Below are 231,379 nucleotides of genomic sequence, written 5' to 3' on the forward strand. Positions count from 1 at the left end.
GTGCAAGCAAAGTCATGCCGAAACAGGATAGGTCCAAACCCCAAACGATTGCCTCAAAGTTGGAAATTATAATTTTGTTAAATGGCTTTGTATGCTGTAGCATTAACATTACCCTTTATTGGGAAATAAGGGGCCTAACCCAGACCCTGACAAAGAGCCCCAGACCATTATCCCTCCTCACCAAATTTTACAGTAGGCGCCATGCATTCCGGTAGGTAGCGTTCTCCTGGCATCTACCAAACCCAGATTTGTCCATCAGACTGCCAGAGAGTGGACCACAATTCATCACTCCAGAGAATACATTTCCACTTCTCTAGTGTGCTGTGGCGGCATGCTTTACACCAGTCAAGCTGACACTTGGCATTGTGCAGCTGCTTTTTGGAACTCTATAGTGACTGATACAACAGAGGATAGGTAATTTTAGCACTCGTGGTCCCGCTCTGTGAATTTGCGCGTTCTGCCGCTTTATGGCTGAGATGTTGTTACTCCTAGGCGCTTACACTTCACTATAATGGCACTTAAAGGTGACCGGGCTATCTCTACTGGATCAGAAGCTTCACAAAATGACTTGTTTGCAAAGGTGGCATCCTATGACAGCGTCATGATTAAAGTCGCTGAGCTCTTCAGTACGACCCATACTACTAGCAATGTTTGTCTATGGAGGTTGCATAGCTGTGTGCTGAATTTTTATTCGCCTGTTTGCAATGGATTTGAATGAAACAACGGACCTCAATAATAAGAAGGGGTGTCTAAAAATAATTAAGTGTTTAAAAATATTTTATTGACATGCACAAATACATCATTTGGTTGTGTTGAGCTGGAATGGTATGAGAAGCAAAGTGGTTAAGAACTAGATGCTGGAAAAAGGAAACTTGCTATGAGGAATGTATTAACGGGGATATTGCTCTATAGTCTTCATTATCCATTTTCGCAAGCGATGTACGTGTGCGTAGAAGCCATACTTTCCATCACGGTCACATCCCTCACCCCAAGACACTATACCCATCTGGTACCAACGACTGCTGATGGGATCCTAAGAAGAAAACGGACAATATTTATGGGATACAGAACATATTTATACTGTTTATGGAAGGGAGAAAGCTCTAAATCTCATTCACTCCATCGAAGGTTAGATTATTGCCAATCTCAATGGATGGCAGAAAACATAATCGATAAACACTCTCTCCCTACAAGTCCTCTTGGTCATACCTTCATGACAAAGGGGCCTCCACTGTCTCCTTCACAGGCGTCTCCTCTCTTGCTGTCTTCTGGACTGTAACCTGCAATGAATGGGTAAGATGTTGGTTTTGACACTTGGGCCTTTCAATTCATTGGCCATGGTGGACATCTGTGATCATTGAGCACCATCGGAAGTTAAGTGATCTAAAGTTCCTCTTGGAAAAGGATTGACCCACCATGGCTGCTAGATAAGCAAATATTTCACGGACTGGGTGAAAAGCTATTTACCTGCACAGAACATATTATCTGTTACTTTAATCTTGGTGGAAGCCTTGCATTTCTCGTGTTCAACTACAGGAAGGTTTATCTGCTGAAGGGCCGAGGGTAACTGTGGTCCTCCTGTGCTCCATGTTTCCTGAAGATTGCCCCAACCTGAAACGCGACCTTTGAATCCTGACTGCAGAAACCTGTAAGACACCACACGTGCGGAGCCCATCAGATACTAGAACTTCATATGAAATTGAAGAACTCTACTTGGTATGATATGGTGGCCCTTACTTCTGTACAATATCCTTGGTGGGAAGACACACTGGATGGATATAATTGGTGAAGCTCACAGGTTTCCTCAACTGCATAAGTGCAATATCTCGGTCAAGATTTTCCTTCCAGTTGTATTTCGGGTGGACAATAATCCGTTCAAGCTGAAGAATTCTCTCTGTTGTCCTCTCATATCTGGATGGAGAAGAAAAAACCTTGATGGGTACAATATTACCTTTCTAATATATAAAGAAATCACCTAGACAATATAAAAAAAAAATGGTGGCTACAGATCTCGAATCATGTAATATGATCCAAATACAAGTCATGCAAATTTTATTTTGCAACACTCGACTGTTGTCACACTTCTTGTACGATTCAACGTATTCCTCGAGATGTTGCATTGACCAACAGTTTTTGGCATGCCCCCATGGGGCCCTTTTTCCATTGTGATCAGATGTTGGGTTCGACTTTGGTAGCCACGTAAACAGTGGATCCACCAATAAATATTGAATGTTTACGGTCATCCTTATAAACCTTTGTCATTTCAAAGCATTCACCATGTGTTTGTCTTATGTATCTTACTTGGCACGATAATGTTTTCCGATCCGCACCAGGAGATCGTCAGTGGTGAAATTTTTATCCCATGGAGGATAGAAGATGCAATGAGCAGCGGTCAGCACCCAGCGGTCACTTATTAAGCTGGCCCCACACAAGAGCTCCTGGGGGCTCTTTTTAAACAGCATCACCTGCCTGAGTACAGAAGGGAGCGAGGTTACAAAACACGTAATTGGAGCGGTCAGGTTTACACGGGTTGTATGCATTTATTTATGTCGTTTGTAGTTGTCTTTTAACTGTACTGTTCACAAAGACTATGGATGAAAAAACTTTGTAACAGGGCCCCCAGCTGTGCCCCCGTGTGCCATTTATAATGCTGGCGTTTTCTTATGTGGCCCCAGGTGCGACGGCTACCTCTACACACACTATAGCAGGGGTCGGCAACCTTCGGCACTCCAGCTGTTTGAAACTACAACTCCCAGCATGCACTGACAGCAAAAGGCTTTCTTATTCCAGCCAAAGGCTGTCAGGGCATGCTGGGAATTGTAGTTTTTCAACATCTGCCGTGCCGAAGGTTGCTGACCCCTGCACTATAGCTATGCCCCTGTCCTTGATGAAATGAAGCCCAACCTTTCATAGAAACTACCATAGGTTATCTGGAAAACGTCAACAAGTAGGTCAGCTGGTGTTGATGGATTGTGTGTAACAAATATATAACACAGGACTTCCTGACTTAAAAGGATTTGAAACTAATTTAAGAGGTGCTGATAAGTCAGGCTGTCCTGGGTTATACATGATCCATCAACACAAGCTGGCCTACTTGTTAATGGTTTCAAGACAGCTACAGGATAAGAAAAGTGTCTGCTTTTTTCCCAGAAACAGCGTCACTCTTGTCCACGGGCTGTGTCTGGTATTACAGCTCATTCACATTTAATTAAATGGAGCTGAGCTGCAATCCCAAACACAGCCCATCGACAGGTGTGGAAGAGGAAGAGTTTCTGAGGAAAAAAAACAAAACATTTTCTAAATCCTGAACAACCCCTTTAACGCATATTGACCCAATACATGCATCTGACATTTTGATTGTGAGCTCTTATGGACAGGGACCTCTCTACATTGTCTCAGTGTATGTTCATTTGTTTTGATTATTGTCATTTTACTTAGTTACTTCCCCAATTGTAAAGCGCTGTAGAATATGTGGGCGCTATATAAAGATTATTATTACCTGGTATTCATGGGTAACTAAGCAAGGCCACAGGGGGTATGAAGGTGGTAATTTAGTGAATCAAATCTAAAGTCTATTCCCATTATGCGCTTTAAGTACTAGATAGAGAAATAGGAAGAATAACAGGTTGTTGCCTGCTTGTTGACGGTTTCCAAGTAGCAACAGTGCTTTTTTTTTTTCTCTATTCTTGAGGAACTGACAAATAAGTGAAATCAGCACAAAAAAAAAAGGCAATGGAGATATATGACAAAAATGCTAAACCTTACATTTGCGGACTATAGAATCCATGCTAATAAAAGGCGGCGCTTTACTGTAAGAAGCACGAAGACTGGAGATTCTAAAGAAAAAACTACTTGTATGGTCTCCGAAGGACGCTTGAGGTCATGTAATACTACAAAGCTTTTATTTCCCTATATGCAGTATCGGAGCTCGGTCCCGTAAGGGTTACCATGGGGAACTGCCTTGTTCGGCTTCCTCTCCCTTAACAATCCGGCCTTGGATGTAGGATTCCAGCAGCTCTGCCTCGCTCTTATCAGCTGTTTTCTTCGCTTCGAAGAGTGGCCTCAATCCACAAACTGCAGATAAAATATGACATAACCAATAATGATGACATCACTCATCAGAAGAAATGTGCCCACCAATCATTCAGTTCCCTCACCAGCACAGATGTAGTTTGTACATCATCTTAGCCAGGATTAGGTTTTCCCTACTTCTACCACCTGGTCATGACACCCTCCATGCCGTCATGATCTGCTTCTCCTCTGTATAAAGATTTCATGAAATATATATATATATATATATATATATATATATATATATATATATTATATGAGGTGTACGTATTTATATAGCGATCGGGGGGATGTAACGAGACCACTTCATGATAGCCTCTTGGTTGATATGGTCTGGAGGAGTAGGCTAGGACCATCTCTAAGGTTGAGATTGATTTATTTTTTTTTGGTTTATTTACTTGCTGGTTCTCCTTACGGGTTGGGTCCCAGTGGTAAGGTCGGAATACCCTACAGTATTGTATATGGTTGGCCTTAAGGTTATTCCGGCTTTGTGTTGGACTATATCTTTCATACCCAGTCCTTTCCTCACCTGCTTCTCCTTGGCCAAAGCTCTTCTCATCAAAGAATGTTTGATGTTGTGTTGAATCTGTTCGGCCTGCTTGGCTAGAAATGGGTTCTTCATCTAGGGGGCTATCTGTCAGAGACAGGGGTCAGCCCAGCGACACAAGCCAAATTCCAGGTTCAGTAGAGAAGGATTGATATGTCAAAATTAAAAAGAATAAGGAACAAATAAGTGAAAAGAAATTACATTTTGTTTTTAGGTTATATATGTCTCAGAGCTTTGTTTTCATTTAGAGCTCCATCTACCCTACATAAACATACAACATTCTGTCTGTCTGCAGTCACCACTAGGGGGAGCTCACTGTTTTATTATTGAATTCACTGGGAGCTGAATACAACAAGCTCCAAAGCGCCACCTAGTGGTTGCTGTAAGCAGATTAGAATTGTACCATGTAAATCTATGACTGTGTGAAGGGGATTTGGTGCTCTGTAACAGAAAACAGAGCTTCAATCCCCATTGAGATACATTATAAAATTAATCAGGGTTTCTGGTACTTTTATTTTGATGGCCTATTTTAAGAATAGCTCATCAATATCAGATAAGTGGGTGTGAGCCCCCCCCCCACGTGATCAGACAGCTGAAGGGGCCACAATGATGAACGCGGCAACCTGTTCATAGTTTACCAGGCACAGCGCCGTACACATTCGGAGCGGCTGTGCCTGGAATCGCCGTTCCGGTCAGACTCAAGTGAATTGGACTGAGCTGCAATCCCAGGTACAGCCGCTACTGATGTGCACAGCGCTGTGCCTGGTAAACTACGAAGAGGCGTAAAATATAGCGGATGAAATGCCAGTCTTAATAAATTCCCCCCATCATCATCATCATCATACTGCATCCCTTGGAATCTTATAATAAAAAAAAGACGTTTTGGGACCATCGTAAAATGTTGACCACCCTGTAATGTAGAATAGAATTAATCTCCACAACGAAAGAGCAAAAGGAAAAAAGAACAAAGCCCAACCAAAAATGCGAGTGTTCTGAGGGGGCAAAACTCACAATTCTACCTACCTCTAGGGATCCAATAACAGTGCACTTAAAGGGGTTGCCCAGGCACGGACAACTGATGACCTATCCACGGTATAGGTCATCAGTATATGATCAGTGGGGGTCCGACACCCAGACCCCACACTGATCTGCTGCTCTGGCTACCTCCGGATGTTATGCAGGGTATGCAGTATTCGGAGCCGGAAGCAGATGGCACTGACCACTGTATAGCGGCCGTGCAGCTGAACAGCAACTCTGCTCCTATTCACTTGAACAATTCTGCAGCACGGCCGCTATTCTGTGACCGTGAGCCATCTTCTTCCAGCATGGACATCCGGATCCTGGAGGCAGCCGGAGCAGCTGATTGGTGCGGGGTCCGGGTGTTGGACCCCCACCGATTATATAGTGATGACCTATGCAGTGGATAGGTCATCAGTTGTCCGTGCCTGGGCAACCCCTTTAAGTATATTAAATAAACTAAACTTCTGATGCATGGAGGAAGTGGTTTATTACAACATGAGTCTACTGTAAATTTCTTGGTGTAAACTCTACAGCAGTGCATGTTGGGTATAGACATTGCAAGGAAATGTAAGGTCCAGCAACGAAGAACCAAGCACCAAAAACCTAACACACGAGTCGAGTCTTGTGGCTACAGCTAGTGTACAGGGCAGTCAGTGACAGTGAAGGAACTCTGAGCAGTGCTGGGACAAGGAGCAGGCTTAGTAGGCACCCGCTTAGGGCACCATCTAGGGGGACGCAATAGGGAATATGTATTATAAATAAGAATTCTAGTTATTCATGGTTAAGAGTGGCAACAGGGAGCAAATAAATGAAGGTTACTTACCACAATAATATAAGTTGCAATATTCGAACGTTGTGTTGCTGTGAGACACGAAGCACCACACACCCTCGTCATCATTGTCGGGGTTCCTGCAGTAATTCTCTTTCAGAACGACATCTTTCCTGAAATCTTTGCGGCTGTGAAGCTCCACTGATGGTGAGTTCCAGGGTAGACATGGAAGTCCTGATACTGTAACTGCCAGGGTGCCATTATACTCTATGCCACGGTTTGGCAAACAGGGTGGTCCCACTTTCTCTGTAGTTTTTTCCACTTGTCGAACTATTGAATCAACTGTAAACTCTTTTTTACCTGTAAGAACAATAACCAGGTGTGAATGACTGACCTGGACTGGATATTATGGAATACTAAACTATTCGATGGTGATTGAAAATTTATTACACGTCTTATGTACCATCACCAAAGACTTTTCTGTGAGCTGCATTAATTAGACGTGGTGGGCATCATATGGGCACTATACATTGTCAACACGAATGCTTCCCACCCTCATCTTCTGCCAAATGAAAGATCTAATAATGCAAGATTTCTCTCTATAGTAAAAAAATTATACCTCAGCTGCTTCAGAACTTCTTTTTCAAGAGGTAGTGGGAGCTTCATCTCGACATCCAACGGATTACTATTCAGCGGCCCCTTACTATTTTCAGATAACTTATGAAAGTACAGTGCTGTGGTCTGCAATCTATAGCTCTCCAACTGTCGTCAAACTCCAACTCCCAGCATCCTGATACTGAGAGTTGAAATTTCACAACATCTGGAGGTTCTAGACCCCAGCATTTAAGATAGTAAGCTCTTAGGTCAGGGCTATCTATAAAAGTGGTGGATACAAGAGATTACCAGAGGCATAACCTGAAGCTCCTAGGCCCCAATAAACAGGACCCCCGACTGACCAGATGCTGTTTAGAAGACCGGTGTCCTCTCAGGTGGCCGAGGAGCCTATGAGCACCCTCAGGCACCAGGGCCTGAGTGTAACTGCTACCTCCACACCCCTGTATCTACTCTCCTAGGGGTTACAAAATCAATTGTAGCCCTAGGCCAGGTTATGAACATGTTGAAATGGGTGAGATTTCTGGTTGCATTTGAATGGTTGGACAATTGGTGAATGGCATGAGGAACAGAATACCAAAAAAGAAGGGAGATACAAGAAAAGTCAAGAAAAATGGGATAGGAGATGAATAAAGTAGTAGAACAGAGAAAACCTTGAGTAAAGAAGAGTAGACCAGATAAGGTGGCCCATTGAAATCATTTGGGAATTGTATGCCAACATGAGGAGAGGGAGACACTAAATGTCTGGTCAGAAAGAGAGGAGATCCAAGAACATGTCACATGGACACCTAAGGGGGGGATTTGAACCCATGTGCCAACACACATTGGAAATATGGCCCCACTCACCACATATAGGTACTGAACATTCCTCTCTGGTCTTTTCAGGATCCTTTGTATAACACCAGGGCCCCTTTGGGTTGTCATCTGGGTTTCGACAGTAGTTCTCGGTCAGATTGTAGTCGGGGTGGGTGATCGGGTTAATCCTAAAAACAGAGAGGATACAACCTATACTGAAAACCATACTGCCTGATCTGTACCACAGGAGTGTTCTGAAGATGGGGGCTACAAAGGCAACAACCAATCAGGAGACTATTTCGTAGCACCCAGATGGGTCACTTATTTCTGGGCCATAGAATTGAAATGGATGGGAACTCTCACTATGGAATTCTGCGCTATGGTTTCCGTTTCTAATGGAATCCATAGAAGTGTGCCAGATAACTGGTACGACAGATCTAAATGGTGCCTGGCGGACAGAATTAAAGCAATTCACAGAAAAATAGGACGTACATATACTAAAAAAAAAAACCAAGCACAAAAAAAGTCCATATCGGTTAACACCAGTTCTCAGCAGGATGCAGACAAGCCACAAATGCTACATAGAGGAATAGTGCTCAGGTGCAATATACTGGTGATATCCACTCTCACACACACTATTCATGAGGAGGGTGGATGCTTAGTATTATCACTGCACACAGACAAAGCTTCAAAAAACGTGCCGGTCGCACGGCGTAGTGTATCTTGCTGGATCACAGCTTATTAGATCAGATGGGCCTGCATTGACATAAAACATAGTCCATTGAGGCTCCATCGAGGTTTCCGTCATTTTAACAGCAAGAATAGCGTTGCATTTGGCACTATTCTTGCTATAAAAAGTGACAAATACCCCACGACAGAACCACAGACGCAAATATGAACATCGCCAAAGCCGGTAAGGAAGCTCCATCTTTGCCAAAGTTTTATCAAGATAAGCAAATCTCCCACAAAGCCAAGAATCTATTCGGCAGGAGAAGGGCCAGAGGTGACAAGCCTCGAGTTACGGCTGGATGCGACTCCTAGCTTTAGCTAACATAATGGACTTAGGTATTAAAGGCCATTTGTCCAAAAGTTGACACTCTCTTTAATGGGTAATGTATATTTGATTTTGCAACCACCGAAGATAAAAAATTAAGCAACATTGTCTTGATTAAAAAAGTAATCCTGCTTTTTTTGCCTATACAGCTCCCATGCGGAACTATGTGTCTTCATGGATACAAACTACACTCCTCAGCCCCCTCTTTTACGGTCTGTAATTTAGCAAGAAGTAGGTTGCAGAGTGACACAAGATTGCAGGAACAGACTAAACATAAGTTTTGCTTACAGTCATAGAGCGGCATAGATTTTCATAGAAACTGCATGTGCAGAACGGTAGGCTTTTTTTTTAGGTTAATGATAAATATAGGCACGAGATAAAACAATGTACAAGTCATACACGCCCAATACTTACTTTGTCTTGTGTGGAAAGTTACTTGCCCAGTACTGACAATCTCGCCCAGACATGGTGACGCTGATTGTTCCTAAGTAATTCTGACCAAATCCGTCGGCACAGCTACCTGTCAATCAGAAATGGACAGAGGTTAAGGACTAATGTATAAGTATCCGTATAATGTCTACCATTATGTCACTGCCAGTAGTAATATTATATAGGTATAATCATGTATTATTGTAACTTGTAGTATTGTAACGAATGTACTAGTATAAAATACTATATACGAATATATACGGGTACGCTACGCTTGCTTGTTTCTGTAATTCCCATAGCACAGAATGGAGAGAGCGCAGCAATCTCTCCATTCATTCTCCGACAGCATGCAGCAGTCGGCAAGACCCCCGTTCCGGCGATAGGTGCAGGCCCCAGAGGTGGGACATTCATCTATCAGACATTTATGGCATAGCCTGTGGATATGCCAAGGGATATTCCCAGAATTGACAATTATTACCTATCCACAGGATGTGATAATTGTCTGATTACTGGGGGCCCCCTGCTCCTCCTCACTGCGGTCAACATTGAATGTAGCGGCCGCCGAGCATGTGCGCCGCTGCTCCATTCAAAGTCTATGGAGATATCGGAAACAGCCAAGTGCAGCGCTCGGATGTTTCTGTCAGCTCCATGTTCATTGAATGGAGCGGTGGGCGCATACTCGACCGCCACTCCACTCAAGCTCCTTCCTACTGCAGGGGGGGGGGGGTGCATTGAGGAAGATCTGGGGGTTCGGGACCCCCGTTCTTAGGATCGGTCTGGGTCCCTTTGTAGGGCTCCCAGTGATCAGAAAATTATCACCTATCCAGTAGGTAGGTAATAATTGTCGATTCTGGGAATACCCCTTTAATGTACTAGTATATTTTAACACTACTATAATTATTATGACTGGAACTACTGGCCTCATGCACATGGGAAAGCTTGTATGGTGGCCAACAGAGTCCTCAAGCCGCAGGCACTCACAAAAGCCGCAGGCACTCCCTGTAACGCCATACACTGTAATGCCTCCGTGCAGCACCGTAGTCTCCCCTTGAAGCAATGCTCCTATGGGAGAACACCTCCATAATACCACACGATGGAACTTGCTATTTTTTCTTAAAGATTGTGCAAAATTTTGTGAAAGAAAAACCTACATATAAATACAGAGGAACATAGCGGTACAGTAAGGGCCCATACAGTCTACAACATGGATCGCTGAAATCGCCCCTCATTGATTTCAATGGGGGGGGGGGGAGGCGTTTTATTTCCTGGGCAGCTTTTGGCCGCTTGCGGGGAAAAAAAACAGCATGTCCTTTCTTGCCGCGGTTTTCTGCCTCTGACCTCCCATTGTATAGGGAGAAAAAAAACTTGCGGCGCTAGTTTCCGAGCGTTTTTCGCCTGCGTTCCTTGCATTAGCCGTAATGGCCGTGGGTGAAAAAATTCTGTGAAAAGCGATGTGAAAACAGCGGGAAAAGGGCAGGCAGTTCAAAATCTGCCTCAAAATTCCTGAAGGAATTCTGAGGCAGATTTTCTCTGCCTGTGAAAAAAACTCAGTGTGAACAGGGCCTAAGATTGTATAATTAAAACCATTTATTTTCCATAATATAGCTACTTATTACTACTATCCGACCACTACTAATATACTCGTATTCTTATAACAACTACCATTGTTATAACTACCACTACTATTATATTATATTATTATTATTATATTAAACTTGTAATTGGGTTCCTATTTGCGACATATGCCACTGTATGCCAATTCCGCAGCCTACTATATAGCCTGAGCTAAATATTGGGATATCCACCTATGTATTCCTCTTGCGGACGGCTTAAAGCTTTTACTATTTCTACTAAAACAACCTGTAACCATGGACATAACTATAGCCGCAACAGCAGCTATGGGGCCCAGGTGCAAGAACATTGTTCCTTTTTGTAGGACATAACAAATTGGTGGCTTTCTGCTATCTAACAATGCTATGTGGATTTTCTGATAGATGGCGCTATTATCTATACCTTAATTATTGCTGTTTATGCTGCTGTGTCTGTTTCCTGTCACTAGGTGGTTGGGGCCCATCTCATGTTGCTATGGGGTCCTATGTATTCTAGTTACACCACTACTTCTAATAACAATATTACTACTAATGACCTCATTCGAATCCGTAATACAATGCATGAGGCCTTACTACTATTAATACTACTATAAGAATGATATATTATTACTACTTACTATTAGAATTCTTATGTAAATCAGTTTTAGGGTATGTGCACACGCTAGCTTGCTTTTACGTCTGAAAAGACAGACTGTTTTCAGGAGAAAACAGCTGCCTCGTTTCAGACGTAAAAGCTCCTCCTCGCATTATGCGAGGCGTCTGAGACGCTTGTAAATCTTGAGCTGCTCTTCATTGACTTCAATGAAGAACGGCTCAAATTACGTAGCAAAGAAGTGTCCTGCACTTCTTTGCCGAGGCAGTCAATTTACGCGTCGTCGTTTGACAGCTGTCAAACGACGACGCGTAAATGACAGGTCGTCTGCACAGTATGTCGGCAAACCCATTCAAATGAATGGGCAGATGTTTGCCGACGTATTGTAGCCCTATTTTCAGACGTAAAACGAGGCATAATACGCCTTGTTTACGTCTGAAAATAGGTCGTGTGAACCAGCCTTATGATGTGCTAAAAAAACTAAATTATCTTCGCTACTGAGAATTTTTCAGATGCTACTACTACAACCATTATTATTAGGCTGGGTTCACACGACCTATTTTCAGATGTAATGGAGGCGTTTTACGCCTCGAATTACGTCTGAAAAAACGGCTCCAATACGTCGGCAAACATCTGCCCATTGCTTTCAATGGGCTTTACGATGTACTGTGCCGACGACCTGTCATTTTACGCGTCGCTGTCAAAAGACGGCGCGTAAAATTACAGTCTCGTCAAAAGAAGTGCAGGACACTTCTTGGGACGTTGTTGGAGCCGTTTTCTCATAGACTCCAATGAAAACATCTCCAAAAACGGCCGTAAAAAACTCAGCGAAAACGCCACGAAAAACGCAAGTTGCTCAAAAAACGTCTGAAAATCAGGGGCTGTTTTCCCTTTAAAACAGCTCCGTATTTTGAGAAGTTTTTGACTCTGCGTGTGAACATACCCTTACTATTTCTAATGTCTATGATTCCTACTACAACTAATAACGATAATGATATCCCATCTTCTCCTATAATGAGCAACAATGATAAACTACTAAAGGCTTATTCACACGAACGGGATAATCGGCGGTGTGACAAGTGTTTATTAATGTCAGTCTCACGGCTGCATTAAAATCAATACCCTTCTAGGGGATTATTCACATGGCTGTTTTTTTAACGGACTATGTGAACGGCCCCTGAAAAAATAGGACATGTCCTATTTTTGCTGGTTTTCACGGATCCCCTCAATAGACCCAAGTCTATGAGGGATCTGTGAACTCTGGTCCCGCATGCGTGCAACGCGGCCGTTTTTCGTGCCCAATAATATTAATAATGCCGTTTAATACTGCTGATGGTGATCCTATTACTAGTAGTAACATTATTATTACGGTTATATAAGGAAAACGGGTGATGAAGAACTTCTTACCTAACATGCAGAGGTCCAGGGATTGTCTTGGCGGCTTCTTTTCAGGATGACAAGCTGGGAATCAGAATGAAGCAATCATTTTATTGAATCGAAGAAGTAGTAGAGAAAGTATTGACAAAGGATGAGAAGTCTGTCTATAGAGGAGGCTTTCTCGTCACCTCTGCTCCATGGTCTCCCATGGCCTGGAGACCATGACTCATACAAAGGACAAAACAGAGAACGATGAATTTTTTTGTGATGTAGTCAGTCCAGGCAGGGACGAAGCCGGGGAGAGGGACAGGCAGGGCATGTGCACCAGGCGCTGGATACCAGGGGGTGACGCGCACCAACAAGCCTCTCTACCTTGGCCAGAGTACATAGACACAGGACTAGGGCAGCTAATTGAATCCTTGCCCCCAGGTGAAGGAGAGCCTAGATACAACTCTGAGTACAGGGACAATCCTAGCAGCAAAAATGTCCAAAAATCTGAGATTGTCCTTGGAGATTAGGATCGTTTTCCCATAATCATGGACGTTTCCCATCGCTTGTTACAATGGATGTAGGCAGGTCTTACATAGAATAAATATATGGACTGGTACGAGTGGAGGGCAAGGAGCGCTTTTGATGATCAGAAGATATTGATATCGCACAGTGATGATGGACGGATGATGTGCTCTCAGTGGCTGAACCTCCATAGGGACAGGCCGCAACTCTGATATAGGACTTGGCAGGTGATATTGAGAAGATCGGTCTCTACTCCAAACACAGAATGAAGATGAAGTGCTCTTCAACACGGGTCTCCCATGTTGAGGGCTGGGGAGAAGGCTGCCAACTCATCTAGGATGCCCCTTCAGGGTGAGGGTTTGGTTAAACAAAGATGTGCACGATGGGGTGGTTTGTTGGACGGGAGTAGAGAACCTATTTTATTTTGCTATATTATACTCCTTGTATTCACTGCTCAGGTTCAGAGGAGGGCATGTCTCAATGACCATTATTAACTCATCAAGTATGGAAACAATATCAAAGTAATGACAAAAGTCATTGGCATATGCAAGAGGGGTGACCCACCCCCCCCCATCCGCAATAGCACTGGGGATCCGGGTCTGTACCGTGACACACGGTTACGGTTGTGTTCATGAGGCCTAAGTTCCGGTTGCCTACGTAGTAGTGCATGTATATACATAAGCAGACATGTAATGTATGTAAGGACAGAGCACAGGTCAGAAGAAAGTGCAGTTGGCATGTGGTTGTACTGTTATGGGGCAAGAAGCTGGCACGGTTATCGGGCTACACTGTTATGTGGCTGGCATATGGGCACTAATTGCGTCCGTATATATGATCCTGAACGTCCCCCAAAATCCTGCGTATCCTCCGGACATGCTGCCCTCATCACACAGACATATATATACTCTCCTGCATTGCTTCACAACAGTGCCCAGTGACCTCCGAATTATGAAGAAATCAGCAAACACACAGACCCAAGTGCACTGAGGCGAGTGATGTTTTTTTTTTCTCGTTACTCACATTGATACTGGCGCCAGAATGCATCCTGTAATATAGAAGACACGATATATAGATTTGCACAGGCACATTGTGTCCTTGGCACAGATGCCACAAGAACTGTTCACATGTTAATACACAGTACATACCACATGCCACAGATACATATAAATCAATCCACAATGTGATCACTAGGGGGCAGTGTTTAGTTCAACAGTGTCCTTATGATAACACTGGGCTGCCAGAGCACAGGAAGTGTTGTCAGCGGGGAAAAAAGTCAAAGGAGCTTTAGTGAGACAGTATTTCCGGTCATCACTACTACAATGAAACCACCTCCTATTTTTAGACTGTAGTTGCTTCTCAAGCCCTCTTCCATGGACCTGTGGTCCTATACCTGACAAGCACTGATGAGGGCTAACAAGGTTGAAATAGTCGTATTGTATCATTTTAGGTGGTTATTTTATGCAATAACACTTCGAACAGGGCTGGTCTGGCCCACCAGAGGATCCTCCGGTGCTCTGACACAATAATGGACCCCAAAGTTTCAGAAGCAGGCAACACCATTTGGAGCCAATCACTTGCACTAGACTATTTCTTATAATGCAATTAAAAGTGGACGTCCACATGTTCTGTATAGATGTACGGTGGCCTTCAGAATCATTTCTTCTGTTGGGTCCAAGGAATCCCAAACCAACACTCAATCCAGCTAAACATTAGTTATAAAATGTGTACATATATTAACATCATTATAAGCTGATAATCTCACCGTAGCAGCATTTGACTCCTTTATCTCCCTCGCCTCCTCGTAGTCACATATCTCCTCCATACACTCCCTTTCCATATTTCCTTGCTTTAACTCCTCGAAATATGAATTAGCTCTCCGAGAACGTTTGAGGACAGACATCGCCTCTTGGTTGCTGATAAACACTGAGAAGAGATGGGGAAATATATTGATCACGTAACAAAGTGCAGTAAAAATCTTATTGTCTGGCACCGAATAGTCCAGAACTTCAATCGGTTGGATGGACCGTTGGAATCCTTCTCCTTATTTTTTAAGTATAACGTCATTAGGTATACCCAGTAGTCCAGAAAACCCAAGAATATAGCATGACGGTAATCTGTGAATCTGAAGGTCAGCTATAACATGCCCTAATATTTTTCCACTACTAGTTCATGGGTTGGATGTTGCCTATCATGTAGATAATCCTTCCTCTGTGTACAACTTGCTTAATAATCCAAGAAGGGTTAGAGATGTAGATACAGGGGTATGACTAATATATAAAAAATGGACATATATGAGGAAAGATCATGGAGAAAAGAGAGAGCAAGTAGTGTTGTTAGATACTTGAATACATGCTTAATGACCAGGTGACCAAAGACACTTCCCCATGAGCTTCAAAATGGCTGGCTGTGGTTGAATATACTTCTACCGAGTTACAGTAGGAAGAGGAGCTCTGGAGCACAACCTGCTGCTCTAACAAGTGAAATACTGTCCATCCAAATAAGTGTATAACGGCTCCATGTACAAGCGCCAAGAACGGGATCAGATCCTGTCAAGAGAATGCAGGCAAACTTCCCCCAAAAAAAACCTTTAGGAAAGGCTTTCCTATGATAGGATCCTGTTTTTGAACCCATATATACGGCTCTCGGACAGAGCTGAAATAAACCTGAATAAAGAAAGTCTCAAAGAATATAAGTTGTTTTCTGGTATTTAGAAATGTCAAATGACTTCACATCATCACAAAGAGTTTGTTAACAGCAAGGATCAGGGATTGTTGGAGATCAGCGGCCCATAAACGGCATTTCATATCATATAACAACAACGTACCTAACTTCTGTGTCCAAACATTGCATAATAACACCGAAACCTAATTCCAGCCTTGAAGCAAGGTGGAAGAATATAAATCTGGGGCTGCTTTGCCTCCACAGAGTCGGGATGTCTGGTGATACAGTACATTAGCGATCTCAGATGGACATTTTCCGAACCACTTGCCGCTCACGGTTGAAAGACAACTCCATATAATGACAAATCGCCGATCGATCTCTGCCTTGATCTGAGGCCTGGTGTGGGCTTATATTAATGGGATGCAGATCTGTCATGTTTACAAGAACTAAAGCCCACAACGGTTGGAAAAAATCCAACATGCCAGATCAACTTTTCCACAGATATCTGCCTTCGGTCAATATCTTTCATGCTCATTTGTGGAACGAAAAGGTGCCAACAGTCTACAGAAAATTGGCTAAATTGGCATTTTCGGCTATCCAAAATCTCTTCGAGGAACCATATGATTCTAAAACTGGAAATGGAAATCCCAGAGCAATAGTTCAGGGCATCTATCTATTCTGCAGCCTGAATAAATTGACAATCAAGTGCCTCACATAACAGAAAGATAATTGGTCATACCTTAAAAACCGAGTCTAAGGCCAAGGCTTATCGATGCCATATAGTAGTGTCCAGACCGTAATGCCAGATACAGGGCAGATCCTATCAAAAGCACCATCAACGTTCCATTTCCCATAGATTAGATCCAGCCATGGTCCAGTACATTAAGTATTTAAAGGAGTTTTCCGAGTAAACACTTTTATGTGTCAGTGCTTTTAACCACTGAATGTGATTACATTTGTAATGCACTTATTGTATCAAAATTGGCCCCGTTTCCCAATGCTGCCGTGATGTCACGCTGTCATATGACTGGTGACGTCACTCTCTTCACCCCCATGTTTATGAGTCATATACCCATCACGTGGTCAAACTGTTAAAAGTATCTGCCTGGTAGATGGCACGTCACTAGTGACGTGCTGTGTATGGGCTGTTCTGTTATACAGCCAGGAACGCGCATGCGCGGTCCTTGCCGTTCTCTCGTTTATCCGCTTCCTGGTTGTGTAACAGAACAGCCCATACACAGCACGTCACTAGTGACGTGCCGTCTACCAGGCAGATACTTTTAACAGTTTGACCACATGATAGGTATATGGCTCGTAAAAAGAGGGGGCAAAGAGTGACGTCACCAGTCATCTGCCCCATGGCAGCATTAGGAAACGGGGCCAATTTTGATACAAAAAGGCCTCATGCACACGACCGTAGCCATGTGCACGGCCATGATTTTCGGGTTGGCCAGCAGCGAACCGCCTGCAAATCGCTGGCAATGCACATGGCCGCGGCCATTATTTTTAATGAGCCCGGACCGCAGAAGACGGCCGTAATAAGAGATGCCCGTTCTTTCTGCGGTGCGGGCTCCCGGGCCATGCACGGACCGTAAAAACTACGGTCGTGTGCATGGCCCCATAGAAATGAATGGGGCCGCAATTCTCCCGTGGATTTTCGGGGGAATTGCGGCCGCAAAAGCACGTTCGTGTGCATGGGGCCTAAGTGCATTACAAATGTAATCACATTCAGTGGTTAAAAGCACCGACACAAAAGTGTTAACTCGGAAAACCCCTTTAAGATAGAGTTTAGAAACAGTAATCCCTGCATTGATAGTTAGTGATGCCCGCCGCCCAAACACAGGATGATCCTTTCCCGATCCAACAAACATTTAGTATTGTCACTCACCCTAACGGTAGAGATGACCACCCACTAATGTCCACGTAGAAGCCCTATATCTACCCTGTAACGAACGCTCTTGTCTCTATGATCATCTGGAGATCGGGTGGTTTCAGTGCTGGAGTTGGGCGGATGGCACACATTGATATGTAGTAACATTTCTGGACCCCAGGAAGATCTCTGATGGTCCCCAGTACTGGAAATTAATATTTCCAGGTAAATTATCACTTTTCTTCCAGACGGAATTCTTTAATTACCATTATTAGCTATGGGTAATCCTTCTCTAGATTTGTCTTTTACTGTAAAGACATTCCAGATCTCACAGAAACAAAAGCTGCTCATTTTATTAACCCTTGGTCAGCAGCTGCTATCTGAGAAGGGGGTGTCCCATAGCGGAGATAAAAATTAGGACCCTTTCAGGAGCTACTTGACACCACCAGTCTCTTAACCACCTGCGACAGGAGGCGCTGGTGCCCCAAGTACATTTTCATCTTCCTTGTGTGCGAACATTGCAGCCCCTGTGAGGATTAATCACCACCCATTAAAATGAGTGCCCTCTCTCCAGGGGGCCCCATAGAAGCTGCCTGGGATACCCCTATGATATGTACACCCTTGGCTGACAGCCCTTTACCAGAATAGCTCTTTATATCACGTTGTGCTTCCAAATAGCGGACTATAGACATTTTATTTCCTTACGTAAAGAAATATTCCGTACTGAAAGCTTTTCTGCGCTGTAGAGTTAACATTACAATTTTGATGGTAAAATAACAAAGATAGGAATGTGTCTCCAGCAAGAGTTCAACTTTTCCCTACATAGGGATAAGAAAGGATGGTTTATTTTACTTTTCCAAGAACAGCGCCACTCTTGTGCAGTAGCTTTAGATGGTAATGCACTCAGCCCCAGTCACTTGAATGGGGCCGAGCTGCAATACCAGACATAGCCCATGGACGAGAGTGGTGCTGTTCCTGGAAGATAAGCCGATCCTTTAATCTACCGGACAACAGGGCACTATGTCTGGATGACATATTTGACAAATTATGCACAGCTCTATGCAGTGGTCAGTGGGAAGTTCCACCCCAAAACCCAAATAAAGATATTAAGCCATTTCATGTTTAAATAAACGCTATAAAAGTTTAGTAGTGAAGTTGCTGCATGTTTACAGGGTGAACTTCTTTATGAAATCCTGCCCATTATCTAGGGGGGCTGACAGTACAGCATTCTCAGTGCCAGTGTTACCAACCTCTTTTTTGTGATAGATAGAATAGATGATAGATAGATAGATAGATAGATAGATAGATAGATAGATAGATAGATAGATAGATAGATAGATAGATAGATAGATAGATAGATAGATAGATAGATAGATAGATAGATAGATAGATAGGTCACTTCTAGCTCCAAGAGCTTGCACTATTCTGGATAGTTCCACAGATTGACCGTCAGGGGCCGTCTGTAATAATAAGTATCAGAATCTTTTTGATTTGTAAGCTTCTACTGGGTATGACCCCTCCATCCATTAGTGTACGATTATGGGAAGGAAAAGCAATTTCAGATGAAGTTCGTCCATCTCCACTAATGCAACATATCAACCCATAATGTCTCATAAAGTACAAGACAATTTGTCTGACCCCAACGTGGACACATCCTACTGAACACACTAATACAATCCGGCCTTAGACACAATGACTATTGTAAGACCACCACTTCCTCTTACATTGTTCTGCTGGTCACAACTGACATCTTGTTATGTACCAAAGTCTCATTCTTACCATTGTCGCCCAGAGCTAGGGGCAGCAGGGAGGCCAAAATAAATCCACATAGTATCTTGGTTCGGTGCGGCATGCTGGGGATTACAAGCCTTTGCATGGCAGCCCGGCAGCTGGAAGTCAACTGAACAGAAATTTGGAACATTACCCTGTGTCAGAAAAAATAGAGACCCTCCTCTGGCCTTTCTCCCTCCCCCTCATTCAGCCCTGGGGTCAGGACCAGTTACACATTGACCAGCAAACACGGAGGCCTCTACATTAACAGAGTATTACAGGGTTTAGTTACATGCACAAAATACCAGTCCGACGATTCTGGGAAATTACGCCGATCACCTCTCCAGTATCCACCATTATATTGAGTGAGAATGGACCTCACCCCCCTGTGGAGTCACGTACAGTGATGCCATTCTTCCTACCTGTAATAACCCACGCAAGTATTAGTACACTATACAGTAAAAGGAATAAACATACCGTACATGCCTATGTAAGACTCTATACTATATAAGCCCAAGAGCGTACCTGGAGGCCGGTCCCAGGCTAGCGTAGTCGGAATGTGGGCGACGGCTCAGGAGCGGGGATACAAAAAAAAATAAATCACAAAGTAATGGGAACAGACTTGAGCCAAACACTTGTTAAAAACGTAGCTGCGCTCCAGCGCAAGAGAAGTTTGACAACAGGTAAGGAAAAGTAATCAAAGAAACCGTTGTTGAGTTGGCACTGGCTAACCCGTGGAGCAGTCTAAGGATTTTCATGTTCTTCACCCTTAAGTGCCACAAGGAGGTTTAGACTTTGCCTTCAGGATTCTCAGGTTGCGGTTGCCAGGAAAGTCACAAATAGATGTTGGGCTGCAGATGGCGGGTATAATCAATATCGTGGTCAAACGGATCTGGGGCAGTAACAGGCCTAAACAGGAGTATCAGCAGTCAAGGTCAGGCCAGAGGTCGGTTCACGGATTATCGGATTAAACGGAATCAAGACAAAAAGAGGGGTCAAACACAGGGAATAACAGGGAAAACGCCAGGAAACGTACCACCAGGGCTGAGAATTAAACAAGGAATTCCAGGAATAGTTCCCCTTTAACGTCTCCAGACACTGATGTCATCCCTTGCAGCTTAGCCTTGAATCTGCGGTTGAGCCATGCACAGAGCAAGGAGCTGTGGCATTATCTTGGCAACGAGACACCAAAGCTCCGGACAAGCCATTGAGCACCTCGCCGGCTCATGCCAGATCTTGATCCCCGACAGCTTACTCTCCAGGAGAAAAAGCAGAGACCTCCCAGGAGGGTAGGCTTTACTCCTGGATTGCCAATGATGCCATTGTTGGTTCAGTGATGGCAGCAGAGACTGGTGTTGTCACTTATCAGGGCACTATTGCTGGTACTCATATGGAGGCAGTGTGGCTGTGACTTTTATAGGGTCACTATGGCTGGCACTTATATGGGGGTTCTGTGTTATTTGTTTTGGGGCATCAGCAGTCATGTGGCACTAGTCACGATTCCAGGGCATTACATTGTGACATCTAATGAGCAGGACATTTCTTTTTTAGCTCATTTTTGACCTTTTGGGTATGTAGACAAGACCTTGACCATGGTGAATGTAGGTCATTGGTACAGACAACATTTTTGTCCGATCAGGATTTCCACTATTGACATTAATAGCCTTCATCCCTGCTCGTACCGAACAGAAGGGGCACATTGACCAACCACTGTGAGCTTTCCCTATAGATGGGCCGGCAAATAAAGCAAGAACTGGGATTAGTTCTTCCATTTTGCATTTGTAACTTGGGTGTGGCATCACATTTATAAAATGCCATCGTCATGATTTATCAAATATGTTTGGGCATTGACTTGTCACAACCAGGCCAAATGTAGCAGTGTAAACAGTAGATATCCAACCATGCTATCCTTAAAATGGTTTTCTGCTTTGGATAATCTATAATTTGGTCCCTTGGCAATAAGCTGATCATAGGTTGTCCCCTATAAATCATCTGTGGGGAAGCCTGGCAGTAAGCGTTCAATTTCTCTGCAGCGCCACCACAGGGGAGATTAAGCATTACATAGTGCTCATTCATATCAATGGGTTGTCTGTATAATGCAGGACAGGACAGGTCCTCCAGAGTGAGAGACGCTCTTTGTAACCGCTCTCCACTTTGGCTAAGAGATGAGGATCCTGAACATGGATCCCCCGCCCTATATTAACTAAGAATTACCTAGTAGGGTATATGGAAATAGGTTCTCTAAACTGGACAATCCCTTTAAGCCATTTAAACGTAACGATTGTGGATAACGATTCTAATTATATTTAATCATTAACTATATGGTAGGTTTGAGGGTAAAACTATTTTCTCCATCAGTTGGAAGACTTATCGTTTATACTTCAAGATTTTTCTTAGTCGTTAGAGGTAAATCGGACTTTACCATATTCCAAGAAAAATACATAAGGGGCAATGCAAATGCCCAATATTTCGCACGATGTAAAGGGAAAAAGTTAGTTTCTGCTAATTATGGTGATTCTGATGCTTTTGGGATTTGACACTTGCAAAAATAGGCATTGGGACTTCTAGTGGCAAAATAGGGAACTGTTGCAAGAGATCCTCAAAATAGTGGACTTGGAAGCTATATCCTACCCGTGAGCCCTCACAGCCATTGAGCAGAGCTAAGGAGTTCTCTCTGTAGCCCTAACTCCTTATGCCTCATTCAGAGGGCGCATTGTACCCGTGTTTAACTGTCCAACTTTCGGATGTAGCACCCGAATCCCCGCGGTCCTACTGATCCAGACTTATAGGGTGTAGAGCAGCAGGGGTCTGGGTGTTACATCTTGAATACAAGCATTTTACGCATGGGTACAATGTACAGATTTGAATGAGGCCTAAATATTCTGTTTGCAAAAGCACGTAGTTGTTTTTATATCCTATAAGTCAGTGTATATTGGTCCCAGCTCAATTTTCAAAAAGTTGAGGTGTTTCATATAAAACATGTGGCAGATCCAAAAAGTATTGAGCAAAAAAAGTTCTGGGGTGCATTCATAAACCCCTTTTTTGTTTTTAATCAAGAAAACGTTGATCTGATACCTACTGTGATACTGTCACTATAGAACCACAATGTCAAAGCCTCCAGAATTTTTGAAACATCAAGAATGTGGTTTACAAAGATTTGCTTAGAACTTGTTCTCTTCCCTGTCTAACAGAATAAATATTTATTTTGGGACAAGAGGGAACTGACAGATGGGACAGAGGTCCAAAGAGCAGGGTCAGAACTAAGCCGGTGCAGAGGGCAGGACGGGGGTGGGGAGGGGGCTGTTTACGGGACCAAATGTTGAAAGACTGTGCACATACTAGATACACTGCATATCCTATAAACAGGGAGGCATCTTAGGTCTTGTATTGATTTAGAGGACGTTCACAAATATAAAGACCAAAAAAAATTATATTTATATAAAATAAAATCAGGCATTAGAATATTAACCTCTTGATGGTCACTACCGTGGAGGAGGCTCACAATCTTATTTACCACCTAATGCCACCATAGTAAGAGCTGTAGACACTATTAAAACGGCTTAAAGGGGTTGAACACTTAGAAAATCCCCTTTACTATTCATATAGTGGGGGAATGTGCTCCCCTCATATATACACTAGACTTATAATTATAAGTCTGCTGTATTTTTCATAGCTCCTAAAAGCCAAACAGCAAATTTTTTGGGCCCGTTTTGGCTACTAGGTGTACAGACCTGTAGCTGTAATATGCTGCCCTTCCATATCCGCTTTTAGGAACGGGGCAGATGTCTCCAAAATTTTGTTTACAAACCATTTTGCTTAGTAAATCTCCCCCATTATGTTCTAAGTTTGTATCAAATTAAAGGGGTTGTCCAGTCCCTAAAAAATGATACGAGCGCTGCGGCCCCTTCAAAATAGCTGATCAGCGGGGGGTCCCGGAAGTCGCCCCCCGACAGATCATATATTGATTGCCTATGCGGAGTAGAGGCCATTAATTTTTAAGGACTGACAACCCCTTTAATGGATTTATCAAAATTGTCTTGAAGAAAATTTGACATGTTGCCCATAGCAACCAATCACAGATTGGCTTACTTTCTTTTCAGAGCAGTTTAAGAAATGAAAGCTGAGCTCTGATAGACTAATCTTGCAGCCAATCAGAGCTCAGCTTTCATTTCTTAAACAGCTCTGAATAAATGAAAGCTGCTCTGTGATTGGTTGCTATGGACAATAAGATGAGTCTTGCTGGTAGTTTTGATAAATAAGGCCCAATTAAAGGGGTTGCCTCGTGAAGACAACCCCTTTTCTAAAAACAGTCGCCCTTGTCACGGTGAGACCACCCCTTTGTGTCAAGACGTGAAAATGTACAAAGACCGTACAAGTTTCTGCTCTCCTGATATAGATCCTCAAACTACTATATGATCAGTGCCGTAATGTACATAATACTCTATAGACACGCACAACTTCCATAAAGCCCATTCCTGCATTGTGAACGCATCAAAAAGGCGCCTACACCTCTCCTGTATCCACGGCCGACTTGTGCTCAAGCTTGTTAATATTTAAATAGTATGAAAGGAACATGGGAGAGAAAACAGCATGGGATGACAATTCATACAGAAGACATGGTCACATTAGTCACAAGACCCCATTCCATGTAATGCATAGAGTAGACCATCAGAAGACGGTGACATTCATAGAAGCCTTATTTTATTACACAGCAGACTTAACCGGGATGTCCATATAGAAAATTACCTAAAGTCCAAGTTTAGGATTACCTTTGCATCACAAAAAGCGATCCCATACTTTTTATAAGGCTGGGTTCACACGACCATGTTACGTCCGTAATGTACGGAACGTATTTCGGCCAGAAGACCCGGACCGAACACACTGCAGGGGGCCGGGCTCCTAGCATCATAGTAATGTACGACGCTAGGAGTCCCTGCCTCTGCGTGGAACTACTGTCCCGTACTGTAATCATGATTACAGTACGGGACAGTTGTCCTACAGCGAGGCAGGGACTCCTAGCATCGTACATCACTATGATGCTAGGAGCCCGGCCCCCTGCACTGTGTTCGGTCCGGGTCTTCTGGCCGAAATACGTTCCGTACATTACGGACGTAACATGGTCGTGTGAACCAAGCCTAAGGGTTGTCCACTTTGGGCAATGCCTTTTTATTAGTAAGGTGCCCCGAAAATAAGCTGATCACACAGAGCCCCCGCTACTATGACCATTCAGCTATAATCTGTGGGGAAACCTTTAAAGAGGCTCTGTCACCACATTATAAGTGGCCTATCTCCTACATAATGTGATCGGCGCTGTAATGTAGATTACAGCAGTGTTTTTTATTTAGAAAAACAATCATTTTTGACGGAGTTATGACCTATATTTGCTTTATGCTAATGACTTTCTTAATAGACAACTGGCCGTGTATTACTTTTTGTAGGCGTTGTGGAGAGAAGTGTATGACGCTGACAAATCAGTGACCAATTAGCGTCATACACTTCTCTCCATTCATTTACACAGCACATAGTGATCTTACTAGATCACTATGTGCAGTCACATACTCACACACACTAACGTTACAGAAGTGTCTTGAGAGTTAATAGACATCACATCCAAGTAATACTTAATGGCATTTCCCGTATCGATATCAAGAACGGAGGTCATCCGTTTCACCTGGCGCGGTGGCCGAAGATTCCAGGCAGGAACTAGTGGAGAGAGGGCTCTCTCCACTTTGTTCGATAGGAGTTACGGAAACAGCTGAGCAAGCGCTGCTCGGCTTTATCCGTAACTACCATACAACAGAATGAAGAGAGCAGCGTGCATGTGCGGCCCCCTCTGCCTGGAATTAGTGGCTCGCGGTCGCCGCATCAGCTGAAATGGGGGTTGGATGACCCTTGTTCTCGATACAGAACCGGGACCTCTGCATCTATAAGACATTTATGGCATATCCTGTGGATATACCATAAATGTCCAAGATGAGAATATCCCTTTAAGTAGCACTAAACGTAAAGGGGTCAGCTAATTTAATGTATGCAAATATTTCTGGAAGAATTGATAATGGGGGGGCAGGCATTTTTTGGGACTTCTTGTCGGTAGTCCCATTGAAGGCAGTTCAGTCAGTCACTTTCAAGCCTGGAATGGCTGATAACAGAAACAAATAGGTTTTAACTGCGCAGCAAATGGAGATAAAATACACGTTCGGTTTAAGGTCAGAAAAAGGATCAACGTCATTCATCCAATGATTTGCATTCTTTACGCATTCCCATTCTTCACTCCCCGTGGCAAATAATACAGTGTATTAAAAAGGTGTCGTCTCATAAAGACCCCCACTCCGTGAGCCCGAACGGAGCCCCGTTCTGCAGGACTGGAATATCCATTCATTAAAAGGTCAGCCATTCATTTGGCCGGCATGCAATCCTAAATTTCGGCAGAGGCTGCTATGGGGGAAGTTTTGGGCTAAAAGGGCACCATGACATCATCAGCTGATGGCTAGAGGTTACAGAAGACGGATCCGTTACGACCAGCTGATCGCTACCATGGCTTCTAATTAAAAAGTGATTGTCTTTGTTAGACAACCCCTTAAAGAGAACTGCAAACAGCAGGAGAAACGGCATGAATCCCCCATAAACATGCTTGCCGGACATGGCCCAGGATATGTTTGTTTTAATAGTGACGGGAATAAGCAGCTGCCAGACATATAAAATGCTGCTTATCTCCATGGGGAACAAAGGAGTAGTGAGGTTAAAAATTAAACCTGCCTGATCCTTCCGCTTTTGAGATGCCATCAGACAAGCACCATAGTCATGAGATTGCCCATATTAAAATAGGAGGGTTATACTCACAAAATAACAAGTCTATTGCGGGCATACACCAGTAGGGGGACTGCAACACCCATAGAGCATAGTAGAGTCTGGCGCCCGACCAGTTCTCCTCACTTTTTCTCCCCTAAGCAGTTGCCACCAATGACCTTAAACTGCTAACAGAGGTCTGGGCTGTCCGTTTCCCGATAGGTGGAGGTCCGAAAGGTGAAGATATAGGATCGGAAAGGATAAGCCATACATAAGACTTGAACAACAATGGGAGAAATGTTATTTAATACAATTTGAATTTCCCCTTTTTTATACAAAAGGTTCTTTTTCCTGTTTATTAATTTTTTTATTTAGAAATAAACCGATTTTGCAACCAACTTTTTACATTGTTTCAATGCATCTAAAAAAAAACAAAGTAACTTTGTAAATAGTATTAACTTCAGTAGGAGCTGTAGACACAAAGCGATAGATTTTTATCGACAATCGCTTTGCATCTGCAGTTCCCATGCAGACCTATGTCTCCATAATTACAGATTACAAACAAACAATGTCTAGTCTGATCATAAAGTCAGGTATGGCAATATAACTGCAGGCTAAGTCTACACAAGGTTTGTTTTTAGTCTGTTAGCATGGACACACATAGGTTTGCATAGCTGCTGTATACACAAAACGACAAGAGATTATTTTTTTTTAATTAAGAATATTTGCAAAGTTTCTTCAGTTTTACTTTTAGAGAAATTATAACGATAAAGTAAAAGTGATTGTGAAGCCGGATCTTCCCTTTAAGGGGGTTATCTGCCAACAACACCATATGATATGACCTACTAGGGCATGTTGAGCTAATCGAAGGAGATTGCCTAATCTGTAACCCCTCTATTAGTTATAGGGGTATTCCCATCTTGGACAGTTATGGCATATCCTGTGGATATGCCTTAAATGTCCCAGACGGTAATAGTCCTTTAAAGTTGCGAGCGAACCCAACAAACCAGAGGTGAAACATTTTAGAAAGACGATCTAAATTACACCCCGATTTCCACTACCACCTCAGCCACTGCACTGAACTCAAGAGTCTGGGGGACCAGTAATACACTGGGGCTATGTTCGTTTTGCATGAGCCCATACTCGTGGTCCGTTTCGGAATAGACCTCCAATGTCTCCGAGTTGATGGAATGCAATTGATTGTGGGATTTACCCAGCTCGGCGTCCTCTGTGCAACCAGCAACCAATATATTTTCCGAGCTCTCACCAACTTGCACTAACACCAGAGTATGCCCCGGCCCAGTTTCCTCCACTGTAAATGCTTCGGTACCCACAACCACATCTTTCTGCCCTTCATCTCTGTGACTGTGAAGATGGCGTTTTAGGCTGTGCTGAAAAGAGTAACCCATCCCGCACACATGGCAGCGGAATGGTTTTTCCTCTAGATGGGATTTAAGATGCCGCCGGAGCTTGGTGGCAATGGGGTAGGATTTGCCACAGTACTTGCAGAGGAATGGGCGATCACCTGTGTGTAGCCGCTCATGGGCTCGCAAGGTATGAGGGTCTTTTAATGCTTTTCCGCAGACCGTACACAAATGCATTTCCCCCGTGTGTATGATTAAATGGCGTTTAAGTTCAGGCTGCTGTGGGAATGCGTCTCCACAGTACTGGCATTTATAAGGCTTCTCACCGGTGTGTAGTCGTTGGTGGATCCGCAAATTCCCCCTGTGGCGGAAAGTGCTGCCGCATTCGGCACATGTATATGGCTTCTCCCCTGTGTGTATAAGCATGTGGTTGCGCAGTGAGCAGATGTTGGCCAGTTGCTTCTCACAGATGCCGCACTGCCGAAGGGTCTTCGCAACGTTTGCCTGGGGTATGCAATAATTCTTGCGATGAATGCGTAGGGTTGGTCGACGCGCAAAGCTCTTGCCGCAGTTCTCACAGCGATAAGGACGTTGTCCCGTGTGCAATACAGAATGCTCCTTTAGGTCACGCTGGGTGCCATATGCCTTGTCACACTGGGAACACTTGAAGGGACGTAGACCTCGATGACCTAGTAAATGAGCTTTGAAGCTCTCCTCGGAGCAGTATTCCTTCCCACACTCTGGGCATAGGAATGGTTTGAGCCCGGAGTGTATGAAGCTGTGTCTCTTTAAATGACCCAGTTGGAAGAAACTTTTGTTGCAATCTTTACAATGGAATCTGCGTTCCGGTTGTTCCTTTGGTTTTATTCTTTTAGTCTCATTCCCTTTCTTCAGATTTTCTAGAGGATCCTCCAGTCTGGGCACCTTCACTTTTTTTCCTGGAGCACCAGAGCGTTTCCTCTTGGTAGTTCTTCTATCTTGGTCAACAGATGGTTTTGCTTCTTGGGCCTCTGTCCTGTCCTCTCTCACGTTTGTCTTTCTTCCTGTCAAAATATCACTGGTTTTCTTCTTATTCTCTGTGCTTTTGGGCTTATTAGTCCTTTTGTTTTTTACTAGTGTCTCATTTTGAGACTTTGCAGTACTGGACTTGCCAGAAGTCATCTGTTTCTTTACACCGTTCACATCATCTGACTCTGTAAAAAATAATACATTCATATAAGTAAGCGGTGATCATAGTATATACCTTATTAATGATGGCGGATTTATTACACCATTACTTATAGGGGCATTCAGGTTTTAGGTCAATAGAGTACAATCCTTCTATAATCAAAATTTACGCAACTTTCTAATATACTTCGTATCTAAATTCCTCCACATTTTCAAGTTCTCGGTTTGCATTCAGTGGATGAAAACGAAATTTACAAAAAGTTCCAGGTTTTTTTTTCCATAGGGAACTGCAGTACTAGCAGTGTCCAGAAAGGGGCACTCATGTCTTGGGAAACGTGATAAATGCCCAATAGGTGCCTCATACATATCCAATAGTTTTTTGATTATTGTTGACTAAAGTTTTCAAGGTATGTGGCAACATTTGCGCGGTGCCCGCCGGAGGTAGTAATCTGGCAATAGGTGCAGGTCCCATCTCAGGGATCCTCACCTAACGCTTTCTCGGCACTGTAACTCGCATATATTTTAATAAAAAGAACTTCATGCTAGAGCATTCATCTCTCCGTTAATTTCAATGGGGAAACGCATCTGCCTACGGCTATGTTGGATCTGTGAACAGGAGCGGTGGGAACCCCGTTCTTCTGAAAGGGGAGGGTCCCAGAGATAGGTCCTGCACTTATAAGGCAAATCCTGTGGATATGTTAACAGTGTCTACATTACGTCAACTGGGAGAGAAGTGTTATGAAGGCCATCAGCACGTCATAACAGCCTTCTCTCCACTGACGGAATATAGGAGATGTTGCAAGATTGTAAATACTACAAAATGAAGATGATGTAAGACAGACCTGTATTTTGGGTTTTCAGTGAATGAATCTGGGCGCACTCAGTCTCCTCTGTGGGTGTACACGGTAAGATGTCCCCGCTAAGTTCTGTATTAATAGACAGCTTAGCTCCCTCTGGTTCTGGAATGAGCGGTGACACGGCTTCCTCTTGTTCTGCAGTTCCGGCTGTCGCCTCTAGTTCAGATCTTCCTGCTGAGGTGGAGCACTTTGGTTGAGGAGTCGCAACCAACACTTCAGGTGGCAGGGATAATAATGGAGGTTTGGTATTGCTCAAAATCTCCTTGATCTGCTGCGCCTGTCCATCATCATCCGTCTCTGCTACTAACTGCACCGAATATCTGACAGAAGGGTCGATCGCTGAATTTGGAGCGCATGGAGTAGTGTCTTCATTATCCTCATTACAGACTACGTGCTCCTCTAGGGGAAGGAGCAGCTCTGAACCTAACGGGATAGATGTGGTAGCCTGAAGATGGAGAATTCCTCTAAGTCTGCAGAACGTGATGTTTTCATGCTTTGCACTTCTCCTTATAAACCTGCAAAACATCATAAGTTGGAGGGATGTTCTGCAGAGCAAGACCCGGCCATCATCTCAATATATGTCCCAAATTATAAAAAAAACAACAACTAAGTTTGTCATTAAAGTTAATACCTACACCCCAAATCTTCACTGGGGTACTCTGCCTCTAGGATGGTTATAAGGGGTAGATGGACCAGTCGGACCTAAATAAGTGTTTTTGGTTGTGGACAGAGTAGTGATTTTAGAGTAAAGGTTTGGGCACCCAGCAGCCTTGCTCAGTAACGCTGGAACTGATGGGTTACCTGCATGGACTGGACCATTTCCCACTAAGGGTATGTTCACACAGGGCAGATTAGCTGCAGATTTTCCGTAATGGATGTCATTGTAGAAAATCTGCAGTATTGCAGTAGCAGCAAAGTGGATGAAATTTCAACCAATCCATACGCTGCGGAAAAAAATCAGCTGAGAAACCGTTCATAAATTGACCTGCGGTTTTTAAACCGCAGCATGTCAATTTATGCGGCGGAATTGCTGCTATTTCATTGGAGGTTTTCCCATTGAAATCAATAAAAAAGTAACAAATAGCAAATTTTGCCATTTTTGCTGCAGAAAAGCTGCAATTCCGCCGCAAAAATCGCAAACTAGAACACCCCCCCCCCAAAAAAAAGTTTTTCTTTACAATTAATAAAAAAAAGCCAACACTTACCCCCAGGCGTTGTCATAGCAACGCGTCCCTCTGTTCTCCGTGCAGCATAGCCTCCTGGAATGACGTTTCATCCCATGTGGCTGCTGCAGCCAATCACAGGCTTCAGCGTCATCACAGGAGGCGAGGCTGCACGGAGAACAGAGGGACGCGTCGCTAGGACAACACCCGGTAGTTAAGTATTGCCTATTTTGCGCAGCAGAGTTTCCACCTATTCCACAGTTTGGTGCACTTTTTCGGCTGGAATATCCTGGGGGTTCTAGGACGGATACGATGTGTAGTTTTACGCAGTGTATCCGCCCTGTGTGAACATACCCTAACATTGAAATTCTGCTGGTTGTCCTTGGAAACAGACAACTGAAATGTGACCTTAAAGCTGAGCTCTAACTGTGTAAGAGTCCCCATACATACTAGATAAAAGTCAGCCGAACCCGCCGATTTTGGCAGGGCCGGCTGACTATGTAATGAGTATAGCGTGTCCCATATGTCGGGGGGGAAGAAGCATTGAGCATATTGAATTTCAGCATGCCCGATCCTTTGTTTCCATGGGAGATAAGCCGCTGTGTATGGGGGAGTCTGGAGGGATATCTGTCGGCTGTCAGCTTTTGTAAGATAATGGGCACCTTAACTGTCATCTAAGCTCCCACAATGCACTGTACCCTGGTAAAAAAACAAAAAACAGCAGAATTCTAAAAAGAAAAACATAATTATAGCAAAGCATCTACCAAGCTATTAAATATTACATGTAGATCTATATGGTGAAACGGTTGTTTAAAATAAGATTTTTACTTTAAAGGGGGTTGTCCGCTTTGGACAATTCCTTTTTTGTTAGAAGCGTCTACTGAAAATAAGCTGATCAAAGGGTGTCCTGCTGCTAGAACCCCCAGCAATTCCACTGCAAAGCCATCACGGGCGAATTAAAGCATTGCAGGGTGCCCAAAAGAAATCAACGGCTCCTACACGATTTTCAGATTTCCCCTGCTGCAAGTGAGAGTGATTCGGTTTATGAAAATATATTAGAAAAAATAAACCTATCTCATAAACTAATATATTACAAAAATGCAAGACATACTGATTTAAAAACCACCAAAAAGAGAATCCTTGTGTCATGCTCCGCCCCTCTGGCCCTGCACTAGACATAACGGTGTATTCGTTTTGCCTGGAGTGCTCCATTAAAGTTTTACGCAATCTCTGAACTGAACCAAGACCCAAAGAAAAAAGCAACAAATAATAAGAAATGACAAGGTATAATAGAGGCCTCACTCTACGTAATACATACCTCAGCCACCAGCATTCCCTTCGTGGTAATGAAGTGGGACCTTCCTATGAAGACATTAAAGTTGCAAGGAATGAATTCTAGTACTGATTGATGGATACGGACCGCCGCGTCTCACATACATAGCTCACCTCATCTTCAGAGACTGGACTGCTGGAAGGAATGACAGCGCCATTGGGCAAAGGTCTGCCAACGCACCACAACCCCAGCCCGTCTCGTGACATAGAGGGACCCAAGGCCAGGCCACATGGGAGGTCACGCAGAACCTTCCAGACGGCATCCTGTGTGCAGTCCACGGGCTCAGAGATTAATGAATTCATACAACCTGCAGAGAGACAAGCGAGCGATGGGTAATTATACAGACTGACAATAGGCTCCACCTGGACACATCTAAACATTACGCAGCGTTGGCACCAGCGCGGTAGATCTTTACCGTAACACGACGGGCGCATGGAGGAAGACTTCATATACAGGTTGTGGAGCGTTTAGGAAAAATTCAGTGGAAAGATTTACCATAGAAATAATTGGAATTGATGCAAATCCCAATCACACCTTGTGGTTAAAGAGGATCTATCCATAGATTATAATTCCAGAATCTGCAACCTGCGGCTCTCAAAGCATGCTGGGAGTTGTCATTTCATGGCAACCAAAGAGCCACAGGTTGCAGACGAATGATATATATATATTCGGTTGACACTTCTTGTTTTGTACTTTTCAGCAGCTTGTGCTGTGAACACTAGCACCGGCAAAGTTTGCAATCTCATCATCAGGAGGGAGTTAGAGGGGTTATGTGGGGACCAAAACGTATTAGCAGCGCAGTGACTGCAGGGTGTGTGTACACTCGCTAATATACAATCCGGTCGCTGATTCTGAGATTCTCATCGATTTTTATATCGCTACCGGAGGTCTAGTTGCACAGTCTTCTTTGAAGATAGTACGACCCTTTGTCATGTGACCGACCCCGCTGTATTCTATGAGCGTGCTACTGCTTGTACATAAAGTACAGCGGGGCCGGTCACATGACGAAGAGTCGCATCACCATCAAAGAAGACTGTGCAACTAGACCTCCGGTAGCGGTGAGTACACGGATAGTAATGTTTGTTTATATATATATATATATATGCAGCTGGCCCTTTAAAATACATAATTACAGATTCTGCAGGAAACACATTAGCAAGTTACAATATGTGCGACTCGACTCGAGTGACTCGCACCATCCAACATGGTCAAGTGACATTTGGATGCGCTGCACAGAAGAAAAGGGTAATTTCTTAAATGTTTAAGAAATTCTTCCAAGAGAAATAAAGAAACGCATGCGACGCTCAGGCTGTGTTTGGCCGAAAAGTCGCACGACCGGATTAAATCCACTAGATCTTTTGCATCTATACGCGAGTGCGGTCTAATTTTTTTCTGCTTGGTGATGTAGGTCGTGGGATATTAGTACGTATATAATAATGATGCCCGGCTGCACTGGAACTACATGTCCCAGCATGACCTAGGCTAGTACCCATAGTCCTGCTTTCAAGGTAACCTGTGATGTATAGTTACCCAGAAACAGAACGAAGTATCCTGTACCTTTAAGACAAGGAATAATAGTGGCAGGGGTCTCTCTGAATCGATTCCTCCTGCAGCTGTTATAGTGAATTTACTGCCCAGCACTACTCTACCCGCTCACAACTCACATACCTCGCAGGAATCACTCTACCGGAAATAAATGTGCGACAGCTTCACTTACCGGAAATGGTCCTCACACAAATAATGTCCTTAGGAAATATCATACATGCATATTAGTTCCGTATCACAGAAGAGTTAAAGTGCGGTTTTCTACGTTATAATCTGGCCTTACTACACGTTACAATGAACATATTGTCACCCTAGTCTATGTATGATTGCTGGTTATGCTTCTTAACAGTAGCCCTATGAAAGACTACAATTCCCAGAAAGTAGTGCGAACCACGTAGGAACTGTCAGATGACCCCGCCCAGATGGGCGGTGATAGCAGTAAAAAAAAAAAGTATTGACAGTGGGAGGACTTGGTTGTTATGGTGACCTGGTTTCCTTTTCCGCCTAGAACCCGGATATTTGAGTGTTGGTGAAGACACGGGAGGAGCTGCGGGGAGAAGGGATCATCGCTGTCACATAGACACCTGGCTGGAGTGACGGGCAGAGGTGAGATGGGCGGGGAAACGTCACGAGTCACATGACCAGGTGCTGCGGGGTCCTCATGTGGGACTTGTTTACCCATCAGTCTCGATAATCGGGTGACTAATAACAGGCGGGGAGTTCAATGAGCCTTACCCCAGTGTCTGTTCTTGTCATGGATGACCACTCCCATCATCATACAGGTGTAGTGGTTGGTATTTCCCAGCTGCTGAATCCCTTTTGGAGATGGACCCTATGTACAATGCCATCCCTGGCAATCATGGGCAATGCCAACCCTGGCACAGAGAAGGCTCATGCCATGTAGAGAGCTCCTTGAGGTGCAGTACTTGGGTTTTGATGCTTAGGGTTGCACATAGGCCTTGCTGATCTGTCATGATTGGCAATGGCAAAGAATCATTCGATGTGCCATAGTTGGCGTTTACCCATAGACCCCCCTCGATGTACAAGGCTAGCCCCTTCCTTATGTCAGGACTAACATTTCCACTTGCCCCAGACATCCGGCTGAATGTTTTGGTTCGATATTTTTATTCTTTTTTCCCCCTGGGGACTCCTCGTTTGCCATGGACCAGGGTTGGCATTGCCCGGCGTACTTTTTGTGTACTAGGGAGGTCTTCTGCCTCTGGAGCCTGTTCATGTTCTAAGTTGGGTGTTTTCTTCAAATGCACCACAGTGTGTTTGGTACTTCGTTGGATCCCGTTTGTGTGCCAGGATTAGCTTTACCTATGGCGCCCATGCCTATGTTCGCATTACAGTTCTTTGCTGTTCACTGATCCTGACCTAATGACGTTAAGGAGGACCGGTCACCTCTCCTGACAGGTCTATTTTAGTACATGTTTGCATTCCCCATAATATAACCATTCTAGAAGATCTTTTCTTAGAGCTCTGCATTGTACCATTCCTCTGTTATTCCTCTTAGAAATTTCTGAATAAATTGACAAGTGGGTGTTACAACTCTTCTTATCAAAGGGGCATGTCCCTGCAGTCTCACTGTCAGCACTGATTGGACATTGTCACACTGTGTAAGGACACCCCCCCCCCCCGAACTGGTAATATCCAGTTGTCAATTTTTCATACATTTCTAGGAGGAATAACAGAGGAATGGCACAATGAAGAGTACTAAGAAAAGATGATCCGGAATTGGTATTTCATGGGGAATACAATTCTTTACTAAAACAGACATGTCAGGAGAGGTAACCGGTCCTGTTTTAAGGGAAGAAAGAATGCCATGGATGGCATGAAAATGATGTGTGAAAAATTGCGTGAAATTACTTGATATGTAGGTAGAAAACTAAACTCCTTTGTGGGCGCTCTTGTGCAGCTGCTTCAATAAATCCACGATCGCTTTTCCAAAAATAAGGGTTTACTCACGTACATGCGTAAAATACAGGTGCAAAGATAAGCCTGACAAAGACCTCAGTAGAAGGTCGAAATGCGTTGCGCCTGTATTTTACGCACGCACGCACGCACGTATGTGAGTAAATCCTTATTTTTGGAAAAGCGATCGTGGATTTACAGCTGCACAAGAGCGCCCACAAAGGAGTTTAGTTTTCTACCCTAAAAATCACCAGACCATGGGGGGGAATCTTCAACTATTTGGAGCTACACACCCAGGGTCAACTCCAGACGCCTGCCAACTGTGCTGACATCAGGGTTATATCAACCCGACACGTTCCAAAGTTGAGTTGTGCCGATGATCCCGCACAACTCCACCAGACGAGACCGTTCAGATTCACGTTTGTAAACCCTACACGTACTCCAGAACGTGATCACCTCCGAGGGGCGCCGTCTTCTCCTTTTTGGCCGATCTCCGGCTGTATTGAAGCTACAACTCCCAGCATGTCAGGGCACTCCGGGCATGTAGTCTCCTCACAGCTGGAGAACTGCAGGTTGCAGATCTCTATTCTAAAGCAGTGGCATTCAGCTGGAGACTTTCAAGCTGTTGTGAAACTACAACCCCCAGCATGCTATTTGGCTGACCGGGCATGCTGGGAGTTGTAGTGCCACAAGAGCTACAGGTTAAATCTGTTCTTGAGGCCTTCCTCTATCATACATGCAGCAATGTGGTCATGAGGCGGTGTTTAATGTACTGTACACTGCTTTCTATCTGTATTCCTTAGAGCAGGATCAGTCATGTGAAGAAAGTCTCATAATGAGAAGGTGATTTACCTAAGTATACAATCGTCTCATTCAGGTTCAACGACTTCTTTGTTTTGGTGTGTGGGGGGGGGGGGGGTGTTCTCCAAACTTTATATCCTTGGATCATGTAATCGGCTTTATTCTATCTTAAAGGGAACCTGTCACCAGCGTTTCACCTATTAAACTCTCCTCACCCCTCGCTGGCCAACGTTCATTGCCGTTACCCCCACTTCTAAACTCTTCCTCCGATTTTTAAATAACGGTCTGCAAACATTTTGCGCCTTTTATGGTTAATAATCCATGTCTTGTTCGTTCCTCTTATGCCGAAAATTCGCCTGCCCTGAATGGCGAAATCTCGTCTGAGATAGCTCACATGTGCCCGTCATGTGTGGTCCGACGCCATTCCCTGCTTCGTCCGGGCCTCAAATCTTGTTACTGCGCGTGCGCTGCTATGGTGTTCTGTTGCGCATACGCACCAGGACATCGATGCGCAAGCATGGGATTTTGTGTGGGCTGGGGGGAGGTGAGGAGCTGTCAATCAAAAGTAAGGAGGTGGGGTTAACTTGGAACGGCTTGAGGACTCTTTTCTGCTCATTAGCATACGGCACGGGAACACTAAAAAAACGAAATACTAAAGGTACAGAGCCGACGTAGAACATAATTTTAGGTTACGCAATTTATTTTTTTTACCCACTATCACCAGGTATTGTTGGTTTAATCGGTGAAGGTTCCCTTTAAAGGGGACCTGTCATCTCTCCTGACATGTCTGTTCTAGTAAATATTTGTATTCCACTTGAAATAACAATTCTGGAGCATCTTTTCTTAGAACTATGTTTTGTGCCGTTCCTCTGTTATTCCTCCTAGAAATGTATGAATAAATTGACAACTGTGTGTTACCATACCCCGTTAAAGGGGCGTGTCCACACAGTCTCACTCTGTCAGCACTGGTTGGACATTGTCAGACTGTGTAGTGACCCCCCCCCCCCCCAACTGGTAACACCCATTCCTCAATTTATTCATACATTTCTAGGAGGAATAACAGAGGAATGGGACAATGCAGAGTTCTACGAAAAGATGCTCCGGAATAATTTAATGGGAAATACAATTATTTACTGAAATAGACATCAGGAGAGGTGACCGACTCCACCCAAAATAATACATATACCTGGATGTTTTAAGAGAGCCCATGCCAGGCCATGGAGTAGATTGTCATATTGTAGTGGCATTCTGGCACAGGAGTGGGAACAGGTATGTGAATATTTTATTTTATTTGGCTGGTACAATTCTATAGGTGATTCTGCGGGCTATATACAATGTTATGGACCTACACCAGGGGTCTGCAGCTTGTGCTTGCCTTGGCCTTGTTAGGGCATGGTAGGAGTTGTAGTTTCACAACCGTTGGAGAGCACAGTATGCAGACCACTGGCCTACTCCGTGGTATAATCGCTGGATTTGGGTATACATGCAAGGTGATGCCACTGTATGGGGGCTACATGGCCCTAGTGTGGGGACTGCTATGAGCTCTACAGATTGACACCACTAGATCTGGGCACTTAGAGACCACCGGAGTGTCTTGAGGTTTCAACCAGGATTTGGAGATCTGATGAGGATAAGGGATTGCGTATACTCCTGAAAATTTAGCACGTTTTTCCATGAATGAGGCTCCTAAATAACAGCTAGCCGTCACTGTGGTTCCCCAAAGACATCCAGCCACCCCTGGTATACAGTGTGAACACTGAATATGCTACTGACAATAAGAACTTTCATAGTCCCCAAAAGAAAAAATCTCTCTCTCACTCTCTCATTAAATGGCTGATAACAGAGAGCAGTAGATGTCAAAAGCACAGCAAATGAAAATACGTTCAATCGATACGGAGCAGGAAACTCTACACGGAAGACTCATTATCCGTATTATTCGCGTCGCTGCTATCTCTCACTTGTCTTTAATAATGTTTTTTCACGGTCTCAAATGTCACATAGGATTCAATTGGCTGCAAAGTAAAAGGTAAATGCGTAACGGAGACGGTGCACCAGTCACCAATCACTTCTATTGGAGAAGGAAAGTCACATGATTTAAATCACGCAAAAGCCGCTTACACACGTCAGCTTGTGCAGTCCGCCTCGGGGATTTGTAAAAAACTGAATTTTCCTTTTTATCTGCTGTTATCAATCACATTAAGGCATCACACGGGCGGGGCCGATAGCCTAAAGAGTCATGCAGTCCGGTCCCTAAACACGACCTTATTGGCTGTAATGCGTCATTGCAAGCCATCTCATGTGGGACGTCAATCAAGCCAGAAAGGGCGTGTTTTGGGACCGGACTGGGTGACTCCTCAGGATAGTGGCACCGCCCAGATGACTCTTGAACAGTAATTTACATACAACGCACGCTATGTTATAAATGCATTTTCTACATTAGGGTACGAACAGACACCGCATAAACCCTGTGGATTTTCCGCAACGGGATCATTGTGAAGAATCCGCAGCGTATTACAGTAGCAGCAGTGCGGGTGAGATTTCAACAAATCTCGTCCCCACACTGCCGAAAAAAACCGCACATAAATTGACCATACTGTAACCGCAGCATGTCAAATAATGCTGCGTATTCGCAGCTCTTTTGTTGCGGGTTTCGATTGAATTCCATGGGGTGCTTAAACCCACAACAAAGTGGTGTGTGTTGCGACATTTGTGGTGGAATCACAGCGATTCCGCCGCAAAAATTGCAAGCAAGAAAAAAAAAAAAGTTATTCTTTTACCCAGAGTTCCCTTCTTCTCCAGTCCGGCCTCCCTAAATGACGTTGCAGGCTGACTGCTGCAGCCAATCACAGGCTGCAGCGGTCACATGGCCAGCAACTTCTTCCAGGGAGGCCGGAGCGGATGTTAGAGGAGGGAGTGGGTAAGTATGTGCGATAATTTACGCAACGGAATTTATGCCTGAAAAAACGCACCAGTATGGTGCGGGATTTCGGACAGTTTTCCCTGTGGTGTTCAGGGCGGATGCTGCGAAGTTTGACGGTGTATCCGCCCCGAATACGCAGTGTGTGTTCCTACCCTTATGCAGCATCGGACAGATTGACAAGTTCCCTTTAAGAAGCAACTTTCCTGACCACCGCTCATAGAAGCAAATTAGAACACGAGTGTACTGGCCCTTTAAGAGACCTGTCTTTTCAATGACCCACATGGGCAGCGCCAGTCGGCCCCAGGCTAGAAATCTACAGTTGCTGGCATTTCGATCTTATATTTTTATAGCTGTCGTCTATGAGAAAGCAGCAGGAAGTTTCGGTTCTCATGCCTATTCCCAGTCTCTATGGAAACTGCAGTGCGGTTTCGAGCCCTGTCCTCTTTTTAGATGCGCATAACCCAGCCCCTGGTTATCGAGTGACTCGCAGAGGTAAAAGGCCTTGCAGGATCGGATCAGAGTACGTCTGATCAGCTGAGCGCTGACTAATTCACTACCTTTCTTTGTATACGTGCCAGCCCTGGGCATTGTGCCAGCGCTCCTAGGTATCTCTGCGCTTCTTCTCCTGATTTGTGCTAGTCAGGCTGATGGATGGCAGAATGAGGATCTGGATCCTGTCTCCTGCCATTAGAGCGAAATCCGGGGCTCCATTGAATATTTCTATACTGAGGCTCTACATTTGCATAACTACAACTCCCAACATGCTCTGCCAGCCCCAGCTTGGAAAGCACTGGCTCGGCATGTGTGGTATCTTTCAATAACAGATTATGCATAATGGTATAGCCTGGTTAAGCTTTTAGGAAAATCTATGTAATGGCTGGAGGTGTTTTGGTGCACCTACATTGGCGCGGCAGCCATTTTTAATTTTGCTAATGAAAAAATCCTTAAAGTAACAGTCCAGGAAAAACTGGTATACAGCGAAATGCTTAGAACAGGGCATGAGATTTAAAGTACATTAAAGAGAGGATCTTTGTCATGCTCCACCCCCTCAAAACCCCTCGATCATAACACAGTTTATTCCTAGGGTGTTCCTTTAAAGTGCACTCCGCTCCCGGGGCAAAATTTTAAATATGATCGGGTAGGGCTGGGCAATTGCTAATAATAAAAATAAAAAAAATCACCACAATTAACTAATGTTATCTTGCGCATTTCGTCCCGTCCCCCTCCCTAGTTTCAACTGTATCTGCATCCTCAGGACACAGTTAAATCCAATGTTAGAGCTGGGAGCTGTAAGGTCCCTGCTCTAACATTCACTATGTATCGCTGTACGCTCACGGCTCTGAGCATACTGGCGCGAGGAAGTGATGTCATCGGGCCTGCCTGCACTGAGCCACACAGACCGGAGGAGCAGAGGGGTTTCCTTCACTTGTCATTGGAACGAGGTTATGGTAGTATGTATTTTATTAGGCACTATTAGGGCTTTGTGGGGGCAGCTATAGGGCATTATACTGTGCTGGGAGCACTATAGGGGCATTATACTGTGTGGGGGGCATTGCCAGGGGGTATATTATATACAGTAGTATGCTGCAGGCTCAGGGTATAAATATTAATTAATGACGTCGCATGCCAATAGGGTGTGTTCTATGCAAAAAGAGGTGTGGCCTAACTAATCGTAATAGAGGTTACATGTTCAATTAATCGTGATTTTGATTTAGGTCATAATCGCCCAGCCCTATGATAGTGTATATGGAGTAATATTACCTGGTGCCCCTCTGCCATTGATCTGTCGTTTTAGGGTCCCCTCTGTGCTGTCCCAAAATGGCTTCAGTGAGTCTGAGACACTCCCACTGGTCTCGGATAGGCCAGAGCTGCTCACGTGAGCAGTTCTGTCCAATCCAGAGGGTGGGTCTTAGACTCAGTCTGAGAAGCACTGAAGCCATTTTCAAACACCGGACCCTAAAACGGGGATCCATGGCAGAAGGGGGCAACTGGAGGGCACCAGGTAATATTACTCCGTATACCCCATCACATTTATAATTTTGTCCTGAGACCGGATGGTTGTTTAAGGGGACTTTAAGCCTAGAGTCTTTCCTTTATTCATTAGCTGTGCAGTTGAATGCAATCTTTTGCTCTCTTTTATCAGCCTTGACTGACAAGTGTTCCTTTAAGGGATATCAGAAATATCTCTGATCACTGTCCTCTCCCACTTCAACCGTTTTGCGACCTCCACAAACTCTTACATCCACATGTGGGAATGATAGAGGCGGTTTTACCGGCAGCCATGGATTCCGCGTTGTTTTTACTGATGATAATCGTGTTACCGTGTCAATTCCGTGTTTGGCCGTCTTCCAAAATGTTATGAGGTTTAGGAACAAAATAAAATAAATCCAATGGCTTTACTCATCCTGATCTTCTGGGTTTATGAAAAGAACATCAGAATTATATATACCGAGCAGATGAGGGGGGGGGGGGGGGGGGGATATATAACTGAGCGTAAAATTTGTATGCACCGCTATGCGGAGTCTGTGGAAAGCTGGGTGACCACCACAATGGGTAGCATATTGCTTGTCATACATAATATAGGTCCATGGTTTTTCCCATAGGGTAACATTGTGGTCGCATTATACGATTTTTACCGCAATTAACGTACGACCAAAATTCGCCGTGTATTGGGGACCTATGGAGAACTTGCGTAGTCGTTTTACTTTTTTTTTGGATCAAGAAAATGGAGGGAACTCTGTGTAGGGCGGCAGAAAAATAGCAAGAAAACGTTTTGGCAAGTCCGAGCTGTTTGAGCTCTCAGTTTCCAATGTGAAGTCCCAAGGCGGACAACGCGGGCGTGTATACACATGTTATTGGAAGATGTTTTGCGTAGTTGCTGCCTTGTCGTAACTAGCCAGATTTTCTATTCAGGAGCCTGAGGAAGCTGGGTGACCACCTTTTTGGTAGATAGAATGGCCGCCGTACCGGTGTCAGCCAGCAAATGAGAAACAACTGAATAGAATACTTGACAAGTCGATAGCGAGGATTAGTCAGGAGTCAAGGATGGCAGTCCGCTTTATTTCCCTGAAGCGGGATAACCCTACAGTTTTTAAAGGGCTTTTGCAGATTTAGAGAAACATGGTTGCTTTCGTCCCAAAACAGCACCACACCTGTCCATGGGTTGTGTTTGGTATTGCAGCTCATCTTCACTGAAGTGAATGGGGCTGCTCTGGAATACCACACACAACCTGTGAACAGGTGTGGCGCTGTTTTCGCAAAAAAGTAGCCATGTTTTTTTTTCTTCTGTACAACCCCTTCAAGGTCGTCAAAAGCGATACACACTGCTGACTTCCAGGCATGCTGGGAGTTGTAGTTTTACAACAGCTGGAGAGACGCAGGTTGAAAATCCCATTTGAGGGAGATTCATAAAACTGTCTAACTTACAAATTGTCTTTGTTGCCCATAGCAACCAATCACAGCACAGCTTTCAGTTCTTATAGGGCTTATGAAAATTGAAAGCTGCACTGTGATTGGTTGCTATGAGCAACCATAACCGTTTATTCACATAGTGCAGTGGTTTTTAGCTCTTGTTCGACTACAACCCCCAGCATGTATATTACGGTGGTGGTGCTAGTACTGGATGGTGATGACTTGTATGTTTTTTGTGTGGTTTCGGAGTATTAAGTAATTTAACAGTCTGGTTTGTCGATTTTTCTTGCAGAGCACATGATGACTTCAGAAGCTTTGTCAGAACTGCAGGACGACTTGGAACGAGATGAAACCACTCCATCCCTGGACCAGCTGAAGCTGGCGTCTCTCGATGACCGGAACTGGCCTTCCGACGACGTTCAGGACTTCCCCAAGTCAGGTGATGGTGGGGGTAGTTGTCATTCTTTGGATTGCAGATTACCGCGAATAAAGGGAAAATAAACCCATAAATAATAGCGTAGCATGCTGCGCTATTCTTCTCTAGCATTTTTTACTAAAAATCTGTGACCGAGGCTCCGAAACGCACGTATGAACAGAGCCTTATTACTGGGAAATCTGGGCAACGGCCAATATAGCCACATAATAGCTCTGTTGTGGTTCGTCACCCAGCTTTCCTAAACTTCTGAATGGTAAATCTGCCTAGTTACATAGTGATACATCCTCGGCTTCCATATGGCTGCGTAAGTTAGCAGATAAACCTGCTTAGGAAAGCTGAGGGACAGTTTTAGCAGCCATATTGGTTGTCACCCAACTCTCCGAGACCTACCTAATCATGGCTGTATAGGGTTTTGAGAACCGCTCTAGGACTTGTTGGGGGGGGGGTACTTTTTATTTTTTTGTGTCCCCTGTTCTCTATATTCGCAAGAAAGAGCAAAGTTGACACATAATTTAACTCTTCAATGACCACCGACCGTCTTTTGACGCGGCAGGTTCTTAATCTATAGCGATGTCTTCTGGTGCCGCTGTAGAAGAGGATAATGAGCGCTCCAGTGAACCCACATTCTCCAAGCAGAAACGGTTACGAAGAGCCCCTGTTCTTAGAGAAGCCTCCTGGGTCTGTCCAGGATCGGAGGAACATCTGATCCAGGCAGCTTAACCCTTTAATCACTGCGTCATGATCAAAGGGGACTCCCTTATTGAATCGCATCACCAGCTTTTCCCGGTGATGCAATCGGAGACTGGGAAACCCTCTGCAGTCAGCGCTGGGGACCCAGAAAGGACCCTAGAGCGGTCTGTTCTGTAAGCCTGCTGTTAGGGCACGCTATGTTACTTGGGTCCTCTGAAATATGGAGGTTCCCCTGCAGAACGACCAGGCAATGAAAACGTTAATACACAATAATGCCACACATGTGACACATGAAGTAATAAACTTTTATATACGACACAAATTGCAAAGGGGTCCACCAACAAAATAATCCCCATTGTACGCCTCTGAAGAAGCTGGACTTATCGGCTATATGTGTGGGCTTTCTATGCTGCGGTACTCTTACTGATTAGGTTGTACCACATTATTCTTAGGCCCTGTTCACACAGCACAGTTTTTGCGGCAAAATTTCGCCTGCCATTCATTTCAATGAGAGTAGGACTCTTCTTATTCCCGCTAGCTGATGTTTTTCACCTAGCCGGAAAATGAAGCGTCCTGCTTGATCTTCGGGCGGATTCCGCCCAAAGCTCCCATTGGAGGCAACGGAAGGAGGAATCTTCAGACGGCAGGAATAATACCGCGGCAGGACCCGCCATGCAAAATCCGCCATGTGAACAGGGCCTCACTTCATCCTAAGTTGTTCGTATTATTTGGATGCCACTTATTCATTCGTTGAACTTGCACTTCACCCTTTTTTTTGGGGTGGGGGGGATTGATAAGGATTATTGTTTTTGGTATTTGTTGGGATCAATAAAGATTTATTTTTTAAATACTGGGAGTGCAGAATTGAAATGGTCAACTTTGCTCTTTTCTTGCTAATGTTTTTAGACACCTATGTAGCACCCCATTGTTCACATTAGCGGTGCCCACTATTTTTGTATAGTCCCAGTTCTCTATATATCATGAAGTGTGCGACTGTTCATACCGTATATAAGGAACTGTGTGACGACGTCCTGCACCTTATTACACACCGTTGCACAGAATCACATGCGACTTGGTTCATTTAACTGGTATTTTCTTCCATACACAGCAAGGTCGGCCGTTTTTGGGGGTGAAGTATTACCAGGTGTGTTTGTTTTCGAGGGTACGCTGACCTCACTATGGACTGTCTGAGTAATGTTCCTGTTATGGGGTAAATTATCCAGTTGTGGGCTATTTGTAAACTATTCTGGTCTCCAACTTGTGGCTTTGTTACAAAACTACTACTCCCAGCATGCCCCGACAGCCGCAGGTTGAATAATATTCTAATCGACATGGCTGGACAAATCCCAGGAGCTAGGAGGTCATTGCACTATGGAATTTGCTACCGGCTTACAAATAATGTTTATGATCTGCTCAAAAATAAGTTAAAAGGGAATATCGAAAACGATCCTCGTGCTCCTGGTGGAAACTGCAGTTACGAGATAAAAATAAAGGGTTTGTCCTTTTTTTATTTTCTGATCCTAGACAACAACTTTAATAAACTGTTTTAGGTTACGTTTTGCGCACGGTTGTATAGGGGGCCGGGTGGGCACTAGCAGCGTTTAACTTGGTTCAGTCCATTCTAAATGTAAACTTTCTGTATGGAAATAAAATCTAGAGGCTCATATCATTCTAGCATGGATCTACCGCTATTCATATACTGGGGATTCTGGGGATATGTGCGGGACTTTATTATAACCACCACTTTTTTTTTTTTTTCCCTCAATACAGAGAACTCTAAGGTTTCTCCTGACCCCATCACTCACCTGAGCTGGGATGACCCTTACTACGACATCGCCCGTCACCAGATTGTGGAAGTGGCTGGTAAGATCTTCTTTATACACCGGTCTGTTAATGGTGACGTCACTCTGCTGTATTAGTATCTCCTAGATGTGTCCATGGCATTATTATGCTCCTTGGCATGATGACTCTGCCCAAATACACTTGTATTACCCAAACAGCCACCACACAGGAGCGATTCGGCTAATAAGGGGGGACCGCAGAGGGCAATCCCAGTAATTTTACTGCTCTCCAGGAGCTGTCCGCAGAATACAGGTGCTGTTTATGGCAGTCTGAGAATGAAGGCCGCACAGAGAGGCGGCTTCAATGCTTCGCAACAGATTGCAACAGCTCCCTCCTCTCCCTGTGCCGAGAGCACTGGATGAATATTAAATATGTATATAATATTAAAATATAGGATGATGGTTTGGAATTTAAGGGTTATTTCTATCACATGATTCCCATCATCGCTAGGATGGGCCATCACTGATTGGTGGTGGTCCGACTGCCGGGACTCCCATCGATCCGAACATTAATGGGTGCCAGAGCAATCTGTCCCCTTCAAAGTTTTTCCCTGCACAGTGCTACTCCCGGCCACCTGCTGCACAGGGAACTGATTTGTTGGGGGTCTGATTGCCAGGACCCCCAGCATTTAAATTTAGCTGTGCTGCAGTTACCTGTGGGTGGCTGGGAGAGCCGCGGTGCTGGGAAAATCTTTGAAGGGGACGCAGCGCTCTGGCCACTTTAATTTTCAGATTAGTAGGGGTCCCGGCAGTCAGACCGCCACCAATCAGAAAGTGATGCCAAATACTAAAGATATGTCATCGCTTTTTGTGATGGGAATAACCCTTTATAGGCAGCATGCACGTTTTCGCAATACATTTTTGTAGTATTCCAGAGAATCTAAAAAAAAATAATAAAAAATGAAGCGACTTTGTAAATAGTCTTGGTTAGAAAAACTCCTACCGTTTTGTGTATACAGCTGCTCTGCCGACTCGTGTATACGTGGTTACAGACTACAAACAAGGCTGGGTAGTTTGATTCTACAGTCGTGCTACTTTTCATCTGACTTCTACTGGTAACCTGCTGGATCTTTGGTAGGAGTCAGACGGAAGATTGTAGAACAGTGGAATTTAACTCTAAGCCAGTTATCCTGTAAGTTGTTGTTTTTTGTGTTTTTTGTTTTTTTTTAAAGTGTCAGAAGAAGCCATATTGTCAGGAGGAAATGCGTGGGACGGACGTGAACCTCTGTGCAGATTTTGCTCTGATTGTATTTGAACGGATGGCTCTATTGTTACAGGACATTAACACTGAGCTCCCGTGCCACTGCCACGTGCCACTCTTTACTGTGACCTATGTCTGCTGACTGGCTCACAGGGATGCCACAGGGATAGGGATTCTCTCTACCACCCTGGTTTGTTATCACATTGCACCAGCTTGTAGCAATTCCGATCGCATCACTAAATGTGGAAATGGCTGTTCTTGCAATTCTCTAGTATATTCTCATACGTTCACTGGAGTAGGAAATCCACTATAAAGATTACACTGTCTATACGCCAGGAAATATAACGCAACTGCATATCACTCTGGGATCAACATAACAACTGCATTTTTCTATATCGGGAATATTTGAGGCCATATACCTTTTTGTATAATAGTCGGACGGGCTGTCTGGCTGCAAGGGCGTTGCTAGAATAGGGCACAGATGGGTGGCACACTTTACACCACCTCCATGGCCACATTATATTATCATTTTACTTTCAAGTCTTTGCAGAAAGCAGAATGCACAGGGGAAAACCCTAGGTGTTCAGCAGATCCGGCAGTGCAAAACGAAGTATTTGAGGATTGTTAACTTGTTAAAACATGTCTGCTAAACCGCCCATTGGAACGTAGTAAGATTGAGCAGATTTATCTATAGGGTCTGATGTGGAGGCAACTATTAAAGGGGTTGTCCATAATTGGTATACGAAAGTGTCGGCTATTTTTGTTTTTTTTCCAGAAACAGCGCCACTGTTGTCATGAAGCTTGGTCTGGTATCGCAGCTCAGTCCCATTAACTTGAATGGAAATCATCTGCTATACCAGACGTAGCTGAAGGGCAGGAGTGGCGCTGTTTGTGCGGAAAAAAACCACTATATATATATATATATATATATAAATAATTTTTTTTTTATTTTTATTTTTTTAATCTGCAACTTGTTTTTTATAATGTCTCATTGTAGAAGTCACTATATTCAAACCGGGACTCACGCTGGGTGACAACGGAAACCACACGAATGTCACAACGGACACACTAATCCGTTTTAAACAGACGTGAAAACGGTGAAGGATGTGAGGATGAGGCCTTAGGGTAGCTTCACACATAGCTTTTTTTTTTTTTTTTTAGAAAAACGCTATGTTCTCTTTTAATCACCTGATTTGCAATGTGACAAATGCCTCATTAAAAATATGCAGGTAGTAAAACACACTATTTGCAAAAAACTCCTGAGGATTATTTTGAAATACTTTTTTTTTTTTTTTTTTTCTTGCCCAAAAAACTGTGACACATTAAGTGTGTGTGAATAAAGCCTTAGGTTGGTTTCAGACGGCTGTAGGACAGCCTTTTTTAGGGTCCTTATTACATCGTCATAGAATCTTATGGTGGTCCAAGTCTTGCATTTGTAAGTGTGGGCCTGTAGAATTATGGGGGGGGGGGGGGGGGTCCTTGTGTTGTAAGACAGCTGTATCGTGGCAGTCTGAAACCGGCCTTGGGGAGACAAGATTTGGCGTAAAACATCCGCCACAGATTTTGCTGCAAATCTACAGAAAAATTCACATGTATTTTATGCAGATTTACTGCGGCTTTTAACCTATACGTCGCAAAGGGTAAAATTCTCGTGGAAAATCTGTGGCTTTTTCGCTGAATAATGAGCATAGATATGAAAATCCGCCGCGTGCTCATGTTTCCGCTCTGAATTTTCAGCTACGCTTTAAAAACCCAATGCGCATGTACTGGAAATTGACACTGATTTGCGGTGCAGAATTTGTAATTCCCTCATGGTCTGAATATACCTTTAGGCCGGATTCAGACGACCGTAGTATACGTCCATGTGACGGCCGTTAAAACAATGGCCGTCACACGGACGCATGTATTTCAGTGGGGTCGTTCACATGGCTGTTTCAACGGACTGTGTGAAGGGTCCATTGAAGAATAGAACGTCCTATTTTCTTCCGTTTTCACGGATCCCTCGATGGCCTCAAGTCTATGGGGTCCGTGAAAACTGGACCCGCGTGGAGGCTTCTTTTTCCGTCCGAGTTTGCACTCGTTGGTGTGAATCTCGCCTCCGTGTGATGTTCTCAGGGTCCTCTCTGCCGGGTTTCATAGATCCGTCTCCTGTGTTTTGAGGCGGTCCTCATCATTTGAAGCAGTTACCAGACTTTGTCTTATTTTTCTCTCCAGACCAATACATTTCTGGCATAGTTTGCGCGGCGCGTCATGTCTGCTCGGCTCCGGCTGTAAAACCTCGGACTCAAGTTCTTCTTCTCATTCGGAGCCTAATAACCAGAGCAACAACCTCACTTCTCTTTTCTGTTTCTTCATTTTTGTCTAGTTAAAGACTATATATATATTTATATGCAAAACATTTTAAGGCTTCGTTATATGAGTTTTCTAAAATATCAGAATATTATTTATTTCCTCAGAAGAGACTTTTTTTTTTAAATAAAATTATCATTCTGATGATCCATATATAGCTTCAGGACAGGATTTTAAACCGAATCGTGCGGTTCAGGGACATTCGTAATCTAGTTGGGGAAGTGGCGCACATACCTTAGGCTTAGGGGCTGGCGCGTGGGTTCAGGGGCAGCAATGAACTGTTTGCCTTAAGGAGGACTTGTCTCCTCTCCTAATGTGTCAGTTTTATGAAATACTTGTATTCCTCGAGAGATAATTCTGGAGCATTTTTACTCTGTTGTGCCGTTCCTCTGTTATTCCTCCTAGAAATTTGTGAATAAATTGAGTACCGGCTGTTTCCAGTTGGGGGTGTTTTTTACCGCACAGTTTGACACTGTCCAATTAGTGCTATTCGTGTCCGTCTCTAAGGCCCTGTTCACACAGTTTTTTTTATCGCTGATTTTGAAATCTATTTCAATAGGAGGCAGAGGAGCTTTTTTTTTTTTTTTTTTTATTTCTGAGTGGTTTTCGCTGCATTTTTTTTGCCCACTGTCTTTGCATTTGCTTCAATGGCCGCAAGCAAAAATTCTGTGAAAACTGCAGCAAAAAAGCACAGGCAGGTCAAAGTCTGCCTCAAAATTCCTGACCGAATCCGGAGGCTGTTTTGTTTTTTTTTTTGGTTTTTTTTTGCCTGCAAAACACTCTTGTGTGAACAGGGCCTAAGGATAAAACCCAGTTGTCAATTTATTGATAATTTACAGTAGGAATAACAGAGGAACAATACAATGCAGAGTTGTAAGCAAAGATGTTCCAGAATTGTTATTTCTTTGGGAATATTACTAAAATAGACCTGTCAGGAGAGATGACGGTCCTCTTTGAGTAATAAGAAAGCCCTTCTTATTACTCAAAAATTGGGGAAACTAAGAATAAAATGTAAAAAAAAAAAAAATTCACCTTTTACAACGCAGCAGTCCAAAAGATGCAATGTTGCTCTTGACATCAAGGCCCAAAAGCCAAAAAATGTTAAAGGGGGTTTTCTCAAATTCCTATGGTCATAATATAGGAAAAATAATAAACTTATAATTTTGACAATTCTGCACAGTTCCGCCGCCCCTTCCCTGCTTGTATTTTTGCATTGTGACCGGTCATCCACGCCACGTAAGTGTGACAGGTGGTGTTAATCGATCACCATGGTCGCAGGATGTGTCATTCTTCTGGATGACCTGCCGTTACCTAGACGTGTAAACAGAGGAGTGGTGCTGTACCCGGAGATCCGCGTGTAATATATTATGTCAAAGGAACTAACATAATAACAATATAACCAGAACAGCCCATTGCAGCATCCTGCTCTGATATTAATAGCTGCCAGTTGTTTTTTTTGCTCTACGGGAGGGCTGTTTTCTGACGGCCTCGGGCTGCTGTCAGTCTGTGATAGGATTCCGGTTTCCCATGGAAAAATATAGTGGCAGTCCCTGGGAAGCACTCTCTATTGGGCAACATGCGCTTTTACCATCTAAGTCCCCCACTGCTGCCCGTGTCATCATGTTTTCCTTGTCTTCTCTTCTGCACTTTCTTAGTTTTTGTTTCTTCATTAAAGTGAAGTTCTACTTCAAAAAAACACCTTCAATTCTCCACGGTTTCCGATCAGATTGATGTGAGAAATGGGGGAGAGTAGTCAATCGCAGATCACTATTTATCGAGGGGAGCATAGTCAATCGCAGATCACGATTCATCGAGGGGAGCATAGTCAATCGCAGATCACGATTCATCGAGGGGAGAATAGAGTCAATCGCAGATCACGATTCATCGAGGGGAGAATAGTCAATCGCAGATCATGATTCATTGAGGGGAGCATAGAGTCAATCGCAGATCACGATTCATTGATGGGAGCATAGTCAATCGCAGATCACGATTCATCGAGGGGAGCATAGTCAATCGCAGATCACGATTCATTGAGGGGAGCATAGTGAATCGCAGATCACGATTCATCGAGGGGAGCATAGAGTCCATCGCAGATCACGATTCATCGAGGGGAGCATAGTCAATCGCAGATCACGATTCATCGAGGGGAGCATAGTCAATCGCAGATCACGATTCATCGAGGGGAGAATAGAGTCAATCGCAGATCACGATTCATCGAGGGGAGAATAGTCAATCGCAGATCATGATTCATTGAGGGGAGCATAGAGTCAATCGCAGATCACGATTCATTGATGGGAGCATAGTCAGTCGCAGATCACGATTCATCGAGGGGAGCATAGTCAATCGCAGATCACGATTCATTGAGGGGAGCATAGTGAATCGCAGATCACGATTCATCGAGGGGAGCATAGAGTCCATCGCAGATCACGATTCATCGAGGGGAGCATAGTCAATCGCAGATCACGATTCATCGAGGGGAGCATAGTCAATCGCAGATCACGATTCATCGAGGGGAGAATAGAGTCAATCGCAGATCACGATTCATCGAGGGGAGAATAGTCAATCGCAGATCATGATTCATTGAGGGGAGCATAGAGTCAATCGCAGATCACGATTCATTGATGGGAGCATAGTCAGTCGCAGATCACGATTCATCGAGGGGAGCATAGTCAATCGCAGATCACGATTCATTGAGGGGAGCATAGTGAATCGCAGATCACGATTCATCGAGGGGAGCATAGAGTCCATCGCAGATCACGATTCATCGAGGGGAGCATAGTCAATCGCAGATCACGATTCATCGAGGGGAGCATAGTCAATCGCAGATCACGATTCATCGAGGGGAGAATAGAGTCAATCGCAGATCACGATTCATCGAGGGGAGAATAGTCAATCGCAGATCATGATTCATTGAGGGGAGCATAGAGTCAATCGCAGATCACGATTCATTGATGGGAGCATAGTCAGTCGCAGATCACGATTCATCGAGGGGAGCATAGTCAATCGCAGATCACGATTCATTGAGGGGAGCATAGTGAATCGCAGATCACGATTCATCGAGGGGAGAATAGTCAATCGCAGATCACGATTCATTGAGGGGAGCATAGAGTCCATCGCGGATCACTATTCATCGAGGGGAGCATAGTCAATCGCAGATCAGGATTTATTTTTCATTGAAGTTCTCATTACCTACTACTAAAGAAGTCCTGTATAACTGGCTCTAAAACATCAAGGATGACAGTTGAGGCAGCTAGCGGCGGCTGCATAAAGTAGGAGCTGCCAATTCGTTTGACACTCTCCAGTGAAGTTGAAGACTTATGGAAACAGCCAAACATTCTTCATTCAGTCTGCACAATTGCCTTGTCTTGCTGGATGGGGGTCAGACGACCCTCATTTTCCCAATAGATGGGGGTCATAGGTGGGGGTTCAACCACTATCGGACATTTAAATCCTATGGATATGCCATAAATGTCTAAGATAGGAAATCTCTTCTTAAAGCACTTTACCGAGGCAAATGATTGGGCGAACCAGTGCTCATACAAACGCTCATTCCCGATCATTTCCCAGCGATCAGCGTGATCAGATTTTTTTTATGCGGTCCAAAAAATGGTCGCTTGTCGGCAGCACACGCAAGGATGCGCTGCCAACAAGATGCAAAACATAAGGGGACGAACGATCATATTCAGCATTGTTCGTCCCTATTCACTCCCATTTAAGTGGAGCAATTCGGCGCCGATGGAATAGCTGTAATCGTCGATCAGTGTTTATTACATGGGGGAAAAATCTTCAGGACAGCCCCATTTGTGTATGACAATTACAAAATATCTAAGTGGATCGCAAGTTGTTTTTTTTTCGTTCATGAGATGATATCTTGCCTTTCCTTTTACAGGTGATGACAAATTTGGGCGCAAGATTGTTGTGTTCAGTGCCTGCCGCCTCCCCCCCTGTCACCAGCTCGATCACATCAAACTCCTACAGTAAGTGGATGTAGTAATCCCAGCATGTTGTGTGGTCTGCATGTCCTCTGTGTTTCCAGCTGGCCTCTTAATCTGATGTTTTCCTCCTCGTGGTTCGCGCTCGCTCTCCATATTTGGTACTTGACCTTCTGCATTCCATATAGTTTTATTGCTATTTTCAGCGGTATAAAACCCCCCTCTATGTTTGCTCCTTTGCTAGACGAATCCAAATTGTAACTTTATAGGATTGTTCATCACTGCTCGTTTCCATGTAATGATTTGTTTGTATGTAGTCCCCCCCCCGTCCCCCCAAGAAAAAATGGCACACGGGAATGGAATATGCAACTTATCCTTGTGCAAATGTAATCAAATACTCCACCCCCACCAATTTCCAAGCCAGCTCATCCGCATGGACTAGATGCTTGACAACAGCTGCAATACCAGACAAGACCCATGCAAAAGAGTAGCGCTGTTTCTGGAAGAAATAATCCCTTTAAGACAGCCTTTATACTACCTATGGTGGCAACAGACAGGCTGCCTTAAAGGGGTTAGTTCTTCCAAAAACAGCGCTACTCTTGTGCATGGGTGTTGTCTGGTATTGCAGTGCTAACCCATTGATTGGATATTAGCTGCAATACCAGACACAGCCAGTGGATAAGAGTGGTGCTGGTTCTGGAAGAAAGCAGCCATGTATTTTTGTTTTCTTTTATTGATCGTGACATGTAACCTGTAGTGGTTGCAGAAAGCTTTGGATTGTCTGAGAACTTGCAAACGCAATTTTATTTCTTATGTAGAATTGTAATGTCACAGTTCAATAATTGTTGTGCCCCACTAGCCAGTTGGGTCTTTGTGTTATCACTGTACACATAACTTATTAGACATTATTGATATCTTATTTGCGAATCATCCCATAATAAATAGACTCTAATGGCAAGTGATGGGCTCCAAACGGTGTTGTGTTTTGCTGGACCTTTTAAGGCCCATTATTGGGGATCCTCTGGTACTTTTGTAGGCTCGTCGGATCCTGAACTCTGATACATAGTTCAGTATTTGCTCACTTCACATACTAACATACTCGCTGTTATTCCAAAAAGGACGTTCGACAGAATGGAGTTTTCTGGCTATAGCAGGTGGAGGAGGCAAGGGAAGTGTCAAGAAAGAGATAAGGACAAAATTATATAAAGGGAAGATTCCCAGTGTGTGTTCTTCCAGGGCATAAAGAAAACAAAAGTTGGAAGAAGAGTAAGAAAATGACAAACTTTTGAGGAATAGTCTCAAAAGTATATTTACAAATATAGCAGTGCTGAGTTTGTCATTTGGCACAGTAATGTTATCTATCTGTGGTATCAGTGATGTCTCCCTTGCTGTAATCTTCTCTTCACCCCTTGTTGTCAAGCAAAGTCCATCCCTGGTTACAGAGCAGAATTCATGGGCTGCAGAAGGTAGGGGGTGTCTCTTCACTGCCTGCAATACGAGTCTATGGAGAGGGGAGGGGAGGGGGAGCAGAGAGAGAGTCAGAAATACACGCTGCATATAAGTCTGGATGGGAGAGGAAGTAGGAGCAGAGAGAGACACAGGGTCCTGGTAAGATTTTTATGTCCCCCCAGTGCTGGATTCTCAGCTACACTGCTCATTACTGCTGTATAATCTCCTCCATGCTGCTGCAGCTTCTATATATGTGATAGAAATAAGAGAGCAGGAGTCTCCTCTCTGTGTGCAGTGTATAGAAGACGTGATAGCAGTTAGGCACCCGCCACTAGCTCAGAGACAACGGAGTATAAGCGAGAGAGCCTGAAGAGGGGAAAACTGCTAAATAATGCAGAACACAAGTCCTACAATGGCCACAAATAGTGTTATTCCTTATGTACACGACTGCTTACTCTGAAAAGTCAACCGAGAAGCAATGAAGCACAGGGGATGACACACCCCAATGGATAATATTCAAAATATAATAGTCACGTATTGTAAAAGAATATATAGATCTTTATTAATAAATAACAATACATGGTATCACATAAAATACAATAAACATACAAACAAACATATGGAGAGCAGCAGCACGGTAGACTAGTAAGTATACCAAAGGGTTAAGCAAACCTGACCCAGCTCAGAATCTACCATCCAAAGTCGAATCCCAAAAATACAAGATAAATGGTAGATATGTGTCGTAGGAAAGAATATAACAAGAGATGCTATGGAGACTGTATAATATATGAAGAACCATAATCTGCTATATAGCTCAGAAAATATATACAAGAATTGATTCTTGTATATATTTTCTGAGCTATATAGCAGATTATGGTTCTTCATATATTATACAGTCTCCATAGCATCTCTTGTTATATTCTTTCCTACGACACATATCTACCATTTATCTTGTATTTTTGGGATTCGACTTTGGATGGTAGATTCTGAGCTGGGTCAGGTTTGCTTAACCCTTTGGTATACTTACTAGTCTACCGTGCTGCTGCTCTCCATATGTTTGTTTGTATGTTTATTGTATTTTATGTGATACCATGTATTGTTATTTATTAATAAAGATCTATATATTCTTTTACAATACGTGACTATTATATTTTGAATATTATCCATTGGGATGTGTCATCCCCTGTGCTTCATTGCTTCTCGGTTGTCTCTATAGTTTCTTGGGGACCCCCCGCTTCCCTTTTTTAGAGGTCTCTTGTAGGTTTACTACTCTGAAAAGTCACCTTAAAATTTAGGTACGCTTTAATAATAAAAATATAATAAACAATAAAGAAAAAAAACTTTTTATAACTAGAAGTTTAAGCCTTTTCCAATGCATCAAAGTTTATCGTTCGACTTATTCGGTACAACAATATTTGCACTTTGCTAACATTTGGCGTAAATTGGCCTTTATAGGAACGGTAAGGTATGCGCTGTTAAATCGCAACTCCACCCAAAACCGACGACCCCATTGTTTTATAGACTTTTATGTGTGTGTGTCATTTGTTGTCTGATGCTTGGGGGAAAAAATATGGTGACCGTTACCACTTTTTTTTTTCTTTATCCCTGCAGGTATCTAAAACACACATTGGACCAGTATGTTGAGAGCGATTACACATTGGTTTACCTGCACCACGGCCTGACCAGTGAGAACAAGCCGTCTTTGGGCTGGCTGAGAGATGCCTATCGAGAGTTTGATCGCAAGTAAGTGCAGTCGCTGCGCCCTGTCCCAAACCTCACAGATGAAGATGACATAGGACACCAGTGCGTTGTCATTTCACATGTATTACCGTCTTTATTTTTTGTTTTGGTGAGAAGTTGTAGGGTCTGAATCCATTTTTACAAGAAGGAAAAAAAAAAGAAAGGCCAGAGCTTTATAGCAGTGCCCGTGGTTAAATCAAGGAAACCTAGCAGAGAGGTGTATGTGTAGCGGCTCATCTTGGAGGGTTGTTGTATAGAAGGCACAGCCGTATTGAAATATTTTTATGCCATAAACGGAATCTGGGCCTGAAGTTCAGAGGACAAAAACCGCTGCAGTTTTTTCGGGACAGAAATTGACCTGCGGTGCATTTTTTAGAATCCGCAGCATGTCACTTTATCTTGCGTTTCAGCCTTTTGAATTGTATCCGCCTAGTGCTGTGGAAAATCGCATGAAACAGCGACGAATAACACATCAAAACGTAAGAACCGCACCAAAAACGCATTATTAAGTGTTTTTTACCAGCGTTTTTCCTGCAGCAAAATATGCAACGTGTGCCTATAGCCTTAAGCTGCCCATGCACATTACATAAGTTTACCCAATCCGTCGATTTATTGGTGGGATCGGCCATAAGTCTGTGTATAGGGGTCTCCCGACTCCCCCTGGATGGTAGATGTAAGGGGAAAACCAAGTATTGTGCATGTTGGATTTTAACATGCCTGATCCTTTGTTCCTGTGGGAGATTTTCCGCTGCCAGAGGGGGTCAAACAGCACCTTATTACCTTCTCCCCATCAAAATACACATGTATGCTTTGCCGATTATGCATGTTTATGGGGAAATAGAGACCAATAGTTGCCCATGGAACAAGTGTTCGCTCGCGTATGACACTCTTTAGGTTTGTTCTGATTGTAAAAGTGCTTATATTCCGAATTTGCCCGTGGTTTGCTCCCCTTTTATTCCTTTAGTTCACTACAGGAGGTGTAGCTGGAAAAGTGCTCGTCTGGCACCACCGTTATGTATTTTTTTTTTTATGGTTCTTCGTGTTTAAGCTGGAAAGTGACCCCGATGAGTGGTGGGTGAAATGCATGCAGCCGTGCTTGATCTGGAAAGTAGAGATCTGACAAACCACACTGCCTTTCATCTCCTCTGTGTCCATAGAGAAAGCGTAGGCAAGAAACACTCCTGCTCTGCTGCAGCCATTAAGAAGCTGTTTGTATATACCCCACTGACATCTGCAAAGGGAAAGTATTCAGAAAGAGTGCTGGACTGTTTATCAATAGCCTCTTACCGCCTGTTTTCTTGCAGCGCGCTGAAATATTTTCTCTTGCGTTGAAATATGACAATTAGTTTGGCACCCATTAAACATTATCCAGAGGCGCCCGTACTATAGACATGAACTTTGTCTGCTTCCCTTTAACCCTCCCCCATAGATGTTGCCAAACTGGTATCCTATTGATTTGACCATGGCAATTTCGGTAAGATGTGCCTTTTTTTTTATATAGTGTGTGTGTATGGGTTGTTCCCACACCCCAAAACTAGTAAGTGAATGCATGCTTAAAGGGGTGTCTGCTTTTAGAAACCCATTTTCAAATAATTTTAGGGAATTTTGAGTTCAGGGGTGGTCAGGATCTTTATCTATTAGCCGGAGCGGAGAGTAACTACACACAGCGTCTCACTCTGGATAACCCGGCACGTCCGTGCATTACACAGACATCTCATTGATTTCACAGTGCACTGTGTAATGCATCATTGTAGAGTAACACCCTGTAAGGCCCTGTTCACACGGAGGATTTTGCAGGCAGAAAAAACCTGCCCCAAATTCCTTCAGGAATTTTGAGGCAGATTTTCACCTGCCTGCACTCTGTTGCCACGGTCTTTGCAGGTTTTTTTTCGCTGCGTTTTTCGCCCCCCCCCCCCCCCCCGCCGCGGATAACGCTATCTCTGCTTCCCATTGACTTTGTGTGAACTGGGCCTCAAAATGGATAACCTCATTAATAAAAGGAATTTATATTGTGAGCCCCACTGGAGACTTTACACAGCTACAGAACATGTCGACGCAATATAATAAAGTCGAGAATAATAAATGCCAGTAAGGGAACCAAAGCCTAAAACCTTAAAGCTATGTTCACACACAGTTTTTTTACACTTTGTTTTTTTTTACGCGGAAACCGTGTCGGAAAACGCGGCCAAAAATGGCTGAAAACGCTCGTGGGAAAGAGAGACGACATGCCCTTTCTTAAGGCGTTTACGTCTCTGACCTCCCATTGACCTCAATGGGAGGCAGAGAAAGTGTTTTTCGCTGCGTTATTCACCCGGGGTGCTCAATGGCCGCAGGCGAAAAACGCGGCAATCGCCGAGCAGGCAGGTCAAAATCTGCCTCAAATACAGACGGAATTTTGAAGCAAATTTTTCTGCCTGCAAAAAACTCTGTGTGAACATACCCTAACTATTCTACCATGGACACTACATTATTTTTTTGTAATTTTTTTTTTTAACATGCATATAAAATAAACTACTCTTTTGTCATTAAATTCTTAACCCTCTGGCTGACTTTTTAAATATCTTTCCATGTTTCTTTCAGGTATAAAAAGAACATCAAGGCTTTGTACATTGTCCATCCTACAATGTTCATCAAGACGTTACTAATCTTGTTCAAACCTATAATAAGGTAAGCACTCCCAAGGCAAAATGTGTAACTAAAAGAGGATCTGTCAGCTCTCCTGTGCGGTGTAGTATAGAGGAGCTGTCGGCTCTCCTGTGTGGTGTAGTATAGAGGAGCTGTCGGCTCTCCTGTGTGGTGTAGTATAGAGGAGCTGTCGGCTCTCCTGTGTGGTGTAGTATAGAGGAGCTGTCAGCTCTCCTGTGTGGTGTAGTATAGAGGATCTGTCAGCTCTCCTGTGTGGTGTAGTATAGAGGAGCTGTCGGCTCTCCTGTGTGGTGTAGTATAGAGGATCTGTCAGCTCTCCTGTGCGGTGTAGTATAGAGGAGCTGTCGGCTCTCCTGTGTGGTGTAGTATAGAGGATCTGTCAGCTCTCCTGTGCGGTGAGGTATAGAGGAGCTGTCGGCTCTCCTGTGTGGTGGAGTATAGAGGAGCTGTCAGCTCTCCTGTGTGGTGTAGTATAGAGGAGCTGTCAGCTCTCCTGTGTGGTGTAGTATAGAGGAGCTGTCAGCTCTCCTGTGTGGTGTAGTATAGAGGAGCTGTCAGCTCTCCTGTGTGGTGTAGTATAGAGGATCTGTCAGCTCTCCTGTGTGGTGTAGTATAGAGGATCTGTCAGCTCTCCTGTGTGGTGTAGTATTATAGAGGATCTGTCAGCTCTCCTGTGTGGTGTAGTATAGAGATGTCAGCTCTCCTGTGTGGTGTAGTATAGAGGATCTATCAGTTCTCCTGTGTGGTGTAGTATAGAGATGTCAGCTCTCCTGTGTGGTGTAGTATAGAGGAGCTGTCAGTTCTCCTGTGTGGTGTAGTATAGAGGAGCGGTCCGCTCTCCTGTGTGGTGTAGTATAGAGGAGCTGTCAGCTCTCCTGTGTGGTGTAGTATAGAGGAGCTGTCGGCTCTCCTGTGTGGTGTAGTATAGAGGATCTGTCGGCTCTCCTGTGTGGTGTAGTATAGAGGAGCTGTCAGCTCTCCTGTGTGGTGTAGTATAGAGGAGCTGTCAGCTCTCCTGTGTGGTGTAGTATAGAGGAGCTGTCAGCTCTCCTGTGTGGTGTAGTATAGAGGAGCTGTCAGCTCTCCTGTGTGGTGTAGTATAGAGGATCTGTCAGCTCTCCTGTGTGGTGTAGTATAGAGGATCTGTCAGCTCTCCTGTGTGGTGTAGTATAGAGGATCTGTCAGCTCTCCTGTGTGGTGTAGTATAGAGGATCTGTCAGCTCTCCTGTGTGGTGTAGTATAGAGGAGCTGTCAGCTCTCCTGTGTGGTGTAGTATAGAGGAGCTGTCAGCTCTCCGGTGTGACAGCTCTCCAGCTCGCCGAGCTACGCTTTTTCTGTAACTCCCATAGTAGTGAATGGCAGAAGCAGCGTAGCATGTGAGCCACACTGTTTCCGTAACTAGCATTCAGTTCTATGGGACTTAAGGAAACAGCGTAGTTCAGTGAGTTATGCCGTTTCCGTAACTCCCGATCATGTAATCAGTAAGTGGCCGGGAGGCAGCGTGCGCATAAAAAGATAGAAAGGGGTTTAGGGGACGCGGTTGTAGAGATAGGTGGGATCCACATCTATCTGACATGACATATCCTGTGGATATGGCATAAATGCCCTTTAAGGATGAAGTAAAGAGCACATTCATAGTCTGTCTCATTCTTTTACTTTAGCTTCAAGTTTGGTCGGAAGATTTTCTACGCAAATTATCTGAATGAATTGGAGGAGGTTGTGAAGTTTGATCGACTTGGGATCCCAAAACCAGTACTCAAGTAATCATCATTATAACCTGCGTGCATGTGAAAGTTTTAAAGGGGCTCTAATCTTTCTAGTTTTAATTGTTAAAGTTCTTTTTAGAGAACATTAAACGTGACTTGTGGCCTATGAGCGGAAATCTTGGCGCCGCATTGCATATATGTTTGTCCATACAAGAATTAGGCTGGTAACTTGCTGACGGACATATGTCTTACTTTGTGTAAGATGGACTCAACACTACGGTAGGCATGTCATGTAGTAGGTGCTGCGGTTTCCTTATGGTACAAACAATGTTTTGCATTGCCATACGTGTCCTACCTAAAATATCAACGCAAGCACCAACGTTTACATGTAATTTGTTTTAGCAGAAAATTCTCGTTAAAGAGGCTCTGTCACCACATTATAAGTGGCCTATCTTGTACATGATGTGATCGGCGCTGTAATGTAGATTACACCAGTGTTTTTTATTTAGAAAAACTATCATTTTTGATGGAGTTATGACCTATATTAGCTTTATGTTAATGAGTTTCTCCATGAACAACTGGGCGTGTTTTACTTTTTGGCCAAGTGGGTGTTGTACAGAGGAGTATATGACGCTGACCAATCAGTGACCAATCAGCGTCATACACTTCTCTCCATTCATTTACACAGCAGATAGCAATAAAGCTATATCGCTATGTGCAGCCTCATACACAAACACTAACATTACTGCAGTGTCCTGATAATGAATATACATTACCTCCAGCCAGGAGGGATGTCTATTCACAATCCTGTCACTTCGGTAGCGTCTTTGTGATATTTACAGCAAGGCAAGCGTAATCTCATTTGAAATGACAGGTTACATCATAATCTCCTGAGATTATGCTTGCCTTGCTGTAAATATCACAGAGACGTTACAGAAGTGACCGGATTCTGAATACACATCACGTCCAGGCTGGAGGTAATGTATATTCATTGTCAGGACACTGCAGTAATGTTATAGTGTGTTTATATGACTGCACATAGTGATATAACTATATCGCTATGTGCAGTGTAAATGAATGGAGAGAAGTGCATGATTCTGATTGGTCAGCGTCATACACTCCTCTGTACAACGCCCACTTGGCCATGTAGTAAATTAAAACACGCCCAGTTCATTGAGAAACGCATTAGCATAAAGCTAATATAGGTCATAACTCTGTCAAAAATGATCGTTTTTCTTACTAAAAAACACTGGTGTAATCTACATTACAGCGCCGATCACATCATGTACAAGATAGGGCACTTATAATGTGGTGACAGAGACGCTTTAAATGGGTTGTCCGTTTTGGACAATTTCCTTTTTTTTTTTTTTAAGTCAGGTCTTCCCCAACAATAATCTTTTTACAGGTAGTCCCACTGCTGAGACCCCCAGCTTTTGTTGTAATCTTTGGGTAAACCCGGCAGCAAGTGCCCAATATCTCTGCAGCGCCACCGCAGGGGAAATGATGCATTTCACGGGTTCCATTGAAATCAATGAGCGATCTTTGTAATGCATGGACAGGCCGGGTCCTCCAGAGCGAGAGACACTTTTTGTAGTCCTCTTCAGCTCTGTCTAATGCATGATGGTCCTGAATGGGGGACTTCCTCTACTAACTCAGAACTTCTCTAATAGGGTGTTTTTAAAATAGATTTTCTAAAGCAGATAACCCCTTTAAGTCACATAAAACGGGCCTGTCCTATTAATTTCTCCTCTCTGAATAACTACTCTGTAGATATGATGAGCTCATCCGCTCTACAATGAAGACCACACCGCCCAGCCAGAAAACGTCTCCACCTCGGCCTCCACTGCCAAACCAACAGTTCGGGGTGTCCCTTCAGCAGTGAGTTTCTTGTGATTAGCCAAACCTTTTTTTGCATCTTCTCTCTGTTTTTCTCTTATTCTTTTTTATGTTCTTTTTAGACTCAAAGACAAGCGCCCCGACAACAATCAGACGATTCCCCAAGTTGTGCAAGAGACGGTGGCTTATCTGAAGCAGAATGGTCAGTACCCTGGTTTATTGAATAATGACCCGCTACTGGCAATCCCTTTATAAGTTTATTGCGGTTATTTTATGATGCAGAGCTGGTGTTGGAGAATATGAAGCGCCTTTTTATAACCACACAGACTTTTACTAGGCACTGAACCATGCATCTTTCTTTTCCCCACCAACTCCAGGCCTGGTGAATCCTCTGACCCTGTATTTTCTGCCCTGTTCAGTACCTACCCCATTAAGTCACTACTACGTGCTGCTTCCACTTATCACTAAGGCCATTGGAAATTTTAGTTCTACTATAAGTAAGGGGTTATTCCAACATTGCTTTGTGGGACCCTCACCTGTTCTAACCACTTTACTGTCACAACACTAAGATGATAAACACAATGATGTCACCGCACAGGGGTAATGTCACTGTAAATAGATAACAAGCACAGTGATGTCACTGTAAATAGATAACAAGCACAGTGATGTCACGGTAAATAGATAACAAGCACAGTGATGTCACTGTAAATAGATAACAAGCACAGTGATGTCACTGTAAATAGATAACAAGCACAGTGATGTCACGGTGCAGGGATAATAAACACTGGGGCAAATTTAATAAGCTGTTTTAGTCAGCATAAATTTAGACCAAGCAGTCTGAAGATGCGCTAAATTTATCATAATGATGCACTCTGTATGACAAATTTGGTGTTTTGCTAGACACTTTTCCGTATACCAAATCTTGGTTAACTTAGATGCAGACACAGTAGTAAATCTGTCATACGGTGTGCATTATTCCTGCACTGTTACATCACTGGGTTTATTATCCCTGTACTGTGAGGTCACAGTACAGAGATAATAGACCCAATGATGTCACAGTACAGCGATAATAGACCCAATGATGTCACAGTACAGAGATAATAAACACAGTGAGGTCACAGTACAGAGATAATAGACCCAATGATGTCACAGTACAGCGATAATAGACCCAATGATGTCACAGTACAGAGATAATAAACACAGTGAGGTCACAGTACAGAGATAATAGACCCAATGATGTCACAGTACAGGGATAATAAATCCAGTAAGGTCACAGTACAGAGATAACTAACCCCAGTGATGTCACAGTACAGAGATAATAGACCCAGTGATGTCACAGTATAGGGATAATAAACACAGTGAGGTCACAGTACAGAGATAATAGACCCAATGATGTCACAGTACAGGAATAATAGACCCAATGATGTCGCAGTACAGGGATAATGAACACAGTGATGTCACAGTACAGGGATAATAAACACAGTGATGTCACAGTACAGGGATAATGAACCCAGTGATGTCACAGTACAGAGATAATGAACACAGTGATGTCACAGTACAGGGATAATGAACCCAGCGATGTCACAGTACAGGGATAATGAACACAGCGATGTCACAGTACAGGGATAATGAACACAGCGATGTCACAGTACAGGGATAATGGACACGCTGAGGTCACAGTGCAGGGAAAAGTCTCTGTTCACACTGCGATTGCAGTGTACGTTAGCGTAAGCCCAATTACACTTTTTTGGGAATATGATTAAATCGGGACCTATGCGCTGGACGTTTACCCGGTGTAAACGCTGAATGTACTCTGCAAATGCAGTGTGAACATGACCTAATGCACACGGTAATGTCACGAGCATAAAGAATACGCAGTGATGTCCTGATTGCATCCTCTTTTGAGATGGTAATGGGTAACACAATTATTGCAAAATATCATTACTATTATGTCTGGATTGGTTCTAGCAAATAGAAATCTGCAATAAATCAGGGAGAATAATAAGGATCTATGTGAGCAGTACGTCCGTAACATGTTCTTATTAACTGGATTGTAGGGTCAGGACAAAGCTTTTGGGGAAACTCCATTTCTCTTTGTCTGCCCTAGCCAGGGCCGCCATCAGGAATTTCTGGGCCCCATTCAGCCAAGATGTCTGGGGCCCCCCCCCTCCATTACCGGGGGTGGGCAACGGAAATTGTGGCGCTCACGTTTGTACATTATACGCATTAACTGATTTTGGTGCCGATGTCAATTACAGTGAAGGAACAACATACCATGAGGGAATCAAGAGACAACCAAACTCTGAAACACGTCCCAATACTAGACACGCCGTGCGCACAAGTAGAATATAATGCCAATAGGGTATACAAAATATATGTATATGAGGCTACATCTATAAAAGAAATGCTGCCCGTTGCAAAATGTGCATAGCAAGTGCCCGCTACAGATCACTGGCGCAGATACAGGCAAAAGTCACAGATATATGCCAAAAAAGGTAGTGTGAAAACGGATATACCTGTGGACATGATGGCAGCACGGGACGTGGAGAGACGGCACAGGAACGCCTCGACGAGCGTTTCACCTGCGACCAGCTTCGTCAGGCGAAACGCTCGTCGAGGCGTTCCTGTGCCGTCTCTCCACGTCCCGTGCTGCCATCATGTCCACAGGTATATCCGTTTTCACACTACCTTTTTTGGCATATATCTGTGACTTTTGCCTGTATCTGCGCCAGTGATCTGTAGCGGGCACTTGCTATGCACATTTTGCAACGGGCAGCATTTCTTTTATAGATGTAGCCTCATATACATATATTTTGTATACCCTATTGGCATTATATTCTACTTGTGCGCACGGCGTGTCTAGTATTGGGACGTGTTTCAGAGTTTGGTTGTCTCTTGTTTCCCTCATGGTATGTTGTCATCTGTACCTGACTGCTATTTCTCCTGATATATGATCCGTTACTCTTCTTGTATTTATTATTGTAATACCATGTATCGTTATGTAATAATAAAGATGTATAGTTTTTTACTATTCATGGTAGTTATCTTCATATTCTATTGGGATGCTATGTCCCTTGCGCTTTCGCACTTTGTAGGTTGTTTCAGAGTCATATTGGGGATTCTCCTTTTCGCTTTACCCTGTTTTGAGGTTCTTTGTAGGTTTAAAATTACAGTGAAGGAAACCATGGAGCCGACAGTGACCGGTTAATGCTCCGGATTTTGATCTATTTAGCTAAAACGTATCCGACTGTATGGCATACAGTGGTATACGTCACCTGGGGAATGGCCCAGGGGAAACTCCTGAAGTCACTGTCCATGAACAGGGCTGGAGCCTTCTACTAGCGCTCTGCCCAGGGATGTCCATATACATAAAGTGACGTCCGAAGCTTTGCAAAACCGGAGAACACGGCCGGAGCGTCGGCAATGCTCTGGCCAGGGATTCCGGCCCTAGAGACCTCTGATGTCACTTTACACATATGGACAGTGATGTCAGGAGCTTTCCCAGGGACAAAGTCCACGGGTAGAGCACTCGTGATGCTGCCTGGGGACTCCGGAATAACAAAGTCTACTACGCCATTTCATCCTTCAAAAATAAGGTAAACCGACGTCCACCAGCCCGACGGAGGCTAAAAGGACATAATGGAGCCCTGTGAATTATCGTCTACGTTGTTTATACTGTAAGGTAGGAGATTTCCTGACTACACGATAAACTTAGGGCAACAACACGATGTGAAGGGGGAAGCGCTTGTGAGGAAGTAAGGAGCACTAATGCTCCGCTCTTACGTTGCCATTAAAGTTCAATGTGTTTTTCCACAGCAAAAATCGGAGGCTTTCCCTTTGATTCCTGGCGCCGATGCTACAAGCGTGTAGCAGATCCACACGAGAATAAGGCCCTGTTCACACAGAGTTTTTTGCCACACTTTTTTCAGCGGAAACCGCGGCAAAAAACGTCCGAAATCGCCTCCTATTGATTTCAACGGGAGGCGAAGGTGTTTTTTTCCCGCGAAAGAAGCGACATGCTCTTTCTTCAGGCATTTCCGTCTCTGACCTCCCATTGACATCAATGGGAGGCAGAGAAAGCCTGAAGGAATTTCAAGGCAGATGTTTCTGCCTGCAAAAAGCTGTGTGAACAAGGCCTAAGTCCCATTGTCATTCAAAGTTGCTCATCCTCAGCTTTTCCATGTAATATAAGTCGCCCGCTACTTATTGCTGTGGTGGATTTATTTTCATGGTGCGGACAAAAATACACGTGGAAAATTTTTCACAGCATGTGAACTGGGTTGCGGAAACCTCATATGCATGGGATGCAGAATCATCGACATGTCATCGGAATCCGTATCAAATCCAACATGTGTGAACGGGGCCTTAGTGGGAGTTAAAAAAAAATCTCTGTTAGGCCAAATGCACACGATACTTATTACGTGCAAATTTGTCGCGCGTATTTTCGTGTAGCAAATCCGCAGTGTAATACAGGACCAGCAGAGTAAATGAGATCGAGAAATCTCATCTACATGTCGCATTTTCTGCACAAAAACTGACCTGCGGTGCGTATTTGAAAATATGCTATGTCACTTTATCTTGCGTTTCCGCTTGCGAATTGTTTCTGACTCGTTTAAAAAATAATACAAAATCTGCAGCATAAAACCTGCACCTATTTCCGCATCAAAAAGTAAAAACCGCACCTAAAAACGTATAAAAAAAAAACGCACTATTAGGTGCAGATTTTACCTGCGGTTTTGATACGGATTTTGTGCACCAAATTCCTCAATGTGTGCGTTACAGAATTTGCTGGGGTTTACAGCAAATTAACCCTTTACATTGTAAAGGATAAAATACGTTACAATTCTGCAACATTAGGGTATGTTCACACGGCTTATTTTCTGCCGTTTTTATGGCCGTAAACGTCTGAAATATCAGAAGCAGAACGCCTCCAAACATCTGCCCATTGATTTCAATGAGAAAAAAAACGGCGTTGTGTTCCGATGGGCCGTTCTTTTTACAACGGCTGCATAAAAAAACGGCCGCGAAAAAGAAGGATACGAGGAGGAGCTTTTACGGCTGAAACGAGGCAGCTGTTTTCTTCTGAAAACAGTCTGTCATTTCAGCCGTAAAAGCCTGCTATCGTGTGAACATACCCTCACTCTATAGAAAAACAGCTCCAAAAACGGCCGTAAAAAACTTCTGAAAATCAGGAGCTGTTTTCGCTTGAATATCTTCGTATTTTCAGACTGTTTTTGCTAATTGTGTGAACATGCCCTAATAGGCATGCAGCTTATTTAACCCCTTCCCTTCTCAGCCATTTTTTGGATTTTAACTTCCACCTTCCAAAAGCTATAATTTTTTTTACTTGAGGGCTTGTTTTTTGCGGTACTAGTTGTAGTTTTTCATGGCACCATTTATTGTGCCGCATAATGTACTGGGAAGCTGAAAAAAATTATTTGTGGGGTGAAATTCTGCACGTGCATGAGGTTTTGACAAACCCCATTCACATGAGTTGGTGCTTATTCAGACTAACGTGTTAATCGTCCGTGTGAAGGACGTTTTTTTAATGGCCGTCACACGGCTGCGTGTATTTCTATGGGGTTATTCACATGGTCGTTGTTCTAAGGCTATGTTCACACGGAGTATTTTGCCGAGTTTTTTGACGCGGAAACCGCGTTACAAAACTCGGCAAAAACGGCCCGAGAACGCCTCCCATTGATTTCAATGGGAGGCGTCGGCGTCTTTTTCCCGCGAGCAGTAAAACTGCCTCGCGGGAAAAAGAAGCGACATGCCCTATCTTCGGGCGCTTCCGCCTCTGACCTCCCATTGACTTCAATGGGAGGCAGAGAAAGCGTATTTCGCGCTGTTTTATGCCCGCGGCGCTCAATGGCCGCGGGCGAAAAACGGCGCGAAAATCGCCGCGAAAATAGGCGTGCAGGGAGAGGAAAATCTGCCTCAAAGTTCCAAACGGAATTTTGAGGCAGATATTCCTCCCCCAAAATACTCCGTGTGAACATAGCCTAACAGACCGTGTGAAGGGCCTGTAAAAAAATAGGACATGTCCTATTTTTGTGCGTTTTCACGGATCCCTCAATAGACTCAAGGGTCCCGCACGGCTGCAAATCGGCTGGTTTTCACGTCTGATTTCACACACGTTGGTCTGAATATCGCCTTAGGCCTTATTCACACGAACGTGTCCGTTTTGCACGCGCAAAAAACGCTGCATTTTGCGCAAGCAAAAGTTCGGTGTGTCAGCAGCATATGGTGCGTGGCTGCGTGATTATGACACTCTGTTTTGATGTTACAACACAGTAAAGAAGGGGGGGCTTTTATGTTTCCCTTCTCTTCTTTACCAGCTGTAGCGCGAATCACGCGTGTTACCCGAAAGTGCTTCCGTGTGCCGTGCACGATTTGCACGCACCCAATGACTTCAATAGGTGCGTGCTGCGCGAAACACGGGCAAAGTATAGGACATGTTGTGAGTTTTACACAACGCACATACGCTGCATGAAATTCACTGACAGTCTGAACGACCCCATAGACTAACATAAGTCCGTGCGACGCCCGTGAAAATCATGCTAGTAGCACGGACGTATAACACGTTCGTGTGAATAAGGCCTTATATTGTAATTTGTAGTGAATTTTCAGTGCACAATCCGCACCAAAAATAGGAGTCAAGCAAGTGGCCTTATTCAGAGTTCCATGTTCGGTTTGTGAAATACGGAGCGTGTATCGGCCATATGTCCCGGACCGACCACAGTTCAGGGAGCCGGGTTTCTAGCATCACAGTTATCTATGATCATAGTCCCTCCCTTCCCGTCGGAATACTGTCCCCGATCCCGTACTGAAAGCATCATTACAATATCGGGCAGTATTCACGCGGAGAGGCAGGGACTCCCAGCAACACTGATAACTATGATACTAGGAGTCCGGCACCATGAATTGTGGTCAGCCTGTGAGATACAGCCGATACACGCTCAGTATGTCACGGACCGAACGCGGCCGTCTGAATAAGGCCTTAGTCTAGTTACACAGTGCGGTGAAATCCCACTTTTCATGTCTTGAATCCTTTTTTTTTATGCAATTTTCGTAATTGGGGCACAAATCACTCGGTTTTGCCGCGATTTTTATATAATCGCGGCAAAACTGCGCCATTTTTGCCGCGATTACGAAAATCGCGGCAAAAAAACGCTAGGAAAACGAAAAGATACCAAAAAACATTTTAATCAACTTTATACATACTACAAACGGGTTCAGGGGGATGGGAAGCAGGAAGGATAGGGGGAACATACTCACCAGCCTGCAGGTCCTGTCGGCAGTGTAGAGGAGCTGGCTGGGGGGCGGGATCTCCACACACAGCTTCTGCACATGCTGCATCTTCAACAGGTATGCAGGGGGTGCCGCGAGCGTTGCTAGGGGGGTGCCGCGAGCGTTGCTAGGGGGGTGCCGCGAGCGTTGCTAGGGGGGTGCCGCGGGCGTTAGTAGGGGCGCGAGCGTTGCGAGGGGGGGCCTGTGAGCGTTGCGAGGGGGGGGGCAACAGTCCGAGGGGGGGGGGGCGACGGCAGCCCGGCGGGCCCCTTTTCTTCATCCATGTGGCCGGGCCCCTGACGGGAGTACCAGTAATACCCCCCTGATGGCGGCCCTGGCCCTAGCACAGCACAGCACACCACGCTGTTCTCAAAATGCTGCGACATCTAAGGCCTCATGCACACGACCGTAGCCCGACCGTAGCCGTGTGCACGCCCGTGATTTTCGTGTCGGCCGGCTGCGGACTGTCAGCGGACTGTCAGCCGCAAGCCGCCCGCACATGCACATGGCCGGGCCATTGTTTTCAATGAGCCCGGACCGCAACTCCGGACCATAATAGGACATGTCCGTACTTTCTGCGGTCCGGGTTCCCGGGCCGTGCACGGACCGCAAAAACTACGGTCGTGTGCACGGCCCCATAGAAAAGAATGGGTCCGCAATTCTCCCGTGGATTTGCGGGGGAATTGCGGACGCAAAAACACGGTCGTGTGCATGAGGCCTAAGGGAAGGATTTCCGATCACCTTATATCAGGCATTTATTACTTCCAGATCTTCTTATCATAGAAGTTCCCTAGCAGCGAGTCAGTCAGAAAAAGGATGACTGAGTTATGTGGCCCCCAAGAGAAGCTGCAAAAATGTTTCCTCCCAATACGACCCACTTTGCCTGGTTCATTGCTGTTAGTAGAAGTCTTCGCATTGTGGTTTCTCTCTTTTTAGTCAAGTGGTTGAGGAAATGAGTTCTTATCCCTCTTCAGCATGTTCTTTCCTGTTATGTGAATGCAAACAAGTACACCATTAATACTCTGTCTATGGTCCCCATGACTTGCAGTCCAGCATAAGGCCTGTCGCTACCCGACAAGTGTTCCCATATCCGGGAATTAAGAGTATTTGGCTATGAATGGATTTGGCTTTCTCAATGGAGAATCGCTCCAATCTTTGTAAACACAATTATTATGTTGCTGTGGGAATAGGAAACAATTGTTAAGGATGTCCAATAACGTTTCTAAGTGGTGAAACAGACGTCTATTAGTTCGGAACCAATCATTCTGTCACCGTAGAGTCACGAACACAAACCATGACAATTGTTATTGTTTGGATTTGCCTAATTTAGGACAAAACCTGGACGCCATGGCGGCTAGAAGATCGGCCCCAGTAACTGGTTTTTGTTTAATGCGCTTCATGCATTTTAGCAGCTAGGTGTCCTCACCGAGCACTGAATGCTGACCACATCCAACTCTCCATGCAAAAGTGGTAAAAGACTCGGTACAGTACCCAGCAGCAGTCATTTAATGCTACATTCAGCAGTTGCAAAAAGTCTTCTTGTAGGCAGCTTGTAGCCTGCAGGGGGTGTATCGGAGTAGGTGAGTACATGGGGGAGGGAAGGCTTTGCTTGTGACTGCTGAGATGGAAAGGGAAATATGAGGAGTTCTGAGGAAGGGAATGGAGTGTAGCCCTGCTATTCTCACTAATGTAAGCCAGGGCTACTGTGGTTACCGGTGAAGTAGGGGGTGGCTGCTGTGACTACTAGGGGTAAGAAACTTACTTTGACTCATGGAGAAGTAGTGTTGTGACTACTGGGGAAGCTGTAGTGGGGCTCGCTGTGACAAATGTAGTGGGGGCAGCTGTGACTAACATTAAAGGGGTTTTCACACCAGGGACGTTTATGACATCCACAGAATATGTCATAAATGTCAGATAGATGCGGGTCCCACCTCTGGGACCCTGCATCTGTCTCTAGAACGAGGTCACCTAAACCCCGTTCTAGCTTTTTGGGCTCACCCTGACTCCCGGCCACTTACTGACTACATGGTCGGGAGTTACGGAATTATAACTTGCCTGATCTACGCTGTTTCTGTAGCTACTATTCAGTTCTATGGGACTTACGGAAACGGCATAGCTCAGGGAGCTACGCTGTTTCCTTCTTTATGGTCGGAATTCACCAGCTTCAGCCGCAACACAGAGCCGTAGAACAGGGTTTAGGAGGGCCCTGTTCTAGAGATAGGTGCGGGTCCTAGAGGTGTGATCCGCATCTATCTGACATTTATGACGTATCCTGTGGATATGTAATAAATGTCTCTCATGGGAAAACCCCTTTAAGGGGAGTTCTATTCTGACACCTGGGGGTGAAGGGACAAAATCTCAAATAATGTGTAAGGTTCGCACATGATTGAAAGCCGAGTGCTGGACCTTCACTATGGTCTATAACTATGCTGTTATAAACTCATTCCTAGTGACTGCTTTATAGTTGGTTGAAGAACGGGAAGCATTCGGTATAAATATATTTTATTAGTCTTAGAATGCACGTCGGTTGTTTCCACTGGAAAAAAATCTGCTGTGTGAACATCACCTGACGATATTCCGCGGCAGAAATCTGGTGCTGAGCCTCGGATCTCTGCTGCGGTTTGGCAGTTTACAGGCGAGTTTTCGGCTTGCAGATTATCCCCAATCAATAGAGAGAATCTGCTTGTGGCTCGCGACTGGGTTTTTTCTTCACTATACGCTGCGGAAACCACATCCAGAAGCGACATCTCAGACTCTTGTGACACTGCAGCTCCCTTCATGGAGCTGCGGAATATGTTGGGACTAGATTAGCGACATCAGAAATGGGGCATGCTTGGAGTTGTAGTATCGCAACAATTGGAGAGCTACTGGTTAGAGTCCACTGATGTGCAAAATGAAAAGAGGGAAACGCATGCTCTATAGAGAAGTAACCGACAATAGACAAAAGTGGACCCGGACTCGCTTGAAAGAGACCAGATACAATAGGCACAACTCTATGAAAGGCTTGTATCTGATCAGTTGGTAAAGTCACATGTAGGGGAAGGTAAACAACGTTTTGCCGCTGCTCTCGTGTCCCAATGAACTAGGGTGATGTCATCAGAATGGACCAGGTAAGGTGCTTTAGATGTTTTAAAACTGGACCCACCTCCCCTGTTCCATTCTGATGTCATCGCAGTGCCGTCATGTTACCAAGATCATCAGGTATGTGTATCCATATGGCTTGTTGACGGGGTCCGACCCAAATGCGTAGTCAATGCAGTTTTGAAACTGTATTTGCCTCATGTGGATAGAAAATCGTTGCCTATGCTTGATGGCGCTAGTAGATCTAGCCGTGTAGCTCGGACTTCGTCTTTCTCTCACCTTCTGCATTAGCAGTGACTTCTTTATGATGGTCCCGGAGCATGAAAATGGCATGTGACTCTGAATCATGTTTTGGATAGTGCTGACCGTGTCTATTCCCTGTGTGACTGCTGTAACAAGCCATTCACGCAACAGGAAAGAGGAACTGACTTGTGTACAGATCTTGACCTTTTTATCTCCAAATCTTGCAGCTCTAAGCACGGAGGGAATATTTCGGAGGTCGGCCAGCACTCAAGTGGTACGAGAAGTTCAACAGAAATATAATATTGGTGAGTATTTGAAGTTGCATCAAATGGGTGGTCTGTTATAAACAATTAGGGTCTACTAACAACAATTAGGAAACCCATCAATCCGCTGTAATCGGAGAGAACCTAGAAGTGTTTAATTTCCCTGCAGCACCACCACAGGGGAAACAAAGAATTACACAGTAGTGTAATGCATGGATGTTTTGGGTCCCCCAGAGGGAGGGAGAAGGTCTTTGTAGCTGATCTCTGTTCTGGCTAATAAATGAGGATCTTAAAAAGCGGACCATCCTTATGTGGTCTGTACTAATAATGTCATCTGTTCTATGTACCTTTGTCCAGGAGCACCTGTCGACTTCCAGCACTACGATGATGTCCACCTGACCGCAGTAATCCTCAAGACCTTCCTCCGGGAGTTGCCTGAGCCACTGCTGACATTTAACCTTTACAACTACGTTGTTGGATTTTCCAGTAAGCGCAGATTTCACTTTCTAACAGCAAAATTTGGCAGGTTTAAGGGGTTTTCCAGCTAGTAAAAATTGATGGCCTATGCTCCGGATAGGCCATCAATAGAGGATGAGTCGGGGTCCGACTCCCGGGACCCCCGCCGATCTGCTGTTTTGAAGGGGGTGCATCGCTCGTACGAGCGTTGCTTCCCCTTTATTTCTACTTGGTCATTGTGAATCATCGACACGGATGTAGCGGCGTTTCACCGTATTGCAGCCTTCTTCTCCCATTGAAGTGAATGGTAGAAAACTGCAATACCTCTGAATCGCCACTAAATGCGTGTCGAGCGACGATTCACAATGAGCAAGTAAGCTCTGTGCCGAAAGGTTGTATTATCGATCGTTCGTCCTGATATAGTTTACATCGACCCGTATAAAGGGCCTTTTACACAAGCGCCGATCGACCTACCTGTAATTATCGGTGCTCGTTATTGGCAGAAATCTGCCCGTATAAACCGAGTTTAAGAGCATCTCACTCCACCATAGTCCTGGGAGAATTTTGCAGACTTTCCGCCAATTAGGTCATATTGGTATGGCAGAACCGCTGGGTTTATGACCATCCTTGGGACTTCTCGGGGTTGGCCATACATGTTTGAATCGTGTATCCGTCTCTAACACTTTTTTTTTTCCAAATTAATCTCTTGCAGATTTAGAGCAGGAGAAGCAGGTGGAATCCACTAGAGAAACTCTTAAGACTTTGCCTGAAGAGAATTATGAAGTTCTCCAGTTCCTCGTTGCTTTTCTTGTTCTGGTAAGAAGGTGGATTTGGTCGGGTATGAACGAGGATGTAAATCTATTCTCTAACTCATGAATGATCTTTTGATTTTTCTTAAGGTGTCTGCTCGGAGTGGTGAGAATAAAATGACAAATACTAACCTGGCCGTGGTGTTCGGCCCAAACCTCCTTTGGGCAAAAGATGTGGCCATGACCCTCAAAGCCATAAATCCCATCAACACCTTCACAAAGTTCATGCTTGACAACCAGAAGGCGCTGTTTGAGGACGTTCACTTGTAAATCACAATGTTCTCTCTGCAACACTCCACCACTGCCAGCCTAGTGCACAGCCACCTCCACCGCATCACTGTCCCGTCCTGTTGTCTGTATGTGTGTCTGTGGGTACCTCTATATGTATGTGGGTACCTCTGTATGACGTGTTGGAGCTGGCATCTCCAATGCAGCTCAAGGACACTCCAAACACAAAGCCATCCATGTGTCTAACCAAATCTCGGCGACAGCTGATGCCTCCGGTAGGCAGAGAAGCACTTTCCTTTGTGATAGTTGTGGCAATGTTGGGCGTGTTGTGGCGTATAGTCTTCTTCTAAACGATTGAGGGAATGTCCTGATATGACTTTTCTCCATTCATTTCTTCTCTGCCGTTTCTCTTTGACACTCCTTCGTACGCCCACCTTTTTGTTTTATCATCTTTTCTTACACGTAGACCATTCTTTAGCATATATTGAGAAAAAAGAGTCTTAAAGCTACATATAAAGTAGAAAAAATAAATTTTATTACATATAATATACACATCTAACACATTGATAAAAAACATGGCGAGGTTTCTAAAAAAGAGAAGTTGCGTGTGGATCACTCAAAGGTAGTACATAGCCATAGGAATAGTATGAAAATTAGGGCATGGGCATGATTGGATACAAGTGGTAGAGAGGTATACAACCGTCCAGTATGACAGTGAATAGTTGCAGCAAGCTGCTGTCTAGCAAGTGTAAATCTCACTCTAATATGTCAATAACGGTCCAAAAACAATTCAGAAAGGTAGCCCCTTTCTCAAAAGTATATCCTACATATCCAGACAGCATCTCATAATGCTCAAAGGGGAAGACATCAAAAAAAGATCTAGATCTAATGTCAAAAAATGAATGTACCGTACAACTATCCCCAAAAGACAGAGTACCATCTTCCTCAGGGGGAAGCTTATACAGCGAAACGCGCGTTGGGGTGGTTATCTATCTTGTACGTGGATCACGAATTTACCTCTTTAACCATGGGTGAGTGTACTTTGTTCTGGCTCTCTCTGGTGATCCCAGATGAGTAGCTTTGCATACTCTGCACACCTACTAGAGTCATATTTGGACTTGATGGTACTCTGTCTTTTGGGGATAGTTGTACGGTACATTCATTTTTTGACATTAGATCTAGATCTTTTTTTGATGTCTTCCCCTTTGAGCATTATGAGATGCTGTCTGGATATGTAGGATATACTTTTGAGAAAGGGGCTACCTTTCTGAATTGTTTTTGGACCGTTATTGACATATTAGAGTGAGATTTACACTTGATAGACAGCAGCTTGCTGCAACTATTCACTGTCATACTGGACGGTTGTATACCTCTCTACCACTTGTATCCAATCATGCCCATGCCCTAATTTTCATACTATTCCTATGGCTATGTACTACCTTTGAGTGATCCACACGCAACTTCTCTTTTTTAGAAACCTCGCCATGTTTTTTATCAATGTGTTAGATGTGTATATTATATGTAATCAAATTTATTTTTTCTACTTTATATGTAGCTTTAAGACTCTTTTTTTTCTCAATATATGCTATGCTATAAGTGAGTCTGCTATTCTGTTACATTTTTGGGGGTGCCTTGTACCAATGTTGGTCGTACCTAACCAGTTACCCTTCCCTGTGAGACAACTGTCTACATTCTTTGTATACTGCCCGGAGAGATCTGCCTTGGTGAACCTGTGAGCACAAGGCCTACCACATCTCACATGGTACAAATGTGTTATACATGGCATCCTAATGGGCTTTTTTGGGTATTTTTTTTAAGGTGACAGATTATGGCTGACCAGGTCTTTAAAGGGGTTTTCCCATCATCTACATTTATGGCATATCCAGAGGCTATGCCATAAATGTCTGATAGATGCGGGCCCCGTTCCCAGAATGGGGTTCCCCTGATTCCATCCTGCCTGGTAAGGCAAAGAATCAATGAAGATGTGGCCAGGAATTAAGGAAACAGCAGAGCTTGCTCTAATTCCCAGCCGCCTCTTCATTGATAGTCTGGATGCGGTGACCAGCGTTTGCCCCACCAGGCAGGACCGGGTTGGGGGGGACCCCCATTCTGGACATAGAGGTGGGGACCCACATCTGTCAGATATTTATGGCCACGGTGGTTATGATTCCGATACCTTCATCTGACGCACTTGCTTTTATTTGTGATGGTGTTTTTTACGTTCTTTTAATAATAATTTTCTACAAGTGGAGCGGTTTATAGGTAACAAGAAATTTGGAAGCCATGGAAAAAAATCTCCAGCCTTCACATTGATGACAACAGTCAAGATAGGAGTTAAAAATGGCTAAACTCACGGGTATAATTACCTGTTATTTAAATGTAGTTAGTTCCCATGATGCATCATTTAGATTTTCCACTTTAGTTAGGTCTAAGATACAGCCGCAACAACGTGTGCTAGGCAATGTCACCTCAGTCTATTTTGTCTTTGTGCAATGCTTTAAGTGTGCCATACATGTCGTTACTTTTTTCCTGGCTCTGTTGGGGGTGACATCTTTTAAAAATAGCTGTAATAATAATGTGACCAGAATCCTCCGAGACCAAGTGATTAGTCACAATAGCCATTTTTAAAGGAGTTGTCCAGGATTGGAAAAGCATAGCTGCTTTCTTCTAACAGCGCCATGTTTGTTCAGGGGTTGTCTCTGGTATTGCAGCTCGGCTCTATAGAAGCAAATGGACTGGGCTGCAATACCACACACAACCTATAGACCGTTGTGGCGCTGTTTTTGGAATAAAGCAACCAATGTTTTTGTTTGTCCAGGATTTAAAAAAAAAACTTTTCTTTTTTTTAAATACCTGCTAGTAATCCCTGTTGTAGCTCAGTCCTTAGATGTTAAGGGCCATGATCCAGTCTGAGACTCTGTATCCGGGCCTTTATACATTCTGGTCCTTTTTAAAAGTGCATTTATGATTACAGTTTTGGAATTTTACATATTTTATTGCCAAATGTTTGCTTTGGATGTTTGTTTTTTAATGCATAATATACGTATCGGGCTTTAACAAAGAATCTACAATTAGTAACGCCATTTTACACTAAAGTTGAGAGGTCTCATGTGAAAGCCACATTATACACCGTATTGTGGTCAGTACTGTTCTATATAAGCAAAATGTGTACCGCAAGCCAAACATCAGGTTCTTTTTTGGAAACGTGTTTACGCCCTTTTCCTATATATAAGGTCATTTCTTTAAGTAATTTAGGAAAAAAGGAGTTTGTTACGTTTGTGGATAAATAAAGCTTCAAATAAAATAACCATCTGATAAAAGCTAAAGTGTGTATGATCGCAGCCAATCAGATCACTACATTTTTCTTTTATCCTGCAGGGAAAAAAATGTAAACCCAGAATCTGTTTGTATTTTATTCCGATATAAATCATTGTGTTATGACTAATGCAGGGCCTGAGGGGGCGGAGCATGACACAGGGATTCTCTTTATGGTGTTCTTTAAATCTTGGGGTCATGCTCCGCCTCCTCAGGCCCACCCCTAGGCATAACCGTGTATCAGCTTTTCCTGGAGTGTTCCTTTTAAGTTTACCTCCTATAATCAGAAGGGAAACTGATATAAGTCCATGTTTTTAGTCTGCATATTGTTTCTGTGGGTTCAGATTGTTGTATGACGACGTCGCCTACCCCATCCTACTTCAGGAAGTGATCCACCAATAAGATCAACCGCATGACCGGACGTTGGCGTGTTTTAATATTTCACAACGTGTAAATGTGTTTGAGACTGTCGGGTCGGCGTCCTCTCTGACAGTAATGTTCTATTTCTTCTTTATAGTTTGTTCCTATTTGTAGTGGTTCTGGTCATGGTATAAATATGGTTCCTGCCTTGTCACGTTTTTATTCTGCTTGTGATTTCACGTTTTGTATTTCAAAGAAGAAAAAAAAATAAAAATCAGTCTATGAAATATAACCCGTGTCTGTTTTATTTACGGGCAATATTCTTTAAGATAGGATATTTCCTCATGTTCTTGTCCATAGGGGGCAGTATAAAGATATTAACTTGTGATGTCATATCAGGGATCCGTAAGAAGGCCATGTGCATGAGGGCTTATCCACTCTTACATATTAGATGTAGGGCAGCTGAACCCCCCGGGGTAGGGTGTTGGCTCGGACACTCTGCCCTGGCAATACATGAACGTTTGGCCGGGCTGGGTGTGCATGTGTTTAACTGACGGCCATACACAAGCAATGGCTATCTTTAGCAAGATATTCATGCATGACCGCTTCAGAGGACTCATTTTCAAATATCCTTTTAGGGAATTCTGATTCAAAAGACAGGGGGGCCCAGTTCAGGACCCTCATCTATCAGCCAAAGCAACTACAAAGAGCGCCTCTCTGGTGGACCTGGCATGTCTGTGCATTACAAGGGCAGCTCGTTGATTTCAATGGGAACTATGTAATACTTAATTTCTCCTGTGGTGGTGCTGCAGGGAAATTGAACACCTGCTGCTGGTCTCCACTACAGATTACAGCTGATCGCTGGGGGTCCCAATATTGGAGCACTCTGGGCTCACCTTATTAATGGAGAACCTGTCTGGCAAAAAGGGGTTATTCAAGGCAGACAACCTCTAAGTACTTGTCACTCAGCTTTCCCAGGGGCAGATAAAACTATTGAATTACTAGAAGTGTAAATATTTGTTTACTGCCTCCATAAATCCTCCCAGTTTGTCATGTTGGGCCCCAGTACTATCCTTATCTGCGGAGTCCAGGGTGTGGTCATGCTCGAAGTGCAAAGTTCACAAGTTACAGGAAGCAAAACAGAATGTTGAGTGCAGTAGTTGTTGTGTGGAAATTCAGCAGCATTTACAGTAGCAGCAAAGTGGATTTTGAAACTCATGCCCACGCTGCGGGTAAAAAAAAAAAAAAAGACAGCGAAAACGTTAGTTGACCTGAGGTGCGGAATTTAAATTCACTGCGTTCCAATTTATTCTGCGTTTTTGTTGCTCTTCGTTTTCCCCATTGACTTCAATGGGGATGCAAAACCCACAACAGAGAGCCAAGTGTTGCGATATCGGCAGCAGAGTCGCTGCGATTCAGCCGCAAAAGTGGCAACTCAGAAAACAAACAAAAAACATACTTGCTTAGATCTCCCTGCTTCTTCTGGTTCGGCCTCCTGGGATGACATTTCAGCCCGTGACATCTACAGCGTTATCCAGAGAGGCTGGACCGGATGGCAACTGAGGAACACGTCACCATGACAACAGCTGGGGCATGAATTTATTTATTTTTTATGTGGTGCGGCCAAAAAAAAAACAAACCCACTGTTTTCGGACAAAATGTGCTGCGGGTTCCCAGTCTGGTACGCTGCGTTGTTTGTTTTTTGTAGGAACCCAGCCTTACCGTTAATGCGCCGGGCTATATGATAGCTGTGTGCATGAGCTGTAGATTTCATGGCCAGGACGGGATCAGATGCGATTTTGGGAAATACTTTCCGGACCTCCCAGGACAGGATCTTGTCCCTGGCCCGTCATACAGCCACGTGCAATAACTGACCGTCTGGATTCACGCGCAGCTTTTAGTACAGATTGTTGTGGCAGAATATTTTTTGGTTGCTAGAAATGCAGGGGGTAGATGTTTGCTTGTAGTCAAAGGGAGAATATGATATTCTGTACAGACAATTAGGGATATTTATGCAAAGGAAAAGTGGTGCATTTGCCCCTAGCAACCAATCAGATTTCTCCCCTAATTTTCCAAATTCCCCTTAGAAAATAAAAGCAGCAACAAGATTGGTTGCCATACGCAACTACTACACTTGTCCTTTGCCACAGTTTTTATACATCTCCATCAAAGCATTTGTTTCTGTTCCTGTGTGTGTTTTTTTTTTTTTAGGGCATCCACCCAGAAACCTTAATTTTAAGGGTATGTTCACACGATTAACAAAATACGTCTGAAAATACGGAGCCGTTTTCAAGGGAAAACAGCCCCTGATTTTCAGACGTTTTTCGAGCAACTCGCGTTTTTCGCGGCCAATTTTGGAGCTGTTTTCAATAGAGTCTGAGAAAACGTCCCAAGAAGTGTCCTGCACTTCTTTTGACGAGCTGTCATTTTACGCGCCGTATTATGACAGCGACGCGTAAAATGACAGCTCGTCTGCACAGAACATCGTAAGACCCATTGCAAGCAATGGGCAGATGTTTGCCGACGTATTGGAGCCGTCTTTTCAGGCATAATTTGAGGCGTAAAACGCCTGCATTACGTCTGAAAAGAGGTCGTGTGCACATACCCTAACGGTAAGTGCAACTGTCCGTCTGACCGGTGTTGCAGTTTTTGGGGACTTTTTTTTGCCAAAAACTGCAACTAGGGTCTCATTTCTGTCACCCACGTAGCTTAAATACTGCAGATTTTCCACAACTGATCTTGTTGCGGAAAATCCTTGTAATCCAGTATTAGCAGAATGGATGAGATTTGAACAAATCTCATCTACATGCTGCGTAAATGTTAGGTCAATAGACTCCTCAAGATGCAGATACGGTTGAACCAGATTCTGAATCAGGGAACCATCATCTCAGAATTAGTTCAGAGAGAGCTCCTCCACTCGCCGGGCAAAGTGCTACTTTAAGCACTATGCCCGGGGAAGCCCTTGACGTAACTGTCCATATATGGACAGTGACATCAGTGGCTACTACTTGAGCGGAATTCCCATTGCCGATGATCTGGCTAGGGATTCCGCTCCTAGAGGAAACCCCTGAGGTCACTGTCTATATATGGACATTGACGTCTGGGGCTCCTCCTGGAGTTGGCAACAGGGATTCCGCTCAAGGAGTAGCCACTGATGTCAATATATAGACAGTGACATCAGGGTTTCCCTCTGGGAGCGGAATCCCCGGTATGTATGGATGTATGTATGGGTGGGGATTGGGTGGGAATAGAGGTGTGGCTTAAAAGAAGAAAATTTCGCTGCATCCATTGTCCCTCTTTGATACTTAAAAGTTGAGAAGTATGCTAAATCCTCAGCCGCCGCCAAAGCGGACACACGGTGTACCTTTTTCACAGCATATCCACCCTGTGTGAACATAGAAGAACATAATAAAAAGGCTATGTAAATACGGGAACAGAAGAAGGAAGAATTTGTAAAACCTCCTAACAATGAGGCAACAGGATGAAAAATCAAGTTGTCGGTTGACAAGCTGCAAAGCATGTTTAATAGTTAACACTTTCAGTGTCATTTCTGCTATTCAGTCTGAAAACTGCTGAAACCCCCCTGTTAAATTATGCATTCAATTATAAACTACAGCAAATGTCTCCAACCTATGGCTCTCCAGGCATGATGGGAGTTGTAGTTGTGCAACCGCTTTAGTACTACAGCACTGCTCTACAGATAATCACCAATTATACAAACCTACTCGTATTGGAATTAGTGAGATCAACATACAGAACAGCAACGTACTAAAAATCACATTTAATATACCAGCGCAGAAATAAACGTACAGTAATACGGCCACAATCTTATAGTAAATATTGCACATTCAGTGTAATCTTCAGTCTCTTAACACGTACCGAAACCAAGGTGCAATAGAATCAACCCTAAAATGACCAATCAGAATCTGCTGAGGTTGGTTGTACAATTAAAACAGCGACCTAATTGGCTACTATGGGCAATACCTTTAGTTCTCGAATATACTCAGTTAAAGGGCTTGCCCAGGATTAGAAAAACATGGCTGCTTTCTTCCAAAAACAGAGTCACACCTGTCCACAGGTTGTATGTGGTATTGTGGCCCAGCTCTGTTTGGTACTGCAGCTCTGCTCCATTGAAGCAGACACAACCTATGGACAGGTGTGGCGCTGTTTTTGTAAGAAAGCAACCATGTTTTTTGCTGAACACGGTGTACGCTTCCCTCTTATATCACCTCAGGGTTGGCGTAAATATATACTGATGGCGTATTTTTCTCAACACTGTATAAAACACAAATTTGGCGAACACCATGCACTGTTGGTTGGAAAATTTTGATGTGTTCGCTGAGTAAATCTCCCCAAATTTTCATGATTTGGGATGAGATTACATCAGTGGTGTATATATAGAGCAAAATAGGCCCCTGGCAAAAATTAAAATAGGTATAGGTCTCCCTGCTGGCACTGGTTCATACCATCACACCTTACCATCCCAGGAGACTCCCTTGCCCTTCCTAGTAGGACAGAAGGGCAACATGACCCATGAAAAGGGGATAAGCTCGGCCCATTTTCATTATACGTCCTTCACATTTATAAATGTCTTGTAGTCAATCTCCCACTGGACTACGATAATATCTCGGTGACGTTTTAAACCTGCTGTGAATATCCTGAGAGTTGGCTCCGTCTTCACGGTTCACGTGTTTTACCTTTGTATCCAGGACGATTGTAATTCCAGTAAGAATCAAACAAGAATCTTCTCACCGCCGCCTTACAGGCATTCGATGCTGCTGACAAAGTCTCTACCGGCAGCTCCTTGCGCTACAGCTCAGGCCTCAGTACATCCCAGTTCTTCCATCTCTTTAGCTTCCACCTGACCACTGCTGGTAGAGGGAGCAGATCGGTGGAGTCTTTTCGTGTCAGGTTACGTGCCAGCGTACTGAGACATCGTTCCTCCAGAGTCGGTAAAGTGCAACAACGTAATCCCAGGGCCAACTCTGTGCCAGGACTAGTGGAAGAAACCATGGGAAATAATGGCAGCTGGACCTGAGAGGTACGGACAAGGGTCAGACACCATGACAATCATGCAGGAAAAGAAAATAGTCTTCAGTGGTGTAAGAAACCTTAAAGTGAATCTCTATCTTTGGAGTTCTGTTTTTTTCTGTAAGGGCTCGTCCACACGTGGTGAAATTGCTGCGTATTTTCCATCCGAAAACGCGGACGGAAACTACACATCAGAATACAGTAGCAGCAAAGTGGGTGAGATTGAACAAATCTCATCCAAACACTGCTTAAAATTTCAGACCAGAAATTGACCTGCGGTGCGTATTTTTCGTACCGCATTAGGTCAGTTCCTGCTGCGGAAACGACTGAATTGCTGCATTTTTCTCAGGAGACGTCACCATTTCCCAGCATTGAGAAAAACTCAGCAAAATATGCACCATTTTCTGCAGTAAAAGCCGCAGGAAATGGTGTGGTTTTTCCGCAGCGGAAATCCTGCTAGTTTCTGTGGAATTGCTGCAGAATTCCGTTACGTGTGGACAAGCCCTTATAGATATCCAAATCCCCTGCATAGATATAGAGTTAAAGAGGATCTGTCACTAGTTTAGTAATGCACAATCTCCTAGCTAATCTAGTAGGCGCTGTCACACTAATAACGATAATAAACATTTTGGAACACAATTTTCACTATTTTAAAAGTTATGAGCTTTTTTTCTAAATATGCAAATGAGTCTATACTAGCCAAGTGGGAGGTAACAGCAGCGATTCTCCTGAGGTGGAGCCTCCTCACAGCCTCTGACGCTGTCCAGTCAGCATGAAGCTGCTTCACACAGTGTGAGAGACTGAGGCTGGAGGGAAGGGGGATCACTTCAAATAGCCATATCTCCGGCTGGGGACCACCTAGAACAGTAGATAGATATGAAAGAGGAGATTCTAATCTTTCATATGACACCAGGTCGCATCGTAGTTCTAGCTGTGAAACAGCCGGTGGTTTCACCAGTTGAATACACATTCGGGAATAGAAGCTGTATATATAGTATAAGATCACACTGTGTTGCTGGGCAGGGAAGGGGGAGAAGCTGTATGCTGATTAAACAGCGTCATACAGAAAACATTACACCGCCCAGAGTGAAAAGAACGAGTCACCTCTTATTTGGCTATTAGAGCCACATTAGCATATTTAGAAAAATTATCATAACTTTGCAAATAATAAACGTTTTTTTAAAACAAATCACCCTGTAGTCATCAGCATCACAGCGCCTATTAGATTAGCGAGGAGATAGGGAATGAATAAACTAGTGACAGATCCGCTTAAGGTAATGAGATTCTGGCTACCTGCAGCCACCACTAGAGGGAGCTTAGGAGCTTACTGCATACTGATCAGTCATTAAACTCCATAATTAAACCGTATTCAGTGAGCACCCTCTAGTGGCGGCAGCCAGCATTTTATCATTTTAATAGATGTCTAAACAGGGGATTTGGAGCTCTGTATAAAAACACAAACAAGAGTTGTAACCGCTGTTAAGATATATTATAAAATGATGTAGCACAGAATATTGAACCTGAACTGCATCTTTTAAATAGTGACATCTGAATGATAACTATAAATGAGTTGTCTAGGATTAGAAAAAAAAAAAAAAACCAGTTTTCCAGAAACTGCGCCACAGTTGTTGATGGGCTTTGTCTGGTATTGCAGCTGGACCTTCAAGTAAATGGGGTTAAGCGGAGAGATCAGACCCAGCTGGTGGACGCAGTTGGCGCCTTTCTGGAAAAAAGTAGACCCTGTTTTCTAATCTCATACAACTCATAAAATCTGTTACGTTTTCTAATTTATCTTGGAATGTTCTCCAAAAGTAAACATAGTTTTATTAGAATTGCTTGTAGACGTACAATGGATGGACACCATGATGTTACCTCTGGAAATGATCCCCTATGACAATACCTTGTGTAGTCCTGTGAAGGCAAGTCCCAAACTTTGTCTGTCTTTATAAAAAGTCAACGTCCCTCCCTCCATATTCAGATGCACGCCGATCACGGTCCCCTCCTCATAGAACGGCTCGGTGTACGGCTTGCTGCTGCCTGCATGCCAGATTTTGCCTTTGTAGGACAGACCCCAGCTATCTGCATCCAGGCCTGGAAAGAGTCACATCAGAGATAAGTAGTCAAAATAGAAGTAGATTTTATAATATCCACTCCAGGAGGGAGGACACCAGTTGTATCATGTGGCACCAGTTGTATTATATGGCACCCTCCACTAGAGTGTCCAGCTATTATTTAGCACCCTGAACTTATGGAGTTTAACCCATCTTACCTAGCAAGTTGAGGTACTGGAAGCTCCCGGCACACAGTGGGGCTCTGCAGGTGCCAACACCAACCATAACAGACAGTCCAGATGGTGGTTCCATAAATTCTATCTCCCAGTAATGTTCGCCTTGTAGGAAGCCTGGAAGTGGAAAATAGATTTAAAAAAAAATAAAAAATCAGCCATAGCCTTAAAAGGGAATGTCCCCCACCCCTGGAAATAATTTTGGTTTTATAAAAATAAATCCAATATTCTGTGCGGATTAGTTTCTTAGTACATATTTATGATGGTCAGATCTCAGTTTCTCTGAAACAGAGCTCCTAATCCCCTACATTGACACAGAGGTAAACAATAACATTCTGTCTGCCTGCATCTAACACTAGAGGGAGCTCACTGCAAACTGTTTATACATGGAACACTATAATATCACAGTATGCAGTAAGCTCCCTCTAGTGGTGACTACAGGCAGACAGAATTTTATCTTTTAACACTATCTCAATGCAGGAGATTTGGAGCTCTGTATCCACCATAATAAGGAACATAAAAACAAGAGGACAAGTTAGTCTTAGGCTAGAACATGCTTAATAGTGCAGTTCCTCAAAGAAAAAAGTCAAAATTTTGTGTTTTTTTCCCTGGAAGCTTCTGTACGTTCAGTCCTGGATGTATACCTCCAGCATTCTCCTGGGTAATGGCTAAAAAAAGGAACAACAGCTGCTTTGAGCACCAAATATTGCCCCTATTCTTCCCAATATAGTAGTACGGGGGATGGAGTACCCATAATAATTCCTAGGAAAAGCTTGAGGGTATTGTTGAACTTTGCTATTTCTATACATTAATGCAGGTTATATCCAGGTCTAGTTGGTACATGGAGCAGACAGATGGGTTGATGTCTGTGATATAGGACAATACGAGTGCGTTCTCCCACCTGTATCTCCCCGCACTCCAGCAGTGCCGCTGCTCTCCATGACGGGATCCGTGTGGAAATATACTTCTTGACGACCATGGGACAGCTCCACCGATGGGCACTGGTCATTTGCTTCCCATAGCCAGGGCTCCTTCACATAACCACATGGTATGGGGGGCATCAGCGGTGCTGCCCTAAATTTACAGATAAAACATGGCGCATAAGTAAACACAGTAGTGGCGGCACGTATCGGAGATTGACATGTAGGAGTAAGATATGAATAATGTATAAATGGCACTGAAGCAACAGAGTTGTACCCATAGCTGTGGGCTATATATACATAGGAATCAATAGGATATGACGGAGTATGATGTATATATAAATAGTTAGGGTTATTATCGTACATGTTAATAGGGGGCGACACAGATAGGTGTATTGCTCTGTGGGCAGGGTGATACTGTACCCGGCCGTGACCATGGCATGGGGTAACCTATATGTCCGTGTGTGCAACAGACAACATTGCTATAATCCAAGTCTCAAAGCCTGAAGCTACAGGGGGAGGGGGACATCACCGGGTCGAACATCAGGGTAAACATGGGCCAGGCTGATTTTCCTGACCAACTTGATTTATTACTACTCCAGGCATTGAATGTGCTGGTTAATGAGGGAATCAGAACTGATAAAAAGGTCCCCAAAAGGATTCCTCAGTTTACAGTTAACCCAATATCACTCTTTCCATGTCAAACTCACAGGGGATCAGGAAGCTGAGATACGAGGTGTTGTTTGATGGGTTCCATACGCTAGACAGTTGTTATATCTGTCTCTGTGCCTGCCTGTCACACGTAGGAAACTTTGTGGTCATCACCAGATGGTTTTCTTCCCCTGATAATACGGCAGTTCTAAATGGTTACCTATAGATTCTGGAAGCGGAGATAGAAGGGGGGGGGGGGGATTTGACAGGGTTACCTTTGGATAAGGGAAGCTAAGATAGGGGGAGTTATTTGACAGGGTTTGCTTTAGATGCTGGACACGGAGATTGACGGCGTTACGAGGACAATGTTTAACAGGATTACTTTGAGATTCTGGAAGCTGAGATTAAGGGCGTTGTTTGACAAGGTTACCTTTTTAGGCTGAAAGCTAAGATAGGGGGAGTTGTTTGACAGGGTTACCTAAAGATACCTTAACGTGGGCCATGTAAACGAGCGCCGATCAGGGAGACCGCTCGTTGATTGGCGATCGTTTTGCTCTTGTCACGAGGAGCTATGGATTGGGACGAGCGGTCGTTACTCCGTTACTTATCATGTCGGCAGCGCGTCTCATGTTTACAGACCAAGATGTGCTGCCGACAACAATATTTTCTGCTGTATAAATGATACAAGCAGCCGATGCACGAGCGTATGCTCCTTCGTCGGGTGATCGTTCGGTTAACGCTCGTTTACCTGATAATTGGCCTGTGTAAAAGGACCTTTAGATTCTGGGAGCTGAGATAGGGGGAGTTGTTGGACAGGTTTACCTTTAGATGACCTTACAAACAACTTCCCATATCTCAGCAATCAATACAAATATAATACACTGACTTGGTAATATTTTTGTTTTCACATACTATAAGGGCTCGTTCACACGTAACAGAATCGTTGCGCATCTTGTGGACGGAAAATGGGCAGCGGAATCCTGTAGCAGCAAAGTGGGCGAGATTGAACAAATGTCATCCAAACGCTGCGGGAAACACTCAGCCCAGAAATTTACCTGCGGTGCATAATTTTAGTTCTGCAGCATGTCAATTATAAGGCTATGTTCACACTCTAGACTAAAAAAGTCTGAAAATACGGAGCTGTTTTCAAGGGTAAACCGCTCCTGATTTTCAGACGCTTTTACGTGTGAACATACCCTTACTGTGGAAAGTGGACTGATGTGTGTAAATATCATGTCTTCTTACCTCGTGTCAGTGTGTTGTCCTCGAGTGTGTGTGTGTATATATATATATATATATATATATGAGACGGCACATGCTATGTGTATACATAGGAGGTCTTCTTACCTGGTGTCAGCGTTTCGTCCTCGTGTGTATATATACAGTGAAGGAAATAAGTATTTGATCCCTTGCTGATTTTGTAAGTTTGCCCACTGTCAAAGACATGAACAGTCTAGAATTTTTAGGCTAGGTTAATTTTACCAGTGAGAGATAGATTATATATTAAAAAAAAAAAGAAAATCACATTGTCAAAATTAGATATATTTATTTGCATTGTGCACAGAGAAATAAGTATTTGATCCCTTTGGCAAACAAGACTTAATACTTGGTGGCAAAACCCTTGTTGGCAAGCACAGCAGTTAGACGTGTTTTTGTAGTTGATGATGAGGTTTGCACACATGTTAGATGGAATTTTGGCCCACTCCTCTTTGCAGATCATCTGTAAATCATTAAGATTTCGAGGCTGTCGCTTGGCAACTCGGATCTTCAGCTCCCTCCATAAGTTTTTGATGGGATTAAGCTCTGGAGACTGGCTAGGCCACTCCATGACCTTAATGTGCTTCTTTTTGAGCCACTCCTTTGTTGCCTTGGCTGTATGTTTTGGGTCATTGTCGTGCTGGAAGACCCAGCCACGAGCCATTTTTAATGTCCTGGTGGAGGGAAGGCGGTTGTCACTCAGGATTTGACGGTACATGGCTCCATCTATTCTCCCATTGAGGCGGTGAAGTAGTCCTGTGCCCTTAGCAGAGAAACACCCCCAAAACATAATGTTTCCACCTCCATGCTTGACAGTGGGGACGGTGTTCTTTGGGTCATAGGCATTTCTCTTCCTCCAAGCACGGCGAGTTGAGTTAATGCCAAAGAGCTCAATTTTAGTCTCATCTGACCACAGCACCTTCTCCCAATCACTCTCAGAATCATCCAGATGTTCATTTGTAAACTTCAGATGGGCCTGTACATGTGCCTTCTTGAGCAGGGGGACCTTGCGGGCACTGCAGGATTTTAATCCATTACGGCATAATATTTTACCAATGGTTTTCTTGGTGACTGTGGTCCCAGCTGCCTTGAGATCATTAACAAGTTCCCCCCGTGTAGTTTTCGGCTGAGCTCTCACCTTCCTCAGGATCAAGGATACCCCACGAGGTGAGATTTTGCATGGAGCCCCAGATCGATGTCGATTGACAGTCATTTTGTATGTCTTCCATTTTCTTACTATTGCACCAACAGTTGTCTCCTTCTCACCCAGCGTCTTACTTATGGTTTTGTAGCCCATTCCAGCCTTGTGCAGGTCTATGATCTTGTCCCTGACATCCTTAGAAAGCTCTTTGGTCTTGCCCATGTTGTAGAGGTTAGAGTCAGACTGATTAATTGAGTCTGTGGACAGGAGTCTTTTATACAGGTGACCATGTAAGACAGCTGTCTATAATGCAGGCACCAAGTTGATTTGGAGCGTCTAACTGGTCTGGAGGAGGCTGAACTCTTAACCCCTTAGTGACCAGCCCATTTTAGGCCTTAATGACCAAGCTATTTTATTAGTTTTTCTATAGTCGCATTCAAAGAGCTATAACGTTTTTATTTTTTCGTCTACATAGCTGTATGAGGACTTGTTTTTTGCGGGATTAGTTGTGCTTTTTAATAGCACCATTTTTGGGTACATATAATTTTTATATTAACTTTTATTAACCTTTTTGGGGGGGATTATTAAAAAAAACTGAAATTCCGCCATTGTTCTATGCGTTTTTAAATTGACGCCGTTCACTGTGCGACGTAAATAACATGTTACCTTTATTCTATGGGTCGGTACGATTACGGCGATACCACATATGTAGAGGTTTTTTTATGTTTTACGACTTTTGCACAATAAAAACACTTTTGAACTAAAATTATTTGTTTTTGCATCGTCGCTTTCCAAGAGCCGTAATTTTTTTATTTTTCCATCAATGTAGTGATTTTTTGGGCTTGTTTTCTGCGGGACGAGACGTAGTTTTGAATGGTACTGTTTTGGGGTGCATGGGACTTATTGATTCATTTTTATTATGACTTTTTTGGGGGGCAATGGAAAAAAATTGCAATTTCGCCATAGTTTTTTGCGTTTTTTTTTTACGGTGTTCACTTTGTGGTTTAAATTACATATTAACTTTATTAATGGAGTCATTACGGTCGCGGCGATACCACATATGTGTACTTTTTTTTTTTTTTTTTACACTTTTACTAAATAAAACCACTTTTTATGGAAAAAAATGGATTTATTTTTTTACTGTACTTTTTATTAATAATCTTTATTTCACTTTGATGACTTATTTTATTAGTCCCACTAGGGAACTTTACTGTGCGATGTTCCGATCGCTGCTATAATGCTCTGGTATACTTCGTATACCAGAGCATTATTGCCTGTCAGTGTAAATCTGACAGGCAATCTGTTAGGACGTGCCTCCGGCGCGTCCTAACAGGAATATGTCCAGGGCAGACCTGGGGGCTTTTATCAGTCCCCCGGCTGCCATGACACCCCATCGGAGACCCGCGATTGCATTCGCGGGCCGCCGATGGGTGACAGAGGGAGCGCACTCCCTCTGTAAACAAAGTTAAATGCCGCGGTCGCTATTGACGGCGGCATTTAACGGGTTAAACGGCCGCGATCGAAGTAAACTTCGATCGCGGGCGTTGGAGCAGGAGCTCAGCTGTCATCAGACAGCAGAGCCCCGGCTCCTGCCTGCACGGGAGACCCGTGCAGGACTTAGACTAGGCTGACGTGAAAAGGCGTCAGCCTAGCCTAAAGCCCATTAGTGAATCACGTGAAAAGGCGTATTAGTGGTCACTAAGGGGTTAATGGTTGGTAGGGGATCAAATACTTATTTCTCTGTGCACAATGCAAATAAATATATATCATTTTGACAATGTGATTCTCTGTTTTTTTTTTTATATATAATCTATCTCTCACTGGTAAAATTAACCTAGCCTAAAAATTCTAGACTGTTCATGTCTTTGACAGTGGCCAAACTTACAAAATCAGCAAGGGATCAAATACTTATTTCCCTCACTGTATATATATATATATATATATATATATGAGAGACGGCACATGCTTTGTGTATACATAGCAGGTCTTCTTACCTGGTGTCAGTGTGTCGTCCTCGTCTGCCCCTCATCATTGCTCTGCGCAGTTTCTGCTTTTCTGTTTTTCTCAAAAGTTGCACCCACCACTAATAAAGGAGTTTCGGACTCCACCAATAGGATGCAGCTATGACTCCAGCCCCCAGAGGCGACGCTCTGATTGGCTGTTGCTTCCACCTACAAACAACATGTAGACACTCCCCGGGGCATTGTCCTTTTAACCCTTGAAGCACTATCCATAGTCACCAGGAGTTGAGATCACATAACAATAATAATGCTAGAATTAACCCTTCCTCTCCTGCTGGGATTACACATATAGCTGCCTCAGAGCCCCCTCCCATTGGGTGACACCAGAGCACACGATCCCTTCTGTACATTCCATTCTATATAACCAAACACCACGGTCCTCAAATTACAGGCGAAGCAGGTTAATAGGACAGGGAACAGTCTAAATATAGAAAAAAGATAGGAGGGAACCTCCAGCTCACCTTAGGGCAGTGAATGAATTTGGTGCCCTTGTTGCGCCAGGATCCCCGTGTCGGCACACGTCAGTAGAGACACAAAAAACAGTAGATGTGATCCAGCGCAGGGAGAAATAAGTCCAATTTCCAGGTAAGTTAAAATGGAAACTCGTTCCAATTTTATTGATATGACGTGGATTAAGCCATGATTAAGGACGAGGAGATCGTCTGAAACGCGTAGGCTCCACACACCTACCTTTTCTCCATTCATTCACCTTTCCTCTGCAGGAGCCAAGTCTCCTGGTGTTTTTTACGTCATATCAATAAAATTGGAACGAGTTTCCATTTTAACTTACCTGGAAATTGGACTTATTTCTCCCTGCGCTGGATCACATCTACTGTTAACAGTCTAAATATACCAATATTTACAACCATTCTGATTGATTTCTATTACCCTTTACCCGCAGGAATAATTGGGAAAAGACCGGGGCTCCGCAGCGACTAAGCGGCCACAATGATCGCACTGATGCAAACTATTTGATAGCATGAAATCTCATGTACACGTTGGATCTTTTTCAATAATCGGCAATCATACATTTTTCCAAAACGGTTCATGCGTTATTTTTGTTATCGCAATTTTACCTTAATATAAAATCGCATACAATAACTTGCCGTGGAGCCCCAGCCGAATAGGGAAGAGCAGAAATTGGAAAATTTAAATTTTAATGCAGGCGCCATTTACTTGTTCTAAGGTGCAGCTACCTACCTAGGTAGGGGAATGCATCACGATCCTTGGGTGCCTTATTGCACATCTAACAAAAAAAAAACGGGTGTTTTGCAAAAGAAAACCATCACTAAAAAGCCAGATTAACACGAATGTGGGGATACGGACGTGAAAAACGAGTTGTTTTTCACCTCCGAGTGTGAACGGCCCCATTGAAATACATGAGTCCATGGGACGGCCGATGTTTTAACGGCCGTCACACAGACGTACTCTGCGTTCGTCTGAATTCGGCCTTAGTCAGGGAGTCACCCAGGCTTCAGAGATATGCAGAGCTCCTGCTCTCTTCCATCTTTTCTCTCTGTGGTTTCTCTTGTTTTTACGCTATATATGCATATGGTAAGATTATCATGACCCCACTTCTTGGCTCCCGTCCATTCACATACCATGGCTATTTCCACAGAACAGCAGTAGCAAGTTTTTCTAGTTGTCCGAACAGAGATCTACTACATTATCTAGTTCATCCCTACCCATGCCTCCTTTTCTCTTGCAGCAAAGTTACAAGGGATGAGTGACTCCAAAATGCACCACAGGGTTGCGTTAGGTTTTCGGCATAAAGTTTTATTATTAACATCCAGCCGGTGCATTAGAAGAAATGTAGAATCAGATAAACACCCTATGGTAACCCAGTCTTAAAGGGGCTGCCTCATGGCATATAGACATCGGGACACTCCCCTACACATTAGATAGTCAGCTGGTCCTGCAGCAATCATAAGGTTCAGCCGACTTTCATTGATCGCGTATGGGCACCCTTAGTCCTTATCCCCGTCCCCACATTGCGGTTGTCAGGGGGAAATCTCTAAAACTGGTTTCCATGTGAAGACCCAAACAGAGAATAGTGAGATTTTCATAAGTGTAACTTACCAGTGTGAACTTAAAACAAACATAGTGCACAGGTCTTGGAAATACATATATTTATTTTATAATACATCTTTCATTATAACAGTGCTGGATTTCCACCGTCTGGATGCAATGGACGTAACTGGGAGGGGGTGGGGTAGCAGCATTAAACCCTCCACAGATCCCTACTAACACTAGACATCAAAATGTGTATGACGTAGTCCATAGTAACCGATCTCCTGCAGACATACCTACCCTATGGAGCACCTGAGAGCCTCCGAATACGCCGATATGAAGCGTTCTGCTGTGTGCTAACACTTACTCATTAGTGTTATAATATACAAATTTTCTACATTTGCTGAGTGGTAGATTAAGAAAAACGAGGAGAGTGAGAAGAAAGTTGGTGCCCGCTCGGAGCCTGCAGAACCCCTTCTGATAAATGCGGATGATAGTGTTGATGTAATTGTACACTTTCACCACTAGGGGCAGCAGTGAGTTGTGAATGGACAAGGTCTGGCTGATGAGCTACAACAGGACTTCAATGAAAATGAACATTGGTGATTGTATTACACAACGTCAGCAATAGCGGATACTGTGTAAAATAAAGGGAACCCCTGGCATACCTGAGGTGGAGACAGGCATGAAGCGCTGGGTTGACCAAATAATGGTAGTGCTGAATTTACAAGCGCACTTAGCCCACATGGGGCATATAAGGTGCAGTGCAGCTTGGCAGTCTTTGTCCTGGAACACAGCATTATATATATATATATATATATATATATATATATATATATATATATATACACAGTAACTGACTGCAGAGATACAAGAGTTGGAGAGTTATTCTCAACACCTCGCTTTCTGACCCTTCCTCTGGTCTTCAGTCCTTAAAGACAAGTTGCCCCAGGAAATCTGCCAACTTTTGAAGTAACCAGGTCCGCAGTGGTAGGACAACCACACTCATCATCAGCGAGTCCAATACAGTTAGCAGCTGTGCTACATAAATGCCTTACAGAAGTCCGCAAATGTGCTTCTGGAAATTAGAATTACAAGTAGGGACACAACAAAAAAAAAAAAAAAACGGCCTGAGTTTGAAGAGCAGGACTGGGAAACTGGAGATACTCCAAATCCTACAGGAAGATCCCCCCCCATCTTACTGCAGGGAATCGACAAAGGCATCAAACTCCTCCATGTTTTTTTCATGCATGGCCAATTTTTCCGGCAGCGAATCCTATGGAGAGGACGGAGAGTGTGAATTGGGGACAGTAGACAAAGTGGATAAAAATAAACAATAAAAAAAACATGAGAAGTTGACCTCACCCTATATAAAAGTGAATAAAAATGCATCGTGCAAGAATAGTATACATCTGATCACTTGGTACAGAATGTTTGATTTTATGGTGCTATGCTACAAAAAGCGACAAAAAAAAAAAAAGTTTGAAACCCCCCCCCAAAAAACAGCTATAGAAATGAATGGGTCCGTAATTACATCCAAAACCCACGGTCGTGTGCGTATGGCCTAAACAGGGAGATGTGCTGCCAACTTGCTGAAATTGTATGGGGACGAACGATCGTAGCAATGATCGCTCGTCCCGATACATTACCGATCATTGCTCCTTAGGGTAGGCCATGAAAATTATATTGGTGGGGGTCTTGTCGATCGGCGCTCGTTTTCATGACGCATATCAGGCCGTATAAAAGGACCTTAACTCAGTAGTAAAAGGTGTAGATTGAGAGCTGGCGAGCAGAGATCTCTCTCCTTAGGTTCATATTAGAACATTGTAGCTTGATGTCATTATATGTCACTGCAGCCTGTAAGAGATTGTGCAGCGTCTGGAAAATGTTGGCGCTTCACAAATAAAATGATTTATTATAATTATTTATAGGTACATATTAGGCAAATGTTGTAAAGGGGATTTACTCATTTATTTCTTAACGTGGCTGACGTAGAGGGAGCATCACATAAGGGATCGTTCACATATAACAGTTCTGGCCGGCTCTTTTTCTCCTCTGATGAAAAAGTTGAATGCAACGTTTTTCTGTACGGATCGAGGAGACATCCGGTGGCAAAGCGAAAAGCTATGGGATTGTTTTTGTACTACGCGCGAGTGCCGGACATCTGTGAACAAACCCTTAAAAAGGGAATACCTTTCAAAACAGATTCTAAAACTATTTTATGCCAGACTTTTTGACCTATGAAAACTGTCAGATGGCTGTAATGTGGCCATTTTCATGACCGTATTAAGGTGTAAGACGTGGACTGCCTGTTTAAATCACCGTAGGACCCTAGCCAGACATTACAGCGATCTGAATGCGGCCTAGAAGGGATGAAATTGATCTGTTGGGGTTGTCCGGACTTTTTTTTATTGATGGCCTATCCTTAGGATATGTCACCAATCTCAGATCGGTGGTGGTCCGACTCCCAACACCCCCACTGATCAGCTGACTCAATGGGCCACGGCGCTTGTAGCGCCGTACATAGCGGTAGCGGCTGTGCCTGGGTTTGCAGCTCAGTCTCATTCACTTGAATGGGACCAAAACTGCAATCCCAGGTACAGCCACTCGGAATGTGTCCAGAGCTGTGCCTGTAAACTGGGAAAAGGCCACAGCGACGAACGCTGTGGCCCCATCAATCAGCTGATCGGTGGGGGAGCTGGCAGTCGGACCCCCACCAATATAATTTTCATGGCCTACCCTAAGGATAGGCAGTCAATAAAAAAAATGCCCGGACAACCCCTTTAAAAAAGAAGCATACAGTTGGTAACAGATTAAACTATATACTGTGTATATATACTTATATGTGATACTGAGTAGCACAGACATCTAGGCTTTTTAAAAATACAGAAAAAAAATAAAAAGTATTCAGATTTAAAGGGGTTGTCCAGTCACGGACAAACTGATGGCCTATCCACAGGATAGGTCATCAGTATATGATCGGTGGAAGTCTGACACCTGGACCCTGCACCATTCAGCAGCTCCGGCTGCCTGGACATCCACGCCAGAAACAGATGGCTCAGGTCACAGAATAGCGGCCGTGCTGCAGTGCTATTCAAGTGAATAGGAGCAGAGTTGATGTTCTACAGCACGGCCGCAATGTGGTGGTCAGAGCCATCTGCTTCCGACTCTGAAAACTGCATACCCTGCATAACATCCGGCGCCCGGAGGCAGCTGATCGGTGCGGGATCGGGTATTGGACCCCCACGATCATATACTGATGACCTATCCTGTGGATAGGTCATCAGTTGTCTGTGCCTGGACAAGCCCTTTAAGTTTGCAAAATATATGCCAAAAGGACACACTTTTGGAATATGTCTTCCTCATAGAAAACTATGGGAAAAGTATATGTCTGATGTCGGGTAGAAATGTGATTATGAACGGAGCCTTACTTGTGCAGCAGTTTTAATCAGTTGCTGGTGAGGTCTGCCCTATAGTAAAAGCAACACCATATATTAAATCATGAGGGAACGGATAAGAGACCCCTCCATGTAAAACGTAACACGACTGAATAATATTACCTGTAGTTACAACTAAATTTTAATATAAGCCGCTCTGCAATATACTTCATTAGAGGACGGCAGCGACCTCCGCGTGGATATGGGTGCCTAGAAAATAGACCCTGCCCACTCATCCACGTTCCAAGAGGACACAGAGCTTTTATTGCAGACGTGCAGCATGAGAAGTGTCTGGGATCATTATTGCAGTCCTCTCATAAAGTCTATCATGAAGCCTTAAAGAAAAAAAACTAACACACTACTCACCAGATCTTCTGCCATGGACTGGACAGCAATGTCAATCGAAAGGCTGCTCAGTTGAGGGGGGTTCTGAAATTCCCGGTAGAAGGTCCCCACATCCATGGGAAGGTCATCTTTAGAAAAGGCCGGTCGCTGAAAGATGGAATAGAGTCTCACCTTTAGCCTTGTAAAGAGATTACGTTTTCTTAAAGAAATTGTCCACCTAGACCTAATTCTAGAAAAATGTTTATTTCTACTGCAGCTCGCAATTCAGAGCGGCACGGCTGGATTTCTGCTAAGCGGATGTCGGCTCCAGAAGTCATATCTGACAGTCCGGTTACTAGGAATGCATTGCGTAACCACCACAAAATCTTCAATAGGGTTCTCAGTCAGCAAATCTCTCGCAACCAGACTGTCCCAGGTCACTGTACTGTTCACCCCAATGAAAAACTACAAATGAATTGAGGGCCCAGAATGGACAAATAAGACTTGGCAGGACTTTACAGAGTTAAAAGAAAAAAAGACTAAGTTTTTTTTCCCCAGAAGCAGCACCACATGAAAACATGGCAGGGAGCATGCCACGAGGTGGATTGGGGTCCTCATTTAAAAATAGATGGACCATTAGTGATATAGGCAATAATCACTTTGTATAAATGGACATCTTTGAAGATGTGAGCTGGCAGTATTATGCCATATTGGGCACATAGATACTTTGGTGACTTGCATTAGTATTTATGGGCTCAATTTGGCAATCCCATCTAGAAATTACAAATGTAAAATGCAGGGTGAGACCACTTACAAAATCCACCATAACAAAGTCATCCTGAGGAACTTCATTACTTGAGCAGGAACTCTGCAGGCTGCGGGCATCTGGTGACACCTCTTCTGGGGTCTCAGGACAGAGCACCTGGGATAAAAAAAATTAAATGGAAACAATGATATCCGGGAAACTCTTTGCCTCGGTCGCTACTTATGAGGTGGCGTTATGTACGCTTTAAGGTACTCATGTGACCAGGATCAGAGTACATACCATGGGGTCAATGTCCTCCACATCAATCAGTCTGGGTGCAAACACAGCGAATGGTATATCTGTGCTGGTAAAAGTGACCTGTGAAAAGATCCAAAACAGCTAAAGTGGAACTAAACTTTAAAAAAAACTTTTGACATGTCAGAAGTTTTGATCTGTGGGGTTCCGAACACAGAGACCCCCACCAATCTCTATAATGAAGCGGCAGAAGCGCTCGTGTGAGCGATGTGCCGCTTTGTTTCTGATGGGCTTTTCTCGGAGAGGTGTATGGGTTCAATAGAAAGTCTATGAGCCTGTACAGAGCTCGTTCGGCTTTCCAAGGAAAGCCAATGAGAAACGAAGCAACGCGGCGCTCGCCGGAACACTTCATTTTAGCGATGGGTGGGGGTCTTTAACGCTTATTACACTGGCTTAATAAGACCGGCACATGTTCACACACATACACAAACTCACCTGAGGGGAAGGTTTGTCCACAAAGGCCCCCACTTTACGGGTAAAAAGAATATGTGGAGATTTATTGGGGGAAGAGCTCCTCCCTGCAGTGCTGCTGCCGGATGGGATGTCTGCTTCCTCACTTCATAAAAAAGCAAGAATAAATGCAAACGATGCCACATTAACATTGGAAGGCCTATGGGCATACAGGCGGGGGACCTACCTGCTGGAGGTGGTGCCAGTTACGTGTGATGGTGAAGTTAGAACCGCTCTGTCATGATCTGCTTGAGCGCCATGTGCAGGTTGGGCGGTAATATTGGGCAACCCCCCGTCCTTTCCTAGCACCATCATCTATTAACAGAATCAGCATTGGGGTTAAATCAGCAACAACAGGCGTAGTCCACCTTAAAAGTTACACAATACATTGGGAAACGTATTTCGTAGTCTTTTCTTCATACACTTGTTTTAGCTCTATGTCAGTATTGATGTCAGTCTGAACGGATTGGCAGCTGCCGGAATTGAAATTTCCCTCCACTCTCCATCCGCCACTGACTACAAACTATTGGTGCACATTGAGATGTCGAAACGCCATCGAAAACTTGTACCCCGACAGATGTCGGCCTAGTACATTCAGATAAATCTATTACAGAAATTTAGTACATTTGCTAATACAAGTATATTAGGGAATGGTTTCTTATATTAAGTTAAGAGTACAGCTCCAAGTTGGAGATACTCTAACTAGGATTCAAGTTACATTCTATACAATGACTTCTCCTAACATTCACTAATATAGAAGGTTGGCTCAGTGTGTTTTAAAGGAGTTGTATAGGATTCTGAAAAACGGCTTTCTTCCAAAAACAGCACCACACCTATCTACAGGTTGTGTGTGGTATTGCAGCCCCACTCACTTCAGTGAAGAGGAGCTGCAATAACACACACAACCCGTGGACAGGTGTGGCACAGCCATTTTTTTCTAATCCTGTACGACCCCTTTAGTACAGGAGCCAAAACGGACCTTAGGTTTTTTCTCGGTGCCCTCATGAAGCTACATTATGTGTAGTGTTAAAAGTGTACATCGTTTTGCTCCCCCACCCCACACATCTGCTTCATCCAAAATGTCTGACACTGTATTTACACAAAACTAGATTTACGATTAGTGTTCATGACGAAATGATGCACTATAGAATGAGGGCATATGGGCAATATATAGGCGGAGCTGCGGGCAGCTGAATTATTTACATGTGACCGAGAGGCCAGCGATTGGGGGGGGCGGAATTAATTTAATTTTATTAACATGGCCATATTTAATCCTGAACAGCCCTTTAATCAGTTGCATATGCTATGTGAGCCATATAAACCTGTATGCAGTTTGCTCCCTCTAGTGGCGGTCACGAGAAGGAATATTTACATAGACTGTCCTGGGTCTGTCACCTGAAACCCACCTAATAGGACACACATGAACAGCCCCTTTAATTATGTGGCTGTCAAAAAGGAGGTGATTCGGGGCTATGTAAAAGGGGAAAAACATTATTCCAATGTATTCTATGCATTTATTATGTAAACTATGTTATCGGGATTACAAGCATTTTAGGACTAATGCGTGTGGATGAAGACAGTGACAGAAAGAACAGTACAATTAGTTCTAGTCTACCCCTTTATAAACTCCCCTCCCCCACTTACTACAAATCTATGTGTCAGAGCAGCTAGTAATGTCTCTGAGTTCCCACCAGCAGCACAAGTCTAGAGGAAACACGCAATCAAGTACCATAGCATGATGATTTGGATTCACTAGAGCATTGGTATGTAATATATATATATATATATATATATATATATATATATATATATATATATATATATATTCCTTGAGGAATGCCACTATTTACTTATACCATTACCAGTAACCCCATATTAGAGATTCACCACGTCCCTTTAAATCTGTGCTGCCATGCGGAAATAATGTGCCATTCTTTAATCCTATTCCCATGCATTAAACCCGTCTCCTCTTCCTGAGGAGTACCTGGTGTGGAAGCGTAGCGCTCACTCCAGCAGCCAAGGCCACAGGGTAGCCCAGGTCCGAGGATCCAGCTGCAAGGACAGTTGGCTGGTAAGAAAAGCGAGAGCTGTACAGCTAGAAAGCAAGTGAGAGGAAGGACGAAATAAAGAGATGGAAGAAAGGAAAGGTTAATAAGCAATTATCACACTCCCTTATGTTTTACCCAATGCACTGATGCAGATCTGTATAATAGGAAATGTGGGTAAGACTCGTGATCCAACGCTCACATTACATAGTCAGTACGGTTGAAAAAAGATGAAGGTCCATCAAGTTCAACCAAGAGATGGGAAAAGGGAAGGGAAGAATTTAAAGTGAACGGAAAATTTTGATTCAATTAAAGGAACATTAGCCTAAAATTTTTAAAGCGGTTGTACAGGATTAGAAACAGCACCACACCGGTTCGTGGGTTGTGTCCGGTATTGCAGATCAGGTCTATTGAAATGAATGTGTCTGAGCTGCAATACCACATATAAACCGGTGGACAGGTGTGGCACGGATTTTGGAAAAAAGAAGCCATGTTTTTCTAAACCTATACAAACCCTCTAAAGGGATTTTCCGGTAATTCTCGCTGAAACTAAGCGGCCGACGCGCTTGTGTGAGCGCTGTGCTGCTTTGCTTCTGATTGACTTTCCTCGGAAAGCCGAGAGCGGTGTATAGACTCAGACTTTCTATTGAGCCCGTACATCACTCTAAGGAAAGCCGATCAGAAACTAGTGCTCGCCCGAGCGCTTCTGCTGCTACGTTTTAGCGATCAGTGCTCAGAACCCACCGATCAAAACTTCTGACATGTCACTAGGATATGTCAAAAGTTTTTTAAAAAGTTTAGTTACACTCCATATTGGATGGTGGGTCGAAGCTCGGGACATGCAACATTTACATCAAACTTGTATCTGTGTTGCTTTATTAAAAATTGTTGGAAAAACTAAAAACTCAATTAAGATCTAAAAAGAAAAAAAAAAGTTTCGTTAACCTCTAAGCGGTGTATAAAACCGGGTCTGTAGACAGGAAAAGATCCCCCCCCCCCCCCCCGTGAACTTGAAGTAGATTGATCCACCAGAAAAAATGGTTAGAGACCGATCTCTTGGTTTCCTGCTGTGCATTCTCCTTATTCTCACAGATACAGAGGCTCACACCTTATAAATGACTGTATTGGACTCACTTGATGAGGGAAGGTCAGTCCCATCGTCAGGACCCTGTGGGAGTCTGTAACCACCGGAGTGGCTGTCTGACACTGTGCCTTACTGACAGTGAACACACACTACACACAACAGGCCAGAGAGAGACAGAGAGAAAGAAAGAGAGCAGACAGGTAAGATAGGATTGCAGGTACCAGGCTTCATTTTAATGAACCCTTAAGGGGGTAACAGTATCTCTAAAAGACAACCCCTGTTCATATAACCTATTAGGGCATATGGACATGATTGATAGATGGGGTGCCCTGCTTGGGACTCCCCTCTATGAACAAGAACGGGGAGACACTGTACAATCGGCTCCCATTCTAATGAACTCGAGCCATTCTTGTGTTACATCTGAATGGCCGCCCTGTAATACTGCATTTCCCTTGTAGCGGCCGCTGCATTCTGAAAGGGGTTGTTTCTAATGAGACAAACCCTTTGAATTGAATGTTCACCTTTTAACATCATGTCCTTTTTTAAAGTACAGTGAAGTTTACCGCTCAGACGGCACTGGTAACAGTCCAATATCATTCAGTATGGGCTCTCTCCCAGAAAAATGCAGTGGACAGTCCGCAATCCAATGAGGGTGTGGATGGTAATTCTTATCCTTGTAGTTCCACCAAGCTCCTTATCGTCTCTCTCCACATTCAAGCCCCAGAGGAAACCCAGGGTCGGGCGAGAGTGTTTGGCGTGCCGCCTAGAAATTTTAAAGATTTTTTACTTACCTTGATGCTTTTATTTCTTGTTACTTCTAGACATAAGATCCTTTTCGTACCAGGAGTTCTTTGAATGTGGAGAGAGACGATAAGGAGCTTGGTGGAACTACAAGGATAAGAAGTACCATCCACACCCTCATTGGATTGCGGACTGTCCACTGCATTTTTCTGGGAGAGAGCCCATACTGAATGATATTGGACTGTTACCAGTGCCGTCTGAGCGGTAAACTTCACTGTACTTTATATATGTTATTTAGGGTATTTGTTGGATCATACCCAATTTAGTTTTGCCTGCTCCGGTCTGAGAGAGATTTTGTGGGTATTTGAGCCAAGAGAAACCACCATTATATTTATGTCCTTTTTTAGTTCCAAAATTAAATTTCCTAATATATCTTTAGAGAGTCCAACTCTTCTGACAAAAGGCTCTAAATCCCCTGCAAAGACATAGATCTAAAACATAACATTCTAACTACCTGCAGCCACCACTAGGGGGAGCTTACTGCTGACTGTATTATTGGATTCAATGTGAACAGTATGCGGTAAGCTCCCCCTAGTGGTGACTGCATGTAGCCAGCATGTTCTCTTTCACTCATTAGGAGCTCTCTATCAGAAAAACAGAGTTTCAACCCCTATCCATATATATTAAGAAGTTAAATGCTATGTAAAGCTTTGAGGATTTGACACACAGGATCCGCTGACATCAAACCTGTCAGGTCTAGGTCTGCGGGACTGACGGATTCAGCGTAAAGCGAACAAAACAGCTGTTCTGTATAGAGAATACAGAACGGCTGTATCGCCAAAAGGTAAAAGGAATGTTTAATAAAAACGATTTACAAAGCCTTCAAAAGGTGTCCATAGCAAAAATGCTATCCTGGTCTGAACATTCACTTTGACCCCTCACAATGTCATAAAACACTGGAATAAACCAGCAAAGGCACCAACTTTATATATTTAAAAGACCCGATGCATCTTAGTGTCCCAGTAAAGTTAATATAGACTATTTAATAATGGTTTTGCTGCTTTTGTCCCATTCTCCCGTGTCTGCTTCTGGCTAGTCAGTTGATGGCTGACCATAGCACACGCCACCATTTCCGGCACAGTAAATTGCTCCAATCCAATGTGAGCCTGGCTATTGTGCCTTTCATTGCACACAATCTATGGAATGGCTACATTGTTTACTACCCGCCATCCCCATTTCTGTGTTTATTCATCCATCTTCACTGCCTTTGTCCCTATTTGGTCCCCAGATGACACTAACTTATTCTGCAGGAAATATGGAATAAATCGGAGTGCAATGAGTTCGGTCCAGCATGGGGTCGCCCTTTGCGGGACAAGATTTAAGGACGGGTTGAAGTTCCTTGACTTACAATCTATCTCTACTCCCTGATTTGGACTATTTTCCCTGCTGAACACCGAATATGCTCAGATCATGCCATTTGGATCTTTTTTTTATTTTATTTCTATAACCATCTTGATATGATTTGATATATTTTCAATAAAGGTCATGTCTTATGCCAGTCCAGAGATATATGTTTATGCTCTTACGTACATTGGCACACGATGATTACAGGGTCAGTGTGGCAGGTTCAGCTTAGTCCGTTCTTACTTGCGGGGCGCAGCCTCGTTGTCCAGTGGAGTCCATAGGCAGCGTCTGTTAGAGTTGCATCTATTGTGGGTGCCATAAACTTTTGCACTCCTAATGCAAGATCGTAGTAGTAAAACACAATGGCCACGGAGTAAAATTATAGGAAGTTGCTGAAGGGGAGGACGAGCTGGCACTTCTCTGATCGGATATGCGTAGCTGCCGAGCAGGTTCATGAGAACGCATGCTCGGCAGAATGGGAAATGAGAAAACGGTCGTGGGCGCAGTTCCCTTAGTTGACGTCACAATCAGCCTACACCTTTGAATAGGGAGCCATAGAGGATTCAACATGTACCTATGCAAGAGGATCGCGCCGTATAACTCCAGAAGTTAGAGAAACTAATTTTTGCAGATCTCAATGATGGATTATATAGCACAATAGAGGGCAAACTCACCTGTGATGGAGGGGATGTGGAAAAGGATGTGGCACAGACATCCTGAGAATCCTCTACAGTCGGGTATACAGCGCCTGGCTCCTCAGCTGCCCTGTTAGGAAACATTAAAAAAAAAAAAAAACAACATGCAAAAGAATGACTCCAGACTGTTATAAAGGGGGATCTCCTAACATGAGCGGGCAGACACCAATAAATGCTAACAAGATGTGTACAAAAGGTGATGCTGTATAAAACAAGAAGCTGGCAACGGCAAGCCGTATACCTATAGGGTAAGGTTCTCTGTAGATACAGCAGCATGATAAAGACGGCATGGCAGATATGATGGGCACACAGAGATCTGGTAATCTGACTAACCAGATCTATGGATTCAGTCGCTACAGAGATGGACAACTATTAAGGTCATTTACAACGTATGAAACTGCCTAGAACAAAGCACATACTCGGGTGCAACGTCTGCACTACCTGATAAAGGTAACATGGCAATATATGGGAAACCTATCCTAAAAGCTTGGTTAAGGAAAAGCTTCCCTGCATTCTCCAAAAAAAACATCCGGGATTGTGCATGTGCCAGTGGAGCTAGTGCCTTGACTAAAAGGGGTTATCCAGGAAGTAAACAGAATTTTTTAGGGGCTGCAAACGAAATAAAAACAAAAACGCAATACGAACCTATCCTTGCCTCCGGCGGACCGGCGCTGTCGCTTTGTCACCACTCCCGTTGGTTGTTTACCTGCACGTAGCATGTGACTGTTGCAGCCAATCAGAGGGTTCAGCAGGGCTCTCTGGGGACGAATTGTATTTCTGGCATAATGCTAGAAATACAATGTATAGCCGCTGAGCCCCATTGAGCCCTCTGATTGGCTGCGGAGGACACATGCTACCTGCCGGAGCGACAGCACTGGATAGCCGGGGGCAAGGACGGGTAAGTAGGTATTACTTTTTTTGTTTTATTTATGTCATTTGCAGCTACTAAGAATTTTTTTTTTACTTCCCGGAGAACGTCTTTAAAAGTGGACACGTCCTATCAGTGATGTGTTTACAGGATGTGAGTTATTTGGCGAGACTCTGAGCTGATATCCTCTGTGGCTATAGGTGGTGTGTGTGCACGCTGCCTATGTCCTCACCTGTAGTTGCAGGGATGCATGTGTGAGGTGCTGGGGAAAGGTCGGTCAACAAAATGATCAATAATAATCCCCATGATGGGCTGGGTCCTTTCATACTGCCTGAAATGCAACAAACACATTGATATTATTGAGCTGCTGGGCCCTGCTGTCCTATAGACCCTCACTGTCATCTATCTTGATGGTAAATGTATCCTTCAGTGTAGGAATATTGGCATACAAAATGGGCATAATGAAGGTAAAGGTGAATGTCAGCTGCTGGCGTGTGATGATGCACTGTGCTAATCCAGAAGTGTAGTCCGTAGATAATTCCATAGACATTTATCTCCCGTATAACTGTAGAGACCAGGCTTACCGAGTGGACATGAAGGCCAGATTAGTTCTATAGGCGCAGGTCAGAGTGAGGGTTCCAATGGGTGTCCCTACGGTCCCGACACGCACTGCCTGGAACCCTGGAAAAAGAGATACGGAAATGAGGTACAAGAAAACACGACAATTGTAGCGATCGCTGTATAGTCTAATCACAAACTGCAATAAAATCAGAGTCAATCCCTGCTGACCCAAAACTTGGCAACCATGTACCACGTGATTTGCACAGAAGATTATTACTGGAGCAAAAACGAGTTTGCATGTCGAGTGCTTTAAGGGATTATCCAGAATTGCTTCACCTAATGCTCTTTATCAAGAATGCTACATGGATAAACCTCGCATTACAGCTCAGCCCGATGCGGTTTACTGTGACGTGCGAATAGGATTTCTAAGTATCCCATTCACTTCAATAGTAAGAACAGCGTTTTCCTTTGGGCATGCTGCAGTATGAACTATTTGATACTCTTTGGGGGGATATTCTACCCCAATGACTTCATCGATTTCCAGGTTTTGCGTCCCTTTTACTTATATCCAGGTCTCAAGTTGTTGCTACCTGCGGACACCCCAATAAAGCACGTAGTGTATGAAGCGAATGAATAATGTCAGGGCCCTGGACCGACCACTGAATACCTGACTGTTTTTTAAACACTTCAGGAAAAACTGATAAAATGGGGAAAATTTACTATTCAGAATGTGGCAGAATTTTGACGTACATGCCTTGCGGCACATTTATTAGCGGTTTTAGCCATTTTTTGGGGGTGTGGCCTAAAAGAAAGGGGTGTGGGTTAAAATGCGACAACGTTCTAAAAAGTGCAGCTAGATTTTGGCGCAAAAAAACTGGCAGAAATTAACCCAACTATTTGTGGCATAGTTAAGAGAAAAGTGTCTAGCAAGATGCGCCAAATTTATCATACAGCGTGTACTGTACCACGGTTATAAATTTGGCGCACTTTCGAACTACCTTGTCTACGATTATGCTGCCTAAGACTTAGACATTATTAGTAAATATGCCCAATTGTGTTATGCCTATTGCGGGGCCCGAGGGGATGGAGCATGACACCGGGTTTCTCTCTTTGGTCATAAAAAGTGCGTTCTTTCCCCTGCACTATGGATCACACAGTGTAATCGTTTTGCCTAGAGTTATTCTTTAAACCAAGTAAAGTGCATGAGCGTCACTGGGAATTAGGCCTCATTCACATCTGAGTTTAAGTTCCGGTTGTTCTGCGCCATCAGAACGACGAAAATAACAGAAACGGCAGTTCCATTGCATGACGGAAGCCATTGGCGCCCAACGGAACCCATTGACTTTAATGGGTTCCGTTGTCTTCTGGTCATGGTGTCCGTGGAGCATGCCGCGCTATGGTTTCTGGTATTTTGGGATGGATCCGTGACGGACCAAGGCGGATGTGACGAGGCCCAAAGAAAAAGTTTAATGACAGCCAGTTGGAGGTTCAGTGCTTCAGACGGTTACATAGAATTTTATACATTTACCTTCTTTAAGTCCCAAGAGCTGAACATCGCCAAAATAAATCCTACAAAAAAAAAAAAAGAAAAAAAAAAAAAAAAGGATATTACAAGCTCAAAACATGAGAGGTACAAAGTGATTTTTCTGCCGATATCCAGTGAACATTTTGACTTTCTTTATAGCAACTCTGTCACCGGGAGTCTATATAGTGAGTGACGGCTACAACATGGAATGCAATGCAGGGATAGAGTTTGGCGGTAGTGGTGTATTTTAAATGTATATGACTTGTATGTGTCTGTATTCATTTTAAGAAGCGGTTCTAGGAAATGTGTAAGACTGCAAGGGTCAAGAAATATTATACAAAGTTGAAGGGGATTGCTGAGTGACCCCCTAAAAGATCCACATATACCACCATACTTAAAAACAGCCCGGCAGAGGAGCTCTGGGTTCAAAAACTTGTGTTTGTGCCTTCATGCTGGCGTATTGGAGGATCTGAACTCTACAGTTCTTGGCATACAATCATTAGACACGTGTGGGAGCGCGCCCAGTAGTAAAAACGGGACGATCAGATGGTAAATGTCCACACAGTTTGGAGGCACAATGGTAGAGGAGACCACAGAAGAATTAATGTTGAGTGTTTTACGAATATTTATTTTTTTCCAAGCTTCAGGAGTTTTTGAAAAACAATGTCTGTATCCTGGACAACCTCTTTAATATCAGAATTGCTCTTTTCTTTTACAACATTTCACAATTAAAGTGGGTCAGCTGAATATGCTGCATATTACAGAGACCGGGTCATTTTCCTATTAGGACAAAAATATATAAATATTGTGCCGTTTGTCTAGTAGGAGAGATCAAAAAATATACTGGATTCATAGTGAGGAGTTCCGTGTATTCATGAGTGGAGCGCTCCCTCGCTTCTCAGCAGTAACTGACCAGTTGCTGTGTACATAGAAATGTTGTCGAAAACTAAATTAAAGGGGTTTTTCCATGATCGGACAACTGATTACCTACCCACCGAAGAGCTCATCAGTATATGATCGGTGCAGGTCAGACACTCATAAGCTGCTCCGACTACCTGTGGGCACCAGACGTCCACGCCGGAAGCAGATGGCTCCGGTCATGGAATAGCGGCCGAGCTGCAGTACTATTCAAGGAATAGGAGCAGAGCTGCAGAACAACCGCTAATCAGTGGTCAGAACCATCTGCTTCCGGCTCCAACTACTGCAAACATCCGGTGCCCGGAGGCAGCCGGAGCGGCTCATTGGTGCGGGGTCCGGGTGTCAGACCCGCACCGATCATATACGGATAACTTATCCAGTGGAAAGGTCATCAGTTGTCCGATCGTGGAAAACCCCTTTAAGGTTTCACAAGCGTAAACAGTACCAGGCATCAGATGTACAGACCTGTAGAGAATGACGTATTCATGTCCTTGCTTCCTTGACAACCTGTAGGCTGGGGTCACCCTGGTGACAGCAAGTAATGACTTCAGTAGTAACGACAGCCGATTATATACAGTATAGGAGACTTTGATTTCCCGGTCACATCTATAATCCAGATAGAAAATAATTTAAAACTTACATCTAGACAGATCACAGTCCAGATACGACACTCGCAAGGAGCCCATCAAGCTTGGTTTTCTTGCAACGGTCGTGTCGCAGTAACCTGCGGGCTGCAACGCGGCCACACACTTTCATTACTGCAATGCAGGAAGCGCAACAAAGCGTTCATTGGCTGTCCGACTTGTTTCTCTGCCAAAGTTGCCAGGTAGCCCTAGTCTTATTGTCTACTCTGAAGTGAATGTCCACCCGTAAAAACAATTGTCATTTGTATCTAAAAAGAGGTTGCAAATTCTTTGCCGATTTATTTCACAATATAATCTTTATAGGGTTTGAAGCATCATTTCTGACACAGAGATCCAAATCCCCTGTATAGACATTTATTCTGGCTGCCTGCAGCCACCACTAGAGGGAGCTTAGGAGCTTACTGCTAGACATTGAACTCAATAATAAAAGTGTATTCAGTAAGCTCCTCCGCCCGCCTCCAGCTAAAGCAGCCAGATCATTTAACTATGTATATGCAGGCGATTTGGAGCTCTGCATCAGAAAAATAGAGCTCAACCGCTATATATTAAAAAATGTATCAGTAAAGACTGTTGGACCCATGGAAAAAAAAAAAGTCATGGTACTACAACGTAAACAATCGTTTTAACCTTTTTGCTGCTGCGACTATTTTCACGCTTTTGATATAGACAAATAGAACCTGAATTCTAAAAACAGAAAATTATATTACACCCCCTACTCATAGAGGAAGACCCCCTCCACCATAAACGTGATATTCAAAGAGCACATATCCTCGCTCATTGGTAAAAGGGGTGATAACGCAAAGAAATCTTCCTGCATCGCCCCCTAGAGTCACTGGAGGCCGTACAGGGGGAGATAACCGTAACGGTGATCTGTCTTCATGCTCTCACTTGCAGCTTCTCCCCTCACCTACGGAGACTTAAAACCAGGATACAAAACTTTTCATGCTGCTCCCTGAATATTGCTCCTAAATCTTTAAACCTGGTGTAAGATTCTGAGCTTTAATAGGATACAAAAATCTAAGTTCCAGTCTTCATATTCTAGTCGTGGAAAGGTTTTCACTGCCAAAGACGTATGTAATAAGTCATGACTTTAAAGGGTTAAGGGTGTGCTGAAAGTTAGAGTTACAGCACATAGGCAATTGGCATTACATGCGGTTTCGTACGTTTTCACAAGGTTTAGGCTACACTACAATGATCGACGTGCCGCGCGGTGTACATTGCAGTAATGTAGGTGAATGTGGCTGCATCGTGACTTGCAAGTTGCCGCGATCGCCGCAAGAAGTTCAAACTTTTTGGATTTATTGCGACCGTCCAGTTGTGTTTGCTGCAAACTTGGGTTGCAGTGTGCCCACGTTCACTTACATTACTGCGTAGTACGCAGCAATCTTTGGCCACTCGACCTGTGACGCCGTGTAGCCCTAACCTTAAAGGGGTTATCCGGGGACCAAAAGTTGCATTCATTTTTTTATGTAAAAATAAGTAATTTACTAATGTAAGAGTAATGTAAAAGTGTAGCTAAACGTTTATCAAACTTCTGACATGTCATAAGTTTTAATTAGTGGGGGTCCAAGCACTGAGAACCCCACCAATCGCTAAAACGAAGCAGCTGAAGCGCTCAGCCGCTTCATGTCTGTTCGGCTTTTTCTGGAAATTAATGTATCCGATTAGAGACTCAATATAAAGTCTATGAGCCCGTACACCGATACATTTATTTCCGGAAAAAGCCGAGCAGACACGAAGTGGCTGAGCGCTCCCACGAGCGCTTCAGCTGCTTCCGTTTAGGGATCGGTGGGGATCTCAGTGCTTGGACCACCAGCGATCAAAACTTCTGACATGTCACTATGACATGTCAGAGGTTTGTTAAATGCTTAGCTGCACTTTAATTTAAAATTTGGTACCAAATGGTGCCGTTCAAACCCTGTGAATTGTTCCCGGAAGTCCTGAAGCTTTTCTAATATTGATGACACGCCGACACGGCCCCACGTTACTGAGGGCTTGCTTCCTGTGCTGTTCAGGTTGGCGTGTTATCAATGGCATGTCCGCAAGGGGCTGTCACATTGCCTATGGAGTCCCTCGAGCAGAGCATCAGCTATCGGTTTGCTCAGGACTCCAGCACTGCTCCCGACACTGCGTCAGTGACTTTAGGGGTTTCCTATAGCTGAAGTTCCCGAGCAGAGAATCAGCTGATGCTCTGCCCGGGGACTCCAGCACTGCTGCCAACGGCACTGTCCATATATGGGAAAAAATATATATATACAAAATCCACATAATGCCCTGTGTAATATACTCTATTTATGGTACTTTCCCACTAAAAGTATTTATGTCGTAACTGCCCAAGGACAAAAAATAAAAATATAGGTCGCACTAACTTTTCATTCATTTCCAGACACCAAACTTCAAGCTCCATGGAGTCTCCCTGCAAAAATAAAAAAAACACTAAATGAGACTTTTACAAAAAAAGAAAACTCGTTGTGCAACTTGCATTGCATGAAGGGTTTGCTACACATGTATCCAGTATAGACAATCCTCTGAACAGCCAAGGCCTAGTTCACATCTGCGTTAGAGGCCTCCGTCGCAGATTCAACTGAAAATACCGGAAACAGCGCAGCATGCTGCACTATTGTTTCCGGTAAAACCATGGACACCCCAACGGAAACCCATTAAAGTCAATGGGTTCCATCGGCTGCCCGTGGTGCAACGGAGTCGGCGCTTCCGGTTATTTCCTTGTTTTGCTCATCTGACGGAGCAGAGCAACAGAATGACAAGTGCAGGTGTGAACATAGCCTTAACCCACCTGTACTCCAGACTGATACATTTCACCTGATACATTGTCGCAATCAAACAGGACAGGAAAAAGATTTGTGCTGGTGAGTTATGTCGCCCACAGAGGATTGCTTAGACTGGATACACTGTAGCAAATGTGGAGACCTGGTATGGGGTTGACAACTAAACTCTCACCAAAAATAAACTATTAACACGTGAAATAATAGTGAAGTAGCGGTAGTTTTCCTTTTTCCCTTTCCTTCAAACTTCCACACCTCAGGACCCGGTTAGGTGAGGCATTTGGGGGTACATCTAACCCCCAAATGATACATGCCCGTACCTCTGAGGTCTTCAGGGAGATCTCCACACACATGGAGCGCCCCACTGCTGGCAGCTGGCCTGAAAGAGCTTTCTTGGCTTCTTGAGTCACCTCAGGGATGTCTTTTATCGCCAAATTAAACTGTAAAAAAAACAGAACAGTTAATGGACATCAACCTATAAAATATGTATGTGGAAGCAGAAACGTGATGGGACGACGCTGTGAAATCACTTACCCAGTCTGAACCTGTCGGGGAGGAAGTCGAACGCGTGCAAATCTTATCTCCGAGACGAGCTTGTACGATGACCTGGACTGCCTGTTGAATGAAGACATTTCTAATGAAGCCACAGCAAGAAGGACGAGTATAATAATCTCCTATAATACTAGAATTATTACATGAACTGGAGGAGACTTATGGGATCTGTACGCAGGAGAGATGGTGGTGATTTTATTTTCCTGCCTAACAAAATTGTGGCTTTGCCGGATACAAGAAAAATCTATTTTTGACTTGTTAACCCTGCAGAGCAATGGCACGAAAAATAAATAATTTATATATATATATATATATATATATATATATACACACACACACACACACACACACATGCGCACGCACACGCACGTCCTTCTCAATTAATTAGAATATCAAAAAGTTACAATTTCAGTAATTCAATTCAAAAAGTGAAACTTCTATATTCTGTAGATTACACACAGAGGGATCCATTTCCAGCATTTTTATTAATTAATGTTGATGATTATGGTAACCGTTAATGAAAACAAAAAATTTTGTATCTCAAAAATTATTTTTTAAATTAGGCTTATATAATATTCTAATTTTCTAGTATCAAAATGTTGTCCAACTAAAAAGTATGTACAGTATCTGCCCTCAATACTTGGTCGGGGCTCCTTTTGCATGAATTACTGCATCAATGCGGCGTGGCATGGAGGCGATCAGCCTGTGGCACTGCTGAGGTGTTATCAATGCGGCGTGGCATGGAGGCGATCAGCCTGTGGCACTGCTGAGGGGTTATGGAAGCCCAGGTTGCTTTGATAGTGGCCTTCAGCACGTCTGCATTGTTGGGTCTGGTGTTTCTCATCTTCCTCTTGACAATACCCTATAGATTCTCTATGAGGTTTAGGTCAGGCGAGTTTTCTGGCCAATCAGGCGCTGTGATACTGTGGTTATTACACCAGGTATCGGTACATTTTGCAGTGTGGGCAGGCGCCAAATCCTGCTGGAAAATGAAATCAGCATCTCCATAAAGCTGTCAGCAGAGGGAAGCATGAAGTGCCCTAAAACTTCCTGCTAGACGCTGCGCTGACTCTGGACTTGATATAACACAGTGGACCAACACCAGCAGATGACACGGCCCCCAAACCATCACTGACTGGAAACTTCACACTGGACCACAAGACACTTGGATTGATTTCTCTCCACTTTTCCTCCAGACTCTGGGACCGAGATTTCCAAATGAAATGCAAAATTTACTTTCATCTGAAAACAGGACTTTGGACACGGAGGAACAGACCAGTCCTTGTAAAGGCTTAGGAAACACTTGCAGGTGTTTTGTGTTGATTCGCTGATTAGAGTGTCACACCAGGAGGATACAATCTTCAACTTTTACCCAATAATCACATTTTCTGAGAGACACACAACAAAACGTTACAGCACTCTGAGCTAGAGGTATAAACCTGTTTTATTCAGGCAACATCAAAAGGTGCAATCCCACATTGGGACCTTTCTCAAGTACATTGCACCTTCTGATGTTGCCTGAATAAAACAGGTTTACACCTCTAGTTCGGAGTGCTGATCATTTTGATATATTTACACAGTCCCTAGGATCGTGATTACAAGGGAGCGACCTTCTCCCCATGTAATGTAGAACAGGATGGTGGAGAAGCAGCACTCAAGTAAAAAAAGACATTAATCTTAAAAGAATATTAGAGGTTATTGGTGTCTCTGTTCCCAAGTCTCCTGAAGCGGCTCTCTTATTTATGTTCCCTATGCCATTACACATTTATAACAGTTCCCTAACTAGACATCTCCTTCAGGCGGCAAAGTCAGTGATCCCGTGTAGGTGGAAAACGGCGATACCCCCAACGTTAGATGAGTGGTTTCAAGAGGTTGCCTTGATACAGAGAATGGAACACCTGGTGGCTCATTCCCCGGCGGCTGCTGTAAAATATGAGTCTACGTGGTCTCCATGGATTGCGTTCCTTTCTTCCTCCTCCTATCCTATCTTACTGCTGTAACGGAGTCCGAATATGCCCCTGTTAAGTGTATTGTGGTTCTTGCTCTTTTCACTCATGATACCCCGGAACTTGAGTACAGGCTCCCCATGTTTTCCTCCCTCCCTTCCCTTCTTTCTCTTCCCCTGTCTAGGGTAATGTGCCTCTCCTTCTCTGATTGTATTCATTGTCCTCATTGTACCTTCTGATGTTTAGGAGTCTGAATTCTTATTAGTATGTTTCATCCTTTGCAGTGCTCCTCTTATTTGCTTTTAGGCTCATTCATGCTGCTGCTGTATAATGAATAATGTCCTTTGTATTGGGATGTGATGCACACTTTTTTACTTTGGGCTTATTTGTTGTTTTCCTTTAATGTATGGAGGCCTTCCCTCCACTGTGTTCTGTATCTGTGTGTATTGAAACTCAATAAAAAAAAAATTGAATATGAAAAAAACCAAAAACACATTAATCACCACTGTCGTTGTAAAATATATATATATATATATATATGATATATTGGGTTTTGTTTCTACCTTTAACGCAAAGAATTTGACAAACTTGTCCAAGTCCTTCCGGTCCTGTGGGCTGAGGTCAGAGTCCATTGTGTCTGTGAACCTGAAAAGGCAGGAGTGAACGGTTAATAATGTGTAAAAAATAAGGGCAGCGATTCTAATGAGAGATGCCGTATTTATTTCCGGTGCTTATATAGCGTCAACATATTTTGCAGCGCGGTACAGATATATTGTCATCACTCACATCAGTCCCGGTCCCCAATGGACTCACAAGCTAGTGTCCTATCACATACATACACACTGGGGCCAATTTACCTATAACCAAGTTTTTGGGGTGTGCGAGTGAAAACCCACACAAACTCCAGGCAGAGGTTACCCTTGGTCAGATTTGTACCCAGGACCCCAATGCTAAAAGGTAACAGTGCAAAGCAAGGAGGGTTGAGTGTTAGACACAATGCAATTTTACGGAATTGGAGTTTTTAATCTTTTCTTCTTGAGTCACACTCCCAAAGAAGTCAATGTAGATGTTGTGCAACTGAACGTAGAGTGCGTATGTAGATGGGTCCTTTGAAGGAGGGGGGGGGGGGGGTCTCATCGGAGACAATCCCTTTCAAAATGAGTCAAACAGCTGACTTTGCCGGGGGAAGCCGTGTCCTGTAAGGCATTTCTCCTGCAGCAACCGCTGTATGGGATTGTAGTATTACATGGCGGCCATTCAGATGAAATGGTAATACAAGGATTGCTCAAGTCCGCCAGAATGGGAGCCACTCGTACAGAGGGGACCCTCCTCTATGATGTCAATATGTCCTAATTGGGAATATGGACAGGGATTTTCTTCACTAGACAATCCATTTAAAGAGGCTGTCACCAGATTATAAGTGTCCTATCTCCTACATAATCTGATTGGCGCTGGAATGTAGATTACAGCAGTGGTTTTTATTTTGAAAAACTATAATTTTTGAGCAAGTTATGAGCAATTTTAGATTTATGCTAATGACTTTCTTAATAGACAACTGGGCGTGTTTTTACTTTTTACCAACTGGGCGTTGTACAGAGAAGTGTATGACGCTGACCAATCAGTGACCAATCAGCATCATACACTTCTCATTGTTCCAGCCCATTGTTACAGTGTGATTGTGCAGTGCAGGAATCTGGGCTGGAACAATGAGAAGTGTATGAGGCTGATTGGTCACTGATTGGTCGGCCTCATACACTCCTATGTACAACTCCCAGTTGGTAAAAAGTAAAAACACGCCCATTTGTCTATTAAGAAACTAATTAGCATAAATCTAAAATTGCTCATAACTTGCTCAAAAATTATAGTTTTTCAAAATAAAAACCACTGCTGTTATCTACATTACAGCGCCAATCAGATTACGTAGGAGATAGGGCACTTATAATCTGGTGACAGAGCCTCTTTAAGGTTTAGGTTTCATGAACATCATCGTATTCAATATCCGTATCACACAGATCCCAAATATACCGCTATGTTATACAATAGGGCCATGTATACCGTTGTTTGAAAATATGGCAGTAGTACAGGGAGTTTTTGTATATATATATATGTATACATACATACATACACACATATATATACATAAGTCTGCATAAGAAATTAAAAATGCTACTACATGCCCCATCCAATGCCATATGTTGGACCAAACTTACCCTGGAAGATTTCAGTGGTCCGATATACAGCACCCCACACATAACTGTAAGGCTATGTTCACACGGAGTATTTTGGGGGAGGAATATCTGCCTCAAAGCTCCAAACGGAATTTTGAGGCAGATATTCCTCCCCCAAAATACTCCGTGTGAATAGCAATGATCGCGCCGTTTTTCGCCCGCGGCCATTGAGCGCCGCGGGCAGAAAACACGCTTTCTCCTGCCTCCCATTGAAGTCAATGGGAGGTCGGAGGCGGAAGCGCCCGAAGATAGGGCATGTCGCTTCTTTTTCCCGCGAGGCAGTTTTACTGCTCGCGGGAAAAAGACGCCGACGCCTCCCATTGAAATCAATGGGAGGCGTTCTCGGGCCGTTTCTGCCGAGTTTTGCGACGCGGTTTCCGCGTCAAAAAACTCGGCAAAAGACCCCGTGTGAACATAGCCTAAGACTCTGTGCTGTTTTTGTCCTACGTTTAATGTACATACTGGGAAAAGCGCTCGACGTATACCTTAAACATAGGCGGCATCCGTCACCATACATTTTAATGGTATATGTTAAACGCATACGTCATGAACTCTCATAACCCTGTTCATAATGTAGACGTTAAACGGATACCATTATAGTCTATGGTGACGGATGCCACTGTTAGGCATGTCCCCCATAGACCATAACGTATCCGTTTAACGTGTACTACATGAAAGGCTATTGAGAAGCCAATGGCGCATCCGTTTAATGAATGCCTGTGACATACGTCACCCATAGACCTACATGTTAAAAAACATTTACCGCACGCTATGCGTTTTTTTCGCGGGATGGAAAAGAGAAGTCTACTCCGCTGTTCCATCTTCCAAAATGATAAAAACATATCCTGATGTATACCAGCCCCATAGGAGGCCAAAAGGACATGTTCAGCCTGTACGCTCAGAGCTTTCCGGACGTTCAGGCTAAAGGTAGGGCCAAAACCTAGTGTGTACATGGCCGAAGGCTCACAATATGGCAGGATTATAAATACGGGTATCAGGTTGTGATGAGCGGATCATGTATAAAACTTCTTGCTCTGGCGATTTTTTTTTAAAATGTTTAAGAATTCCAAGTAAATGCAGACGGTTAAAAACGAGTAAAACTAAACCCGCTGGTGGTCGGAAGTTTAGACGGAGGAGTTATGAGAATAAGTAGAATACACTTGGGGGGGGGTGTCTGTGGCGCCTGAGGGGCGTGTTTCAGGATACGCACTAACTAGGACATTACACAGCAGGACTGATAAGACAACAGCTCAGGCAGCCGCTTTCCTTCTGAGGGGCCAGGTGATGCCATGCTCAGCTTATATAAGCCAGTCATGCCCAGCTCAGCAGTTTCAGGCAGTACATCCTGGGGGCGCAACACAATATTAATGTTCATTTGTAGAAGCTCAAAGTGATCTCTGGTACCTGAGAAATTAGTTCTTATGAATTCCTTGTACGCTTACCACGACAGTTACAGACGAGGACATTGCGTTATTTTTAGGCCCTGTTCACACCGTATTTTGCAGGCAGAAAAAATCTTCAGGAATTTTTAGGCAGATTTTGGACTGCCTGCGCTTTTTCTTTTTCCACTGCTTTTTTCTGCCCGCAGCCATTGAATCTGATGCAAGGAGCGGGGGCAAAAAATGGCCCAAAACTTTCAGGAACAAGCGCCGCAGGTCTTTTCTGCCTACCACTGATTTCAATGAGAGGTCATCGGCAGAAACCGCGGCAAGAAAGAACAAGCCTGCGCTTAGCGGCTGCAAAAATGCATAACGCCAACCGGAAAGCTTCATGGTGGTGGAGGAAAAATACCTTCATGGTTTGGTTTTGGCTTCTTAGCCCCAGTAAAGGGTTTTAATGATTATATAGTGAAACATACTTTGTGTTTCCATTCGTCACCATTTTCAAGATCCCTGCTAGCCGTCAGTAAATAGGAACACTTTTTTTTTTTGTCCATTCAGATGATTTTCCAATTTTAACGAACGAGCTACAGCTGCAGAACAGAGGAGGAATACATGGAGCTGAACGTATCTGTTGACTGCAGCGGTCCTTCAGTAGTTAAAATTGGAAAAGAGCCGGTGTGAAGCCCTAGCTTTAGGTCTGTGCAGGTCGTTTTTATTCACAGACAGCAAACAGACATCGTCAATAGGATATGAAATTAAAACGAACAATGAAGAAGCTCATAGGTTTACGTAACTCCCGTTGATCTCAAGAAAAGTGCAGTCATCTCTCTCTATTGAAAGGGTTTGTGTTGGACAACTACTTATCATTACAATAGTCCCCACCGGACCATAAACGGATTCAGGTCCTGCCCCTGAGACACACCGCAATCAACTGTTATCCCCGGGGAAAAAAATTAAATAAATGGTCGGCTAGTCCTCATGTCTCTCTATAAATTCAGTAATAAATAGCGCAATGAAATCAAGGGGCTGTACATGCAACACAGGGTATTCCTAGTCAACTCTGTGAATGCAGCTCTGGAGCATCATAGCAACTGTAACTCAGGATCAGTACAGGATAAATAAAGTCATGTATGTACACAATGACTCCACCAGCAGAATAGTGAGTGCAGCTCTGGAGTATAATACAGGATGTAACTCACATTCAGTACAGGATAAGTAATGTAATGTATGTACACAGTGACTCCACCAGCAGAATAGTGAGTGCAGCTCTGGAGTATAATAGAGGATATAACTCAGGATCAGTACAGGATAAGTAATGTAATGCATGTACACAGTGACGCCACCAGCAGAATAGTGAGTACAGCTCTGGAGTATCAGGATGTAACTCACATTCAGTACAGGATAAGTAATGTCATGTATGTACACAGTGACTCCACCAGCAGAATAGGGAGTGCAGCTCTGGAGAATAATACAGGATGTAACTCAGGATCAGTACAAGAAATTTACAATTTAAGTTAATTATTTCTACATGTAAATTAGAAAAGCTGAACACATACTAAAGAAAAACATTGGCAACACAATAAAATTTTGGCCCTAGACTGCCCTAATGTTCCTCATAACCTCCTCAGTTCCCACAACACATTGCAGCCTCCGGAGCGTGCACTTCACTGACAGCTGCCTAGATCCTCTAAAGAGGACGTCATGGGAGAGTTGAGGGCAGCCGGAAATTGCCACATTACCGTGAGTACTTCGGCAGCACGCATGATGAGGCGGACAGGAAGAAATCCGTATACACCGCAAAGGAGAACGGTATACGGATTTTACATGACCGTCAGCACCTGATTTGTTTACTGGTAGAATACTAGTCAGCAACAGGGGGGGGAGGTAAATTTAGAGGCACACCTGGTTAATATAATAACTTATAGATTTGCCAATTTTGAGCGCAAATATTGAAAAAAATAAAATAAAAATGAAGTCACAGTGGCCCTTGAAATATTATAGCCCAGCGCCCATCTTGTTACAGAAATCAGACATTCCTCTCACAGCTGGAGGTAGCATCATTACCTGCGGTCTGATCTGTACGTGGAGTCAGAGAGATGACAATACTAAAATGTCACCTACTGGAGGTTCTCAGTGAGGACGGCAGATCACACAGGAGGATAAGGAGCTGCTGTTGTCACTCATTTCTGCATATGCTGTTGCTAAGCAACAGCACAGCAAACTCCAGCAGTTATCGTAGTATGCAGGAAGCCAGACATCACTAGACATCCCCTCTAACTAGATGGAATATCCCTTTACATATTATTATTATTATTGTCAGCCCCTTTAATATATAATAACCCTCCTGTATTATATATTGTAGCTTCCCCTCCGTGATAATTCAAGATCATCCCCGTTGTTACATCTCCTTGGGGCTCCAGGACCCCTGCTCACCTCTTCTCATTCCAGAGCTATGTCTCCTCCAGCTGATGCTGCGTCCTGTCCGGCTTCTCCACTCCTTTATTTCCCTCAGGACTCACGATGTCACCGCTCTCGGGTACCGGTCTGGGCCCCGACTCTGAGTTCTGGTCTCTCACGTCCCTTGTAAAGCGTTCACAGCCGCCATTACTGTTTGTGTTTTGCTGTCTGTCTGCAGGGAAAACTCATCTGTCACTTCTCAACCGCACATTCCACACACATAAAAATATTACTGTAAAGCCCCAATCCATCCCACTGCCCCGTAGTTCATTCCTTGTGTCTCCTTATCTCTATCCAGTGGAAGAATATTTTTTTTTTTTTCCTGTCTGCGTCATGTCCGGGAGGTGTAGAATCTGCAGATTGCAATCACAAGACTGACACAGGGGTTCGCATAGGGCGCTCAGGTGCAGGGATCCCATGATCTATGTAAGTAAATAGCTCATTATATGGTTATTACGATTATGTGGGGGGCGTATAAGGACCAGGGCTATCGCTATGGCTGTAAATATTGTGGCATGTAGAATGCTGGATCTTGTAGTTCTATATAATATGGTGGGAAGCTAATCTGTTTTATAAGATCTGTATCCACTCTATGTTATTGGGGAAGATTTATCAAAACTAGTGCAAAGGATGGAGCTACCCATAGCAACCAATCAGATTCTAGCTCCCATTTTTCAAAGGCCCTTTGGAAAATGAGAGCTGCACTATGATTGGTTGCTATAGGCAACTCCTCCACTTTTCCTTTGCACTAGTTTTAATAAATCTCCGCCGATGGTTTCAAGTTGGGGGCTGAATGACGACGACTTTTGTCACTTGACCTATGACCTACCATACAGTTCATTGTGCGCACTGAAATTTTGAGTTGATCGCAACTTTTGTGCGCAGTCTTGTGATTTTTTTTGCGGACATCTGGGGAGGAAAAGAAATGTTATTAGACATCATTGATGAGAAGGGGGAAGACGGGTGTAAATTAAGGGGGTGTTCCTATCTTATAAGGTGATGGCTTATTGCTAGGATGTGCCATCACTTAATGATCGGTGAGGGTCTGACATCTGAGGGTCTGTTCACGCGTGCTATTTTCAGACGTTTTTCTGGCCTTTAGCATACAGAAAAACGGCTTAAAAATCGGAAGCAGAACGCCTACAAACATCTGTTCTGACGGGCGTTATTTTATGCCTCATTTTCAAATGACAGCGCGTAAAAAGACGCCCCCGTAAAAAGAAGTGCATGTCACTTCTTGAGCCGTTTTTGGAGCCATTTTTCATTGTAAGGGTATGTTCACACGGCAGCCTCCGTTACGGCTGAAATTACGGAGCTGTTTTCAGGAGAAAACCGCTCCGGAATTTCAGACGGAATGGCATGTTGCAGGCGATTTTTTCTGCGTCCATTACGGACGTAATTGGAGCTGTTTTTCCATGGAGTCAATGGAAAACGGCTCTAATTACGTCTCAAGAAGTGACAGGTACTTTTTACGCGTCTTACGGCACAGAACATCGTAAAACCCATTCAAATGAATGTGCAGATATTTGCTGCCGCTTTAGAGCCGTATTTTCGGACGGAATTCGGGGCTAAAAGGCCCGAATTACGTCCGTAAATAGGGTGTGTGAACACAGCTCGTAAAAAACGGCTGAAAATCAGAGGCTGTTTTCCTTGATTTTCAGCCTTTTTTAAAGCATCAAACGTTTTTTGATTCGTTTTTCGGAGCCGTTTTTCTTTTGACACAATGAAAAACAGCTGCAAAAACGGCTCAAGAAGTGACATGCACTTCTTTTTACAGGGTGTTTTTTACTCGCTGTTTTTTCAAACGGCCGCGTAAAAAAAGAAGCCCCATCACGTTTTTCGCTTTGAAATAAATGGGCAGATGTCGGTAGGCGTTCAGCTTCCGTTTTTTTCAGGCATTTTGCGAGGTGTTAAAAAAACATCGTGTGAACATACCCTAAGACCCCCAGCGATCCAAAGGCCATATTTAGATTCCAGATAGTTAACGCTGAAAACGCGTCGGAATCAGCAGAAATTCCGCAGGTAAGAAGCCTCCCATTGCTTTCAATGGAAAACCGCCATGTTGTTTAGACAGGGCAGATTTTTTTGCGGGTGGAATTACAAACCACCTTGCAGAAAAAAAAGTAACGTAACTTCTTGATGCGGTTTCCTCTGCGTATTCTGCCACGAAAACCGTGTCCGTAGCCACACGCAGATTATCCATGAATGAATGGGGTTGATCTGTGTGCAGAAACGTGTCTGTTTTTACTGCAAAATCACGGCAGATTGCCGCAGAATCTCGGTGAATCTCAGGTTTTTACATTGATTGAGAATTACGACAAACGTTTATATAGTGGAAATGCTGCATTCATTCACACGGTGCGTTTTTAAGGTAAGGTGCGTTGCGGTTTTCTTAAACACGGCATGTGGCTTTTTTTCGTGCATATTAAAAATGCAGTGCAAAACCCTCTTGTGCCAAATATATACAACTGTAACATGCCCGTGTGAATTATGGTACAGACACACGTAGCAGCCCCATCGAAAAGAGGAGTGGCCCCGATACACCACGCCAACATGCGGTTTTACCTCAAACTGGTGCAGCTTTAAATGACATGTCTCTCTTAGTAAATACTTGTATGCCCCATGAAATAACAATTCTGGAGCATCTTTTCTTAGAACTCTGTGTTGTGCCGTTCCTCTGTGATTCCTCCTAGAAATGTATGAATAAATTGAGAACTGGGTGTTACTATTTCCTTTGACAAAAGGGCGTGTCCCTACACAGTCTCACTCTGTCAGCACTGATTGGACATTGTCAGCCTGTGTAGAGACACACCCCCAACTGGTAACACCCAGTTGTCAATTTATTCATAGATTTCTAGGAGGATTAACGGAGGAATGGCACAACGCATAGTTCTAAGAAAAGATGCTCCAGAATTGCTATTTCATGGGGAATACAATTATTTATTAAAACAGACAGGTCAGGAGAGACATTTCTGGAACTCAAAATCCGTTCCATTCATCTGAATGGGGTTGTTGCTACAGCAGGTGTATGGATTTCTCTTCAGATGAATGGCACGAATTTTCAGTTGCAGAAATTTTTGCAGCAAAATCTGCCGCATGTGAATCCTCGCTGCAGTTAAAACTGCTGTAAAACAGTCTGACTGGGGTCACTACGTGTGTCCGTGCCCTAAAGCCATAGAGTGTGTTATGATTTATAATTCTCGCTTGTTGTATCATCGGGCTGATGCAGTCATTTGTATATAGAATACCACACCAGACCTAAGCCACAAACTCCCATGTGTGCACCCAGCCTCACGGTATGTTCACAAGTCACATGTATGAAAGGGCACTGGAGTAAAATTCCAGTCCTAAAAAACTGATGGCCTGTCCTCAGTAAAGGCGATCAATATGTGATCGGTTGGGGTCCAACTGCCGGCACCCCTGCCGAGCGCTGCTTCCGCTTTAATTTCTACTTGCTGTGAACTGTCTACATACTTGTACCGCCGGTTCACAGTATTAGGGTATGTGCACACACACTAATTACGTCCGTAATTGACGGACGTATTTCGGCCGCAAGTAGTGGACCGAACACAGTGCAGGGAGCCGGGCTCCTAGCATCATAGTTATGTACGACGCTAGGAGTCCCTGCCTCTCCGTGGAACTGCTGTCCCGTATTGAAAACATGATTACAGTACGGGACAGTTGTCATGCAGCGAGGCAGGGACTGCTAGCATCGTACATCACTATGATGCTAGGAGCCCGGCTCCCTGCAGTGTGTTCGGTCCGGTACTTGCGGCCGAAATACGTCCGTCAATTACGGACGTAATTAGTGTGTGTGCACATACCCTCACAGCCTTCAAAACAGCTGATCGGCGGGGGTGCCGGGAGTCGGACCCCGACATCAGATATTGATGGCCTATCCTGAGAATAGGCCGTGAATTTTTTGGAACTGGAAAAGCCCTTTAAAGCTGGGTTCCCACAGTGCAGATTTTGCTTGCATTTTGTAAGCAAAAACCAGAATTGAATTTAGGATAGCAGACCTATAATGCCTCATGCATACGACAGTTTGCGCCGACCAGGTCCCGTCAGTGATCCGTGGAAAGATAGGGCATGTTCCATCTTTCCACGGATCGGAGAATCGGGTCCGTTTTCACTGACCCGATACACCCGCTAAAGTGAATGGGTCGGGTGCCACTTGGACGCCGCTAAAAACGAGTGGCACATCGGTGGTGTGCAACTTTCATAAGGCCTCATGCACACGACCTTAGTGGTGTGCACGGCCGTGATTTTTGGCTGGGACGGCCGCGGAGTTTGAACCGCGGGCCGCCCGCAAATCGCCTGCATTCATTTCTATGAGCCCGGACCGCAAAATACGCCCGTAATAAGACGTATCCTATCTTTTTGCGGTCTAGGCTCCTGGGCAATGTACGGACTGTGGAAACCATGGTTGTGGGCATGTGCCCATAGAAATGAAGGGGACCGCAATTTACCCGCAGATTTCCGGTTGAATTGCGGCCACAAAAACACGTTCGTGTGCATGGGGCCTACGGCATTTCTTTATATAGTTCTTCTGTTTAGGTTCGATTCCTGGTTTTGGCTAATAAAATCCATGCAAAATCTGCAGTAAATCTGCATGGTGGGAACCTAACCTAAGGCCTTATTCACACGAACGTATATTACGTCCGTGATATGTCGCACGAACCTATGTTAGGCTATGGGGACGTTCAGACTGTCAGTGATTTTCACGCAGCGTGTGAGCGCTGCGTAAAGCTCACGACATGTCCTATACTTGCCCGTGTTTCGCGCAACACGCACCCATTGAAGTCAATGGGTGCGTGCAAATCGCACACGGCACACGGAAGCACTTCCGGGTGACGCGCGTGATTCACGCTACAGTTCTTAAGGAAGTAATGGGAAACATAAAAGCCCCTCATTCTTTACTGTTTTGTAACATAAAAACAGAGTGTCATAATGATGCCGGCTGCGCGAAAATCACGCAGCCACGCACCATATACAGATGCCACACTGAACTTTTGCGCGTACAAAAGGCAGCATTTTATGCGTGCGCAAAACGGACACGTCCGTGTAAATAAGGCCTAAAGTAGTAGTACATTAGTCATTATAGAGACTGGTGACTTCCCTCTATTAGACGCAATGTAGGGTCACTGCAAAAAGTGGCTCAAACTCTGTAGGACTTGGCGTGACCACGGCACTTACTAATAAGTAACTAAACTTTCAGAAAACTTCTGCCATGTCATAGTGATGTCAGAAGTTTTGATTGGTCCGAGCACTGAGACCCCAACCAATCGCTAAAACGAAGCGGCAGAATCTCTCGGGTGAGCACTGAGACGCTTCATTTTTGATCGGCTTTTCTCGGAGAGCCGAGTAGTTGGTGTACGGGTTCAATAGAAAGTCTATGAGTCCGTACACCAACTGCTCAGCTTTCCGAAAATAGCCGATCAGAAACTTAGCAGCTTAGCGCTCACCCAAGCGCTTCTGTCACATTGTTTTAGAGATCGGTGGGGGTCTCAGTGCTCAGACCCCCACCTATCAAAACGTCTGACATGTCAGCAGTTTTTTGTAGTTTAGTTACCCTTTAACAACGGATGTCATGTAATTCTACATTTACCCTGCAGATGGACACGCTGACAAGTTCCAGCAACTCAGACCCCCGGCGATCACTGCTTAGCTTTTCCAAAAACCCGGTGCTTTTCAGAAAAGGTGATGAGTCCGCAAATCGAATAGTAGAACATCATTTGATTTCAGTGGCTCTTGGTCGTCTATCCATCTCTGTAAATTGCATAATATGTTGTCTTTCCATAGATCTCCTCTTTATTAATATGTCAATAACTGGCGCTGAGGGAAAACCGATATAAAAGCCGTCTGATGCACTTGACCCAACACTTGACAATATGTCCACGAAGATCAATGACTTTTAATATATATATGGAGTCAAAACAAGGCGGCTAGAAGGGGGGTCCTGATCCATCTAGATTCCTGATTTTTGAGTTCCCCTGTAATGACTGTATTGTCCTTCACTTCTTATTTTCAGGTAACCTCCCTATGATGTAGCCCAAGATACTCGTGACATATCGAAAGAAAAGTGTTTGTAGATTCACCAATGGCTATTCCTATAACTATCCTAGATTGTGACCTACTGTTATATGGCCGAGGACACCGCACACTTGACCGGTTTCGCCTGGACGATGTCTCCGATGAGTACTTGGTTTCTACATATGGCTTTCCCCGTCCATTTATTGACTACCTGGTTGAACTTTTGGGTGCCAGCCTATCCCGACCAACTCAACGATCCCGAGCCATCAGCCCTGAGACTCAGATCATGGCGGCTCTTGGATTTTACACATCCGGTTCCTTCCAGACACGTATGGGAGACACAATTGGAATCAGCCAAGCTTCCATGAGTCGATGCGTGGCCAATGTTACAGAGGCTTTGGTGGAGAGAGCGTCACAGTTCATTTTTTTTCCGCAGAAAGAAGCGTCCGTCCAGAAGCTGAAGGATGACTTCTACGGCTTGGCTGGGGTTCCTGGTGTTCTGGGAGTCGTAGACTGCACTCATATAACCATTAAAGCTCCTAATGCAGAAGACTTGTCATATATAAACAGGAAGGGCCTGCACTCTTTAAACTGCCTTCTTGTATGTGACGCTCAAGGGGCCCTTCTATGGGCTGAAACCCACCGACCAGGCAGCACACAAGATAATGTGGCTCTCCACCAGTCCGACCTTTCATTCCTATTTGAGACAAAAATGCACAAAGAGGGCTGGATGCTGGGTATGTTCACATTTTTGGGAAGCCTGGGATGACTGTTTGGAAGGAATGATCCTGGGGCCCTTGATATTGGGCCACAGCCAGAACAGGATCCATGCCCATGTTCGGCAGAGTTTACAATGCAACTTTAAAGAGGACATGTACATGTTTTGTGTAGATGGGTGGTGGACCCTTAGGCCAGATTCACACGAACGAGTGCAAACTCGGGGAAAAACGGCCATTTTTCACGTCCGAGTTGCACCCGTTCTAGACCCGTTCTCACGGATCCCTCATAGACTTGAATCTATAGAGGGATCCGTGAGAACTGAACAGAATATATTTTTCAACGGGCCCTTCACACGGTCCGTTGAAACAACTGCCGTGTGAACGGCCCCGTTGAAATACATGCGTCCCCGTGACGGATGTTTTAACGGCCATCACATAAACGTATACTATAACCTTATACTTAGTTTTGCGATTCTTGCCTGTTCCGGCGCCACCACTCTCCGGGTCCTCCACTAGTACTTTGTATACTGCAGTACCTGATAACATGTCTTCCGCACTGACCATATGTGGTGCGACCGCGGCGGTCTGCCTTGATAACGTATCAACCATATCCACTGTGGACAGGTAGCATGTAATCAGAATTGACATGGTAACTAGAACTGCTGTAAACACAGGACCGGTGTGGGACCCGGAGAACAACAACGTGGGAAGAAATAGTTATGGCAACAATAAGTGTATTTAAAAAATGTAAAAAAAAAATTTAATTAAAAAATTCCTTTAAGATTTGGAACGAATGCAATGGGGAAGATTTTATAAAGTGAAATATTGACAACCGTTCCGTTTGCTGGTTATGCTCTCAGCTCCCCTTATATTGATCGCACTAATGTTTTGGGAATATTTGTCTTAACGCTCTTCACATCTTGTCTTTGTTAGCGGACAGCGCTTTCCACCTTCGGCCTTGGCTAATGATACCAGTGGAAATCCCTGAGAGCCCTCAAGAGTATAGATACAATATGGCGCACTCTGCCACTCATAGCGTCATGGAGCGCACGCAGCAGGCACTACGTCATCGCTTTCGTTGTCTGGATGGATCGCGTGCGACCTTGCAGTACTCGCCTGAGAAATCCGCGCAGATTGTTTTGGCCTGCTGCATACTACACAACATCGCGCTCCAGCATGGCATGGATATTTGGTGTGACTCTGGACCTTCTTCCATGGAGACAGAAGAAGACTGTAATAACATGGAAGCGGTTGAATCAGAAGCTTATCGTATGAGAAAAGAACTGATCCTAAATCATTTCATCTAATGTCAGCAATGTGCAGAGAGAAATGTAAGGATCGAATTATAGACCAAAAACGAGATTCTTCACCGTGTTCATGACCTTAATCGCACCACGCCGCTAAAAATGTACCACTGGTTTCTTAAAGGAGTATTACCAAAAGCAATATCCACCTTTACTGATGTTAAATGATGTGAAAATGTTTCTCCAATACATTACTCTTGTAGGAAAACCTCCCAGCTTCTATACTTCAATGTCCCCATGACAACACTTCTTATTCTGACTGGGATTTGACTTGCCATAGGAACATTGTGTAGATTCATATCACCATCCATTATCCTGTTTAATAGGTGTGGATATTGATAGGAATACTTTGAGTCCATGTTACAACTGTCCCTAAGACAAGACTGAACTGTTAGATCGCAGGACAGGAAGGGTTGACATGGGACATGGGTTGTATAAAAAGTCCAGGAGAAACTTGGCAATAGCATAACTGGTCAAATTGGTCATCCTTGTTATGTACTATCATTTAAAAAAAAAAAAAACAATGGAAAATAAAAAATGTACACAAATGTTGGTGTAAAAAACGAACAGTCTAAAAAAAATGAGTTTTTTTTTGTTGAACCCTGAATTTTGGTGGGATCTGCCATCAATCCAATATCTAAAGGGGCTGGTAGACCCTGGCCTGAGGGCTGCCAAACAGACTGGATTTAATTCAGCTTTACACAGGGGTCAGGGAAGCAGAGATATGTGGTGCTGTATGTAAGCTTTTGTCCTGAAAACCTAAGGCCTCCTTCACATACACTTATTTTTTTCTGCCTTAAATGCATGTTAAAATTACATATGTTTCATGCGTTTGTTTTTGTTGCTTTTTACATGCGATTTTAATGGCTTTTTTTTTTGCTTGCAATTTTGTACATGAAGTTCTATAATGGATGAAAAAACGCCATACCTAGAGCGTACTGCGTTTTGTTAAAAAAAAGGCCACTGAGCTTAAAAACTAAAACGCTGTGTATGAAGGCGTTTTCATATTCACTATAGTTGTTAAACAACCCGTGCACATCACAGTTTCACCCTACGTTTTATCTCCCGACGTACACGCTAAACGTGTCCATAGTGCTCCATTAATCCAATGGAGGGCAAAAGTGTACCCTTTTGGCCTCCGTCGGGCTGGTATACGCCAGTATGGAATAATCCAGTAGACTACGCTAGTCCATCCCGCGAGATCCTGCAAAAACGTTTTGTTTTTTTTACATGAGAGTCTATGGGTGACGCATGTCATACGTCTAACATATACAGCATGGATTATTTCAATAGCTTTTCATGACCTGTACGTTAAACGCACTTAAACTCTATGGTAACGGATGCCATTGTTAAGGAATTCATCACGGCGTATGTTTAACATATATGTTAGAAGCTTTACCCAGCGTATGTGTTGAATGTGGGGCCGGAGCGTGATGGCCACAGGCCCCAAGTAACATCTGTTCTGTGTTTTTGCCCCCATAAAGGGTGGCAACAGAACTGAGCAAATGTTTAAAAAAACGTGTCAAAATGCTGTTTGTGAAATGGCCTAATAGGGAAATCCAGCCCAAAAAAAACATTGACACGGAATAGATACACCATATTGGTGGAGTGTCCAGTCTCGGACCACCACTGATATCCAGAATAAAGGGGCTGAGGCACGGTATAGAGAAACCAAAGCTGACGGGCTGACTTCTATCTTCATATACATGGCAGCCGGTCCGTCATTGGTGAGGAGGTGAAGGACTCATGACTATAAGTCCAGTGTATTCTTTTTTTAGTCTCTATTAGTCAACCGACACAGTATTTTTTTTGTGCCGTTTGGGTTAATAGTAGCGTGGGTCTGTGCCCATACTACGATGCCCCTACACAGAGCAGCATAGCATGATGACAGATTAGTCTACAGTTTCACTCATTAGTCCTGAAGGTCCGATACTAAGGCCTCATTCTGATGTGTTTATTGTAGTATTGCTCTGTGTATATTCTATATGTAACCCTTTTAACTATCCATATTTTGGACGTAACACCGGACTCCCGCAGTTCTATGTGTTATATCCAAAATATGGACCGTTAAAGGGGTTGTACAGGACTAGAAAAACAGGGCAGCTACTTTTTTCCAAAAACAGTGCCACACCTGCCCACAGGTTGTGTGTGGTATTGCAACTCAGCCACATTCACTCGCTGGAGCAGAGCTGCAATACCAGACAAAACTTATGGGCAGGTGTGTGGTGCCGTTTCTGAAAAAAAGTAGCCGCCATGTTTTTTTAAATTCTGTACAACCCCTTTAAACACATGCACGCCCATCTCGTAGGGGCCTTGGTAAGTGAAGGAAATATGTGTAAGCCACGCCTAGAGCCTTATTTAAAGAATTAATGACGGACAGCTAAAAATAAGCCTATGCTGAAGAAAGTAAACAGGAGGTAAGCATTACTAATAAGCCGAGTTCACACGTCCCGGTCGAAATTCTTTTTTTTTTTGCCGCAAAACACATGTTGACCACAACGTGTGAACGCTGGGACCTATGAATAATTTTGAGACCAAAAATGCAACTCTAGTTGTAAACCAATAACTTTCAAACAAGCAACTACAAGCTTTAATTTTTATTTCTGTTCACACCTAAATTTTTGTGGGTTTTTTCCCCCACATCAGCTAGATGTGCGGTGTCCGTTTTTACGGCTGTCCCCCCTCCCACACCCCCAATACAGAGCCGAGAGCCGGTAAAAAAACGCTTCCCAATCTGGTGGACTTGAACTGTTCATGAATTACATCCATGTAGGGCTACATGGCGACTTTTAGTCGCGACAGGTTGCACGGCCAAAGATTGCAGAGTCGTGACCGCAGAGTCGTGCTTGCAGCATCGCAGTAATGAAAGTGAATGCGGCTACGTTGCGACCCGCAGCATACTGCGACACGACTGTCTCAAGAAATCCAAACTTGAATGATTTGTCGCATTTACGGCGCGTTTTACACGCTGAAAAACGCGTCAAAGATACTTGATTTAATATTCCCATTGACATAATAGGAAAGCGCGCCGTAAGTGCATACGATGCATTTTTTACGTGCACGTGTTTATAGAACGTTTTTCATTAAAAAAGCGTCAGGTCAGTTATTTGGCGCTGAAAACGCGCCTAATTCCCATAGTCAATGGGAGTCCTAATTATGCGGCAAAGAAAGCGCCGAAAAGCGCGCACAAAGCACGTCAAAAGCCTGTGGTTTTTTTGGGGGGTTTTTTTTAATCAAGATTTTTATTCAAATCTTTCAAATAAAAAAAAGTTTGTACAGAAAATAAAACACTTCAATGGGCCTACGCCCAGAGGTCTCCCAACACGGGAAAAACACTGGCGTTTTTGACCCGTTTTTCTACAGCCGTTTTAGTACCTGCATTTTTACATTCATTTTTTTTTCATGTGGTGTTTTTCACATTGCAAATAATGTGATTCAAAGAATATGTAATACAAAGGTTCCTCTTTGCAGCCGATAATTTTTTCTGAAAAAACACTAGACACATTAACATGTACGTTTTTTGGATCAGGAAATAAAAACCTGATCCATATGTGAGAAAAATGCCATTAACTGCCTGAAAAAGCGTCACACCAACCCTTTGCTGCAATTTAGAAAAAGCGCCAGTGAGCCAAAAAAGGCAAGACAAAAAAAAGCCACCAATAAATAAGACACTAGTGCGTTTAATATTACCCCATGGACTTCCAGCTAACATCTGGCCGCAGCGTTTCTTGCCAATAAAAACATGCAGTTTTTCCTAAAAGCGCGGTGTGTGAACATGCCCTTATGGAATTCTTGTTCAGGAACCTCGTCAATTAGCCAGAGCAGAGAAATGCATTACACAGACTGCCCATTGATTTCAATGAGAACTGTGTATAACTTCAGGGGATCCTTGTATCAAAAATCATTGGCCAAAAATTTCCATGGTGTTTTTTTTTTTTTTTGCCTATCACAAATAAGACATGGGTGCCTCCATTTTAAACCCAAGATTCTTATCTAGTGCCCTGATACACAAAGTTGAAGGGGTATTCCAGTCTTTAGCATTTTTCACCTATCCACTGGATAGATGGAAAAAAAATAGATCGGTGGGGGTCCGACCGCTAGGACCCCTCCGATTGCCAGCGCTGTGCTTGGCTCTTTCCAGCAGCAACGCACATGCCCGGCCTACGTTGCATTTAAACTCCTAACTGCTGTATTGCGGCTCAGGGGAATGGGAGACCGGAGTCCCCTGTTCTGATGATCGGTAGGGGTCCCAGCGGTCAGATCTGCTAAAGGCTGAAATATCCCTTAAAACTTTTTTTTCCCCTCTATAGTGATATAATGTCACGATTGTGTCGTTCATTGGTTCCTGTGCAATGTTAGGCCGCTATGGGCGAACCGTCACTGCAGCCAGTGGATGACGTGGTCACGCGACCTTATATTACTATGGATGATCCATCACTGAAGCCTAATAACACCGGACTGAGGGAGACCTACGGCTGGGGACAAAGGATTTGAATGTTTAAGGCTATGTTCTAAATGGGGAAACAGGACGGAAGTGTGAACATAGCCAAAGTATTTTTCTCTATTTACTACAGTGGTCTCCAACCAGTGGCTGTCAGGGCATGCAGAGATTGCACAACAGCTGGAGGGCCACAGGTTGTAGACCACCGTTCTACAGGTTGGATTATTAGTTAGGTATGCTCAGTGGTAGAACTTGAAGTTCGGGGGGCCCCAGAGCAAAATCGGTAACAGGGTCCCCCAACATGTCTATGGGCCCCCTGTGCGACTATTACCGTCTATAGCTATGCCTGTGGTTATGCTATAAACGTGTTATCAGTGGGGTCTGACGCCTAGAATAGTTACATAACGTGGCGTCCGATGGAACATGACATTATTTTTTTTTCGTTTAGTAAAAAAAAATCCACGTGAAAAAGCAAAATACCCCAAAATCGCAGTCAAAATGTTTTTATATTCACAGACTGATAACACCGAATTGTTTTGCTTTTTGATATGTAAAGAAATGTTGTTTTCTATCGATAACTCAATTGCGTGTTTTGTAGCAGACGCAAACGACTTTTATGTAGTGTCAGATCGTACAAGAAGTATTGATGGATATGACTTTTTCCACACGTTATAAGTCGCCATACACGCTTATCCCAATGATTATCACTCTAGTGTCTCAGAATCTTTTGTAGAGAACTTGCAGCCCCACAGCCATTAAAAAGCCAAATATCCCTCTTCTCCAATCTGCTTCTCTCAGCTCTATTAATAAGCCTACAACTGCTGACATCTCTTTCAGCGTTCTATTGCTGCTGTCTGAAAAAGACGCCGCCCTCTGATTGGCTCAGTTTGATCCTAGTTGGCTTCCCCATCGATTCGCTCGGGTATCCGGTGATTTCGACTGGCAGCTACTTTGGTCTGGCGGCCGCCATTGTCCCGGATGGTTGCTGTTCACGGTATCTGTCTAAAGCCAACGATTTTTTTTTTGCTCTCCGCTGTCCGTACGAAAGCCGGGATTCCTACCATAACGCGGTCCGGGATAGAAAACGGCCTGCCAGGCCCAGGACTCGCCCCGATCACGCAGGCCGGAGCCATCCAGGCCTGCGCCGCCAGAGAGGTGAATAATCCCGGGTTTTTTACCGGGCAGGGATGACATCTGGGGATGTGCGGTGTACGTGTGTGTGTACCGGGGCCCAGCTGTGTGCACATATGTGCCGGTGTATGTACATATATGATTGCATGTTATTCTTGGCACACATACAGTTACATGTCCGCACATACTGGTACATACAGTTACATGTCCGCACATACTGGCACATACAGCGACGTGTCCGCACATACCGGTACATACAGTTACATGTCCACACATACTGGCACATACAGTTACATGTCCGCACATACTGGCACATACAGTTACATGTCAACACATACTGGCACATACAGCGACGAGTCCGCACATACCGGTACATACAGTTACATGTCCGCACATACCGGTACATACAGTTACATGTCCGCACATACTGGCACATACAGTTACATGTCCGCACATACTGGCACATACAGCGACGTGTCCGCACATACCGGTACATACAGCGACATGTCCACACATACTGGTACATACAGTTACATGTCCGCACATACTGGCACATACAGTTACATGTCCGCACATACTGGTACATACAGCGACATGTCCACACATACTGGTACATACAGCGACATGTCCACACATACTGGTACATACAGTTACATGTCCACACATACTGGTACATACAGTTACATGTCCGCACATACTGGTACATACAGCGACATGTCCACACATACTGGTACATACAGCGACATGTCCACACATACTGGTACATACAGTTACATGTCCACACATACTGGTACATACAGCGACGTGTCCGCACATACTGGTACATACAGCGACGTGTCCGCACATACTGGTACATACAGCGACGTGTCCGCACATACTGGTACATACAGCGACGTGTCCGCACATACTGGTACATACAGCGACGTGTCCGCACATACTGGTACATACAGCGACGTGTCCGCACATACTGGTACATACAGCGACGTGTCCGCACATACTGGTACATACAGCGACGTGTCCGCACATACTGGTACATACAGCGACGTGCCCGCACATACCGGTACATACAGTTACATGTCCACACATACCGGTACATACATTTACATGTCCGCACATACCGGCACATACAGTTACATGTCAACACATACTGGCACATACAGCGACGAGTCCGCACATACCGGTACATACAGTTACATGTCCGCACATACCGGTACATACAGTTACATGTCCGCACATACAGTTACATGTCCGCACATACTGGCACATACAGCGACGTGTCCGCACATACTGGTACATACAGCGACGTGTCCGCACATACTGGCACATACAGTTACGTGTCCGCACATACTGGTACATACAGTTACATGTCCGCACATACTGGCACATACAGTTACATGTCCGCACATACTGGTACATACAGCGACGTGTCCGCACATACTGGTACATACAGCGACGTGTCCGCACATACTGGCACATACAGTTACATGTCCACACATACTGGTACATACAGTTACATGTCCGCACATACTGGTACATACAGTTACATGTCCGCACATACAGTTACATGTCCGCACATACTGGCACATACAGCGACATGTCCACACATACTGGTACATACAGTTACATGTCCGCACATACTGGTACATACAGTTACATGTCCGCACATACTGGTACATACAGTTACATGTCCGCACATACTGGTACATACAGTTACATGTCCGCACATACTGGTACATACAGCGACGTGTCCGCACATACTGGCACATACAGCGACGTGTCCGCACATACTGGTACATACAGCGACGTGTCCGCACATACTGGTACATACAGGGACGTGTCCGCACATACAGGGACGTGTCCGCACATACAGGGACGTGTCCGCACATACAGGGACGTGTCCGCACATACAGGGACGTGTCCGCACATACAGGGACGTGTCCGCACATACAGGGACGTGTCCGCACATACAGGGACGTGTCCGCACATACAGGGACGTGTCCGCACATACAGGGACGTGTCCGCACATACAGCGACGTGTCCGCACGTACTGACACATCGCATCACTGATCGTCAACGTACCGCCATTACTACGGTCGCAATGCTTCACTTTACACCTACTTCACCATGATAACAGTTCGGCCGTTTCTGCCCTGGCACTGTTAATATTGTACACATAATGCGCTATTACTTCACCCTGTGTCAATTTGCAGCTTTTACCGTTCTGCCGCGCACCGTAATGTGCCACTTCCAGGAGACAGCACGTGCTCTATGAATTGTTCTTGTTTGTGACTGTTCTGATGTATTTGCGTTTTATTTTTTTACGTAACCTCGGTATTAAAGCAACTTCCTTCCTCAAAATAAAACCCATGTTGTATTGCAAGTACACAGCACATAAGCGCAAGTGGACCTAATGGGCGCCTGGTTATCAGACCCATAGAACTCCTTGTATACTGTAGAATCTTGTTTTTAAAGGAATTTTAGAACCCCTAAAAATAGCCGCAACGGGTGAAAATAACCGTAATATACTTGCGGATTAGTTACTGCGCTGTGTCGTGTTTTATAATCCACCGGTGATAATGTATTGTACATAACACGTGATCACGTCACTTCTGCGGCCAGCAATTGGCTGCATTGGTTAAGGGTGTAAACGTGACACGGGGGGGGGGGGGGACGGGGACAGGGGGTGACCACAGCACCGGCGTTAAACGCAAATGGTAACTATATTATGGTTTGGTTATCTTGACCCGATTAAAGTCTGCTGGGAATATTTCGTTATTATTTGAGGGGGTTGTTTTATCATAGACATCCCCTTTCGTATGGGAGCTGTGGAGGCAAGCAGTATATTGTCCTGCGGGAAGTGCGATAACCCAAACAATTTAGTATTGTATACTATATTTATATATAATATTTATATGTATCAGCTCTCCACAAAGTGTATTTTTAATAACAGATAAATTCCCTTTCTAACCACAATAATATGTCAGTAAGTGTCTCAGGAAACCGGCGCACTGGTATATTATACGGATATAACCGATGATCTGATATGTCTATGGCGACAAAATGATAGTTCAGCGTTACTAAACTTTTTATTAGATTATATATTTTATGTTTAGTAGACAGCATATTATTACAGAAAAGCCCCATGTGACAGCCCGGGGACTACCACCTCTATGCATTGGTTTCAGTGTAACGTGGTGGTCAGCTTGCTAGGGGAGAAGTAAATCATTTTGCCTACAACTTAATGTAGGCATTAGTGGCACTGCCTTCCTTTCTCTCCCTGTAAATTATGTAGGCACAGATGGTGCTGGCTCTCCATTTACATAATGTAGGCATAGATGGCACTACCTCCCTGCCTCTCCCTGTACATGATGTAGGCACAGATGGCACTACCTCCCTGTCTCTCCCTCTACATGACGTAGGCACAGGTGGCACTGCCTCTCCCGTACTTGATGTAGGCACAGATGGTACTACCTCCCGTCCTCTCCCTGTACCTGATGTAGGCACAGATGGTACTACCTCCCTGTCTCTCCCTGTACATGATGTAGGCACAGATGGCACTACCTCCCTGTCTCTCCCTGTACATGATGTAGGCACAGATGGCACTACCTCCCTGTCTCTCCCTGTACATGATGTAGGCACAGATGGCACTACCTCCCTGTCTCTCCCTGTACATGATGTAGGCACAGATGGGACTACCTCCCTGTCTCTCCCTGTACATGATGTAGGCAGAGATGGTACTACCTCCCATCCTCTCCCGTACTTGATGTAGGCACAGATGGCACTACCTCCCTGTCTCTCCCTGTACATGATGTAGGCACAGATGGCACTACCTCCCTGCCTCTCCCTGTACATGATGTAGGCACAGATGGTACTACCTCCCTGTCTCTCCCTGTGCATGATGTAGGCACAGATGGTACTACTACCCTATCTCTCCGTAGGCACAGGTGGCACTACCTCCCTGTCTCTCCCTGTACATGATGTAGGCACAGATGGCACTACCACCTCGTCTCTCCTTGTACATGATGTAGGCACAGATGGCACTACCTCCCTGCCTCTCCCTGTGCATGATGTAGGCACAGATGGTACTACCACCCTGTCTCTCCCTGTACATGATGTAGGCACAGATGGTACTACTACCCTATCTCTCTCTGTACATGAAGTAGGTACAGATGGCACTGCCTCTCTCTGTACATGATGTAGGCACAGATGGCACTACCTCCCTGCCTCTCTCTGTACATGATGTAGGCATCGATGTCCCTGCCCCATGTTCCTCTCTGTTCATGTTTTCAATGTAATTCATTATTTATTTTGTTCATTTGAAGGGGAAATGAGCGGCTGCCCAGCAGTTCCTGGGGCATTAACCGTGTAAGACATCCCAAGCCTCCTTCCCCCTTCTATCCATTGGTAGTTCTGCTGTTTTCAGATGACCTGAGTAATCTGAGATCGGCGTGTGCTGACTGGCTACCCTACTGAAAAAGTGGTTGTTAGGCAGTGTTACCCTAGCAACCAGACTGTCAGACCTGCTTAGCTACCATTCCACATCTAGGGTAGTGGTATAGATCGGATTTTTCTGACATTAATTTAGGGGTAGAACCTTTTTGTTTAAAAAGTTGTGCCGCGTTGTATTAACGTGTTTTTTTATGTGGTTATTCAGGCGTGGTAGTGGAGCAATTATCACAATGTGACCTGTAATTGTCAGAGCTTTTTAGGCCACGGCTACACACAAGCAACAGCGTCCATAGCAACTGGCGGGAAACTTTCTTCATATAATTGTTGTGACAAGATACTTGCATTTGCCCATGCCATGAAGGTCGAGGGTCATCTTCCATAAACCCTTGAGTTTGGAGCCACCGTGGCAATCGGCTGCAGGGGAAATGTACGGTGATATGTTGGCCATTCAGATGAGTAGCCGTCTATGTATTACATGCCAAAACGTGAGCTGCTTTTCAGAGCAACTCTCCGGTTTCGCTTATAGGGGTGGTACCGAGTGGGGGCCCCACTTTATGACCTCCATATACCCTATTAGGGCATATGAACACGAGTTGTCTTCATGACTTGCGATCCCTAGAACAAAGTGGTCAGAGGAGTAGTACAGCACAGTAGGGGGAATATATCAACAGATTTACGCCCGTTTTCTGGCTTGAAAAAGTTTCAGATTTTGGTGCACGCCGTCGTTTCCAGAAGAGGTGCGGCGCTAAACCGAATATTGTGGGGCCTCCGCCAGAATGACAGATTGATCATGACTTACGCCAGAAACTGACGTCAATTATGGCGCAAATTTATACCTGTTAATTACAGGCATAGATTTGCATTTTTGTCACACTGACCGCCAAAGATGCACAAAAAATATATATAGAGATGTGCAACTCTTGAGATATTTGGCACGTTTTTTCCATCGACGTACATTAAGATTGGCATTTGTTAGGCCAGTCTTCATATATTTCCCCCATTGGCAATTTAAAAGGGGTTTTCCAGTCCCAAGAAATTGATGGCCTGGCCTCAGGATGGGCTATCAATTTCTCATTGACTCCCGGCATCCACGCCGATCAGCTGTTTTGAAGGGGCTGTGGCGCTTGTACGATCGCTGCTTCCACTTTGTTTCCTTTACTGCTCACGCTGTGAATGGCTGACACGCTTGCAGCGGCGGTTCACCGTATTACAACCTTCTCCCGTTCACTTCAAGAAGAGAAGGCTGTAATACTGGGAACCGCCGCTACAAGTGTCGGCGATTTACAATACGAGCAGCAAAGGAAATGAAGGGGAAGCCGCTCTTGTACGAGCGCCGCAGCCCCTACAAAAAATCTGACCGGCGGGGTTGCCGGGAGTTTGAGTGGAAAATCTCTTTAATATAATATTTCATATTTCCACCATTCTTAATGGGGTGTCCAAAAACTCGGATTCCCACCGATCGGTAAGTGAAGGACACATCCTAACGATTTACCAAAACTTACTTTGGTGGGAAAAGTCCGTTAATGGCGTCCTTCTCTCCCTTTGTAGAGTATTGCAAAATATTTGATGTTATCACTTGCAAAATAAATATTCCCAGTCAGAGTAGACATTACCTTATGTTTGATGGAGCAAAAGTCAATCTTTATGCAAGAAGTAACCATTGTGTAACGAACGGCCTTGAGTCTGTTACAATGCGACAGATTTATATAAACATTGTTTTCTATAACCAATTAAATTGCAGATATTATTTGGCTGGTGGAGGTTAGAAGATTAAACTAGGCCTCCGATTGGCTGGCCATGGGCAAGCCCAACGCTCTACATACGACTTGTGTCCGTATACTGTGCTAGTTATGTAATTGTGTGATTTATATTTCTATAGATTGCAGTATACACAGATGTGATTACAGTTATGGATTATGATGAGACCGGCCTCCACAAATCTTCAGAAGTTAGGGGACACCAATGACACATTGTAGAGCAAAATAGGTAGCTTCATGGCAGCTTTTCGCAATGTGTCCCTCTCCTTTTAGAGTGTCCAGCAGTCACCTTTCCCAAATTTGTTACAAAAAAAGCCCGCCTCTTCCCTAGTAGTCACTAAGACGGGATGGGATCTGCAGTGATCACAGCAGGGCCTCCTCTCTCCCCTCCCCCCATGTAATAAAAACAAGCCTCCACCCAGTAGTCCTCCTGACGCAACTTACCAACCAGCAGTCACAGCAGACCCCCTCCCTTCTTCGTGATTACAGCAGGGCAGTGCAGCGCTCCTCAACCATCCCACCCTCCAGTAATACAAGCAGTACTCCTCAACCACCCCACCTGACAGTAGTCACAGCAGTACTCCTGACCCAACCCACCACCCAAGAGTCACGGCAGACCTTTCGCTTCTTAGTGATCACAGCAGGGCAGTGCAGTACTACTCACGACCCAACCCACGTGCCAGTCATTGCTGTACTCCTGACCCAAATCACCACCCAGTAGTCACAGCAGACCTCTCTCTTTTCTTAGTGATCACAGCAGGGCAGTGCAGTACTTCTGACCCAGCCCACCTGCCATTTATCACCGCTGTATTCCTAACCTACCCCACCTCCCAGTAGTCACAGCAGTACTCCTGAACCACCCCACCTCCCAGTAGTCACAGCAGTACTCCTGAACCACCCCACCTCCCAGTAGTCACAGCTGTACTCATGACCCAACCCACCACCCAATAGTCACACCAGACCCCTTCTTAGGGTATGTGCACACACACTAATTACGTCCGTAATTGACGGACGTATTTCGGCCGCAAGTACCGGACCGAACACAGTGCAGGGAGCCGGGCTCCTAGCATCATACTTATATACGATGCTAGGAGTCCCTGCCTCTCCGTGGATCTACTGTCCCGTACTGAAAACATGATTACAGTACGGGACAGTTGTCCTGCAGCGAGGCAGGGACTCCTAGCATCGTACATAACTATGATGCTAGGAGCCCGGCTCCCTGCACTGTGTTCGGTCCGGGACTTGCGGCCGAAATACGTCCGTCAATTACGGACGTAATTAGTGTGTGTGCACATACCCTAAGTGATCACAGCAGAGCAAACATCCACCCAGCATGCCCTCCCAGTAGTCACAGCAGTACTCCTGACCCACCCTATCTCCCAGTAATGACAGCAGACCCCCCCTCTCCCTTCTTAGTGATCACAACAGGGCCACACTTTCCCCAGCCTGCAGTAACTTCCCCCGTCCACCATTTACTCACCACCTGCGTGCTCCCGCGAGGCGCCCACTCCTGACAGGAAGCTCTTCTATTGACAGCTGAGGTCGTCTGTCAATGTGGCCAGCGTTAAGCATCAGGTGGGTGGAAGCACCTGTCCCCGATTTTTTTTTTTTTTTTTTTTTTTTTTTTTTTTTTTTTTAGTCGCCATGGCAAACGGGCTTTCTCCAGCCATGTAATCCGCATTTGTAATGATAATTGTCCATGGTAAATCCCTCCTCACTGATCTAATTGATCGACCTTACATAGTTGAGCACCCTGCCTTTCATGCATGGAAGATTAGCGTTACACTTATTATGTGTTTCAGAAGTTTTAATGGAAGCAATGATCGTGTTTCTGGCCAATTACTTTCTGTAAACAGAACTTTACTTATGGCTTCTATTTCATTGACGTCTATAAGTTTTCCCAGAAAGGAAGTTTAAATCCATTTAAGGCCTCATTTACACGAGCGTGTGCGTTTTGCGCGCGCAAAAAACGCTGCGTTTTGCGCGCGCAAAAGGCACTTGGCAGCTCCGTGTGTCATCCGTGTATGATGCGCGGCTGCGTGATTTTCGCGCAGCCGCCATCATAGAGATGAGGCTAGTCGACGCCCGTCACTGTCCAAGGTGCTGAAAGAGCTAACTGATCGGCAGTAACTCTTTCAGCACCCTCGACAGTGAATGCCGAACACAATATACACCAACCTGTGAATAAAAAAAGACTTTCATACTTACCAAGAACTTCCTGCTTCCCCCAGTCCGGGCTCCCGGCCGTTGCCTTGGTGACGCGTCCCTCTCTTGTCATCCGGCCCCACCTCCCAGGATGACGCCGCAGTCCATGAGACCGCTGCAGCCTGTGATTGGCTGCAGCCTGTGCTTGGCCTGTGATTGGCTGCAGCTGTCACTTGGACTGAACTGTCATCCCGGGAGGTCGGACCGGAGTTATCGGTAAGTCAGAACGTCTTTTTTTTTTTTTTTACAGGTTCATGGATTTTCGGAGCGGAAGTCACTGTCCATGGTGCTGAACCAGTTTAACGCTTTCAGCACCGTGGACAGTGACTGTCTCCTGACGTCGCGTACCCGAACATTTTTTACCGGTTTCGGTCAAAACGAGTTTGGCCGAACCCGGTGAAGTTCGGTGCGCTCATCTCGAATTTGACACTCCGTTTGGATGTTTGTAAACAGAAAAGCACGTGGTGCTTTTCTGTTTACATTCAGGAGTTTGACAGCTCTTGCGCGAATCACGCAGTTCGCACGGAAGTGCTTCCGTGCGGCATGCGTGGTTTTCACGCACCCATTGACTTCAATGGGTGCGTGAGTGCGCGAAAAACGCACGATTATAGAACATGTCGTGAGTTTTTTTCTGCGCACACGCGCTGAGCGCAATTCACGCATCGTCTAAACTGCCCCATTGACTAATATAGGTGCGTACGACATGCGTGCAAATCACGCGCGTCGCACGCGCGTATATTACGTTCGTGTAAATGAGGCCTAAAGGTGTTTTTTGAACTACAGATATTGATTCCATTTCCCCAGGATGAGCCATCAATATCTGACCTGTAGGATGCACAATTCCCTACAATAAAAGAACCACTTTGGCTTTTCTCCTACATAGCGCCCCTCCAGACTCCCTACTGGGTAGGAACGGCAACATAGACTCATTCACTGCCTCATGGGGCCGTGTTGCATTTCCAGATGTGGCACCGGATCTTGGCCTAGGGATCAGTGACCCCTACTAGATCTACTGCGTTTACTTTGTGCCACAATGAAACGTAAAATCGGAACTCTGCCTAACGTAAGCACTGAGGGTTTTTTTCCGCAAAGGATTTCACTGCGGAAGATCCACAGCGCATTACAGTAGCAGCAGAGCGGGTGAGATTTGAACACATCCCATCCACACACAGCGGAAAGAATCAGCTGAAAAACCGCTCATAAATTGACCTGCACTGTGGAAAAGTTTTGCTTTTCCCCAGCAAAAATCTCCGCTCAGAGAATGAAAGCTTTTTTTCGTTTAGAATTAATAAAAAGGTTTGAAAAAAAGTTTACTTTCCCCGTTCTCTGTCATAGCGACGCGTTTTTCTGTTCTCGTCAAGGCTGACATCCTGGGATGACGTTTCATTCCATGTGACCTCTGCAGCCAATCACAGGCTGCAGCGGTCACATGGACTACAGTGCAATCCCAGGAGGCCAGCCTGGATGAGAACAGAACGACGTGTCAACGGAAAACGGGGTAAGACTTCGTTCACATTTGTGTTGTGGCATCCGATTTAGCGGATCCGTTGAAATAAAAAATAAAAAACGGACAGACTGAATGCAACGGAAGGTAAAATATATTTGTTTTTGACGGATCGGTTTACCGGATCCGTCAAAAAAACTGACTCTTTCAGTTTGTCATCGGTTATAACGGATCCGTTTTTATCTTTGCATCTTTCTTGCTTTCATTTTTAGGCTTCGTTCACATCTGAGTTCTGACGTTCCGTCTGTGCTTCCTGTTAGATCGGAACCCTGACTGAGACAAACGGAAACAATAGGTTTCCATTTGCATCACCATTGATTTCAATGGTGACTGATCCTGTGCAATTGGTTTCCGTTTGTGTCAGTTGTCCAAGGGTTCCGTCGTTTTAACGGAATCAATAGCGTAGTCGACTGCGCGATTGATTCCGTTGAAAAAACGGAAACCTGCCGGAATGGTGACCAATGGAAACCATTAGCAATGTTTCCGTCACCATTGATATCAATGGTGATGCAAACGGAAGCTAAGGTTTCTGTTTGGCTTTCCGTTGAGAGGTTCTCCCGACAGAAAACCTCCGACGGAACCCCTGAACGGAAAGCCAACGATGATGTGAACAGGCCCTTACTGATACAAACAGATGGCATATTAGTTTGTATCAGTCATCCAGTGACTTCAATGTTAAAAAAAAAACTAAAACGGAAAGCGCAGCAGGCTACGGTATTTCTTCCGTCAGAAAAATGGATACCTGACGGAACGAAGCCTAACTGAGCACAACTGATGCAAAAATAAAACCAATCGAAATCAAGTTTTTTTTTATTTTTTTTAAATGGAAATGTTCACTTCTATTCTGGTGGTCCTTGACGGATACGCTACAACGGAAGCCACAACACGGCCTAAGGGAAAACAATTTTTTGCGGACCGTAAAGTGTTGTTGAGCTCATGTGAGATGTGTCTAAATTCGGGAATGTTCCAGTTTGGATGTTGACACATTTTCTTTCTTGATTTCTTAATTGACTGCGGAATAATCTGAGTTGTTTTGTTCCAGTTTTCTTCTTCAGTTTCGTTGCCGACTGGGTCATGTGCACCTGGCAGCCACCCAGACGCTGTACAGGAAATCTACTCCAGCACTTAAAGGGACAGTAAACCTGCCCAATCCACCAGCAATGTAGCTGAATACGATCTATTATTCCCTGTGACAGCAAGTTTATAACTTTGTGTGGAGTTTTATCTTTTTATTGGACCGCTTCAATCTTATATAAGTTTGCTCTTGGGGAGCACTGGTTCTCCTTGTGGAGATCCAGCTTGTGTGGGGTGTATTACAGGCAGTGCTGCCTGGGAAAAATTATGCTAATTAGCTCTACTTCTGGAGGAGAGCTAATTTGCATGCTATTAGGCCTGCTTAATTCAAACACTGTTGATTATGAATTTTTAAGGGGGTTGTATACTGAAAAGTCACACGGTTTTCTAAGCTACTTTATATTCAATTTGTTTGCTGTCAGTGGATGAAAACATTCTTGCTGCATGAATCTGCATATATCCTCCCATCTGGTCGACGTGCATCCTGCTCATGTCCACATCTAGGAAGTAGTGACTGTCCCTTGTTAGTTCATTGGACGACCTCTTTACGCAGCAGCCGTTTTGAACAAGCAGCTGCAGTTTAAAGCATGAGGGACCGACAGAGCAGCAGCCCGAGCCTCTGATGAGACAGGATATGAGTTGTAGTCTACCTCTGACTACCATAAGAGAATGTAGCTAATCTGCAGTCACTAATATTCCCTAAGGGTCACATGTTGTAGGTTCTGCCCGGATTTTCACGTAGATTCCACGCCTAAATCCGGACAGAATCTACAGGAATCCCGCTGACTAAGTATTTTTAGGTCCCATTCACATGTTCCAGGAATAAAACTGTGCAGAACAATGACTGCACCACAGATTTTATAATCCGCAGCATATTTACTTTTCGTACGTATTCTACACTGGAAAAACCAGGGCGCGTTTTGCCTCTGCAAATCCTGACCGTGTGAACATGGCCTAATAGAGCAAACATAAAAAAACAGCCAACCCTAAAAATAAAAAAGGTGGTTGTGACTTCTGCGCATCCACTGTAGGCTGGGGCTCCACGGGGACATTGCGACAGCCGCAAGTCATGGTTAAATGGTCGTATTACGGAAACGTATAAGTTGTCGGTAACTTGCGACGACCACACGAGTTCTGACCATATTGTGCAACTCTTCTCCCCATAGGAAAACATTGAGGCTGGTTTCCTTTCCTTCTAGTCTGAATGTCTCTGACCACCCTCGAGCTGACGGCAGCCGTCCACTTGGCCCCTTGCTGCCTTATCACAGCCAGTATCGTACGTTTGACTTCCATATTTCAGCGTGTGTGACCAGAGAACGAGAAGACTAAAGACTTCCATAGAAGCACAAATAATGTGGCCGGAATAATTGATAAGCGTTCTCTAGTTACCCTGGTTTAATGGAAATTTAAAAAATCGGACCGGAGATACTTCAGCATAGTAGAGCGTTTATTTCCGGCAGGTGGTCGCGATTAGCATCTCATGCCATGTATAAGCTAGTTGGGGCGATATCCATAAATCACTACAAAAGAAAGACGTCACGTGTCATTTTTAATAACGACGCAAATATTTTTAATTGTTATCAAATGGTTTTTTTTCCCGACTCTGCGGCGATAAAGGTGACATAAAAATTCTTACATTCTGAAATATTCAACTTTCAGTTTGAGTGCAGCAGCCATGGTTTTTCCTACTGACCCTTCTATTATCTGTACCTACATTATGTGCAAGGAGAGACAGGGAGACAGTACTATCTGTACCTACATTATTTACAGGTAAAATCAGGGAGGCAAAACGATCTCTACCTACATCGTTTACAGGGAAAGACTGGGAGGCATTACTACCTCTACCTACATAATGTGCAAGGAGAGATGGGGAAACAGTACTATCTACCTATATTATTTACAGTGAAAGACTGAGAGGCAGTACTGTCTCTACCTAGAATCACTTACAAGGAGAGATCGAGAGGCAGTACTATCTGTACCTACATTATTTACAGGGAAAGACTGGGAGGCAGTACTATCTGTGCCTACGTTATTTACAGGGAAAGAATGGGAGGCAATACTGTCTCTACCTATAATCACTTACAAGGAGAGATCGAGAGGCAGTGTTATCTGTACCTATGTCAGTTACAGGAAAAGGGGAGTCCGTATTATCTGTGCCTATTTATTTACTGGGGAAGACGGTGAGGCAGCGCTTTCTCTAGGTACATCATTTACAGGGAACGACAGGAAGGCAGTACTACCTCTACCTACATCACGTACAAGGAGCGGCAGTACTATATGTACCTATATCACATACAAGAAAAAACAGGGAGGCAGTACCATCAGTACCTATATCGTGTACAAGGAAAGATCGGTTGGTAGTACTATCTGTACCTACATCATGTACAAAGAAAGATAGGGAGGTAGTACTATTTGTACCTACATTGTGTACAAGGAAAGATAGGGAGGCAGTACTATCTGTGCCAACATCATTTACAGGAGGAGAATGGGAGTCTGAACTAGCTGACATTTCTGCTGACCAACATTCTGGTTTCTCTTTAAGTCTTCCATGAAGTCTGTCTGTCTGCATCTGGATGTCATCTCCTTCGTTCTGTTCTGAGAAGCTGTTGTGACGGCGCCGGCGGTGCCATGAGGGTTGTGCCTGAAAAGAATGCGGTCCGGATCCTTTCTGGCCGAGAGAGGGGTACGCAGGCGCAGGGAGCCCAGCGACTCCTACAGTGTTTGGTAGAGGATAAAACACGGTTCATGAAATGGGAGGGCAAGGTAAGCGATCCTATACATTTTATCTAGGGTGTTTCTCCCCCAAATAAAGCCACCAAGTGCAGTGATGCTCCGGCAATGGAACAACATATCACGTGACCAAAGACTCACAGCAAACTTTTATTCAAGTTTTGTTTTACCTGTATCTTTTAATAGAATCCAGTTCTACTTACTGGCTAGGTTGACTGGTGTAGATATAAAATTAATTTGCAATTAAAATATATTCTTCATCAGTCATAGGCAACTAGTAATTTAGCTGCAGAATACTCAAGTGCTCTCGGGCAGGTTGCTTAAAGGGATTGTCCAGTTTGATCTGCTCCGTTCCTCAAAAACTATCTGATGAGGTCAGCCTCATTGCTTGAGAAGTACACAAGTTTTATTTTTTTTTAGTTTCAAGAAGTTTATTTTAAAAGTGTTTCCGTCCCTTTAAGCATGATATAAAAGAATTCAGAAAGTCATACGTGACTGTATGAAGGTGCAATGTTTATTTAGGTATGGATGTCCACACAATTTGTCATTTTTTTTTTGTCATTTTCATTAATTTCCATGTAGATGCACTCCTGGTGTATACCTTTGACATTTTTCCCCTGTATAGGTATACAGTGGCATTCGTTGCCTATAGGGTCCCATTGTATTGAATACCTCTGTAAGGAATAGCGTCATCTATTCTACAATTCCATACAGTCAAAATGTTATGCCAACGCGGTATGCTCTTTCGGCATACGTCGGGTCAATACATCGGGTATGCTCTTGGAGCTTACTCAGCGCATATGCCGAATGTGGCGTTCAAATGTGATGTGAACACAGCATAACTTCTTTCCAGGTGATGAGATCTCTACTTGAGAACTTGTTGACACACAGTAGACGTTACAAAGTCTTATTCTACAGCTCCATAATACATAACCGAAGGGATTCTGTGTGCTGACGTACGGGCTCTGCATGCGACTCTGCTGTCTGCATGCGACTCTGCTGTCTGCATGCGACTCTGCTGTCTGCATGCGACTCTGCTGTAGAATGCACCTGTTACTCAGAGGTGTTACCGCATTATCGTAGGTTTACTTATTACACATTTTGCTAGTATGGCAGTGCTGGAGAAATGGTCACTGTGTGTAATCCCCCGTGATCATCTGACCTTCTCCCTCTGGGTGTGCTTTCCAGCTTGCAGTTTTATTTGGAATAGTGTCTGTTGGTAATAGAGAAGGGCCACAATTGTGATCATCTCCGCACCCCAGCGAGTTAAATGTATTCAGAGACCTATAGCGGATCAGCCACAAGGGCTCTTCTCAATGACCGTATTAGATCTAACCTTATGACTATTGTCTCTTGTCTTGTTTACTTTGCAGAAGGTGGAACTTCCAGACAGTCCGCGTTCTACATTCCTACTGGCATTCAGCCCAGACAGGTGAATTCATCCTCTACCCTCTCTCTCACTGGCAGGAGTGACTGTATAAAGCTGCTCAGCCTGCTGGCAGGGGATCATCTACGAGAGTCCTTCTCTTCTGCCAAGAACATGTAGAATACATTGGTCTAAGCCTAGAAATGGCAACATTACTCTAAAAACTGATAGGGTATTTTTTGGAGATGCCATCGAATCTCTCTCTTTAAAGAGGCTGTCACCACATTATAAATGCCCTATCTATTTTCACCAAGTTATGAGCAATTTTAGATTTATGCTAATGACTTTCTTAATGCCCAACTGGCCGTGTTTTTACTTTTGACCACCTGGGTGTTGTACAGAGGAGTGTATGAGGCTGACCAATCAGCGTCATACACTTCTCCCCAATCATTTACTCTGCACATAGTGATCCTGCGTTGTTCACTATGTGCAGCCACATACACCCACATTAAAGGGGTATTCCGGAACTAAAAAATTACATTTATTTAAATAAAACAATGAAAAAGATATAACTTTCCAATGTACTTACGTTTCATCAGATGGCTGTAGCGTCGTATATCCTCCTCCGTCGCCGTCCCCTTAGCAATGCAAAATCTGCACTTCCTGTGCAGACCCGTCCATTTGGTCTTCTGCCTTGCTTCCGGTTTCCGGCTTACACACTGTACGGTTACGTCAAAAATGACGTAACCGTACCACGTGCTTCTTTATTGAATTAGAGCATGCGTGGTGAACACACTCCACCGCGCATGCTCTGTGAAATTATGTGGCTGCGTCTTCAGCGGCCGTGTATATTACACTGCGCATGCGCAAGGTTGAAGGTGTGTAGCGGTGTGTATACGAAGTTGCAGGAATAACGGCCGTTTCGGCCGTCTTCCCGACAGGTGCAGGAGCTGTGACAGCTGCTGTCTCGTACAGCAGCTGCCGCAGCTCCTACAGCGGGGACCGATCGCTGTGTCCCCGCTGTCTAACCCCTTAAAAGCCGCGTTCTATAGAGATCGCGGGTTTTTAGGGGTTAAGTTACCATCGCCGGCCTGCTACACGATAGCGGCCGGCGATGGTTACTATGGCAACCGGACACCAAACAAAGGCGTCCGGCTATGCCATCGACGGAAGCCTAGTGGGTCCTGACAAAGTCAGGACCCACTATGCTTGCTGTCAGTGAATAGCTGACAGTTCTAATACACTGCACTACGGATGTAGTGCAGTGTATTAGAATAGCGATCAGGGCCTCCTGCCCTCAAGTCCCCTAGTGGGACAAAGTAATAAAGTAAAAAAAAAAGTTAAAAAAGATGTGTAAAAATAAGAAATTAAAAGTTAAAAAAATCCCCCTTTTTTTCCCTTATCAGTCCTTTTTTATTAATAAAAATATATAAATAAACGATACATAATTGGTATCGCCGCGTCCGTAACGGCCTGAACTACAAAATTATTTCGTTATTTATCCCGCGCGGTGAACGCCGTAAAAGAAAATAATAATAAACCGTACCACAATCACAATTGTTTGGTCACTTCACCTCCCAAAAAATGTATTAAAAATAGATCAAAAAGTTGCATTTACCGAAAAATGGTACTGATGGAAACTACAGTTCGTTACGCAAAAAATAAGTCCTCGCACGGCTTTATTGATGGAAAAATTATAAAGTTCTGGCTCTTAGAATAAGGTAACAAAAAGTGAATGATTTTTTACAAAACGTATTTTATTGTGCAAACGCCATAAGACATAAAAAAACTATAAACATCTGGTGTCACCGTAAGGCCGAGTTTACACGAGCGTGTGCGTTTTGTGCAAGCAAAAAGCGCGGCGTTTTGCGTGCGCAAAAAGCACTTAACAGCTCCGTGTGTCAGCCCTTTATGATGCGCGGCTGCGTGCTTTTCGCGCAGCCGCCATCATTATGACACTCCGTTTGGATGTTTGTAAACAGAAAAGAACGTGGTGCTTTTCTGTTTTCATTCATCCTTTACAGTGCTGTTGCGTGAATCACGCGCGTCCCACGGAATTGCTTCCGTGCGACATGCGTGGTTTTCACACACCCATTGACTTCAATGGGTGCGTGATGCGCGAACAGCGCACAAATATAGGACGTCGTGCGTTTCACGCAGCGGACATACGCTGCGTGAAAATCACGTACCTGTCTGCACGGCCCCATAGAGTAACATAGGTCCCTGCGACGCGCGTTGCAAAAACGTATAATACGCTCGTGTAAATGAGCCCTAATCGTATCGCCCCATAGAATAAAGTGAATATGTCATTTATAGCGCACGGTGAACGCTGTAACAAAAATAGAATTAAAAAACAATAGAATTGCTGTTTATTAGTCACCGCGCCACTTAAAAATAGAATAAAAACTGATCAAAAAGCTGCATGCACCCCAAGAAAACTACAATGTATTCCTCAAGTGGTCTAGTTTCCAAAATGGGATCACCTTTTGGGGGTTTCCACTATTTTGGTACCACAAGACCTATTCAAACCGGACATGGTGCCTAATAAAAAGGCGGCCTCAAAATCCTCTGGGTGCTCCTTTGCTTCTGAGGCCGGTGCTTCAGTCCATTACCGCCCGAGGGCCACATGTGGGATATTTCTACTGCAGAATCTGGACAATAAGTATTGAGTTGCGTTTCTCTGGTAAAACATTTTGTGCATAAACTTTCTAAATGCTGTTGTGAATACTTTGAGGGGTCTAGTTTCTAAAATGTCGTGTTTCATAGGGGTGTCTAATATATAGGCCCCTCAAAGCCACTTCAGAACTGAACTGGAAGCCCAAAAAAAATAATTAGGCAATACTTCGCTTCTATACGAACTAGTTAGCGATTCACAGTGTGATGAAGTAAGGGGAAGCAGCGCTTATACGAGCGGTGCACCCCCTTCAAACAGCCGATGACTTTTCAGTTCACAGGTAGCAGAGTTACATGATGGGGAATTTGTTTTCCTGTTGTGTAACTCTGCTACCTGTCAATGGAAAAATCAGCTGCCAGAGTGAAAAATGTTTCCACACAGAGGAGTACCGCAAAGAAACACCTGGGAATCAGACATGATGGACTAACATTTTTCCCTGTGGTGGATGACTTTTCAGTTGACAGGTAGCAGAGTTACATGAAGGGGAATTATTTTTCATCGATGGCTAGTTAGGAGCGCTGCTTCCCTTTAGTTTTTTCTTGCTCACTGTGAATCTCCGACACAGGATGCAGCGGCGATCCACAGGTATTGCTCCTTTTATCCCAATTCACATGTTAGAATTCAATTTTTTTTATTTTATATATATATATAAAATACAGTATTTAAAACTAAGACTGTATAAACAGTTAATATACATTTAGAAAACTTATAATTATAAAGACCAAACTTTACGTATCATCATATAGGGTCAGTGTTGTTTAAAAACGCAGATATCCAGTGATTTCAGCTTGTGCTAGCAGTAATAGAATGAGAGCACCAAAATGAAGACTGGGATTGCAGAAGTTAGTAGAGCTGGGTGTAGTAGGCGGAGCAAGTGCACTGCTGCATGCACATTGCATGCTGGGACTAGAGCAGTGCATGCAGGGAGGAGAAACACAGGAAGAGAAGAGGAATGAACTTACTGAGCAAAACAAACCTCTCCAGGTAAACAATAGGGAGTAATGTTACTAAAACCATTTATTATCAAGAAAAAGCTAGACAGAGTGCACTAATATCTTAATAGAGGAACATTGCATTGATTTAAGAAATAAAAAAAAGTATTGGAAAACCCCTTTAACGTTACTGAAATTTCTTGACCGTAAATAGACAATGCATCCAACCAGGACAGGATGTCTATTCACAATCCCGACACTTCGGTACTCCTCTGTACAACGCCCACTTGGTCTAAAGTAAGACACGCCCACTTGGGCATTAAGAAACTCATTAGCATAAAGCTAAAAATCGCTCATAAAGGGGTAAAAATAGATAGTTTTTCTAAATAAAAAGCATTACTGTCACCTACATTACAGCGCCGATCTCCTTATATAGGAGACAGGACACTTATAATGTGGTGACAGAGCCTCTTTAAGCTTTTGTTTTAGTCATCCTAGCAATGCTGTTAATGTACTTACACATTAGGCATTGCTAAATGTCTTCATAAAGGGCCACCAACCTCAAACGAATGAGTCCTTATATTAAAGGCTATGTACACCTTTGAGAACGTGTTTTGGTGCAACTTTGTAATTCCGTTTTATTAAAAACCCTGTTTTTCTTTTTGAGATGCAGCTGTTTCTTGCACTGAGACCTGAATCCGTCAGGTCAGCAGGACTAACGGGTTCAGTATCAGCGGGTCCTGCGTGTCTCCGATACCCAGGATCGAGCTGCTGTCGATCACATCTAAGTTCATAACCTAGATATGATCGATTACAGGTGGATCCTACAGATATGACGGATTCAGGTCTCCGCACAAGATACAGCTGTTCTGTATACAGGATACAAATCAGCTGTATCTCAAAGTAAAAATAATTTTTAATGAAATGTAATTACAAAGTTGCCCCGATCACATTGATACACTTTTTTTAAATAATAATAATTAAAAAAAACAACAAGTTTTCAAAGCCAGTTACTGTATGTTCCCCGGATTACGGGCAGCATATAAAACAGTGGCAGACTGTCACTTATGTGGGAATGGTTTGTTTTTAAAATTTGCGTTGCAGCGCCATAGGAGGGAGTCCGGGGTAATCATGCGCTGCCGCTCCTCCCTCCCAGCCGCCACTGACCGCTTTTTCCCTATTATTGTGCATAGTGAGAAAGCTGTCAATAAGCAGCTGGAGGAGTGGCCGCTCATGACTACGCCTTAAAGAGTGTGCGTTCTAAATGGTCAACTTTTTGATTGTCCCTTTCTAATTTCTATCCGATCCAATGTTGTTATGGAAACCATATTGTCAATTACAATAATATCTACGTCCTACCTGCCTTGAATAGCGGAAGTTATGTGTATATATGTTGGGAATGTATGGGATCCTCACAAAGTTTTCATGACAACACTGTACCTGACAAATCAGAAGGGCACATGCGGGCATCAGGATGTTTCAGTAGTGCAGCCTCCGGCTTTGTGTCTGCAACATTAATTGATCATTTTTCAGCAAAGTAGTGAGATATTAAAAAAAAAAAGGTTTTCACATTTTTATTGTTCTCTAAAGAGACTACGTTTTTTTTTTACGGACGGTTTTTCTGTTCTTTTTTATTTTTATTTTTTTTTTTATAAAAAAAAAGTGGGTTTTGGCTATTCGATCTAAACAATATTTTGGGTAGAGTGTCTTGTCCATATTCTACAAGTTACAGCAGTGGTTCGGAGCCTCTTCCTGCATACACTCATTACTGCGTCTATTTTTAACGCTTTAAAGCGTTACGCCTCATGCACACGATAGTGTAAGACGGCCGGAACCCATCCGTTATCCGTGGAAATATAGGACAAGTCCTATCTTTCCACGGATCTGAAAGTCAGGTCTGTTTTCACAGACCGATTCACCCGCTAAGGTGAATGGGTTCGTGAAAACTATCGGACGGCATGAAAAATGGCCCAAGTGGGACTCGGTCGTGTGCAGTGGCCATTATAGTTGGACGTGGTAATGTTTTTTTGTAATATAATTGTATGTTTATACGTCATTGTCTGACTTCTGGAGCAGATCGGTCATGTACACTTTATTCCTGCAGGACCCTGCTGGCATCCACTCACGTCAATCACAACATCTACATAACAGAGGTGAAGACCGGCCGATGTATACATTCTCTGGTAGGACATCGCCGCACCCCGTGGTGTGTAACGTTTCACCCCACTATTCCAGGCCTCATTGCATCCGGTTGCCTTGATGGTGAAGTGCGTATATGGGATTTACATGTGAGTATTTAAATTGCTGTATAGGATGAAAACTATAGCTCAGAATCAATGTACATGTGCGATCCCCCTCTTCATTCATTCTCAGTCTGGACGTGGCGGCCAGTTCGCCAGTCCTGACTGGAGTTGGTTGACCCCCTGCTCTCCAGATGAGTTCGACACTTATTTGTCAATGTATTAGTTCCTATTCATTGCTCTGATAGAAATCTGCTCCCCATGCACTGGCTTAGGCTTCATGCACACGACCGTGCCTGTAATTACGGGAACGGACGGCCGCGGACAGCCGGCCTTTTTTACGAGCCGTTCTCCCATTATAAAGTATAGGAGCATGGTCTGTAAAATAAAAAAATAGGACATGCCCTATTTTTTTTGGGCAGGTTTCTACGGCACAGACACCCTCCCGTAGAAATACGGTAAGGTGTCCGTCGGCCATAGAATTTAATGGGCACGTAATTACGGGCCGTTTTACGGTCGTGTGCATGGGGCCTAAGTGGTGAGCTTGTGGTGGGCTTGTGTTTATACACAGCAGCCAATCTGAAGAAGCAGGGCTGCAGTCTGAACCAATGATGAGACGGGGGGTGTGTCTCAGACTCCCTGTAGGCAGCGTAGCTAAGCTGTAGTCACAGATAATTACCTATAGGTACCGACCTACATAGAATTTTTTTTGTTCGTGTTTTGAGATTAAGGTCTTACATAGTTGTCTTATACATTCTAAACATAAGTGCGATTTAATGTGGTTGTGCGCGGGATGTAACAGCCTCTCTAATACTTTCTTCTCCACAGGGCGGGAGCGAGAGCTGGTTTACAGATAGTAACAACGCGATTGCATCTCTGGCCTTTCATCCCACCGTTCAGCTGCTTCTTATCGCCACTGCTAATGAAATCCATTTCTGGGACTGGAGTCGGCGGGAACCCTTTGCCGTGGTGAAGACGGCCAGTGAAATGGAGCGAGTTCGGTAAGTTCGACGTCCTAAGAGACCCCATAAGACCGCAGGTTGGGTATTTCTTTGATGTGACTCCAAATGAGTCGGTTTTCTTTGTTTCCCTTCTTCCCTATAAATGATCTCTTCATACTGTATATACTGTTTTGTATCGGTTCTATGGATTACAGCCTTTTTTTTTTTTAAATCACATATTTGCCACTGGGTGTAAAGCTGGCCACACGCCTAAGATAAAAGATGGCCGATTATGGCCGTTTCGTCCGACGAGCTTGGAATATTATAATTGAATGATTGTTTGCACTGGCCCACAGCAGACTTCCCGCTGCAAAAAATGTGATCTGTTGGTTTGAATTCTTTCAGCCGTTGCCGGCTGAAAATAAATGTGTGTGGCATGAGCAGCCAAATACGGATGATCATTTTCCACTTTCCGCAAGCCCACTCTGGATTTTCTGCTCCCTGATTGGCTAGTTTAGTCTGGCATGTTGATGATCGGATCATTTGTACGAATGATCCGCCTTAAAATCAATCGGCTACATTGTGGCTGATCATACTCTTAAAGGGGTTGTCCGAGCGCAGGTCGATATTTCATTACTAATGACCTATCCACTGTATAGACCATCAGTATATGATTGGTGGGGGTCCGACACATGGACTACTCACCGATTAGCTGTACAGGGCACTGGATGTTATGCAGTGGCCGGTGCCAGAAGCAGACGGCTCCGGTCACAGTATAGCGGCGCTTGAACAGGAGCAGAGCTGGAGTACTGCAGCACGGCCGCTATACTGTGACCGGAGCCGTCTGCTTCTGGCACGGACACGCGGAGGCAGCCGGAACAGCTGATCGCTCTGAGTGTCGGACCCCCAACGATCATATACTGATGGCCAAGTTTCTACTAACGAGGTGAATGTAAAACAGTCTTGCGAAATCTTATATAATACAAGGGCTCATTTTCATGCCTTTCAATTTGACTGCAAGATGGCAAAGGGGTCTGGGCTTATTGTGTCTGGGGTCCTATTTCATACGGAGCAGTGGGGGGGGGGGGGGCTCCTGCTGCAGTTAACGGTCCAAAGCTGGCTATACACATTAAAGTGGAGGATTTTCACACTGATGACCTATCCAAGTATATGATCGGTGGGGGTCCAACCCCTGGACCGATTAGTGGCAATGCTGCAGTACTTCAAGTGAATAGGAGCAGAGTTGCTGTTCTGTAGCACGACCGCTATGCAGTATACGGAGCCATCTGCCTCCAACACCAACCACTGTATAACTTCCGGTGTCCGGAGGCAGCCGAAACAGCTGATGGGTGCAGGGTCCGGGGGTCGTTTTTGTCATATCTCAGACCTTATTCTGCATGTTTTACATTCATCGTCCTAATAATAGGCTCTGATCAAGGATGATGGTGTTTGTCACCGCCGCTTGTTAGTATATAATAGAAGTAAATCTCATGCTGCATGTCCCTGATAACTTTTTTGCTTTTTGCTACCTGTCATTGTAATGCATTACAGGAAGCCCGGATGGGATATAATTGTCAGGAGAATGTCCTCATTGTGTCTCAGTCTCCGTTTATGAAAGAACGCCGCCGCTGTGTAATCTCGCACGTTTATTGGAGAGCTAGGAATTTGCAGCTGTTCCCACTTCAGCCATTGTTCGCCTGATTTTCTCATGTCTTTGATCACTGACGTGATAACAAGCTGTTGTCGGCTGCATATCGGGTGCAGTAAGACATAGCACGATGATTTTAAGATGTCTTTGACTCTGGTCAAAGCATCTTAACCTTTTATCCGTTGCTTTTTGTTTTTTACCTCCCATCTTTGAAGAGGGCATGTCTAGAACAAAACAAACCCGGTATTATTAATATCCGACATTGGCGCACAGCTATTGGTAACATCCCTGTGACAACTTTTGCCGCAGACGTGGCCCTTTAAAAAGCTGCACCAAGCCACGCCCACCACGTCACTTAAAAGGTAGCATGTGCATGTCAATCACACTTTCAGGGACCAGTTTTAAAGGGAAGGTTCACCTTGCACTAATACACATTAAAAAAAAGCAACTATTCCAAAAGCCTTCATTAAAAATGACCTATCGTTTTTTGTATACAGCTTCTATGCAAACCTATGTGTCTCCAGGTTTACAAACCACAAGCAAACTTGTGCAGTAAATTCCCCTTTTTCTTAGTAACATACATACGTTTGGGCAAGTTAGCAAGAAGTTCGGGACCGATGGAAGAGAGTATGCCTGCTGGTCTGCATAGGAGCTGTAGACACAAAACGACAGGACCGTTTTAATGAACACAGTTTGAAAAGTTGCTTCATTTTAAATTCATTAGAACAATAAACAAAAAAGTTGCAAAGATGGACATTAACGAGACGTTGACACTTGTAGGCCATGGGTATTCTGAAAGGTTCGGCAACTTTCACTCAGTGCTGCACATTTTTCAAGATCTCTGCTTGCTGTCAATGCCTAGAAACACTTAGGGTTTCAGCCTCTGGATGTACACACTTCTCTTATGTTTATATTTTTGGATTTAGTCATAAAGGGTTTCTTTATTTTGAGCAGCAATTTCTGCCGATCATGAGTTGAAGGCAGCGGCGGTCCCGCTGCTGTGGGAACGAAGAATATAATTTTACCCAGGAAACTCCAATAGACGTTTAAGTCTTATGTTATTATCTAACCGTCTATTTATGTATTTTTCCCACAGATTGGTACGATTTGATCCTCTTGGGCATTATCTTCTTACAGCTATAGTGAACCCTTCTAACCAGCAGGTAAGATTCATGATGACTACACTGCCCATCATGGAGCCAAAGGTAAAACTGGTCCAGGTTATCCTCGCCACAAGCTGCAAAGCGCCTTCACAGCCTTGACCACAAGGAAGACTATGCTGGAGGGTCAGGATCTCTCCTGTGCCATCGGTAGCCTTTGATGTTGCTGGAGAGAAGGAACAACCAGCATTTGTTTTAAGATTTCCCGGATACTACTGTCCTCATCCTCTGCAGCTTCTATTGTGTTGTGGCCATATACTGCACATGAGATCTTACAAAGTCAGCTCACATCTACTCTGCACACTACAGTAGACCACTTTTAATAGTGGTTTGTTAAAGGGTAACTATAAACTTTTAAAAATCTTTTGACATGGCATAAGTTTTGATCGGTGGGGGTCCGAGCTCTGAGGACCGAACCGATCGCTAAAGCGAAGCGGCAGAAGCACTGGGGTGTGCGCTCAGCCACTTCTGTTCTGATCGTCTTTTCTCGGAAAGCCGAGCAGTTGGTGGACGGGCTCATAGACTTTCTTTTGGGCCCGTACACCGATTGATCGGCTTTCCGAGAAAATTATCAAAACGAAGCGGCTCGTCCGAGCACTTCTGACGCTTCGTTTTAGCAATCGGTGGGAGTCTCCGTGCTCGGTCCCTCACCTATCAAAACATCTGACCTGTCACTATGACATGTCCAGAAGTTTTTTTGTTTTTTTTAAAAGTTTAGTTACCCTTTAAATATATTTTATTACCACTCTTACTTTTATGATAATTTGCTGAGGCGTGATGCAGAGACTTGAGATATAAAACGTGGCCTTCAAACTTAACCCCTTCCCGTCATAAACAACTTTCAAATTTTAATTTTTGTTTTTTCCTCCCCACCTTCCAAAAGCCATAACGTCTTTATTTTTCTCGATCTAGTACTATGAGGGCTTGATTTTTGCGGGACGAGTTGTAGTTTTTGTAGCACCATTTATTTTGCCATATAATGTACTAGGAAACGGGAAAAAAATTATTTGTGGGGTAGAAAATGAAAAAAATCAGTGATTCCGCCATGGTTTTTTGCGCGCCGTTTTTACGGAATTCACTGTGCAATTAAAACAACATGTTGACTTTATTCTATGGGTCAATACGATTACGGCGATATCAAATATATATAGTTTTTTTTTCTATATTTTACAACTTTTACAAGTAAAAACCTAAGTGTAAAAAAGAATTTTTATTTTGTGTCGCCAAATTCCGAGAGCCGTAACTTTTTTTTTTATTTTTCCGTCTAAGTGGTATGAGGGCTTATTTTTTGCGGGATAAGCTGTAGTTTTTAATAATACCATTTTGGGGTACATGCGACGGTTTGATCACTTTTTTTTTTATTTCATTTTTTGTGGGAGATTAGGTGATCAAAAAATAGAGATACTGGCGTTTACTTTTTTTTTTTTTTACGGCGTTCACCGTGCGGGTTAAATAATGATATATTGTAATAGTTCAGACTTTTACGGGCGTGGCGATACCAATTATGTTTTTAATTTTTTACTATGCTCTAGGGGGAAAATGGGAAAAGGTTTTTTTTTTTAACTTTTAATTTTTTTTTGTACACAAAAAAAACCTTTATTTAACAAATGTTTACTTTTTTTTAACTAATCCCCCCACGGGACTTCAACCAGCAATCGTTGGATCGCTTGCACGATATACTGCAATACTAATGTATTGCAGTATATAGTGATTCTGACAGGCATCTGTTAAGCCCTGCCGGAAGCAGGGCTTAATAGGTGTACAAAGATGGAGGACCTGGGGGTCTTCATTAGGCAACCATCGCCCCCGCGATTGTGTTGCGTGGGGCGCGATGAGCTGTTAGAGGGGGTCGCCCCCGTCTTTCTAACGATTTAAATGCTGCGGTCGCTATTGACAGCAGCATTTAACGAGTTAAACGAGCGGGATCGCGCTCGAGCGAGATGCCGCTCATTACTCTGAAGTGTCGGCTGTAACATACAGCCGACACCGGCATCGTATGAAGCGGGGTCACTCCGTGAGCCCGCTCCATACTTCCCCTACCCGGCTATGACGTAACTGTATGTCATATGTCGGGAAGGAGTTAAAGGGGTTTTATGACATTAGAAAAACACACCTCCTTTCTCCCGGATACAGCGCCACTCTTATCTATGGGTTGTGTTTGGTATTGCAGCTCAGCCTCATTAAAGTAAGTGCTACTGAGCTTCAATATCAGATACAGTCTATGGACATGGGTGGCGCTGTTTTTGGAAGGAAGTAGCCATGGCTTTCCAAATCTCATAGAACCTCTGTTAAAGTTTACCTCCAGGCAAAAAGGAAGACTTGACTGCTCCTAAATTAGTGCCGTTCTGGGCCTCAGTCGGCAGTTCACTGGGAATTTGTCGTACGACGTTTCTTGCATTGCAATGTCTTTTCCGTTCTGAACAAAAGCCAAGACGCAGATGTGAACAGAGCCTTAGCTGTAGCTTCATGTATTGTCCAGGACTTTAGATGCTTTTGGTGACCTGTCTGTTTTTCTTTCTTTTTCTTTTACAGAGCGATGAAGAGTCAGAGATTCCCCTCGATAGTGCAGAGATTCCCATCTACCGACAGCGCACCGTGATGCAGACTCAACCAGTCCGTCGTACACCGCTGCTCCACAACTTCCTGCACATGCTGTCATCGCGCTCATCAGGCACTCAAGCCGGCGAGCAACCCCCTGTACAAGACTCGGCCACGCCATCCCCACCGCCGCCACCACCTCCACCCCCTCCTCCGACAACTGAAAGCAATCAAAGGCTCATTTATACTCGCATTCGAGACCGAGCCCCAGGTGTCACCACTCCGTGCTGCCAAGACCCCAGTATGCTGTGCCTCTGCGTGCGATGCTCTAGCGCACGGTTGTCGTCTTCACTTTTCCCCCACCCTGAAGCGCCAGGTACTCCCTCCACGTCTTCGGGGGCCACCTCCACTTCCTATTCTCCAGTACAAACAGATCCCCAACATACTTTGGAACGGCAGCAGCACCAGTCCTCTGCTCAGCACGATCATGGACTCCTTAGCCGACCTTCTGCCTTCAGTAGCGTGCACAGCAGCACCGCTGGTAACACCCTGCGCAGTCTGAGCCTGGGACCTATGCGGCGCTCACTTGCTGGGCAGCCGTCTCGCTATCAACAGCCGACCACTGATATAGGTGGTTCTGAGTGGACTCGCACAGTGCTTAGTATGGGATCCCGTTCTGAGATGGAACCCATGCCACCTCCCAGGACGAGTTCCTCATCCGTAAGCCTGTTGTCTGTTCTGAGGCAACAGGAAGGTGAGTCCTCATCATCTGTATATACTTCAGCCACAGAGGGTCGAGGATTTTCCTCCTCCGAGCAAGATAGCCCTGGAAGTCAGACACCTGTACACCCCACCACCTCCCGAACAGAATTGCACTGCGATCTAAGGCGGTTCTTCCTTGAGTATGACAGGCAATACGACCTTGAACCTGGAGCTCCGGGCACAGGACCAGGACAAGCTCATGAGTTGCTTAATAACAATCTGGAACCCGAGCAGCCGGGCCCATCACATCAGTCAAACCAGGCACACAGTGGTGAGAGTGCTGCAAATCAGCCTAGAGGGCACATGAATCGCTGTCGTGCGTGCCACAACCTGTTGACATTTAACAATGACACTCTACGCTGGGAAAGGACCCCACCGACTTATCCAGAAGGTGCAGGCATGTCCTCCTGGCAACCACCCCCGATTCCTTCACCAAGCACTTTCCAGGCTGGTCTGGCCGCTGGCAGCATAGAGCAACCTGGTGCCACTGGGGTTGAGAGACCAGAGATGGGAAACCTACCTAGTGGCAGTGGACGTTTGGAAACTGGGTCAACACCGGAAGAAAGAACAGTGGGTGTAGCTTATAATCCGGAGACTGAACACTGGGAACGAGTCTACAGTCAACCTGCTACTGTTAACAGACCTCCGAATGTACCCCAAGAGGCCTTACCACAAGATCTCCCCGAGGAGAGCACAGAGGAGGACTCTCTAAGAAGGTAAGACCGGACATTGTAAGGATGCACTGAATTTTAAAGTGTACCTCCGTTTATTAGTAGTATTACTGCATATGTTATTCTACTTCATTAGGGCCGGGAGCTCCGTCCTTGTGAATAGCCAAAATTTTCACTCATGGAGAGGTGGAACGTGGCAATGGAGCTCCTAACGCTAATTAAAGGGGTTGTCCACTTTGAATAATCCCTTTACATTAGAAGAGTCCTCCAATAATAAGCTGATCACATGGAGTCCTACTATTGTAACCCACAACGAGAACCTATCAGCAAGTGTTCAATTCTCCTGCAGCGCCACCAAAGGGGAAATTAAGCATTACAGGGTGCCTATTTAAATCGATGGCCTGTATTGAATGCAGGGACATGCGGAGTCCTCCGGACCATGAGATGCTCTTTTTAGCCTTTCTCTCCACTTTTGGCTAATATATGAGGATCCTGAACGGGGGGGGGGGGGGACTCTGAATTCCCTGATTGGGTATGAATTCCCTGATTGGGTATTAAACCAAACAACTCCTTTTAAGAATATTGGGACATGCACCTTTGCATAATCATTAAATTATATTTGTAAAGGGAGGCACACTGACAACCAAGACCACCCAGAAGTATAGATGGTGAACTTTATGAATCTTCTCTGTAGTTTAGGCATAGCGTTTCCATCTACGGTTCTTCGCTCTTACGATTAGTATGGGCGCTTTTTGGTGCAGCCTGTAGGCATGGTCACCCTATGCCCCCCCCCACCTCATATAGAAGTAAGTGGGGAAGCTGAAACTTCAAACTAGATCCTACTTCTGTACGCCCCTGTGAACAGCTGCTGTGTGATTGTACGTTTTCCTGATACATCGCCTGTTGTAAGGATAGTGAAGAATTAATCGGAACTCAATGAATCTTAATGGACACGCGGTTTCCTCTTTAGAGCGACCTGGGCTCCTTTCTAATAGCCCAACATACCCTAAAATGCCAAATTAAAAGGGGTGGGCTGACACCGACAAGCCCTTTAATATTTATTATTTCCACTTGGTGGCGCTGCAGGTCAAGATGTTAGTACAGTCAACCTATACAGCAGCTTAGTACTTGTCATTACAACTCCAGTGTCGCTGTAAAGGGATATTTTGGTGTAAATTGCCGCCTCTCCTCCTTGCAGGACAAGTTCTGTATAGTCCCTCTAACAACACTGCTGCAAAATGGCTTTAGCCGTAGCTGTGCCATCCTGGTCATGTGTCAAAGGTTCATTTTTCAAATCTTAATTGAGGCCATCAACACATCCTGAAGAGCCAAAACTCCCCAAGGGGCTGCGCTTAGTGCTCGAGGTCTCTGCAATGTAATGCCTATGGGCGTTCCGAGTCATGGACTCCTGCCCGATATTGTGACCTGTTTTTGTAAGGCCCCGTTCATGTCACGTTTGTTTCCGTTTAACGTGTACATCAGGAATGCATTTGCTAAACGTGTACATAGGTCTACGTTGTCAGGCGGAGGCCAGATGAAAAAAAAAAGGAGGCAAGGACTAGTGTAGGAGACTATGCTTTTCCATCCAGCAGGGTCCAGTAAAAAAACATTTCTACTTTTTAAGCGCCACCATTTTTTTTAATTTTTTATAACATTGTAGTCTATGGGTAACTGATCGTTTATCGTATACGTCATGAGATTTTTTAATAGCTTTCCATGAGTCGTCCATTAAACGGTTGCCATTGTAGCCCTGGGTGATGGATGCCACTGTTAGGAGCGTTTCTCGGCGTATACCTTAAACATAGGCCAAAAATCGTGATGCAAGCATAGCCTAACATGTCAGAGATACCCAAGCCGGAGACCTGTTCAGAGGATAAAGCAGTTGTGAAAATGCAGTTTAATTGGCATCAGTTGTAATCTCAAGGTGCCCACATTCGAGCTGAAGCACATCAAGTACTGGAGGGCAGCGGTGCCCACTAGAGACGACTCCAGATATCACACCATTGACCGTGTGTCACCACATTTACATGCCAATTCGTCTTTAACTTAACATGTGGGTTATCCTGCAAGGGCGAGAGGGTGGCGGGTATATATATATACTAGTGCTCAACAGTCTCCTCACGTTCTCCAATTTCTCTTATCAGGAGGTCTACACTTTTGCGCAATGCAAATCCGATCTTTTATTTAATCCTCAGTCTGGCACGCTGGCACCATAGTGGGCACTTATGAGTTTGTTTAATGGCTGGTCGATAAACTATTCATCAAGAGTGTATAATCCACTTTTTTTTTTTTTTTCATAGCCCGGTCTCTCTGTTGTATGGTAGACCATTAACCTTGTGTCTCATCCCTCCTGCTGGGCGTCATCTCCTGTGGCTAACTTAAAAAGCATCATGGGAGGTGTAGTTCTACAGTCAACTGCATTGTTAAAGGCTGCCCGCTATGGCCTTTTAGCTTTTCGGTCTCTCCTGGATTGTTTGCTTTTAATTTGCAGAAACTGTATATCCATTCACTCCGCTTCCAGTGTACTGTGGATGGCATGCAGCGGCCCTGGTGGTAGGTTAATTGACTTTGCTTGGAAATTGGCTTCTATGTATATACGTGCTCACTAGTGTAAGGGTCTATTCGCATGTCACGGTCTTAGTGTGTTTTTTGCGGCACTTTTCTTTTGCAAAAATGGCGGCAAGAAAAACGTGATTTGATTTCTGTACAGGTTGGTACTGATGTGAATAACATTATTGTAGCTTCAGTATCTGCCTATATCTATACTGATGTCCGTACGTGGGTAAAGGGTAACTAAACTTTCAAAAAACTTCTGACATGTCATAGTGACATGTCAGAAGTTTTGATTGGTGGGGGTCCGAGCACTGAGACACACACCGATCGCTAAAACGAAGCGTCAGAAAGACTCGGATAAGTCCTGTGCGGTGTACGGACTCTTAGACTTTTTTTTTAAATTGAGTCTGTAAACCACTTGCTCGGCTTTCAGAGAAAAGCCCATCAGAAATGAAACAGCACAGCGCTTAGTTGAGCGCTTCTGCTGCTTCGTTTTAACAGTCGGTGGGGGTCTCAGTGCTCGGACCCCCACCGATCAAAACGTCTGACATGTCACTAGGATATGTTGAATGTTTTTTTTTAAAGTTTTCAGTTACACTTAAATAGATAGATATTGCAGGGTTTCTCACCACTTTACAATGGCAGACTGTACCCCTTCACTTATACCGTTAAGTCAAGTTCAGGGCTTAAGGGGGCGGTACACGACTGGTGTTCTTTGAGAACAATTAAAATTAAAAACAATACACATTGTCATGTGTAACAGGACCTAAAGAGAGGTGCTGCTGTTAGTGAAGATAATGATGATGACAATGACAAGTAGTTGGCAAATAAATAACTAGTTTTAATGGAGATAAGAAGGCAACGCGTTTCAACCTTGGACGAACGTCTTCATCAGGCCTGATTCTCATTCATTGCGGTAACCTGCACGGTTCACCGGATTGGACCTGGCTGCAGCTGTTTAAAATTCTTTCCCAGTATTGTGCCTGTTTATAGCACAAACTTACAAGGTGAGCCTTTGCCTTCACTACCTTGTATATGCCAATCTGTTACCAGCATTTATTATGCACTATGTGGCGCCGTGCTCTCTTCTTTCTCTCCTACAGCTGGTGTTCTTTGAAGCCCTGTGTCATGCTCCGCCTCTTCAGGCCCGTACTGGGCATATCACTGTGTCCGTTTTGTCTGGAGTATCCCTTTAATGTTTAAAGGCCAGTCTAACATTCTCAAAGTGAGCATTGGCAGAGTTAAATGCAAATCAGCCATTGAGCCTCTAGAAATACAGAAGTCCAAGCGGTGGTTATGTGAGAGAGACCAATGTCCGTAGTTTCCCATGCTGTCTCTAGAGCAAGGAGGCCGAGTCAAGCCAACGGCCGTCCTAAGGCGCTGTGCGTTTTTGTTTCGGTTGATGAGACATGGGAGATTATCTAATAGAACACATGCTAAAAATGCATCAAAAAAGCACAGTGTGAACCCAGCCTTAGCCTAATTCACACAATCGTAGTTTTTTGTCTGTGTTCAATCCACAATTTTGCGGATAGTACACGGACCCATTCATTTATATTGCCCCATGCACATGACCGTCACGGATCCATGAGGCGGCCGTGAGTCAGGGCATGTCATTCTACTGTCCGTATTTTCGGATCATGTGACCTACTCAGGAGGTTGGGACAAACTGGTGACATCAATTCCAGCCTTTCTGTGGTTTTTTTTTTTTTGTGGATCCTTGAATACGGATGCACGACGGAAGGTTTTTTGCAAACAAATAAACCGCAAATACAGACTGGATCCATGGTTTCGTGGACCACAAAATCACCACGATCGTGTGCCTTACGCCCAAGGCCACATAAGCCTGTCAGGGCATAGGATGAGAATGACCTTCAGGATATTCTCATAATCTGCAACATTTTAGATGCTTTGGCACTCTGTTGATCCTGAAAGTGTCGGAATATAATACAAACACACACACAAAATATATTTATTTCTTTATTTGAAGCCAGCTGCCTCCTGTGCTCGGCGTTCTTTAGATGAGTATTCCCATACTGACGTATAGAAATCTGGAGGGGTGTGATTTTGGTGAAGGCGTTCATTTGGATGTAACAATTATAGGCATGCGATCAGTGTTCAGCGATGACACGTAACTTCCTAATAACACACTTGCTGCAGTCCGGACCTCACAGCGAGCGTTCCATATAGAGAAGATGAGACCTGTGTCTCTGACCGAGATGGAAAATGAGAGGTTTTACACACGACAGACTGGAGGTGCGAGGTTAATTATCTCTGTTCCGGTTAATGACTCGGTTAACGCATGCTTAATGAGCATAGGATGTCTGACTAATGTCTGCGGTTGGGCACTATATTAAACACGTAGGAAGACGCGGCTGTCTGCGGAGAGGAGTATGCTAATCTCCCCGTATGGCTGTCGGAATTTATCTAGCGTACAGGGAGAGGTGTTTAAAAGTCACCCATGTTTTTTGGGTGCCGGCACAGGCTGGAATCAGGTCATCCTGTAATATAAGCATCCTGCCTATGAAGATGCCAGGACTGAGGTATCCAACTATTTTGTAAGAACTCCCGGTATGCTCCAACAGCCACATGCTGGGGGTTGTAGTTCATAACAGCTGGAGATTTACAGGTTGGGACCACTGACCTAGGCGAAAGCACCCTCATGTTTCCTGAGGGTGATGCCTTTTTATCTACGCTGATACATTGTAGCAAACTATCAGCACAGGAAAGAGAGTTCTGCTGCGATGTATAGATGACCGAGTTGTCCAAGATGCAATTGTAACAAAGCCTGACCTGTGAGAAGAATTAGGGCTGTATGGGTTTTCGGCCTCTAGATATAAACAGGAATCTTTCCATTCATTGACCCTATCTTCCTATTCACTGGCTGCAAGCAGAGATCTTCGAAATGGTGAGGAATTAAACCACAAGGTATATAAGAAAATATTTTCATGATGCATCAAACTGGGAAAACCTTTTAAGCGCCCGTGTTGGCGGTCCCTCAGGTCAAGTTCACGCGTTCGGGATTCTGTCAGGATAAAAAGAAAAAACCATTCTAAAACCATGGGCTTACTGGTCCTAAGGATAATTTCCCCCTTATGTGTCATATTTAGACTTGGTCCAGTCCTATAGATCAGTAGATGGACTGTGCACACCTCTGAAGTGGTGACGTTTTTGGGAAGGGTCCTCTAAACCTGTTTATAATTAACTGATCGATTGGGAGCAGCGCTAAACTGACCCGAACGTAGCCGCCACTGATCGCCTTTGGTACACGTAGGACATTTGGGACTCTATATGCAGATCTACTTCCCGTTCCCGATTTCTCATGCTTCATCCATCATACAGTTTCTAAAAGCCCGGACTTCTCTAAATGTCAAATTAACCAAGCGATCAATCATTTGGCTGCCTGCTATTCGGAGCAGACAATGTGAGACTTAATTATTTTCAACTGGTTCCCGTAAAATAAATACATCACTAGTACATCCATGTCCAGCACCCGCTGCAGCGGTAATGTAGCATTACATGTCGGCCATTCCAGTGAATGGCGGACTATATCCCACATGGATAGGCTGGCTTTGTTTGGTCTCATAGGGTAGGAAGGGGGGGTCCTGGGGGTCCGTCTATGACATCCATATGCCCTATAAGGACATATGGAAAAGGGTTCTCTTCTGGAGACAAGCCCTTTGCAGCTCAGCTAGTCTTTCCTTAGGTCCATTTACACCTGCCAATAATTGGGAAACAAGCATTCCTAAGAGCGCTCGTGTATTGGGCTGTGAAACAGGGTGCCGCTCAGTCGACAAACGAGCAAACGCTCATCTGTTGGCTGATCACATCATTTATGCAGCCTATACAAACTGATGGGGATCAAACGATCGTATTAACTGATCGATTGTGCCCTTACAGCACAGGATTGGTCTGTTAACGATCGCCGATGTTCTCGACGATCGGTGCTCGTTATGGGCAGAAATCCGCATGTGTGAACCACCCTATGGACTCCTGAATCGCAAATCAGCCTGGTCATGTAGCGATACTTCCCCCGATTGTGGAATCCCTCGCTTGATTTGTTTGCCGTTATCAATGATTTATATTACTGGGAACAGGAAGATGACCCTAAAATGCTCCAGTCCGACTGTCTGGTGCTGGTCAATGAGAGTAGCTAAGAGTCTTTACATCTGGGGCGATCACCAGGGCGGATGCTCGGATTTGTTGGTTCTGGATAAAGGTGGATTCTCCAAGAATAGAGATTTAAGCCTTTCCGACTCAGCCAAAGGCTTCCCCACTGCATCCAGATGTAGCTGCTTTCGTCACTGAGCCTCCGCTGAGCAGGTGCTGCCCTCATTCTGTGGATCTTCTCCGAGGGGGAAATATTATGTATAGAAGTAGATGGTGGGGGCCCTGCATTTTACTGGAAGAGGATCCATTAACCCTTAGCTTATTTAGCTGCAGATGAGGGTGCGCATGGGGATACCCTCCGATATTATCGATTGTCAGGATTTCCAGTTGCTTATAGGTCTGTTCGATCCTACTCCGAAATTATTCAAAGTTGTAAACACAGAATATTCAAGAAGATGTGCAGTCTGAAAAGGTAGGAATTCAGATACTCGTCCAAGCGGTGGCGCTCCCAAGAGTCTCCACATTTTCTACATCTTTTGCGATTTTCATTGACTAACTTGGTGGCACTTTATTTTGAGCACGTTGTCTAAGATTTCTTCTGACACAAGCCTGGACTGGATGCAGAGTGCTGATATTTGACATGCCTGTATGATATGTGAGCACCTACATTTGAGATGCTTTATTATATTCACTCTAGGGGCCAAATGGCCATTGCACCTAAAAATGTCATGTTGCTGCTTAACTTTTCTTTTTCCATTGATGTCTATGGAAAAATCAAACTAGCACCTGGAGTGGCCTCTCTAGCTCCTAAAGTCTACATTCATTTGTCTCCCCCTGTATGAATTTACCTCTGCGCAACAAATCTTAAGGAGCCCAAGGGCAGAAGTGGCCAAAGGTGAACCATGGTCCACTTATTGATTCTTTGATAACGTTCTGTCTGGTATTGCAGTTCATCCCAATTTAAGAGAGTAGGACTCAGCTGCAGTACCAGTCACTGCTCCTAGATGAGAGTGGCGCTGTTCATGCAGGACATCAGTCAGGTTTATCTAATCTCCTAAAACTCCCTTCAATGGAGAGAGACTGAATGCACGGACACGTCACCACTAGGAAAGGCTGCCGGACACCCCCATTCTCTGGGTCGCATTGGTTCGACCTCTAATATTGCTAGTTTATTTGCCATTTAGGGGAATATTCCTTTAGACCCAAAGATCAATGCTGCGTTCTCCATATCCTCAAGTTAGGAACATGCTTAGGAAATACAGTAAGGGGATTTAAAAAAAAATCTCACCATAAACAATGATGGCTTATCTCTAGGATATATCATCGTCGTCTGATCAACCGGGGTCCAACTGGGTAGGTGATAACTGTTAGAACAGTGGTGATCTGGCCTCTGGTACCCCCATTGATCGCCAGAATGGGCGTCCCCTGTCAAACATACCCTCCACAGCAGCAAGATGGCCCCCCGTAGAAAGACTTGAATGGCCGTGAGGTCAACTGATGAGCATTGAACTCGGCAGTTTCCGTCACTGCCCTAGACATTGAATGGAATGGCAGGGCGCATACTCGACCGCCATTCCATTCAACTCCTCTTAGCGAGAGATCTTGCTGCTGGGGGGGGGGGGGAGGGACCCCCGCTCTGGCGTTCCCAGCAGTTGGTGCTCGAACGACCTAAGTGTCATCACCTATAGAGTGGATGGGTATTGATGTGTTACAACCGGAATACCCCTTTAAATTTCAAGTCCATGGTCAAGTTTAGTTTGAACAAGGCATCAGGTTTTTCGTCAGCCCCAGGCCAAAGACCATCTCTGCTCTGCAGCATTTGTAAGTACAGTCTTTGATAAAAATTTAGGGTAAATAACATATGGAAAAAAAAACGCACGCTGGCATATTCTGATGGGTTATACAGTGTAAGTTAATCCTATATTGTATGTGATTGTATTGCATATAATCTCCACTGTCGATGTGCCCTCTCACTACCTGGCCCTGAGGTCTAATTATGGACATCCATATTTTCTCGTCTCCGGGTTGCGTTCGCTTCGTGACTTCTCGTTGCTGCCGTCCTATGTGCTGTATACAATCCATACCCTCTCCTCTCTCTTTCTCTGCCTTTATCTTCTTCTACTTTCTCTCTCTCTCTCCCCTCATTCTTTATCTGTCCTCTCTGAAAAGAAGCTTAGCTCCAGGCTCCTCGCGGTCGAGGCAAGTTGGCGTTTTCCTGCAGTGCCGCTCTAAACCTGCTGTCACAGATAAGTTTTTTTAGTAACGTTTAACACAATTCAGCATCTTTCTCTGCCCTCAATTCCATTCTTGCGCTCTAGAGAATGGTAGCCTGCATCCACCCGTCCTTTTCAGAGCTGGGGGATGGGGGGGGGCAGCACCGAACTCCGACAAGCCTTGCCAGTGCCGCGTCTTCCACTCCTTTGTTCGTCCTAATAGGATATGTAAATTCCAATCCGGGAGAAAATGGAACATTTTTAATGAAACGACAACTACAAAAGCACTCCAAATCAAAAGGAAAATCCCCGCGCTTGTGAATCAGCCGCTCGGTTTCAGGGTTTTGAAGAAAGTGCTGGAGACGGTGAATGGCCTGTGTCTCCTCACTTTTTATCCTGCTGAATCAATTCATTTTTTTATGCCCCCCTGGCAGGACCGAGTGACTAGTGCAGGGTTCTGCTTGTTGCACACACCAGTGACTCTCTGCAGGGTAACCCTGGTGCACCGGCTGTACGGGTGAGCCTTGCATGGCACCGGGCTCTGTGCGAAGTCTCAAGACCTATGTGACCTTCTTTCAGGGCTACTTTGACCTAGTACGTATAATCCATACCTGGTGCAGCTTGTCACTTGTGAGCCAAAACTTGGAACTGCATGTTGAGTGATCAATTCCCCATTTATCTAATGCTTGTTAGAGGAAAGTCCGCTGGCTCAGACGACCGCTCATCCGTTGATGCCTCCAAAATGATTCCAAACTGTGTCCGTTGAAATCGGTCTGTGGTGTCCTAATCAAACAGGTCTTCCCAAAAAGTAGATTAAAAAATTCCCCAAAAAAGTGTACTGCTTCTCAAAGGAATTTTTCCAATATAGACATTTATGGAATATCGCTTGGAACCCCTCCGACCCCCACAAAGACAATTCCCCCTGAATGCAAGGTCACTTTCCATTATAGTGAATAGGAGATGTGGATACAGCCAAGTGAGTTCTCTGCATCGGTGGGGCTTGCTGCAGTGAGACCCCCCCCCCCCCACCTATCACACATTTTATGGTATTAAACTCCTCAAGTGTGGAAGACCAATACATCTAAACGATGCATTAACTCTGTGGACTTCTACCTCTCGTACCCAAACGGACACATCGCCTGCCCCGCCTCCCGGTCTTTCTTTTTGGGTATTGTGACTTGGTTGCTTGTCGCCCTCATGGAGCAAAATCCCCCTTTTATTGACATCTGTATCCAGACACATTGCATTTCTTACCTTATATTGAGTCAGAGTTACAGCCTGTATTGTAGCCCAGAGCTGCATTCACAATTCTGCTGGTCGTCATTAGAAACCGCGCTGACACACACCCCTTAGCTGAGCTCATGTAATACAATGGGACAGTTTGGCTCTGTTGAATCAGATTACAATACAAACTACCAGAGCAAACCCTGTGTAAAAATTGAGCCAGCAAGGAATGCTGGGGAATTTCTGCTCTGAAGCCTGCCGAATTGTGAATGCAGCCCATGACTATAAAACAGGCAGAACTATAATGAATAGTGTAGCACTTTATTGTCAAGTATGAAAAATAGAATTGTAGTTCCGGTCCCATTCAAGTGAATGGGACTGAGCTGCAATCCCAGGCATGGCCGCAACGGGATCTGTACAGGGCTGTGCCCGGCAAACTATGAAGAGGCCGTGGTGTTCGTCGCCGTGGCCCCTTCAGTCACCTGATCAGCAGGAGTGCCGGGAGTAGGACCCCCACCGATCTGATATCCTAAGGATAGGCCATCAATATAAAATGCCCGGGGAACCCCTTTAATATAGTATGAATGCCTCAGGTGACCGCGTCCTTAGTAGATCTATTCTGCCTATCGGCAAATTAAAGATGGTCGTCTATACCCTCCAGTGCATCATTAATGGATGATAAAACCGCGAAAAACGTACTCCACATTTTATGTAGATATTGTAATATAGTGGTCAAAGATGGTCATCTTCATTGAAAGGGCAAAGTTAAAGAGGGGTTTGTCCGCTGCTATCAACCCATTTTATGGCATGTTTTTCTGGTTGGCGCTGCTTCTCCTATTCTGGACCTTCCCGTGTGACATAAAGCCAAGTGGCATCAGGACGAACCTTGTTGGGTGGCCTAACACCAGTCTCTGTTACCAAAGAAGTTCTTTAGAGCACAATTGTATCGGCATGGGCAAGCTGTGCAGCTTTGTATTTCCTGTAGGGGGCGCACATCATATCTATATAGAATATTACAAGCCTTTTTTATTTTTTTTGTGTGGTAGTAAAAATTATTCCGGGCTTTTTAAAATTGGGTGTAATTTGGTCTCTGCTTGTTCATAAATTCCAGTCACTCGCCCATTGGAAGTTGTTACAGCCTGAAGACAGAAAAATGTGACGGATGGGGTCTCGACCTCACAGAAGTCCCTCCTGGCAGGCGTAAAGTAAAAATCTAGCCAATTAGATTTACCGGGTGTATGGAGCTCAGGTTACTACTTCTGTGTCATCTCCTAATAAAATTTGTAAGTTATGGTTGGCCTTGCTGTTTTCTACAACCCTCTGGCATATTGATGGACTGGCTCCCGGTTTTCGGTGGTTGGAGAATTACATTTTCTGAATTTATATGATATAATTGTGTGTGTGCCTTCTAAGGAGCTGGTCCAGGAGGTCCCTTTTTGGATTGCAATGACCGATCCAGCATTTTCTGCAATTCCCTATAGTCCTGTCTTTTCCGAACGGAACCTGTGGCTGCCATTAAAGTTAGGATATATTGTTACTAGGCCGGACAATTTTCCTGGATCCAGGGGTGCAATTTCGATGGTCATAAAAGCTGGGAGGATCTTCAGGATGTGGAATCCTTAATTATAGTAAAGCTAGTACCTTTTAAAGAGACATTACTAGCTTTACCAGCTGCTGCAGAGGGTAGAATTATGTGCGGAAACGAGGGGGAGGTAAAGCCAGCGCTGTATCGGGGACTGTAGGTACTAAGCAGAATGGCAAATTTGGACACGAATAGGCTTTATGTGTGCGTTTATATGATTTTTTTTGTGGGTATTGTATGAACTATTTGGTCTTATGTGGGCACACTGGTCAACGTGGTATGCATTATGCAGTATGGCACTCTCTGGGCAATGGATGCAGCATTTATCTGGACATGTGTGTGTGTGTGTGTGTGTGTGTGTGTATGTGTGTGTATATATATATATATATATAATCTCCGAATGAAGATGTATTTACTGGGGAAACTGCTTCCTTTTTTTGCTGCATTGCTCATGTTCTATTGCATGTCATGTATTTTGTTTGTATGTATTTTTGTCTGGAATGTTTTGACTCCCGTTTGACCCCTTCAGGAAGAAGCCGCTTTTTTTTTCAAATCTGACGTGTTACATTTATGTGGAAATAACTACGGAATGCTTTAACCTATCCAAGCGATTCGGAGATTTGTTTTCTCGTGACCTATTGTAATTAATTAGTGGGAAAAATTTGGTCTCTAAATTCAATGTTTATTTGTGAAAAACACCAAGATTTAGAGAAAATTAGCAAAAATTCGCATTTTTCTCAATTTTAAATGTATCGGCTTGTAAAACACATAGTAATACCACACAAAATAGTTACTAGTTTACATTTCTCATATGTCCACTGTGTTTGCATCATTTTTTGAATATTCTTTTATTTTTATAGGACGTTCCAAGACTTAGAACTTTAGCAGCAATTTCTCACATTTTCAAGAAAATTTCAATAGGCCATTTTTTCAGGGACCAGTTCAGTTCTCAAGTGACTCTGAGGGCCTTATGTATTAGAAAGTCCCCATAAATCACCCCATTTTGAAAACTGCACCCCTCAAAGTATTCAAAACCGAAATCAGAAGGTTTCTTAACCCTTTAGGCGTTTCCCAGGAATTAAAGCAAAGTAGAGGAGAAATTGACAAATTTTTATTTTTAATCAGGTTTGATGAGGTCTTGTGGTGCCAAAACAGTAAAGACCCCCCAAAAGTGACCCCTTCTTAGAAACTACACCCCTCAAGGAATTTATCTAGGGGTATAGTTAGCATTTTGAAGCCACAGTTTTTTTGCTAAATTTATTTGAATTAGTCAGTGAAGATGAAAATCTACTTTTTTTTTCTGAAAAAATCAAGAAATGTTTACAAAGGAATAAAGGGGGAAAAAAAACACCCCAACATTTGTAAAGAAATTTCTCCCGATTACGGCAAAATGCCATATGTGGTAATAAACCGCTATTTGGACCCACAGCAGGGCTCAGAAGAGAAGGAGCAACATTTGGATTTTAGATTTCTGATTTTGCTGGAATAGTTTTCAGTGCCATGTCGCGTTTGCAAATCACTGGAGGGACCAGAACAGTGGAAACCCCGCAAAAAGTGACCCCATTTTGGAAACTACACCCCTTAAGGAATTTTTGTAGGGGTATAGTTAACATTTTGACCCCACAGTGGTTTTGCTGAATTCATTGGAATTAGTCTTTAATTTGGTATGGTATGGACGGGGAGGTATATGCCATTTCAATATTTTTAAAGCTCAGCAGATTTCATGTTCAGAAGTTTCGGACCACCCCCATACACATTAGATGTTTGTCCGCTCCTGCCAAAATGATTTTCAGACCACGTTCACGAAGGGTACTGTGCAGCACTATGTAGTGTTTGGCTTTTGGCTCTCCAGCTGGTATGAATTACTACATTCACTACCGGACTCTGGTAGAGTAAACTGAGAAGTACAGGTAGAAGACACTACAGTATACTGGTTGAATTTCTAGTGTACATTTTACCACCTCCATAAAAAAAAAACATAAGCAGTTTTGGGTCGTCGTCTCAAAGAGGTTTAACTGTATATAATTTTCTTGACTATCATTTGGCCCATCGGGTATGTGGCGATCACTGATTTATTATCCTATGTATAGAATCAGCAGAAAATTTACAATTAAGGTGTAGGTGGGTGCACAGCAGTCCACGAATCTCCATAGACCTGAAGAAGAGAAAAACTGAAGCACTCCAAACTAAATTAAAATTGTGAATTTCTCCACCTGTAGCATGTATGCAACGTCTCAAGCCCAAGGCGTTCTTGTCCGGCTTGACAAAAAGACCCCTTGGGGTTGAAATGTTGCATACATACTGTGTGGTGGATAAGTTCGCAATTTTACTTTAGTTTGGAGTGCTGCAGTTTTTCTCCATTTATTATCCTTACATTTCTCATAGAGCTTTATAGGCCAAAACTTTTGCCCCAATGGACCTTCCAACTTGGAATCTGTACTGCAATCTCTAGAGATCTTGGGTTGTGTCCAGTAATGCCGACTTCATTTTAGATGCACTTAAGAGGTTGTATCTTTTATTAGTGATAAACATAATTCAGATCCAGATATGTAACATCGCAACGTTTTGGACTAATAGTAGGTCCTTCATCAGGCTCATGCGTGCGTTACTGGATTGTACAGAATGACCTGAAGAACGGGTTTGGTCATCGTGTTTTTTGACTATTCTGCCCTGCAAGGCTTTATTGAGACGAACATGTGTCAAATCGGCCGTTTTTCATAGCCGACTTCCAACCGTAACTCCTAGACATCATAGACTTGTCTATTGAGAGATCCGTGAAAACAGACAAAAATAGGGCGTACAATTTTTCTAAGGACCCTTCGCAAGGTCCGTTGAAACAACAGCCATGTGAATAGCCACATAGAAATACATGCAGCCGTGTGACGGCCGTATAAAAAAAAAAAAAGTCAGTCACATGGATGATTTCGTCTGAATAAAGCCTGACCTGTAAACATGTTCCAAACTTGTAGGTGGGACAAGGGACGAATATATGGGGTCTGTGAAGCTTGGGGTGAGGTATGGTCAAAATTGGACAAGTGCTTAAGTTTGACTCCTACATGAGAGAAATAAGTTGGCCATGATACTATGGAATAATCTTTGACCATGAAATTTCTCTTCTAGGCGTCTTCTGGAGTCCTCCCTGATCTCTCTGTCTCGCTATGATGGCACTGGATCTCGAGAGCATCCCATTTACCCTGATCCAGCCAGGTGAGGTCTTCTGCTTCCTTTACATTAAGGGTCTATTCACACTAGCGATGTTCACGTCCGAGTATAGAACAGACACGGACTGAACACTGACACAAAGTCAATAGACTTATTCACATGGACTGTTGGTCTGTGCACAGAAAATCGCAGCATGCACTACTGTGGTCCGATTCTCGCCTATTCAAGTCAATGGGTCCATGAATAAATCGGATAACTCACGAACGCCATCTGAGTGCGTTTTTTTTCTTTATTGGCCTGAAAAATGGATAAAAACTGGCATACGGACGTAAAAATATGGACAAACTGAATGCACTCGGACACAATACTAATTCCGCTTGGTTGGAAAATCATCCGTTTTTTTTTTTTTTTTCCTGATCAATCACAGGCGAGTTTTCTAGCGCTTGTCTGAAGAGGGTCTTAATTTAAATTAAACCCAGTGGGTTTCATACAGTAAAAGTGGACTTGTATACAACCAAACTATCAGTTGAATGATACAGAATCACATAACCACTACTAACCAATAGCAAACTTCATACAAAACATAACACGTAAAATTTACGCAAAAGTAGGATTGTGGCTTCATGTAGCGATCATTGGATTCTGTATCGGGCTAAAGGGCGTTTTAGGTAGATCATCTTTTAATGAGCTCTCCTGACCTGTCCGTTTAGTAAATACTTGGGCATTCCATTTAAATAACAATTCTGGAGCATCTTTTCTTAGACCTCTGTGTTATTCCCCTGTTGTTCCTCCTGGAAACGTATAAATAATTTGACAACTGGGAGTCACCATTCCCTTTGTCAATAGGGCGTATCCCTACACACTCTGACCGTGCCGAATCAGTGAGACTGTGTCGGGACACACCTCATGGGCGAGAGGAATGTTAACGTCTAATTGTCAAATTATTCATACATTTCCAGGAGGAATAATAGTGTAACGGCACAGCTATAAGTTTTAAGGAAACATTCTCCAGAATTGTTATTTTATGGGGAAGTATTTAATAAAACCGAATTGGATGGAGGACCGTCAGGAGAGGCATTGGGCCCAAGTAAAGTAGATGCTTGTTGCCATTTTTCCGGGACTCCTTTCCCATCTTCGTCATGTAGATACCAATTTATGTATTTGTACTGACAACGTTTTTCTTACCTCTCCAGGTTATCACCAGCCGCTTATTACGCACAAAGGATGATTCAGTACCTGTCTCGGAGGGACAGCATCCGGCAGCGCTCTATGCGTTACCAGCAAAACCGCCTCCGATCCTCTGCCTCTGCTCCGTCCTCCAGCGAGGGACAAGGGGCTGTGGAAACTGGAGACCTGGAGTTTGAGGAGTTTGAGTAAGGGTCTTCTCTCAATTCTTCCATGCTGTGACACGTATTATTCCTCATCCTCATTTCTCATCCTTTTACCCAACGAGAACACAATGACTATTGAAGCCGTCACAATTATTCCCGGCTTCTAAATAGGTTGCTGTATAATAGAAATTCTGTGGGGCCCCCGATATTCTCTTAACAAATGAGTTTGCCGGCTCTTTTTTATTTATATATTCAACCCTCAGCGTGCATCGCTTCTCATGTAATCTGTAATCCTGATATAATAGGGACACATGAAATAATCAAATTCTCTTATCCCGGAGCGGTTCTCCATATCCACTGCCAGTTCTCTGCATTTCAGTGAAAAGAGAAAAAAAAATCTTTTATTTTATCTGTGCTGTAAACACGACATAGATTTATCACTTCTCCTCGGAAGCCTGGCACAGCGTCCCCTTACCCTATGATGATTGACTCTGGTAATCTTCTAAGAAACCGCCACGAGAACAAACTTCTGAGCCGTTATCTGGTTCAGGAATGTGTCTGACTTGCAAACTTGGTCTACTTGTATATGTATGTATGTGTATGTATATATATATATATATATCTCTTTTCATATATGCACTATATGGACAAAAGTATTGGGACACCTCCTCATTACAGCTACAGGAGCTTTTATGACATCCCATTCTAAGTCCATTAGCAATAATATGAAGTTAGTCCCCCTTTGCCACTAGAACATCTTTCGGGAAAACTTTCTATAGTTTTTGGAGTGTTTTTGTGGGAATTTTTGCCCATTTCATCCAGAAGATCATTTGTGAGGTCAGACACTGATGTTGGAGGAGGGCGTCTGGCTCGTAATCTCCGTTCTAGTTCATCCTAAAGGTGATAGATGGGGTTGAGGTCAGGACTCTGTGCATCCAGTCAAGTTGTTCCACCCCAAACTCACCCAACCAACCATGACTTTATGGACCTTGTGCACTGGGGTACAGAAAAGGGCCCAACCCCAAACTGTTCCCACAAAGTTGGAAGCTGCAATTGTTCAAAATGTCTTGTATGCTGAAGAATTAAGATTTCACTTCACTGGAGCGAAGGGGCCGACCCCTGAAACACAACCTTATAGCATTACCCGTCCTCCACCAAACTTTACAGCTGGCACAATGCAGTCAGGCGGGTAACGTTCTCCGGGCTTTCACCAAACCCAGACTCATCCATCAGACTGGCAGATAGAGAAGCGTCACTCCGCAGAACACGTTTTCACTGCTTCAGGGTCTAGTGGCGACTGCTTTACACCCCTCCATCCGACGCTTGGCATTGTGCTTGGTAATGTAAGACTGGCATGCAGCTGCCCGACAATGAAAATCCATGCCATAAAGTTTGTGGGGGGAAAGAATTTTTTGTGCAGATGTTAATACCAGAGGTTTGGAGCTCTGCAGTTGAGTCAGCAGAGCGTTGGCCACTTTTATGCACTATGCACCTCAGCACTCTGCGTCCCTGACCTGTAACTTTTACGTTGTCTGCCACTTGGTGGCTGAGTTGCTGTGGTTACTAAACGCTTCCACTTTGCAATAACACCACTTCCAGTGGATCCTGGAATATCTAGGAGGGAAGACATTTTAGGAACGGACTTAAAAGACCCATTGTTTCAGGCAGAGTGTATGGCGAGATGCTGGATTTTATACACCTGTGACAATGGCGCTAAAGAAAACACCTGAATTCAATGATTAAGAGGTGTGTCCAAATACTTTTGTCCATATAGTGTGTATATATGTATACACACATATAGTTATCCGTTTTGTGATTTCCGTTGTTTTTTTTTTTAAAAAAGCGTTGTCCCACGAAGACTTCACCTTTTTAAAAAAAATAAAAGAAAAGTAGCCGGCCCAGCGATCAGCTGATTGCTGTGGGTCCGGCTTCTATAACCTCCAATGATCAGGCTTTATGGACAGGGGATATCCTTGTGAGATAACCCCCTAGAACTAATAGAATGTATTTGAAGACCTTGCTTGCTTTTCGGGGTAGAAATTTTTGGCTGGTCATCCAATGTTATCCTTTACAATGAGTCGTCTTTCAGCCACGCAGTCCTCGTCCTTGCATGGTCGGTCGGCCGGCCGAGCCAAACATTCATGTTGATGGGGGAAATCATTGGTGATGTAATTTGAGCAACTTTTGGCTAGCAGGTATTTAAAGGGCTTTCACCATCGCAGACAAAAGGGGTTGTCTGAGTAGAAACATTGATGGCAAATTGCTTGGATATGCCATCAACATCCAAAAAGAGGGTGGTCCGACCATTGTGATCTCTTACATAAAGCAGCATAGTCTCCTCACCGCTCCACTTATTTATTTTTTGCCAGGTGCCGGATGGTCGGCCATTCACTATAACGGGCCGACTATGCTCCAAAAAAGCTGAGCAAAACAGAATAGTGCCACAGAGCTTTCCTTGGGTTATAGTGGTAGGACCCCCATCTACCGTAATGTCATCGATTATTTGTACTGAGGCAACCCCTTTAAGACATATCAACTAGGACACCCCCAGTGGAATCTTGGGGGCCACAAATGGCCTCCAAGGGAGACTGATCCTTTCTTTTTCATTGCAATGAGGCGGAGGTTGGATGTATCTCCGCACTCCTCATAGCATAAACGCTGATCTTTTTATTCCCCACAGAGCAAATACATAAAAATTCATACACATTTGGGCAATATTCGCTGTGTACGCCGGAAAATAGAAGTGAATGGATGGCGTACAGTTGCATACGTCGGGGCTATGTGATTGGCGTATATGTCATGATCATGCCTGAGCAGACCCCACTGTGTTTCTCTTTCCTGCTGGTTTTTCTCTAGTAGTCGTGCGGTCCTTGTAGAGATGTTTATAGGTGATTTTCTGCACACCGCACGCTCCTTCCATGTGAATGTAGACGAGACCGGCTGCTGTCAGAACATTGCATCGGGTACTGTCATGGCTGAGCTTTGATATGTAGACTGCGGGGTGCTGACACGGTTTAGGAAAAGTCCTTTCTCCGCTCTCAGCAGCTCCCGGTTACCGCCGTCTCTTTACAGCAAGGCACGAAGGATCATCTTTGTGTCTCTGCACCTGCAGATTCTTTGTGAACAGAAATAGAAATAGCTTTTCGCATATTAAAGTGCATCCTTAACTCCTTAGCTGCCACAGGACTGAAGTGTCGCTTTTGTGGCTTCCAACTGGTCAAATCACGGAGAACAAAATGATTTGTGGCTGTGGTTATAAAGGATGCTGATGGGAAATTCATAAACTAGTAGCAGTCTTCCACCATTGATTGACAGACTGAGGTGCAACGGCAGACATGACTGTCCGGTTACTGAGGCAACCGTATGCCACGCCTGCCGGGCACTGTTTACCATTGAAAGATTTGGTCCACCAGTGCCAAGACTGGTGTAGGTGCTCTTGAGTGGGTCTACATAAGTCCACCCTCCGGCTGACGTAAAGGAGGTTTCTCCCATGAAAGTCTTTTTTTTTATATCGTTTTAATGTGCCGTAAATGTCTGGCATTTTGCCTGCTGGGACCCCCATCATTCTGAGAAATGGGGTGCCCAGTCTTCATAAAGGTAGCATTGCATTGGAGATCATTGAGACACCATAATTACCATAGACCTTAAAGCGGATCTGTCAACTTTAATATGCTGTCCTATTTAAGGGCCGCATATTACAGCTAGAGGTCGGCACAACATGTTTTGGCTACTAGAAGTACAGACCTGTAGCTGTAATATGCTGATTTTTACGTAGGACATCATATATGACAGATCTGCTTTAATGTGAATGCTACCTTTCCACCAGTGTTGTCAGGTTAACCCTATAGGGCATCAAACACGTGCCCTAGTATAAAGAGGTCGGTCTCTGAGGCCGATTAAGCAAGTGTACGTCTGCTTGGTCAAAGCTTCAGCGACCTTTCCCGAGCATTCGAATATGTTCCCATAAAGTAGCAGGTCAATACCTGGTATTACGTAGATAATTTTAATATACATTATATGTTTCCAAGCCTATAGTTTTATCTTTTACTTTTCTTCTTTTCATTTTATTATTAATGTAAATCAAGTTTTTATTCTTCCCGCAGGGATAATGGAGACCGATCTCGACACAGAACCACCAGAAATGCTCGTATGTCCGCGCCGTCACTGGGCCGCTTTGTTCCCAGGTATAGTAATAACCCTTTACTTTCCACACGCTACGGCCTCCGCTTTTTTATTTTTGGTCTCCCCCCTTCGACCGTCCTCCATAAAACCTGTATATCTGTCGTCTTGTCAGTTCTGTCGTCCTCGCTTCCTCTGATCACCATAAGAATCTCCCTGTGTTTTTGTTCTTGCTTTCAATGACTTTGCCTTTTATTCTTGTCCCTTTTCCTCTCATTGCAGGAGATTCCTACTGCCTGAATACCTTCCATACGCTGGAATATTTCATGAGCGGGGTCAGCCAGGATTAGCGACACACTCCTCTGTCAACAGGGTCTTGGCAGGTGAGGACAGGATTTTGCAATTTTTACAACTGGGACAACACCACAGCGCCCCCCTCCGAAAAATACTAATATTTTGTGTGTCCCAGAAGAGATCCCTCCAGTGCTAGTGCGTGTGACACAATATTTGGGGAAAGAGCTTGAGCTGCTTTGTCTCTGGGTGGCAGCTTGCTGCAGCAGAAACCTCCCCTACTGCTCACAGTGCAATGGAGACGATGCCGACTCCGCTCCACCTCTTAATATAAGCCGCTGTCTTCAATCACAGGATATGTCATAAATGTCTGATGGGTGGTGGTTCCAACTTTGGGACACCCACCTATCTTGAGGAACTTAAGTTCCTTGACCTTTGCTTTACCAGATGAGTCGGTCTTAGACTGAATGGAGAGGTTAGGTTTGCTTGACTGTTTCCTATAGGCTTGAATGGAGAGGGCTACGCACATGCATGGCCACTTCTTCATTCAGTCTGCGGCTGCCACCAGCTACCTCATCTGGCTGTACAGGGGTCAGGGGGCCCCTGTTCCTCTGATAGGTGGGGCAAAGATTTATTCAAACTAGTGCAAAACTGGCGCAGTTACCCATGGCAACCAGGGAGGTTGCTGCATTTATTTTCCAAAGGTGCACTAAGAAATGAGAGCTGAAATCTGATTGGTTGCTATGAGCAACTGCACCATTTTTAATTTTTTTTTTATTTTCTTTTCACCTTTTACTAGTTTAGATAAATCTCCCCGCAAAATTTCTGGCTGTACCAGATCCTCTTTTTCCAAGAATTTTTCAATTTTCTGAACCCAGTGAGGTTTTGTGGTGTGTATTATTTTTTTTATTTTTTTTAAGAATCTTTTCCAATCCCTGCAGAATTGCCATTCACTGAATTCCTCCATGCTCACGCTGTCTCGGGATTTCGTAAAAGGTGTTTTCTCTTAAGGGAACTCAATACTCGGAAGGATATTTACAGCAGATGTTGCCTTAGCTTATTCCGATGACCCCCTCGAATGGGTGCGTCAGTCAACCTTTCCGTGAGGGGATAATTAACCCAATTACCTCTCGTTCTAACGAGGGAAAAGCAAACCAGCGATTTGGTTGCCATGACAACACAGGAGCCCATGCAGCTGGATGGTACCCTTGAAAAGCTTAATCTGAGCCGGACGCTTCCTTCGCTGTCCTGAGTATGCAATACTTAATGCCCAGGTTACTAAATCCCTCTTCCTTCTTGTTGCCGTAGTTACCGAGTTCTATTCCTGGGGGGGCTTAATGTAATTAAAGCAGCATCATCTCTGGATGGACGGTTTTCGTTTTACCACTTTTGTATGAATAAAACATCACTCCCATCATTTATAATCTTGCCTCGTGTCACCTGTTGCGTCTTTTTTGGGAGACCTAATTTACATCCTTCAATCACAAACCCCTCGTCGGCTTTGACTTTTGTCTGCCAGGCCGGTATCCGCGACAATTGGACATATTGAATAGCGAATCCTCATCGTTTTTTCGCCTAAACATTTGAATCTGTCTATTTTTTTTCCCCTTTGTTTTAGTGCTGCAGGGGCGCTGATCTTCCCTGCCATTTAATAGTCGATTGAGCATTAAATCAGCCGCAGAATTGTTTTCGGAAGATAATTTGGAAATGAATCTCCCTGCAGATGAGCCGTTCGTCTCTCTGAAATGTCATATCTGCAGTAGTTGTCAGTGCTGGGTCAGGCAGCAGATGTGTACATATTAACCTGTGTCGTTCTGGATGGAAGGCACAATACCAGATAGACTAGACTTCTCGCTTTCTGAGAGTTCAGGGTGGCGCCCATGTACTAATCTAGGGGGCAATTGTTCCAGTAGGCATTTATTTACTTTGGCAATGTAAATGGACTGGATTACCACCAGTTACCTGCCCCCGCCAGCTGCACCCTTGATCCAGCTGCATGTGTCCTTACTCCCTTTCTTCTCCCGATAGACCCCCTGCTCCTTTAGCAGTATTTATAGGCAGATATGTGCCATTAGCTGGATTTAAAGGGCTGTTGAAGTCCTATGGTGACATCATCAAGGTTCCCCTTCGTATTTCTGCCCATTGTAATTCAGCAATAGGGCTAGGAATCTGCGGGAATTTTGCATGTTACTGTGACTGACGCGCAAAGTCAATGCTTTTGTCAGGGATGGGTGAACTTCTGCCGATTTTATTGTGAGTCGCCTGCAAAAATTAGCTTGTGAGATGATCGAAGTAAAGTGTGATTTTTACAGCAACCAAAAGTCGCTCGTTTCCTGCCTTTGCCAACGTGACCGGTTTCTGATCTGCTCGCACCGATTCTGCCTTGACCACTGTGTACAGATCTAACATACAGTACTGTGCAAAAGTTTTAGGCATTTGTGAAAAAATACTGCAAAGTAAGAATTTCTGTTTTTATCTTTAACAAAATGCAAAGTGAATAAACTGAAGAGAAGTCTAAATCGAATTGATATTTGGTGTGACCACCCTTTGACTTCAAGACCACATAGATTTTTCTAGATACACTCGCACACCGTTTTTGAAGGAACGCGGCAGGGAGGGTGTTCCATATATCTTGGAGAATTAACCACAGATCTTCTGTGGATGTCGCTTCCTCCAAATCGTTCTGTCTCTTCATGTAATCCCATACCGCCTCGATGATGTTGAGATCAGGGCTCTGTGGGGGCCATAGCATCACTTCCAGGACTCCTTGTTCTTCCTTCCCTTGAAGATCTTAATGACATTGGTTTTATGTTTGTGGTCGTTGTCCTGCTGCAGAATAAATTCGGAGCCAACCAGATGCCTCCCTGATGGAATTGCATGATGGATAAATATCTGCCTGTATTTCTCAGCATTGAGGACACCATTAATCCTGACCAAATCCCCAACTCCATTTTTTCTGAAATGCAGCCCCAAATTTGCAAGGAATTATCCCCATGCTTCACATTTGCCTGCAGACACTCATTCTTGTACTGCTCTTCAGCCCTTCAACGAACAAACTGCCTCCTATTACAGCCAAATATTTCACATTTTGACTCCTCAGTCCAGAGAGCCTGCTGCCATTTTTCTGCACCCCAGTTCCTATGTTTTCGTGCATAGTTGAGTTTCTTGGCCTTGTTTCCACATACAGGTATGGCTTTTTGGCTGCAATTCCATGGAGGTCACTTCTGGCTAGACTTCTCTGACTGGGTGTACCTGGGTCCCACTGATTACTGCCAGTTCTGTGCTGATGGCACTGCTGGACATCTTCCGATTTAGAAGGGATGTAAGCCTGATGTGTCTTTAATCTACTGCACTTAATTTCCTTGGCCAACCACTGCGTCTACGGTCCGTAATGTTGCCGGATTCTTTGGGCTGCTTCAAAAGAGCTTGAACAGCACTTATTGAAGCTCCAGTCTGCTTTGAAATCTTTGCCTGGGAGAGACCTTGCTGATGCAGTATAACTACCTCATGTTGCTGTGCTCAGTCTTGCCATGGTGGACCTGTAACATGAAAGTCTTCCACAACCTCACCTTTGTAGCAGAGCTTGGCTGTTCCTCACCCAGTCTTCAGCCTCCTACACAGATGATTCTGTTACAGTTAATGACTGTGTTTCAACCTACATATGAAAATGATGATCATTATAACCTGTTTGGTAGAATTGGTTAATCATACACCTGACTATAATCCTACGAAATCCATGACTTTTCACCTGTGCCTGGAAGATTTTATGCTGTTTTGAAGGCAAAGGGGGGTCACACCAATTTTTGAATTACATTTCACTTCTGTTCGCGCCCTTTTTTTCTATTTTAATTGCTAAAAAAAACTAACACTTCTATTTTTGAAAGTATTTTTTACTTTGCTGCATTTTTCACAACTGCCTAATACTTTTACACAGTACTGTAGGTTCTGACTTCAGGCTGCGTTAACCTGTATAAATTCTGTGTGCTACAAGAGACTCCACCTAAAGTTGGTACTAGCCTTCGGCGTCTGCAAAAAGGTGGATATTTTGGACACTGTGACCTGAGAACATGAGCAGAAATATCCCTTCATCCCTTGTGGGGCTTAGGCAAGTAGGACATCGTGTGACATGAAGGGTCAATGTCCAAGTCCAACAGTGTACCCCTTCAGCTACAGTCCCTGAGACCATATGAAGATTTTAGAGCATGTCTACCATCCAGTCATCTCTGTATTCCCAGAAATCCCTTTTTTGAGAACTTCCACAGTAATAAGCACACAGTTAATTACATTTTTGATAATCTTTGAAGAAAGTCTAGGGACAGATCGACCTTTACAGCCAGCTGACCAATGCTTTTTTTTTTTTTGCTTTTTTTAATTGGAGGGGGATGGTTGTTTTTCTCGACTTATTAGTAAGATAATTGGGCATAAAGCAGTAATGTACAAACCTGAAGAAAGAATAACTATCTGTGCCCCATGGCTAATTATGCCTAAAAGAGTCCAGAGCCTTTACATGAGGTCAATAGATTAAATGACCGGTGGGGCTGCTGAGGAAACGATCTCTTTTCCTCGTATATTATATAGGTTATATCGTTTTTTTTTTATTCTTCATCTTTTGCTTATGTGGACTCAATGGGAATTCCATCTAAATTACTCTTCTGACATGTCATATGGGCAAACAACCTACAAAAAGAAACTAGTCTATATTCCACCAAAGTCAAGTATCAAACAAACAAACAGATTTTATTGGATACAAAGATAAAAAAAACACATAAAACAGAGACTATTAATACAGTGTGATAAAATGGGTGCCAGGCAATAAAGGAGGTTGAATAGGCATGAAAATTAAATGAATAAAGTCAGTCCTGACACTTCACATCTGCTAATTAACATAAGGGACTAAATCCCAATACGTATGGTACAATTCACAGTTTAAATGCTTCGTCTAAGGCTTCGAGCCGAAACGCGTGTCGGGGTGTGACTCCAGGCAGTTGGTAAGATTATATATATATATATATTTTATACATACACACACACTTTGTAGGCACAATATACATGTTTTACATACCCATATCCACTTCGGCAGCCATTTCCACCATGATATATATATATGTATCTTTTCCACTGCTGTTAACATTTAAGATATGAGTTGTACCATACAGATTGGGATTTAATCCCTTATGTTAATTGACGTTAAGTGTCAGGACTGACGTTCTTCATTTAATTTTCATGTGTGTTCAGCCTCCTTTATTGCCTGGCATCCATTTTATCACACAGGTAATCGTCTCTGTTTTATGTGTTTTTTATCTTTTGTATCCAATAAAATTTGTTTTATACTTGACTTTTGGTGGACTATAGACTCGTTTCTTTTTGTAGGTTGTTTGTTCTATTTTGGGAGTTTCCACCGCTTACAATATGTGGACTTTTGGGCTGTTAACCCGCCCCCTGGTATACTGTGCATACTATTAAAATGTGACTCTTTATGATGGGGTGGGGTATTTTGATTGTCCTCCATATCGGTTGTGCATGTCATATGGACATGTCTGAGGATGGACCTTCATAGAGGTTTGTGATTGTGGACCCCACCAATTTACAAGTTTAAGGGGCTGCAGTGTACTATAGAGCGTCCGAATCCCTTCAGCACTGCTTAGATTTTTGCGAACACTAGAAATCTCCGAAAAGCTGCACTGGGTTTGGGTATCGGTGGTGGTTTGATCTCATGATATGCCAGAAGATTAGTTTTAGTTGGATGTCCCCTTTAAACCGTAAATAGAGTCCAAATTATGGAACCTATGGGTATGAAAACTTTGCATAGGCAAAAAATAAGCCAAAATTAGAGCTTCCAAATGGGTTATCACCCAGCAAAAGATATAACAAAGATATAAACCAACAATTCGTCCAAAGCTAACCGAGGACAACTCAAGGACTTGTCACAGGGCTTTTATGATTTTGCTAAAAATTATTTTGAAAGGGCCTCGCATATCGCTAATATTTATCACCATTTAAATGGTGGGACTCGGACCAGTGTTACTCCCTGCCAATTGCTAGGACAAGTTTTTTTTTTTATAATGGGGAAGTCTTGATACAGACATCGATGGAATATCTCTAGTATGTCATCTATGTCTGATTTGGTGTGGCGAATATCACATTCATGGCATATCGATAGGATAAGTCCTCAATGTCCTATCGGTGGGGGTTCCAACCACCCCACACCAAGCACTAGGAAAGCAATGTGCCACTTCATCTCCGCTCTGCTATGCATTGTTTGGAGGCTGCATGGTCGCACTATTATAGTCCACGGATGACCATAAAGCTGTCGAATACAGTCAAGCAGAGCCGAAGTCGTAGCATCGGTCCAAACTCCCTAGTTGGCTCTTGATGGCCTATCCTATTGATATGCCGTCAATGTCTGTAGTGACACAACCCGTGAGAGCGATATCTTTTAGAATCCCAGTTTTTAGACTCCGTTTTTTTACTTCTCTCACAAACCAGTATCTTTATTAGCTTCTTTTTTTTAAATACCATCGCCCCGGCATTTTCTACATTTGAACTTTGTGAAAGCATTGACAACGCGGCGGTAGCCGATTCTATGACCCGGCGGAGACCTTATTGCTTCAGTAGAGTTCTGTAGATGAAGCTAGAACATTAATTAGTTTACTCTCCTAAATGAAAGGGCAGCGGTATACGAGTCTCTCTCCATTAACTATCTCCTTATTGAGCGTCCAGCTTTGGTCTAGCTCGAAACGCTGAAAATGAGTTTCCCTAATGAGCCATCAGCCTCGTGGGGACAGTTCTACATTTGTGGAGTGTGAAGGCAGCCTAATGGGACCTGCATTAGGAAGTCTTGTCTGCTCAGATAGCCCCCTTCCTCTCCATTAACCAACTCATGGAGTGTACAGGCCTCGGGGCCCCGTCTTGAAAGGCTGGATGGGACCTGTTCCATTGACCCCACTGTCTCCCCGTCTGTTCCCTTTCAGAATTTTCAGGGCATGAAACTCCTGAGTAAACGGAGCAGATTTTTAGTTTTTTCTTTTTTTACTTATGACTTGGCTTCTGCTACTAGGTACGGCCTGATATAGACTAAACGTAACCCTTTCATATCCCTGGCGGAGGTGTTGCCTTCTTGCCTAATATCTAAAATATGTAAGGATACGTTCACACTGGGTGATTTGTTAGGGCACTTTTTCCATGGGGGTGGGGGGGGGGGGGGGGGGTTCTGACACTGGTTTGTATACTGGTGTGTAAAATGACACGAGTTTGCATAACTTTAGTTTTATCTGGCTTTTAATCACTGTTCCACCCCATTATAGTCTATAGCAAATCAGTCAATATTACCAGATTGAAATCGGATCGACAGAAACCACTTTGTGCATCAGTAATGCAATCTAATTCATTGATCTTAAGCAAGTTGTCCACACTTTGGACAATCACTTATTGCTAGAAGGGTCCTCGTTGGTGAGACCTACAGCACTCGGCTGTAGGCTGTGAAGAAACCCGCCAGCAAAAGTGTTCAATTCCCCTGCAGCACCCCCTCAGGGGAAATTAAGAATTACATTTGCGTTTAATGAAATTAAAGGGCTTTCTGTGCCGTGTACGGACGTGCTGGGTCCTCCAGAGCAAAAGAGATGATTTTGTGTAATGGCTCCTTGTTCTGGCTTATGAATGACGGAACCTACACCCACCTATTAAGTCTGAAATCCCTCACGGTGCATTTGATAATAGGTTTTCTAAACAATCTTTAAAAAGAAAAAATATATTTTTAACCTGGAAAGAAAAGTCTGAATTTGCATTTTTGTTTTCCGGCGCAAAATTTTTATTCAATCTGTGTTTTGCTGTGTAATGCACAGATATGATTTGGTTAATGTTGTTCTGCTTTTTTGTTTTTTTTCCGAAGGTGCTGTGATCGGAGATGGACAGTCCGCTGTGGCCAGTAATATTGCAAACACAACCTACAGATTGCAGTGGTGGGACTTTACCAAATATGATTTACCAGAGATCAGTAATGGTATGTGGTCTCCTCCAATGAGATTTTCCCACTTTCTTCCTTTTACCCGATCTTATGGTTTCCCACTTTTTTGTCATTCTGCAGCTACTGCTAATGTGCTTGTCCAGAACTGCAAGATCTACAATGATGCCAGTTGTGACATCTCCTCTGATGGGCAGCTCCTTGCAGCCTTTATACCAAGCAGCCAACGAGGTTTCCCTGACGAGGGCATTTTGGCGGTCTATTCCTTGGCCCCGCACAACCTAGGCGAGATCCTGTTCACCAAGCGTTTTGGTAGGTTGAAGACCTCGCTGATCATTTGTGGAGACTGTTCTTGGCATTAGGAGTTCTCACGGGTGTGTTTCTTATTTGTGCAGGTCCTAATGCCATCTCTGTGAGTTTGTCCCCTATGGGTCGATACGTCATGGTAGGCCTGGCCTCACGCAGGATCCTGCTGCATCCTTCCACAGAGCACATGGTGGCTCAAGTCTTCCGACTCCAAAAACCCCATGGAGGGGAGACTTCGATGAGAGTAAGTTCATATTAATACACAATAGTTCTTCATGTCACGTTACCCAGGCGATGGTTCAAATGAAATCAATGCGCATACCTAATTGTTTTGTTTTTTTTTTACAAAATTCTGTAAGACCGTTTTTTTTATTTTTTTATTCTCTTTTTTGCTTTAAGGTTTATTGTCTATTTAAAGAGAAATTATCAGTTCTCCTGACATGTTATTTTATGAGCAAAGTATTTACAAAAGCAGACAATTCTGGAGCATTTTTTCTTAGAACTCTGTTGTGCTGTTCCTCTGTTGTTCTTCCTGGAAATGTATGAATAAGTTGATAACTGGGTGTTACTATTCCCATTGGCAGTAGAGTGGGTTCCTATGCAGTCTGACATGGCCAGCACGGACTAGACAGTGTAGAGAGACACCCGGTTGACAAGAAGAATGGTAACTACAGTTGACTCTTTATACGATTCCAGGAGGAACTTCAGAGGAACAGCACAACGCAGAGTTCTAGCAAAAGTATTTACATAATAGATCTGTCAGGAGAGCTTGAACTCTCCTCTTTAAAGGGCATTTGCACTTGACATCATGGAGGAGATTTGCAATGCTAATTCATCAACCTTTCTACGTCCGTTTACTGGCGTAGGAAAGTTGCAAAAGAGGCCGACATTTATTATAATTTACGCCAGGAAACTGGCATAAATGAAAGCGGAAATCTGTGCCAGGTGTATCAAGATAGAGGCCTGTGCCATGCATCGTACCTTACCCCCTTCCCCGATAAGACTATTTAATTTTGACCCCCAATCCCCCCCCCCCCCCCCCCCCAAAAAAACAATTCAGGAAATAACAAAATATACCTAGCGAACCGTATGATCACCTTGGGAAGACCCATTAGCTGTACCCTGTGAATTACCCACGTGTACCGTATGGCAGCTAGTAGAGCAGATTATTGCATTTTCCCGATTACCGATCACCCCGGCGCCATTTTCCCCTCCGGTAACCAGATTGTAACTTGCTTTCCCATTCTTACAACCGGAGTTTGAATATTTTCTCTTCGCGCCCCAGCTGTTTTGTTTTTATTTATTGTATCCCCAAAAGCCCATTAGTTTGTGTGCAGCCACTCCTCATAGATCTCCACTGTGATGGCAGTGCCAAAAATAAATTGGCACGTCGGGTGGGCAGCATAGAAGCTTAGCAAGCGGGGGCTAATTGTGTTTTGTAAAGGAATCTCAGCACGTGCCAAGTATGTCACTCAAGCCTCCCTCGCTTTGCTATATTAAGAGTGAATCCATCTCCTTGTTTTGATTCATCCCTACCATCAAGCCTAAACCCCCCCCCCTCCTTGCAGGTGCCAGGCTGTTGGCTGGCAGAAGGAGGGTGTTCAAGCCCCGTCACCCCCTCTAATCTGCAGTGATGGGGCAGTGATGTTTCCAAGTATTTTGTCACCGGTCACCTTGTAGACCCTCCTTCTGCAGACCTCTGTAATCCTTGTCCTACAGCCCCACAAACTGTGTGATATCCGCTAAGCAAGATGCTATTCTGATACGTGGCACCAAGTAATACTCTTCATGTATTCTAATAAATTAAACAGAAATGTCGGCATTTAAGCAATAATTGTCTAAGTAATTACTTGTATTCAACCTTAAATAAACACTCTTCTAAGAACTCAGCATTGGGCCAGCCCTCTGTTGTTCTACCTGGAAATGTATGGGTGTAACCATTACCATTGTCACGGGTGTGTACCTTCATAGTATGACAATTTCCAATCATTGCTGACTGTGTTGGGATACACCACACTGACAAGTAGAATGGTATCTCCCAGTTGTAAACGTATTTATATATTTCCAGGAGGAATAACAGAGGAGCGTTCTAAGAAAACATGCTCCCAGATTTGTTGGTTTTATGAGTAATACAAGTATTTGCTATAAAAGACATGTCAGGAGAGGTGGCTCTTTCTAATCTGTGGCATGTTTATATTTAGTGAAAAAGGGGGTGACAAGTCCTCTTTTTAAATGTGTATTCTTCCGATCAATGGCATTGGAGGTGGTCTGTGAGCCGCGATCACTATAGAGGGCCATGGATTTCAAGGGTGCCCTTCTGCAGGGTTGCGAAAACATTTACCATGTTAGTTGGTTTCGGCGCCCCCCCCCCCCCCGCTCCCCCTATATTCTAACTTGTCTGTATGACCGGTAAGATAATTTTATTGCAGTTCCCCTTTAAATTAAATAAAGTTAATAATTGATCTGGTCAATTGCTGTTCTGAGGGGTTGGCGTAGGTTGATAATAAACTCTGGCATTTGGCATTGACTTGCTGGGAAGGTCACAGTAAATGGGCTCCTAATTATCTGATTTTTGTCTAGACGAGCTGGAGTAAGTAGGTGAAGTTCTGCCGTTTTAATTGTGTTTTCTTCCTTCGTTGTCTATATTGATGTTCCCGAACAGCTGTCGGGTTTTTATGACATTTTTTTTTTTTTGGAGCGAAGTTCAACAAAAAAACAGCGATTTTGTCATTTTACTTTTTTTATACGGCGTTCACCGTGCGCATTAAATAACGCTATATTGTAATAGTTCAGACTTTTACAGACACAGCGATACCAGTTTTGTTTTACTTTTTTTTTTTTTTTACATTACTTTAGGGGAAAAATGGTTTGTTTTTTTTGAGCTTTTAATATATATTTTTTCACTTCTAAAAACTTTTTTCACTTTTTTCTTTACATACTTTATTGCAGTATATCGTCATTTTTACAGGCTTCTGCTAAGCCCTTAACAGAGGCAGTCCTGGGGCTGCCATAACAACAGTCGTCACCCCCAAATGCACTGCGGGGGGGGGGGGCATTAGTTGTCGGAGGGGGCTGCACCCTCTTTTCAACGCCTCAGATGCTGCGATCACGATTGACCGCTGCATTTGAGGGGTTAAACATGCAGGAACCGTGCGATCGCTGCTCCCGGCTGTTAGTCCCGGGTGTCCGCTGTAAAATACAGCCGACACCCGCAGCATATGGAGCGCACTCCAAACTTCACCCACCCGGACGTAATAACACGTCTGGGTGCGCGAAGGGGTTAAGACCACTGACCGGTGAAGGGGTGGGATATATTAGGCAGCTAGTGAACAGTCCGGTCTTGAAGTTGGTGTTGGAAGCAGGAAAAATGGGTAAATGTAAGGATATGATAGACTTTGGGCCAAATTGCGATGGCTAGACACTGGGTCAGAGCATCTCCAAAATGGCAGATTTTGTGGGGTGTTCCCGGTATGAAGTGGTTAGTAGCTACCAAAAGTGGTCCAAGGAAGGGAAACCAGTGAAGCCGCATCCGTGTCATGGTCGCTGGAAGCTCGTTGATGGGGAGTGAAGGATATCTCGTCTGGTCCGATCCACAGAAGAGATACTGGAGCACAAATTGCTAAAAAAAAGTTACTGCTGACTATGATAGAAAGGTGTCAGAACACGCAGAGCATCGCAGCTTCCTGCGTTTGGGGTTGGGTAGTAGCAGATGACCAGAGTGCCCATGCTGATCCCGGTCCACCACCGAAAGAGCCTGCAATGGGAACGTGAGCCTCAGAACTGGACCATGCAGTAATAGAAGACGGGTACCTGGTCTGTGGAATCACATTTTCTTTTACATCATGTGGCCGGGTGCCTGTGCGTCACTTACCTGGGGAAGAGATGGCACCAGGTTGCACTATGGGAAGAAGACAAGCCGGCGGGGGCAGTGTGATGCTCTGGGTGATGTTCTGCTGGGAAATCTTGGGTCCTGGCATTGATGAGGATGTGACATGTACCACCGACCTAATCATTGCTGCAGACAAGTACCCCCTCCATGGCAGTGGTATTCCCCAATGGCAGTGCCCTCTTTCAGCAGGATAATGCCCCCGCCACACTGCAAGCATTGTTCTGGAATGGAATCCAAAAGATGATCTACTGCTAATGTCTTGGCGCCAGATACCACAGGAACCTTCAGAGGTCTTGTGGAGTCCATGCCTCATAGGTCAGAGCTGTTGTGGTGGCACGAGGACGTCCTACACAATATTAGGCTGTTTTTGTGAAATAATCTCTCTGTTTGGCTCAGCATGACTTTGTATCATTTTTTTTGCAGTTGTGGTTTCATGTGTTCGCAGCATTTAAAGCATTTTTTTTTCCATCTGTGACAGACTTAATCCTGGATTAATGTTGGCATTTCATCCTGAATTATCACAATTCTAAAATCCTCATTCGATTATTCATCTCCCGTTTTCTGCCGCTACTCCACATTGCAGATTATTATATGTATACTGTGCATCGTGGGTAGTCACGTGGCAGTGATATAATGGTGTGAGCAGATCACATGATTATTACACCTAAACCTATAAACCTGGGAGACTGGGCGGTGTGAGAGGTCCTAATAGGATTCCCTGTGGTCAATAAATACAGGTCTGCTCAAAGTATTACCCCAGTATTCGATCTCGGCTCATAATGCGGTTTATATAATCTGTAGCGGGCAGCAACCTAGAGTAACATGTCAGATTGATGGGTTTACCATCAGGGACACACTTGGGACAGATATTTCACATAGCCGGGTTTGCAGACAGGATAATCTAGCACCCATCATTAATGGGTTAACATGCCTCGTATCCTTTGGGGCTTCTCAAGACGGGTGTTTCAGATGCTAATCTTAATTAAACTGGCATAGAAGACATAATTCCCCACAGACTCCTATTACACCAACAGAGGCCAATAGTGTCATTTTGGCCTCTGTCGGGCGATGTATATGGTAAAAAAAAAAAGTTTTTTTTTTTTAGTGGTGTTGCTGTACTGGATAGCGCAGCAGACATATGTAAATATATACAGTGCGGTATACGTTTTCTAACATGGGCGCCCATGGGTGATGGATGCCACTGTGTGGAATAAGTCTCGGGCAACTGAACGTATACATCGTGAGCTTTTCATGGCGTATCGGTTAATCGGATGCCATAATAGTCTATGGGTGACGCGTGTGTTAAACGGATGCCTAATAGTGGCTTATTTTACGTAAAGGTCATGAGAGTTCATGGCCTCCTTTAAACACCTCCCATAATAGTCTATTGTTGACAGACACCACGATTAGGCTACGTTCACATAAGAAAATACAGGACGCACTGGATTCATTGCACCCGAGACCCCACCGGCCGGCGGAACCCATTGACTTTAATGGCTTCCGTCGGGGTGTCCATGGTTTTAGCAGAGACAATAGCGCAGTCGGCCAGATCTAATGGAGCCTCCAATGCGGATGTGAACCAGGCCCTTATGCATCCGTCACGTCCTCCGTTATACTCTGGAAAAAGCTGTAATGTATATGTCAAATGGAGACTATAAACTCCGTGTCAAAAGGGCCTAAACTATAAACCATCCAACTATATGACCGAAAGCAGAGATCTTGAAAAGCGTGAGAAATTGGTACAATAACTATATTGGAAAATTGTATAACTTTTCGTTACACGAAGAATTAGGCTTTTTTTTTTTTTTTTTTACTAAAATGGTAATAGTCCATTAAGCCTAGTAAAAACGTATTGCCTTTCATACGACCGTTAACCGCAGCCTTGACTCCAGAGACGTTTTTGCGCGTATTGCTTGTTACAATTTTGTATAGAAGAATCTGCGTTCAGATTCAATGCTCCTTTAATATGGATGGTAGGAGAGAATGATCGTTGACCTGCCTTCTAATTGATCGGAACGTCCCTTCAGCCATTCACGGTCGGCAGGTCGGATTTATAATGATCAGATGGTTTTTTTGCGTCCTGATGTTGGCACCATGGCAACTGTGTGCACTGGGGAGCGAGTTTTAGGCGCTGTGTGGGTGGGTTCTCATCAAGAATAGCTATGGGCGCTGCAGGGCACACACACCAAGGTGCAGTGATAGAGATTTATGATTGGGTTGGCATCAGGAACAAGGTTTCGGGGAAGGCTGCGGGCCCAGGATGGAGGAGCGTAGTTGGGTTTGCGATGTCTCTGAAGAAGAGTCGCTGCAGGCAGGATGTGTGTGTTGTGGGGTGGAAAGAATCGAGAGCAGGATTAATTGCACAGATTCTTCTCAAGATCCCGTCTTGTTAATTTTCTGTAAAACAGTGTCATGTGATTAAAAGCTGCTTCCTCGGTAATGATGAGACACGCGACCTCGGCGCGGAGGAGCCTTTATTGGCAATGAGTCTGAATGCTCTCTGGGGAGCTCGTCTATGTGAGAGAAGCACGCAGGTTACACGCCGAAGGCCATCACAGACTGCAGCTTGTAATGACCAACTCTAGACCAAGATCGCACACTGTTCTGATGCAGTTTTTGTCTCCGCTTTTTGAGCCATTGCAGGGTTGGATCCAAAAGGAAGGAAAGGTGTAAAGAAAAGACCGATGTATCTCCCATCTTTCGTGTCCAAAAACTGCGGAGACAAAAATTTCATAAGCCTAGGACCTCGCACGCAGTTTTTTGCTCTGGTGTCTTGTTTTTTTTTTTGTTTGTTTTTTTTAAGCCAAACACAGGAGTGGAAACACAAGTTTGGCTCAAAAAAATTTAGGCAAAAACTGCATCAAAACGATGTGTCATTCCAGTTATAGGAAAATATCAACTTGGGAAATAAGCTCATGGGAATGGTGATTTCGGACTCGCCTGTATTTAATGGTGGACACTATTACTCTGTTCATTTCATTGGTATATCAGAGTCCGGGTTGTTATTCGGACTGTTGAATGCCCACTTAGCTACTCTATTTGGTCGGGTTCAGACAAAACGGCACTCAATCCCAGTGAGGAAAGGAAGGTAAAACTGTGTACTATGAATTAAAGCTTGTGAAGGAGTTTGCAGCTGCCGCAGCGATTGTCTGGTTGGCATTGGTTTGTCTCCTGGCACCTCTGGCAAACAGTGGATTCTGCCAGGGGGAGCTGTGGGGGAAATGCAATATTACATAGTGGCCATCCAGATAAAAGGCTGTCCGTGTGATGTATGGTCGGCTCGAGTGCTCTCTTACAGGGGGGTTCTGCATTCTGGCTCATAAAGGTGTATACCAAGCAGATGACCCCCCCCCCCCCTGCCCTATGACGTCCATATGCGGTAATAGGACATATGGACAGGGGGTTATCTTGATGCGACAACCCCATTCACAGTGAATGTCCACCTGTTGATACCGTGTTGTTTTTATTTCCAGCATTTTAGCGCGGATTCATTTTCTAGTTCTATCGTTATCTGCTAAAGCTACGTTTTTTGTAAAACAGGGCGCCATATTTACCTGAATAGTCAAAGTAAAAGGGGTTGTTCCAGAATCAACAATCACCCATCCAAAAGAAAGGCTATAATTGTCTGATCACTGGGACTCCGACTGATCGTGAGAAACAGAGTCCTGAACCTCCCGCTCCACCTCACTGCACCCCCTGCAGTAAAGAGAACATTGAATGGAGCGGGCGTCGAGCGTGCACCCGCCGTTCCAGTCAATGTGTATGGGACTGATGGAGACAGCAGAGCGCTGTACTCTATTGTTTCCGTCCGACCCATACATTTTGAATGGAGCGGCAGTGCGCATGTTCGACCCCCCCCCCCCTTCCTATTCAAAGTTCTTGTCACTACAGTCAAGGAGTGAGGAGGAACAGGGGGGAGGGCGGTTTGGGACCCTTGTTTTCACGATCAGTGGTGCTTCTAGCGATCAGACCCTTATCTATCCTGTGGATAGGTGATAATTGTCAATTCTGGGAATACCCCTATAATGAAAAAAATCTTATTGCCTGAAGCCACTAGTAGAGGGAGCCTAGGAGGCTACGGCATACTGTATTTTGGCATTGAGCCAAATATCTTAGTACCAATCATCTCGCCCCTTCAGTTAAGTCCTGAGATTTCTTATCGCATGATGGCACTTGCATTTTCAAACACGGGAAGGCCTGACACTTGGTAGAGCGCTGCAGCCCCAAAATCGTCGAAATTGTCAGGGTCGTCGCACGGACACCCACCAAAGCCATCTTCAGACCATAGATAAAGGTGAACGTTACTTACCTGGTCCACGTTTAGTATATGTATCCTCACCAGGGACTCCGGTGCAGGGTTTTGTGCTTGACCAGTGTTTATGGACATGGTGTGATGGCCATTGTGTTAAATGACCCGCTTATTCCACCAGTAAGTGGTCTGGATAAATGGATCTGCAGACCGAGCGTCATGGGCCGATAAACCATCATTCCCATAGTGCTCCAGTATTAAGTTGCAGCTTATAAAAGATCTGACCGTGTTCACACATGTAGAACATCTTACTGGAGTTTCTCACCTATGGAGATGAAGTTATGATAATGGGGGAAGGGATTCGTGAGTCGTGTCCATTTAATAACGAGAAAACGGGGCAGGTGAAGGATTTCTTCTTCTGGAGGTGCGGTCATGATGTTGGAATTGCAAGGGAGAAGCCTGTCATTCGGTTTTAAGACCTTTATTGACATATAGCGATTGCAGCCCACATACTCTGGATCCACTATCCTATTGCCGCTATTGATTCATCTGTGTGATGGCTTATCTGTTAATGCCACATTGCCTACAATCCCCACATCTTAAGACGGATAACACAAGACCACTGATGCCTGGTAGATGGGTTTTTCCGTGGCCGGGGAATCGCCTTGTTACTCTCCACTCGCTGCTCTTATAGAGATTATCGGCCCCACTTGATGGAAATGTATTCAATGTACTAAATTATGATGGTTTACGGGGCATTTCCATTGAACGGAAACAAATCACCAGTGAATAGAAATCCGTAAGGTATCCTCTTCTATTTAGATTGTTAAAATTATCTCTTTCTGGGAAAGCTGGGTGACTACCAAAATGTACATCATCGGAGCTGCTATTGGGTGGTCAACCAGCTTTTCTTCATTTCTGAAGGGAACATCTGTCTAGTTAAAGGGATATTTCCATCTTAGACATTTATGGCCCATCCACATGATAGGCCATAAATGTCTGATAGATTCAGGTTCCAGCTCTGGGACCCGCATCTACAGAATGTGGGTCCCACTGTTTGGACTAGCTGTATTTTAGGGAGAAACCCGACAGCAAGTGTTCCATTTTCCTGCAGTGCCACCTACAGGGTAAATGAAGTGTTACACAGATCCTATTGAAACCAATGGGCTCTCTATGTAATGTATAGGGAGTCTGAGTCCTCCAGAGAGAGCGAGAGAGACTCTTTGTCCACCCTGGCTAATTGATTAGGGTCTGCAATGATTGGTTCCCCTCTTAACACATAATACCCTATATTTTGTCTATAGCGCATCTTATGTTTTTGTTGTACTGACCTTGTTTCTGTTTTGTGTTTTTTTTCCCCTTTAGCGTGTCTTTAATGTGCTGTATCCCATGCCTGCGGACCAGAGGAGACACGTCAGCATCAATTCAGCTCGTTGGCTACCTGAGCCTGGCCTGGGATTAGCTTACGGTACCAACAAGGGGGATCTGGTGATCTGTCGGCCAGAGTAAGTATCGAAGGTTTTTGTTTTTTCTCTCATTGGTTTATCTCAAGAAAACTTATTCAAAACATGTCAATTTATTCACCTAGAATTAAAAAGGTTTCCATAGAGCGAGTCCACCCCTTCGGCACTGCTCAGAGATTTATGTTACAAGAAATTTGACACAACATTGGTATTCATTGATTTGTGGGGTCCTTAAAATGTTATGCAGTAACTGATATCCCTGAGCAGTGCTGTCACGTTGGGTACGTGGACCCACTGGGCAGTACCGCGTAGACAGTATGGCAGCTGGCCAACAGGACACCGGTCACTGTCTATAGTTCGTATAGTGTACCTGTGGTAGCTCAGACAGTAGCAAGACGGGCTCGGCTGGAACTAAGCAGCAGGCAGGCGCCAGGCTGGACAGCACGACTTCAGCTCAACACGGTACTTGACCAGGATAGCACGGGATACAGGTTACAGGTAGCAGGAGCTGGGAACTGGAAAACGCTTAGGAGACCATTTGCATAGACATACTAGGATAACGACAACAAGGCTCAAGGGAGGGGCACAGCCCGTATAGTCCAGGGTGCTGCGGGAGCAATCAGCTCAATCTTCCACCTGTGTGCGACCTGGCTCCTCGCGAGCGCACCCTGGTTGTCACTGTGGAACAGGATGGCCGCATGTGCAGACATCTCTGGAGAGAAGGGCGTCGAACGGATGGAAGGAGTTCGTGATCAGCGACCACAGACGTTACAAGTGCCAAAGGGGTTTAGGTCTCTTTTGAGACCATTTTATTTTGGTCCACAATCCTAGACGTCACCAATGCGACCTTCTCACATGTATATGTGACACATCAGAAGACCACTTTCGCTCGATTTCTTTTTGGACTAGATTCTGGCATTACTGATACAAATTACTAATGAGTCAGTTTTTTGGGCATCTGTTTGGAGCCTGCAGCTGTCATGGCATGCTGGGAGTTGTAGTTTTTCATTAGCTGGTTAGCCACTGTTTGGAAACCACTGGTCTAGTACAAAGCTCTGTGTCGCAGGTTTAAAGTGCATTGCCCAAGGGTCGACTCTGGGTCTCTGCAACATTAGTATGACAGGCCTTTAGATTTTCAGATGGTTGGGGCATGCCCTAGTTTCTATCTCTTAGCACTTGGCTTTCTGAAATCACAGATGACTATTCAAGATCATCTTCGTGTTAACCAGATCCCTGTCAGATGGCGTAATACAACAACCACAGATATGCGGAGTATTTAGCTGATACCTTCGTATTGAAGTCTTCATATCTTTAATATCCCTGTAGTTTTTCCCTCCCTCCTGCTGAGCGATCACACAGAACTTATTCTCTCTTGAAACAAAATGTACAGAGAAGAATTTTAGATGTAATGGAGTGTGATATTAATATTTGGATAATAAGTCTATGTACCCTGAGACTGTCATTGAGTGTATAGTTTTATATAGTTACATCATGATCACATAATATGGCCATGGATAACTTAATTTGCCTTGACTCCTACTGCAGACAGAGCAGTGGGGGAGGGCTCCTACTACAGCCAGCAGTCACAGACTTGTGAGGAGGATGACGGGGACATGGCTGATCTCCTGGATCACATATTGAATATTTATATATATTTTATTTGCAATATATGAGACAAAGATTCAAGGGAGTGGAGGATGTTCAAGGAAAAGTATTTTTTGTGTATTTTTTTTTTTTCCTTTTTAGCGTTTCTTTTCCTTTTTATAATAAATACTTTTACACTGTACACATTCACCAATGGATGGGTGGGATTTCCTTACATTATGTACCCATCCAAACTTCAGCTAATATGTGGACACTATACTGGACACTAAACGCCAGTTTGAGATAGTATTTCTTTGGTGGGTGCTTTTAGCAGTCACTTGTTGAAGACTGGTCTGTTGTCCAAGAATATAAAACCAGAAAGTAGCTGCAGGATATGTTATAAAATTTACAAACGTCACTTGCCTATTAAATTCCCGCCACTCCAGCACTGAGGCTCCGGTGGTCCCTGACAGTCTTTCGTTACTTTTCCTGCAGCGATGACATGCTGTTCATACAGTCACTGGCCTAAGCGGTCGCATGCCGTACATGCTAGCATCAGCGCTAAAGAAATGTTCAGGTGATTTGGCCAAGAATCCGCAGCAGTCTGAAACTCGGACTTGCGGTTTCTTCTGCCACGGATCTGCCTGCGTATTCGCCCCATTCAATGGGACAAAATCTGCGAGTGGCGGTTTCGCGTCAAGAAATTACACGTCACTTTTGTGACTCTTCGCATTCAATTTCCGTGGTGTGCATACACCCTTACATTACACTATTGACCAGTAATGACTGTGCTCGAAAAATTGCAGACTTAAGGCCCTTTTACATTGGCCAATTATCGGGAAAACGAGCGTTCACAGAACGTTCCCGATAATTGTTCTGTGTAAACAGGGCAACGATCAGCCGATAAACGAGCAAATGGTAGTTTATCGGCTGATTGGATCGTTTCAAATGGGCAAAATATTCTTGTCGGCAGCACATCCTGGTGTGTAAACAGGGAGAGGCGCTGCCGACATGATAGAAAAGTATGGGGACGAGCGATCAGAGTAACGAGCGCTCGTCCCCGTACGTAGCTCCTTGTGAAAAGTGCAAACGGGCGCCGATCAACGAGCGGTCTCGCCGATCGACGCTCGTTTACACGGCCCATGTCGTGCCGTGTCTTATCACTTTTACACAGATCTTAGCTTGCACTTTCCAAACACAAAACAGGAAGTAACATAAAAGGGGTGGAGTCTGACACATATTTATTGACATTTGAAAATTAGTTGTAATGACTATTGGATACTATGTAGACACTATAGATAATTGCATGGTAAGGTTGGGAAGCGAAGTCTGTCTAGTCCAGCCTATCCGATGCAGGTACAAGACTACTGACTGGAGTATTCCTTTAAGAGACTGGTGTCTCCCGTGCATCCTCTCATTAATTCCGGGCTGCTTTATAAATGGCTATTTATGATGTCTATAACGTCTTCCTCCCTCTCCTATCAAAACATTGGGCGGTCAGCACTGATTTCGTACGTCTCTGATATTGGCTATTTCTTCAGAGACTTTATATGGACTCCCCAAGAGACTTGCAGAGGCCTAGCCACTAATAAGCCGCATATGTCCATTTAATATCATGATGTTTGTGTGATTTCTTCTACATCAGGTTTCATCATTTTAGCACCATTCGCTTATCGCTTCCTGCGGTTATTGATCGTTCAGATCCGTTGCTGTGTTTTCCCCATGTGGCTTCAAGTGAAGTCGGTCACCGAAAACATAAAGTGATTTGGTGCAAAGAATGCATTGGGATAGATGCACAGCACATCTGCGGTGGGGAGGGGGTAATCACTGGGTTATCCCAATCCTTGTGCTTGTATGATTTTTAAATCACTCCATAGTCGGTCTGTATGTGTCTAGAATGTTTAGGGCTGTACGCGTTCGCATACGCACCCAATTATGGTGCCAGGTTTTGCCACCAAGGACAGAAGGGTCTGTCGTCGGTTTCCTCCTTTTCACTCTTTTCATGACCCTCAGGCCAATTTCCCAACCTTTCCTTGCTAACCATGTTGTTCCTCTATAGGGGGCAATTAGGTTCTGCACAGGGGGCCAAATAAGTTTGGGCACCCGCCCTCCAAGGACTCCTAACCAGAGATATCCATCTGGTATTTCTTCCCCTCCTAAGCTTCTGCATGTGAAATCTTATGATGCATCATATCAGGATGTGTGGCAGCTTGCTGCTGTAGAAACCTCCCGCCACTTCCTTATCGGCAATATAAGACTCTCCTTTCTAGCTAAACTTTTAAAAAGTTTTGATCGGTAGGGGTCAACCCATTGAGACCCCCACCGATCGCTGAAACGAAGCCGGAGAAGCGCTCGGGTGACCGCTGTGTCTCTTCGTTCCTGAACGACTTTCCTCGGAAAGCCGAGCGAGCGGTGTACAGGCTCGTAGACTTTCCATTGAGCCTGTAAACCGATTAGAGAAAAACTGATCAGAAACTAAGAGGCACAGTGCTCACCCGAGCGCTTCTGCCGCAACATTTTAGCGATCGGTGGGGGTCTCGGTGCTCGGACTCCCACTGATCAAAACTTCTGACGTTACTATGACCTGTGATACGTTTTTTAGAAGTTTAGTTACACGTTAATATGGAGTGGACGTGGAGGAGATGGGCACATTTCAGCCTTCGCCAGTTTCCTTCAAGGAGCTTGTAGACTGACATGATTATTTTCCTCTTATTCGTTTCTAGGTTTACTGTCCCTTTAACGGACTAGGCAGAGCGCTGGGACTCGGAGCGTACCGCAGTTTCATTTCTTAATTGTGTTAAATGAGTCAACCGGGATTTGATGTATAATTGTAACTTGATCAGATGTGGAAGACGAAGGCTTGCCAAAATCTTACTCTTTAATCACAACTCTATTTGGCATCGGGGCCGTTGCTTAGCAACCAGCAGAGTATACGCTTTGTTCAAAGTACGGGCTCGTACGGAAAGGCCATGTACCGACTAAACAATGCGTTATTGTAGGGAAAATACAGCGATTCGCCGAGCAGATGAGAGGACGACGTACATCAGGCTGTTGCTGCATGTGACTAGTACAGAGATTTAACGTGTACTATAGATAGGGCAATGGAGGACATTGTGCGACTTCAGTCTTTGTTCACAAGAGTACGGTCTATTATTTCAGCCGTAAACGTATCCACCTTATCATTGTAGAGACATCTAACAGTCCTTAGAACCTCTCTACGATCGCTCTTCTTCTTATTTTCCTGAGACGTATCATCATAAAGAGCTTTTGTAAGCCGTTAAAGTGCTGAATATATATTCTTCCCTCTTGCAGATCTATTTTTAGGACTTGTATGGCCTGCTTTGCGGATTCTTGCATTATGCTATAATTGTATGGGTTAGAGAGACCTGCCAAAAGGAAATTTATATAAAGGTCCTTTAGTGTACATTAAAAATGTGAAAACCGTTTTAGGATAGCTTTCTTCTATGTAGAGATATGATAAATTGAAGTTTCAGGCCCGAAGCCTGAGGCTGCACTACTGAACATGTCTATTTTTTCACTTCCGGCAAGTACAGTGTTATCATGGTGACCTTGTGTGGATCTAAATTGCCAAATACATCAATATGTACGTCCTATCCACTTTGAATGAAGCAGCTGTGAGTGTCTATTTGGTGATGTGTAACCATACAAAATCCCCATGACAACACTACACATGATTGAAGTCGGAACAGGAATGTCATCAGAATCTCAGTTGTGCAGCTTTAGGTCTGTTAATGTAAATGATCATATCTCGTTATAAAGATTATATTTTTTTACGTACACATGTGATACCCATATCGTTAGCATTATGTCTAGGTATTGCTTATGCGTTTTGGATTTGTTTTTTCAAATTTTTTTGCTAGATTTTTTTTTTATACGGTCACTAAAATCCATGAATATTGTTTGTTTTCAGGGCATTCGACAATGTCTGTGACCAGTTTTGGGAGCAAATGAATGAGGCTATTCTCCAGCATAACACTACTCGGACCACTGAGAGACCTGGGTAAGAAAATGTGGCGTGATGACGTAGATGCCGGCCTTATGAGAGATGATTTATGGCTCTGTGCTGGGCATTATGGGATGTAAAACACAAAGTGAACGTCTATTAACCCCATGTTGGTTTTAGATCCCACATCTTTAACCCCTTGCCGTCAGTTTTTCATTTATTTTTTTTCCTCCCCCCCCCATCAATACAAAAGCCGTACCTTTTTTATTTTTCCGTTGGCCTAGCCGCATGCGGGCTTGATTATTTTTAATGGCACTATTAAATAAACCATCCAATGTACTGGGAAATGGCAAAAAAATTATTGGTGGGAAATGGGGTAAAAAAAACTGATTCCTCCATTGTTTTTTTGGGTTTCGTTCTTTAACGCGTTCACTGTACGGCAAAAACAACTTGTTAACTTTATTCTGTAGGTCAATAGGTTTTAGATTTAGAAGTCTTTTTTTGTTTTTTTATGTTTTACTACTTTTACAAATAAAAAAAAACAACTAATTTTAAAAATGAAATTTGTTTGGTGTCGTCCTATGCTGAGACCCGTGACTTTTCTTCTTTTTCCATTGATTGAGCCTTGTCGGGGCTTTTATTTGTGGGACGGTTGCAGTATGTATTGGTACCATTTTGGGGTACATGTGACTTTCATTACTTTTTATTAAAAACATAAATTCTGGTGTATGTTTTCTGTTTTTATTTTACACGGCGTTTACCGTAAGAGTTATTTAACGTTATATTCGAAAAATTACCAGAATTGGTATTGCCTGTCTGTAAAAGTACAAAACTATTCCAACGGACTAATGCCGCGGTATGGGATTGGAGTTCTCTCCGATCCCGGCCGTTGCAGCGAGGTGTGGTCTGTAATATACAGCCGACACCCACGGATTATAGAGCGCACTTCATACTACTTCTAGGCAAAAGTGACGTACAGTAGCTTTATAGGTGGTCAGACCTCCATTCTTCTTTTGATACACCTGCAGTCACCACTAGGGGGAGCTTACTGCGTTATGTCGTTATGTTTTATTATTGAGTTAAATGTATAAATAGAATGCAATAAGCTCCCCCTAGTGGTGGCTGCAGGCAGACAGAATTTTATCACTTTCTATGCAGGGATTGAAGCTCTTTATCGGAAAAAAATGATTTTGTAAAGATATAAATTAATCAGCACAGAATTTTGCTCTATTTAAATGGTGGACAGTCACTTCGGTGGCTGTTTTTTTTTGTATATATAATATATTTATATTATATATTTATATTACATATAACACTAGCTAATGGTTCGTTCACATTACTGTGCACGGCCAGCCTACAAACATAGACCTGGATTTTTAGGGCCAAAATTTTGGTAAGATAAAACAGTTTGTCAAGAAATAAAGGGTTAAAAGTTGAATTTCATCTTCACTTCTCAGGACCAGTCGTGCCTCCTGGAGATCAGACCGAGAAATGGGTCTAATGAATGCCATTGGCCTCCAACCTCGAAATCCGAGCACCTCTGTGACATCACAGGGCACGCAGACCCCTGCCCCACAGTTACAGAATGCAGAGACACAAACTGAACGAGAGGTACCGGAGACCCGGCCTGCTGTACCAAGTGCTGAAGGTAAGAAAGACGGCCCCTCTCACAAGACAGCCATCTTATCCATTCGTTGATTGCCCATGGGTCTGGCTCCTAGCACCCCTGGCGATAGTTGCTGGTCGCCAGGGGTTCCAGGAGCCAGACCAGCGGGCATTTTCCTTGTGGGGCAAAAGTAGTATTCCATGACTTCTATTCAAATGATATGCATGGACGGGTCTGCCAGAGCGGGGTCTTTCCGATCTGTGTCGTAGATGTCCAAATGCCCTAATAGGGAATGCGGACAGGGGCTGTCAAGATGAGACCACCCCTACAACCTTTCATATTTACTAACCATAGACAATCTAGGTGACCTGTACAGAAGAATACTTCTCACAGCTGATGGTTTGCTACAATTATATTCAGTCTAGACCACCCTCTGTGAGCGAATTACATCAGCGCAAATCTCTTTTCTTCCTTTATAATTTGCTACAATGTATCAGTGTGGATTTAATTTAAGGTATCAGCCTTGGCTCACAGAGGATTGTCTGGTTTAGATTCAGTTGTAGCAACCAGTCAACTGTAAGAAGTATTAGGTCTGTATCGGTTGGCCGCATCTGGATGTAAGTAATGGGGGAATATTTTAAGTCCCGTTTCAAACGCCAGTCTTAAACTGATTTACGCCGGCGGTAAATTTGCCAAATATATTGAGGTGTGCACTTCTTAATATATTTGGAGTCCTTTTTGGCTGTTGATGCGACAGAAAAGCAAATCTATACCTGCTATGAGCAGGTGCACGGGGAAAAACAATGAAGGGGTGTTGTGGGCCCTTATTTTCAGGATCGGTGGGAGTCCCAGTGGTTGGACCGGTCATTAAGTGATGGCATATGCTAGCGATATGCCACCTTTTTTTTTTTTTTTAGATGTTAGTAACCCTTTAAGTAGATTTTTCAGCCAATCACATGCACCGAAAATTGGCCCGGTCTGCAGCATTGTATGTTGAAAGTGTTTTACACGGAGGCCATTGTAACTTGATTGGTCACGCTGAGCATAGATAAAGTCTAAGTGCCAGCCAACACTTACTCATCGCTGCTCTGTAAAGTCAGCAGAGTTTGATGTGCGGCGCAGTCTGTGATCCCTTCTATTTTTATTTGGTCTTTTCCAGCCGGCTCCAGTAACGAGCAAGCGGCACAGTCCAGTTCTGAGGGCGCAGGAACCGCAGCAGAGTCTCAAGAAGGAAATCTGGAGTCTGCCGAGGGGTCCGGCTCAGGTGAGATAATTGGGTAACGTAAAAAGCAGTTCCCCTCCTAAAATGAAGAAAAAATGTAATATAAAAAGAAATCACCAGTAAATAGAAGATCTCAATATGTCATGTGGGAGCTGTCGCCTCTCCTGACATGTCTGTTTTAGTAAATAATTGTATTCCCCGTGAAATAAAAATTCTGGAGCATTTTTTTCCCCTTAGAACTCTGCATTGTGCCGGTCCTCAGTTATTCCTCTTGGAAATGTAGGAATACATTGACAATTGGGTGCTACCATTCCCCTGGTTAATGGGGTGTGTCCCTACACAGTCTGACTGTCCAATCAGTGCTAACAGTGGAATTGTAACACCCAGCTGCCAATTCATACATTTCCAGTAGGAACAACAGAGGAATTGCACAATGCGGAGTTTAAAAAAAAAAAAAAAAAAAAAGCTTCTCCAGCATAGTTATACTAGACATGTCAGGAGGGTGACCGGTCCTCTTTAGGAATTTTATTCCACCTTTTTTTTGTTATTTGTTTCTGGGAAAGCTGGATATCAACTAATGCTACTTTTACTGCTCCCCCAAGGGATTTCACACCGCTTTTTTTTTTAAAGACTCCTGAATGATAAATCTGTTTATATAGGACTGCATATATAGGCAGAGCTGCCTTTCAGGAGTCTTGGAAAGCTGGATGACCACTTCTTTAGCAGAGATCTTGGTTTTCACCCACCTTTCCCAGAAACTATAATGATGAAGACCTTGTTAACCTGACACCTCATAGATTTACATTTACTGGTGACCTCCCGGCCCTATTTTACATGTACAGTTTTAGTAATACCCGACGAGTAATTTCCCCCAACCTGTTACATGTTGTCTTCAGAATATAACCTCTTATACCGGCCCTTTTTATGCTTCTCTCTCTATTATGCTACAGCCCTTCTCTTCCCTCACACTGTGCCCCTTCATGTCCGACAGGAGAGGGTCAGGAGGACGCTCTGAGCAGAATCCAACGACTTATGGCAGAAGGAGGGATGACGGCAGTGGTCCAGAGGGAGCAGAGCACCACTATGGCATCGATGGGAGGTTTCGGCAATAATATCATCGTGAGCCACCGAATACACCGTAGCTCGCAAACATCCACCGACCCTTCTTCCCGCAACCCAACCCCACGCTCTCCGCAACCCTCCACTTCTAGAGAAACTGTAGCCGAGCTGGACCGACGTCTTTCTCCCCAGCTGACAAGCCGGCCCCTGCTCACGGAGCCCGTGCCGTTCACAAACAACAATTCTGAAGAGCTTGGCATGCAGCGTCCGAGCAGCGGCATCCTTCCTGGCGTGGAGAGGTAGAGACGTGGCAATGCCAACCTGGTACCGCTGTAAGGACAGACTGATTCCCACACCTTGCTCACGGTGGGGACTCTCAAGCTGTGGACTATGGTGCTATAGACTTGGAGAGGAATCCTATTTGAGACCTGACCCTCCGGTGAGTGGAGGGGGGCGCAGAGCTTAGGATGAGAAGTATAAAATTGCAGCTGGCCTTTCTCACACTGCCCCTTCTCTTCCCAAATCTTCTTTGTTTAGCAAAGAGGAGACGTCTCTCGAACGCCCTTTTATGAAGGGTTCTAGTCTTGTACTTTTTCCCTTTTCGCCCTTGAAGATGAACTTCAAGATGAGTAGAATCCATCAAGTCCCTATTTTAATTTTTATTGGTTTCCAAAGGTTTATTGATCATGGCAGGGGAAATAGCACTAATCTCTCCCCCCCTGTCTTCTGCGAGGAGCTGCTATGAGACTGTTACTGCCCTTCTTGCTTTGACTGAAGTTCAAGGAGGGGGATGCATGCACTACAGGGACGCCTGGGGCCTGTAAATAGCCTCTCCTCCGTACCAGGCACGTGCGTCCGGGTGCTCGGCACCTTATATGACGCCGTGAGGTCACGCTGCTCATTCTGTGATCAGCTGACCATCTGATTGCTCCACCACGCACACCGGCAATGACGCCGCAGAGACGTCCAGTAAGTACTCAAGTCATTCTCTTGCCGTGGTCACGAACCCCATTATTGGCCCCTTCACTAGGCCGATTTTTGTGGTTTGCCAAATAGGTTCACAACGATGCTGCGGTTACACTTCTCAGACCTGCTTATTTTCATTTATTTTTTTTTCGTTTTTTTTAAACTATTTTTGCAAATGTGACCCGTGTCTCCTGCAGTTCTAAACCAGCTCCTGTGCCCCTTTTTGTATGCGATCAGTCTGCAATGTGTGTGTCTGATTATATTGGATGAAGTGTGCCCACATCTCCCCCCTCGCCCTTGCGCCTTGTTTGAATTTGTCAGCCCACATCCTCCTTGCCAAATGCCAGTTAGCGCAGTTCTGGCGTTAACCCTTGCCCTGCCGCTGACCGGTCCGACCACCCGATTTGGCAGCGACCTAAGGTTAACGTCAACGGCTGCCACGTTTAACTAGTTCCTCGTATGTCTGACACTTGGGCAAGCTCAATCAGACGCTTATACCCACTAAGCACACTCTTGGCAAGTGCTTGTCTCTTGAGCTGCAAATAGATATTGACAGTATTAAACGTGAATGTTACAGGAGGGGCCGGGTTTCCTATTAAAGCTCTTGCATGACAAATACTAAAGCAAACATTTGAGTTTATTGCATTAAGATGCTGCTGGTAGCCATCCCTACTTTTTTTATTTTTTGGGGGGTTTTTAAATTCGTTCAGCCTGTGCTACGTCTGCCCATCTTCACTGCCTGCGATGGGCACAAGGGGCGCTTGTGAGCGCTGGATGGCAGGATGCACATATCAAGATAGTGGGGACCGGTTACCTAAAGCTGTTCCCTTCTCGTTCTGTCATCCTCACCTCCAGTGGAGGCCGCTAAAGCACCCGCTGATCAGTGCCCACATATCTGCCACATACCAGCGCTCCCACGGCTTTATTTTACATTACTGCTAAGCATTGGCCACAGTACTAGCTTCATCACTACTAACTATTGTAGAGCCTCGCTTTTAGTCCTGTTTGATCATTAATCTCAACGGCCGAGCATATTCCGATGTATTCTGTATTAGCGAGTACTGGCGAACACTGCGTCAGTACCTTGTACACACCATCCCCTGTATCAGTCAAAACCGCAGAGCATCACTCCAGTCCCCCGCTGTAACATTATAAGAATTACAGAGCCGAGCCGCTCCAGTAATCTGTAATGCTTGGTTGGTTTGCTCTTATGTGTAACACTTTTTTTTTTTTCGCGGTGCTGTGCAAAGCATCATTCCAATAACCCATTGTGACCTTTAGGGCATGACTCTCTCTATCCATGTAACAATTGTTGAATCTGCAGAGCATTGCGCCAGTAAACCCTGTGACACCAACGGAATTTTCTGTGTCTCGAGTATTATTTTTTTGGGGGTAGAGGGGCACCTATCGCATATGAAGTGTGTTCGAAACCTGCGTTTAACAGGTTAAATAGAGATCGCGGGAGTTGCTCTTTGTTCACCAGTGACTTGTCAGATGTCACCCCGCCGTCGTTACATGACCAGATGCCTTGTTTTAATTGGCTTCTTGTTCCAGCCTTCTGATGGAGTTATTCACATCTTTGGCCCACAAGATACTGGCTTGTTTGCTGGCCTGTTGAGCCTCGATAATTGGTCTCCGCTGAGACATCTGGCAGAATGGGGGCGACTGATGCAGGCGACGGTAACCCTCGTCACAACAGCTATCTGCTTTTCATTTTTCAGGAGGTTTACAAGATAACGCTTCCATCATCGTCCCTTCTGCCAGTTACCAGAAAGACAAACCTTCTGATCAGAATTCCTGTTCAAATGGGCACATCAAGGGCAATGATTGACAGGCACAAGGCGGCATACTGGGCAGATGGCATGAACGAGTAGAAGGGAACTTTGAACACAAGGATAGTGTTCACCGATTATCAGCAATCCTCTGAAAAGGTAGCAGACACCAAGATAGTCAACGTTTGCAAGAGAGCAAAGTTTTTTAACTCCTTCAGATCCTCCTTTATTTTGAATGTGGATCTTGGTCTTTTGGGCTTACCACGAAGTGGGGAAAATGTTATAAAAAATTGTGCCAAATTGATCAACATGGTACACCCGACCTGACAAATATAGCTTGATATGTTGGATACTTTTCCTCATGACACACTCACTCACTCACTCACTCACTCACACTACATTTGGCACATTTTAAGTCTCTTCTTAGTTGTGCTCCCTTTTCTAGTTAGACGTAAAAAGTGTCTAAAACACCATAAATTTTGCACATGGCAAATACTCTATTTTTTTGCCACTATTTGTTATCGTTCTGGCACAGTAAATCTCCCCCAATGTCAATTGTATTATGTTTCTAACGCCTCATGCACACGTCCGAGTCCCGTCCGTGATCTGATGAAAGATAGGACATGTTCTATCTTTCCTCGGATCGAAGACTCTGACCATTTTTCATGAATCCCGATAAAGTGAATGGGTCCGTGAAGACTATCGGGTGCCACTCGGATGCCGTCAAAAAACAGCCCGAGTGGCACAACGGTCATGTGCATGAGGCGTCGTTCTTCCCTGTAGTGTCCGTTTATCTACAGATGTAGGTTTTTGTTTTTTTAATAATAATTAAAAACATAAAAGGCACAAAGTCAAAATTGTTTAAAGTCTCTGGTCAGCTTAACTCTACTTGTACCCTTTCGGTGTATATACCCACCAGTGCCCGGCTTTGATTCTTGTAGATCTCCCGCATTACTAGGCACAGATTATTAAAGAGGTACTAACGTAAGTATCGAAGTCTATAACTGACCACTATAAGGTCTACTACTCTGCAAGTTACATCAGGTCTTAATTCGGACCGGAGTTGGGGGACAGGATTGTGCTGTATTTGCTACGACCAGAAAAAATGAGTGGCGGTAAATCCAGGTGATGTATTACTGCCTGCTGAAGATTCCTGCTATGAGGATGATGTGCCTTTTTGGGGGGTAGGTCCACTCGGCCCCATTAATCACCTGCTCATTGTCCCTATACAAGCTGTTGGTTCATGTGCTCTGTCCCTTGGTGGTAACAGGAGTGTTGCATATTATCCTGGGAGCTTAATATATTTTCATAATTAAGACCCAAACAAAAATATTCACACATTTTTACATTTTCATAAGATTAGGTTGCGCTTGGGAGGATTTTTTGGCCTGTCAAAACAATTGAATTTTTAAAAAAAAATATTCAGTATATATAAAAGTTTCCCTACTGTAATTCTATTCATAGTCTCTTAAACTTTCCACATATATGAAAATTGGCCGAACCTGCTAATTTTAGAGAAGAGCTGATTATTGAAATAGTTTTCTAGAATATAACATTGATGGCCTATTCTTAGGATAGATAAGATAGACTTTATTGATCCTCGAATTGCTCCGAAAAAAAGTTAAAAACAATAAAATGAACACTTGTCATACATAAAATACAACACGTTTAGGCCGGGTTCACACAGAGTTTTTTGCAGGCAGAAAATCTGCCTCAAAATTCCGTTTGGAATTTTGAGGCAGATTTTGCTCTGCCTGCACGCCGATTTTTCGCTGCGTTTTTTACCCACGGCCATTGAGCGCGGCAGGCAAAAAACGCCGCCATATACGCTTTCTCTGCCTCCCATTGATGTCAGTGGGAGGTTAGAAGCGTAAACGCCCGAAGATGGGGCATGTCCCTTTTTCCCGCGAGCCCTATTTTCCCCTTGCGGGGAAAAAAACGCCTCCGCCTCCCATTTGAAATCGACTGTTTTTTGGCGCGTTTTCCGTGTCAAACTCGGTGTGGACTGGCCCTTTAGTTCCATAAAAAAAAAATACAATTAAGATCACATCACAAATCCAAACGCCTTATTGTAAACTACCATTAAATAGAAATATAGCAGCGGGCAAAAAATACTTTCTGTATCTATCTTTGGAACACCTCAATTGATTGTATCGTTTACTGAATGTACTCCGCTGAGCATTCACGAACTTAGGCCGGATTTACACTAGCGTGTGCGTTTTGCGTGCACAAAAAAAGCGGAGTTTTGCGTGCGCAAAAGGCACTTAACAGCTCCGTGTGTCAGCAGCATATGACGCGCGGCTGCGTGATTTTCGCGCAGCCGCCGTCATTATGACACTGTATGTTTGTAAACAGAAAAGCACGTGGTGCTTTTTCTATTTTCAATCATAATTTTGACTTCTGTTGCGCGAGTCACGCACGTTGCACGGATGTAATACACGCTCCTGTAAATCCGCCCTTAAACAGTGGATGTTCCGGACAAGATTATTTTCCTAAACTTTTTTTAAAATCATCAGTTTATCCGCCAACACACTAACTGGATCCACTTTGCGTCCAATAACACTACTTGCCTTCTTGATTAACTTGTTTAATTTATTAATATCCATAAACTCACATTGCCATACCAGCACGCCACCGCAAGCACTTTCCACAACCGATTTATAAAACATCGGTAACGTAGTTGTGCACACATTAAAAGATCTCAATTGGCGCAAAAACTACAGACGGCTACATCCCTTTTTGTAGAACACATCACAATTTCGCCTCCAGTCCAATTTATGGTCCAGGTACACTCCCAAGTATTTATAACCAGCTACTCTTGACACCATTTGACCACTAATTTGAGTCCTCTCCGGTTCCTTTTCCCTTTTACAGAAATCCATTATCATCTCTTTTGTTTTCCCTACATTCAGCACTGAACAATTTCCCTTCGACCAAGCGCAGAACTTCGCTCCCTGTACTCGTGATCGTCACCTTTTACAATACACCCAACCGCCACCGAATCATCCGAGTATTTTTGTAAGTGTCATGTAGTTGAATTCTTTCTATAATCCGAAGTATATAATAAAAAAAAGAAACTGCGCTAAAACAGTGCCTTGCGGTGCTCCCACGTGACTTAGAAGGGTTTCTGACATACATGACCCTAAACGAACACTTTGTGGCCTAAAAGTTCTATAACTAAATACCCACTCAACAATCATATGATCCAAACCCCCCATAACATCATTTTGTCTCGCAACACACCTGGTTGAATCATATTAAAAGCACTTGAAAAGTCCAAGAATGTTAGGCCTCATGCACACGACCGTAGTGTTTTTCTGGTCCGCAAATTCCAGGACCGTGTTCCGTGAAATGTCCTCCGCAGTTCATCCGTATGTAATCTGCAAAATGCGGATGAAAAATAAAAAGCCTAGGTAAAACAGGATGACGACAGAACTCATTCCCGGTGGTCGCCTAGCAACATTTCCGCAAATCCGCAAACTGCGGATGACACACGGAGGTGTATCCGCAATTTCCACGGGCCCATTGACTTCTATGGGCATGTCCGCATCCAATTTGCGGCCCGTAATAAGACATGTCCTGAGTTTCTGCGGCACGGATTTGCGGACATGCGGAGACCCGTGAAAACACGGATAGTGTGTATGGGCCCATAGAAATGAATGGGTCCGCAATTCTCCCGTGGATTTGCGGGGGAATTGCGGACGCAAAAACACGGTCGTGTGCATGGGGCCTTATCCTGACCATTTCCCTGCCCCTCTAAATGGGAATACACTCGCTGCAGAAGGTAAATCACTGCGTCCACAACCCCCAGATCTCGACGATAAGCAAATTGTAATGGATCAAGATGCTCGCCCACCACTGTAGACAGGTGCGACGGAACCAAACGCTCAAAGACCTTCATAACGTGGAACGATAATCCTTTAATTCCCCCAGATTACTCTTTTTCGGCACTGGCACAATCCAAGAAGTTTTCCACAATAAAGGTAAAATCTTCATCAATTCTCAAATTATTTAGATAATACATCTCCCAACTGGCTGGCACATATTTTCAAGACCCGTGTGCCGATTCCATCTGGTCCCGCCACCTTATTAACACACAATCCTCTTAATTCTCTGACAACCTCTCTTGGGTCACCTACTAGCGGCAGTGTAACCCCCTACATTTCCAAACCAATCACCTCCCGACGTTCCAGTTACGGGCCCCTGTACTATTCTGCACTCTTCCTCACGTCCCTCATTAAATCTAACATAGACATTTAATTAATTTGCACGTTCAATGTTACCCTCCGCATTGCTACACTTAGATTTCAGTCCCGTGATTTTCTTCATACCAGCCCGTACCTCTCTCAGATCGTTAGCTGACAACGTTTTCTCCAATTTCTTTCTATACGACTCCCTACTTTCTGAGTTTCAATTTTAATTCCTTCTGAACATTCCTAATCACTTCATCGTGTAATTTAAAAGCATATTTTTTCCTATTCAATACCTCCTTTATTTCCTTACTAATCTATGGTTTATTATTCGGGTAGCACTTCACTTTTTTTTAGTGGGTACAATATTATCAGTATACCACAAAGAAACAAATAAGAGCCTTTATCGCCAATGTATATATAAAAGTTTAAATCTTTATTACACAAACACTGTACATAGTTAAAATAACATAAAGACACAACTCTAGTATAACAAGCGGAGACCGCACCAAGTATTGTTACTACCTAACATCCAAGGGTAGCTACATGACTATTTAAATATGTTAACTCTGAATCAGATGCTTAACAGTAATACACCATTACTCAGAAGTAAGAAAGAAGAGAGAACAATGTCTCCATAGGTAAATGGTTATGAGTAGGGAAGGGTGCAATACATATCATAGTAGATCGTGATTGAATCAAGACAAGACTGCTAAGACACAGGCTTACCCATAGGTAGAATCAAATAGATATAGACAGGTGGTGTCTGCTCCGCTGCATGAACCCCGACGCGCGTTTCGCCACGTAGTGCTTCCTCAGGGGGATGTAGACTGAAATAGTCATGTAGCTACCCTTGGATGATAGGTAGTAACAATACTTGGTGCGGTCTCCGCTTGTTATACTAGAGTTGTGTCTTTATGTTATTTTAACTATGTACAGTGTTTGTGTAATAAAGATTTTAACTTTTATATATACATTGGCGATAAAAGCTCTGATTGGTTTCTTTGTGGTATATGGATTATCATGGAGCTGCCTAGATGATATGGGGGGACGGTTGTGGTTTAAACAGTTCCCAGCCCTTGTTACAAATCAGTTTGGAGTCTATATATTGATTACAATATTATCAGTGCAGAATTTTAATATATTCTGTTATCACATCTACGGCATCATTAATATTCCCCCGCTCCGAATTTAACAGTAAGTCCCACTCTGTTGATTCGAAACGCGCTTGGAGTTTATCCTCCACTTCTCTACTCCAAATCTGAACATTCTTTGTTTTAATTTTATTTCTCAAAACCAGCGGTTTATGTCGGGCATAACAGAACCAAATTATGATCCGATCTAACAAGAGGAGGTAATGCCACTGAAGTAGAAGCCCCTCCTACATGAGCAAACATAAGAAGATCCAATTTATTCACCCCTCGGGCACTTTATGTACTGTTCATATTTTGGCAATATAGAACTAACCGCTACCTGGTTAAAATCTCCAGAAATTATTATTAGACTGCCAGGGTATTTTGTCTAAAGCAGCGACACATCATCCGACAACCTCACAATCTACAGCCCCATTTCTGGACGGTGGAAAATAAACACATATCCCCACAACGACTGAAAATTCTCGCGGTAAATAATATGGAAGTAGAGCAGTAGCTAGAATTTCCACATTTCGACAGAATTTCCACATTCTGACAATTGATTGGGGGCCCCAATCAATGTATGATCAGTGGGGCTCCCATATACATAACCCCCACCGATCAGTAGTACAAGGCCACAGCCTCTTCACTGAAGTACATGGCAAAGCGTCATCCATGCAAGTGTGGCTCTGTCTGATACTGGAGCTCAAACGTGCTCAGTTTTATTCACTAGAATGGACTGAGCTGCAGTACCGTGCTCAGCCACATTTGTATGCATGTCACTGTACAGCGTTGTTACTTCATTGTGGGGGTCCCCAGGATGAGACCCCCCCCCCACCCACCGATCATACATTGATGGCCTATCCTAAAGATATACGCCATCAATGTTATATACTGGAAAACGTTTTAAAGGAAGCCTTACTCTATCCATTGAAACAAACATGCATGCTTGGATCAGCCAAGTTATGGGTGAGTTGGGAGAGAGAGAGAGAGCTGTTCGTTATGTAATATGTATGGCCGTCTAGGTCTCAGCAAGCTGAATGACTACCAATATGGCCGGCATTTTAGTTGTTGCAGAATTTGCCACTGGCTTTGCTAGCCTATTGCATGACCATTTGACACCTGCTGCCCTACATAACTGGGAAGATATCCCTTTCAGGACTCTAGTAAAGCTTGGTGATGACTACAGGATCTGACTACATAGGGTTTGTTTGTAGTCTGGAACCATGGAGACATAAAATGGTAAGTGACTTTTTATATCTATCTATACGGTCCTTTAAAATGGTGGTTTATTTTTTGTTAAATGCATTGGAGCAATAAAAAAAAATGTTTGCAAAGGCGTATACAGCCTTTGATAAAACATTTAAAGAGGCTCTGTCACCAGATTTTGCAGCCCCTATCTGATATTGCAGCAGATAGGCGCTGCAATGTAGATTACAGTAACGTTTTTATTTTTAAAAACGAGCATTTTTGGCCAAGTTATGACCATTTTTGTATTTATGCAAATGAGGCTTGCAAAAGTACAACTGGGCGTGTTTAAAAGTAAAAGTACAACTGGGCGTGTATTATGTGTTACATCGGGGCGTTTTTACTTCTTTTACTAGCTGGGCGTTAGGAATGGGAGTGTATGATGCTGTATGAATCAGCATCATCCACTTCTGTTCGTTACCACCCAGCTTCTGGCAGTGCAGACACAGCCGTGTTCTCGAGAGATCACGCTGTGACGTCACTCACTTCCTGCCCCAGGTCCTGCATCGTGTCGGCCACATCGGCACCAGAGGCTACAGTTGATTCTGCAGCAGCATCAGCGTTTGCAGGTAAGTAGCTACATCGACTTACCTGCAAACGCCGATGCTGCTGCAGAATCAACTGTAGCCTCTGGTGTCGATGTGTCCTCGCTCGTCCGACACGATGCAGGACCTGGGGCAGGAAGTGAGTGACGTCACAGCGTGATCTCTCGAGAACACGCTGTGTCTGCACTGCCAGAAGCTGGGCGTTCTGAAGAGAAGTGGATGATACTTCTCGTCAGAACGCCCAGCTAGTAAAAGAAGTAAAAACGCCCCGATGTACGCACATAATACACGCCCAGATGGACTTATACTTTAAACACGCCCACTTGGACTTTTACTTTTAAACACGCCCACTTGGACTTTAGAAAGCCTCATTTACATAAATACAAAAATGGTCATAACTTGGCCAAAAATACTCGTTTTTTAAAAATAAAAACGTTACTGTAATCTACATTGCAGCGCCGATCTGCTGCAATAGCAGATAGGGGTTGCAAAATCTGGTGACAGAGCCTCTTTAACTTATGTATCCTAATGCCTCTCTAACAAATAACCTACTCCTTTAAAGGGGACTAGGCAATCTTACGTTATTTGCTTTGGATAAGAAACCCTGATATCGTGGGAGCAAGCAGTATGTCCAGCATAGTATTCTCTCCTGGGCAGGCAGCTGTGGAGACATGCAGGGAATTGCCCTCCTATAAAAAAAAAATAGGTGCTCAACCGTAGACTGTTTTACCTTGTCCTCAAAACTTAGGGCTTTCTGCGAAATGCTAATTATATAGTCTCTTAAAGGGTTTCTCTGCTTTGGACAAGCCCTACTTGTTAGAAGGGTCCCTTCATAATTAACTGATCACAAAGTCTCCCCTTGTGGGATCCCCAGCGATCAGCTATAAACTGTTGGGAAACCTGGCAGTAAGTGTTCAATTTCCCTGCAGCACCACCTCAGGAGAAATTCAGTACTACACAGTGCCTATTCATATCAATGGGTTGTCTGTGTAATGCAGGACAGGTCCTCCAGAGAGAGAAATGCTCTTTCTAACCGCTCTCCACTTTGGCCACAAGATGAGAATCCTAAGCAGAGGTCTATTAACTCAGAATTCCCTAATAATGTGTATGAAAATGTGTTTACTAATCTGGACAACCCCTTTAAGCTGCCGTGGACAGAGGATAGCTGAACATTTTTCGAATCATCACAGTCCTCACCGGGAAGCTGTGACATGGGCAAGGAGTAGAATTAATTCTGTAAATATATTAAAATGTTTCGGGTTTAAAATGTAAGAATAAAAATTTTCTAAGTAAATTTCATGGACAAAATGCTTAATGGGCTTGTATGCAATATTAACAAGATGGCTGCTTTCTTCCTAAAATAGCACCACTCTTGTCTAATAGGTTGTGTCTGGTATTGCAGCTCATCGCCGTTCAAGTGAATAAGACTCATCGGCAATACCAGACACGGCCTATAAAGGAGAGTGGCGCTGTTTATTTTAAAGAAAGCAGTCATTTTTTCACGAAGCCATACAAACCCTCTGGTCACTTAAGGGTAAATGCACATGGGACGGATCTTCTGTGCTGATTTGAATGAAGAAAACCTGCAGCTCAATACAGTAGCGGTCAAGTGGATGAGATCTCCTCAAATCTCATCTATACGCTGCAGAATTTGTGATGCAAATTTTTAAATCCACGGCATGTCGGTTTTTTTCACTTCAGTGGGAAAGTCTAAAATCTGCAGCAATACATTTCATTGCGGATTTAAGCACACAGCCTTTTTTTTTTCTGCTTTTTAGAATCGGCAGGAAGATCCACAACAAAATTCACACGATTTGGTGCGGATTTGTGGGGTAAGTTTTCAGCAGAAAATCCATCCCTGGTGCATTTATCCTTGGGCTACGTTCAGATATGGCAAGTCAGATCGGTGTTTACTGACGGATCTATGGCAGAAATCCAAATCTCTCCTCTGATTTCTGCCGTGGATATTCCGTTTCATGTGTGGTGAATCAGCATGTGAAAATCTGCACCTTTTTCTACGCAGAAAATTTCCCGGCTCAACTGCACCGAGACGCGGATTTCCTATTGAAGTCAATGGAAGGCGAATTACGCATCGAAATCCGACCTGGGCAACGAGGGCACTTAAAATTCTGGTCTTGGCCACACCTTTTCCATGTCCATTGGACTCTATAGCCATCTGTATGTATTAATTTATACTAGGTCCTACCCCTGAATCCTGTCTGTGCCCTTCTCTGCGGGAGACGTGGCAGCGGCGTTTCTTGCTGAACAAGCCGGTGTCTTACTGTCTGCGCTTGCTGGGAAACGCTCTCATTAGCAGCTCTTTCTTTTGAAGAACACGATCGCTCTTCACAGAGACTTCAGATCTCCCTGGCAGATACGGCTGACAAGCTCTCGCTGTCCCTGTGCCTCTGCACCTTCCTCTCCGGGCTTCAATTCATTAGGCTGAAAAATCTTTTTTTCTTCAGGGGGAAAAGGTTACAGAGATGTGAAGGATTACCAGCGCAAACCGGCTTCCGCGGAGACGAGGGTGACAAAACTGAAGCAGGAATAGAGATTTTTTATTTTTTTTTAAAGTGCCTAAATTAGGCCTAAAATTGCCTTATCCCCCCCCCATCCGCCAGGAATGGTGCATCAACTGGCTGAGTTGCATCCTAAATATTGGATGTTCTTGTTAATGTAAGGTCGTATGACATTCATCCTAATGATGCCAGGCTGGAGCCGTGTGTTGTCTGCTTGGTGGTGAGGTCCCCAATTATGTGACTGTGACTCTTCTTACTACAGCCCAGTGAACATGAAAGTTAGCTGCAGCCCTTTAATCTCTCCGCGACAATCTGCGCCCTTTGAGCAGTATTAGGGAGAGCAGATCGTGGGCTGATTTACGCTGAGCGTACCTGATCCACCGACAGCTGTCCCTCACCTTGTTCTACCTACGTACCAGAGCTGCGTGCTGTTTTTCTTGATCTTCTGTCTGCTGTGATGTTGCTCTTTTTTCTCCAGCTGACAGTGATTTATGTTGGAAAATAACTCGTATATTACATGTTACACGTAAAAAAAACAATCGAGGTATTTGGGATAAAAGAATCCTCCCATATGTGGCCATTGCTGTTTTCCCTGCTCTTTAGCTGTGCCAGCTTTGTTTGCCCTCAAGCCTTTCCTACTATACCTTCTACCTTCAAGTCTTCCCCAGCATGGCCTCCCCGTACTTTCAAACGATCACTTGCCGTGCATGCTGTTCCCTTCTATCCTCTCCTTAGGGATTCGTGCTTGTCAGTCATCCGAGCTTTGCGTTCCCTCTAGCCTTCTTCAGCATAGTTTCCTGTGCCCGCTATCCACTCCATGTATAGCTTTGGGCCCTCCAGCCATTCTCTGTATTGCATTTTATTCTGTCCAGTTTTTTTTGTTCCCCAGCATACCCCCCTCCATAGACTTTTATAGCGCTGCCGTTTACCGGAAGTCTAGTTGCACAGTCTTCTTTGATGACGCTACGAATCTTCGTCATGTGACCGCCCCGCTGTACTCCATGTAATTCATGTACTACTGCTTGTACATAGAGTACAGCAGGGCCGGTCACATGACACAGATTAGTATCATCAAGGAAGACTGTGCAACTAGACTTCCGATTCCCCCCCCCCCCCCCGACAGCGCTATAAAAATCTATGAAATTCTCAGAATCTCCGCGACGTGGGACAGGAATGTATATTAGCGAGTGGATCACATACTGCAGTGACTGCACTGTTAATAATTTTCGGTCCCCACATAACCCCTTTAAGTCCTAGTCATTCGCTCAGTAAGAAGCTGCTTTTTATTAGATTTCATGTCAAAGTGTTAGTGGGCCCCTTTACCCACTGGGGTCCCTCTGCGGTTTTACATGGTATGCCCGCCCCTGCTTCCTCTACCCTCAATGACTTGCAATGCTTGTTCACCTGAGCTTTCCTCCATTAGGTTTTGTGTGCCCTCAAGCCATCCTCCGCATAGCTATCTCCACCCGTGTTGTTCCTGCTCTGCTTCCAGTGCCCTAAATCATCCTCGTGATTGCATTTCATGCTCATGAGCCATTCCAGAATTTTGTGCCCGCATGCCTCCCCCAGCATAGGTGTGTGCCCTCAAGTTGTACAAGGCAACGCTTACTCTATACATGGAATGGCTTGAGGATAGTTTCCTGTCCCCTTGAGCCATCCCCAGCATGGCCTCCTGTACCCTCAAGCAATCATCTGCAGAATTTCCTGTTCCTTTAAACCTTCCTTTCCAAAGGGTTTCGTGCTCCCCCAAAATGAAATTATTCTGGAGGACCCACCCCCAGCTATACAGAACAAGCATACGCTGACTTTTTTTTATGACCGATGCCAAAGGCATGTTTTTTGTTTGTTTTTTTTCGAAAAAATGTAGATGGACTATAAAAGAACTTCTTCAAATAATGTGCTATAATATGGTTTCAATGGTTGAGTGAAAAGGGGAATAGGATCATTTATTTACTTTTGTTTCTTTCCAAGGACGTAGGATATTTTCATAGAGGTATATGTAAGTTTTTGACATAGCAAATTTCCCCCTGAAATCTGCAGTCTCCGAAATAAACTCTTTGGGAGGAAATAGTAGACTATATTTAGTAGTAAGAGTTCTCTAGATTTTAGGGTTGCCCCATCTGTAAGGAGAGGGGAGAACAACTTTAATGCTCCTTCCGTACTGCAAGGAAGCAGAATTTTGGCAGATATAGGCCGGGTTTACACGTAGCGTAAATACAGCGGATTCTCCACAACTGATTTCGTTGTGGAAAATCCGCAGCATAATACAGTAGCTGCAGGGTGGAGGAGATTTGAACACATTTCATCCACATGCTGCATAAATAATCAGAAAAAACACTCAGAGATTGACCTGCGTTTCGGTGTGTGTTTTTTTTAATCCACAGCATGTGAATTGTATTTGCGTAATCGCTGTTTTTCTTGCAGGTTTTCCCCATTGAATTCAACAGGGAGGTAAAACCTGCAACAAATAGCAGATGTTGCCATTTTTGCGGCGGAAAAGCTCAGATTCCGCTGCAAAAATAGCAACTCGGGGGAAAAAAAAATGATACTGTGCTTCTTTGTCCAGGCCGGCCTCCTGGGATGATGTTTTTTCATCCCATGTGACCGCTGCAGCCTGTGATTGGCTGCAGGATGGCAGAGGGGCACATCACCATGGCTACAGGTAAGTATGAAAAAAAAATTTGTGCGCTTTTACGCAGCGTATCCGTCCTGTGTGAACTTAGTTTATCCCTATACTCACCCTACTTCCAATTCATGAAGGAGGGGTGGTGCCATTTTAGTTTTTGCCTCCGTCAACAAAAAGGCTTGAAGCACCCGTAGATATCTATAGTAGCTCCTACCATGTACCAGGGTGTCACCCACTCTCAATGTAAGTTTAACAAGACTTCTTCCTCTCTAGTACCCCTTTAATATGATCGATATAAAGTGCATTTTTGAAGCCCAAAATGACAAAAAAATTTAGATTGACACCAAGAACGGTAGATAGTTTTTTTTTTTAAAACATTTTTTTCATACTTGGGTCTTGGTTTATTCCCTCAAACTGATTTTTCTTGCGGATATTCCTTACACTGTAATAATCGGACATTGTCTAATCTGGAATACTGTGAACTCAGATTTTTGCTTCATCCTTCCCTTGTGCTGCAGACTTTTGATGGGGATGGAGACGAGGAAGGAGGTTTGGGTGGGTTGAAGATATTACGACTTGTAAAATGCTGACAATAATTTGTAGACTTTTCTCAGATAAGACTGTTCTTTGGCTGTGATGGAAGAGATGGCACCTAGAGCGCGGTGACAGCTCATTTCACTGATGGGGGGGTGAGATGACAGCTCTGATGTGTTTTGTCATTTGGCAGTCAAGGAAGAATTGTTTTCTCTTCTCATCACCCACACTGATACATACAGACAACTACTGAGCGTTCTAAACAATATGGCCCCCGACCTCCTTCCCCCCCTATGATCAAACGAATGTCTGTTGTCTTTGAGGGTACAGATCCATGAAGATCTTTCTTTGACATCCCATACCTCCTAGATGGTCAAATTCACTTGAGCATTATGTTAATGTGTCTGTATTGGTATCGACCAGTAAAATGGACAGGTGGAGTTTTCTTGGATTGTGGTCGGAGGAACGTAAGATTGTGTCTAAGGTCAAACTCCTCCTTGCGGAGGTCATGTATCTGGCGGAGACGCGGGCCCAGGGTCACCGGTTGTAGCGATCAGTGAGGGTCCCAGCATCAGATCGGACCTCTGCCGATTTAACATTTATCAACTACCCCGTGAATAGGGTATGAATGTTTTTGGCTAGAATACCCATTTAAGGCCTAAACTGATGCAACATCTTGCTTCAGTCTAAATTGCTCCCTATATGCTTGGATTATGACGCATCCCAATGCTGTTGCAACAAAATACATTGGGACGTATTTTTTGTCTTCCTTTTTTTGGAGTGTGCAGCGATCTGATCCTCGGACACAAAAATATACATAAAGGACCCCATCAATAAATGGGGATAAGGCTACACTCACACAAGTGTGTCCAATTTGTGTGCGTAAAAAACACCGTATTTCCTGCCGTTCATATCCGTGTGCTTTGCGTGTGGCGTGCGTTTTTAACGTCCGTGCAAGCACTTTTTATTTTTTATTTTCTCTGCATTTTTTTGTAACTGATGCGTGAAACACGGATGTCGTCCGTTGTTTTAACGCGCCCATAGACTTCAATGGGTGACCAGGTGCGCAAAAACACATCAATATAGGACACGCAGTGAGTTTTACGGAACGGACACTCACTGCGTGAAAACTCACGCATGTCCAAATAGCCCCATTGAAATGAATGGGTCAGTGCGATGTCAATTATTTCAACGGACAGCACACGGATGAGTATTACTCTGGTCTGAATGAGCCCTGAAATCTTTCCAGGTATTCCAAGAACAGAACATTACCCCCCCCCCCCCCTTTCTTAGTGTTCCACCGGCAGGTTTAACTTCGCCTTCTTGCACAGACCTGTACGTTTTTGGTAGGAAAATAATAGTGCTGTATTGGAGCAATGCCGAGAACAAAAACCCTTCGGTATATAAATGGCAAATCTTACCCTCTTTATAAATATCTTTCCCCTCTGTTATAGGATACGGTGTTGGTAGCGCGGCATAATATATATATATGTGGGAGTCTGGATCCTTCCTTTGTATCTTATGACCTTGTAACGATGGTTTAGAGATCTTCGCAGTTCCTTCAGTAGTTATGTAATAAATTTCACCAATTCTAGGCGTGAAAGCTTTAGCTCTATTACAGACGCAGTATTCATTGCCTGGCACATCTCCGTCTGGGAAAAGATTCACATCAGTTTATAATGTGCACGTGAGATATTAACGCCCACTCTCGAGAAACCGTGAACTTAAATACTTATGTATCTTCTCTCGATTTGAGAAACTAGACAAATGTGTATTCTTTGTGCCAGTGAACCAACGTATTATACAGTTCCTGGTGAAGTCAATGAGTTGTTTGTATAATGCAGACATGCCGGTTCTTCCAGAGCGAACAGAGGCGTAGCTATGGCGGGTGAAGATGTTTAAAAAGCCCCTCTGACCTATATGGGGAGGCCAGTACTGCCCACTTAGATACAGGGATGGGGCAGCAAACGAAATCTTTGCCCCAAGTGAAGGAAAATCTAGATATGGCTCTAATTGGAGGGTCCGTTACAGATCTTTTCCATTGGAGCAAAGTTACACCTACTGAGAGCGAGAGACACTCTTTGTAGCTGCTCTCCCCTACGGCTAGTTAATGAAGATCCTGAATGGGAACCATCTTCTATTAACTCCGTGTAACGTCCGTGGTCGCTGACCACAAACTCCTTCCATCCGGTCGACACCCTTCTCTCCAGAGATGTCTGCACATGCGGTCGTCCTGTTCCACAGTGACCACCAGGGTGCGCTCGCGAACTCCGTTCAGCCTTAAAGAGGCTCTGTCACCAGATTTTGCAACCCCTATCTGCTATTGCAGCAGATAGGCGCTGCAATGTAGATTACAGTAACGTTTTTATTTTTAAAAAACGAGCATTTTTGGCCAAGTTATGACCATTTTTGTAATTATGCAAATGAGGCTTGCAAAAGTCCAAGTGGGTGTGTTTAAAAGTAAAAGTCCAAGTGGGCGTGTATTAGGTGCGTACATCGGGGCGTTTTTAATACTTTTACTAGCTGGGCGCTGTGAAGAGAAGTAACATCCTCTTCTCTTCAGAACGCCCAGCTTGTGACAGTGCAGATCTGTGACGTCACTCACAGGTCCTGCATCGTGACGGCCACATCGGCAGCAGAGGCTACAGTTGATTCTGCAGCAGCATCAGCGTTTGCAGGTAAGATCGACTTACCTGCAAACGCTGATGCTGCTGCAGAATCAACTGTAGCCTCTGGTGCCGATGTGGCCGTCACGATGCAGGACCTGTGAGTGACGTCACAGATCTGCACTGTCACAAGCTGGGCGTTCTGAAGAGAAGAGGATGTTACTTCTCATCAGAGCGCCCAGCTAGTGAAAGTATTAAAAACGCCCCGATGTACGCACATAATACACACCCACTTGGACTTTTACTTTTAAACACACCCACTTGGACTTTTGCAAGCCTCATTTGCATAACTACAAAAATGGTCATAACTTGGCCAAAAATGCTCGTTTTTTTAAAATAAAAACGTTACTGTAATCTACATTGCAGCGCCTATCTGCTGCAATAGCAGATAGGGGTTGCAAAATCTGGTGACAGAGCCTCTTTAAGGAGCCAGGTGTGAGATTGAGCTGATTGCTCCCAGAGGACCCTGGACTATAAGAAGAGCTCTGCCCCTCCCTGTATTGCCTGAGCGTTGTTGTCATTACCCTAGTTTGTCTCTGCAAATGGTCTCCTAGTTCCCAGTGTTTCCTGTTCCTGTATCCCGTGCTATCCTGGTCAAGTACCGTATTGAGTTGGAGTCGTGCTGTGTTCCACGCCTGTCCTGTTACACCATGCCTGGTGTCTGCCTGCTGCCAAAGTCCCTCCCGAGCCTGCCTCGCTACTGTCTGAAGCAACCACAGCTACACATATACGAACTATAGACTTTTACCTGTGTCCTTTTGGCCAGCTGCCGTACCGTTAAGGCGGTACAGCCCAGTGGGTCCACGTACCCAACGTGACACTCAGTTTGGAGTTCTTTGGCTAGAAAAAGACAATTGTATTCTGCCCTGTAGATCCATCAGTAATGAAAAAAAATTTGGCTGCCGTGCTGCGGCTAGTGGGGATGGTTCTTTAAAAAACAAAAACAAATAAAAAGCTGTCCAAAGTAGGTATTTAAGAAGGGCCCCCAACAAAGAGCTGATCACCACCAGCAATCAGCTGTAATCTGTGAGGACACCTAGCAAGTATTTGATTCCGCTGCAGCGCCACCACAGGTGAAAAGCAGCATTACACAGTTTACATTAGAATCAATGGAGTGTCCGTGTAACGCACGAACATTTGTGATCCTCCAAAGCGAGAGACACTTTTTGTAGCTGCTGTTCACCATGGGTAATAGTTGAGGGACCTGTACAGGGGAGTCCTCCAACGCTAGAACAGGGTATTATGAAAAGAGTTCTCTGGTTTAGAAACTCCATTTTCAATCATACTAGGGAATTACTTTTTAAGCGATTATCTGATCAATTCTTTAGTTTAGGTTTAAACTTTAAGGCACTAAAGGCTTATAAATTCCACCTAGTCATGTAGATATATGGTATGTGGATTTCAAATTCCAATGCATTTTCCTGTAAGAAAGTTCAGAGTATGTAATTAATAAATCCAATTACCAAAAGAAAACCGTCACATCAAAAAGCACCTGCTTAATTGTTAACAGACCTCAAACAGGCCGGTGCATAGCCTCGACCCAGTGTAACACATATATTACTTAAACCATTGAATGAATCATTCTCCTTGATCTAAGAAGTGTCTTAGATGTAAAACGTAAAAATCACAAAGAAACATAGACCATAAGAATAAAATATGGCGCCATGCATATTAAAAATGGATTAAAGAAGTCAGGCTTTCACAAATGCAAACTAACCTATGCCCATTGAGGCCGAAAACTTATCGGGGGGAGGCAAGATATAACCGGTCAGC

General features: G+C 44.1%; 7 protein-coding genes across 22 annotated transcripts; 3 read left to right on the top strand and 4 right to left on the bottom strand.

The window, feature by feature from the left end:
- Positions 1–759: 759 nt before the first annotated feature.
- Positions 760–19,856, bottom strand: F2 (coagulation factor II, thrombin). The gene is made up of 14 exons (XM_075837898.1): positions 19,700–19,856; positions 15,152–15,312; positions 14,410–14,434; positions 12,907–12,960; positions 9,283–9,388; positions 7,866–8,002; positions 6,462–6,767; positions 4,601–4,705; positions 3,948–4,074; positions 2,302–2,469; positions 1,738–1,911; positions 1,468–1,646; positions 1,210–1,280; positions 760–1,033 (listed from the first exon to the last, which is right to left on the bottom strand). Exons 1-14 carry the CDS (start codon positions 19,839–19,841, stop codon positions 890–892), a joined length of 1,899 nt encoding a protein of 632 aa, XP_075694013.1. The 5' UTR covers positions 19,842–19,856; the 3' UTR covers positions 760–889.
- Positions 19,857–26,805: 6,949 nt separating this feature from the next.
- Positions 26,806–34,517, bottom strand: ZNF408 (zinc finger protein 408). Of its 2 annotated transcripts, none has more exons than XM_075837899.1 (5): positions 34,078–34,517; positions 32,474–32,667; positions 32,346–32,389; positions 29,850–30,379; positions 26,806–29,033 (listed from the first exon to the last, which is right to left on the bottom strand). In XM_075837899.1, the coding sequence occupies exons 1-5, from the start codon at positions 34,118–34,120 to the stop codon at positions 27,517–27,519; spliced, it is 2,328 nt and encodes a 775-aa protein (XP_075694014.1). In that variant the 5' UTR covers positions 34,121–34,517; the 3' UTR covers positions 26,806–27,516. The 2 variants fall into 2 exon arrangements, with proteins under 2 accessions (XP_075694014.1, XP_075694015.1); XM_075837900.1 differs by lacking the exon at positions 34,078–34,517 and adding an exon at positions 34,029–34,073.
- On the top strand, positions 34,345–79,114 carry ARHGAP1 (Rho GTPase activating protein 1). 3 transcript variants are annotated; one of them, XM_075837903.1, is made up of 13 exons: positions 34,345–34,511; positions 43,244–43,390; positions 45,848–45,940; positions 53,358–53,445; positions 56,461–56,592; positions 59,170–59,256; positions 60,897–60,995; positions 62,712–62,819; positions 62,900–62,979; positions 73,619–73,696; positions 74,012–74,140; positions 74,823–74,926; positions 75,010–79,114. In XM_075837903.1, the coding sequence occupies exons 2-13, from the start codon at positions 43,249–43,251 to the stop codon at positions 75,187–75,189; spliced, it is 1,320 nt and encodes a 439-aa protein (XP_075694018.1). In that variant the 5' UTR covers positions 34,345–34,511; positions 43,244–43,248; the 3' UTR covers positions 75,190–79,114. The 3 variants fall into 3 exon arrangements, with proteins under 3 accessions (XP_075694018.1, XP_075694016.1, XP_075694017.1); XM_075837901.1 differs by lacking the exon at positions 34,345–34,511 and adding an exon at positions 34,630–34,687; XM_075837902.1 differs by lacking the exon at positions 34,345–34,511 and adding an exon at positions 41,474–41,542.
- A 3,474-nt stretch (positions 79,115–82,588) lies between these two features.
- On the bottom strand, positions 82,589–92,157 carry LOC142660881 (SPRY domain-containing SOCS box protein 3-like). Of its 2 annotated transcripts, XM_075837904.1 has the most exons (6): positions 92,101–92,157; positions 87,768–87,937; positions 87,039–87,211; positions 86,123–86,254; positions 85,754–85,944; positions 82,589–83,856 (listed from the first exon to the last, which is right to left on the bottom strand). In XM_075837904.1, exons 2-6 carry the CDS (start codon positions 87,812–87,814, stop codon positions 83,632–83,634), a joined length of 768 nt encoding a protein of 255 aa, XP_075694019.1. In that variant the 5' UTR covers positions 87,815–87,937; positions 92,101–92,157; the 3' UTR covers positions 82,589–83,631. The 2 variants fall into 2 exon arrangements, with proteins under 2 accessions (XP_075694019.1, XP_075694020.1); XM_075837905.1 differs by lacking the exon at positions 87,768–87,937 and having other exon boundaries at positions 92,101–92,154.
- Positions 92,158–94,239: 2,082 nt separating this feature from the next.
- ATG13 (autophagy related 13) lies at positions 94,240–121,529 on the bottom strand. Of its 8 annotated transcripts, none has more exons than XM_075837906.1 (19): positions 121,218–121,527; positions 115,738–115,819; positions 113,211–113,291; positions 112,997–113,116; positions 112,263–112,309; positions 109,715–109,855; positions 108,335–108,375; positions 106,830–106,926; positions 106,478–106,576; positions 105,357–105,447; positions 102,588–102,686; positions 101,393–101,503; positions 99,596–99,723; positions 99,394–99,514; positions 98,944–99,021; positions 98,713–98,820; positions 97,941–98,066; positions 97,569–97,607; positions 94,240–95,413 (listed from the first exon to the last, which is right to left on the bottom strand). In XM_075837906.1, exons 2-19 carry the CDS (start codon positions 115,804–115,806, stop codon positions 95,336–95,338), a joined length of 1,674 nt encoding a protein of 557 aa, XP_075694021.1. In that variant the 5' UTR covers positions 115,807–115,819; positions 121,218–121,527; the 3' UTR covers positions 94,240–95,335. The 8 variants fall into 8 exon arrangements, with proteins under 8 accessions (XP_075694021.1, XP_075694025.1, XP_075694022.1 ...); XM_075837908.1 differs by having other exon boundaries at positions 95,324–95,413; positions 97,569–97,602; XM_075837910.1 differs by lacking the exon at positions 106,478–106,576 and having other exon boundaries at positions 121,218–121,529.
- Positions 121,062–129,864, top strand: HARBI1 (harbinger transposase derived 1). Of its 4 annotated transcripts, none has more exons than XM_075837915.1 (4): positions 121,062–121,667; positions 126,857–126,941; positions 127,273–128,011; positions 128,927–129,864. In XM_075837915.1, the coding sequence occupies exons 3-4, from the start codon at positions 127,342–127,344 to the stop codon at positions 129,298–129,300; spliced, it is 1,044 nt and encodes a 347-aa protein (XP_075694030.1). In that variant the 5' UTR covers positions 121,062–121,667; positions 126,857–126,941; positions 127,273–127,341; the 3' UTR covers positions 129,301–129,864. The 4 variants fall into 4 exon arrangements, with proteins under 4 accessions (XP_075694030.1, XP_075694029.1, XP_075694033.1 ...); XM_075837918.1 differs by lacking the exon at positions 121,062–121,667 and adding an exon at positions 121,709–121,793; XM_075837917.1 differs by lacking the exon at positions 121,062–121,667 and adding an exon at positions 123,506–123,612.
- Positions 129,865–134,617: 4,753 nt separating this feature from the next.
- AMBRA1 (autophagy and beclin 1 regulator 1) lies at positions 134,618–213,733 on the top strand. 2 transcript variants are annotated; one of them, XM_075837920.1, is made up of 19 exons: positions 134,618–134,893; positions 148,401–148,621; positions 149,962–150,020; positions 155,665–155,848; positions 156,629–156,801; positions 159,486–159,552; positions 162,082–163,565; positions 178,323–178,409; positions 179,558–179,737; positions 183,799–183,879; positions 184,097–184,197; positions 191,994–192,104; positions 192,189–192,377; positions 192,461–192,615; positions 201,875–202,014; positions 207,488–207,577; positions 208,978–209,168; positions 210,286–210,390; positions 211,299–211,452. In XM_075837920.1, exons 2-19 carry the CDS (start codon positions 148,487–148,489, stop codon positions 211,361–211,363), a joined length of 3,597 nt encoding a protein of 1,198 aa, XP_075694035.1. In that variant the 5' UTR covers positions 134,618–134,893; positions 148,401–148,486; the 3' UTR covers positions 211,364–211,452. The 2 variants fall into 2 exon arrangements, with proteins under 2 accessions (XP_075694035.1, XP_075694034.1); XM_075837919.1 differs by having other exon boundaries at positions 134,619–134,893; positions 211,340–213,733.
- The last annotated feature ends 17,646 nt before the right edge of the window (positions 213,734–231,379 follow it).

This window comes from Rhinoderma darwinii, chromosome 9 (assembly GCF_050947455.1).
Source record: "Rhinoderma darwinii isolate aRhiDar2 chromosome 9, aRhiDar2.hap1, whole genome shotgun sequence".
Lineage (NCBI taxonomy): Eukaryota > Metazoa > Chordata > Amphibia > Anura > Rhinodermatidae > Rhinoderma > Rhinoderma darwinii.

Excerpts from the sequence above, each read along its gene's own strand:
- F2 (XM_075837898.1), bottom strand. The coding sequence starts at position 19,841 with ATGTTCCAAATTTCTGTTCAGTTGACTTCCAGCTGCCGGGCTGCCATG. Across the intron at positions 4,075-4,600 it reads CTTTGGCCAAGGAGAAGCAG|TTTGTGGATTGAGGCCACTC; the intron begins GTGAGGAAAGGA and ends TTTTATCTGCAG. Across the intron at positions 1,034-1,209 it reads GAGGCCCCTTTGTCATGAAG|GATCCCATCAGCAGTCGTTG; the intron begins GTATGACCAAGA and ends TTTTCTTCTTAG.
- ZNF408 (XM_075837899.1), bottom strand. The coding sequence starts at position 34,120 with ATGATATTTCCTAAGGACATTATTTGTGTGAGGACCATTTCCG. Across the intron at positions 32,668-34,077 it reads TTGTGTGAGGACCATTTCCG|GTTGTATGAATTCATTAATC; the intron begins GTAAGTGAAGCT and ends GTCTCTCTGCAG. Across the intron at positions 29,034-29,849 it reads ACTGAAAACCCAAAATACAG|AGTCAGATGATGTGAACGGT; the intron begins GTCTGTCTTACA and ends TATTTTTTACAG.
- ARHGAP1 (XM_075837901.1), top strand. The coding sequence starts at position 34,630 with ATGAGCCTTACCCCAGTGTCTGTTCTTGTCATGGATGACCACTCCCAT. Across the intron at positions 34,688-43,243 it reads CCACTCCCATCATCATACAG|AGCACATGATGACTTCAGAA; the intron begins GTGTAGTGGTTG and ends TTTTTCTTGCAG. Across the intron at positions 43,391-45,847 it reads TCAGGACTTCCCCAAGTCAG|AGAACTCTAAGGTTTCTCCT; the intron begins GTGATGGTGGGG and ends CCCTCAATACAG.
- LOC142660881 (XM_075837904.1), bottom strand. The coding sequence starts at position 87,814 with ATGGAACCCATCAAACAACACCTCGTATCTCAGCTTCCTGATCCCCT. Across the intron at positions 85,945-86,122 it reads CCAGTACCTCAACTTGCTAG|GCCTGGATGCAGATAGCTGG; the intron begins GTAAGATGGGTT and ends GACTCTTTCCAG. Across the intron at positions 83,857-85,753 it reads CCTTCACAGGACTACACAAG|GTCCAGCTGCCATTATTTCC; the intron begins GTATTGTCATAG and ends CGTACCTCTCAG.
- ATG13 (XM_075837906.1), bottom strand. The coding sequence starts at position 115,806 with ATGGACTCTGACCTCAGCCCACAGGACCGGAAGGACTTGGACAAGTTT. Across the intron at positions 113,292-115,737 it reads TCAAATTCTTTGCGTTAAAG|GCAGTCCAGGTCATCGTACA; the intron begins GTAGAAACAAAA and ends TTCATTCAACAG. Across the intron at positions 99,515-99,595 it reads ACTGGCACCACCTCCAGCAG|TGAGGAAGCAGACATCCCAT; the intron begins GTAGGTCCCCCG and ends TTTTTTATGAAG.
- HARBI1 (XM_075837915.1), top strand. The coding sequence starts at position 127,342 with ATGGCTATTCCTATAACTATCCTAGATTGTGACCTACTGTTATATGGC. Across the intron at positions 128,012-128,926 it reads CAAAGAGGGCTGGATGCTGG|CGGACAGCGCTTTCCACCTT; the intron begins GTATGTTCACAT and ends TGTCTTTGTTAG.
- AMBRA1 (XM_075837919.1), top strand. The coding sequence starts at position 148,487 with ATGAGGGTTGTGCCTGAAAAGAATGCGGTCCGGATCCTTTCTGGCCGA. Across the intron at positions 163,566-178,322 it reads GAGGAGGACTCTCTAAGAAG|GCGTCTTCTGGAGTCCTCCC; the intron begins GTAAGACCGGAC and ends TTTCTCTTCTAG. Across the intron at positions 209,169-210,285 it reads TGCTGTACCAAGTGCTGAAG|CCGGCTCCAGTAACGAGCAA; the intron begins GTAAGAAAGACG and ends GGTCTTTTCCAG.